This window comes from Diadema antillarum, unplaced genomic scaffold (assembly GCF_040938485.1).
Source record: "Diadema antillarum isolate AM-2024a unplaced genomic scaffold, OU_Dant_1.0 scf00000165, whole genome shotgun sequence".
Lineage (NCBI taxonomy): Eukaryota > Metazoa > Echinodermata > Echinoidea > Diadematoida > Diadematidae > Diadema > Diadema antillarum.
This window is the reverse complement of record NW_027271054.1, coordinates 1,458,742-1,747,099: the sequence shown is the minus strand read 5'-3', so window position 1 is coordinate 1,747,099 and position 288,358 is coordinate 1,458,742. Positions and strand designations below refer to the sequence as shown.

Genomic DNA, 288,358 nt, shown 5'->3' with positions numbered 1-288,358 from the left:
ACTATTAACATGATTAAGTGAATTGATCTTACAAATTATTACCTTCATTATCTGCTGATCTGATTGGCCGAGCGTCCCCATCCCATCCCAGACTCTCGCACACACCACACCTTGTTTCAGATGCTGATGGTTGACGACGGGTTACATACCCGCTGTCCAATGACATCTGCCCGACGTCCGTTTCCTGTTCGTAATTGATGTTGATAGAACTGTAACCCCCGAGCCTTGACGACACATCAGTCCGGCGTCGGACTGTGCTGCTCCGGCGATTGCCCACAGCAGCGTCTCTGCGCATTGTCGATCTGGAATCATCCGGACACACCCTCCCAGCTACATCTTTCATTTCATTCGTCTTCCGCATATTCGAATCTGATAAATCGTAGAATGTATCCACGGGAGGCAGGACCTCTCTGAGTCCATCGTCATCATCATCACCGTCGTCATGGTAGAACGCGCAACATGTTTCCCTCGACATAGGGATGGGATAGTCCATAACTGGGTAGCTATTGACATCCTCGCTGTGGCAACCGCTCTGGCTATGGGAAGGAGCCCTTGTGGGGATCGAATCGTTGTCTCCTGCGTCAGGGAATTTCTCTTCCCTCAGACATAGGTCGCAACGAGGCTTGCTGTTAATCTTCTGTCCTCGATAAATGGCAACGAATTGAAAATTCAACTCCATCAGACGAGACCACCTTTTAACCTCGCTCATTTTGACTTCCAAATCTTTCTTATTCTCAGTTCTCAATGATCCACGGTGATTACGACGCTTACCGATGAGTTGTTGATGTAAGATCTTCTACTCCCCCTTAAAGCTATTAGAGAGACTGTTTCACATGTAAGACTGGTCTAACCTAAAGCTTTCTTCAGGAATAAATCAAGCGATGCTAGCCACGACAAGTGCTATAAATCAACACATTTACTTCCTCTTTAACCACTCTAAATGTCATGATGGCGCTTTTCATTTGCCATACAAACGCAGACCTTTGTCTTTTTTTCACCTTTCATTTCCCTCTTTATAGCATGGATTAGTTTCGATCGCAATTATTGCCAAGTAACCATATTCTATTTTGTGGGAAGTCTATGGACATGGTCAATATCGAAAGAGAGAGAGAGCGGGTGTTATATTATGGTGCGGGGGTGGGGGTGTGGGCTGAGGTCTTTCATGATACTGTAGGCCTGCATGAATGATGAATGCGTTAAACCATAGCCACGCCGAATGTTGCACTCTTAAAGTGCTCATCCCTATATTAGGTCTGTGTGATTCATCTATTCTCAAAAGACTCTAGTTGGAGGTACCTAAAGAGATTTTGTTCATAGTTTGATGATGTTGTTAAGTTTTTTGTTTTGCTTTTGGAGGTTTTTTTTTTTTTGCTGCTGTTCTTGTTGTCTTCATGGTCGTTGTTGTTTTGGGGTTTTTTTTTTTCGTTAAGGACACCATCAACATCATGTGGCAAGATACATCACCCAATAAGAGCGTTCGGACCCACGGAAGGAAGAAACTCCGACCTTTGTAAGTCCACGAAATGTATTTTCTCTTTGACAGATTAAAATTGTCTCTCTCCCGGATTATGTTTTCTGTGGATTCCTTTAAACAGGAAGTCCACTTTGAGATGTAAAGTGGCAAGGAAGGGTTATAAAAGAATGTCAAGAGAAGCCCGATATTTTGCCATCGAGCAACATGTGTTTTACTAATGACAAGCTCTTAAGCCGCATTACCATATGGGTTAACTGACGTGGGCATTTCTTTCTTGTCATGTTATTTCACCAAACATTTTTACATTTGCTTTGAACGGAAATCAGATCAAGTATTAAAAATATTGATACGTATGAAGATACGAATAAATCGAGAAGTGGTATAAGGGTGGTATAATCGTCTTTCGCGATTTCTTTTTTTTTTAAATAAAATTAATGTTTCGTCGTATATAAGTCTATCAAAATAGTGAGGTGCTCAGATGGACACTGGGGGCCTTGTTTCTCTCAGTTTTTAATGTCGAAAACTTTGGGATTGTGACGGACTTTGGATAAATACAATTTATAATGGAATAAATACAAAATTTGGATAAATTTTGGTAAATCAAACAGATTTTGGCCTGACGTTTTGAAGAAATCTGAGCCTATCTTGAATTCGTCAAATTTCGAGGGGGAGGCCAAAAAAAAATGTATATCTCATATATAATAAAAAAAAGAAAGTTTGAACTAGTTTGCTCCAAATCCAGCAGTGTGACGGGGTGACAAATATGTGTATTATAATATTGCGTCGTAATCAGAAGTTGTAGCGTCTACGCATTTTGAAGCAAGTGCTCCCCAACGGGATCTTCAGTTCTTGAAGTAATAATTGCACACATATATGAACCGTGAAAAATGAATAATGATTATAATACACAAAACACAAATCAACAGAATACAAGAACTTCGACTAGCAATATATATATATATATATATATATATATATAGGCCTATAGATTGTCTATTGTCGAGCTCATGGGCCATATTTGCTCGTGGACCGTAACTCGTGAGCATATCTCATATCTCATGTCAAGCCCGTGGGACTTTAATTTTCACCGTCTTATAGCTTGTGGGCTGTTATATGACTCGTGAGCTGTTTGACACTTGGCTCTAGACTTGTGGGTGTTGAGCTCGTGACTTGATAAAAAAGAACAAAATAAAAAGAACTATTCATGCCTATCTATAGTGGATGAAGCTCTGAACAAACCAAGAAATAACACACACTCTATCTCTCTCCCTAATTATCTATTTGTCTACCAATTCTTCATTATCTCAATCTATCTTTCCATTAGATAAAGAGGAAACGAGAAAAGAAAAATGACTTGGCAGGTAATTTGATCGAAACCTGCACTTCTCTTCCTCGTCAATTACATTAATAACTTATGTTCGTAAATAGCTCTCATGCACTAGTCAATACCCACCCAGAAACAGAAAGAGTCATTATGGAGGCGGCTTTCAAGAGAAGCAAATATGGTAGAGCGTACAAAGTGCTCACGCCCTGCATAAATCCTTCTAACTGCCTAATCCATTCAGACTGTCGAGAACAGCCAACATGAATGCGAGTGGAAGGACGACCTGGCCAGCTCTGATTGTGTGGAACCTCCAACTACTTGGTGTGTATCGGAGACAAGAAATAAAATGCAAGACCCGCTGCGACACTTGTCTGTCAAGAGAAGATGAAATGGAAGATGAAATCTGCAGTGACGAGACGGCATTCAGAGGTGGATTTCACGGGAATCGGAGCAATTCTCAGCGGGAGGAGCCAACAGACCACCCTGTCATGGATTATCCCATCTCCTTAGCGAGAAAGGATTGCGATGCCTGCCATGATGTAATTGATCATGATGACGACTTCAAAGAGGGTACGCTCCAATTGAATACATTTTACGATATACCATCAGTTTCTTTGGCTTCTCAAGATGGCGGATCGAGTTGGCACAAAGACGCAGCGAATCTACTTGGTTCAGAACATGTTGGCGCGCAAGAACGGGACAGTGATAGCAGATGCGTAGCCCTGCCCTTGACGGAATGCGGGCAAAGCATTGTGACTGGAGAACTTTACAGAGATCGAGAAAATAATTTGACGAAGAATAGGGAGGTTATGTGGCCGACAACGCTGTCCAGCAGAGACCCGGTTCCTGATCACACAAGTACCGGAAGACGTGGAACAGAACCTGAGAATGAATGTGTAATCTGCCAGAGTCTGTCGTGGAACGGGGATGCCACACCTATTGACCAAGCGGGCATTCTAGGTATGGCAGCTCAGTCTTTTCTTCTGACAAGGAAGTATTGATTAGCTTGTGAAGTGCTATCTCCGTTTCTCATCAAAGTGTTGTGATAAAGAAGAAACTAGAAAAAACATTCCGGGAGCGCAGACCTCCGCCAAGCAGCTCATTTTCACCCATAATCATGCGCATGCTGAAAATCGCCCAATTTTTGTCCCCGCCGAACGAGTTCGGCTCCGTACGTTTGTGTGTCCGTGTGTATGTCCGTGTGTCCGTGTGTGCGTCCGTGTGCGATCAAAATCTTCAATTTGCTACTTCTCTGTCATTTATGAGCCAATTTTGATTCTGTTTGCTTTATATGATAGCACTACATGGGAGCTTTGAAACTTCTACACAGATTTTCAGTTGTGACCTTTGACCTTGACATTTGACCTATATTGTACATTTTGCTACAAAATGCTACTCCTTCGCCATTTCTAACCCAATTTCGATTCCGTTTGCTTTATGTGATGGCACTAGGTGAGGGCTTCGAAACTTCTACACAGAATTTTGACCTTTGACTTCTTTAACCTTTGACCTTGATTTTTGACCTATATTGTACATTTTGCTACAAAATGCTACTCCTTCACCATTTCTAACCCGATTTCAATTCCGTTTGCTTTATGTGATGGCACTAGGTGAAGGCTTCAAAACTTCTACACAGAATTTTGACCTTTGACCTTGATTTTTGACCTGCATTGTACATTTTGCTACAATATGCTTCTTCGCCATTTCTAATCCGATTTCGATTCCGTTTGCTTTATGTGATGGCACTAGGTGAGGGCTTCAAAACTTCTACATAGAATTGTGTTTCCGTGTGTCCGTCCGTGTGTCCATGTGTGCGTCCGTGTGTGATCAAAATCTTCAATTTGCTACTTCTCTATCATTTATGAGCCAATTTTGATTCTGTTTGCTTTATATGATAGCACTACATGGGAGCTTTGAAACTTCTACACAGAATTTTGACCTTTGACTTCTTTGACCTTTGACCTTGATTTTTGACCTATATTGTACATTTTGCTACAAAATGCTACTCCGCCATTTCTAACCCGATATCGATTCCGTTTGTTTTATGTGATGGCACTAGGTGAGGGCTTCAAAACTTCTACACAGAATTTTGACCTTTGACTTCTTTGACCTTTGACCTTGATTTTTGACTTGTATTGCACATTGGCTACAAAATGCTACTCCTTCGCCTTTTCTAACCCGATTTCGATTCCGTTTGCTTTATGTGATGACACTAGGTGAGGGCTTCAAAACTTCTACACAGAATTTTGACCTTTGACTTCTTTGACCTTTGACCTTGATTTTTGACCTGTATTGTACATTAATTTTTGCTACAAAATGCTACTCCTTCGCCATTTCTAACTCGATTTCGATTCCGTTTGCTTTATGTGATGGCACTAGGTGAGGGCTTCAAAACTTCTACACAGAATTTTGACCTTTGACTTCTTTGACCTTTGAACTTGATTTTTGACCTATATTGTACATTTTGCTACAAAATGCTACTTCCGGCGGGGACCTATACTACGCACCGCGTAATTTCTACCTTTCCTTGTTAACTATAGAAGCCTTTTGTTGACGTGATCAGCTTCTAAATAGCTGCGCGTCGCCTCCCCGAGCCGAGAACGCGCTTTCATAGAGCGCAAACCTCAGGTACGCGCAGCCTGAACAATTCATTGACCTTATCTACCAAAAGATAAAAGAAAAAAAAAACTTCAAAAATCCATGAAAATTTCCTGATCACTACCAAAATTACTTAATGATCTTTTTCTTGTTTCATTATCAACTTTTCCTGCAGGTTTCATTAAAATCCATTTACAACTTTTTGAGTTACTTTGCACACAAACAAATCTAACAAATGAACTAACGCCGATGAAAAAATAACCTCCTTCCTTGGAGGAGTTAATAATCTCTGACAATTCTGGGTTGTTTTTTATTTCATTCAATTCTTTTTTAATTTCTCTCTTTTTGTATTTTTGCTATAACGGATCACTTTAATTGGGATCTGAATGCAAAATAAAAAGGAGAAAAGTATATATGTGTTATCTGTGCGGACCTGTAGAAAAAGATATATCGTTATGTGCGAACTGTGTACCAGGTAAGAGTTTTCGAGGGTGTTTTTTTTTTTTTTTTTTTTTAGGGGGAGCGGGGTCGACAAGGAACAATACCATTCCACTTTGACATTTGGAGATTGTATGCTTGAGAAAAATTACTATAGTCAAAGACACAAGCTTATAAGTGGAAAAAAAGAAATCCTGTTCAAAATTGGATATCACTATAATGAGTATATTATACTCATACGCAAAAATTTCACCTCAAAACATCTACATCACCTTACTGATGAAATTCAAGTTATCTTTTATCTTCATTATTTCAACGTCAGATTTCAGCAAAACATCAAATTAGATATGTGATTCATGAACAATTTGATTATCACTCCGCAAAATAATATATCATACCGTAAACAAGTATTCACGATTATATCGAACACTGAGAGAACACCCGCTTGATGATTTAATAGAAGATATGCAAACTGTAATAACCAGCAATATCACAATTTCTTTAATTTTAAAAACTATTTCCCTCGTCTATTTCATGTATAACTTTGCCGCATTTATTCGGACAGTTATCCTTATGACTTTTTTTTTCTTTCATGTCTTCAGAGTATTCGTGATTAAGTTTTCAATGGGTATGAGACTGCTTTCATGCTCTTTTCATCATTCCAACACTGTCCAGATCCCGGTCGCAGTCTCCGAGCCAAGGGTTTACTCACCTCATCCGTTGTCATGGCAATCATGATGATTTCATTCGCAACCACAATGTTGAGAGTAATCTATCTCATGTTTGGGAAGACGAACAAGATTCTGCATCTGACGTCATTGAGCGCCACGGAGTTTGTTCTCGCCTCCCCGTTGGTTTTCTGTTTGTATTCCAGCATTCTTTCTTACGTAAAAGGTAAATTTAAATAATTGCTCAATCAATTGCTCAATAAATGCTCAATCAGCATGCTGATTTTCCTCGAGGACGTGATACACAGAACAGCCTAATCAGTACAATGTAACACAAAAACAATATACTCTAAAACAGATGCAGCTTGAATCCTAAAACCCGTTGAGGACGAGTCCCGAGTATACTCGGGCAGGTGTCTATGGGAAATGCGTGTTGTAGCAAAATCAAACCGTCCTAAACGGGTTATTGAAGGACATCACGTCAGATAAGGATAATTTTGACGAATATAGAAAAGAAAATATTGAAAACGTAGTTTATTGCAAGGAGCTGTCTTCAATCAATTTTATACTGTAACCAGATAATAAGTTGTAACTTCTCAACATGTACAAAACACCCATGCAATACTTAAATAAACGGGCAACTAAATTTACATATAGCTTGAAGAAAGATCCTGGCCGGCAGCTACACAATTTCAATTTCAATTTCAATTTATTTTCGTATTTCTCGATGGAAAATACATGGTATATAACAAAATATAATACAGAATGTCCAGCTTGGATATATACATGAAGAAATAGGAATACAAAAGTAATACATAACGGTCGATGTGTCATTTTCAATCAAAGTAAAAGATGCGAAGAGAAATACGATGGAACCTACTAAAAAGCAAAGCTTGTTGTGTGTAGGTCCCAACAAAAGCCTAGTAAGGGGAACAGGATGAGGAGCACGGGTACAATTAAGACCAAAAGTAATGATAAACAAAAGAGAATGACTATTACTCGGGGCTCAGAAGATTCTTCTCACATGCATTTATGTGTGTGATAAAATGAGAACAAGTAACCACATGCTGCACACCATCGCAGTTGCTCTCATAGCAATTTAGACATGGGAGTGATAATGACGTGAATACTTAAGTACTATTAGGGTTTAAACATTCCGGCTTCCATAGACACGGGGAAAGATTTAAAAAATGGAGAACATGAATCAATTGCAATTCCTATATGTGATATACCAGCCAGCTGCAATGATGCATAAAAGAAAGGAAAGAAAGAAAGGAGGGGCAACTATGCGACACGACCATGGTCTTACTAGAAGTGGAAGGAAAAACACCGATGGGAAGGAATTTGAGAGAGCATGCAACTAAAATGTATATGCATGAGTCTGTTCACATGGCAACAACCGAGTAGTATAACAGAGCAGCCATCAGCATAATAAAAAGGAATTTTAGTGCACTTGTGTGTTGTAGCTATTCAATACATGCTGTCTGAGTTTACGCTTAAAGGATGATAATGACAAGCAGCTTTTAACCTCTGTTGGGAGATCATTCCAATATTTAGGACCTGTATACATAATTGTGTTTTTAGCGAAAACTGTTCGAGTTCGTGGAAGGTGATAAGCGTCACTCTGGCGAGTTGGATAGTGGTGGACAGAATTGTTTCTTATGAACATCTGTAAAAAGACACCAGGAAGATCTTTTGAGGAAAGTTTATACATAAAAATACCTAAATTATAACCAAACAAATCTATCAGTTTTAAAATCTTATTTTTCTGAAATAAGGCGTTAGTGTGAGATAAATACCCAGCATGGTTAATAATTCTGATTGCTCGCTTTTGAAGAAGAAAAAGTGAATCCAGTAAGTATTTAGATGCGTTACCCCACGCAAGAATTCCATAATTAAGATATGGGGAAATCATGGTTGAATATACAATCTGCAAGATATGGTTGGGCAAAAAATGTTTCAGTTTGTTTAGGATTCCTGTATTTCGTGACAAAATTTTGCTTAAAAAATTAAAGTGAGTTTTCCAGGAAAGGTCACTATCGATGTAAAGTCCTAAAAACTTTGTACTATCTACTCGGGTTAGGTTAATATCATTAATCTTAACATCATCAGGAATAACTTGCAAAGAATTGCTAAATAACATATAATGTGTTTTATCAACATTTAATGATAACTTGTTAGCGTAAATCCAGGACTGAACAGATTTCAATTCATTATTCATTATACTTACGAGGGTATTGGGATTGCGGTGAGATAGAAATAAATTTGTATCATCAGCGAAACAAATAAAAGAAAGAATCTGTGACGAATTTTGGAGATCGTTGATGTACAGGATGAATAAAAGTGGGCCAAGAAGAGAACCCTGGGGGACACCGCAAGAAGTTGACGTCATACCTGACTCATAGCCATTTATGTAAACAAATTGTTTTCTGTTTGTGAGATAGTCTTTAAACCACTCTAAAGCCCTCCCACGGATACCGTAATGGCTTAACTTATAATGCAAAATTTGATGGTCAATGGTATCAAAAGCCTTCGAAAAATCGAGAAAAACACCAATGGTGTGGGAAGCATCATCTAAAGCATGAGCTACTTTATCAATGAAGGCTAATAATGCGTGAGTTGTGCTATGCTGTTTTCTGAATCCAAATTGGAAATTAGAAAGAATATTGCAATTAACAAGAAATCTAAGAGTTCGTTTATAAACAAGCCTTTCAAGAATTTTTGAGACTGAGGTTAAGAGAGATATCGGGCGATAATTGCTCACAAATTCTTTTGGACCCTTTTTGTATATGGGAACAACTCGAGCGATTTTCATATTATCTGGGACTTTGCCACTAGATAAAGATTGATTGAAAATATAAGTGAGTGGAGAAATTATTTCATTTATTATATTCTTCAGAAGAAAAGCTGAAATACCATCATTACCTATACTTTTCTTAATATTTAGGTTATCAACAATTTCTTTGATTTCTTCTTCAACAATAGGAATGAAAAACATGGTTTGTACATTCCTGTTTTTTAAAAAAGAATGAAAAGTTGTCTGGGTATTTGGTATTTTGCTAGCAAGATCAGGTCCTAAGTTAACAAAGTAATCATTAAATACATCGGCCATTTCCTGTGGATCATCAACTTGATGACCGTCATTCAAAATATGAGTAGGGGAATTTGTAACAGTGCTAGATTTCAAAGCTATGTTTATCACCCTCCACGTACTCTTAATGTCGAACTTGCATTTTTCAAACTGATTTGCAAAATACAGTTGCTTGGCTAAACGCAACGAAGAAGTAAGTACATTGCGGTAACGAATATAACGGGATTTGGTTACATCATTCGGAGATTTTCGGTATCTGTAAAACAATTTATTCTTCCTATTCACAGACCTAAGTAGGGACTTTAAAATCCATGGTTGTTTTGGTACTCTCTTATAATTTGATCTGAATCGTCTAAATAAGGGTATATAAACATTACACATATTTATAAGGATGTTCATAAAAACATCAAAGGACGAATTTACATTTCTTTGGTTATAAACAGAGGACCAATCAACTGACCTCAATCCCTCTCTAAGTCTATCAAGATTACATTCGGACATATCACGAGAACCTGAATTAAGGGTTGGCATTTTCCTAATAGAAAACTGTGGTACAAGCGCATATATCGGGAAATGATCGGTGATATCAGAAACTACAATACCAGAAGTAACATCAGTAAAAACATTATTAACGAATATATTATCAATGAGAGTAGAAGTAGCATCAGATATCCGAGTAGGTTTCCTGATAAGAGGAATGAAGGATTTTGACAACATGAAATTAAGAAAATCTTGACTGCATAAAGCGTCATTACAATTTAAAAGATTTATATTAAAATCACCCATAATGAAGCATGTCTTTGTATCAAAATAATCATTAGAGAGAAGATTGTGAAACCGCTCAGTGAATTCATTAAGGTTGGAATGCGGAGGTCTATAAATTTCCCCAAAAATGATATTCCCCTTAGTAGGGGTCATGACCTCAATAAAAATACTCTCAAGGCATTCAGACATAATACAATATTCATTTAACAGTTTATGGTTTAAATTTTGCGTGACGTAAAAACCAACACCACCACCTCTTTTAGTAATCCTGTTGTTGGTAACTAATTTAAAACCGTCTATGGTAAATAGAGAAGAAGGTGACGTTTCCTTGAGCCAAGTTTCACTGAGACCAATTATGCTGTGTTTAAATTGTAATTCGTTGAGAAATACAAGTAATTTATCAAAATTTTTATTAAGGCTTCTTATATTGAACTGTGAAACAAAAAGCTCATTAGAGTGTGAATGGGAAAGTGTAATCATTTCTTTTTCCAAGTGATAGTGAGAAAGTTGGCCTTCATTTCGAGCAGACGCATCATTAGCGTCAAAATCAAGCTTCAGATCTTGGGTTTCTGTGTTTAAAGAAGTAACAAAATCGGAGTCTTCACCTTCTTCTCTATCATAAGAATGTAAGAGGGAATTCAGTGCAGCTGGCTGATAATCGTTTACATCACTATCTATATCAGAAGAAGAAATAGCGTTTATGAACTCATCCATATTCAGAAGTGCACAAACACGAGTTGAATAATGAGTTGTTTACCGGAAATACATGTTCATGACTTAGATTACCGTATGTCTCTTGGAAACGAGTTACAAAAACAACATTCAGTTGGTAAGCATATGCATACCACACTGCGTTCACATGAGGTAATGACCTTGCAGTTGGTAATAACTGGAATGCACAGTGAATAATGAAACCGTGTTCTCTAGGGATGGACAAATACAAAATGTCGAGGGACAGACGGATAATAAAGGAAAATTCCGTGTGACACACAGGTGAGAAGAAAGCGTCATGAGTGATCTGCGTCACAAACACAAGAAGACGCGGAGTAAGGAGAAATGTACAAGCTCTTATGTGGCATAAAATTGTAGTAGAAAAAGCAGGTGGATAGATTTGTCTGAACATATCAAGCACAGACGAGGACATAAAGCTTTTTTCAAGAATAAAGTTCGGGGTGAGTTTTTTTGAAGTCATGTTATGGGTGTGCGGAAAATTGCAATCAGAGAACATGTATAACAACGACAACGATATGAAGATTTGGCTACAATAGTTTGCAGACATGTGGTTTAGCATAAAGCCGAGCGAGAAGACCTGGGATGCATGCATGGACAATGATTTCTGGTTGGCATAATTATTAAGAGGTTGCAAAGTAAGAATTGACTGATACGCATTCTTAAAGAAAAGTAGATCCAAAATTATGTACAAAAACAACAATGGCTCTAGTTTTGAGCAGATTAGTATACAAAAATACGCAATCAAGAAAAGGCTCAGGACAAACAGTTTCGTAAACCGGGTTCCGCGGTTTTACGGCCACCCACCCTACCCTCCAGTCCCATTATAAATGCCAATTAAGCCATAATAATTGCTAGGAAGTTGGAGTTTTTGACTAATAGAAAAAGGGGATTCGGCTGAAATAAGGCTACGAAAATGCAGACATAAGGAGAGGAGTCGAGACTCCTATATCAGAAAAGAAGTTGTAACATAGTTAAAAGAGGTGAAAACCTTGCAGACATTCTGAGGCGACTGAGGTTTGATATGTGACTTTGGAAAGGCCGTAACTATCCATCAACCACTGACATCAACACACTCAATACCTAGCAGGCATTCTGGGGGACTATTAAGCTTGGCTCTGTGACATTAGAAAGGCCGTAACTATACATCAACACACTCAACACACAGAAGAGCAGTGTGTTAAAAGATCCAACTGTATCAGTTTGACAATGTAACGGATATAGTAATTTTATGGCACTTCGTGATAGTCAAAATGATACACGACAGTAGAGAGTTGAAAAACTTCATCGTCGCACAGTATTGCTCATCAGAGGCGATACTGTTGGAAATAATCAGTTAACGGTGTTATTACTTACAGTAAATGGATAAGGGGTTACAAAGTAAGGATGCTAGCACAAATCAAGATCTTCGCTAACCGAAAGGTATCTATTAAAGTATTTTAGGTAAATTAGATCAAAAGAGAAAAGATTCACATGAGCAAAAGGTTAATCCTCATACAGGTTCCATCTGGAGGTACCCTTTTCCTTCCAGTGTAGCAGCACATTACAGCCGACAACTGAGATTTTCGTAGAGACGTGCTTCTCTTTGCGCAGGTTGTAGGCAGCTTTAGCCAGGACGCTCCTTCTGGCTTTCAAAGCTGGAGGGAGGTCTGTGCGGACTGTGATCCTACGCGGGTTCTGGTCCGCGGTGGCGGCGTGAGATCCTTGTGGTCGTCGCTGGCGTTGGCGGTCTTCGAATGCGGTCAGGATTTTGTTGCGATCTCTCATGTACACAAACTTGGCAATGATAGCGCGAGGAGCTGAGTCATTGGACGGGCCTCCGCTGGCCTGGTTCGCAGCGTTGTCACGGCGTGGGAGGCGGTGGGCATTAACCAGGGCAATGTTGTCAGCATCCCCAATCCCAAGGTAGGAGAAGGTATCCCGAAGGACGTCGTCAACGTGCTCATCCTGGGTTTCAGCAACACCATAGAAGAGAAGATTTGTACGTCTACCGTGGATCTCCATGAGTGTCAGCTTTTCCTGTAGCCTGTTGATTTCCTCCGCCATCTTTTTTTCCATTTCTGGGATTTTTCTCTGCTCCAGCTCCGTAATCTTATCTGAGTTCATTGTGACAGAATCCTCAAGGTCGGAGATCTTTTTGTTGATAGAGGCCACTTCACTGGACAACGAATCGAGCTTTGCACAGACGTTATCAGAGGAAAGTTTAATGCTGCGCTGGATGTCAGCCAGTGTGAGGTCAGCGGACTCGGTGTCACTCGAGGACTCGGGCCGAGCAGAGTGGGCCATATGAGCGGTGGCGCTCAGTTCTTTCGTGGTTTGCCGAGTTTTGCGGGAAGCCATACTCACACAGTTTTGTGTCGACCAAGCAGAGTTCAAGTTGCCCGAAATACAGCTCCACGAGGGTAGAGTAAGAGCTTCACAGAAGTAATGGTGTAATTTGCAATAAATTAGGAGCACGACGAGTTGTATAGTTACGAATCTTGTGAGAAGAAAAGGCTGGAAAATAGGGCGGCGGCCGACAAACCGGGAGAACTACAGCTGTACGTCCGTCTCCATCGAGAGTTGGGAATGGAATTCCCAACTCTCGAATTGTATTAGAATCATGAGAAGCGGCTTAGAGGAAAATATTGAAATTATGAAAACAAGAGACGTTTACAGCTGAATTGTTCACAAAGATTACGAAAAGATAGTGCCAACTGAATAAAGATATTCCAAAATATGAATCACCATGATCACGCGTGCACTGGCTATCGATAATGTAAGCCCTGTGTCAAATGTACAATTACGTTCAGGTTTGATGACTTCAGGGATTTTCATTTTGAATGATAAGTAGACACACATAAACTATGGACCTATGGATGCGACGTTAATGCCCCCCACCCCCTACTCAGGTGGTCAGCAGGTACCCCACATGAGCTCTCCTGATTTTTCGGGAGGAGAGGTATATTTTAAAATATGTTTTTATAAATATCCCGAAAAGCATCGAAGAAGAGGATCTTTTTGTATTTTTCCCCCAAATATTTTTAATTTAATAGGGATAGCTCTCATTTTTTTCCCAGAACAATCCTGAAATAGGGTCCTAAATACGGTTAGTTTCAACCCCCCGAAAATTTCCGAAATAAGTGTTCTTCTCTCCTGAATGTGCTTACTGTGCATGTCAGTAAGGCATGTCTGACTGGCCTTATTTTCGCAGGACATTTTCGCCACATGCGCGGCATAATTATAGGCCTATACGTCACGCTGCATGCTTGTACGTACGCTAACAGGCTTTCCTTTCCAAAAAGGTGGTCATTTTGATGGCTTCACTTCCAAATGCTCGTGATAAGGTGTCAAAATCCTAACCCATTTCCATCCTTAAAGGCGGTATCTCTAAGAATCTGGAACAAGCAAATGTGTATGGCTGACCACGTTGAGTGGGGGAGGGGGGAGGGGTTTAATTACCGTTGATCCCTTGTAGCTTGCTGGCAAGCAAGCGTTCATTCTTTCAAATCATATCAATTAGAAATCAGTCTTCAAAGATGGAATTACACATGTCTATGCACGTTCTGCTGAAACATGTGACCTCAATCGAAATTCACGTGCAGTGTATCTCCCCCCCCCCCCCAAGGAAAAAAAATGATTTATTGAATTGCTTCTTTAAACAACGGTTGGTCTCCTATGAACCTCAGATGGACGTTACCCGTCAGATGCGTTGGCCGTTCGGTCCCACCTTCGGCTCTGGTACACCATTCTTCACCAGGACTACGTGACACGACGACTCCAATTCCTGTCGACGGCCACTGTCAATACGCGGAGAATACCGCGGCCATGGATCGCCGTAATCATCGCGTGGGCGTTCATCAACTCCGTACTGAGACTGGTGCTTGACAGTATTTCTTACTACGAAGGATGGGATCTCGTGATCGGCCTGACATCCGCGGCCCTCCAGTACTTTTTCGGCGTCTTCAGCATGTTCCTGTCGCTGATACGCAGATCATTCGAGCAGGAGCTCGAAACTGTCATCCTGTTCATTCTTAGACACGATCAAAGGTATAAATATGATAGTATAAGTATATTGTATAAATAGAATAATATAATGTAATGATAACATAATATAAGTATCTATAGTTCAGTGACAAGTGATCACAAGCTAAAATGTTTAGCCATTCAGAAAACACACAGATTGTGTCCGAAAGGGGTATTTATGCACATATGATGGACCGAAACAACCCCTGCCCATTACGTCTTAGACCATACTCCAGCCCAACGTACTCCCTAAATCATAATGTATCACTCTCATAACCATGTTGATATAGTAGATACAACTACACACTTTTAATGATCCCTGGAAGTTAAATAGTTCCTGGTGGATCATGCTCTACTTTCAATTCCTCTCTTGCAGTCTATCCATGGCCAATAGTGGGAAGACAACAGTCTTACAAAAGAAAACAAAGGCATACGCCTATAATATGGCACACTAGTTTAAACCAACATAAACTCCATCTCTAAATATCACATGAAAATATACACACGGCTCGTAGATGTTATCTCATGTTGTTAACCAACATGTTGTAAAGTTGGGAAGAGAAGAAAACCAAGCGGCAAATCATCTTGGATAAATATTTTTAAATGTGTCTTTGAAAGAAAAACTTGTTCATCCTTCATTCCTCCTATCTCGATATTAAGATTCAGAAGTTATCATTTATCATGTTGATGAATGATTAGGCTGCTATAGCCAAAATATCGTTTTCAAGTTGTAGGAAGTGGCTGGAAACACTGGGAAATTTGACTTAATTCCGAGCTATATGATTAAACACAAGTTTGATTTTAAACATTTTGAGTATGATAGGATAAAAAGCACAATGGGACCTTGTATTACTTTCATTTACTAATGTTAATTAAGACAGTAATATGTATAATGATATATGTCAAATTATATACTTTATGAGGCGTTTTGTCAATTTTTTTTCTGACTAACTGTTATAAGCTACGAAAGACCATTAGTGCCACGGAGAAAAAAAAACTACTATTTCTACTAATCTGTTTAAACAGATTATAATCTGTAATAACAGATTACGGTATTTCTACTAATCTGTTTAAACAGATTACATTACTTCAACTAATCTGTTTAAACAGATTATAATCTGTTATAACAGATTACGGTATTTCTACTAATCTGTTTAAACAGATTACGGTATTTCTTCTAATCTGTTTAAACAGATTACATTACTTCAACTAATCTGTTTAAACAGATTATAATCTGTTATAACAGATTACGGTATTTCTACTAATCTGTTTAAACAGATTACGGTATTTCTTCTAATCTGTTTAAACAGATTATAATCTGTTATAACAGATTACGGTATTTCTACTAATCTGTTTAAACAGATTACGGTATTTCTTCTAATCTGTTTAAACAGATTACATTACTTCAACTAATCTGTTTAAACTGATTATAATCTGTTATAACAGATTACGGTATTTCTACTAATCTGTTTAAACAGATTACGGTATTTCTTCTAATCTGTTTAAACAGATTATAATCTGTTATAACAGATTACGGTATTTCTTCTAATCTGTTTAAACAGATTACATTATTTCAACTAATCTGTTTAAACAGATTATAATCTGTTATAACAGATTACGGTATTTCTACTAATCTGTTTAAACAGATTACGGTATTTCTTCTAATCTGTTTAAACAGATTATAATCTGTTATAACAGATTACGGTATTTCTACTAATCTGTTTAAACAGATTACGGTATTTCTTCTAATCTGTTTAAACAGATTACATTACTTCAACTAATCTGTTTAAACAGATTATAATCTGTTATAACAGATTACGGTATTTCTACTAATCTGTTTAAACAGATTACGGTATTTCTTCTAATCTGTTTAAACAGATTATAATCTGTAATAACAGATTACGGTAATTCTACTAATCTGTTTAAACAGATTATAGTAATTCAACTAATCTGTTCAAACAGATTATAATCTGTTATAACAGATTACGGTATTTCTTCTAATCTGTTTAAACAGATTACGGTATTTCTACTAATCTGTTTAAACAGATTACAGTAATTCAACCAATTTGTTTAAACAGATTATAATCTGTTATAACAGATTACAGTATTTCTACTAATCTGTTTAAACAGATTATAATCTGTAAAAACAGATTACGGATCCTACTTTTGTCACTTACCCTGCGCTGCATGCGCGTTTTATAGTGGCTGTGATCACGTCACCCGCACATTTAGCTGGCGAGGGGCATGCCCGTGGCATAGCTCATGTCTTGTGAGAACTTGGACTGGACAGCTTGCCCTGAGTTTCGGGTAGGACATCATCGGAAGATTCGTAGTCTGTCATATCGTAGATATGCCTGCTTTTCATTGTGTAAGATTACTCCCCCCAATTAATCAATGATTGAATGATAACAATAATATTGGCATTATCGTGGTTTCTCTCACCACGCATTTCATACTCCATTCATTACCGTTCATTTCGTCGCTGCTGGTGATTAACTCCCACCGCTTTGCACACAGTGAAGACGTGCGCGCTCGTGAGTGGTGACAGAAACCACGATCTTACACTAACAGTTAAAGTTTGATATATCTTAATTCTTATCTAATGCAGGCGTAGAAATAGACCTAGATCGATCTAGTCTAGATTCTAGACCTAGATGATCTGAAGTTAGTCCTAACGTTAGTTCCCTAAACTTTACGTTAGTCCTAAAGTTAGTTCCCTAAACTTTAGCCTTTAGTTTTAGGGGACTAACATTGGGACTAACTAGGACTGTAGCTCTAGAATTTAGACTAGATCTAACAACTGTTGGGTCTATGTCTACGTCTGAATTAGATAAGAATCAAGATAGGGGACTGGGGTCTAACACTATCAGTGACACTAGTAACAGCAACTCAGATGTAGATCTAAATAGACTAGACTAAATAGACTAGTCTAAATTAGACCTAGAGACCTAGGCTGGGGTCTAACTTCATTACATCTGGACCTAATCAGAAAAAAATCTGTCAGGTTGGATGAGTCTTTGAACATTTTATTTTTAAGCTCTCTTCGAGAAGAATACGGCGAAGCCAGATGTAGAATCTAGTCTCAGTGGAGCAGATATAGAAAGTGGTCTAGGGTCTATTAACGTTAGTCTGTAAATCTAATAGTTAGAGTCTAGGTCTATTACTTTTAGATCTATACTGTAGACTATCGCCGAATGAAATCACCCTAGTCTAGGCCAGGGTCTAGTTCTATATTGATTTGTGTGTGTGTGTGTTTATAAGCTGACTGTATATAGACCTAACTTAGTCCGATTGCAAGACACCCCTTATGGAATAGGGCCGCCTAGGGCCAGTAGGGGGTCTCATGACTCTGGATGGTCTCTGCTGCCAGTGCTATTTTGTGCAAACGTTAATTATCAGATCGCACTGGGTCTGGGAACTGCATATTATTTCATTTATTCTTAAGTTAAACTGCAAAACAAAATCCCTAAAACCTTACTAAACGAGTTTTATTAGGCCTACTCTTTAAAAAAAAAGCAACAACAACAACAGCAAATGGATCACTCAGTTTTGTTGCTCCTCTTGACTTGAGATAAGAGAATAGGAACAGCAACAAAAACAACAAAATAACTTTGATTTTTTAGCGATATTTCCATCAAACTGGAAGTGCCCGTCATTCGACCGCAAATAATAACTTCACATTTTCACACGCAAGGGCACTTAAGTATCAAAAAACACATGCAAATCAACACATCACATCATTGGTGCCGGAAGCGGGGGGGGGGGGGGGGGGGACAGGAAGAGGAAGAAAAAGGAGAAGAGTTGGAAAGAAAATGTTGTATTAATGTACATTGTAACTTAGAAAAATGTGTTATTTTTTTTGCTCGCTCCCTTTGCTTGCTCACAAAATGAAAGATTATATGTGTAATTTATGCCAGTGCTCGCAACCAGCTCATTCACTTCGCTCCCTCGCTTTCAAATTTCTTTGAAAATTTTTACGCGTCGTATCGCCCCCTGTGTATGCCACTGAGCCCCCTCCCCTTCAAAAAAGGGAGCCCCCTGGGATGTTTGCCCCCCCCCCCCCCCCCCCAATCCAGAATTGCTTCCGGCGCGCCTGCATTACACACAGAGAAAAAGTCACTGACGGTGATCTAAGTTCAGTAGTGAAATTCCAAAACAATGTCAACATTTAAAAATCTAGCTTCCATCGTCAATATGGGGGCTTAGGCACAATATTTCCAGGCCAAAGCATGTGGTGCTTAAGTCTGGTCTTTGAGAACCGGTCGGCTAAAACGTGCTAGGACTTATATTATTATTAAGGGTTAATGAATGGAGCAGCTAATAATAATATATTATGCATGGGGTTTGACATTTAATATGGTCTTCAAACGTAGTAATAGTTTGTATATGTATCACGGGTAAATCGCATTTAGGCAAAGTTTCATTTTGTCTTAAGTGATAACCACTTAGGCTACTTATCAATTAGTCTACTGACCAGTTAGTCTAAAGTCTAAAGTACATTTGGTGTAATGGCCATTTGGTCTAAACTCTATGACCATTTGGTCTAATGACCATTCAGTCTAACGTCTAATTGGTCTGTCCATTCAATCAAGTCTAACACCACTTAGTCTGTTTGCCAGTTGGTCTAGTCACCAGCTTGTCTAATATTTGATTCGTCTAATCATCATTCTGTCTATTATTCATTTTTAGCTCACCTGAGCCAAAGGCTCTTAAAAGTGAACTATTGCGATCGCCCTTCGTCCGGCGTCCGTCGTGCGTCGTCCGTCGTGTGTAAACTTTTTACATTTTCATCTTCTTCTTGAAAACCCTAGGACCGATTTTCATCAAACTTGGCAGGTAGCATCCCTAGGGGGTTAGGAACTTAATTTCTTAAAATGGGCACCATGCCCCACCCAGGGGGCCCCCAGGGGGGCCCAAACCCCCCAAATTAAAGAAATCTGTAAAAATCTTCTTCTCTAGAACCAGAAGTGATAGAGCTAAGTTAATACTATGAGTTAGTACATTGATGACTGTAGTTTCAAGTTTGTTCATGACAGAATCAGGGGTGCCCCCCTTGGGACCCAGGGGAGGGGGTGGGGAGGGGTCCTAATGGGGCCTAAATTGTACATTTTCATCTTCTTCTTGAGAACCCCATGACCAATTTTCACCAAACTTGGCAGGTAGCATCCCAACGGTTAGGATCTCAATTTGTTAAAATGGGCACCATACCCAACCCAGGGGCCCCCAGGGGGGCCCAAACCCCCAAATGAAGGAATCTTTAAAAAAATCTTCTGTAGAATCAGAAGTTATAGAGCTAAGATAATACTATAAGTGAGTACATTAATGACTGTAGTTTCAAGTTTGTTCATAGCAGATCCAGGGGTGCCCCTCTTTGGGGACGAGGGGGGTGGGGGGTTGGGAAGGTCCAAATGGGGGCCTGAATTGTACATTTTCATCTTCTTCCTGAAAACCTCATGATGGATTTCGTCAAACTTGGCAGGTAGCATCCCTAGGGGGTCAGGATCTCAATTTATCAAAATGGGCACCATGCCCCACCCAGAGGGCCCCAGGGGGCCCCAATCCCCCAAATTAAGGAATCTTAAAAAAATTTGGGCCCTTATTGTACATTTTCATCTTCTACTTGAGAATGCCTGGTCAAATTTTAGTAGAGCTGTGAATAATTTAGATTAGTGACTGCGTGAAAGGTAAACTTGCGATACTCAGGTGAGCGCTAGACCCGCGGGTCTCTTGTAAGTTTCTAATTACCTTTATGTCTAATTCACATTTGAGCTAAACCCACTTTGGCTAATATCCACTTAGGCAACTTATCACTCTGTTGAATAGGCCTAACCATTTAGGCAAAGTTTCATTATGGGGGGTTGAGTGATGCCGAATATCCTCGGCCACGGAGTAAAGGACTGAGCAGGGAAAGGGTTTGGGAGGTTCCAACATGAAGGATAGACTAAATAAGCGGGGGGGGGGGGATGTAGGACCTGTTTTTTTTTGCTGCCAGTTAACCACAAAAAATGTTTTCAAACAATACCACAGAGGTACATCCTCATTACTTGAATGAAAACTTTAGGCGATTTGAACCTTTACTCAGAGTATGAACCATATTTCGTTTTTTTATTTTGCGAGCAAGTGAGGCAAGCCAGCTGAAAATTCCACCTTCTAGCTATAAAAAAAAAAATGTTACTTGTCCTCAAAGTACACTCAAGCAATGTAGATAGCTATATAGACATATCTGTACTTAGTTTCTCTTGACATAACAGCTGTCATCCACACAACACTTGTTCACCTTAGTTTGTGTTTATTATTGTGTTTATCTATATCTGAACTTAATTTCTTTTGACATAGCAGCTGTCATCCACAGAACACTTGTTCACCTTAGTTTGTGTTCATTTATCATCCATTTGGTGTCTATTTTTGTCATTTCTTGATTGTACAGAGTCGATGAAGGCCAGGGGCCGAAAGCTTGTATAAAATAAAGAAAGGAATTAAGCGCTACGTCAGTTCCCTTATCTCATTCTTTCGCATATATATTACTTTGATTTCGAAATACACATTTCTGTGTGATTTGGTAGAATAACTTGGCAACATAGGCCTACATGTATAATCATCTAATTTTTACAAGCACCTCCATGATTATTAGATTAATGTCTAATTAACACTTTTTTGTTGTTTATTGTAGGTTTATCAAGATGGATTTGTGTGCATTTATGGAGGAAAGAGGCATGGACAGAAGTGTTATAGAACGGATGAGAGAAGAAAAGGTGAGATCAATTTTTGAAATAGTTGGGGGGGGGGGGCACTGTCATTACAAGTTGGACACCATGCTCGTACATGAACTTTCAAAATGGACCCTAAACAAGTAATTAGACTTCATCTCAGAATACCCAAACAAGTATTAATTTTGTCAGGTTTTTCCCACTCTAAACAAGTAAATTAGCTGTTGTAAAAGTATACCCTTTTCCCCGATTTTGTCAAGTTTGATATCCTTTTCACTGTATGCGCATACATCATCTGTGAAACACAACCCCTTTTATGTTCTTTTCTGTACGAGCATGGTGTCCGCCTTGTAATGGAAGTGCCCCCCCCCCCCCCCCGGGGGGGGGGGGGGATAGTGTCCTAAGGCTTGTATAGGGGCAGTTATTATGAGAGTGGTATGATATATCTTATCCATGAAATAAACATGAAACATTTGCATTTGTATAGCCAGGGCTCCACACTAACTCTTTTGGTTAGAGGTCCAGACATCCCAGGCTCCCCTTGTATTGGGCTCTGTATTGAAATTGTTCACTTTTGGGCTTCCAGACCTGAATTTTAGGCGCCCATGTGTTCCGGGTGCCTGCTGATATCAAGCCGTGGTATAGCTAAGGAAATCGTAAAGCATAAAGGTAAAGCTTTTTATGCCTCCGCCACGAAGTGGTGCCGGAGGGCATTATGTTTTCGGGTTGTCCGTCCGTCCGTCCGTCCGTCCGTACATCCGTCCACATTCGTTTACGTGAGGAACTTGAGTAATTGTATCCCCCGAACAGAGTTCGGAGGATACTATGGATTTGGCCTCGTTGTGCCGCCGTCTCCGCCGCAGAGATTTTCTTGTGAGCGCTCTACCGGCTGCAGTTCTTTTCGGATCATCTTCAAATTTGGCATATAGGTGTATCATGGTAAAACAAAGAAGCCTATTGTTTTTGGTGGTGGCGCCCTTGCTTGTTCCGTCTTTATACATGAAAAGGTAAATTTTTCAGGGTCTGCTTTTGTGCACAATACTGGCCATGTTTCTTATCCGATTTTTTTCAAATTTGGTATGTAAATGTGTCATAGTCAAGTCTACACACCTATAGGGCTCACACCCATAAATATTTCCCCATAGGGATGTGTGTTAAAAATCAAATTTCAAAAAATTCTGTAAAACAGCTGGGAGAAATGAGGTGTTTCAGCTTAAACCTGGATAAGTTAGATATACCCTTTCATCCATCAAATTCTCAGGGTGGATAATTCAGTTCAAATTCTGTCCAGGGGTCCGCAAAGCCAGACTACGAGTTCTTATCACTCAAAAAATCACCCATTTTCCGTACACGTACCCAATGAAATATAGTCCCCTCAAATTCCACCAGAAAATCTTTCATCTTCCAACCAAAATGCAACTTGTAGAGGAATTCATACTCAATATCTACAGCTATTCAGTTTTTTGCCAAACTACATCATTGATTTTTAATCAATTTTTTCTTCATTTATTTTGGTATCTTTGGTACGAATTTGTGAAGGGGCCTGGGGGCATTCCCTTGTATTTACGGGTGTGAGCCCTATACCTATTGGTAATGCTGCCCCCACTGTTCTACCTTTTACAGGGTCAAAGGTCACCCTGATCAGGTCAGATTTGGAAAAGTGCTTATTTATGCAATAACTTGATTATTACTCAATGGATTTTATTTAGACTTGCTAAGGAGGCGTGTGGGTGGTCATTCTACATGTAGGACACAACAGTTTGTGGTGAGGGCGCCCCTCAGTGTTCCGACTTGGATGCCATATCACATTTTCTTATGTGTGTTCTATCAGCCACATTTCTTGTCCGATTTTCTTCAAATTTGGCATGTAGGTGCATTATGGTGAAATGAAGACACCTATTGTTTTAGTGGTGGCGCCCTCGCTTGTTCCGTCTCTATACACCAAAAGGTAAATATTTCAGGGTCTGCTTGTGTGCGCGATCCTGACTGTGTTTCTTGACCGATTTTTTCAAATTTGGTATGTACATGGTAAATGTGTCATAGTCAATTCTACACACCTATACCTATTGGTAATGCTGCCCCCACTGTTCTGCTTTTACAGGGACAAAGGTCACCCTGTTCAGGTCAAAATTTGCAAAAGTGCTTATTTATGCAATAACTTGATTATTACCCAATGGATTTTATTCAGACTTGTAAAGGAGGTGTATGGGTGGTCATTCAACATGTAGGACACAACAGTTTGTGGTGAGGGCGCCCTCAGTGTTACGACTTGGATGCCAGATCACATTTCTTGTATGTGCTCTATCAGCCACATTTCTTGTCCGATTTTCTTCAAATTTGGCAGAAGGTGCATTATGGTGCATTATGAAGAAATGAGGACAATATGGATTTGGCCTCGTTGCGCCGCCGCGTCCGCCGCAGAGATTTTCTTGTGAGCGCTCTGCTGGCTGCAGTTCTTCTTAGATCATCTTCAAATTTGGCATGAAGGTGTATTATGGTAAAACAAAGACGCCTTGTAGGAAGCGGGTCCGGCAGCAGCTCCTAGACCACATATACACCAGAGACTGTGTTGTACTGCAATCAGGGGTACTACACACCTACTACAGTGATCACGACCCAGTGTATTTGAAGACTCCTACTAATAACCTGTAGTGGCACAAGGTAAATTCTGTGACAACAACTGAAAAATACCCAAAGTGCAAACATTGGTTCCCAGTTGCCACATTATTCAACAGTTTAGCCTAAAAAAATCATCCAAATGGGGTATGGGGGGTGGGTTCGGGGGATACATGTGCTCGATCGGGTCCCCCGGCCGAGTGCTCTAGTTTTGGCTGGATTTTTACCAAACCTGGTCCAAGTATAAATTATGATGGGGCAATTACTTGATTAGATTTTGGGTGAAATCGGCTAATGGCCAAAGGTCAAAGTTCAAAGTCAAATCATGAAATTTATCCGTCAATGCAATAACTTAAGACTGGAAAGAACAAATTTCCCCAAACCTGGTCCAAAATGATGAAGTGTGATAGGGTAATCACTTGATTAGATATTGAGTGAACTAGGCCAGAGGTCAAATTTCAGAGGTCTAGTGAAATGCTCAAATTTCACCCATTTTCCATATGTTTAAAGTGGCTCCGTGTACTGTCCTGAAACTTGGCATATAATCACCAGATAATGATTATTTGCCCACTACATTAACTTGTGGTCTCACATTGGCAGTATGTACTGCACCTTATGGGAGAAAAAATGTGATACTGCGGAGGCATACCAGTCGCCCTAGCGACATTTCTGGTTTGATGTTTCAATTTTATAATATGTTTCTTTGAATACATAGTTTGAATGCATTTCTTGAGACAGTGTGTAGTTATTAACCGGTATACATGCAGCAATCAAGTAAATATAAAAGACAGCACTCGACAAATCTTGCCCACCTTTGTCAGTGACGTTCATTTTGCACATGGTTAACATGGAATGCTTCTACGTTTTGGCCTTTCCTCAATTAGCCTTGTGCTCTTTTTTGCTGAAAAAAAATTAACTCTTTTTCATATGTATTCTCTCACCTTCTTGTTATTTACAGATTGATGCTTCCATTCTGCTATTGATGGATGAGGATGAGCTCAAGAAGTTTGTGCCACTATTGGGGGATAGACTAGCACTGCGCAAATTTTCAGAAGAAAGCACTCAGAAAGTGTCTACCAGCTCATCAAAGTCTTCCAAAAAAGACTCGCTTCTTTGTAAACTTAGACAGAAATTGGGGATGAAAAGAGATAGGGAGGTTGCTGAAAATAGTAGTGGGTATGAAGATTCTGCAAGTTGTTCCTATGGGAGAGCTCATAAAATGCTAGGGAACAAAAATGCTGAAAGATTGGACAGAAGAATAGATGTCGGATGGATGGACTTTGATCATATGTTAGGCAGATACAGGCAGGTACGTAAGACGAACGGAGGAGGCATCAGATCTCTGTCTGTGTCTAAGCTATGCAAGCCTGCTGAACTGCTACAAATTGTAGAAGACCTCTTCTTCCCGGATGGCATTTCAGCTAAAGGGGAAAAAGAAAACTTTGAATGCTCCTTGGTGGACTTTCGACAGCAGCCTCTTGAAGGAGATGTTGGACAACTCTACAGCAGATCAAAAATGCCAACCCTTAGGTTTTACCTGCGCACAGTGTCCAAAGTACAGGAGCATGGCAAATCTAAGGGCAAGTCAAAGGGCAAGTCAAAGGTCAAGAAGAGGAGGACGGTTCATGTGAGGGATCATGGATATGATACAAGTAGTAGTGAAGCTGATTTGCCTGAAATTTCGCTAAATTCTGGTGAACATTCTACAAGCACCCACTCTTCATCTTCATCTGTATGTTGTCTGGAAGATGACATCACCAAGTCCAGCACCTTATTTTCGGATTGAAGGAACTTGCAGACTCACCAACTATTTCATTTGGGCCATCGCACTCTACTCCGGTGCAGGAACAGCTCGATGTCACGATTAGGGACCCAGTTAACTCATTGCCAGCTGAACAGATATTGGCTGAAGTCATTACTGATGAGCCAACTGTATATGTAGAGCTGGTTGAAGAACAGACAAATGACTTTCCAACTAACCAAACACAATTTGAAGTTCTCCTCATTCGAAGAAGTTGTTTAATAACAGATATGATGAATGCTTTTTCGGACGAAAGCATACTGAAGGCTAATACTGTTGTCCATATGATTCTACAAAATGGGGATCTAGAGAAGGGCCAGGGTAACGGAGTATATAAGGATGCTATAACCCAATTTTGGGACGAGGTGTATGAACAGATGACAAGTGGAGACTCTTCAAGGATACCTGTCTTGAGACATGATTATGGGGAGAAGGAATGGCAGGCACTAGGACGCATCATCACAAAAGGCTGGTTGGACCACAAGTACTTTCCATCAGGTTGGCACAAGACTTTATGGTTAATGCAATCTGGGGATCCACGTTCTGTAATGGTGACATGGTGGAGGCCTTCCTAAGTTTGCTCCCAGAATCAGAAAAGGAAGTCGTGAAATCAGCACTTAGCAATTTCCCCGAAGACAATGAAGAGCTCATTGACATCCTGAGCTGACCCAGGAAAGCTTAAGTGAAATATATGCTTCACTGTATCCGACATCGAAAAAAGTGATTGACAAGTTGGAGTTCTCAAGGGATCTCTCACCCAATGAGCAGGCGGTATCAACGTACCTGAAGAAGTACTTGCGGTCACTAAACCAAGGCATGCTGAGAAGATTTCTTAGGTTCTGTACAGGATTAGATATTCTCTCTAACTCAGATATCAGGGTTACATTCTGTTCCTTGGATGGTCTCCAGAGGAGGCCCATTGGCCACACTTGTGGTAACGTGATAGAATTGCCATCCACCTATGATAACTACGTAGAGTTTAGACAGGAGTTTAATCACATTCTACATAGTGGTCTATGGGTTATGGATGCTCTTTAAATACTTTTCAAGGAAAGGAGCTATACTCAAGAATGTTGTGCAGAATTACAAACTGCTAGGTTGAATGTGGAAGAGAGTCACATAATCTTGAATGAAATACTCTTTTTATTGTTTCACAAAACCTATCACTGGGTAATATTTGTTTTATAAGGTTTGAATATGATTGACTTTTTTTATCAGACTGCATGGTCATTGTTGATTAAACAGGGTATATTCATATCAGACTCCTTTTTAGGGTTATGGTTACAATTATTTTACCTTTGTCACGGTAATCTGACAGCTCTTCTGTGCTCGGAGACGAAGTGGGGACTATAATTTTACGTGTGACCTGAGAAAGAAGCAGAATCGTATGTATATGGTAATAAAGGCTTTGGAATGATATGTATTTTCAAAGCCTTTGTAGGTTTCATCTTATGGTGATTGAACATACCATTGTTCAAGATCAGCGCTCTAGTTGTGTATTTGGTTTGTGTTGAGGGTTTTGACTGTAACAGTTTGCCAAAGTTAATGTTATAGTGGTTATTTTAAAGGAAGGTTTTACTACCATTTAGGGGTCGAAGTTAAAAGATCAATGCTCATTTTTAATGAAAATATCTACATGTTTATACTGGGTCTAAGTATTACCTCAGAAATGGACTTTAATCTAAGTATCATGGAATGATAAATTACTGGTAAACTTTATTATTTGATCCAAGATTCAAAGTCAAAGGTCACAAAAGTCAATTTACACCAAAAAAAAAATGACACGTTTGGGGGCTATTTCAGTATTGGTGTAATTGCTAGGAATGGCAAGGCTGTTGGCAACATAATTGTTTGTGCAGGTACAGTGTTTTCACAGATGGCGGAGGCCTATGTATCTGTAGTTTTTAATGTACATGTATGACTGTGCACAATTCAACCATAGGAGGGGTTGTCAATAGGATATCTTGAAATATTGATTTATATGCCATTGTTTCATATTTCATGTTTCAAGGGGAATGGTATGTATACGATTTAGTAATAAAGGCTTTGGAATGATGTGTATTTTTCGAAAGGTTTCGTAGGTTTGATCTTATGGTGATTGCACATACCATTGTTTAAAATCAGCACTCTAGTTGCGTATTTGGTTTGTGTTGATGTTTATATTTTTATCTAAGGTTTTGGCTGTAACAGTTTGCCATAGTTAATGTTATATTGGTTATTTTAGAGGAAGGTTTTATTACCATATAGGGATCAAAGTTAAAAGATCAATGCTCATTTTAATGAAAAGTTTTACAGTTTTATACTGGGTCTAAGTACTACCTCAGAAATGGACTTTGCTTTAAGTATCATGGAATGATATATTACTGGTAAACTTTATTCTTTGATCCAAGATTCAAAATCAAAGGTCACAGAAGTCAATTTACACCAATAGATATGACACATTTTGGGGTTATTTCAGTATTGGTGTAATTGTTAGGGATGGCAAGGTTCTTGGCAACACATACAGTTGGCAGCAAAATTAATCAACCCCCTCACGTTTTATACATTATCAACACTATAAATTGTGTTGGAATTAAGAAACAGTTTTCCAGTTATCATAAAACCTATCACATTGTATATCAATAGAAAGGATAATGTATTGCCTTTACTTTCCACCCGTTATGTAATTGTGATCACCCATGCATGAAGAAATATGATCCATTATGTAAAATAATGTATATTTTCTTACCTTTGTGTGATTATTGAAGCGTAACTTGCAAACCACCAATGATCACAAATGATTTTGTATGTTTTCTGAGAGATGTGACAATACCCTTTAATTTAATACACAATTCTAGTATCTGCAGTTGTTTCTATTTCTTTCATGAAGAAATAAAAAATAAAATTTTGATGAAAATATAATCTGTGTACAAAAGTCAACGGGGCAACAAAAATGAAACAGTTTTTCTTTGAAAAATGTCTATAAATATAGTAATACCTACCAAAATATTTGAAATTAGACATCAAATTATACAATATCATGTCAGCTTTCAAGAAAATGACTTATGAGCCTATATTCAAGGGCTGGCTTGCAAGTAACGCTCCAATAATCACACAAATCCAAGAAAATGTACATAAGTTTGCAAAATATATCATTTTTTCACCCATGAATGATCTCAATTGGATAGCATGTGGAAAACAAAGATTATGTTTCCCTTACATATGCAGAGATGCCAACCGTTACGGAATATGCATGATGTGTATTTCCATATGAATTCAAGGCTTTCATCACCAGTTCATTGATGTTAGTATGGTCATTGTTGTTACGCATCTTTCACTATTGTTCAGCAGTTGAGCTATTTATATTTTAATTTTGACCTCATGCATATTACGTAATGGTTGGCATCTCTGCATACGACATACAATTCACTGCGTTTTATGATGTCTTGTTATGAATATTTCATACTTTACAGCACAATTTGTAGTGCTATTTTATGCCCAAAATGTGAAAGGGGTTGAATAATTTTGCTGCCAACTGTATGTACGTGCAGGTACAGTGTTTTCGCAGAAGGCGAAGGCCTATGTATCTGTAGTTTTTAATGTACATGCATGACTGTGCACAATTCAACCATAGGAGGGGTTGTCAATAGGATATCTTGAAAAATTAATGATTTATATGCCAATGTCTTATATTTCATGTTTCAAGCAGAATGGTACGTGCCTATGTATACGATTTGGTAATAAAGGCTTTGGAATGATGTGTATTTTTCGAAAGGTTTCGTAGGTTTGATCTTATGGTGATTGCACATACCATTGTTTAAAATCAGCACTCTAGTTGCGTATTTGGTATGTGTTGATGTTTATATTTTTATGCCTCCGCCACGTAGTGGTGCCGGAGGCATTATGTTTTCGGGTTGTCCGTCCGTCCGTCCGTACGTCCGTACGTACGTCCGTACGTCCGTACGTACGTCCGTACGTCTGTACGTACGTCCGTCCGCTTTCGTTTACGCGATAACTTGAGTAATATTTACTGGAATTTCACCAAACTTGGTCCAAGTATGAAGTATGATGGGGCAATGATTTGATTAGATTTTAGGTGAAATCGGCTAAAGGTCAAAGGTCAAAGGTCAAGGTTAAATCATGAAATTTATCCGTTTACGCGATAACTCAAGACTGTATAGAGCAAATTTCACCAAACTTTGTTGGAGGATGATGTATGATGGGACAATTACTTGATTAGTTTTTCAGTGAAATCGGACAGAGGTCAAAGGTCAAAGATCAAGGTCAAATCCTAAAATTTATCTGTTTACGTGATAACTCAAAACTGGATGAAGCAGCTTTCACCAAACTTGGTCCAAGGATGATGTATGATAGGACAATTAGTTTAGTAGATTTTAGTGACATTGACAAGAGGTCAAAGGTCAAAAGGTCAAGGTCAAATGCTAAAAATGTTGCTATTTCCCCCATATCTATGCAATGCCTGCAGTTATTTTCTTGAAACTTAGTGTAGACATGTACTACTGCATAAAGATTCTCCAGAGAGAGTTTCATGTCATAAGGTCAAAGGTCAAAAGGTCAAAGGTTAGGTGAAAATGTTGCAATATCACTTTTCTCACAAATGGTTCAATGTATCTTCATTGAACTTGGTACATATGCATGTACTGACTGGCAGGGATTATCTAGGGAATTTAGGGGTCATGGGTCAATAGTCAGGGGTCAAAGGTCAAGGTCAACTTCTCAAAATGTTACTACAGTATTTCCCTCATATACGCCTGTACTAGTATATGCAATGATTGCATTACTAGTTTTAAAATTTAATATATGTACATGTATTACTTAATGGAGATTCTCTTGGAAATTTCCAGCCAGAAGGTCAAAGGTCAACGGTTAGGTTTAAATGAAAAAAATATATATATTTTGTACTGGTAATTACACTCTTTCTTTATATTTTGAAAATCATACTCAATGCATAAACTTTTAATAAGGTCGGTCAGAAGTCAAGTAAAAATTTCCAATTCCCCAAATATGTGTACCTGCACTCTTTAATAGACAATTATAGCAAACCCAGTTCGTGGAAAGTGAACATTCAAGATATTTCTGATAAACCTGTTATTTCGATATTTTGCCAGTTATGTAAAACTGTCATCACACATTGTGAAGACATTGAACTATACACCTATTGGGAGAATCATGCATTATGGCGGAGGCATCAGTCGCCGTAGCGACATTTCTAGTTATCTAAGGTTTTGGCTGTAACAGTTTGCCATAGTTAATGTTATATTGGTTGTTTTAGAGGAAGGTTTTATTACCATATAGGCTGCCAACTCTATGTACGTGCAGGTACAGTGTTTTCGCAGAAGGCGGAGGCCTATGTATCTGTAGTTTTTAATGTACATGTATGACTGTGCACAATTCAACCATAGGAGGGGTTGTCAATAGGATATCTTGAAAAATTAATGATTTATATGCCAATGTCTTATATTTCATGTTTCAAGCAGAATGGTACGTGCCTATGTATACGATTTGGTAATAAAGGCTTTGGAATGATGTGTATTTTTTGAAAGGTTTCGTAGGTTTGATCTTATGGTGATTGCACATACCATTGTTTAAAATCAGCACTCTAGTTGCGTATTTGGTTTGTGTTGATGTTTATATTTTTATCTAAGGTTTTGGCTGTAACAGTTTGCCATAGTTAATGTTATATTGGTTGTTTTAGAGGAAGGTTTTATTACCATATAGGCTGCCAACTCTGTGTACGTGCAGGTACAGTGTTTTCGCAGAAGGCGGAGGCCTATGTATCTGTAGTTTTTAATGTACATGTATGACTGTGCACAATTCAACCATAGAAGGGTTGTCAATAGGATATCTTGAAAATTAATGATTTATATGCCAATGTCTCAGTATCAAAAGAATAATCTAAAATACAAAAAAGTGTAATGATCCAGTCATCCATTGTTGAAGTAATGATATAATTTTTTATGTGGTAACTTTGCAAACACACATAAAGAATCATTTCACACAGACTCTTTGCATACTTTACCATCAGAGCGAGGATTTATTTAATATGATGATGGTCAAAGATTTGAAAATATCTGATATGGCTGAGCAACAGTTAGCTGTGTAGCTACAGTAACATGGTCTATCCACACTGTGCAATTCAATTAGTTTTACTGATATAATGTCATAGAGGTTAAAAGGTATGGTCTTGAAAATATAAATATGGCTAATGGAAAGCAATAAAACACTCGAACAGCATGGTTATAAGGCATTTATAAACCCCGAAGAGGATATTTTGTGAACACATGGTCTGACTATTCTGTGTTATTTAATTGTTTGGTTATTTACAGTCAGAAAAAAAACATGAGGGCCTTACATTATATTTTACATTGCTCAAAAAGGTGTGTAAATAGTTGACACACAGTATGCAAGTTACATGTACGTACGTTATTGTATAGTCATATAATATTTGTGTAGCAATTACTGTTCAGGGCGTATATATTCAAGACCAGTGCTTTTAAAGGAAAATTAGAAGCAGCAACACTCATAAGATTAAAGGACATGATTCATCCTCAACAAGTCATTACCATCTTTTAGTGTCCTTTGTTGTTTCAGTAGGGTTGTACCAACCATTTCCCACAATATTAGTGTAAGCGGTAAAATGTGTTCATAAAACATCTACATGTAGTTTATACAGTGGAAACTCGGTAAAAAGAGATCTGATATAACAAAACTCCTGATAAAAAAGATGTAAAAATTCGGTCCCAGCTCTCTATAACTTATTGTTTAATAAACCTGCTATATAAACTAGATTACTGCTATAACAAGGTACATGTATTTTTGATGGTCCCTAGCACCTCGTTATACTGAGTTTCCATTGTATACACATGTATTTAAAGCAGAAAAATAAAAAACAATTAATAATATTTCTCCGGGACTGTCTTATATAAGTTTGGGTGAGATATGAGGACTCAAATATAAGCATATGTACATGAACTTGCCACAATCAAAACACTTCAAATAAAACATTTTCATTCAGCTTGTTATGTCATTAACTGTCGTTCATATTTAACACCGAATAAACAAGAACACTCCCGTCTCAGTAAAGTATATTTTTATTGTAAGATAGTAGCCTTTGAAAGAAATTAATTCAAGAACTCAGGATAATGAACAAATAGCATTACCGTAAAAAACGTAAGCATCAGTTTGGCATTGTGATATGATATCACTTTTTATCAAAGTTATTATAAAGTCCTTTATACAAATATAGGAACACTTATTGCTACCCTCTGTTATTCATGAAGAAATAGAAATATGGATAATACTAAACACAACAAAAAATGTTTACCCCCAAATGAAAGTAGCATAACTTTTGAACGGTGTTTAGTAACAAAATTTGCAGATAGTCTTAATAAACTCTTCTCAAAGCATGTGTGCAAAAATGAGCATGATTTTAATTGTAACGCCTGAATGGTCACACATGAAACAAAAAAATACCACTTTTTTAAAATCACATATGAATCCATTTTGGGGATAAAAACTGAACAAATAATGGGTAAAACCTATACTTGGATGGATGTGTATTAGTGTCTTTTTGTTATGTTATCAATTATCACACTCTATCCTACTAATCTAGGCACTTTTTACGATCCGATTGCAAAATTGACTTTTTTTTTTGGCGAAAAATGCACTTCCCAATATTTTCACGAAAATCAAGCTTAACCCACCAAAAGGCGTTAAAAAGAGTTGCTTTCCTTGAAAATATGTCCATCCATGCGCAAAACTAATGGTCAGATGAATAGGAGTCTGAAGATTGGTATAAAAGCAAAATTTTTACTTTTATTGTACACGAGAACCATAATTTTAATAATTTTTGGTACATATGGTGCTCGTAAAAATACCCTTGTGACTTTTAAAAAGTGACATTTTTTCTTGACCATTGTTCATTCATGAATATAGGATTATGCTGATTTTTACACATACGATAACAATATAGTTGATTAATATCACCTGCAAATTTTGTTACTTGACACTTCCCCGTTAAAAAGTTATGTCACTTTCCTTAGGGGGTAAAAACTTTTTTGTTGTGTTTATATGCAGATCATTTTAAGCAATGTGGTGAATATGTGAATTAAAAATAACCGGATCAGACGCTTCAGTCTTCTAGTCTTCTTTGAAGAGAGAAAAGATGTCATTATGGGGAAAGATATGAATAAGTCTTGGTTGCTGATCCAAGCACTGTAGAAAAATATCTACTTGTGTTTTTCATCTAATATCAAAATACACATGCAATTAATGCAAAATACTCTGATTAAATCATCCTCAGCAAGTGCATTCTCAAAGTATGATATAGGTTCAGTCCTTCTTCGCTATTCTGCGGTACAGGTAGTTGTTCTTCAGTCATCAGGATCGAGCAAAGGTCAAATATGTCTCTGTCACAAGGGTACTGACTTTTGAAAGTACATTCTTCCTCGCATACTTCAACCTCATCGTTTTCCAACGGGACAAGAAAATCCTGTGTTCCATACACCTGGGGTGTCCTGTACATCACGTTGGGGCGACCAAATGGTCCACACTGGTTCCTTGATTGGCTGATTCTATGAGCGTTCCATTCCTTAGCAACCTTGTCCAGTTCTTCCTGTTCCATATACAAAGAAGAAGAAAATAATAAATATTAGTATTATATATAAATATTTGATAAAAATATACTTTTTCATTTCTTTAAGGATTTATCGCTAACATATTTTAAGAGATTTCAGCTGACAAGTATCGTCAGTTATGGAGTGGGTTATCCATGGTGAAGTACTGAGAAAATATCAAAACCCTCCAATGGCGTAGGTAGGATTTCATTTCAGGGGGGCGGTAAGGATGAGCACGCGAAGCGTGCAAATTACATACCGCGCGCGCCCTAGGGGGAGGTTGCAGGGAGGGGGGGGGGGGTTAACTCTCGCGTTTTTATATTAAGCAACGTAATGATAATAATCATAATCACAATAATAATAATAATAATAATTATAGTAATGATAACAACAACTGGATTTTATGGCGTCTTTTCCAGATAGACCAGGAGCTGGCTGCTGGTCAATTTACCCCATCAAGCCCAAAAGGTTTGACCCCTCAAAGTTACTGGGGCCACCCCCCTCATTACAAAACTGGGCGTCAGCCTGATACCTGAGGGCGGGGTCGTCCCCCAGGGACCCCCCCCCCCCCCCCCAAAATGGCCCCCGGCGGGTGTAATTTACCCCATGGAGCCCATGGACCAAACCTGGTCTAAAAGAATGGCCTAGGGGTGTACATAATAAAAATATAAAAACTGACAAAATATCTGGTCGGGAAAGGGGTTGCCAGACCCTCCCCCCCTGGGCCCCCCCTGGCGGGTGTAATTTACCCCACGCAGCCCATGCACCAAACTTGGTCCAATGAAAGTATTATGGGTGCATGTACACAATGAAAATATAAAAACTGACACGATATCTGGTTGGGAAAGGGGTTGCCAGATCCCCTCACCCCCCCCCCCCCCCCCCCCACCACCGCCCATTACACCCCTTCGTGGGTTTAATTTAGCCAACAGCACCCATGGTTCAAATTTGGCTGGGGGAAAGTAGGCCCCATTATGGGTGTGCAAAAAATAAAGATAAAAGCTGACAAAATATCTCACAAAGAGTAATCAAACATATCCCCTACCTTTGCTACCCCCCCCCCCCCCCCCCCCCCCATTTTTTAGGGTGAAGGGCCTATACGGTTTGGAGAGGTATAAATGAGTGTGTCATAAAAAGTAATGGAACTTCTTGAATTAAGATGAAGTTATGACAACAGAAGCATTGTGTGTGACATATATCCACATGCCCCATCCCACTCCCTCCCCCAAAAGAATGGAGTTATCGATATCCACACTAGAAACATACTCAGACAGTGCAGACCTTTGCCTAGCAGCTCATTTCCACCCATCCACACAAGTCATGATAAAAACTGCCAAATTTCCCATATAAAAGCCTTTTGCTTTTAAATGCCATCAACTTCCAGCTGTGTGGTAGTGCATTATACCTTGAGCACATGCCTTTACCTTATAGTGTGCATGTATGCAAACCTCAAATTCATGCAGCTTGAACTCCCAATTCCATTGATCTTATCTGCCGTAAGATAAAAATCATCAAAATTTCATAAAGATTCCCGGATCACTACCAAAATTTATATTTATCATCTGTTTTTAAAATGTAATTGTGTTATTATCATCTTTTTATACAAGTTTCATCCAAATGTGTTCTCAACCTTTCAAGTTGTTTTGCATACAAACAATACTGTAATGCAGACAATACTAAATAAAGTAACATAAAACCTCAAGTGGCAGAAATAATCACAACTGTATCCAACATCCTACAGTTCAACTGTGTTACCATGCATGTGGAGCAAGCTCATGTACAACAGTACAAGAAACTGTATACCTGTGATACAAAATTGTACATGCAGTGGGTGCATAGGCCATAGTGTGGTTAATTGCATGCATATATTTGTATGTTGTATACATTTTACTTGTTGCATGCAATTATACATTTCGAAGATTGGCAACATGTGTATCATCAGTCTGCAAACAATAAAAAGGCGGTGTTTTCCTGACCTTGGTAAGTGAACTGGGCTTTCCTATTGTAGGTACTATACTGGTAGGCCCCTATGACAGTAGTACATGTATTTCATCACTGGATGACAATTGGTGTCAGTAACAGAGCAACAAAGAAAGGTCAAGAGTCTAGATCTTGGACTAGATCTAAGTCTCAAATATGCTATGATATGGCTAGATATCTAACGTTAGACCTATATTTCCTATACATGCTATAGCTTGTAGAGTACCTAGTACTATTTGGCGAAACCAAAATGAACTGGAACAGGGGATGGATTATCAGCGAGATGTAGTGTATTATGAGTCATAACTGAAAAACCAATAAATAGAACATCAATGTTCTCAGCCTATATAGGTTTAAGTGTCAAAAGTGTGCATTGCTTTAAATTTGCATAGAACACTTAAACCCTGAATTTGTTAAAGTCACTGCACTTCCTATCATTCATAGCTAGAGTCAAAAAGGCAGAATTATACTACATTTCAATTTCTCTATCTAATAGACAACTTTGACTTTAGGATTAGAAATAGCCTTATTAATAGCTATATGTATCATAAGTGTTGAAGATGCAGATGTTCCAGTGAATGAATACTTGCAGAATTGGGTATGAAGATTAGGCAAATAATCTGAAACTCTCTTTGAATATAGCAAAAGAAATAACAAACTGCCTGACTAAAGTTGCAAATATTGTGATGTCAATAACAGTCTAACAGTACATGCAGCATGTCTACCATGCTAGAAACATGGACAGAGAGCCTTAATGAAGAGCTGTGACCAAATGAAGCCTCAAATTGCTTAAATTGCAAATCAAAACCATTGGTAGTAAGATAATATTTTAAATACCTGCAAAAATATAGGAATCTGTACCAAAGGTCATTAACTTACACCTCTGTTAGAACCAAAGCTATAATTGTGCATTGCTACAGTATTTATGCTCAACTCTGAGTTTGTTTACACTGATGTATGAGGCGAAAGTACATATAAGCTTGCTTTCACTTCAGTTGTTTGTTTTCTATACCTTGTGCAGCTCTCATAGTTTACAGGTATAAACCTCTGTTGGTTGTCAATGAGTCTGCACAAAGACTACTACATGCACCACACTGGCACTGCAGCCTCTTCTGGGAGAGGCTACAACACAGGGACAGTTTGTTATTTCTTTTGCTATATTAAAAGAGAGTTTCAGATTATTTGCCTAATCTTCACACCCAATTCTGCAAGTATTCATTCACTGAAACATCTGCATCTTCAACACTTTACACATATAGCTATTAATAAGGCTATTTCTAATCCTAAAGTCAAAGTTGTCTATTAGATAGAGAAATTGAAATGTAGTATTTTGCCTTTTTGACTCTAGCTATGAATGATAGGAAGTGCAGTGACTTTAACAAATTCAGGGTTTAAGTGTTCTATGCAAATTTAAAGCAATGCACACCTTTGACACTTTAACCTATATAGGCTGAGAACATTGATGTTCTATTTATTGGTTTTTCAGTTATGACTCATGATACACTACATCTCGCTGATATAAATCCATCCCCTGTTCCAGTTCATTTGGTTTCCCCAAATAGTACTAGGTATACTCTACAAGCTATAGCATGTATAGGAAATATAGGTCTAACGTTAGATAACTAGCCATATCATAGCATATTTGAGACTTAGATCTAGTCCAAGATCTAGACTCTTGACCTTTCTTTGTTTGCTCTGTTACTGACACCAATTGTCATCCAGTGATGAAATACATGTACTACTGTCATAGGGGCCTACCAGTATAGTACCTACAATAGGAAAGCCCATCAGTTCACTTACCAAGGTCAGGAAAACACCGCCTTTTTATTGTTTGCAGACTGATGATACACATGTTGCCAATCTTCGAAATGTATAATTGCATGCAACAAGTAAAATGTATACAACATACAAATATATGCATGCAATTAACCACACTATGGCCTATGCACCCACTGCATGTACAATTTTGTATCACAGGTATACAGTTTCTTGTACTGTTGTACATGAGCTTGCTCCACATGCATGGTAACACAGTTGAACTGTAGGATGTTGGATACAGTTGTGATTATTTCTGCCACTTGAGGTTTTATGTTACTTATATATAGTATTGTCTGCATTATTGTTTGTATGCAAAACAACTTGAAAGGTTGAGAACATAATTGGATGAAACTTGTATGAAAAGATGATAATAACACAATTACATTTTAAAAACAGATGATAAATATAAATTTTGGTAGTGATCCGGGAATCTTTATGAAATTTTGATGATTTTTATCTTACGGCAGATAAGATCAATGGAATTGGGAGTTCAAGCTGCATGAATTTGAGGTTTGCATACATGCACACTAAAGGTAAAGGCATGTGCTCTAATAATGCACTACCACACAGCTGGAAGTTGATGGCATTTAAAAGCAAAAGGCTTTTATATGGGAAATTTGGCAGTTTTTAGCATGGGATTGTGTGGATGGGTGGAAATGAGCTGCTTGGCAAAGGTCTGCACTGTCTGAGTATGTTTCTAGTGTAGATATCGATAACTCCATTCTTTTGGGGGAGGGAGTGGGATGGGGCATGTGGATATATGTCACACACAATGCTTCTGTTGTCATAACTTCATCTTAATTCAAGTAGTTCCATTTATTACTTTTTATGACACACTCATTCATACCTCTCCAAACCGTATAGGCCCTTCACACTAAAAAATGGGGGGGGGGGTAGCAAAGGTAGGGGATATGTTTGATTACTCTTTGTGAGATATTTTGTCAGCTTTTATCTTTATTTTTTGCACACCCATAATGGGGCCTACTTTCCCCCAGCCAAATTTGATCCATGGGTGCTGTTGGCTAAATTAAACCCACGAAGGGGTGTAATGGGCGGTGGTGGTGGGGGGGGGGGGGGGGGTGAGGGGATCTGGCAACCCCTTTCCCAACCAGATATCGTGTCAGTTTTTATATTTTCATTGTGTACACCCATAGTACTTTCATTGGACCAAGTTTGGTGCATGGGCTGCGTGGGGTAAATTACACCCGCCAGGGGGGGCCCAGGGGGGAGTTTTGTAATGAGGGGGGTGGCCCCAGTAACTTTGAGGGGTCAAACCTTTTGGGCTTGATGGGGTAAATTGACCAGCAGCCAGCTCCTGGTCTAAGAGGATACAAGGCGCTATTTTCCAGCTATCCCGTGACATAAGATTGATTGTGATTGGTTTAAAAAGGGGCCCTTTTCAAATTTTATGTTTAGTGCACAATGTTGGTAAAAGTTGAGCCATGAAATATAAATTTATTTTATTTTGTTATTTTGGGATGAATGCAGAACATACCTCCATCCAAATATTAAAGGCTTAAGTGAGCTATTGGGATCGCTCGACCTCGACCAACACTTCTAGAGCTCGTTAACAGCATGAACACATATCAATTTACCTGAATTAGATTCATGAAACAAAACTGCAGCAGTGACTTGTCCAGGTGATCTCCAGTAAAGTGACCTTGATCTTTCACTTGTCCAAACATGTTCAGCCAGAACTGTATAGAGTGCTTTCTAAGGACGCCCCACCAACTCTCTATTCTTTGGTTATGCTGGCTCGTTCCTTGCATAAAACTCTTTTCAGACGCAAGTGGGTCGTCACCATTTCTGCGCAGAAATTGTTGCATTTGGCGGACAGTGTTATTCTCTGTTCCAAAATCTGATCGAATGACACGAGGACATCCCATCTCTTTCCTAACCGTTTGCATGTAGTATCCAGCTATTACTCTGGGATTACTGTTTGTCGTGTAAGCTTCTAGCCAAACTACCTTCCTTGAATAGCCATCTACACATCCATTAATGCAGATTCCAAAAGGTTTCAATTTGTCATAGGAGTCTAGATGCCATATAAAGTTTGGTCCCCGTCCTCGATATAAACGCCTTCGTAGCCTTCTACGTGATCGGTATTCAAGACCTATTGGGTCTAACACTCCGAGTAGATGCCGAACAGTTTCTTTGTCAATGTTGATACCATTTTGGATGCATTTCAGGTGCATCCACCGATAACCATGTAAGCTCCCTGAACTCTGAAGTTCCTGTAGAATAAAGCAAGCTACATCTAACTCATCAGTATGGTTTTTACGACGATAAAGACCAAGGTCTCGCAACTTTCTGTTCAGTGTTCGTTTGCTTATCGCTACATTGTGATTGAACAAAAGAGAAGCAATGATTTCGTTGTAGTTATATCCTAAATTAAAGTAATTCCGAACCAAGCCTGCACATTCCATTCAACCACAAGAAGTTCCTCTTCCAAAGGATCGTGAGATACATTGAAAATGTAAAAAGGTATAGCTATAATGCAGCTCCAGATGTCCTGTCCTGCACGCTTGACCGGCCATCAGTAATGGTTATGTATTTGTAACAACGTGATTTTCGTTAATAGAACGTAACATGCAGACTACGGTAATCTGTTTAAACAGATTAGAAGAAATACCGTAATCTGTTTAAACAGATTAGAAGAAATACTGTAATCTGTTTAAACAGATTATGGTATTTCTTCTAATCTGTTATTACAGATTATAATCTGTTATAACAGATTAGTAGAATTACCGTAATCTGTTATAACAGATTATAATCTGTTTAAACAGATTAGAAGAAATACCGTAATCTGTTTAAACAGATTAGTAGAAATACCGTAATCTGTTATAACAGATTATAATCTGTTTAAACAGATTAGAAGAAATACCGTAATCTGTTTAAACAGATTAGTAGAAATACCGTAATCTGTTATAACAGATTATAATCTGTTTAAACAGATTAGTTGAAATAATGTAATCTGTTTAAACAGATTAGAAGAAATACTGTAATCTGTTTAAACAGATTATGGTATTTCTTCTAATCTGTTATTACAGATTATAATCTGTTATAACAGATTAGTAGAATTACCGTAATCTGTTATAACAGATTATAATCTGTTTAAACAGATTAGAAGAAATACCGTAATCTGTTTAAACAGATTAGTAGAAATACCGTAATCTGTTATAACAGATTATAATCTGTTTAAACAGATTAGTTGAAGTAATGTAATCTGTTTAAACAGATTAGAAGAAATACCGTAATCTGTTTAAACAGATTAGTAGAAATACCGTAATCTGTTATAACAGATTATAATCTGTTTAAACAGATTAGAAGAAATACCATAATCTGTTTAAACAGATTAGAAGAAATACCGTAATCTGTTTAAACAGATTAGAAGAAATACCGTAATCTGTTTAAACAGATTAGTAGAAATACCGTAATCTGTTATTACAGATTACAATCTGTTTAAACAGATTAGTAGAAATACCGTAATCTGTTATTACAGATTATAATCTGTTTAAACAGATTAGTAGAAATAGTAGTTTTTTTTTCTCCGTGGCACTAATGGTCTTTCGTATGAAGGCCCGTTTGCACGAGAAGACAGGAGGGGAAAGTTACCGTCAGTGAACAAAACTTCAGAAGAAGATGTTAAAAAAGTATGTGAACACATTGATTCATTTCCTGTTGTTGAATCACATTACTGTCGTGCGTCTTCAAAAAGGAAATATCTGGACCCTTCTTTAAGCGTTTCCAAGATGTACGCAATGTACGAATCGTCTGTATCGAAACCAGTTTCCTTCGCAGTGTATAGAAACATTTTCAATTCCCAATATAATTTGGGATTTCATCATCCGAAGAAAGATGAATGTAACACATGTGCTTCATTCAATAATTCAACTCCGGAAGAAAGGGAAGTTAAAGAGCAGAACTACAAGAAACACATTGCTGAAAAGGAAAGTGCAAGAGAAGAGAAACAAAGAGACAAGGAACGAGCAAAGATCGATCCAATCTTTAGCTCCTTTACTTTTGATCTTCAACAGGTCTTGACTACACCCTATGGCCAGACATCTTCGTTCTATTACAAGCGGAAGATGTCTACGTATAATTTCACTGTATACAACCAGGCTACTGCATGTGGAAATTGCTTTGTCTGGCATGAGACTACAGCGAAGCGGGGAGCATGTGAGATTGGCTCATGCCTCTTAAAGTTCATGCAGTCACTTGATCCTGATACCACACACATAAGTTTCTTTTCTGACTGCTGTGGAGGCCAAAATCGGAACAGAATTATAGCTTGCACTTTGCTATATGCAGTTCTGCACACTAATGTTGCCATCATTGACCATAAATTCTTGATCAGCGGACATACTCAAATGGAATGTGACGCGATGCATTCCTGCATCGAAAGGAACAAAAGGGGAGTGACAATCCATCACCCCGACCAGTGGATACCAGTTATTCAAACAGCAAGGAACAGGAATCGGTATGAAGTTACCCACATGACGAAAGAGGACTTCCTTGATCTGCGTCAGTTGACAACACCCTGTGTGAAGTACATGAAGAAAGACAGGGCTGGCAATCCCGTCAACTGGTTGAAAATTCGTCAGATCCGCGTACAGAGGACAGACCCCTCTGTCATCAAAATAAAGTATGATTTCAACGAAGACTTCGTAGAAGTTCGCGTCTCGGGCTCAAGTCGAAGAAATGACATGCGTCTGCCTCTGTTGTACAAGCAACATCTCGCCCTCTCAAGGGAAAAGAAGCAAGATTTGCTTAGTTTGTGCAAGGACAACATTATCCCATCGATGTATCACAGCTACTATGAAAACCTCACGACAGAGGTACAACAGTCTCAGAGTGATGAATCCGAGGAGGAGGAAAATGATGGACACATGCATCAAACATCCGAACAGTGAATCATATTGTAGGCCTACTGTTGTGGCTTGAACACAGACGACAGTACAAATACATATAGTACTTTTGTGCATCGTTTAAATTCTACACATCTTGCGACTTCGACATTTCACAGACATGATCCAAATACTAGTATCATTAGTTGTATACAGTGTTTGGTGTATTTAGGGAAGTCTGCAAAAGGACTTTCTAACTTTAAGGCGGAGATACACATACAGTATATAACATGAGCCAACCTGATGTAAAATTACTGCATTAGAGCCTATTAGCATATGGAATGGAACTTTGGATTTCATACTGCCTTACTTTGGTAAAAGGAATCAAGAGACATACCATCCAAATTTGAGTAATTGACGTTTTTATATTACACCTAATGTGCTCTTCTTCCAAGTCAAATTTAATGCACAAACACTCACCTTGCTCAGAGATATAATAGGTTATACATTGTGATATTCCATTGGTGTCCTTGCAAATTTGAGACACATTTTGGTCATTACAAGGAGTATCACTTTTGTCGCTTACTTCGTTTTGCCCAACTAGGGCACCACATTGAAGGGAGAATGCAATGACTTGGACTTGGACATTACTTAGATTGAACACGTAGGCCTGTACTTAGAAAATACAGTAAGTATGTACACATTTTTGGATGAATTAAAATGTATTGTAGGAATTCTGTTTTTCCATTGGTAATTCGAAATATTCAAAATTAAGTGCAAATAAGGACACTAACAATAATTACAGAAATACCTGGTATAATGTGTGCTTGTGTGACAATTGTATCATAATAAATTACAAAACGAATTGAATCGAATCTGCAAATCCTCAAACCATGGGAAATTTGAATACATGTCTTCTTGTATTTCAAAATATTCCGATGAACTTGATGAGATTTGGGGTTTTTCGCCCAAAGTGAAGAAAATTTATGCTTAATTTACACCATTATCTTTATTTTTTGAAATGTAAGTATTGGAAGAATGTGACATGCCCTGCAAAATTACAAATGTGTTGTTTGAAAATTGATTTCTAAGTTGCAATTTGAAATGCCACGATTTCACTTTCTTAGACTACTTTCACAACATAACTAATAATTGTGATTAGCATTTGGATATTCTGCGATGCAATGACAGCAAGGAGAGCATGAATTCATATTAATGTAAATAAAGGCAAGAACAGTAAAAAAATTTCAACAAGTTTTGAAAAAGTATCATAGTTAGAGACGCGAGTATATACCTGGCAGAATGTCATCACAAGTCCTGCATAAATGCAACACTGTGTATTATTCGAAATGTATTAATCTAATTGTCGATTTCACTTTCGTAACTATATCTGCACAGCATGAACAAGAAAGTGAATAATATTTTGATATTTAGCATTGTTTCATATTTTATGCCTCCGCCAACGAAGTGGCCGCAGGCGTTATGTTTTCGGGTCGTCCATCCGTACGTATGTCCGTCCCATTTTGCTTTTTTCAATATCTCAAGAACCGTGATGGTTTGACATCAAACTTAGTATGAGGGTATATGGGGGGGGATAATACTTTGGTTCGATTTTGGGGTCATTGGGTTAAAGGTCAAAGGTCACAGAGGTCATTTTGTGGAAAAATGAGGTAACTTTGAGAAAATAAATAAAATGAATTTAATTGTATTAACTGCCTTAAAGATGGTTCGTTCCTTGAATAGCTATGCAACATCGTAAGTTGATTAAAATGTAATTTTAGACAATCTGAAGCTTTCACGTTTGGAATCTTGATGTATACACGCAAAACATTATGCCGTTAAATTTCAAACGACCTTTTTTCATACCTCGAAACAAATATTAGTCTGTATTACAGTCCCTATTTGTAATTATGTAATGATGTGTGAAGTCCTTATTTTTACCATATTATTACAATATTTTCCAAAATATCTTCTACAATAATGAATAATATGTTCAACATTTGTTTTTTTTAAATTATACACAGAAACCTATTATTTCAACAAATAAACATGTCAATTGTCTGAGCAAGAACTATCAATCATGTATTGTTTATGTGTATTATTTGAATTTCGCGTGACTTATCGACTTCAAATTTTGAATATATAGCTTAAAAGTGTCATGTCAGGTAGACCGATGCCGCAATTTAAATGTTAATTGGCTGTATATATATATATATATATATATATATATATATATAATAAAGTCATTTGAACATACATGGTGTTTGATTTGATTTCATTGTTGGTATTTCATTGGTCAGCTACATTAGACCATTAAAGCACAAAGATAGCTTTGATAAATCTGAAAACCTTTGAAAAATACTTCTCAAAAAAATTGTAGTATTAATTTTGATCATGATCATTGTGCCAAGTCATTGGCAGTAGTAATTGCTCTAAATTTCTTCATTAATTTCTAAATAATTTATGTGAGTTATTTAAGAATGGTCTCGAGGGCATTCGAATGAATACATGCACATTATCAGCTATAGTTTACAAGGTGTAACTATGAATAAATCGTTAATCTAATATTTGTTCAAAGCGTGAAAATTATTTAGAAACACTTGCGAGAATGTCTTAAGATATAAAGAGCAAGTTCTATTTTATTTTCTGTTTTTCATTCCCAAAACTATCTCTGTGCTTAGTACCAGACCACATTTAAAATTTTCTCGTACAATATACATGTATTATCTATGCGTAACTCTTGATTATTTTTTTCTTTAAAAATTATGAATTATGTACCAAATGAAATAACCAATGCTGTAAAATATTATCCCCTTTTGTCACGGGCAAAATATGTTGAAATAGCTTGCAGGAATTATTTAAAGGCAAAATAAGCCGCAAATCCTTAAATTGGCAACATGATTCTATACACTGTTGTAGGTGCAAATTGGCAACTTTTTCGATTGGAAAGGATTGCCACATGTTTTTATGCCATATTGTATACACAAAGCATACATTTTCATAGAATTGACTTAGAAATGAAGAAATTTATGTTGCTAATTTTAATACTAAAAAGCGATTGATGTCCTCTTAGGAATGTGGTCTGGTATGCATGGGGTTAATGCATTTCTCACAAATACAATATATTGAATCCTATAATTTAGAATTTTCCAGTAATAAAATGGGGATAAGGCCCCACTACAGTATATAAAAGACACGACTGATAAAGCCTAGCAATTACGTTAAAATCACTATTGGGTACAGACAAACTTAATGCACACATGTTATGGAGTGACAGTACCCTTTCAACACCGTCAGTTCGTGCGATGTTAAATGGCAAGAAGGGGTTATCGACGCGCGCTTTAGCGTTAACCCCTTTTTGCCATTCAAAAGCACGCGAAGATATGGCTGTATTAAGGTTACTAATGGAAAAATTGTAATTACTCAAAGATTTAATGAGGATTATCGCTGAAAGTACGCTTGTAAAGTAATTAATCGTTAATCTACACTATATATAAGAAATGAAGGAATCAACCTTGATTAAACCCAATTTTGAAGCCAAAAAACCTTTAAAGTCGATTATCTCGAAAACTTTTTTCGCGCAGCCCCGCGTAGCTCGGATGCGTTAACCCCTTTTTCCATTGAGGCGACGATATTCAAGCCGTGTGCAGTTGAAAAATGCCCTTTTTGCTTATTTTCCACCGTGTAGAGAAAGTTTATTTCTTCCAAGTTCCCTGTACTGTTTGCATTAAAAATGGGCACAGAGTCCCCGTACACTGTGCCTGGTCCAATGCTAACGGCAATGCGCGAGAGAGTGATATAGCGCTTAGGCAGTAGGGCTACAGACTCGTATTATACGAAAAATCCTAAAGGGATCTCACAGGGTGCAGTTTGTGAGAAACAAAATGTGCTACCGCGGAGTCACCAGGACGTCCCAGACTGATCACCAACTGTTGAATCTTAGCCGCAGAAACCGGAAGTTACCCGCGATCGAGTCGTCTTCAACGCTTTTGGACAGACATCATGGAATCAACGTCTCAATATCAACAGTCAATCTCAGACTGATACCACATGGGTACCGAGCGCGATGACTGGTTGATGTCCACGCCTGACGGTCGCCACGGTCCCCCGGTACAGTAGCTCGTCTCCACTGGGCCAGGCAGCACAGGACGCTTCAACTGGGACATTGGCAACACATTATCTTAGCCGGTTCATCCTTCACCGTAGAGATGGGAGACAGCGAGTTCGTCCGTTAGCTTGGGAAAGCCTTCGGGATGACTGGTGTCCACGAGACAACCCAAGGTGGAGGAGGCCCAGCAATGGTCTGGGCCTGAATCTATTACGGAGGAAAAATGCCACTATAGGTGGCGCCGGATGGCACCGCTAGTGGCGTTTACCTAACTAGTGAACGCCGCTATCAGCACGGGGAGATATTGGAGTTCCACTGCCTTCCATATGAAAAACATGTGTATGTATTCAATTTCCAACTGCAGGATGATAATAGTAGACCGCTCAGCTAGGGCAGCTGTAGCTAGAGAATTCCTAGAGGTAGAAGGGTTGAGCAGTTGCCATGGCCAGCTTGTTTTTACCCGATGAACCCAACAGAACATGCATGGGATGCCCTATAGGCCGAGCCATCAACGGCAGAGAGGTCATTCCTCAAAATCTGCAGGAGTTGGCAGCTCAGTGCGTTGAGGGAAGAGTGGGAAGCCATACCTGTCGACGTCATCAACAACCTGGTGGACAGCCTGCCACAACGCATACGCGCTTTGATTCGTGCTAGGGGTGGATATACCCGGGGTGGACATACCCGATAATAATGACTAAATTTGATGTGAACTTGTCATCTGGAAATTTGAATAACGTTTAAAACAAATATTCTATTGATAAAGTTTCTTTTCGTCGGGTGCCCGTGCATTGGCCGCTAACGCAATACAAATTGTATTGCGTTAGCGGCCAATGCACGGGCACCCGACGTTTGTAATAGCATCAATGTTGTTTCCCTATTTCATGTATATATATATATATATATATATATATCATATATATATAAAGTTTCATTGTGATGAAAGAATGGCCAAAGCTATATTTCTGTTTCTGCGATCTTTCCAGACGTTCGCGTATCGTTCTACAAGTGTGAGCCGATTATTCTGCCTGATAGAGGGGAGCTTGCGGTAGAGGCTTTCTCGATCAGTGTACCAGGATTTCTACACCCAAGGCAGATCGTCTGCAAGTTGTCAGGTACTGTGCAACCCAGCTACAGTAGTGCCTGTGGTGGCAAGCAAAGAGTATGAGAGCGACTCTTTGGTGGCAATCATGTATACTCTGAGGCTTGCCTTTTAAGGAAATATCAGGCACCATTAAAAGGTTTAAAATCTGAGAGGAAAGTTTTATTAGCACAACATTGAAAATTCGAACATCATCAGAGGAAAATCAGGAAAGGTGTGAAATTATGAATTTTAAATAGTTATTTCACAAAATTGTTTCTAGACAATCAGTACGAATAATTAATTATGCAAATGAGTGAGTTGATGATGTCATCACCTCTGAACACGCCCTATAGTTTGCATACAAGACCTTAGAATATCACTTCTTTGCATTCAGCAGTCATTTCGCCACAATCTGTAATCTTTTTCTGACCAAGGAGAAACAGCATGTTTTGCTCATTTATGTGAGAAAAACTATGATATATATATATATATATATATATATATATATAATTAGAATTAAAACAGTGCCGGCAGTCTAAATTGACAACAATCTAGAAATGCAAACAGGTTTGCAAACACAATGTGCTTAAATATGTTTTGTTTTTTTCTCGTTCCCCTTATATCCCCTCACTCTCAGTGTGCGCAAGTAACCCCTGTCAAAATGGAGGATCCTGTACAGAGACCGTCACGGGCTACACATGCAGCTGTAATCCGGTATACCAAGGACAAATTTGTCAGTATAGGACTGGAAACACAAGTTCAAATAGCTTCACTGGTAAGGGGAGCACTACCAATGACATGTCTGTTGACTTTCATAACAACAACAAAATAGCCATGGGTGCGATCATATATTTTGACTTTTGTTTGAGACCAGCTTATAAATGTAGCTAAACGAAATATAATACCGTCATCCATCGTGCATAATCACGTAAATTCACAACAACTTCTGTCGTTTCTCTTTGCCGTACATTCTAAAAGTCATTGGCATGATCTGCATTAACCGTGGTACTCCAGTCTTCATTGAACGTTTGATGTTGCTAAAACACTCCAGTCTTCATTGAATCTCTGATATATGTTGCTATAACACACAAAAGCAAATCACGACAAACTGAGAAGATCGAAAACATATTATACACAACTGTGCGAGGATGAACTGTTGACTGCAAATAAATGTAGATGTATAATTATTCCCCTCAATCATTAGCGATTTCTTTGGTATTCACGGTAGACAGCTACCATAACAGCAAGTCTTCATCAGCAGACAGCTACAATCCAGAAGTTTCTGGCATCATACCGTGGACCAAGTCCTCCGCTGTTCCCAATACGCCTGATTTATGGCCATCAGATCGGGCGACATCATTAACAACCATAGCGGGAAGACCAAGTACATGGGAAGAGAGCTATGCATTAACAACAAAACCAATGGCCGCAACGACTACATTGAGGCGCCGTAAGCTTCTGTTTACGTATAATACATGAAGTCAAATAGAAATAAGACGAACTCGATAAAGGTAATGTCAAGTGCGTGCACATATTCCACTTTGCATTCCTTTATTCTTTTTCGTTTTTCTCTCTCAAAATGTTTGGTTGCCAAATATTAACTAATAGATCTCAACAGATAAACAAAAATTCCTCCAATTTAAACATTCAACATTCATATACCCTTGCTTGGTCAGGAGTATTTTTTGATAACTTATAGGCCTATACCGTCATCTTAAAGTTATAAACTTAATGAAAGAACCACTAATCATAGACTTCCGCATTATTCATTTCTCTACGTCCAGCTAAGATGTTCGTCACCGACTCCACCGCAATGAAACTCTTCGTTGCCGACATGGATACCTTTGACTTCGAGCCACTGCCCATAGTACTCAAGAACGAGCCGATGGACATCACTTATCACAGCGCTGATGAGAAGCTGTACTGGACAGTGGATGGGATGCCGACGGTCTGGCGGGCTAACATGGACGGTTCGGACCCCGAGAGCATTCCAGGCATCAACTTCAGCGGTAACCATTTTATTTTTCTATTTGCTGCGCTCATTTGCAACAATGTGATCATACGACGCGATTATGAAGTTAAACGTGATCCTTATCGGATCGTGTCTCAGAATTGCAGGAACAGACAAAACGGGTAACAAGGCAAAATCAAAGATGAAAATACTGATATTGAAAGCAGCAAAAATCAAACCATTATCATGGTCATTAAATTTGAGATTTATCTTTGATATTGCGACCTGATGGCAAAGATAATGACAATTTGATCAATAGACATATTCAATTATAAGTTATTTCCATCCATCAAAACGGAATGCATAATACATAGTTCATTTTGTTTCAGTAATTTCTTAACATTGTTAGAAGCACAAATCATACAATATAATGCGGAATATAAAATGTGCGAATGAATATATAATGAGATAAATAATGCAAACTTTGCACGGATGACAAAGGAGTTAATACAGCGATGGAAAAGAGTGATCTAGTGAGAAGTATAGCGCTTGTGAGACCTGGATGACTTTTAACAATGAACATGATATAAAATGATGAAAGAAAAATTGATAATGAGCAAACCGAAAAAAAAAATGAAATAAAATTCTACATTTCACTCTTTCTGTATCTACATCTACTTCTTTACCACTCTTTCTTGGCAGACTCCGTATTCATCGACATAGCGGAGCAAGCAGGTCTGATATTTTGCGCGTTGCGGGCTGAGTCAGTGATAAAGTCCTTCTCACTCGATGGAGGTGATGAGAGGACCATCATCACTGGTATCGACAGACCTAGAGCAGTCGCCGTGGTGGAAGCAAAGGGGTGAGGATGGGCTAAACTGTTTTTCTTCAAATTGTTGGCTTTACGAATACGTAATAAATGTAAAAACACACTTATGAGGTTATACACACGTGAATAAATGTATACATGTACAATGTCATACAACGAGTACATAAATGATAAGATGTGTCGTGGTCTATGAGATTGAGCACTTCGCATACAGCACGACAACCTGGGGATTGGTCCTTGTCATGGTATTTGTGTATTTTAAATCGAGACACATAAAAGAAGGAAATGAAAATATCAAGTATTGCTACAAACTAGAGAGTTTGATATTCTGTTCTCCCTGTCCAAATTTCATGGTCAGAGGATCTTCTATGATCAGACTCTTTTTCGGTTTCAGATGTTAACACAGCTATTTAAATGAAACTTTAATACATGCGTCTACGGCTATAGAGGCGCATACTTTACGAATCTAAGGGCATCGGCAATACATCGAAGTTGTGCTTGGGTGTTATTTACCGTCTAATACAAAAGTGACAGAACGAAAAGGCCCGGTCACACCGCCCGAACTTTGTTGGAGCGTTCCTTGAACGGTAGGAAGAAGGGGCCGAATTTCGACAACGCTCGTCACCGCGCACAAAATGGAAAAAAAAATTCGAAAACACGGGAGTTGCCTTAGCGGTGCACCGCTGAAGCAGGCGTTGCTTTAGCGTTGGTTTAACAGTAGCGAGCGGTAGCGAGCGTTGGTTTAGCGATGACGTGAGCGTTGATAGAGCGGCGTTCTGCGCATGCGGGCGTTGGCTCGGCGGGGGGTTATCGTTGGTTTAGCGGCACACTGCTTTTGACTACGGAGCTGAACGGATCGCTTTGATAGAAGTTCTGATAGATTTTTGATAGAAGTCGATAATTGAAGTTCATTATGCCACGTGGACAAAAGAAGTGGAAGGCTGGAGAAGGAAAGGCAGCAGCCTCCAAGAAGATCATTACTGAGCAGGCAGCTGAACCAATGGAGTCAGATAAATATATGTGGCCCACTGGTTGTGTCAAGAAATATTTAACAACTGTGAAAAAATACTGCTATGTATTTTACTTCAACATTTGAGCAAATTCGATATAAATGAGGTCTGCACTCAACGGCAGCTCAATTCCAAATGGGCTCCTGGTCCATTTCTCCCCATATTTATAGCCAAATTCTGGTACCGCTCCGGCACCTTATACCAACGCCAAACCAAAATTCATCACCGCAATGGATCGCTGCTTCAACGCCCGACACCGTTCCAGCAATACCGTGTCCGCTCGTAAAACGCTTACAACCGGTCCACCAAAGTTTGTGCAACGTTTGATCACCGCCCGGGCAAAGCTGGTGAAGCAGCGGTGGTCCAGCGTTCAAGATTTTTGATTTGGCCTAGCGGACCCAAGCGTCCACGAACTTGCGTCTAGCGGTGCCAAACTTTGACTTGGAGCGGTGGTGAACTTTGCCGGAGCGGAAAATTGCCTGCTCCTCACCGCTCGCAATATGTTGTGCAGCTCAAAACTTTCTGAGCGGTAGGAGGGACCATCAGCGGTGGCCGAGCGTATACGGCGTTGCCTTAACGGGGGTCAACTTCTGTTAAACGGTGGTGAACGGTTACGAGCGGTGATGATTTTTTTTTTCACCGCTCCAGGAACGCTTTAGCATAGTTCTTGCGGTGTGACCGGGCCTTTAGGAGATTGACAAATTGCTGCTGCTGCTGCTGCTGCTGCTTTTATTCGTTTATTTTGTTTGCCAATGTTTTAGCGTCATGATCACAGCGTCAGTTTACTTTCCCAACTCAGGTACCTGTACTGGTGCCACAAGCACACCATCGAACGAAGCGACTTCAACGGGGACGATCGGGAAATCATTATGTACGACCAGCAATACAGCTACATTAGCGGCCTGGCTGTCAGCTATAATGGTAGGATAGTCGTTAAAGTCTGTCAGACTGAAATCATTAGTTTCCTACATGCATCTCTAGCAGTTAGCAAAGACTAGTTTTCTTAGTGCGTTGTTACAACAGGTTGCATGTTATAAGATAGGAGGGAGGATTATCACTACCATTTTCATTCTTCTCTGGCCTTTCCTTAATCTTTCCTACTTTTCTCTTGTAGTTTTGTTTATCATTATACAAGCTGGGAGGCCCATTTACATATTAGGCTCACCCCACAATGCAGTGAGTCGTGTTTTGCAGTGAAGTCTAGCTTATATTTCTTTTAATCTTAAGTATTTTGAGAAAGAATGGGAGAGTAAAAATATGCACTACAGGCCCCTATAGTCACAATAGATGGCGCGTGTTATTGACACTATTACGTACTGCGTATTAATGCTAAGAATACATAATATCATGTTTGCGTCAATTTACTATGAAATTCTACTTTCCAGAAGATAAACTAGTCTTCGCTGACAAGCAGGCAGGTGTGATCGGGATTCTGACTGTGGATGGCGACTCGATGCAGATTACCAGCTCCGGCAGCTCCTCGGCTCGAGACATCTTCATCCACGACGGCACCGTTTACTGGACGGAAAAAGAAGGAAACGCCCTCTATTCTTCCACCGATCTAACCACTCCCATCGGCACGTCTACCCGCCTCACACCTGATGGGGTCTTCAGCATGGTTCGCAAAATCACTGTTGCCTGAATATCAAACATCGCTCGTTCTCCTCGTCAAGGTCCCTTCAAATCGTCGCCGCCAATGCATCATCAATAGCGAGCTTTAAGTCTGCGACGCGAACGTTACGACGACGCAGCATCCAGGGTTGGACAAAGGAAACAGCTGTCTGGGGGGTGTTTCACAAAGCTCTTCTTAAAGTTACGAAGGACTTAAGAACGACTGGTGATCAGTTCTTCTATGTGTTATACTTATCAGAATCTCAATAATTTAGCACAAGAACTGATCACCAGTCGTTCTTAAGTCCTTAATAACTTTAAGAACAGCTTTGTGAAACACCCCCTGGTGGGCAGAACACCATTTTTGACCTTACTAGTTTCGTCTTGGCGCTCGCGTCGCAGATCGAAAGCTCGTTAATGACTCGATTAAGTTTGCCTGGATCTATGATCTTATAAGAAGTTCACCAATAAACTATTGAACTATGCGAGACCTCCTTCATGATACGATGTGTTGTGTTGAGGTTTCGATCAAGAGATATCTGTGACAAATTTTGATAAGCAAGATGGTTGTTGCTAGGCAGCTGTTGTCACGAAATGAATGGATAGACAACATTTCGTCTGTTGAGAAGTCGCATCGCGTTTGATTTCTGTCCACGTGCGTTCACTTTCCCTTATTTTTAAGTTTGGATCTGAGATAGAAAGTAGGAAAGCATTGGGTTTCACTTTTTCTTCAGCAAAAAAGATTCCCATCAAAAAGCGAACTGAAGAAAAACAAAACAAACTATACCGATTTTCTACCTAGACTAAAGTTACATTTTCCACGAATTCAAATTAATATGCTGTTGTAGACGCCGGTTAGACCATAGATTTTGAGTAGACTCCTGCTGTTCACGGTAATCGGACATTATTATTTTGAGTTGATTTGCATCAACAACAAAAATGAGATTATTATGTTTGTGTGCAGTTTCAATTGTGTAAATTGTGTGCATGTGATGTGAAAGTACTCTACCATTATTGAAAAGATGGAAACTATAATATTGTGAAATGAGAGTAGGATAATGGGTGTAGTCGTTAAAGTATGTTTGGAATTGATATTTGTAAGTCGGCAACTTATTTGACACTACAAAATAACCACTTCCTCTCCTGTTTTTGAAACTATCATTGTTGCTAGTCTGTGTTGTAATTGCAGAACATAAACTAAATGGCTTAAACGGTATGTCAGAAAGTTTTATCTGGAAACTATGTGTATCTGTGTGTGTGTGTGTGTTGGGGTGGGGTGTATGCGTTTATAATAGATTATATGCTTTAAGTGAGCGATAATTTTGAGTGGCATCAAACTTCTGCCGAATATTTCAACTACCTTTATCATAACAACTTGTACAATAGAAAGTATTTTGCGTTATTTTTCTGTTCATTGTCATTGATACATTCAAAGTTATTGTGTACATTTTTATACGTATGACCTACTACATGGAATCCGAAATAAAGATAAATCAATAAAAAAAGTTATGTGCATGTGTGTGAAGAGTCCAAAGGTGATAACATACAAGTGTACATACATGTAATTAGATATTGTATAAAACATAATCTCATTATCGTAGATATCATAATTATTCAAAGTGTATACGTGCATAATTACATAAAATGACTATGTGTGTATGCATGTGTACAAATCTTTATTTATTGTGTGACACTATAAACGAAAAAAAAACACACCAAAAGATCATGCTTGGTTATCAAAATTAGAACGGCATTAAGTCTTTCAACTTTAGAAAAACACCTTTACATCATGGAGCTAGCTCCATGTCTATATTATGGACATGCAGTCGTTCAGTTGTCAGAAAGAGATTAACACACTTGTTACTTGTTTTGTCAAAGAAACCAAAACTCACGTCAAGAGTCACTGGCAACTGTTTTTTTTTTTTTGATGTAATATATTGTTTTAAGACGAACAATTAGAACATTATATGACTGGAAAATATTACTTGAGAGTGAAGAAATCACAAAATAATTTTGTTGCTATTCCTCACTTTTATGTCTACACAATGTGATCACATTTGATTCAAGATAAAAAGGTGGGATTCCGTAAACACTCCAATATCATCGGATGTACGTCGAAATCGTTACACGAGAACCTATCCCACATTCCACGCGACTAGCTCAAGTCAACTGCATGGAGTGGTTTTTCGATCGTATACGTGTGTCCGTTTTCGGAGAAATAATAATATCGGGTAGTTATCGATATCATGATTATTCATTACCTTTTTAGGTCTGAGGTGTTGTGTATAATGTGTTCATAGTCTTTACAGTGATTTCTTCTTTTTTTTTTTTAGTCGTTTCGAAACGATAGTGATTTGGGGTTGTTCAGTCACATTAAGATATATCGCCTGAAATATCGGAGGGCACAGACACGGTATCGGGTGTGCGAGTGTGGATGACATACTGCGTCAGTCATCACCGTGACCACATGGTTTATAGTATAAGGCTATATACGAGAACAGTTTTTGTGCCTCAATTTACATGCCTGCCTGCTTGATCAGGAGGGGGAAAGCTTTTGCATTTTTGGAATTAAAATTAAACAATCTGATGCACCCTTTGGGTAGAAATTTATAGAAAATTTTCAATAGAAAAAGTTAGGACGATACGTGATGTATTTTGTAAGTTGGAAAAATTAGATTCTTTAGCTCTTGCATAATTTAGAATTTAATATATATATACATATATATATATATATATATATATATATATATATATATATATATTCAAGCGGACCCTGCTCGCCAGCGAAGGGAGAGGAGACTGAGTTTACAGTAGGCCTAAATGAAAAACATAAAATGGCGATATGATTTACAGTAATGATTACGTAACGATAAAAATGCTCAGTGTCATGTTGGTACGATTACAAATAATTATTGACGACGAAATCACGATGAAGTACCAGTAGAGTGCCAATCCCATTGGATAGTTGCGCATGCGCTCTGGTGATGTACCAATATCAATCCTAGAAATTTTACTTGATATCGATGTCTTTGTGACGTTTCTTGATTGCAACAGACTGCACTATTATATTCCGTATCGTGCTTGACCTAGATATGATTCAAATTAATCATATGGGGAGTATATGTGATCACAATAGGTGTGTGTGTGTGTGTGTGTGTGTGTGTGTGTGTGTGTGTGTGTGTGTAATGTTGGAACAAACATTTCATCACGTGCCTCCGCTAATTACTTCGATTTCGGAAGGGGAGGAATCCACAACCCTATGACCTCCATTGTTTGATTTAAATCAAGCAAACCTGACCATTGATTTTTCGTCTCTCTCCCCTTTCCCCTCCTCTCCCCTCCCGCCCTCTCTCTCTCTCTTTATTTCATTTTTCCCAGCTCTCCCTTTTTAATTGTCTTATCGTTAATTAACTTTCATTTCTATTTCATGACTCTTCCTATTCGTTCCTCTCCAACCTTCGGTTCCTTTGTCTTCTCTGCTCGTACTAGTGTCACCTTTCTTTGATACTTTCTTATTCCTGTCTCTTCTTCCTCATCCTCTCTCTTCCTTTTCCTCAATTCTCATCCCCTTTCAGCATGTTTCTTTCGTTCCTCCCGTCATCTCACAATTTCTCTACTCTCTTATTCTCTCCTTTTCTCATATCTCATGGGTTTGATTCCTCCACTTTTGTCCTAATTAATCATTGTTCCCCCTTTACATTGACCATGTCTAGCAAAGAAAAAGCAATTCAACGGTGTAACGCGAGTAGCCCAGTTTCATCGATGCTGATCAATTCCAATTAAGGGACGTAATGATAAGGGAATACAACGTTGAAGGAAAACAATGCCCAGTAGGACTTGATGAAATCGACCTTGATCCATATCTGAAGAATTTTTCACGAAATTTCCTCACTCAACCTATACCCATCTCCCCTGCCCTTAATTTTTTTTTCAATTGGTTACACTGTATACTTTTACGAAGGACACTGCAATGTACAACACAAAACAACAAAAACTACAAAATGTTGTTAGTTTTGAGCTTGACGTGTTCACCTTTGGACGAGAAATGGACTTGATTACTTCAGTCATTATCTGTCCATGTCAGTGACATCGTTCATGAGATTCCGATAACAACACGTGTATATACCAGTCCTGCAATTATTCCGAAGTCACGGCGAACATTATACAATACTCTCATCCAACCGCATACATCTGATCACAATTCAGACTCCATACACCTGGAGACTATTCGAGGAAATCACTGAGGCACAGTTTTAAGTTCCGTCTTGTCATTTGCCTTAGTTGGAAAACATCATCATCATCATCACCAGGTATTTTCCTTCGGAAATGTCTTTTTCGTTTTTGCTTTGTGACATTCGTCATATATCTTCTTTATATTTTGATTTATATCTGATATCTTAGTGGTTCATTTTGCGATGTGATCGTGTTCCACTCTCAACCGAATTGTGCTTATCGTTTCTTTTCTATTGTATACTTTTTTTTCCATTGAAGCATCGAAAACAAGTAATTATATAAACATGATCTATACAGCACATTAGAAGTTTTTGATTATCATCTAATAATCTAATGGCTGTACAACTTTCATAATAATTTGAAGACATAGAGCGATTTAATGAGCAGAGTTCTTGTTTCGGGTTGTTTACTGTTCATCTTGTTTAGCAATGTGTCACATGAAACCGTTACCATGCCTACTAATACATGTGACAAAATAATGAAGGTATAATAAATCATATAGTTAAAACAATCAAAAAGCATAGATGAAAACAATAGGCAAAAACTTGGTATACGTTGCTTTGCAGGAATTGTCTTCAAAATTTGTTGCTATTTCTTGTCATATTAAAGATTTTCTCTGAGTCGATCATCTTCAATTTCCGTGAGTCCAAAAGTCATCCCCAGATATCGAAGTGTAGCAATAACTAGTATAATTGGAGACTTAGATAGTTTGGAGAAATTCAAAAGCAAAGACCTTTGTTTGAAAAAGATTGCAATTACACTCTATCTCAAAGGTAATGAAACCCCAAAATACTAAATAGATAAATACTGTTATAATGTATGGTAAAGAACATCTGTAACTTTACAATTCTAAGATGAGAAGGCAGCACCATTTCGCTGAGTGTGAGCTCAAGCTTCCCTTGATTTCTTTCTTTTCTGACAAATAATATGAAATAAACAATGGGATTATTTCATGGATATTTACGACGATCTGTGTAGACCTGTACAGTACACAGGTCTACATAATAAACACAGCACAGGTAACTAACGCTGGAACCAACGCAAAAGTTTCAACAAAATGATGAGGTACGATAGACAGAATGTTGCATTAAACATGTTAAAACGTTTAAAAAACATTCCCATAACTTAGAAAAGTTACACTTGTATGACTGCTGGCTGAACAAGACTGTGAATCTCGTGTACGCTAAAAAACTAACGATGGAATTGATCTCTGTAATCACATTGAAAAATGAGCACACTGTATCTTTACTTTTCAGAGCAAAATGGGTTTGTGCCTGCAGCTTATATTACTCTTGCTGGGTTCCTTCTCTTCTGGTGAGTAAAAACAGTAATCCTTATTCGATTAAACTTACATTAATAATGTGACGATATTTTTATTGAAAAATCACCCTTGTTTGATGTTCTTGAGATCACAGTGTTTTAGGGTTTTTTTTTTAATTTATCTTATATCAACATTTCATACATGCGACGCAATGATTGCATTATTATATTTTCAGAAATACAACGATGTTGTTCGATTTATGAGTTTCCGCTGTCTTTTAGTTTAAAGCCAGAATCACAGGGACAAACTTCAGAAGATAATATGGAGCAAAGACATGCATTTCTAGAGATAAGCTTAACTCTCATAGCATCCTGTCTGCATACAAAACCTATGGTATTTTGAGATGGCTGTATTAAAAGGCCTGTTCAATCTCGCTTTGTGAATAAGAATAAAGAATCACTAGCTTACTTGTGGTGAAGGAATGTTTTCTGGGAATTTGGCTCGCACAACTGACTGAACGGCAAAGCTGTATGGGGAAGCGTTAAAAAGTATTCTTATATATATGACTTACTGTGACGTGAATTTATACCACTTAAAATATTCATAATATTTATTACAGACACTCCAACACATGTTTTTATACATATGAATTATATTATATTATATTATATTACATTATATTATATTATATTATGTTATATCATGTATTGTATTCATATCATTAGCTTTTGATATCAAAATTTAAAAAGCAGATGCAAATAAAGAAAATATAACAAACAAACAATAACAAAAGGGAATACAATATGGCGCCAATAGCAGATAACTCTGGCAAACTACATTAAGAATGATTTATGTACATACCAGGAGAGTTTTTTCTTTATTAAGGTAAATATTATTCATGTCATCAAGCATGTCAAGGAAGGAAGACAATTATTACAAGTCTGCGAAATATCATTCATCATAATCCCTTTTCTTTTTCTACCATCCTTTGCAAGCCACAACAACTTCGCAATGCAACCGAACCAGCCAACAGGAAATATGTGCCGTTTCGTCACAAAGAACGGGACACAACATGACGTCCATTCCGTCGATGGTCGATTTCACCGTGTACAAGGGCTGCGCGACGTCGCGTACGTTGAGGGTTCGGTCGGTCAGAATTTGTTCAGCTTCGGGTGAGTTTCTCCGCAGACGGTCTATGGATTCCTCACAATATACGGCTCCCATACTCGCTATGTCGGACACACTTCCAACACTATACTTAGCAGTGTAATTTGGAGAGGTTTTCCACAAGATCTAAAGAATACAAATATACGTAATTGGTGAATTTTATTTCATTTTACTCCATTTCACTTTCCTCATGTGTAAACATCTTGACAAAAGTGAAATGTATTAAAATGGCGCGATGAAGTTGGGAATAGCAGCAGGCTTTATACTATCAACGATGCATTTTATTTCGTAAGCACAAAATCAAGAAGTGTAAAAGAGCATAATTGATTATGTGAATTGAATGTTCCCTGACACGGGCGTTCCATCTTTTCGTTCCTCCTTCTCTTTCTATATATGGGTTAATTTTTACCCATTATGCCCGATGAGAGAATGAGTATCACATGATCCTATTGTTCGGTAGAGAAGGGATATTCACTGTATGAGGGATCTTGCAGCAGCATAAGAGGAGTTTTTACCTCGCGTCAGACACACACACACAAAAACCCCCAACATAATGGATAGGTATAAACTAGAAATGTCGCTATTAGTCCATGGGCCAGGCCAGATATTGGTACCATCTGAGGTGGCAAAACCTTTTTGGTGTCATTTTGTTTGTCGGGCATAGATATGCTTATCAAGCTATGATAACATTTCCAAATGAGTAGCTTAGTCATAGTAAATGAATTTTTAACCAATTTGGTCTCGTTGTTATATCCCTATACTTCTGAATCGAAACTAACCGCTATACAAAGAAGAGCACTGTCTTCTGTATGTTCCATAGAGCTGTAAAATGCAGCTCTATTGTATGTTCACAGGTGTTCTATTGTAAACGCGGTGCGCTTAGTCTTTATTCAAGGCAGCGAAGGGAATATCCAAAGGTTATGATGTCCACAGCACTTAGTCTTTATTCTAGACGGCGAAGGGAGTATCCGAAGCGTATGATACAGTGTATATCCTTTTATCTAAAAACAACAACAACAACAAAAGCAATTCCTCGTGAATTTTACCGTATCTTTTAATCATTTATCATTTTCCCGCGAAAACGCTACGGTGAAAACGCTGATACCCCGCCAACAACATAAGATAATGCAAAAACAATGTACCGGTACACTACGATACATTATAATGAATGATATTGTAAATGAACAGAGTGATTTTTGTTTAAAACTGATGTATTTGTTGCTAGGGTAGTATAAAAGCAGTATAGATAATCCCTTTTATGAGGAACTTTAGATATGATAACGGTATATTGGTCTAGATAAAGACTAAGCGCACCACGTGACAGCTGTGGACATCATAACCCTTTGGATATTCCCTTCGCTGCCTTGAATAAAGACTAAGCGCACCGCGTTTACAACAGAACACCTGCGGACATACAGAAGGCAGTGCTCTCCTTTGTATAGCGGTTTAGTTTCGATTCAGAAGTATAGGGATACAAAAACGAGACCAAATTGGTTAAAAATTCATTTACTATGACTAAGCTACTCATTTGGAAATGCTATCATAGCTTGATAAGCATATCTATGCCCGACAAACAAACTGACACCAAAAAGGTTTTGCCACCTCAGATGGTACCAACAACCCCTTTTTCGGGTCTTGGCCCATGGACTATATGGCGACTGGTATTCCTCCGCCATAACGCATGATTCTCCCAATAGGTGTATAGTACAATGTCTTCACAATGTGTGATGACAGTTTCACATAACTGGCAAAATACTGAAATGACAGGTTTTTCAGAAAATGTTTTGAATGTTCACTTTCCTTGAACTAGGTTTGCTATAATTGTCTCAGAGTGCAGGTACGTATTTGGGGAATTGAGATTTTAATTGACTTTTGACCGACCCTTTCATAAGTTTATGCATTGAGTAATTTTCAAGGTATGAAGAAAAAGTGTAATTACAGTATAAAATAAACAGTGAAATTTTGAGGAGTTGACCTTGACCTTTGACACCTGACTATAGACCCATGACCCCTAAATTCCCTAGATAATCCCTGCCAGTCAGTGCATGTGTATGTACCAAGTTCCATGAAGATGCATTGAACCATTTGCGAGAAAAGAGAAATTGTAACATTTCACCTTACCTTTGATCTGTTGACCTTTGACCTTAGGACATGAAACTCTCTCTGGAGAATCTTCATGCAGTAGTACATGTCTACATAAAGTTTCAAGAAAATACCTTTGGGCATTGCATGGATATGGGGAAATAGCAACATTTTTAGCATTTGACCTTGACCTTTTGAACTTTGACCTCTTGCCAATATCACTACAAAACTACTCAACTAATTGCCCCATCATACTTCATCCTTGGACCAAGTTTGGTGAAAGTTGCTTTGTCCAGTTTTGAGTTATCGCGTAAACAGATAAATTTTAGGATTTGACCTTGATCTGTGACCTTTGACCTCTGTCCGATTTCACTCAAAAACTAATCAAGTAATTGTCCTATCATTACATCATCCTCGGACAAGGTTTGGTGAAATTTGCTTGATCCAGTCTTGAGTTATCGCGTAAACGGATACAATTTCATGATTTGACCTTGACCTTTGACCTTGGCCTTCAGCCGATTCCACCTAAAATCTAATCAAGCAATTGCCCCATCATACTTTATACTTGGACCAAGTTTGGTAAAATTCCAGTCAATATTACTCAAGTTATCGCGTAAACGAACGCGGACGGACGTACGTACGAAGGTACGGACGGACGGACGGACCGACGGACGGACAACCCGAAAACATAATGCCTCCGGCACCACTTCGTGGCGGAGGCATAAAAAACATATGAGTATCGTTGAGGCAAAGAAGTTGTGGACAGAATTGCAATAGGTGTTGGTACAAATTTAGTATTGTCCTCTTTTCTTATCTGTCGAAATGTTTTTTAAACATAAACAAAATACTGATAATTGCGACAGGTGTCTAATCAATTAAACGTCAATGTTTACAAAAACTGCACTGGTTTCTATTCACAGAAAATCATTTGAATAAAGTTTTAACACAAAATAAAGCTTGCAACGCTTAAAGGGTTTTGCAGTTATATCATACACGAGAGCAACGATTAATGTTGCACCATCGCCATTTCGATTAACAACAGAAAAGTCGCAGCTGCATACAAGTTTGTGGTTGAAAGCTGTAGTTCTGTAGCTATAGTTATTTCAACTGTGAAGGCAAATTGAAACCCGTGGCATTCATTAGAAATCTCGACTGTGCATGGTTCAGATGACTCTAGCAGGGGACCATCCGTACAAAATAGATATAATTGTTGCCTAGGTAACGTAAACAAAACATATCAGAATTGCCATTGTCGACCAATGAACATTTCTGCCCGCACTTTTTTTTTTTCAAACAAAGGCAGGCGTTTTTACTGCATGACCTCGTTATAGATTCGACAATATAAATAGCAGTTTGGAGGAAAAGGGGATGCGCGGGCTACTGTTCATTGGAATAGACGGTATGTTTAATTGCCTCGGCAACACTTCATGCACGCATTCAGATATGCAATTTTAATTGGGTCCTCGGCAGCCGAACCGCGTTGTCTTACATTTCAGTGTCAACGTCTAACAAAGAACTGCAACATAGAGAGAAGGTGAAAGACTATACGTATGGTTTTTTTTTTCATCAAACATCAATCGATCACCGGACTCTGTTTGACAACGTCATGAACGTCAAGGAGCGGTACATACACTCAGCAAAAAAAAAAGAAAAGAAAAAGAAAAAGAAAGTAAACACTTTTTCGAGGTCATATTTTTCATAGAGGATTTTTTTTGTGAAAATCAATGTATTTTATACCATATCAAAGGTAATTTAATTGCCTATTAAGCTAATAGGTTAATTACATAGAAAACTTTACGCATGAGTAAGCACATTCGATTTTGTCCTCCAAGGCACAAAATTAAAAATTGCAAAAATTGACAAGTTCTCTTTTATTTGCAAATGCCCTTCACGATAACATTGACAACAAAAGACCAGTTTAACACAATGAGAGACATGAATAAAATAGAAAAAATAAGTTTTTGTTCTCTTTATCTCTTTATAACCTCTAAGAAAACAAAGTGGGAAACTAAGGGGGAAAAATAAAAATTTTCTGTCAAGTCAAACTTCAAATGACAAGGGAATAAGCATAAAGACGGTTAAATGAGCAGAATTTCTTTATTTATTTCTTTCAATATAGTGATTTAAGAATCTATGTGACAATTTCAAGAACCGAACATTATCTACAATTTCAAAATTTGAAAAAAACCCTCAAAATTCTACCATTTTTGTTAATTATTACTTCTTCTCTCATTTCATTTGAATTTAGATTTGACATAAGATGCTTTATTTCCCCCTTTATTTTTAGCCTTCATTGATCTTTTGGCCTTTAAAGATATCATAGAGATCAAAGATTTATTTTTGCAACTTAATTCATGTTTCTTTTTGTGTGAAATTTGTTGTTTGTTCTTATTGTTCTATGGAAGAGCACAAACGCATGAATGGCAAATTATTCAGTTTTGCAATTTTTACTTTTGTGCCCTGGAAGAGAAAAACAATGGTGTTCACTCATGCGTAAAATTTTCCTTTTTGATGATCTACCAGGTTGATAGCCAATTAAATTACCTTTAATATGGTATGTAATACATTAGCTTTCAGCCAAATATTCTATGAGAAATCTAAACTTGAAAAAGCGTTTACTTTTTTTTTTTTGCTGAGTGTAGAAAGTTAGAAACCTGTACATAGGTCCAATTAGACTTGCGTGTTCTCTGGGAAGCGCGTGGGGTGCTCACACTACCAGAGTCACTCCTTGCTTCGAGTAAAACAAACAAATGGATCAAAACAGAAATATCTCGGACTGCACCTCAGAACCAGGCCAGTCTGTGTGTTAGAACAATGGCCCGATATGACTGGCACTTATTTCATGTTCACAAGAAAGTAAGAAAGATAATCCCGTTCCTATGACCCATGTAGTGCTAAATGAGAAAAAAAAAAAGACTGAGGATCTAAATAAACCATGTGCAAATTATTCACATATTGAGATATTTGTTGCTTTTGTGAATCTAAAAAAAAAAAGATTGTGAGGAAAGACATGAAAAATGACTCTGCAACGAAATCTCGTCAATTCGACGGCATGGCAGGTGTCTATTGTCAGGTGTTTTTGTCCTTGTTTTTGTTTTTGCTTCCAAATTAAGATCTTCATGATTGTACGTGTGACCTACATGTCAAGTCCTCAAAGTTTGTTCTGATACGTTCATTCATGTTTCTCTCTAAATATTAACACCATAAATTTATAATGAATCGCTTCTCGCATTAAAAGGTGTATCAGCTACATTGTTATTCTGTCTTTATTGAATCTATTTTCAGTATTAAATGGATCATAAAGTGAAGAAAATGTATATGCTTCTCTCGCACATGGCAATGTGTGCATTTATCTATGAAAACGGCATTTCAGTAGCATTACTAGTTCTTCTACTAATCAGATACGTACAGGAACTCACTGGTCACAGGAGAGAGCTCGACATCCAGTCCGACTGCGCTGCTTGAAACGAACGATGACGATATTTCCACATTGAATTCAGCTACATCTGCTACGATGTACCACACCACCACACCTTTTGTTGCGTCATCTCGTGTTGCTACATCGACCACGATGTCCCAACCCCACACAACACCCGCAACAGCATCCTCCCCAGCCACTGTGCATTCAACATCTTCCACCTCTGCACCCACCACAACACAGCCTGTTACCAACACACCTGTCACAACATCGTCCCCCACCACTTTTCCCGCCACTCCACTTGCCACCACCTCCTCTCCGATCAATATACCAGTTACAACTTCTTCGAGTACAACCCCATCCGCTACGACATCCGCTCTGCCTATCACAATCTCCTCTTCTACCACTAAGGGTGACAAAATGCCCCCTTCTTCCACTGCATCAGTTACCACGTCCTCTCAAACTCATGCACCTGCAGCAACCTCTATCCCAACCACTTCTTATGTCACAACCACAACATCGACAGCGTCAGCCTCTACACATGCTATAGCATCCTCCTCTCCCACTATTACAACGGTTACAACACATTTCCCTGCTACCACACCTACCACAAAAGCTTCCACAGCCTCCTCCTCTGCAGCCATCCCAAGCGAAACTTCTCCACGTACTACTACCTCCTCCTCTACCACCATAACACCAACATCAGCCCCTACAACCACACCTGTAAAAACCACCTCCCCCATCACCACACCGGTGACAACCCCTCAAACCACAACACCTACTACAACAGCAGCCCTAACAACCACACCTGTTAAAACTTCCTCCCCCATAACAACATCCGTAACAACCTCCCAAACCACAACATCTTCTACAACAGCAACCCCTACAACCACACCTGTTAAAACCTCCTCCCCCATAACAACATCCGTATCAACCTCCCAAACCACAACACCTACTACTACAACAGTAGTCCCTACAACCACACCTGTAAAAACATCCTCTCCCACCACAACACCAATGCAAACGACCACTCCGACAACGTCAAAGCCGTCGCCGTCGCTGTCTTTACGGTCACTGTTCCGTTCGACAACTGATCCGGCGTCGTCACCTCGTTTACGCTCAACGTCGGTTTCCACTGCGGCTTCGGCCCCGGATGGGCAGGACGGCAGCTCGTTCTCCAGTTTGATCTTCGCCTCACCATGCTCACCGACGAAAATGAGCCAGTACCAACAAGACGGTAATTCTATTTCACCGATTGCTGACTGCTAATTTTTCTTCCTCTATTGGCGTCATGTTTTGTTTCTACCATCTGTTCGGAGTTATGTGTATAGTATGTACAATTATGTTTTTCTCCGTTTCTCTCAAGAAAATTTAGAACGAGTCTGTTAACAAACGCTGAATGCACTGTACTTACCTTCATGAAAATGATAAGACACAAACAATCAATTTTGTCTATTAAAAAAAACACACGAAGATGTTCAGCTTATCATTATGATGAACGTATAGTCAACCTCGCCTAAATCGAATCCAAAGGGACAATAAAAAAACTTTTCCACTCACGTGAATTTCGACTCATACAATAGAAACATGTTAACATCAGGGATAGAAATTATCTTCGTTTTTCGATTTGCGCGCGAAGCCAACTGCGCTTATGCACTCCTTTCTTCATGTAATTACGGCAAAAGAAAATTACTACCAGGGAAAGCTTCCAGTGTTGACTGACAGTTGATGACATTTAATAATTGGCATTAATCAAATACATGTACACCGTCTTCGTAATGAATACAAGAACATGTGTATAATATAGGCCCTTACTTCTTTTCTCATTTTCTATCATTGTTACCATTAAGTTTTGTTACTACTTGTATTACCACTTCAATTGTTCCTTTAATTTCTATGGCTGCTTACCACTTGTTCCACCGTTATATAGAAGCATTTGTACCCAGTGGAGAAAAGCGCTAAAAACATCATCTATCAATACCAAGCTTGTGCAAATGATTCACATATTAAGATATTTGTCGCTTTTGTGAATTAAAAAAAAAATGTGAGGAAAGAAATGAAAAATTACTTAACAACGAAATCTCGTCAATTCGAAGGCATGGCAGGTGTCTTTTGTCAGGTGTTTTTGTCCTTATTTTTATAGGACAAAAACCGTAAGCCATAAGCTTGGTTCGATTTGGAGATCCTTCTTCGTCTAACTGCCTATGTGTAGCATTCTTTTTGTTTTATGTCGAACAGTACCCAACACTCTGATTGATAAAATTCAGCGACTTCTGTTTTTTCCCCTCGGCTCTTCTCGACCTACGGTACGGTGCAGTGACATGCCAACCAGACGCCAGTTCTTCTACGCACACGTGTTCGTGGCTGTGGGAGAACTGCAAGCAGTATTCCATCACGTACCCTCTGAAGCTCTCCCAGGCCGACGCCGCGGCCCACTGCGAGAGCAAGGGGACGGTTACACCAAAGGGCAGCCAGCGGTCCTGGAGACTGGTCAACATCCAGTCCCCTGAGGAGCAAACCTATCTGGTCCAGAGCTTGCAACAGGTTAAGGACCTCCTTAGTCCTTCGGTAGACTGGGATGACCTGGACGCCTGGCTCAACTGTCAGTTCGTTGCCGACCCCAACAGAAGGCTACTCTGCGAAGGCGACTTCGGCTCTTTTCAGCCTCTCTTTCCGAGTAGGTTCACTCAGTAATTCCCATCACTGACTTAATTGTATCTTCAAAAGGTATTTCTACAACACTTCCCCCCCCCCCAAAAAAAAAGGCCATGTTACAGTGATTGAAAAATATCTATGAGTAATTTCCTCCGAATTCTGGAAAAGTCTGATCCTAGCTTTCAAACCAGAGCATTGTAATTTCATTTGCTGCATCCAGTGTCATGATCAAATGGTAGTTTGTCCATCTGTCACTTGTTATATCACCACATTCCTGAAAACTTTAGATATGATTTGGAATGTGATGAGTTTGCATATTTAAGAACAAACGTGAAAACGTTTAAATTGCATTTGGGTTCTACGATGATAGTACAACATGTAACTTGAAATGCAAGATCTCAAACCATGCGCTAAACTTCTGCGCTTGAAACCAAAATTTCTATTCGTATTGAACTATGGCACGAAAATTGCAAATCAGTTTATTATCAGGCTTAACCAAAACGTTTTATATAATAGCTCTGCGTTGAACGTATATCTCTCTGCTATATACCCTCCAACAGGTTGGGCAACGGACGAACCCGGAAGCAAAACGTGCACCATCTTCGATCCATCACGGGGAGGCGACTGGTTTACGAAATCATGCAACAATCAGTATTACGCTGTCTGCCAAGTTCTCGACTACTGACGTAACAATGGAAAAGACCCTCGGTGCATGGTTTATTATAGGTTTTCCCGCCCAATTTCATCAGATTTCCATTCGAATTAATGACAAGGCGTTCAAATTTAAGGGATTTTTGTCACTGCTCTACTCTCACGGTTCATTTTAATTCTTTGAGTATTCAATTTAATTTCATGTCATTCCTTTTGTATTTTATTTCATTCAATTTAGAGAGAAATTCATTCAATTTAACGGCTCAAAGTTGGCATTCAATTTCGCGCCAGCTGGATAGACGTTCAAAACCTTTGACCGTTCAATTTCGATTAGCATAACCAAGTCCTGTAATTCTATGGAATTCTTACAAATATTCTTACGTTGATGAATGGCAAATTCATCAACGTTCAGTGTTATTATTTCAATTTCAACATCTCTTTTTCATGTTTCTTTTTAAATTCGGCTAGTTTCTCTTTATTTCCCCATCAAAATGGATATCACATTATTTTACAGAATGGTTAAACTCCGACTTTGCTAACATAATGAGAGATCACATGAGAACATCGATATGTCAAGTGTGATTATAGTCGTATTACAGATTTTGTTTTCAATCACGTTTGAGGTTTGAAATGTGTGTGAGATACATTGTGGTGGGATATTCTTTCTTTTATATAATTATTCATAATTTCGATGTTCAGTCTCTCGGTCTCTCAATCTCTTTAGCCGTCGATCTGTTGACGCGCCAGGCACCTTGGCATATTGTCTGAAAGTGGTTGTACCATTATTCAAACAGATGGAGAATATACAAAAAACATGAGCAGACACGAAAAACACAGCCCAGAGGCTGTAAATGTTTGCCTATTCGTCAATTTGAATTCCTTAATGCTCATCGCAGATGTGCTGGTGCGAATTTGAATGCGTTTCACGTGTATCTTTAATTTGATCGCGCTGTTTACACGTTTATGTGACAAAATCAGGAATTCGAATGCTGATGAAATTAAATTGAATAAACTCCTTAGCTTTTTGAATGTTGATCTCGGTGATCACTCAAATTCGCTCGAAAATGAATGCTCGCATCATTAAATCGAATGCAAATCTGATGAAATTGGGCGGGAAAACGTATAATAATTCTATATTACACAGGATGTTAGTAAGAACTACCCATCGGATAGTAACTTTTGACTGGAGCTCAAAGTTTCAAAGGGGGGACAAGTTTTTGCTCACGCCAGACCAAAGCACTGTGCATTATTTGTTTTATAAAACGGTGAAGTGACTGAAGTTACGTGATACTTGTTTTTGCAAAATTGCCAGGCCAGCACACTCCCGGGCTACAATGTATAAAGTGAACGGTAAATACTCGTACAATTCATTCGATACTGCATGAGCACTGCAGCTGAGCTCAGGCAAGCAGTCTTTTGATCTGGCCGTTAGTATGCAAAAGCCCGATAAAACGCAAATTTAGGACTTCAGGAAATACTGAAACTGTTCACGTCATGGTTAGTTAATCGTTTAAGCAGGATCCAGCAACTAGCATTGGACATTACACACGTCTCACATTATATTTGGAAGAGGAAATTTCATTGAACAATCTGGTCGATACTTGGCTAAACTGCCTTGATCCTGATGGATCATGTGCATGACCTATGGGTATTTCACTCTCACACGGCACAAGTTAACTGTGAGAGAATAAAAAATACATATATCATATTAACTACATAGTATCACATTTCTATCATAGATCCAACACTTATGAAAATGACAGTGCAATTCGAATAGGCCTACATTTTTTGCTGCTGTTTTTTTTTTTTTTTGGATAAAAATACTCTCAAAAGAGCCCTCCCCGCCCCATGCTGAATGTGACTTGCACCTGTACATGTTGCACACAAATGCACTTATCATCCAAACTGTGATGCTCGCATTTACACATAATGTATATAAGCTTATATATTAAATGGGTTAGTCAAATACCGGTTAGTGATTGGCTAAACAGAGTCACGTGATGGAGGTACATTCGGTATGTTCGCCCATGGGCGAACATTCTTGGTAATGTTCTCCCATGGGAGAACATTTTCACGTAACAAATGACAGAAGGCCTATACGGACCGGCCACCCACGCGCGCACAGTGAATTTGGCTCTGCGCGAGCGAGCGATCGAGTGCGTTGTGCTCTGCATGCATGCTAGTGGTTAGGATCGTACAGTGTAAACACACCGGTAGCCCAGTCGCTGTGTGTAGCGCGAGCGCACTGCTGCGTATTAACAGCGTCTGGTCGGGCTACGCTACGCGTATGAAGTACACTGAATCTCTACGATCTTTGGTGGTTGACGTTGACGTATTTGACTAACCCATATAATATAACAGATGATGACTTTTGTTGTCGGGAACATGTACCAAACGTTCCACCCTCAGGGTTTGAAATGCTATTTCGGGAGGCTATAAGTCCCTCGACTTCGTCTCGGGACTTATAACCTCCCTCACTAGCATTTCAAACCCTTTGGGTGGAACATTCGGTATGTTCCCTCCCCCGCCAGTCATCGTCTATATAATGTAAAGCTTGAAGGGTCATAAAACTTTAAATATGTGTCTCTTTAAATCCCATGATTTTTGGCATTAGAGGATGTGCAGCCATTTCTCATTTGTTTGTGTGTGTGTTTTTTTTTTTGCCCAATTACTATGTCAATTACTTGTACATAATGAAATTTATTTTGACTCAGTATAAAAACACAAGGCATTGGCAAGTGCCAAATTGTGTCCCGCCCATTCGCGTACAAGAAATTAATATTTTTCTAACACACAGAAGTTCATTGACCTGCCTATGACCTTTGACCTTGTGGTGACCTTCAACTCCCCAAGGGACATTTACCATCCAAGTTTGGTCACAAACAGACAATGGGATCAAAAGTTATGAGCCATAATCGAAACGTGCCAGAAAAACTTAACAATGAGCCCTAAAAATTTGTTGACCCCTTTCTGTGACCTTTGACCTTGTGCTGACCTTTAATTCCCCAAGGGACATCTACCATCCAAGTTTGGTCACAAACATACATAGGGAGCAAAAGTTCTGAACCACAATCGAAATGCGCCCTTAAAAACTTAACATTGGGCCCTAAAAATTTGTTGAACCCTGTCTGTGACCTTTGACCTTGTGATGACCTTCACCTCCCAAGGGACATCTACCATCCAAGTTTGGTCACAAACAAACAAAGGGATCAAATGTTATGAGCCATACAGTGTAATCAAAATGCGCCATAAAAACTTAACATTGGGACCTAAAAGTTCGTTGACCCCTGTCTGTGACAGTCTTGCAAGTAAACTTTAACGGATGACCTCAAGTGACCTTTGACCTTATCCTGTGACCTCCAACGGCACCATAACATGAAGGTACCCCAAGTGCATCTATGACCCAAGTTAGGTTGTGATCCAAGCAACTTTTTTGAGGTTATTTGTCAAAAGAGAGTCTTGCAGGTAAACTTTAACATAGAAGAGTCTTGCACATACTCTTTAATATATGACCTCAAATGACCTTTGACATCATCACATGACCTCCGACAACACCATAACATGTAGATACCCCTAGTGCTTCTATCACCCAAGTGTGGCTGCCATTGCTGTAATAGTTGCCAAGTTATGCATCATAAGAGAGTCTTGCAGGTAAACTTTAACATTTGTGACGGACGACGGACGGACGACGGACGGACGCCATTTGGATCCCTTAGTCTCGCCTTCACCTCCAGTGGGCGAGACAAAAACAATTAAAAAAACCTGATAATGAATAAAATTTCTAATTATTGTATGATCTAGGTTTTAAGAGAGCAGTGGGATGTCATCATTGCGCATTAACTGCAATGTATTCAGGTCAGTCTTTGAATTGTATCATGACAACTAGACGCAACAATCCATGACACTCATCATTTTCACAAGTCTTACAGCAGTGACATAACATGACAACATAGGCCTATCAATCACTGTTGTCCACTACAATTGTATTATAGTATTAAGCATAATGATATATTTTCTATTCTATATATTTTCTGCCAGCATATAAATATATACATATGTAAATATCATATGCATATATATATATACATATACACATATACGTATATATGTATACATATATATGTATGTGTGTATATATATATATATATATATACATATATACACACACACATACATACATACATACACACACACACACACACACAAGCATGGGACGTTGGTAAAAGTGAATTTGAAAGTTGCATGAAATTAGCCGAGATGTAAATTATGTAAATGTATGTATTTAAGAGAAAATTGGAAAATGTTCGTTGTGTCATTAAGAAAAAAAAAAATCAATCCATCTGGTGTTTCTATAATCATTAATCAATGTATACAATGTACAGACTTGATCCATGACTGCATTGTCTTTATGATGAAAACACTTTGGAACAATGACTGGGATATAATGTGTATAATATCTACAATGTATTATTGATAACGAATGATCATCAATCTAAAGGAGAGTAAAACCCAAACACTACGGATGGGGGAATGTAGCAATATTTAGTGGCTGAACACATCAATATTGTTTGAGGAAAATCGCACAATCTGTTGTATACAGCTTTGGTATACTGCCATAGCTGGATGAGAAGACTACAGCAATTTGTAATGCTACACAGGGACATACAGATAATGAAAAGAAAATGACAAATATTTTCACTTTCTAACATGATGTATGAGCACTCGACTAATACCTCTTTCAGAAAGCAGGGGAAAATAAAATTACCCTTAACATAATTATGTCAGCAAGAAGTCACTGAACTGTGTACTTATCATTAAAGAAATTTGTGGAATTTCCATTACATTTTCGTTTTATCATTGTCCATGCATGACACCACAAACAATACAAGTCCTCTCATCCAGCCATGGCTGCACCCACATTTATAACTTTCTTGATGATTTGCTGATTCTGCTACGTAATATTGCGGTATTCACTCAACATGTATATTTGGGTTCCATTCCCCATTAAGAACTCCTTTGACTTGCAAATGTATGACTTTGTAATTCTACACTTGTATGTCCACCCAGTATTGCCAAGTTGAAAGTATTGCCATAGTATGGAATCAAGTACTCATTAAAATCTACCAAGAATGATTGAACACATCACATGTACACATTTTGAGGTCAATAACAGGACACTTGTACATAGTGCTTCTGCGGCACCATGTGTGTATTACAGGGAGCACTTTAGAAACTGCAATGTGCAACAGTTCAGCAATGCATGACCCGCACACAAGATCCTCAAAAGTACTTATGGAACTGAAGACGAGAGATTATTATAATATGGATCACTCTTTGACAGTAAGAAGTCACACCGCGAAACAGACTGCAAGATGCAGACTAAACACACTGGTCAATACAGAATTTATGTACAATGTATTTGCAATGCTAGAAAGATGACACATGCTATAAAGTTTGTTTTCTTCAATAAATACAGTTTATTATGATAACATCCATAGGCATTGAAGCACATAATGAAATACTGAAGTTAGCAAACATATCAAGAGTTTGAATGAGCTCTTCAACTTGAGACAAAAAAAAATATGACAATATTTCTCACTGGAAAATATTACAATATTTCTCAATTGACTCTTGAATACACCAGACCCCGTTTATTAACAATAGACCATCAAACTTCCTTTCTTTAAGTACATCGTTACAAACAGAGAGAGAATACAGTCATATTACATGCAAAAAACAGTCTTGTCAGTGAAAAAATAAAACCTCGTCAGTTCTAGGAATGACAATTAGGAGAAAGGATATGCCAGTGGTGTGAGATGGCATTTCCCTATCCATAAAACATGAAACACATTGTAAAGGGAGCAAGGCAAGAGCCATGGAACTACATGTAGGGGAGGGAGAGGGGTGAACCCCTTCCCCTCTCCACTCTAGCTTGTAACTTGTAAGGTAATGGAATGTGTAAACATCAAGATGTTTTTGCATTTTTACTGGAATCAAAGACATAGTATTATAATGCAGGTGGTCTGGTATCTTTTCCTATCCCCATGATATGTGCATATAATCAGTGATACAAGAATATAAGTAAGCAAAATCAAAATTTCTGCCTAAAGATTTTTATTTCTTTTTTAACTTTCTCGTTTAACATAACGCTGTGCACATCCAATCACACATTATTGTACAAAAAAGACCTTCTGTGTATCACATGACAATTGTACTTTTTTCCATGTAGATGTAATATTCTGATGACACTGAAACCCAATAAATCAATTCAAATAAAATGTGAAATTTGTAATGATTATTATCATTAGAATTACTGATTTCAGCCATCAATACTGCATACATAAGGGAATAAAATCACCATCATCACACTGCCTTGCAGTAATGTCAACAGATTAACTCACGTGAAAACATGGCTTAAAATTTCTCCAAGACAGGAATGATTATAATGTATTGTGATTTTAACATGATGATAATAATAAAGTCTGCTTCTTTCTTTGTCTTTAACAATGGGCCTGGGGAAGGGAACTGGAACTACCTTATCTACACCATACAAATATGTCATAACATATTATATATTGCTACTTCAAGGAAGTCCCATTATAGTGAGGTCAGATGAAACTAGGATCAACTTTTTTTCAAGGTAATTTATTGGTTCTCAAGTAACCTTTACATACAGGTGTATCAACCGATGGGAATTCAATATTTAATTTCTTGCGTATTCCACCCTGCCCTCATACCACCTGAAAAACAAACAAACAAACACACACACACACACATACACACACATACAAAAAAGAAACAAGGCAAAGAACAAAGAGGAATTTGTGCAAATTTTACAAAAAAAAAATTTGATCCCTAACAAAACAGAAACTCTGCATTATCAGTGCATGCTTGCAGTAATAAACTTATTATTTCCAGTGACAAGCACCACATGATATATAAACATACTCTGTACATAACTAGTATCATGAAGTCCTCTGATTGGCCTAGTGGATAAGAAAGAAATGAAAAGCAGGTCTCGTCTGCGACAAGATTGCTGTTAAATTTAAGAACATCTTATAACATGTATAGAGTAACTTTTGTTCCTTTCTTTTTTACTCGCGAGAATACTCGCAGCACTTTCCCCATCGCATTTTCTATACTCCTGCTCATCAACAATGTCTCGCCATATATGCAATACAAATGTAATATGTACACATACAATAAAATCTGCCATAGCAACTACTTGTCTATATATTAAGCGGCCACCTGCCATATGTGGCCACTCAACACAATTCCCCAAAGAAGAAAAACCATTAACAACCCTGTGTATAGCGACCACTTTATCTACCCTGGCCATTTTTTTTTTTTTTTTTTTTTTTTTGTCTCCCTTGGGTTGCCGCTACAGACCGGTTTGGCACCCTAAAAGTAGAATATAGTATGTCAGCCATGATGCAACAAAGGGTGTATCTTGAAAATATCATTTGTTTGGTTTAATAGGGATTGCCAAGAAAGCAGCCAAGAAAAGTGCCTTCTTGCCAATGAGACAGGTCCCATATCCAGGAAATCTATTTTTTCAGATTTTTCACTATTTTTCAGTTTCTCACTATCAATATCAGTATGGGATGACCCTAGGTGTACTGGCCTATGTAGCAAATTGTGCGATATGCAATCGTAACAAGAAAACTGGGCATTAAGGGCTGGGCTGCCAACTCTCACGCACTGAGCGTGAGACTCAGGCATTTTGGTCCTTTCTCACTCTAAATCTTTATTTCATTTGCATGCATTTCTATTGATCTCACTCATGTTGACTCCTCAATTATAGCATTGGCCTATGGGAGTCTCACTCTCAACTAGTTTCCAGTGTTGGCAGCCCTGTAAGGGGCGCTATCCGATGATGACTTATCACGCAGGAGTGCCAATGGAATGGGTACATTTAGACTTTTTAGGGTCTTTTCCCAAGACCCAGGCCAGTAATGTACATATTTTAGTTATTGTTGATCAGTTTACAAAGTGGGTAAAGTGGATCCCACTTCAGACCGTGGAAGTCACTGCGCGGGCAGCAGTGAATGAATTCTTTTCCCGTTTTGGTTGCCCATTACAAATTTTCACAGATCAGGGCTGTAATTTTGAAAGTAATCTTTTTGTTCAAGTTTGAATGGTCTTACAAATACATAAGGCCAAAATGACTCCCTACCGCCCTTCTGCAAACGGTGAGGTAGAAAGGTATAACCGTACCTTAGGGGACGCCATAAGGTGCTTTGAAAATTCAACACCAACAGAGTGGGATTATCATGTACCTCGACTAGCAGGCGCTATTAGATCTATGGTTAACCGAAACAAGGGGTTTACCCCCAACATGATGATGTTAGGAAGGGAGGTAAACTACAACTCGGAACAGATGCTGGTCAAGAAGTATCTTATGTAAAGTTACACAAGACTGGCATTAGGAAAGGCGGGAATCTTATGATTAGTAGAGTAAAGTAAAGTGTTGATGAAAGGATTGGTGTGCAACCATGGCTTGCAGTATTTGCGGGAATCCTATTCCAAGAGCAGCCTTTAGGCATTCATTTACAGCTAAACTACGACGGAAGAGTGTTTCAGCTGCTGAAGTACTGAGACTTTGGGGAGTTACTCTTTCAAAAGAAGAGGAAAGTTTGGTAACATATGCAACGTGTAATTCTCTGTTGTCGAGCCTAGAGACAAAATTTCATAACCTTAACAGCCAAATCCAAGTTGTAGCATTGGATCCAAAGACATTTGGGGAAATGCAAGAATTGCAGTATCTAGCCGAGTTGAGAGATGAATACCAGCTTTGAATACGGGCTTGTGGAAGACCTGGCTACAACACCAACAGGACCACCAGACGCGATGGCCAGTAAATTCTGCGATGAGGTCCAGGGGTCGGAAGCTTAATAAGATGGTGATGTTGAGTATCAATTTGTTAAACTGCTCCACCCTCCCCATACGTTCAAGTAGCAGAAACTTAAAAAGGTTTTAATTTTGAGTATCATATTGTTTAATTGCCTCCTCCCCCCCCCTCCCCCCCTCCCCCCCCCTCCCCCCTCCCCCCCCCCCCCCCCCCCCCTTATACGTTCAGGGGACGTAAGTTTAATGAGGTTGTAAGGTCAAGTGTTAATTTGTTAAACTGCTGAAGCTTAAATGAAATAGGGTTTAATTCTGTGTATTAATGTATCAAGCTGCTCCCCCCCCCCCCCCCCCACTTTCATAGGTTCAGGGGGCAGACACTTGAAAAAGGTCTTAAGCTGGATTATGAGGTTGAGTATTAAATTGTAAAACCACTCCATTGCTACCCCCCCCCCCTTATACTGTAGGTTCAAGGGGGCGGAAGCTTAAACAGGGTTTAATTCTGTATATTAATTTGTTAAATTACCCCCCCCCCCCTTCCTCACAGGCTCTGGGGTAAACGCTAAAAAGGGTTTAAGTTGAATAATTTTTTTTTTCAATTGGTTAACCCCCCCTCATGTCCAGTGGGTGGGGGAATTTAGATATTCCGGTAAATATATATATATACAGTATATATGTGTGAATATTTATTTAGATATTCCGGTTATATTATATGTGAATATTAATTTATCAAAATATTACGGTTATATTGTAAGGATGTGTATTAATTTGATTGAATCGGTCCCCCCTGTTATGTCATGTACTAATTGACATACTCGGATGTACACCAAATTGTAATACTAAGTGGAGAGGCACAAGGTGCAGAGGACACTGGGGCGCAAGGTGCAAGGCGCAAGGCGCAAGGTGTGGAGAACTACTGACATTGCGAAAGACCGACAAGAGAACACTGGGACACTGTCCAACTCGCTGGCAGAGTAATCAACTTTTGTGACCTGGAGAAGATTACCGAAGTCAGATTTGAGGGTGATTTCCATCAAGCCAAATACAAACTGGCAGCGAGGATCCACCCGAAGAAAGCAACGAATTTCACCGCCGACAAATATCGGTAGGAGGCCTTTGTTCACCACCTGTAACTTTTAAGGATTGCTCTTTTCCATTTACTATAAGTATGAACGACTTCAAAGTATGCAGAGTAGTGTTAGAGGGGCACATCAAGCACCATGTAACAGAAAGAAGAGCAAAAAAAAAAAGGACCAGGTCCCAGTACATGATCACTTTTGTGCACAATAGGAAGCAATATAACCAGTACAAGGAACACCAGACCAAAAGCATCCAAATGGTCTTTTTAATTTCACTTCCACGTTCTCTGTCATTGTTTCTCACAAAAATAAATCTGAATGAGTGAACATTTTCACTCTTCATTTTAAGAGAGCATTAAATGTAAGTGTCATAATTTTACCACAGTCTGAGAATCAACAAGTGATCACCTTTCAAAATTGTGACATACACACCATCTGTCTAAAGTGACTGATGTCAATAATCGCCCTTTCTGACTGACTGTAAATCTCGTGCAGGTAACATGGGCCAAAGATCAGAAACTCTGCGAGGTCTTTCTTTTTAAAGTTCATGAGAAAGAAAAGCTCAACCACAAGCACAAAAAATACCTTTGAAAGAAAAGGTTACCACATATTGCATGCGTAAGACATCTTACAACGACTCTTTGCAATGGATTCAGGGCATGGAGTGTGAAGAATGGTATCATTACAAATGTGTCCAAATACCATCATCCATAAAAAGCAAACACAGAATAACTTTAATGTGTGGAATAGGCACATGCCACAATGGCCGTAGAGTTTTTGATGTACCTAATCAATGCCAATGATTCCTATATACCCCCTTCAAACTTCGTTTGGCGGGGGTATAAAAATGACAGTCAGGAAGAAAGTGATATAAAATATAATCAAAGAAAGTTTCACACAATTTAAGTATGAAAGGATGTTATGGACAAACAAAACACAGCAAAGAAAGGGGAAAACCAACCCAACAGAACTGTGCAAAAACATCATAGAGGAAAACGATTCGGAAGACCTGTCTTAAAACATTCAGTCAGCAAACAAAGACCCATGACTTGGACAAAAGTCAAAGGAAATAAATTTATGAAGAATAGAAAGGATTTTAATTGAAAGAGTAGTCAAGAAATTTGTACTACATCATGAAGGAAAGATCAGTTATTGAAAACCAATGCTGTACAGAAGAAGATGAAGACAGTGAACAAATTGATGACACTTGCGAAGATCAAATTAATACAACAGCAAGAAATATGAATGATATGACTGGCAGAATCACAGATCAGGAAGTTTCTCCAAATAATCCCACGACAATTGTATTTTAGCAGAGAAACTATCAATGCACTTGTAGGAGGCACAGTTGCCCAATACATTACTGACAACTTTTTGAAATAGTTACTCAGAGAAGACTTTACATTTAATTTTGATGAAACAAAGTGGGAAAAATGGGCTCCAATCTGTGAGAAAGATGCACTTCGCTTGTCCCAATTGAAGTGAATACATATCAGGGCTCATCAGTGATGTAAATGAGATGTGCATAATCAAATTCAGCGATCATGATGTGTCTTGGGAACAGGTTTAGGTGTAAAGGACAATGCACTTTTAAGGATTGCTCATTTTCATTTACTGTAAGTATGAACGAATCTAAAGTATGCAATGTAGTGTTAGAGGGGCGTATCAAGCATCATGTAACAAAGAGAAGAGCAACAAATATCAGGTAGTACCAGGTACATGATCAATTTTGCACACAGTAGGAAGTCAACCAGTGCAACACGTTCAATACATGCCACGTTGACAACTTACGCTGTCAAAGAGATATAGAACATCTTCTTTCAAATCCTTTACTAATACTTGTCTTCTTTGCAGGTAACATGGGCTAAAGATCAGGGACTCTGCGAGGTCTTTCTTTTTAAAGTTCATGAGAAAGAAAAGCTCAACCACAAGCACAAAAAATACCTTTGAAAGAAAAGGTTACCACATATTGCATGCGTAAGACATCTTACAACGACTCTTTGCAATGGATTCAGGGCATGGAGTGTGAAGAATGGTATCATTACAAATGTGTCCAAATACCATCATCCATAGAAAGCAAACACAGAATAACTTTAATGTGTGGAATAGGCACATGCCATAATGGCCGTAGAGTTTTCGATGTACCTTATAAACGCCAAAAATGACAGTCAGGAAGAAAGTGATATAAAATATAATCAAAGAAAGTTTCACACAATTTAAGTATGAAAGGATGTTATAGACAAACAAAACACAGCAAAGAAAGGAGAAAACCAACCCAACAGAACTGTGCAAAAACATCATAGAGGAAAACGATTTGGAAGACCTGTCTTAAAACATTCAGTCAGCAAACAAAGACCCATGACTTGGACAAAAGTCAAAGGAAATAAATTTATGAAGAATAGAAAGGATTTTAATAACAGTAGTCAAGAAATTTGTACTACATCATGAAGGAGAGATCAGTTATTGAAAAACAATGCTGTAACAGAAGAAGATGAAGAAAGTGAATAAATTGATGACACTTGCGAAGATCAAATTAATACAACAGCAAGAAATATCAATGATATGACTGGCTGAATCACAGATTAGGAGGTTTCTCCAAATAATCCCATGACAATTATTTCAGCAGAGAAACTATCAATGCACTTGGTAGGAGGCACAGTTGCCCAATACATTACTGACAACTTTTTGAAATAGTTACTCAGAGAAGACTTTACATTTAAGTTTGATGAAACAAAGTGGGGAAAAATGGGCTCCATCTGTGAGAAAGCTGCACTTCACTTGTCCCAATTGAAGTGAATACATGTCAGGGCTCATCAGTGATGTAAATGAAATGTGCCTAATCAAATTCAGCGATCATGATGTGTCTTGGGAACAGGTTTAGGTGTAAAGGACAATGCACTTTTAAGGATTGCTCATTCTCACTTACTGTAAGTATGAACGAATCTCAAATATGCAATGTAGTGTTAGAGGGGCGTATCAAGCATCATGTAACAGAAAGAAGAGCAAGAAAAATATCAGGTACAATTGTAGTACCAGGTACATGATCACTTTTGCACACAGTACGAAGTCAACCAGTACAACACGTTCAATACATGCCACGTTGACAACTTATGCTGTCGAAGAGATATCATAGAACATCTTCTTTTAAATCCTTTACTAATACTTGTCTTCCTTGCTGCTCATTCATAATTTTCCATATCCAAATTTAGATCGTAAATCTACATTGATATCACAATGAGCGGAAAGATGTGGACGCTAATATTCTGGATCGATACAAAGCAAGTAACGATTTTGAAGGAGTTCGTTGAGGACAAATCAATGCTGGAAGACCCTGAGAAGGTGGGAATGGTGGCATACAGCCACTCTGGCTCAAAACCTCCGAAGAACCACTGGGACTACTTCAAAGCAAGAGATTTTGAGTGATCCCTGAGGTCACTCTAACATTAGTGAAAACGAAATTTTTGCTCAAAATTCACTACAATTTCACTTGAAACTCACTCTTTTCTGGTACTCCTTCATGAGTGAACATTTTCACTCTTCATTTTTAAAGAGTATTAAATATTAGTGTCATAATTTTACCACAGTCTGCGAATCAACCAGTGATCACCTTTCAAAATTGTGACATATACACCATCTGTCTAAAGTGTTTGATGTAAATAATCCCCCTTCCTAACTGACTGTACAAGTCGTGCAGGTAACATGGGCTAAAGATCAGAAACTCTGCGAGGTCTTTCTTTTTAAAGTTCATGAGAAAGAAAAGCTCAACCACAAGCACAAATATACTTTTGAAAGAAAAGGTTACCACATGTTGCATGCGTAAGACACCTTACAACGACTCTTTGCAATGAATTCAGTGCATGGAGTGTGAAGAATGGTATCATTACAAATGTGTCCAAATACCAACATCCATGAAAAGCAAACACAGAATAACTTTAATGTGTGGAATAGGCACATGCCACAATGGCCGTAGAGTTTTCGATGTACCATATACCAAAAATGACAGTCAGAAAGAAAGTGATTATAAAATATAATCAAAGAAAGTTTCACACAATTTAAGTATGAAAGGATGTTATAGACAAACAAAACACAGCAAAGAAAGGGGAAAACCAACCCAACAGAACTGTGCAAAAACATCACAGAGGAAAACGATTTGGAAGACCTGTCTTAAAACATTCAGTCAGCAAACATGCTGCAATCGTAGGAAGCACAGTTGCCCAAAATGTTACAGACGGTGACAACTTTTTGAAATAGTTACTCCAGAAGACTTAACATTTAATTTTGATGAAACAAAATGGGAAAAATGGGTTCCATCCATGAGAAAGAGGTGCTTCGCTTGTGCGGATTGGAGGAAATAGGTATCAGGGATCATCAGCAATGCAAAAGCTATCGCATCTAATTTATCACCTGAGATTCTCCAGACAAGAGTAAGGGGCCGTTCACAATTATCAACATTTTCACGAGCGTACAAACCGTACGCTGGGGGGGAGGGGGTCAGCACCCGGCGTACGCTTTTCAAATTATAAAAAATGTCGATCCATACTCTCGCGCCCATCCCGTCTGATCACGGGCCCGGCCTCTCGTCTCGCTGGAAACTTTCCACGCTGACCGAATAGTTCGCGCACTCCATCAAAATCCCACAATTTCTCGCGGCATCGTTTCACTTTATGACCGAGAGATAGCTATCTTAGGCCCCCGCACACTACACGACTTTCGGTTAATACACGAATCACCGACTTTGGATCCGAAATGAAACAGCGAGTGAAGAATGCATAGTTACGCACCTTCTTCATGTTCAAGGTTGGTGAGTTGTGCCACCAAAAGTCGCGTAGTCGATATACGCGCGCATGCGATCTTTGGTATCTAGGTATATTATATTATTATGTAGAAAAATGTGCGCGTACGTACGTACGTGGAAACAATGTCAAAGATGGCGAACAATAGGGACAATAGACCTACTGACCCGGAAAATCTAACAGAATTCCTCCTTAAGCGAGGGTGCATTGTTCACAAAAATCCCGTTAACAAATATATGAACTTCATAAATGCTTTTGTGTTTGTGAATGAGCACCGGAAACGAGCAGATGCCGTGTTGGAAGGTCAAAAGTTGTGGCGCACTGCGTCTACGCAATGTGTTCTCTTCACTGAAGTTCTGGACAAAGCCCTGCTGAAGATGGAGCGTGTTAAAAATCAGAAGGGGACGATCAAATCGTTCTTCCAAGTCGTTCCAAAGGTAACTAATTTCAGTAAAATTTGAGATTCGTGTATAAATTGTTTTCTATTGGTATGTAGGCAGATTTTCTATCATATATTTTGATGGCAATTTGTATTTCAATGTTTACATGCCGAAGAATTACCCCGATTATGAAGCAGGCCTGAAGCAGGCTGTAGAGTGTGGGACTGGGAGTGCAACACGGACCGGTGGCCCAGCCGCCCGGCGCTACTGGCCGGCGGGCTCAGCCGGCGGTGCGGCTGGCTCAGCCCCGCTCAATTATTACTCTGCGCACAATTTTTAATGACTTTTGCCGCACTTTACGACCATTTTGAGGAAGTAAGAGATTTCATTTGAATTCATATTCCACCATCATAAATTGCATTAATGTAGAAAATATTCAGATACAAATTAAAATCAAACTATTTCTAGGAAAATTTGCCTACATATCTAGAATAGTCTAAGTAATAGATCAACCAGTAATGTCTACCGTTTACAGGGGAGAACTCGGGGCCCCCTGGCCTTGGTAAACTCGAAATTCAGTTCTCCTTCCTATTTCAAGAATAATCAACAGCTAATACCAAAATCCAGGAATAGTTTATGGGTTTTTGAAGCTGTTGATTGTTCTTGCAATAGCAAGAAAAACTTAATTTTATTGAGCTGAATGTTGTGGGGCCCAGTTCTCTCCCGTGTACATACGGTATAGATCTAGATCTAGATTTGTTTGAACAAGATTTGAAAGTTGGAAAAGGTGCCGCCGTGCACCACGGTGGCGTGTAGTGTGCACATATTGTCATCCTAGAAATTTTATGATTAGTCGCTGGGAGCTACCAGATCTCTTTTTCAAGAGAAGTAGAGATCTATTGTAATAAAAAATATCCCCACTTTCAGCCCCCATGATTATTGAACAAACAGGCATTATCGTGAAAATGTGACCAGGGACTACATACGGCACTGGCGGGCAATTCTTTCTGTGGCACAGATGAATACACAAAAATCTGAATAGAATGAGTCCTGTGCACGGCCAGTGCGCAATTCATAATGATGATATGTATATTTGTAGACAACCCCACCCTGGCAGCGAATCTCGCACAGCTCAATATTAAAATTGAGGGCAGCGATTTTTATGCTCGTCGATGCATTGGGGGTTCGAAACCAGCATTGTTGAATGTTTTTGCTCTGTGAGCAATGATTACATGTATGCTTTATTCCAACAAAAAATTAATGTGTTTTTAAGACATCAAATTTGAAGTACAAATGAAGTTGAAAGAGTCGTAGGAATTGTTGGCACAAACTCCTTGTAGTCCCTGGAGACCAGTAACACGATATAGCCAATAACTGCACATTTGATTTCGGGTATTTTTTTTTTCTTTTTGCTTTTCCTGCTTTATTTCAGGAAAGGAAGGGAACGTTATTCATGCATCCGTCTGCCACTCTGTCTGTCTGTCTGTCTGTCTGTCTGTCTCACAGAAACTTGAACCCACAGAGTACAAGACCACATCTCATTTGGAAATGAATATCAAATTGGCAACAAATATTTTCTAATTTCATTACAATTCAGTGAAACTTGATTTGTGTAGACAATATAAAAATATGAACACTTGGCAATCCTTTCCAATATATAAAGTTGCGAATTTGCACCTATAATAGTGATTTTGAATCTTTAAATGTTGCCAATTTTAAGGATTAGCAGCTTATGTTGCCTTTAAAAAATTCCTGCGAGCCATTCTAACATATGACTGTGACAAATGAGGGCTCATATTTTACAGAATATTTTTCTTTCTTTTGGTACATAATTCTTAATAATTTTTTAACATCTTGGTGTGGTCAAGTACTCAATATGTTTTTTTATAAAAAGGGGAATTAAACTCGGACATCTATCTGCATTCAATATATATATGCAGAAAAATTAGAGAAAGAAAATGGTGATTTTTTTTTTTATACATCAAAATCGGATATCTTTTCAAGTTATCAATTTTCAATGTTTTGCTATAAGAATTTGCGTTATGGCCACCTATGAGGATCCTTGATTTTGGCAACTCTCCTAATATCAGTGTATTAGAGTTTGGACAACTCTCCACACAGATTACCACTATTTTTCATTTTTATGAAAGGACAGAATAAGCAAGAATAAGAATAACAAGCAAGGGGGAAATGTATACTCTTGATTAAAAAAATTGTGAAAATATGTGTACAAAACGAATGGAGAGTTGTCCATATCACAGAAATTGGCTCAGTGGCCAACTCAAGGATCCCCTAGGTGGCCATTACGCAGATTTGGTAAAACTTTGAAAATTGATAACTATTGAATGGATTATCTGATATTGCTCAAACTTTCACCATTTTCTTTCTCTGATTTTTCTGCATATAATAAAAATGCACATAGGTGGGTTTAATTCCGCTTTAACCTTGGTCATAACTTTTGAATGTGAGCAGATATGGCTTTCATATTGTATATGACCAGCAGCAAGACCTTGCACATTATACCAAAACTTTTTTTTTTACTTTTGACCCTTGACCTTGATGTTTGACCCACTTTCAAAAACTAACATTGAACATGATTTGTCTTTATTTCAGGCAGCAACTGTGGATCAAGATTTGCATGACAATGGCCAGCCAGAAAAAGAGCCAGTTCTTGTGACAGTTCAGGTGCCAGAGGAAACGGTTGGTTCTTCTCAGATGAATACAAGCACAGTTCAAAATCACATTTTGGATGGACAAATAACTGCTGTATCATTCCTCTGTCAAAAATTGAAAATCTCTTCAACGGAACTACTCACTGAGGACGTGAAATCTCATCCAGAATTTATGAGAGCTCTGACGTCAGTGTCGGCTTCAGCTATAGATTATTTCCCTCTAGTTGCTTCGTGGCAGAAACAGCAAATTTTTGTGAAGAAAGGTTCTGTTGTTTCACAAAGGCAGCAGAAGGCAGAGTCCAGTATCAGTGAACTGTCGCACCATTTGACACAGCTTGCGCAACTAAAAGTAGTAAGCGGGAATCTTGGTCTCCAGCTTAAGTCCTGTCAGCAGAAACTGACGAAAATGCTGGAAATGCTTCCTGTTCTGTTCAATGCAAAGACTGCCCTAGAAACAGCAATTGACAGTCTGCAGGCTAGTGTTCGAGCACAGAATGCCAGGAGGTTCAATCGGCTGACGGGCAACTCTGAATATAAACTGCTTGCCGGGAATTCTCTAGGCCTTAGTTGGGAGAAAGCTGTAGAGAAAATTACCGAAATGGAATCCAATGGGGACAAAAGTCTCTTCGATCCACTGAATGCTATGCAGTTGTACTCATTCCCTAGCCTAAAGGACATGTGCCATCGCTCTGACATGCTGGGGATACCAGGCCATGTTTTAGCTGAACATTTCAAGTTGACAGACGACAAACTCAAGAATGCTGTTGATGAACTCTTGGATATGTTTCCATTGCTGTGTGTTGCCAGAGGGGGACATTACGTTCTTCTAGACTATGTTGAGTTGGTATTCAGACCCAATCTTGTGTATGAGGTCCTAACCCTGGATTCTGTTGATAAGACCGAGGACTTGCCAAGCACGCAGCAGTCAGATAATGGTTCAGAAGATGGCATTTTTTTCTATCAGAAATCAGGACAAACACCACTGCAAGAAAAGTACCCACAGCTGCTTGATGTGATGATGAACTTTGTACAGCTACATGGTTTTGGTGCACACATACGCAGGCGAACTGGGACTGCAACCTCCTGTGGAGTCACCCTCGATGATGTCCGCAAACACCTTCTGGAAAATGTGGAGGGGTTGGATACTATATCGCGGACGAAAGTGTACTACTTGATGAAGCCTGCAAGAGTCAACTCAAGGGAAGCTGCCAGACACAAGGACGCACTTGATATACGTGTTGGGACGAAGTCATGTGATGTCAGCAAAGACAATCCAAATGCACATGAATATTTTGCCACTGTCTCGAACGTGCGACAGATGTGTGCAATGTATCCAGATGAATGTGTAGCATTTTCATGTGACAGCAAGGCCAAGATCCATATTGGAGGACAAGCTGTGTCCAGATACCACCAGCTGAGAACATTTTTTCCTGGCGATGATACCCCACACTATGCTGACCATGATTTTCCAGTCCCTGGCTATCTAATCGAACCTGATGGCTACCTGCAACTTCAGATGAAAGAGGCTGAAGCCCCAAGCACTAAGGACAAATGTGGCAGAGATGTGGTGGAAGTCCCTTCCACTGGTCCCCTCTGGGTTTTCAATCGGACTGTGAAAAACACTTCCACAACTATCGAAGACCATATGAATGATCTGAAAGTGATAATGAAGGACAATCCCAGTCTAGACAAGCCCATCTTGGTACTTGTAACTGACGGCGGCCCAGATTGGACACCTAAAACGAATCTGAATGAATTCTTCCTTGGTAAGCTTTGGAAGGAGGGAAAGTATGACATGTTGATCAGTACGTGCATGCCAGCTGGTCTCTCTCGCTACAATCCAATTGAGCACCTCTGGTCTCCATTGTCGAAGTTTCTGGCAGGTGTGTCTCTCCCGGCATGCCTGCCAGGTGAGACGGTTCCACCTGCTCTTCAGAGTATTTCACCTGACGAGAAGTTGGAAAAGGAGACAATTGTGTTCGAAAATGCTCTGAACCGTCTGAACATGTACTGGGATGGGAGAGTCCACGATGGATTCAGGATCACTTCTAAAGCTGTGTTACCCAACGCAGGTGATGAAAATGGGACATACACTGTTGTTCGGAACATGTTCCACTCCAGTCTACGTGGAATCCGGGAGTCTTCAGATTTGTCTGAGGCCCATGATGAGTGGAAGTACATCTCTGCGCATATGGACAGGAGAAGTGGCTTTGTGTGCTTCCGCAAGGGCAGTTGTGGAGAAAGCACATGTAAGTGCATGGAAGATGGAGTCCGGGCTTCAAAAGTGTGGAAGATGCCAAGTGGTGACAAATGGCTGTTCCCTCCAATAACCCCTGACCCTGAACACCCAGGCCATTACAAGACACTCCGCCAGCTGGAAAGATCGTTGGCCTTCAGTAGTCCAGATCAGCACTTGAAGAACTTTGAAGCTCGCAGCTGCACTCACTGCAGGTATGATTATTGTGCTGCATATAATTTCTAATAAATTTTTTTCTTTACTTACTACTGTTTAATGTCATATGCAGTGTGAATAAAAGACACTGTATATGATATCAGTGATCTATAGTTCATTTTTGAATAGGTTTCTCAGCACACCACTAGTTTTATTTTCTCTGCACTGGTGTGTTTTCACAGAACACAGAAGTCTATACAATCTTGAAATATGGACTAAAGTTCCTAGTTAGTTGCTCATTCAAGTTCATTTCAAGTTCATTTCAAGTTAATTTTTCCACAAATCAAAATATAAACACAATATGAAATATTAAACACAATTATACAAGTATTCATTATCTTTCATATTCTCCATTTATTTGTTGCTCATTTTCATTTCAAGTACATTTTCCACAAATTGAAATTACACAATACAGAATAATATAATTATACATGTATTCAATATCTTTCATATTCTCAATTTATTTGTTGCTCATTTATTCATTTCGAGTTCATTTTTCCACAAGTTAAAATTACACAATTCAAAACAATATAATTATACTGTACATGTATTCAATATCTTTCATATTCTCCATTTTTTGTTGTTGCTCATTCATTTCCTTTTTATATTTGGAATAAAAATTGAATTGCTACTGATACAATACATGCATAGACCATTGGACAACAGGGGCGAAAGAGTTTTAAAAAATCAAAGCAATAATAAACTCTATGTGTTTAATATAGCCCAGCCATCACAGAAGAGATTTGCCCTGAAATACATGAACATAGTACAGAACTGTGTGGTTGCTCTACATTTTAAAATAAACCCAGTGGGCTACCACATTTTGGAAATCAGTAACCTACACTGTGACTGAAGAATATGTTGTTGCAGATATATATAATTTTATAATAGTGACTTTTTCATCCTAGCTGTGGCTATTCAAATTATTACACTTCTATCTCCCAGCAGTGTATTAATTGCCCCATGGGCACATTATTTCTGCATATTTCTGCCCTCCTGATCTTGTGCTCTAAATACAGAAACTAATGTGGCCTTCTCTTTCCTTTACTTTCAGATACATTTTCACCAGCAAAGCCGATGAAGAGAAGCACACCAAATTGATCCACGGTGGAGTACGTGCTTTGAGGGATGCCAATCAGGACAAGGCCAGCCACAGATGCCCAGTGTGTGACCAGAAGTATCCCACTCGGTATCGACTGCTGAAGCACCAGGATGAGGAGGGACACAAACTGAAGAAAGGCAGACCAAGCAAGAACTAAGGAGGGAAACAAACTGGAAAAAAAAACAGACCAAGCAAGAACTGAACACAGTGAAAATAAAGCTACGGTCACAAATGGCCCTGCGAACGCCATACGAATGATTTTTGTCCCATTGTGGCTGTACAAATTAGTCCTTCGTACGGCGTTCGCAAGGACCTTTGTGACCGTAGCTATAAAATGTGGGGGAAAAAATCAACATTTTCTTCGTACACTTTTGGGGGGGAGGGGGGGGGTCTTGAAAAGTGTATGGTTTGTACACTTGTGAAAATGTTGATAATTGTGAATGACCCCTTATATAATAGCTATTTATTTTCAGGCCAAGCACTGAAGGTTTGTATGGATAATGTAATGCTGTAGGGAGTATTACTAAGCAAGATAAATGCTCAACCTGAGTCAGAATGGTTTTGTATATTAGGGGGAAAAAAGGACAAGAGGAACACCATGCTAAAATTCTTGCCGCCCATGGTAAGTACTAAAGTAGACGTGTTAAATTACGTGTAGATCTCAGTGTTGAAATTACTCAACAGTCTAGACATCTTTAGACGACTAGTATTCAGTAAGCATGCAGGGTCTAAATACTAAATTAAAAACAAAAATGTTTGAGTTGGCCAAAAAAGATCTGTCTGTATATTGTCGGGGAGTAAGTTCTGCATAGGTATGTCTAGATCTTAAGACATAAATCATAGACCTCTATGATTATGAAACTATGCTGTATATGCATGTGACACGTACATCATCTGTTCTTAGTATCTTTTTTATTGTGTCTTGCTTCACAGCATGCCTTCCTATTCTTATATCAGTAGAACTGTCTAGACAGTTGTACTTTGTTTACTTTGTAAAGTAATTCAATTTTTCTATTACATGTACATGTACATCAGAGTCCAAGCAGAAGATTATTGCAAAAAGGAACAAAATCTGTGATGGACGAACAACAGAGACAAACGTGGACCGGTAGAGGAAAGAGGAGAAAGATTAAACGGAACTTTGACTCACCGATGTCTCTTTCAGAATCTGATTCAGGTGATGAAAAGGAATCGGTACCTGCTCCTGCTGTCCAGGTGAGATACACTATCAGAATTGTGTTGTACAAATGTACATAAGCTTGCAATAAACTTGAACTTGGTTTTCTTTTGTACAAACATTTTTTAACATTAGCTAGTATAGACACGTCATAGGCAGGAAGGTATGAAAATTTGTCTACAGTGATGATAAGTCAAATCAATTCATACATTCTCAATTTATATGACCATTGATTTGAATGAAAGATTTTCAAAATGACCAGCTATGATCCCGATGAATTCCTCTGATATTGATTTGTGGCTGAATTGTGAAAGCTGAATGGAAGCTGATGTACATTTTAATAAACAGATTTGTGTAGGTTGAAATTGTAACATAAAAATTTGGAAATCTTGGGAAAATGAGAAGAGACAATGTGCTCTTGACTGGACTGTGGCTCGGGAAAACAAAGCCTGAAATGAGTGCTTTCCTAAAGCCCTTTGTCAAGGAAATGAATGGTCTTTCCACAACAGGCCTGCAGTGGATCTGGAATGATTTACAGAAGTTGTCGAAAGTTGTACCACTTGTATGCAGTGTAGACTCCGTGGCAATTTAGAGATTATAAGCACGTGAAAATATCTAATTTTCTTCGGTAGGCATCAAAATGATAGGTGCACTGTTAAATCCTTTTGGATATGTGGTTACTGATATGGAATGGTATAGTACAGAGAGTAGGTAGTTTTTATGCTGTGGTGATTTCATTACTGTAGATGGCGTTAACGTGGGTCAACTACGGGTTATCTAGACAACCCAGAATCACTATGTTTTGTCCTACTTTGTCTGAGTACAGAATTTAAGTAGTCAACACTGGACCAGCAAGCCACCACATGCTTTCACCGGCTGTGACAATGACAAGGAGATGAAACTGTTGGCGAGACACATATTTAAGGGTAGCATTCAAGGTGAACACGGTGTTTGGTTTCATTCTACGGAATAACGAGACGGGGGAGTTAAGATACCAATACGCCTCTACGAACAGTCAATTGTTTCCTACTTCCCATCAGATCACGGACCACACATCTTTTGATTCCTTTTCCTACCTGGAATAAGCGAGACAACAGAGACCAAATTCAAAATGGACCGTCCAACGCATCGCCAATCTGTCATTTTATATTTACCCATTGCGAGATTTCCCCACTGGACACCAAGGAGGATCTTTACCCGATTACATTATCAGGAACAGGTCTATCCTTACTCGCTCGTTGATGAATCTTGACATTAATACCAACCTTTGCTTCTTCCATTGCTTTGCTACCCACTTACACAGCAAAAAGAGGAGAATTAACAGAATGGCTTTAAGATATTACTGACAGTACACGTCAGAATCAATGAAATCATTCAAAGGTGTCAGACTCTGTGAACTGGATGAGATAGAAAAATTGTTTAATGTCAACATCATGGTATTTGAGCTTGCAAAGATGAACGAAGATGACCCTAGAACCGGGAAGGAGAAGGTTGTCTTACGAGTCATCTGATGAAGTGTCAAAAGGTATAACGAGACTATGTATATACTTGAACTTGTACAATGACCATTTCAGCTATATCACCAACATCCAGAAATACTCCAACTGCTATGAATGTAGAAAATGTGGAAAGCTGTGGAAATGCTCTGGTAGACTCATTTGCCATGAAGCTTCACGCTAAAGCAATGGCACTCGGACTGTATAATTGTTATCCTGGAGGAGCGTACATCACACCACCCTCTGTCTTTGAGGACTTGGACGAAGAAGGAATACACGTAATGCAAAGTGACCGCTACTTCCCTTACTTCGCCGTGTTCGACTCTGAGTGCTTTCTTAGATCCCTCCAAAATACAGGTAAGACAGAGAAGATGGAACTCTTAAACGAACATGTCCTAGCCAGCGTATTCATAAGTAGCAATGTACCGGGCTATGAATCTCCTCAATGCATTGTCTCTGATGGTGACCCAGCAGTACGGTACTTGTAGCAGACATGGTCGCCTATCTCCATGAGATAAGAAGCAAAAGAAGGGAAATCATGGAAGAACGATTCCTTCCGGTCTTGCAGGTGATCGAGCAGAAGATACAGATCATGAGAAAATTGCCAGATGACATGAGGCCTACGCCCACTGGCCGTGAAGACAAGGTCATCCCCAAAGTCAAGAAGAAGAATCTTGTCTGTGGTCCTTCAATAGTCTTTACTCGCTATCACGAGCGAGGCATAACCAACATTTGAGGTGGTAAAATGTGTCAAAAAGTGGTCAGATATGATGCCAGTGCCCTATACTTATGGGCAATAATGCAAGACATGCCTACTGGACCCTATGTACATTGCATGTCTGATCAACCAACAGAAATTTTCACAATTGAATGGAATGACCATTTGATTTAGATATGGGGACAGTAAATGTAAATATGTCGGTCCTCTTTCTTTGTTTTGTGTCATCTGCAGGGAATCTTCATGCAAAGAAACCAAGGCTTTCCGGTCAAGCTACAGCATGCTAGGGGACCTCTGGTCGACAATGCAATCAGTGTCAGTTGTAACAATGACAGCAACTGCTCCCATGGATATGAGAGCAAGGATTTGATCAAGTTTGGGGATGAGAAACTACGCCCTCACTGAAGAGTCGCCAGATAATACAAACATAAAACATGTTGTATTAGATGTTGGTAAGACAAGCTTAGATGACATCTTTGAGCCAATTATTGATAATGTCACCGATTCAGAAGAGATACTGATCGTATAAATCATCTATTGCCGTGCAGGAAACTTGGTGACTGAAATAAACAGTGTACGTAGCCTTCCACTTTGTGTTAATATAATGTACCACACAGATACACCAGGGGACATTCACAAAGAGATCATTGTTGACTTCGCCAAACTAGATGGCAAGATTAGAGTTTTGAGTGCCACTATTTTCTCTGGTATGGGCATTCATGTTGAAGGGTTGTATTGTTCCCTCACGATTGGGAAGCCATCGGAATTGGACGATTATTTGCAAATATGCGGCCATATTGGGAGAGATGGAGCCTTTCTCTACAGCCTTTCTGTAATAGTTTAGCACTCCGGAGATTCAGTGGGCTGAACTATATCCCAGTCTATGGAAATGTTTATGAAAGGGAATGTGTGTAGGAGGAGCATTACTATAGAGCATTTCATGTCATCATCCACTCAATCATCAGCAAAGAAGTTCGTTGACCGTAGGCGCTGTGATGTTTGTGCAATGAAATGTTCATGCTCAGGAGGGAAGTGTTCTGCAGAGATGCCAAGAAGAGAGGCAGAGATTAGAGCACATTTGTCATGTTATATTGCCAAAGAGTACACTGTACCAGTATATCCATTCCTCATACCAAAGTCGTTGGAGGTGGACAAACTAAGATCTTCTCTAGAAGAGTACCGAGACTCTCTCCTTGTTGAAAATCCAGACCATTTGTACAGTGGTTGAGAGTTTGCCAGTGGCCTGTCCCAGGCCTTTACAGACAAAATTCTCCCTGAAAGGAATGTACAGCTGACAAAGGATGAATTTTCAATGTGATACTGCTATGGAGTATCCTTTACTCATACCAAAGTTATTGGAGGTAAACAAAGTACAAGTTGTAAGATCTTCTCTAGACGTGTACAGATACATTCTCCTCGCTGAAAATCCAGACCATTTGTACGGTGGTCGAGATTTTGCCAGTGGCTGGCCCCAGGCCACCACAGACAAAATTATCAGTGAATGCAATGTACATCTGAGAAATGATAAATTTCTCAGCAGGCATAGCTTTTCATGTACTTATATAGCAAAGTATACATGGAAACTTTATTATACTTGTCTGGGAAGAAGTGAAACTGAGCTTTCATCAACAGACTACATTGAACTTGATGATCTTATGTCTGAAGATAGCTCAGGTGATTGGTCTATGAATTAATTTGCTCTGAAGGACATGAAGAGAAGAGTGATAGTGATTTGGATCTAATGATGAGATAATTTGAAGAGAAACCAACACGACACGGATCAATGAAGTCATGTGGGGGGGGGGGGTGATTGGAAATGTATCAGCCACACGCTAAGAATAGATGGCACCAGTCTACAGCCTTCACATGGGTACCACAAGGTAGGATAAAAGTAGGGCGCCCTCAGACAACATAGAGATGAACAACAGAAAAGGAAGGGACGTCAACGAAATGGAGATCACTAGACGCAGCCAAGCTCGTGCCAAAGCCAGGGAGCACTGGAGAGAGAACCTTGCAGCCATACAGGCCACTGGGCCAAAAGATAGTGTTCACCTTACCAGAGAAAAAGAATGTGAGGTCAATTCAGTTGAGCAATTGCCAGGGGGTACAGCAGAGGACTACACAAGTCATATTACATCTGTCATTGATGATCTTGCAGAGACGTATGCGGACTTTCACCAGGAAGATTTTCAGTTTTGTAGGTCCCGGATTATAGACAACGTCACAAATACACTCAGTGATTGTGTGGTGGTAAACAATGCCACAATAAAGAACTTACATGAGTGTTGGGGCAAGTCGCTCAATGAGCTCAATTGCCACCTGCATCCATTGGACACAATAGCCAGCACATGCAGGAATACTCTGAAAGGATTAGAGAGTTGCAAGGGCCACTTTGATATGGGAAGGACTGCATAGCTGCACACCTCATCCTACAAATAAATAAATTGCGCTATAAAGATGGTAAGGGTGATCTTAAATCATTCAAAACCTTTCTATCAGATAACGGACTTCCCCTTGGTCTCCTGCCCCGATACAGGGGAAATCGCCTGCATATTTTGTTTCACATTTGTGGGAAATTAACACAACATCATGGAACACTGTGAGTGAATTCTTTTGCAGTGGAGTAGCAAACTGTGGGGGCTTGACCCAGTCCATAGTTAAGGACTTCTCAGATTGTCAAGCCATGGTAGAAATGCAAGTCCTGGGATTGCTCGGCAAACTTCTTACAGGGCCATGGATGAATACATTCGACGTATCCTCGCAGGGTGAAGTGAGCCATCTACGTGGGATTGAGATTGTCAAGGATGTGGTCGATGCTCTGAAGGTTGCTGCAGCACAACCAGAAAACATCCTAGGATGCAACACCGATTTCTTTGGAGAGGAACTTGATCAAACAGATCCAACATTGTGTGCACTGCAAAAAGAGCCTCAGGATCGAGTTCTTTTTGAGCAGATGATCACAGCCTGCTTTCAGTCCATCGTAGCTGAGTTGGAGCGGCAATACCAGCGGTACTTTGCCATGGATATCACACCAGCAATGATACAGGAGACTCAGTCGGCAAGAACGCATAATATCGATGCCGAGGAGATCATGGGAATGTTTGTTGCGGGGAAAGAGAGGGCAAAAAATGCGAACATTGACTTCTTAGCAGGCAGAATGAGGGCTCAAAAGAACAAAGTGGTTCCCTGGCTCGATGGAATGTACAATGAACAACGAGAGAACATCGTAACATGGGCCATCTCCAAAGGAAGGAAGAAGAGGAAAAGGAACAGAATGAAACTGAGCGAGATCAATAAAGAAATGTCCCTAAGAGCTGCAAACAAATGACGAAAAAGAGACGTTAAAAAAAAGAAAAGATGTAACTAAAGGAAATAGATGTGAACCAGGTGGCGACTACGTTCCCGGGCTTGGCAGGTGATACCCAATCTGTTCTTGTTGACATTCTTCAAGGTGCTGTTGCTGACTATGACATTCCGAAATTGTCCCTGGCTGCTGACTTGGTTTGTGAGGATTTACTCATGTGTTGAAAATGAGACACATGATCACTGTTGGTTACATTGGTAAGCTGGCCAAAACTTGACTTGATGAAGCTTTTCCACTGATATTTTATTCAATTTGTGTTTATCATATTTTGCACAAAATTGCAGTTTTAATGAGCATAAATTAATTTGCATTGATTATCATGGTATTTGCATGCTAAAAAACTAATGTGTAATTTGAACTGGGCTCTTTCAGCTATCTATTGATGCTGGGATCACTTCAAAAGACTTCGGAAACAAAACGTAATTTTCATATTTTGCATAATTGACGAGGATGTCAATTAGTGAAGAAGTTGGCCCATGGACAATTTCAGCATCCATTTCACATCGAATCCAGTCCTAAAGACTAAGAAAATTTTTTTTTTTTACATAATTAGGAATGGTTAATTAGCATAAATCAATTTGCATTAATTAGCACAAGCTGTCGTTTCATCACATAAGTTATATATATAATATGAGACTTTATATAGGAATTTGATGGAACAACCCATCATGTTGCCTAGCATCAGTAGTCTGTAGGTCCAAGACATGAGTGCCCCATGTAGATATCGGAAAAGTTACCGGAAAAAAAAAATCAAATCACAATTTTTGTCCCACGTAACCCCACTCTCCCCAAACAGTAAATGTAACTTAATAGTGTAATCGGCTACGCATGCATTAAATCCCATGTTAATGACGATGAGAATCTTGATCATGTTGAAAATCAACTTTGTGATCAATCTCAGAGGAATGAAATGAGCTGGTAGTATACATGTTACCTGTATACAAATATTCTCTACTTTCACAGGCTCGATGCCATCGAGCCAACCGTTCAACTTTGCAGCACACTCTGTTACTTTGCACAAGGAGGATATTTACCCATGGTAGGAGACGCACATGGCTTATCACCCCGTGCCACCAGCAATTGCATACATACTGTGGCCAACGCCATCTGTGACAACATGCATCATTTCATACATTGGCCGGATGAGCAAGAGTTGAGGAGATCAAAGTTGGACTTCTATCAAAACGAAAGATGGCCATCTATCGTAGGTCCAATAGACGGGACCCACGTACCACTCTACACACCATTTTGTACGGCACATGAAGGCGCATTTGTGAACAGAAAAAGGTTTCATTCAATAAATAAATAATGAATGTACAGATAGTGTGTGACAGAAAATTGAAAATTCATGTTGCCCATGCTGTTAGTGGCTGATTTGTTAGTGACTTGATAGCGCTAACAAACCTCCCACTTACAGCGTTTCTGTGCGGCCGGTACAGGACTCCTCTCAAATTTCTTGTTCATATATGATTATCTGCCAAGGTAGGCCTACATTTTCACATGAAAGCCATTTTCTGTTTGTTTTCTCAGTTCTTACAAGGAAAAACCATCATTATTATATGACCTGTGTATTTTTATACACAAGAACAGTACTGGAGCAACTGTAACTTGTTGCTGTAAGAATCACAACTAATCACACTGTACTGTGCACTGCTGCTATACTGCATACAGAATGTGACTTTCATGTGATACCATACCCTGTATCTCAACACAAATACCACACTTGCAATTTTAATTCAAGTAATTGAAGGGATTAGTTTTACTTTAATAACTATTAATGGAAGTTACGGCTTCAACAGCTACAAGTATGTGATTTTTTTTTTTATATCAGGATCTTAAACAATAGGCCTACTTGCCATATGTGTGTATGAAACACAGCTATTGGTATCCATCCATAATTGATAATTTCCTAGTAAAGAGTGTCCCCCCTCCCACTTAAAAAACAAAAAGAATTAGATCAGCATACTTGAAGTCACAAAAACGGAAGATCTGAAATTGGTGCAAGTGAGAAGAGTGAAATTGCGATTCCATGGTGTATGCGAATCAGGAGAGAATACAAATGCCCTCATCTGTCAAACTGCATAAGAAATGCTGAATGTACCCCTCACAATGGACGTCATTGAGGGCTTACACAGATTGTCTTCCAGAAATGATCCAGATCTGTCTCATTCGGGAAACGCAGAGTGACGCAGAGCAAAAAACCATGCGAGATAAAATCGCGGGTCATAATCATGACATTCGTCTCCTACAGTGATTTTCAGTGTAGTGATTATGGCCAGTCATTGCGATAGTCCAAAGTGCCTATCACAACAGTTGCTCCAAGTCCCAAAAATGGCCAATTTATGCAAAAAGAGTTGCCAAAATGTGACAAAAGGATCACATACTGATCAGAAGTATACATTCAAAGAACCAAAGACACACAAACTTTTGTTTAAATAACATGTTCTTCTGGATTATCTAATGTTGATTACCATGATATGAGCCATGAAAATGACCTTGATAGCCGAGGAATGCCGCTGATGAATATTCGAAAGCTCAAGCCCCTTTTGACTCTATTGCACTCCACTGGCTTGCTACTTTTTTCCCCTGCAGTTATTCAACTTCCATGCAATGTGTTTGGTTTACACAGGTCTGCACAAATTCCTCAGTTTGGGAGAAGATGCCCTCCACACCTGGAACCGAAGTACATCGTCTTTGAATCAAAGTTACTGGAACTGTTTCAGATTTGTCGATCTTGTGGCTCAGAGAACGTTGCCATCAGCACATCTGTGAAGGGGACATATGTTAAAGTTTCAGCAGAATGTTGGTCCTGCCAGACTGCAGACTGGACTTGGGAGAGTCAAACCTGGTACCATAACCGTCCTGCTGGCAACCTCATCCTGTCGGCAGCGATTTTGTTTTCGTGGGGTAGCCCAGCCAAAACACTGCGCATCCTAGAAAGCATTAGAGTCCAGGCCATATCAGAGCGAACTTTCTTCCGTCATCAAGATGAATTCCTCCATCCAATCATTGAGAGAAAATGGCAGCTGAACCAAACTGCGCTAATCACCTCACTAGCTGAAGCTGGATGACCACTGACAATTGGGGGCGATGGCAGAACAGATAGTCCTGGTCACTCTGCGAAGTATGGATTATACACAGCCATCGAACTCTCAGCCAACAAGATTGTGGACATCCAGCTTGTACAGGTGATTTACAGTTATGAATGAAAGAATTTGGTTCATTCACTATAGTAATCCATAAACCCCACCATATCTCATTTGCATGTAGAGAAAAAGTGACTATAGCTTCTACGTAGATGTAGGTACAGTGCAAGTAATTGAGAATATCTTCATAAGTAAGAAAAAATAATAATAATAAGGTTTATGAAACAATAAAGGCTTCCACTTTGTCACGTCTTCCCTTAACAGATCCTTTTCTTTTCTCTTTTATTTTTCTGCTTCAGAGCAACGAGGTGAAAAGTAGCTATCACATGGAGTTAGAGGGTTTCAAACGCATGTGGAACAAGCTCACTGGGGAAGGCCCGACAGTCCAAAAGTTGGTGACCGACCGCCATTGTCAGCTGGCAAAGTACATCCGGGAGACGACACCAGAGATACGACACATGTATGATGTGTGGCACGTTGCCAAAGGTGAATGATTTTACCCAGTTTTGCAAGAGAATCAAAATTCATTGGTTGTGAATAATTGATTTAGGATGTGTGGAATGTGCATTGTTTAATATGTATTGTGTTATAACATTATTTTGGACTAGTGCTTGAATGTTTGTAATTGGAATGACAAGGATTTCACTATTGAATTGATCACCCAAATTTGCTTGATCAGCTTGATCTTTTTTCTTTTGCTTCACAGAAAGGAAATATATGTCATGTATAAAATGCATGATACTGTATTCTAAAAACTGTCCTTTGTACCAAACCAGAATGTTATGTAATTGTGTAAAAGATACAGGACTGTATGAATGTCAGCATGCCATATAAAATGTTAACAAAGAGCGATTGCCATAGCTCACTTGAGCCTTCAGCTAAGGTGAGCTAAAAAGCAAACTTTTACTGTTACAATGTTAATGACAATTTCGTGACCAGGAAGGGCCTTAAAAGTATCAACTCTTGCATCGCCATGTTTTTCTTAATTTTGTAGGTGTGCAGAAGAAGGGGAAGGCACTCTCTGAGAAGAAAGACTTTGAAGTTATCAGTAAGTAGCATCAGAGTATTGTCAACCACATCTACTGGGTTGCGGCCTCCACTGTGATGTTTGTACATTGTATAGAAACCCGCTAAGGACATGTACGTATGAAGATACTCTGTATAGATCTAGTCCTACCCTCCTATTAAACTACTATAACTGTTAAACGTACAGTGCAGTGCAAATTCAACTAAATTCTAACTGGTTACAAGTTGTTGTAACGTTAGAATCTATAACAAATTTTGCAAGCCAGCACAAGTGACAAGTCAAGCCTTCAACTCACGTCACATGGCTCAATATCAAGGTTACATTATATGTTGATAATTTGTTTTCTTTTCTAAATAATCATGGCACTTGATAACAAACAGCGCTGTCGACTTTGTGTATTATATCGCGACTACTACAGTACTGGACTGTGCTGTGCAAGTTGGGTTAGTCTGTTGCAAATGTTGTGGATCAAATTTCTTTGTAAATTTTTTGAGCGATTGACTTGAAATTGTGCACACATGTCTGCAACAATATGTAGATGTGCAAGACACATTTTCTATCAGCAGCAGGTAATGAATTGCCATGATAACGGCATTTTGTGAGCAAAACAACACAAAACAATGTGGAATACTCTCACTCACTCATAGCGTTTGACAGGAAATATGGTTAGTGTGACCATGGACCTACAACGAATGGACTCTCGACAGCCAGATTTTACGACTTGAGACGATTAACATCTGTTTACCAGCCTTACTTCCCTTTGCAGCGTTTTACGACCGATCGCTGGAGGCATGTTTTGATAAGCGGCCTCTGCGCGAGCGAGATCCGCCGATTTCTATGCTGCCCTTTTGCGGCCAGATCTTGTAAATTTCTGCTCTCGGTTGTAAACATTTTGCACAGCGTTAGATGGTTCCTTCGTGACCCCAGTAGCTACAGAGTCTGCGCAGATGATACACACCTCCAGGTCGTATTCACTATTGATGCTCAGTTCATCGTGAAAGTTTCTTCGATATCTTCCAAAAAACCCGACCAAATTCGATAGAATCTTCGATTTTTCACGGTTTTTTTCTCCACCTCATCGTAGCATGTGTTCAGGTACGAAACAAAAAGATGGAAAATAGGTACAGAAAGTGTCTTATTTATCGGATTTCCTATCAATTTTGTGTGATTGTATGTGGTATTCTTGTATGTTGAACAGTTATCATTGTCAAAAATAAACATTTTATACGGAGCATTTGCGAGCGTATTTGTTAAAATCGACTGAAATTGTTCCTTTTTTGGAGAAAAATCCGTGGAATAACAAATATGGTAAAGTATCGCTTGTATGCAAATGTGATTTCTCTGTACAAAAGAACAAAATCTGGGTCAGTCTATGATTGCCAAATCAGTGACGTGACACTGACAGTGTCGCTGTCGATTTTCACAATTGAAATGATGAATGATGAGCCCATTGGCATTAGAAATGTAATGAAATAGGTCTACCTTAAAAAGTTCATAGTCACGAACAATGTTTACAGTGCTAGTTTTTTGTGTCTATTTTAATTTCGGGCATCTCGCTATGTTTTCAGCCACGAATCACCTTTGGCCAGTTCTGCGTGTGCAGAGGCCGTCTGTACAGTCCCATATGACTGATTTCGTGTTTGCCTTTCCCTCCACTTTGCTCGGCGCTCAGCTCAGCGTCCTGGACAGCTAACCATTAAACCAGTTGCACTCTGCAGCTCAATATCACTTTCCAAAAATAAGATTTTGTAAACTAAAGTTAACATTCCAAATTAAATGATATACAGTTGTAAGTAGCAATTACAGAAATTAATTATGATTAGTCTAGAGACTAGACTGTCATGATTTTATTTTCTTCATTCAAAAGGTCTATGGTAAGAAAGGTATAAAATAAACTTGAAAAGGTTCTGCTGGTGACATATATTCATCTTTTTCATGTCACTTTTGTGTGTGTGTTTTGTATTTTTGTTGGTGTAGAGTAATGACACTAAATAGCTAGCACACACATACCAAAAATGGACTTTCTCTACAACCTACATATTTTCAACCATTTCATGTCATCGTTTGAAGTTTATTTTATGCATTTTGACAATACATCATTTCTTTATTTCATTACCTACCACACGCCTAGAACAGGCAAAACATCAACTCCTCGAGATGGCACACAACACAAGGAAAATCTTAAACCATACTCCAAAATTACCGCTAAAGACCTAGAGGACTTGAAGCAGTATTCCAGACGTAACTCTGCGCGCATTGTTGGCATCCCTGAAACCAAGGATGAGCATATTGACAATCTGGTATTGGATTTCGCTAAAAGTAAGCTACGTATCACGCTACAGAGGAATGAAATTGACAGAGCCCAACGTGTTGGTAAGCCCAAAGAGGATCAGCAATGAAGACCTAGGCCCAGACCGGTCCTTGTTAAGTTTTGCTCCTATCGCACCAAAGCAGTCAGATTGATGTGAAAGGAGATGACGACCAGATATTCCCACCTTTGTAAACCACACGCATGCAAACTTGACCGCTTCAAGCAAAAGAAAGCCCAGAAACAAGCGACTAAATGTTAATATCATGGCCCATTTATATCTTGAACATTCTGAAGGATGTAGCATCTGCAGTGAGAGTGGACACATTGATGTGGGCGTGATTGTGGAATCCTGTATAGAAGCTGCTTCATCCGTTGGTATGGCTGTCAGCAAGCAGGGAGACAGAACTTTGTTTGTAACTATTGCTACAAAATCAGAAGATATTCTAAAAATTCCAAAGTGTGTAACAATTTACAATGATGCCAGATGGCATGTCTCTATTGCAGAACAGCTACTGAAACCAAGCCATCCTCTACTGGAAGAATTCCCAGAAATTATTAATGTTGATTCAGCCATAAAACTAATACATGATGTTGGTACTAGTACAATTTGTACAGGAAATGCAGACTTTGTGGATTTTGTGCCTTCCAAGGGGGTCTTGCCATCTAAGATATTCATATTAGACAGTAGTACAGGTCAGACGACAGTACGACAAAAACACTGTCGGCTAATTGCAGAAAGTAAAGAAGAATGTACTACTTGCACCATAGGAAAGGGAGATTTGATGTCATGGAGAGAGAAGAAGGAAAAAGATCAGGACAAAACATCTCCGTGCTCTTCAACAAAGTTGAGTTATCTGAATGCCAAGGACCTTGCTCAAAGAGATTACATCAAGAAAAGGAAAAAACAGAGAAAAAAACTCTGTTCTCTTCAGAAACGTGTTGCATCATTCTTTGAAAAGAAAAGTGTGATTGATGACGAAAATGTACCGTTTGTTCAAGACCTTGTTGGAAAGTGTAGCAAAGACTTAGATGACCTCCTTCCTCCAAAATCAGCTGGCCGCTATCTGTAGGAAGAACAAAAAAAAAGCAATGCAGGTGAAAGATCGCAGGCAGATGAGATGGTCGCCAAAAATTGTCCGCTGGTGTATAGCAATATATCACAAATCTCCAGCAGCTCATAACCTCATGAAAGAGAGCGGGATGCTCATACTTCCCGCTCAAAGTACAATACATGATTATACCCACTATGCGGAAGCCAAGACCGGCATTCATAAGGAGATGATCGAACAAATGATCAAAGATGCAGATTTAACAGAGGAACATAAAGCAAATGTTAACCTGCTGTTTGACGAAATGAAATTGCATTCACGACTGGCCTTTTCTTCCTTGACAGATCGACTTGTGGGATTCATAGATGTGGGAGACATAAATAATGAATTAAGAACATTCCAACAGGAAATTGAAAATGAAGATGACTCTGTTGAGGCACCTCTCGCAACGCATGCCTTTGTACTTATGGCTAGAGGCACTTTTTCATCCATGAAACAAGCAGTTTCCTTTTTTCCAACGAAGACTCTACGAAGTAATGAGATCTATGACTGCGTTATGGAGACTATTTTAGTTATAGAGTCAGTAGGTTTGAGACTGAGGAGCCTGTATCAGATGGGACATCAATGAATAGAAAATTTTACAAGATGTGTGGAAACAAGAACTGGACAGTACATCCGCTTGATCACGAAAGAAAGATATACTTCTTTTGTGACGTTCCCCACTTGATCAAAACAACTCAGAATAACTTGGAGAACTTGGGATTTCCACGCAAAAGCCAAAATCTCCAGGTATTGAATTGTATATATTGATTATTGACTAGCATACAAAAATGTCTATATGTGGAGCTAAACATGTCAACCCAACCTTTCTTCGACGAAGATTTTGAACTGTTTGGGTGATCATCAATCGACAAGGGCACCGATTTCGACGCGTCAGTAGGTTCACTCCAGTCCTCTAACTCCTTGATGTCGATATCATCCATAAAATCTGACATTTTCAAGATCTACTTCAACGATATTTGCAAAGCGAATGGATTGACAGATAGCGTTCGATTTCTGTCAGGCAGGCAGTTGTTTCGCTTGTGCAGTGTTTTCCCAAATCACGTGGAACCGCATACAAATAGCACGCAGCGGCGGATCTCGCGAATGTCTCTGGGAGCAGCGAATGGAAACCTCTCTGCTGCTCGATGATGATGCAATATTACGTACGGACAGCGATGACAGTTTTATCACTGGAGATGGTTATCCGATGTCGGACCTCACGCTGAGTTTTGGGTGTCGGCGGAACTCTCACTTCAAAGGAGAATTTTTTGACTGAAGTCTATGGTGTGACCACCACGGTACATAGATATGCAAATTTTTCAGTGCATTGTCATGGTAACTGTATTTTTTCTATTAAAATCATTCAAAAATACTACAGATTGAGTTAAATCTCTCAGTCTTTAACTTTTCGTTGCAGTATCCCAGTACAGAAGTGTTGGGTGGTGGTATTGATCAGTTTTAGTGATATTTCTAGTTAACCTTATCTTTAAGTCAGTGTACAGTTAGAAGTTCTCATCTTAAAGTTTAGAGAGGCCAGTGTGTTGGCACACTAAATATTGAAAACCTTTTTTTATCGAACAGCACAACATAGTCACACTATAAGGCCTTCTATGCAAAGTTTGAGCAGAAAAAAAGAATACTTTTGAAAATCTCATGACCGAATTGACACAAGTTGATTTGCTTGGAGATCGAAGTTTGTGAGTATTTTATAGAATTTTGTGTGTGTGCTTTAAAATTTTTGATGTCTTACCATATGTCTGTATGACAGATTATTCACAGGTATGAAACACATTTTGTAAAAGGTTGCCTTGATACCAATTAAAAGGCAGGTACTGGCCAGTAGATCCTAGGAATTATGCCATCTCTTGACGAGCAATCAAAGAGTGAAATATGGCTAAAAACATGTAATATGCTAGACTACATATTGAGTAGCACCAAGTAAACATACAAGCTATACGCCATTACCAATACTGGTTACCAAATATCTTCAGTTCATTCTTTGAAAAGCTTCTAGAGAATCATCAGCAGTTTTTCCCCAGTCTCATATGACTGCTGATCAAACAAGCATATGCAGACTGATGTTTTCCTATCTTACTTTACTTCATTTCATGTTGCAATATCATTCATATTGTTGCTTATAAGTAGTTGTCGACTGACACATAGTATAATCACAACAGCATGTTACATTTAACAAACATGCATCTTTCTTTGTCTTGTTGCTCCCTAGTCATACAACCTCCTTCAAGATCTGAAGGCGACAAGGTAACACGTTGGGAACATCAAAGCCCAGACAGCAATTAGGATGAACTGGGGAGGGGAACTCCAGTTTTATACCTTTCTCTTTCATTTAAATGCACCTGTTTTCCAAGATAAAGGCACATCTTGCCCAAACCGGACTTTGCAGAACCTGTCACAATATATTCATTCTGATGCTGTCCCAAACCTCACCAAAATCACGGTGGTGTAGAGAGACAACGTCCACCGCATCAATCCTTTCCCTTTTGTGGATGACTCTTGAGGCTCCGCAGAGCAAATCGAGCTGCCGTTGCCTTGGCGATGTGGTAGTTCCTCCCAATGCCCTTGAACTGACCTTTGCCGACCACGTTGACCGTGACCCTCGTTTTCCCATCTATGGTCTTTTCTGGTGGACTTCAAAGAGAGAGAAAAGGTTGATATTAATCATTTGGATCAAAGCTGGTGTAATGACAACCAGAAACATTCACGGTATGAAACTTTTGCTGACTGGAGCCAACAGCTTTTTTTTTTTGAGGAATTGCCACTAGCATTCAATGCATTGTGTACACAAGAACTTTTGCTTGAATTCTACTTTCTCGAATTTTGCTCCTTGCGAAATTCACCAAAGCTACATGCAAGCAAAAAATTCTGGTTTTCTGGTATGTAATTTCCTAGTAAGTGGAGAATTGCTAACAAACAGTGAAATAACTTTATCTTTGGGATTCGATTAGAATTTTCAGTTCATATTCAAATTCATTCATACCAATAATCAATATCAGTGATGAGTGAAGATACTGCTGAATGACTGACTGTTTGCTGCATACCAAGAAATAACATAATGAAGAATACCCATTAAAGGTATTGTTTGCCATTGGGAGCAGTGATTTGAAAAAAATATTAGAGTTAATCACATTTGACGCGTACATGTTGGTCAGTTGTATCATGACACATCCTGTCATATACAAATTTTGCAACAAAGCCTAAAATACAAGTACAAGGAGATCACTATTTTTCTCAATAAACTATAACTTTAGATGGTTCAGTCTAAAAATAATTTCATTCTGACTAATATTCACATTTTGTATGTTTAACAATACTTAACATTGATTATACTGATCAACATTTTTTTTACATTGGTTATTATTAACCCTAACTCACATTTTAGAAGTGTTTTGAAGCACTAAAGCTGGGTTGTTTTGTTTTATCTGCAAATGGTAAATAATGCCCTTAATGCTTGATGTTGCTGGAAGAATAGGGCTTATTCTTGAGGCATATCTGGGAACAGCAAGACAGAGCGTGCCTCGCGTTGCAATGACCTTGAGGTAATGGTGCGCCCTCTGTTGGTTACTCACCCAAACCTGGCAGTCTCTGGTTCCATCTCCAGTAGTTCTCTGACTGGCGAGATGGGGAGATCTGAGGCATATTGCTCTGTGAAATAGAATCAATCATCAAATCTACCGCAACATCCATTTTGATCACTATTTGTACACTTTTCTTGAGGGTAAAGATACATTCCTACATATTACTACAAATACTGCGAAAACAAATGACATGAAATTATGAGTTGTGCTGCTCCAAGACTTTGGAATTACCAGAAAAAATGAGGAAGGCCTCATCACTTGCTGTCTTCAAATCTTTGTTGAAGACTTACCTTTTTCAGAAGCCTTTGACTAATTTGTTACTTTTTTTTTTTTTGGTATAATCAGTAACACTGTTAGGAGTTCTGTTACATCACAGCAAAGTAGATTATATTTATATAGTAGCTGCACTATACAAATTTGTCTCATAATAATAATGATAATAATACTCAATACATATGCACACACATAATGGTAAATATATGTATACACACACACAATTCTTTCACTTGTCATTTCATGATAAAATTACCTATCTATCAACTGTGTTAAAGAATTAAACGATTCATTAATAACAGGAGAGGGAGTGAATAGCTGATGTTTCCATAATTAAACTCATCCCCCTAGTCATGGATTTAAACTTGGATCAAATTTTGTTTGCTTCCAAAGATACTAGCCGTAGTGCAATCTTAATCCTGGTATGGCCATCTTCCTTTTTTTTTTCTGTGAAAAAGGGTAAAATCAAGTGTATAACAGAGATAAAACAAAAAGTGCACATGCATACAAATACAGATGTGACAGACCTTACAGGTCCAAAAATGGGCAAAGAGATATAAAACTGTGAGTTGAAGTGAGGTATCGATACTCACCAATCTGTTGCTTCATCATGGGGTAATAGACTCTCCAGACAGAGTTGAGTGACATCCCACTGTCTAGGTAGATGGCTCCTGCCACAGACTCAAAGATGTCGCCCAGAGCCTTGGGAACCTCAATGTCCTCTGACTCCTCCTGGTCTCCATCCATCTCACTGTACTTCAGCTGAAAAACGATCAGAATACCACACAATTTATTGCTTCTCCGCACAAACTTAAGCTCCATTTTGCCGTAATGAACTATGAGCAAGGTCCTTTAAGCTCTCAATACATGAGAGTACTGTAACACCATAAACTTTCGCGCATGAAACTTCCGTGAAATTTGCAAGGAGCCACGATTCATAAAAGTACAAATGCGCATGAAAGTTCTTGTGTACACAATCCAGAACCTGAAGAATACTTGTAATTTGTTCATGGTTTGAGATTCGAGAAAGTGCCATGCCACCAAAAAGACAGTCCGCTCTGATTCGCGAAAGTCTCATGTCGTGAATGTGTCTGGTTTTACAGTATACATTATGCTCCTATAAGCTACAATGGGGAAGAGTATGCTGGAATATATCCACATAAACTTGGCATATACACATACCTACACACCTTATACATTTAGTTAAATAAGAATTGTGACAAGCTAGCTACAATGTATGCAACATGGAAAAAAAAATGGCACATACAGATGAAAAACTTACACTGATATCAACCTTCTCCTGTTTTCTGACAGCTGGCTTCCAAGCAAGGTCTCAAAAGGAGTTTTTGAGCCATGAACAACAAACTGCTATTCTTAGTTTCTTTTCATGCAAGCCATGTGCACAGTATATTGGGGTTGATGTATGATGGCAATAGTTTCATTAAAGTTGCCATACCTGAGAATCCATTCCGAGAGCTTCTTTCTTCTGATTGACAAACGTCACAAAATTGTTGATGACAGGAAACATGTTTGGCGTGTAGGCCTTGAAGTACTTGTGAAAATTGAACTTGACCGCCAGGGAAGCGAAGATGGTGTTGTTGACGAGGGCTGAGCGGAGGTCAGTCAGGGCACCAGGAGACAGGTTGGTGTGGTGGTCATACAGGTGACGAGTGATGAGGTAGTCCAACAAGGCATCTCCTAAGAATTCCAGTCTGAGGATCAATGATACACAATGAAAATTTCTGTCCATGTAAACCCATAGTTGGTTTAGAGCACATTATAATGCCATACATCATATCAAAGTTCCCTTTAATCATTTGGCTACTTTATAGAAAAAAGATACCATAGCAAGTCTCACAAAATAATAGGTTCATCATTGAGTGTGTAATATATTATGTATTTCAATCTTACTCATCAAATTACAAATGTTGATAAATGCACAAAAGTTATTCAAATCTGCCAACACTTCTTCACAGATTGTTTGTTTCAATGCAAGCTTTCTAATATCATTTACAGTCTTTTTTTCCCCTAAGACAGAATGATAAACTGATCTAAAACTCAATTAATTTTTGTGAAGGTTTTCCTTGCTTTGTTTATTTGGTGAATACAAATGATTGATTTGATAGTTTGTGTTTTACTGATCTGATGACTGCAATGAAAATGTGATTTAAGAATATTGCCCAAGCGAGAGGTTTTACTGCAGAAACACTAGGCTTTCAGAATAATTTTCATCTCTTTCTCTCAGTTTGGCTTTGTCCAGTACATATTCCATGGTGACAAGCCCCTTTGACTAAAAGTCCATTATCTATTAAAGAACTGTCACAGGTAATGTGATTCAGTACCTGAAGGTACAGTGCTAACAAATTTGTGTGATAGCCACAACATACAAGTACTCTTCTTTTTCACCAGTAATATGCCTTTACTCCATGAGAAAGCTCATTAAAAACTTACTTTGCCAATGAGATACACAAGCCAATATTTCATTGGCCTCAGTCATGACAGAACTGCATCTTAAGAACATGGACACTTAGAGAAATGTAAAGCTACATTAATGGGGACTTGCTAAGAAATTTCAGTTCTACACATCCAAACTTATACTGCTCCCCAGCCAACCAATGGAGCAAATCCAGCTGGTAAATGAATCAAGGATGCTCTTAGAGAGTCAGGTACCGATGCAGTACTGTCCTCTCTACTTTTTCTTGCTCTTATCTGTCTCTGCCTGTCTGGCAGATGCTATATTCATATCTTCAACATCAACAGCATGAAGTTTTGAATAACACATGCATGCTGAGGAATCAAATACAAGACAAGTGTGATATCTGCATTCAATAAATTTTGTTGCTTACCTTTGATAGCAGTCCGTGATGTCATTGCTGTGGTGTGATGAGTGTGTAAAGGCCTGCAGCAGGTAGGCCCTGTCCTTGAAGGTGTAGTTGATGGTCTTTTCAAATTCCTCATAGCCGAGGAGCTGCTGCTCCAGGATGAAATCTGCCCCATCTTTCTTCATGAGAGGGGATGGGGGCTGTGTGAGGTAGCCATAGAGCTGAGACACAGGGATCCCTGAGGATGGGTCGGAGGCACCTGGTGATCCTTGCTTCTGACCCTTGCACTTCAGGTTGACAGGCGGAAGGACATCCAGACCCATCCAGGCCATGAAGACGAGGGCACTGCGGAATCCGCAGGACACCAGGTAGCAGCCAATCAGGGCCTCCACACAATCCGCGATGCTCTTGTCCGAGAGGCTATGCTGGGTATGGATCTCATAGGGCAGTTGTGGCATGCTCGCGGTGTCCTGCACCTTGTTACCTGTGTAGGTCAAGCCGGGCACATCGTCAGGGTCACCTACTGAGAACGACCACTGCTCTTCCTCCTCCTTCTCCCGAGCAAAGAAGTCATCTGGACATTCGGCCTTCGTCTCATCGATCTCTTCCTCACTGAAGTCGTCACTGTTCTCATCCCACCCGTGATCGCTGTCAAAGTCGTCATCATCGAAATCGCCTAGCCCATCTGCAAGCGAAGGGTCCCACACATCGATGACAAAGGCGTCCTCTGGGCTTGCATCAGCATCCTTTGTATCATTGTCCTTGGAGTCCGGTCTGGCGCCCTCTTTGACGAGGAAACATGGAGGCAGCCAGTTGATGGAGGGATCAAACAATGAGACTTGCATCTTGTGAGCCAGAAGCTTCTTGTCTCCAAGACAGTAAAGGTTGAAGTTGCTCACCTACAGAATGCACAGAAAGTTATTTGCTTTTATGTCAAAGATGCATAAAGCTGCTTGATTAGAGATGCTATAATAGAATACATACGGAAATGATATAATGATTTTTAATCTCAATAGACAGCAAGGTGAAAACCAGGGGGGCATTTCATCTATCATTTCATCAGATATTCTTCTGACAAACTGTTACAAGGTCAACATCCCTGCATCTGATTGGCTGAGAGCAAATTTGTCGGATGAAATGCTTCATGAAATACCCCCCAGTTTACATATGAAAAGCAAAGAAACAACTTGTTGTTTGATATTTGTTCCAATAATTTCACGATGACTACATACAAATATCTGTCTATAGATCAAACAGTATTTTAACAATTATTTCAAAAGTGAGTTATTCATTTTTTAACAGTGAATGATGGCAAATTTTATTTAAGCATTGTACAAAAATGTATGTCATCAGCGAAACCCAGTGCATCATGTAGGATACCTGTTTGCTTCTGAGAAAGGAGAGTTTGCCCTCGTCCAGGTCAGGGTAGGTGCAGTAGAGGTACACCGTCACAGCCTGCTTCAGGAAGGAGTCCCCTAACATCTCCAGACGTTCTAGGTTGAACCCATCACTGGAGTTTGACATTGTCAGAGACTGTCAGAACAAGTGAAAGCAAGTATGAATATCAGTTACATCATAGAATGCCTCAACACTAGCACTGCATTTATAAAAACAAATCTCTTACAACTTGTACATACACCTATATCTTTTGCTTGGTTACATGCTTCCCTTTACGTCAATTTCTTTTAAAAACCCTGAAATAACAAAACTTTTATCTTGCAAACAAAACAAATACCAACATCAAATAAATTGGACTGATCAGAAAATATGTGAGTATAACAGCATATAACTAGAAAAGCACTCAGAGAGCACAGAAGCCAGCAACTCATGAAATTTCCCCAATAAAAGCCTTTTGTTTACGTCATTGCATGGTGCCGCGCCTTGCCCGAGCAGAGGACGCGCTTTAATGCATGTATGTCAACCTCCAGTACCCGCAGCTTGAACCCCAAGCTTGTTGACCCTATATGCCAAACGATGAAAAATCCTTCAAAAATCCATAAAAATTCCCGGATTATTACCAAAATTGAATGAGGTGATCCTTGTGTCAATATCAACTTTTTATGCATTTTCATTCTAATCTGTACACAACTTATTGAGTTATTTTGCAAACAGACAAACCAATGCCGATGATCACTTAACCTCCTCCTTCCTTGCCAGAGGTAATAAAGACAAGATATTCTGCTCATCATAAAATTTGGTCCAACAATGCAAAGCATTTTCAAAGAGACTGAACAATTTTATAGGACTAAAATGTGACAGGGAATGAAAAGAATGCAGTAAGTACCTTGTATGTGCAGCGTGGAAAATGGTTAGTAAAAATCTGGCAATCTCTACTCAATTAGTCATACAAGCAGGTGCAAGGACCAACACACAGCCAGAGAATCTCCTCTCACCTGTAGCACTATGGCAGGACTGGGTCCAAGGCACATTTGAGGGTCACTACCCTCATCGTCAAGGTGAAATAGTTCATCAGCATCTGGAGACACTTCCTCTGTGGCAGTTACTGTTCCATTGGTATAGCCATTAGCTGCTGTAGACACACCTACATCATCATTTTCCTTCCCATGATTGAGCTGCAACCCAGTAAACATATCTTGGACAGCGTCGAAAGGGAGTCCATTGTCAACCGCTCCATCTTCAATCCTCTGTCCAGTCTGAAAACTGGTCTCATTCAGCTGCGATGTCTTATTGCACGTTCCTTCAACTCCCGCCTCAGCCTCCTGCAACATGGCCTGCTCAAGTTCACTCTTCTGTCTCTCCAGAGACTCGAGGTCCAAGCCTTCCCAGCCAAAGCTCAAGTTAGGGAAGGGGTATTCCCCCGGAAGGGTTGCCATGCCGATGCCGGCCTCCTTGGCAACCTGCATCCTCAGCTCCTCGGCAATCAGCAGGGCATTCAGCCGGTAGAGGATGGATGGAAGACAGACGGCTTTCCGCCACAGGGATGCGGGGATAGGGTAGATGTAGCACAGCTCTGGTACCAGGTACTGCTTCTTCTGCAAGTTGCTCTTCTTGTTCTGTCCTGTGCTGATGGGAAGGGCCTTGCCCTTGTGGTTCAGGTAGCGCGGTGTCAGCAGGTTGAGTCTGGAGGACATGCAGTCAACATCCACAAGGGGCTGCTGGAAGTTTGAGATCTGAATGTCGTACCTCTCGAAGTAGTAGTCGACAAAAGTCTCATACTTTTCCGATGGGAATGCGCTGGTGACAGGAAGGTGACTCAGGATGTCGGCCACAAAGTATCGCTGGGGCTGGTCAATGTTGCGATAGATGGGAGTCACCACAGCGTCAGCAAGCATGTCCGGGGAAAAGGTGAACTGGTTTTGACTGTAGTCTGGGAGTTGTGGGGGCTGGTCCAGATGACCAGAACTCCGACTGACCGCCTCCAGGAAAGACCAGTCAATGGTTAGATGTCCTCCTTGTTCTGTCAATACAGAGTGTAGAATCCAACAGTAAGTTTAAACTCATGAGCAGAGAAATATCAAAACAGCTACATGAGGTCACATTTTCATATTCATGCTTCATCTTTCTCAAGAACATTTTTCATGATGCAAATGAAAGTCATGAACAGTTACAGATTATGAAGTTGCTTGCTTCCTAAGAATCTGACAAGTCAGATGTTGATGGACCAACACAACTAAGAACCACTCACTTCACTCTGCTATTTGGCTTATCATACACAGGAATATGTAGGTGAGTATATGAGTAACACAGAAGTACAGTAAAACTTCAGCAACTTACAAGATTAACCTCACTTCAGAGGGCATATGTGTCATTATTACTGCACAAAAAACAAATACTTTATGACCACTGTTTTGATTACCCTCATCATCTAAACTACCAACAGGAGTACACACGTGACAATGCCCTCAAGAAGTAAACAAGTACAGAAAATCAAAGCTGTACATATAACAAATACAGTTCAATGCAGCATTCTGTCCCTGACCTTTGTTGAGAGGCACAATGAGGTAGTTGCCTTCACTCTTCCTCGGGTTCAGCTCCAGGTTGGGCTTGTCGAGTCGGAGGACCTCGGCAAAGATACAGCCGTGGAATGACTGGGCCTTCTCCACTTGTACCTTGCTTAGCAGGACATGGTCTGACTGCAGTTTGATGGACACAGATAACTCTCCTGCTCTGGTGTATACTGGAAACCCTGGCACCTGGTGATCAAATTACACAACATATAAGACCACTTTACCATGCAGTGAAAATACAAATTATGTTGACTAACAAACATAAAACGAAACAACAATCTACCGAAAAAATGCCTAAAAAGACAAAATAAAACTAGAGAAGCACTCTGACAGCGCAGACCTTCGCCAAGTGGCTAATTCCACCACTGATCTTGTTCTTCCATAGACATCAGTGATTTCCATCCATACCATATGCATGCTGAAAATTGCCCGATTTTCCAATATAGAAGCCTTTTGTTACGTCATCAACTTCCAGCTGTGCGGCGCCTCGTCCAAGCAAAGCATGCACTTTAGTGCGCATGATATGCAAACCTCAAAAATGCAAAGCTTGAACTCCAAGTTCATTGGCCCTATCTGCCAAAACATTGAAAATTCTTCATAAAATCCATGATATTCCCGGATCACTACCAAAATTTGATAATCTGTTCCTTGTGACATTCTCAATCTTTCCTGTAAGTTTCATCCAAATCCGTTTACAACTTTTTGAGTTATTTTGCACACAGACAAACAAACAAATGAACAAACAAACAAACACTGATGAAAAGATAACCAGTTACCTCCTTTCTTGGCGGAGGTAACAAACAACATGAGCAGGTAAGTGAACTGTGATGGAAATAATGAATTCTGCAAACTCTTTTCTGACAAGTAATACAAATGTTTGATACCAGGTATGTTGCACTTCTGATACATGAATGGACCAACTATATGAATGCATATCACATCGTATCTTATATCTGAGTAGTTACAGCATCGGAGTGGCAGGCAAGACAATATTTCGGAAAAGCTGTAGCAATTATGTCGTATACTGGAGGCACCCTGGATGTCCACTTACAGTTGGAATCTGCTTGGAGGTGATGATTCCGAAGCAGCGGTCAGTCTCCTCCGGACGATGCAGCTTTCTCTCCCGAATGTTGAGGATGGCGGGGAGTGGTGAGGCTAGCCTCATGTCAATACTGTACAGATAGCAGGGTTGGTTGGCACTGGGCAGACACTGTCTCAGACACATTGCCACCTAGGACATGTGGAACAAATGAGATAGTATGGCATACATGTAGTATAGTTTCGTATGATATAGTAGTATAGTATAGTATAGTATTGTATAGTATAGTATAGTATAGTATAGTATAGTATAGTATACTGTAAAACGAGGAATCTTCGCGTTCATTCTAATTTCGCAAATTTCGCAAGAGCACGAAAAAATCTACTTTTACAGTAGTGTAGTATAAAGATGAAATAAATAAAATAAATAAAATAAAATAAAACAAATTAAAACAAAATAAGGCAATACAAAACATGGTAGTATGGCAAAGCTAGCATAGTATTGTAAATAAATACACAATACAAGAGGCTGTACTCAAAATTAAGGACTTTAAGGTGCCAGGAATGGCACTTTGTCTGTCACAGGGGAATCCATAATTTGACTTGTGGATTGAATTGAATTGAATTGAATTTATTTCCTCTTTATGGGGTGGAACACCCTGATCAGCAGAGCTGGTTTCCATAGGGGTCCACATACATACATACATAATGGTATAAAGCGAAGAATACATACATCTAGAATTAAAACAAAAATCATGTACACGCAACAATACAAACAGAACGATACTAAACACATAAACGAGCTTAGATTCAAAAGTTAAATACATGTAACACAACTGTAGCAACAAATTTTTGGCAGTTACACCTTGATAAAAATAAAAAAAAACAGTAAAAACTGTTAATTCCATTACAGTCCCTAAGATGAATGAAATATATAATATACTGCACATCATTAAAAAAATGGATTATAGATACATCATGAAAGAAACAGTAAAAACTGTTAATTCCATTATAGTCCCTAAGATAAATAAAATATATAATATACTGCATATCATAAAAAATGGATTATAAATACATCATAAAAGAAACAGTAAAAGCTGTTAATTCCATTACAGTCCCTAAGATGAATAAAATATATAATATACTGCACATCATTAAAGAAAAATGGATTATAAATACATCAAGTAAAAATTTAAATAAAAATCACACAGAAATTGCACAACTGAAAACAAACTTTCAAAAGCGAACGCTAAACTGAAATAGAGTTAAAAAAAAAATAAAACCATACAGAAGAGAACGATAAAAGCAAATTTCACTTTAACAACGGGGCAGTCATAAAACACAGATACCATAAATCAAACATAGTTACAAGGCGATAAAACATCTTTAGTCAGTGTATTTATATAACGTTTAAATGCCTCCAATGACATGGACGGAGTTACTGATCTTTCAATTTTGTTCCACAGTTTAGTGCCTCTATATGCGAACCTACGCTTACAATAATTGGTTTTGGGTCTAAGAAGCTTCAGCTGAGAATGTCCAGAACGTGTATTGTAACTAGCGTCACGAGGAATAAAGAGTTCACTGATGCACGGGGGGCCAATCTGCCTCACAGCTCTAAAGAGAGAGTGAGCTAATTGTTTAGACCTGCGAACGTTTAAACAATCAAGACGTAAAGTGTCATACAAATCGTTCGAAGGAAACATAGAGTCAACCTGCAAAACAATTCTTAGGGAACGGTTTTGAAGAACCTGCAATTTATCACAGTTACGCTTTCCTGTATTCCCCCAGACTACATTACAGTAGTCAAAATGTGACTGTATTATAGATCTATAAAATAACAGCGCAACACGGAAATCAATCATATTGCGTACTCTCTTCAGAAGATATATATATTTGGCAACTTTCTTATGAAGGTAATCAACATGAGCGTTCCAATGCAGATTCTCATCTATCACTACTCCCAGATATTTACACGTATTTTTCCTTTGAATTATACAATCATCAATAAGCACATTCATTAACCTGGCATTTAATTCAATTTTCTTTAAGCGTGATGGTGTACCAAGAAATATAAGTTCACACTTCTTCTTATTCACAAATAGTTTGTTATCCGATAACCAGTGCGATACCGAAGCAAGATCCTCATTTAACTGTTTAATAATTTCATCAGGTTTCCTAGCAGAACAAAATAAACAAATATCATCTGCGTAAAGCGACAATTCACTATGCTTGACAACAGATGGCAATTCATTCACATACAAAGAAAAGAGGACAGGTCCAATCAGGGATCCCTGTGGTACACCACAGTTTATACTTTCCTTATCTGAAACAAAACCATTCACATATGTACATTGCGTCCGGTTCGACAGATAATTTTCAAACCATCTTACAGCATTTTCATCAAAACCATACATTTTTAATTTTTTAGTTAAAATACAATGATTTACAGTGTCGAAAGCCTTTTTTAAATCAACCATGACTACCCCGACCATATTACCAGAGTCAATGGCATCAAACCATTTTTCTGTTATATTTAACAATGCATCTTGGGTGGAGTGCTTCGGACGAAAGCCAAACTGTTTATTTGTAAGAATGTGGTTTTCAGTCAGATAAGCCTGAAGTTGGTCATAAGCGACTTTCTCTAAGATCTTGGCAAAGATTGGGGTAACGGAAATAGGTCTATAATTGCCGATATCATCCCTGCTTCCTCCCTTGTATACAGGTGTAACACGAGCCTCCTTCCATTCATCAGGTACTATGCCCTTTTGTATTGACAGGTTTATTAGAATAGTTAGCGGGGGAGCTATCAAGGAAGCAATGCAGCTCAGTAGTTTGGCCGGTATGTTGTCCGGACCCGTGGCACGATCCATGGGTAGTGACTTTAACAGATCGCACACTTTCTTATCATCTATTGTTTTGAGGGAGAAATTTGCTGCAACCTTCGCTGAAGAAATACATTCCGCTCGTTGATTAACTGCTGAACTCTCTCTCTCTAATTTCTTCCCTATGTTAACAAAATAACGATTAAACAAATCAGCTAAACCTTTACCACTAACTATCTCATCATTTACATTGATTGAAGAGATTTGTGAGTCTGTTTTCTTTCCTGGTAACACATACCTCAAAGATTGCCAAATTTCTCTCGTACTATTTCCCGCTGTTTCAATCTTATTCATAATAAATTGGCGTTTAACTTGACGAATTTTGAAAGTCACCTCATTTCTAACCTTCTTATAGTTTTCCCAGTCCGAGGGCAGCTTCGATCTTTTTGCCTTTCTTTTAAGCTTGTCCCTATCACGAATCAGAGCGAGGATGTCACTTGTCATCCATGGAGAGTCTTTTTGTTTAACGCGCACTTTACGCATTGGTGCATGGCGATCAATGACCTCGTTTAACAGTGATATAAACTTGTTATACATCATTTCTACATCGGTTGCTTCATACACAGAGTCCCATTTGATATCTGCAATGTCTTGTATAAATGTTTCTTCATCAAATGTCTTATAACTGCGAACAAATTTGCATTTATGTACTTGGGGTTTATCTGAAGTTTTACCTTTACTGTACACACAATATATCATGAAATGATCAGTCATAGCCAGCTCATATACACCGCTGGATGCTAATTTAGATGACACATTAGTTAATATCAAATCAACTGCGGTTGAGGAAGTTTCAGTTACTCTCGTTGGGCGTGTTATTAATTGGGTACAATTATATGCTTCCATAATATCAAATAACTTCTTCGTTTGCCATGATTTACACTGACTCAAAACATCACAATTCAAATCTCCAATTACTATGAAATCATAATATGTTTCATCCAATTTCTGCATTACACATTCGAAGGCATTAAAAATTTCTAATGACGAATTGGGGGGCCTGTACCAGCAAGTCACTAACAATGGTTTTTGTTTTACCAATCTCAATTCTATAACAAGTAACTCAATCATTACGTCTTTCGTTATATCACTTCTCACAACAAAAGAAATGTGATCTTTTATATAGAAAGCCACACCTCCACCAAATCTATTCCTATCTCGTCTTATCAAAATATATCCAGGAACATTGATTTCTCTGTCATCAATCTCTGCACAGAGATGTGTCTCGCTAAGAGTAAAAATATCCAAATCCAACCTATGAATTGTTTCTCTAATTTCATCAATATGTTTCAACAATGACAGACAATTCAAATGGGCTATCTTTACCCCTTTCATTTTAGAAATATCAGGATTAATCGCGGATGCCGATTGAGAGGAAGGTGCTGGTATAGCACGCCCAGGCACATGATTAATTACCGTTTCTTTACAGTTGCCATTACTGAAAACCTCATCTTGTGTACAATTATTACTTGGTAACAGTTTCCAAACACACAAATCACATATCCAATCTTCATCTGATTTGAATACATTATCAGATATGTTTGCGCACTTCAAGTGACTCCATTCATTACAGTTTACACATAAAATAGCATCCTGATTTTTTCTGACTGCTTTATCACAAAATAAGCAAGGAAATTTGCAATGAGGCATATACAAAATACGAATTAATCACTCTACCAAAATACAAAAGGTGTGATGATTAAACACCATAAAAGAAGACCTGTTGAGCAAGTAGCCTCAGATCAAAACAAAACGAAAAAAAAAACAACAACAAAGCATCAAATCAAAATTAGGTGTGAGGCAGACCGGGAATGGGGGGGGGGGGGGGGGGTGTGGAGTGAAGTCAGACTTACAGGGATTCTAATTCTGCAACGTTCCTGATCACCCTATTGATGGTTCTCCCATTCGTCGCGTTGACTCTAGCTATGATCTTGCCGTCGCTTGACCAGGCAGTCACAACTTTTTTGCTTCTCAGTGTCTCTCTCAGGAGTTGTTGGTTTTGTTTGGTCAGTTGTTCCTGTATCACAATGCCGGTTCCTTTCAGTTTGCGTCGCTGGGAGATAACGGATTGTCGCAGTCGGTAGGAGACGAACTTCACGACAATTGGACGTGGGCGCCTCTTCGCGGAATGGTGCGCGGAGGTGTTCGATGTCTGCTGTGCAGATTCGCTCGTCGGATATCCGGTCCGGTGTGATCTGTCGATATCCGCCTTTGACAGCGTCACTCCAAGCCGGGCATTCGCGATTTCACATACAATGTCGTCTGTGCACTCTTCGCGATTCTCAGGGATTCCAAAGATCTGTAGGCAATTACGTCGACTGTATTGTTCCAGGTCTGCGATGGAGTTTTGAAGATTCTGAATGGTGTCACATTGAACGTCGACCGTGGCTCGGAGTTGGGCAATTGTTGACGCCTGGTTTTGTTGGGCTACTTCCAGGTCATGAATTCGCCCTTGTTGCTCGTCGAGACGGTCGAGTAGCTTCGTGAATTCCTTGCTTACAGCTTCGTGAATAGTTGCATTGATGGATTTCAGCATCTCTTTGTTCTCAAGACGAAGCTGTTGGAGAACATCTGAGGAGAGTTTCTGCACAGATTCGCCAGTGTACGGGGACGCCATGTTTGTAAAATCCAAGAGTTCAGAAAGAGGGTGATCAAAAAGCAAGTTTTAAATCACAAATACACGCATAGATAGTGAGATGCGTGCCGGCTCAGATCCAAAATAGAATCTGACCCGCTTTTTGACGGTATCACCTTATAGGGTTGTATTATGGAAGTTATGTACCAACGTTAGTGACGTAACAACGTTATAGGGTTCAATGACAAGTGCATATGTGCTCTTTAACATCCAAGTCCACGGAAGATAGTATTGATATATAATCAAACAGGTAATGTTGAACAGCAAGACGGAAAGTTCGGCAGTGTAATATAGTCATAACATTGCGGGCTTATATGTTGCGTAACGAGTTTGTCCGAGAACGGTCCACATACTGATATTATACAGCAGTATACTTGCGTGTGCAGTGATATGAAGGCGGGTAACAGAGTCCTGCTGAGAAGTCTCATATACTCAGAAGACGAAAAGCTGGCTCCAACAGATTTCAATGTTCACATAATCTTCGACTGATATCGCCCATGATGAAGATCACCTAAATGTAAAAACGGATGTCCACTCAAAAAGAAGAAATTTACCGATGTCTTTTCAGGATTAGCTCTGAGCAAAAAATTCCGTCTGCCGCCACCGATAGCGCCCTCTCTCTTTCCAAACAGTGCATAGTATATTTGTTTTTTATATATCCCTCAGATGGCTCTTTTAAAATAATAGTAAAAATGTTGTAAAGTTAATAATATTATATGCCCTCCATATGAGTGGGAACAAAGACAGAGATTTAAGGAGAGAAAACAAAGAGAGAAATGCCAGCAGCCACAAAACTATTGCTATTCCAACAGACTGACCTCTTTGTCATAATACTGTCTCTTCTTAGTGGTACCGGGTCTACTGTGACCATCTGTGAAGAGGTGACTGAAGGCATTGTCCGTAGCCCTCAGGACAGACTCCTTGCCCATTGGCTGCAGATTGTCATTCAGCTCCCCTGTTGGTCAAGTCAAAGTGGCATCGTTAAATACTGTCTTACATTGATTTCTATTTGAGCACTATATCCAGCATGCTGAGGATGTGGGACAGCAGGTAGGCCTACCGCAGACATAGAACTGACATATCAAAAGATTGGAAACTATGTTTCATGATTAGCTGCAAGTCAGATGTTTAACCTCATTTGAAACCACTGCCTCCCTGAGGATATGACATCTCTGGTAAACATCACAACATTTTCATCACTTTTAGCATCTTGATAATGAATAATCCTTAAAGTAATGATAATCCTTACTTTAAAGAAAATGAAAGCCTTCAGAGAAATTTGCTCTTTAAATCTGTGAAATTAAGCAATAAAACAACAATATGACTTCAGCAAGATCTGAAAATAACACTTTCATCTGAAAAAAACCAACTATATCCATGGAAAATTTTGTGAATAATGTCAAGGGCTACATTTCTAGCTACAATTTTATCCTGGAATATCTCCTTAAAGTTTATGGAAAAGCACTTTGAGGTTGACATACAGCTCTGCTCACATTACAAGAGACCTAGCAATAAATTTCAAGTTCATGTTAAACTCGACCATTTAGAAGTAAATCACACAGTTGACTTTGACGAGGGGAGAAAAAGAAACATTAAATAGATATAGCAATTTCCTCCATCATGTCAAGAATGTTACATATTAACCAGAAATATAAACATTAATGAAAAGTACACACATTACAATGTAAAGAATGTTACATATTAAGCCAACAAAATGGGCACCTGTGAAGGGTAAACACATAACAATATAAGGGAATGTTACACATTAACAACAAAGCGGACACCTGTAAAGGGCAAGCAGCCCGAGAAAGACAGTTCAATATGTTTGCTGCATGCATAACTCATTACAAATCTGACACGTTTGACAGCATTTATGACATCATCATCGTGCACCCCATCAAACATTTTTTCTCCACTTACCCATCTTGTGGAGCATCTTGCAGGTCTTGAGAGCAACTGCCATCTTTGCCCACTTTTTCCTCGTCATCCACGGACCCTGCAGATATTCAGTCGAATAATTTTAAGGTCATGCTTTTGCCCACTCAACAAATAATCAAACATTAGACTGTTGCCTTGGTCACCTTAGGCCATTTTTCTTTTGGATGATTAGATTACCTCAGCCTTCTCCAAGATGAAGCTGAATAATTGTTCCATCCCCTCCAGGTAATTAAGTGGCTTCAAAGCAATTAGATGCCTTTGTGGCACTAGCCATCACATCAGCATGTTTTGGTCAAAAAATTCAAGGCACGCTTTTCAAATGTCAAAACAGGGAATTTGATAGCACTCTTACCTCATTAACTTTGACATTTTGAAATCTTCTTGCAACGGACCTGTTGGTGTTATCTTCAAAAATTTAGCACACACAAAAAAAAATATTCGCTTTCATCTGTTCTATATAAGAATACACCATATTTCTGATTTTGTATTTGTTTCAGTACCTCGGATCCTCCCCTTCAAAATACTGAGCTTCTCCCTAGATATATTTGGGTGATGTCTTGGTTCTTAAACAAACTGCCCCAAATTTGGTATGAACAACAGAACACTGCTACATAAAAGTTGGAACATTTCATAGCTTTAATACACATACAAGTAGATATGGGCAACAATATCAAGAGTACTAGTTGTCACATAGTGGGGTTTTGTTGTGGGTCTATAAATACACGGTTGATAATCAAGCATTTTAAAAAAGCAGAATGTGGCCATGGCTTTGCTGCAATTGCAAAATATGGCGAACACAATGAGTGCTCTGATATCTCATTATCAGAGCGAGAAGGAAAGAGATAGTTCGTAACACAAACTTACTGTGACCGGTTCTCTGAGGGGAGAGTTTATTGGAAGATGCAATGTTGCCTGGAACTCTGGAGTAACCTTCCCCTCCCTTTGGGCTATCTTACACGATGGTGTGAGGTGGGTAAAGGCATCACTTGGAAGCTTCGCACAGTACCTGCATGGGGGCAACAGAGGATTAGTGCTGTCGTGACTGGATACATATGAAATGCTTTATTTGTTTAGATGAGAATTTTTAACAAGCATGAAGAAATTGAGTGTGAAAATGAATATCAAGTTACGCATAATCAATGCATAATTGTTACAAATCTGAAAAAATTGGAAGACCATTAAATTCCTTTGATAATCTTATTCATTTTACTATCATATTATTTTTTTTTCAAGAAATAGTTATCTTCACGTACTTGTGGCAAACTATCACAGCAATGATAATTGCAATATACAGCTACCCCAACTTCTAGTATAACTCTTGCTATGATCACTTACTTTTTATGATGACAATGATTATCATTATCAATACACTGTATCATTGTATAATACCACTTCCATGATTACCAGATTAATAATTGGCAACATTATTGCTAACACATTATCAAAATTGTTCCTTTCAACCCCTCTCATCTCTCTCAAATAATTCATATCTGATGTTGAAAAGAATTGAAAATAAAAGTAAAATCATATCATGGAAGAATGAACGAGATATTAAAGAAAGGATCACCTGTTGATGATCTGGACGGCGGAGCTCATGGTTGCGCTAACAGCGCCCTCTTCCTCCTTCGGGGTGTAGGGAGGCAGCAGCTTATCCGCTGCCGACACGTTGATGGCCTCTTCTTGAGACTGCTCGCCATCTTTACACTTCCGCTTCAAAACCTGCACGTGTGATCGTCAAAGAAATCACGGAGATGATCTTAAATAATGGTGTATGTTTGCAAAAGAGCACAAAAAAAAAAACCCCACACAAATCTGAATCATGATTAAAATCACTCTCTTCCAGTGTGTGTGAATGCATCTACTGAGATTGAACAAATGTCATCTCCACCAATAAAACTATATTTAACACAATACCTTGTTCAAACTTCTTACATAAGTGTGAACACACTACATTAAAATCATTAGTCACAATGTTTCTCAGAATTTGATCTTGGCTTGCATGTGTGGGACTACACAGATTTCAATATTTCAAGTGAACTATTATGAAACACCTTTGGCAGTTCCCTGCTGTTTTCACTGCTCACAAGAGGGAAAAAATAACATGCTCCTCATTTCAGTCATGAATTTGACAGCAATGAGTCATTCCAAGGCCATGTAATACTGCAGTGAACTTGAAGCATGATTGCGCAATCAGGCACGGTTGCTTGCCAACTTCGTATGGAGCCCATGTAACTTCCTGCCCATTATAGTGTTTACTCTGCAATATTGCACAATGTCTTGTTGATGATTGCTCAGCAAGTCAAAGTACAGTGTACTACCAGATCATTTTTGCCAGTATGTAAAAACTACTGCCCTGGCAAGGCGAGGTGCCACTGAACAGTATTCAGCTCACACACACAAGTAAGTAGGAATTGAATATCACCTATTGCTGCATAAGCATTACAAGGGTTAGTGTACAGCAAAATGTGAACTTATATACAACATGTGTATGAAGTGTCACAGGCAATAAAGTATCATGACACATCTTGAAACACATTCCACAACATACACCAGTTCTGTCGTTTTGCCTCTTACGTACTCTCATATTTACTCACACTTCGTACCCACATTTGATACAATACGTAGATATGACTGGTAAAGAGAACTTCAAATACACCAAGCATGTCAACAATAAAAACACTGACTCATCTGTCTCAATTCTTTTCTCACATTACCAAATCAAACACAGAAAAAAAAAAAAAAAAAACTAATCAAGCTTTCTACTGGTATAATGACCAAAAATATACACCAGTAAAATATCTGAAGTACAGACACTGTTAGCATAAATTACATAAACATACTCCCGACAAGCTACAAAAGGGTGAAGCAAAATGATCAGCTTACCTTGTTTTTCTTCTTCTTACTTTTATTCCTAGTTAGATTCAAAAAGCCCTCACTCCTGCTAAGGAGTTGTCGTAGTGAACAGCGAAACATCATGAAGCAAGATTTTTCAAGCAAGTGTTGTGCAGTGCTCTGATTGACCTCACAATGTTTGTATCATCATAATTCATGAACTCAAACTAGGTCTTGCTAGGGGGAATTCCGCTCATCATCATATTGCCTGAGGGTATTTTTAGATTTGTGGTTTACAGGAACCCCCCCCCCCCCCTCCTTCCCTTCCCTGCATGGCTATAGGAAAAAACATCCATCACTCTATAACAAAAACAACAATCTAAGCATCCAACAATTTTCAGGTTGCCTTCATTTGCTGTATACAAGTTCATCTGGAGCTTCACTCCTGTACTAGCTTGAATTGAATTTAATAGTATACTGTGAAACGAGGAATGTTCGCACGCATTTTTATTTCGTGAATTCCACGAGTGCCAAGATTCGCGAAATTAAAATGCACGCGAAATTTCTTATCTACACTATATGCACTGAACACCAGTGGCAATTCGCGAAAAATTTCATGCCACGAAAAAGGCCGTCGGCTCCAATTCGCAAAAATTTTGTGCCGCGAATATATCATGTTTTACAGTAGCTGATGAAAGCTCTATCTACAGTCACATTGGCTGATTGATGGTTGTTTTGGGAACTTGTAACATCTTTGCCCTTGCAACAGATTCAAATCATGTCATACACCACATCAACAGAATGTACCCATGATACCACCTTAGAGCAGCTAAAAGTATTGTCGCAACAATCCAAGTAAGACTGAAACTCACCCGCTCGAACTCCTGGTAATTCTTCAGATCAGCTAGGAATGGGTCCAGGTCTGCTTTACCAATCAGCATGAGATAATGGGATGTTGGGGCCCTGGCCTTGGACTTGGACTGCAAGTAAGACTGGTAATGTGTGGGCCTGTCAAAGCGGATCACCAGATTACACCTAGGAACATCCACTCCTGTTTATCCATACAGAGACAGTTGACGGGGGGACAAAAACCAAAGTATAACTCACATGCAGCGTGACAAAGATTCTACAAATGTATGACAGAGTGAAATAGAATACTTTTTATCACTTGAATACTTAATAACATATTATCTAACTTCTTCTGATGACTAGGTACAATTGCTCATAAAATATTCATAAATGAATTTCTTACTTTCCACATCTACTAATACACATACAGTTGTAAACTGCTACATTTTGCTGATACACTATACAGCTAAAACCCTCAGTTAAGACACATAATTTGTGAACACTTTCAAAATGTTAGTGCTTAAGTAAGACATAGTTTTACCTGATGGGTACACATAGAGCCGTCTCATATTCCTTTGAAAAACAAGGAAAAGTAGAAATTACGCGGTGCGTAATATATGTCCCCGCCGGAAGTAGCATTTAGTAGCAAAATGTACAATATAGGTAAAAAGATGAAGGTCAAAGGTCAAAGAAGTCAAAGGTCAAAATTCTATGTAGAAGTTTTGAAGCCCTCACCTAGTGCCATCACATAAAGCAAACGGAATCGAAATCGGGTTAGAAATGGCGAAGGAGTAGCATTTTGTAGCCAATGTACAATATAGGTAAAAAAACCAAGGTCAAAGGTCAAAGAAGTCAAAGGTCAAAATTCTGTGTAGAAGTTTTGAAGCCCTCACCTAGTGCCATCACATAAAGCAAACGGAATCGAAATCGGGTTACAAATGGCGAAGGAGTAGCATTTGGTAGCAAAATGTACAATACAGGTCAAAAATCAAGGTCAAAGGTCAAAGAAGTCAAAGGTCAAAATTCTGTGTAGACGTTTTGAAGCCCTCACCTAGTGCCATCACTTAAAGCAAACGAAATCAAAATCGGGTTAGAAATGGCGAAGGAGTAGCATTTTGAAGCAAAATGTACAATATAGGTCAAAGGTCAAGGTCAAAGGTCACAGCTGAAATTCTGTATAGAAGTTTCAAAGCTCCCATGTAGTGCTATCATATAAAGCAAACAGAATCAAAATCGGGTTAGAAATGGCGAAGGAGTAGCATTTTGAACATTTTGATCACACACGGACGCACACACGGACGGACGGACGGACGGACATACGGACACACACACGTACGGAGCCCGTTTCATAGTCCCCTGCTCGAACTCGTTCGGCGGGGACAAAAAAATACAGATCAATGTCTGGTCATACTTTGCATCAACACCAGATGTATATCAACGGATCTCCAGCTCTTCTTAAAACATTATACAGACTGCTGACCACAAACGAAGTTTTGACTCACCTTCTTCCAGCAGGCTGGTAGCAATCAAAACATTGATTTCCCTCCTCCTGAACTTTCTCAGGACCTCCTCCTGCTTCCTGAACTGGTTCCGGACCTGCAGTGGGGTCCTCGTGGCCACGCCCAGCTTGCCGTGCCCCGTGGTGATGCAGCTGCAGAGGAGGAACCCCAGCCTGGGATCCCTCCGGGAGAGTTTCTTGAGGAGGCGGCTCATGATGGCAGCGGTGTAGCGGTGCTCGACAAACACAATACCACAGAGGCTAGTGGTGGTGGAGCAGCCGGTCTTTTGGAGCAGGTCGTCTTCATCCTCCTCCTCTTCCTCTTCCTCACTAACCTCCTCTTCCTCCGGTTCCTCTGGAATCACCTGCCTCCACCTTACATACCATACAAAGAGAGTGTAAGATTAAACACAATTTACCATTTATTTTACTCACATTCAGTCTCATTTACATCCTATAAAGCAACACAATTCAGGTGTTAGAGTTAATGATTAACATCACAGTTTTGGATGGGTTTAGGGCAATTACCCCCTGGAAAATTACCCCAGACCCTTCCAATGACCCTAACCCTAATCCCAATCCTGAACCTAATCCTAACCCTAACCCAAACTCTGACCCTAAGCCTAACCCTAATCTTTACTCTAACCTTATCACTAACTAGTATTTAGCTGGGGGTAATTGTCCTGGGGGTGGAGGGTAATTGCGTGACATGAAGGGATTTATATTCTGGATTGAGTTTGGGGTGAGCGAGAAAAATCAGGATTTGGAATGAGTCATAATTTGGTCCTGGGGAAATAACTAACTCCCACCTTTACTTGTCAGATGAAATGTTGGAGAAGATAAAACAAAATCAGCAAAAGACACTCAAAGCATGCAATCAACATCAGCAACATGCTAAATATGAAAACAATCATGGGCCAACATTCAGTAACTGTTCATCTACATTTCTATAAAAAGTATCTTTATATACTGGCAGAATTCATCAACTTTAATACTTCTATGTTTGTACCTTAAAAATGACATATCAAAAAGAAATCTCAAAGAGGTTACCCTTTCAAAACAGAATTTCATACAGCAGTACACAAATGAAAATAAAAGTTGTTTCCCCCACCTTCTACTGGTACCCTTCCGGTGTGCCTTCCTCCGTGACGCAAACTTGTTGGCCCTATCCCGATTAGACTGCTGAGATCCCTCTTCTCCTGTTTCCTCCTTGGGCTTGAACTCTGCCAGAATTTCCAACAGCCTCCGCACCCTGGGAGTCACAAACCTCAGGTCATAAAAGTTCCCTGTCTCCTTCATGGCGTTTTCACATATCCTCTCTATCATCCGGAGCTGGGTGGTTGCGTGCTGGAGGAACAGGGTGTGGACATCCAGGCACTCGTGTTTCTCCAACTTTAAAAGTTCCCGAACCAGCATTGGGACTAGGATCTTGACACCGAGTGGACCAACAGTTGACAGGGCAGTGAGACATTCCATAAAAGCCTGCTGAGCAGGGTGCGCAGGATCACGACTTGACTCAACAAGTTCTCCATCTAGATCTCTAGCTTTCATGCAGTACACAAAGGCATTGATTTGATCCAACGCAACCCTCAAGAGAGACGTCAACCTTCTGACTAGCTCGGTACTGTCCCCGTATTCTCTGCAAGCGATGACAGCTTCCTTGGGCTTGGTGCCGTATTTATTGAAACCGGTCAGATTGGAAGCGATCTTGGCGGTGCTCATGAGCGAAGCCTCTAATCTGTTGATGTGCTCTTCTAATGCAGCAGGCTTGTGCTCACCATTCAGCATGGATGCAGTCAACCCAAGCACCCTGGGGCGGCTCTCCTCTTGACATTGCCCAAACTCTACCATCACCTGTTTGAATGGGTGCTCATCCAGCAGCACCTTATGACACTCATCTATAATCAGAAGATTGACTGCTGATAAGCTTATATATGAGCTCTGAATGAGTTGCACAAAGACCTGAGGGTCCATCAAATGTATATGATGCTGCTCGAGCTCTGCCAGCCATTTTGTTTTGGTCCATACCTTGATACTCTCAGTATCTTTGCAGACTCCAACACGCAAGGCAGTGTGGGTGTGGATTACTGTCTCATAGTTGGAAAAGCATGATTCTGAAAATAAAGAAATGAACGTGGGTATTAAGGGAACAATCAATAAGATCATGATTAATATCAATATCAGGTATGACAAGACACAAGAAGAAGGTCGGTCATTACACAGACAAACTAAAAAATAACCATGATGGTAAATTTGCAATAAAAAAAAGAATGCTTGAAGAACTTATCAGAAATTCAGGACATATTTACAAAAATGATATAGCACATTCAAAAAAGTTATCATGACAGGAATAAAAGGCACAAATCAATTTCTTTCGTATCTGCCGGGAAACACTGTCTTTACATACTTTAGGTAGAATAAAATCAATGTTTGTCCTTTTTTTACCTGAATCAACCAGAAATATTGTCCTCTTGCCACCATCTTTGAGACTCTTCCTGACTGAAATGGACAGCTCCTTCGTGAGCATGACTGCCAGGAATGTCTTCTCATTGGCATTCTGCAAACACACTGCTATATTCTCCTCCAAGGCAGTCTCAAGTAGCTCAAGCTGCAGGAAAACAGACAGTAGGCTGGTTCATCAGTATTTCTAGAGGGACCTAGTAAATAACTATGATACAATGTATTCTTCTCAAAGTCTGTCCCTCTTGGAAAACCTTCAACACTTGGACTAAGTTTGTGACCAGATGGCTTTTGCTTTGCCTGGTAAGTTTATAAAACTGTAGGATTTGAGCATTTTGGTTGCCAGGACCAACTGTTACAATGTAGGCACCCACAATAGTTAAACATACTAGGAAACCAGATAATGGATAATTTCTACCATATTACAGGCACACTTTTTAATGTTAGATTGTTAAAGCTTGCTCGCCCTGTCGATACTAACTTTCAAAAAAATGTGTTTCATCATACAATCGAGTACATTAATTGGAACAGCTGATTCTACTTCGAAATGTGGCAAGCACTGCAGCTAGATATTGGAGCTGCTAGTGTAAACAATTCTTTTTGGATTTATCTAGAGAGAAACACAACTCTTACATAACAAGAAGAGATGATGGCACTAAACAATCTGTAATAAATCTATAGATGATACTTCTTCAGACCTTCATTTTCCACAAGATATTTGTACATAAATTTTTTCCTCCAATTGTAAATACATACGCATGGTAAATGCGAACATTCTTAGCCACTAAAAATGGGAAATATGCATTCTGCTCAAGCACAAAAACAGTGCCAAATTTCAACAGACTTTGAAAATGTAATTTCCTGCCTCCTTATTACAAAGTGGAACAATATCTTATCAAGTGTTTTCTGGTGAGTACGCTGTCCTTACAAAGTTACCTAATGCTATAGAAATCGAAAAGCAATGAAATGAGACTTCAAAGAAATTTTCATTTTAGTGTTTTCCCGCACTCACCACATTTCAAGGCTGCACTGCTTCAGACCAAGTAAAAAAAAATTGCAAAAAAGTCACCATGCCCTTGTATACAAGTGCTGTTGGGTGTTAACTTCACCCACTATCGTACAATCCCATATCATATCCTGTCATCAGTGTACATGCAACAGGTACAGCTAGTAAACGCAAGAGTAAAGGCAGTAAAAATACAGTTTCTTCAGCTCCAATATGCTGGCAGTATTGGCACGGAATCGCCAATACTATAGGGCACTCATTTTTTTTTTCCCCCCAACACGGCTGAAATCTTGGGTGCAGTTTATAGATGACAGCAGTTTGTCCGACAATAATTATGGTGATTTGATTCACACACAAATTTCAAGACAGCTGAATTGTAAACATTCAAATAAGTTTTACCCAATACTAGTAAAATCAGAGCTGTGGGTCTACTATGAAATAAAGAAACTATTTCACTGGCTATGCATGCTCCCGTGGCTAGACGTTTTCTTGTTTCCACTGACCACTTACCTGATATTGTCTGGGTGTGAAGTTCAAGATGGGTATGTAGTCTTTTTCAGAGCTTACACTTGAGCCAGCAGGAGTATCCACATCAACAACCCGTGTATCCATTGTGACTTATTTCTCTCTGACTTCGCAGTCTAGCATGTGAACAGAGAAATGGACCATGAAAAACAGAGCAGCTCCACACCAAAACAGGTATCAAATGAAACACTTTAGTAACAGCAGTGAGTACTGGAATTGCTGAATATTGTGTCTTGCAGCTACGATTTAAATAGATTACAAAAGAAAATACATGATTATGTCCCCAACTATTTTCTCAGTGAACATTTTCAGTAAAGGTTTTACCCCATTCCTGTCTGTTTACTTAGTCAAGACTAGAGTAAAACCACCAGTTTTCAGACACTTAAGCTTTTCTGCAATATTTGTTCAACTAAAATAAAACAGACAAAATCATAAGCTAACTACGACAAAGTATGTTAAATATATCAAACATCCTCCTCATTTGGTTCCAGATGGAACATTGAGGAGTATTTTGAAGAAGAAAACTTTCATCTCTATGTTGGTTTGTTAAAATACATCACACAATTTCACTAAATCCCTTATACATCACCTTGATTATTCACCAGAATCTGTCCAGCCCGGCCAGAAGTCAGTCGCATGCTATGCGCGTATAAGGCCAATGAAAAATGCACTGCGCCATACAAGTTGTACCTTGTTGGCACAAGGTTGCATTGGGGACATTGCGGCGCCCAATGGTGTCCGAATTCTAGCGAGTCAGCACTTGCATTCAACCCCTGTTAGTCACTGTATCGGCACGTACAGAGATTTTGTTTTTCTTTAAATAGTGTGTTTGCGGATACCATCACACTCTAAGCTTGCGATAAGTGAAAAATCTCACAACAGAACAGCGTATTTCTCGATTTTTAGCACTTTTTCGGGACCATGATTCTTAACACTGGACTTAATTCACGCATACTTTGGAAAAGTGTTATTCTGCATTTTTGGTGGCAATATTTGGGATTCTGGATGGATTTTCAGAGGGGACTACGGGACTTTCCATTCCTGTAGTGAACGACAGTGCCAGTATGTGAAATGATGTGCACAGTAACTATTTGTACTGATGCATGTGTTGTGTCAGTAGAATTTGCTGGCTTGTGATTAGTGATAAGTGTCCGAATTCTGGTAGGTGGACAAAAACTGGTGCTTTTACTCTCTTTCTCTCTCTCCAGGGATTTACTCAATATGGATTAAACCTACATTTAGACATTACTGTACAACATCATCGTCAAGCGGCTGACGTCTGGTGCTGCTTCTGTGCGATACCAGCTTTTAAATGTTCTAAATTCATAATTAAATTAACATTTTAACAAAGTAAAGAGCTACTGATAGATGAAATTTCTAGGCAGATATTTATTTCTAGTGTCTATTGATAATTTATTTTTGTTAATTAAAGTCTTGTTAATCAAAGTCTCGGGCAAGAAACTGTGCATGTAGCTGTTGAGTTCTACAATCAAATGGAGGTTGCGCGTAATTAAGCAGAAGTGAATTTGAGGTAGGGCCTAGATCTACCACTGTAACCAAGCTGTACCAGGTGAACAAAACCAAAACACTGTTTCACATTAGGTTAGTCATGCTGCTTGCTGGTGGTGGGTGTATGTATGATGGAGTTTTCTCACATTACCTGATCAACAAGAACACAACTTCAGGCAGAAGCCACAGACACAAAACAGACGTCAGTGTTGACCTGGAACATCACAAATGTCGTACCGTATCGTGTCAAACAGTCAGTTGGGTGAACTTTTGGCTGAACATCCCTGTCCCAGGTCAGCTCTTACGGCAACAGCTGGCTCATTAAAGCCTCATCCTGCCAGTGCCGTCTCAAGAACTACATACCAGTAGTATGTTGTGCTGTGTGCACCGACCTAGTACCTCATTTGTACCCCGTAGAAATGATAACAGAGAAGTTACAGTATCACACAGTCTACGTACATGTACGTACATTGTATGTCAAACAGATCGCCAATACCACACCTGCTTGAACATAGTTTACGATCAGCTGCTCACGATTAACGTCAAATAAGAACAATATGTCAATGTTATCGAAATTATAAAATAAAACTTAAAGAACATTTATTTTTTGATAATTTTAAAGCCAAAATATACTTGCTTTTATAATTTTAAAATGCAATTTATGGTAGCGTTTGGGAGGCTCGTTCAAATCAGCCACGGTCATTGCTCCGTTCGCCGTACTCTGCCGTACTCTGCCGTACTCTTTGGTTCGAACGTATCCAGGTATTTATCACATTTTTTAAAGGTGAGATTATTCGCTACTTTGTAGTTGTGTGTAGAGTTTATGATCTTGATTTGTTCAAAACGGCCAAGTTGTTATTCTTCTGAACTGCGGAAGTCTTTTTCCTGTTTGCAACATTCATACCGTCACAAAAACTAGACACCAATTGTAGCATATGGGACCGGAATATCGATCGAAGTATTCGCCTAGGGTAGCGCTCTGGAGTTTCAGACCGGGTCCTTACAAATACCTGTAGTACGTACGAACTATGCGCGTTTCTCCTCATTCAGAAAACGAATTTAGCATTTACTTGTTGTAAGTTTCTTTTCAATCAGCTTTCGCAGCTTTCTTTGCTTAAATTGTGCCAGCTGTAGCCGCAACTTTAGCTGAATTTGGTAATTCTTTGGCTTTTGCTACCATCTGCAGCTTGCTAGTTGCAGCAGCAACTGACCTGAGCAGTGCAGTGAATGGTGAAACAGAAAATGAAAAATTGATTTAAACTCCTAATAATATGGACCTCGACCTGCCGGTACTTGTTACTATGGATACTGTTTCATGTTCATTTACACTGAAGTCACAACTAAATTGAAGCCAACATTAGTTTATCTTTTAAAAAGGGGGAGATTCTGTTTCATCTCAGTCCGGGAAACCCGCTCATGAGGACCACTCCCGCGTACGAGGACTGCACCGCCTCATGAGGACCGCCCCCATGCGTCATGAGGCGCGGGGGGAACGTCTCATGAGGCCCCCCTATTCACTTCTATTCATCTCACATCTGACGTATAAATTGTCGCAACGATGCAGAGCGCCCATTAAAACACACGTGTTTTAATGGGCGCTCTGCATCGGTTGTTAAAACTCGATTTTTGAAGAAAAAAAAAACAGATAGGATTTTTTCTTCTTTTCATCATGGATAGTGGACATGACGTGTGTAACAAAAAATCACCGTTCAAAGTTGCGACAATTTATACGTCAGATGTGAGATGAATAGAAGTGAACAGGGGGGCCTCATGAGGTGTTCCCCCCCCCCCCCCCCCCCCCCCCCCCCGGGCCTCATGAGGCATGGGGGTGGTCCTCATGAGGCGTGGGAGCGGTCCTCATGAGGTGGGGCAGTCCTCGTACGCGGGAGCGGTCCTCATGAGCGGGTTTCCCGGACTGATCTAAAGGGGATGTTCTCTGGGATTTAATTTAAGTCTTCACTGCACGAATCGAGTTCTCTTATTTACAGACTATGAATTTTAGTCAAGTAGAAATCTAATGAATGTTTGTTTGTTTTGTTCTGCTTTGATTTTGTATGGTCTTGGAACACTTTCGTAAAATATTGATGATGTAGCTATCTGTAATGAGTAAGCCCTGCCCTATACACTGATAAGAATTAAGATCTGATGGGGCTATGTAGTATGACTATGTCTAAGCAGCTGCTTCATAGATCAATTATGTGAAGAAAAAAAAAACCAGAATATATAGGCACCTACTGAACACTGTTCATCAATAAGTAGGCAGTGAAAACTATTTGTCATAAAGTGGCATTGCTTTTTCTAGAGTAGCAGCATTTTGGATCATACAAAAATCAGAATAGTATGTGGTGTATGCTAGAAATTCTTTAACTATGGTGTGAATATCTTGAATTAAAAAAAAATGGCTGTTTTGCTTTGTATCTACATGCATGGGGAAAAATTAATGATAATAATGTTATATGTTATGCCCAAGTTCTCTTTTCAGAATACCAAGTGATATATAAAATGAAAGAAAAATTCTAATATCTGGTTTGCTGAATAGTATTTCATTCTTGGGGGGGGGGGGGGGGGCTGCTGTTTCATATCATGTAAACCATATGTTTCCTTGTGCATGCGTTTTAATTTCACAGATTGTCAAGATGTTAGACGTTTGTGTTTGTATCATGTTGCACAACATACATTTTGTATGTGAAAACTTTCCATTATACATTTCCCCATTCACAGTATTTATGAAGTACACAAGTTGTCTATAAAGCGACATTGTGCCAATTTCTTCTCATGACCCCAATAGAGCAAAGAAACCAAATTTGCCAGTCACTGACATACTAATTTTACTGGTGCAAGGGACAAAATATTTTTGACATATTGAGGTAATTAATTCAAACAGCAAAATAGTTGTGAAATTAATGTTTTTTAGTCAACTGTCAGAATATTCCTCACATAGGCAAGTCCATTGATGTTTTTGTTTGTGGATGAATGGATATGAGAATTGATTAGCAGTTTAACTAAAATGTACCGGTATATGATCTGCAAATCTATGTGATATCCTATAGTTCATGCGAATGCTGCAATCACTGATCTACAGGATAAGCTATATGGCAGATATACATGTAACTTGGAAAACCACATAAGTATAGATCATTTTATAGCCTATAAAACCTGACCTAAAATCCCACAGTCCCTTGCCTCAATTCATCTCACTGTTGTTCTTATTGCCATTCACTTTTGAAGTTGACAGCTAATGGAATAAGTCTACATCTATATTAGATTGAACAATGCCTCATCGTATGCATTACATGTCTACTTTACTGTACAGTCCCTGGGGCGTCAATCTGTTTACACGATTGGGGGTAGGGAAAACTTTGAGTTGGAAGATCAGTGTGAGGGAGCATAGCAACCAAGTGGGGGAGGATGGGGGGGGGGGGGACATGTGGGTCATTTTGCATTTTCAGACCTGAAATTCAGCAATCTGGTGCACACTTTTGGTGAAATCTTTGGATTGCTTTTTTTTTTTCTTTTCTTATCAAAAAAGTAAGCAAAATAAACATTCTCACATATGACTAACTTGCTCTATCTCAGCTCTTGTTTCGCGTGTGCGACATCACTGTATACTAAGTGTACATATATTTATACATGGAAGTTCGTGGGGGGGGGGGAGGATGTGGGAGGGGACAGCCCCCTCCCACAAGACGGAGCTTTTGCAATTTCAGAACTAAAATAGAATGATCTGATGCAAACTTTTATGGAATATTTGGAAAGTTATCAATCCCAAAATTATGTCAAGTTTAAATCTATGGATAGGACCTGAGCAGGGGAAGGGCAAATTAAAAGAGGATGAGGGAACTGTTGATTTTATTTGAATTGGAAGTGACAGATCTGATGCACACTTTTTGACAAAATACTCTGAAATTTGTCAATCTCCAAAGTGTACTAAGTGTACGGAAGGGGACCTAGCAGGATGATGGAGGGGGTTATCAGTGTCCCCTCCCACATGAGGGAGTCTTTGCATTTTCAGAATTGAAATTCAGTGATCTGGTCCATGTTGTGGGTGAAATATGTAGATAGTTTACTATCAAAACAAGCCAGAAATTTTTCCTCATTTCAGGAATTATTGGAGGGGGGGGGGGGACAAAATGACATGTTTGCCCCCCTTGCCCTCCAGGATTGATGCCCCTGCATACGAAGGAGCTTTTACAGTTTTAGAATTCAAATCAAAATATCTTGTAATTAACACAATTTTGATGGAATTTGGGAAATTGCCAAACCCAAAAGTGTGCAAAATCTATGGAGGGAAACCAAGTGGGGGAAAGGGTTACTGTTCATTGAAAGAAGATATCCCTCCTACCCAACGGAACTTTTGCATTTTTTTTTTTTTACTGAAGTGACAGATTTGGTGCGTACTTTTGATGAAATGTTTGGAAATCTGTCGGTGTTTAAGCTAAAAGTGTTCTCAGTCTATGAGGAAAAGGACCAAACGGGAGAGGGTATGGGAGGGGCTATTCCTCTACCAGGCAAGGGAGATTTTGCATTTTCAGAATTAGAATTCAGCAATCTGGTGCACACTTGGGGTTAAATATTTGGACATTTTCTATTAAAACAAACAAACAAACAAGAAAATGCTCCACATCTCGGGAAATATTGAGGGGTGGGGCAAAATAAATGACATGTTTGCTCCCTCCACCCCCTGCCCCTGTGTAGTTCTATCCAGAGTTTATGATTTTGACCATTCCTGTCCACAGCAGGTATCAGTTTCCATAAGATTTCTTCATTTACAAGAACTAGCTATACTTAGTGGTGTAAACCGGAGCTATGATCGGATCGGAAAATCGGATCGGCAAATTTGCCGAAAAATCGGTATCGGATCGGAAATCGGCAAAATGATCGGCACCGTATTTTCGCATGTTTTGCATATTTTTACGCCCCCCCGATCCCCGGGCAGCGCACCCGCGCGTTTCCGCGATGTGATTTTTTTTTTTTTTTTTTTTTTTTTTTTTTTTTACAAAAAAAAAAAAAAAAAAATCAAAAATGTGATCGTTACGATAGGCCTACGCCCCTTTCTTCCGCGTTTACTCTCACAAACACGAACATACTTGTGTGTCGTACACCATTCCTAACTTGCGCCGATTAAAAATGTTAACTCAAATATTTGGGAAACTTATGTCACAAAACAGCATCGCACTATCGACGCTGCGTTTTGCTTCATTTTGCGCCGCTGAAATTGTGACTTAAAGTGTCTGAAATTATCTTTTCTTTTATGATGTAGTGTTAATACTCATCACGTAACTTAGTGAATGTTTGCATCGCATTTTGTCCTTTTGTTGTTGTTTTTTTATACTTCAAAGATCACGCTATTCTAAATTGAAGAAATAACATGGAAAGAAAGTGAAGAGGTTGAAGACGCTGCATTTTTGCGTTGCTGTGAAATTTGACCTGAAGTGTCCGAAATCATCTTTTATTATTACATGATCGTTGATAATGATATTTATCACGTAACTAAAGTGTATGTTTGCAACGCATTTTGTCCTTTTTTAAGAAGAAAAAAGTTAAGAAAAAGACATCAAAAGTAAGGAAAAATACGTACGATACAGGTGGAACTAACGAGAGCGACATCGCGCTATCAACGATGCGTTAATTGCTGAAAATGTGACGTAAAGTCTTCCAAATCATGTTTTCTTTTATGATATAATTGTTGATACATATATAAATCACGTAGGCCTCATTTTTTGTTATAGGTTTGTATCGCTTTTTATCCATTCGTTTGCATTTCTTTTTTTAATTTCGGGGATCACCCTTAGAAGAACAAGGAAAGAAAATGAAGAACAGGTAGAAGAAAATATAGCGCAACTTTCACGAAGCGGTATCCGTGCACTATTAACGCTGCGTCGCTGTGAAATTACAAGGACCCAAAGTGTCCGAAATTATCTTTTGAGTGAAATAACTGTTAACTTACCACGTAACTAGATGTATTTCCATCGCATTTTATCCTCTCTTTTGCAGTTTTTAAAATATTTTGTTTGCCTTTAATTCCGAAGCTTCGTTATTTTGAATCACAAATATTCGGTATATTTACTTGTTAATCGAAAAATGAAATAGGATTTGTTAATCAGAACAATGTGCGGTTGTTCGAGAGTTTCGTTCATACGAAAATGAAATTAAAGTTCGCTATTCCGCAGCTTCGTTAACCAAAATATTAAATCAAAAAAGCGTTTTTTATTTTAAAAAAAATAGATACGACTCGTTAATTATATTTAAATTTAGTTAAAACAAGGAAAGCGCACTAACGAATCTTCGAAATTACGAACTTTATTTCATTTCCTGGATGAACGGTCTTTCGATTTTTTTCTATTTAAAGATCTACGAATTTAACGAACCTTCGCATGAATTTCATTTAGTTTTAGATTCGAGTCAAAGTGACACGAATCTGATCATGAAAAAGTGATCAGACGATTCTGGAAAAAAAAAGTGACCACGTTTTTTGAGAGTGCAAAGGATAGGCCTAAACGAACCATTGAAATAAAGATTTTTGTTTGTTTGTTTTTCATTTTGGACAAACGAACCTTCGGCAAAACTAACCTTATTTCATTTACGGAATAAGAAATAACGAACTGTATTTCGTTTTCAGATGAGCGGACCTTCAAACCTTTTTTTTTTTCTGCAGGAACAACGACCTCCATCAACCTTGTTTCACTTTGGACTATAAAAGAAACATTGGAATACAGAACTTCGTTTTCGAATTTCGTTTTCGGATCGAGCGAACCTTCAAAATTACGGACTTCGTTTCATTCTCGGACGAACGAAACATTGGAATGACTAAGCCTGTTTTCATGTGATTGTTCGGATTAAAGCGAATCTAATTTTATTACAGGATTGACGGATCTTCGAAATATAGTGAATAAGGTCCAAGGATGATGATCGTTAGTTACCACTTTTTCATCATTAATAATTTCTTGTAGTTACATTGCGGTGTTGCGTTGTCTTTCATCCCCGCGACGTTATATTTTGTGTAACGCGATGCTGCTTCGTTATTTAGTTGCACTATTTTATTTTCCTCTCCCTCTTCTTCATTTTCTTTCCGATGTTGTTTCTTCAATATATATACAAAACGTTATTTTGAAGTAAAATAAAGAAAATTAAAAACGAAAGGATAAAACATGATGCAAACATATTGAACACTTGAAGTTACGTGATGAGTATCAACAATATGCCATTCCCTAAAAGAAAAGATAATTTCAGGGCATCGATGCCGCTTCGTTATTGTTGTTTTCTCCTTCCTTTTTCTGGGGTTTTTTTTTTTTTTTTTTTTTTGGTCATAAATTGCGTGATCCTTGAAGTAGAAAAGCAAACAACAAACGAAAGAACAAAATGCGACGCAAACATACATTTTATATCGTAATTACAATACGTGATAAGTATCATCAATATCGTAGAGAAGACAATTCCGGATACTGGAAGTCACATTCATTTCAGCGAGCATGACTCCAGCGTTTTTGTTTTTGTTTTTTTTTTCTTGACAGTGCGATACCGCTCCGTTAGTTGCACTATTTTTCTTCTTCCTCCAATTTTTCTTCTTCCTTCTTAATCGCGTGTATGCTCCATGAAAACAAAATCCCCAGAAAGATAAAATCCGATACAAACATTCTCATACTTGACCGAAAGATCGGTCAAGTCTCCGGAGGAGAGGGATAACTTTTTTAAAAAAAAGAAGAAGAAGAAGAAAAAAAAAGGGTCCTCCGGACAGACGGATCTTTCTTTCTGTTCTAATTAGTTACCTGATAAGTGTCAACAGTTACTTTTATTAACATTTTTCATCGACGCAAGTTAGTAAAGCTGTGCGAAACGCTGATTATGTTCTTACATAGACAGAAAGATCCGTTCCGCCCGCAAGAGTACAATGTATTTCATTTTTATTTTTTTTACGTTATCGCTCCATCCTCGTAAGAGGGCCAGGGATTCCGTTAAGCCACACGCAGTCTCCGTGGAACATATCCCCGACGACCAAATACAGACCGATCTTTCGGTCAAGTTCTTACACTATTTGTGAAAGTCAATACTGTAGAAAGGAGAACAATACGTATACGTGAATGATGCGGCGACGGTGTGGCATATGTTGGTTTTTGGGGGTTTTTTTCGATTTCGTTTTTTTGCGTTTTATTGGTCACCGATATGCCGATTTTTTTCGAAGATCGGCGATCGGTAAAAAATTGCCGATCATGCGTGATCGGTATCGGATCGGCATCGGATCGGATGATCGGTTACACCACTAGCTATACTCTAGATAAGTTGCATGCCAAGTTGGGAATATTTCAAACATGATGATTGTCTTTCAGTAAAAGACCATTCATATTTTGTGTGAGTGTTTTTTTTATTTCTAAGTGATATGTCTTCATAATTTAAGTGTATAGTATTGAAATTGAGAGAGCACAGTTGAATTAAACATACCTGAAATAGCCTCTTCCACCAAGAACTTGAAAACTGTACTAAGCAGCCAGTGAATATGGGTTAAATCATTTTCAATGTGTTTTGTCTGTCCTTATTCTAGGTCTGACAGCAGAGGTTTGTGGTGGCACCAAACATGCAACAGGTGTGCAGCAGCTGGTTGCTAAGCAGATTGAGCTCATCAATGCTCAGAAGGACTCATATTGCACAAACTATGGCCAGGATATCAGGGACTTATATGCTAGATGCATTCAGACATACATTAGTTTCACAAAAGAGCACCCTGCATGTACCTGCAGTGGCAAAAGAACGCTTTGTAGCACATGGCATTCCAACAAAACCGGAGCCTTACCATAACAGATGGACGGAAAGACTGAAGCCACGTGCTTGTTGGAGCAAAGTTGGTTGCCATGGGAACAGAACAGGATGCAGGTGCTTCTCTTCCTCCCAGGGACGATGTCGTCCAGGCAGAGGGGAGACGGTGATGAATGTGTTTGACAGGAAGGCCAAACGGAAGCAGCGCGACCGGGCAGCAATGGCAGAGGATGTGGAAGTTTATGATTACCTGAAGGATGAAGTGAGTGCAGTGCATTTGTGATGTCAAGTAATTAATCATTCAGACCATCACTTTTGTTTGCCCATTCATCACCGTTTTGATGATGACATTCACTGCTGGTCAGGCCATTTTATGAAATCATAAACGTCTGGTGCCAAAGTAAATCAAAAATTTTGTTGATGATCAGATCTTCTTCCTCTTTCATAATGAGATTATTATTTTTTCGTTGTACTAGTAATCAATTTGAATTAGACAGATTCTGTTTTTACTACCAAGCTGCTTTGTTAAAATATTTGCATCCATCTATCACCCGTCACTGATAAGTTGAGAAAGGCTCCACAAATGAAAGTGTTAAAAAAACCTTTACAATGAGAATTAGCCCTTTGAGGACAAGTCTCGAGTATACTCGGGCAGGTGACTATGGGAAATGCATGTTATAGCAAAATGACCCCGTCCTCAACGGGTTGATTCACTCTTTACCTTGTGTAACTCAAAAGACAATCATTTATTGACATCAGTAGAAATCAATAGAGCCCTCTCTAGTTATGTGTGGTGAAGGCAGAAAATACTTAGAATTATAACATGCATTAACTTAAATTATATGTTTACATGATAATCCATACAGCACTTTACATGTATTTGGTATGTGCAAACCCCAAATTGATCAAGCAAAATTGTATGATTTAAAAAATAGAATGGCTTAGATTTTGTGTGATTGTGTGTTTATAATCTTGAAATCAAGTGAAATCTTTATTGTTTTCTTATATCATAAATTTGAAAACATTGACATGAATTCAGCATTATTGTTCATGGTATTTCACTTTAAACTATGGATTACACACAAATGTAGGCCTACAGAGTGTATGAGAAACCAGTGCACACATCTTCACTAAATTTCCTTGTTTTGCATGAATTTAGAAAGAAGAATAGATAGAAATCATATCCTTTGAATCTAATTGTTCTAGAGCTGTACTTCCATAACAAAAATGTTGTCATTTCATGACGAAATGACTGATTTCGTAAAGAAATAGGTCTTGTTGCCCCATAAAAAACTACAGTCTTTGTTCATGGTTTAAACCACGGGCAGGATTGTACCACCTTCGTGAATTCTGGCCCTACAGTTTATGATATCACATGTGTTGAACAATAAAGAGAATTCCACAAAATTTAATATTTTGAAGAAAGTACTCATTCCCTGCACTTGTTACTGACTTATGTTAAGGGTAATTTAATTCCCCCTGCTTTCTGAAAGAGCCAAGTCAAGTGCTCTTTTGCTATGCAAAAAAGTAGAAAATGTTAATTTCTCTTTATCTTTTCTTAATATTGTTCTATCTATGTGAAATCACAAACTGTAGCAGTCTTCTCATCCAGCAATGGTGGCACTGAAACTTCCAAAATGTATTATAACTTTTGAACAAATTGTCTGATTTTTCTAAAACTTTCACTGATATATTCTACTTGTAGTGCTGCATTCGCTCAATCCATAAAGTGAACTTGTCCCTTAACCTGTTAAGGATGAGTCCCGAGTATACTCGGACGGGTGTCTATGGGAAATTCATGTTATAGCAAAATCAGCCCATCCTCAACAGGTTAAAGGACAAGTCCACCTTGTGGATTGAGTGAATTCAACAATTTTAGTAGAACACATCAGAGAAAGTTTGGGGGAAATAGGACAATCTGTTCAAAAGTTAATGGTTTTTAAGTATCTGCACAATCACTGCTGGATGAGAAGACTACTATAGTGTATGATGTCACATGTGTACGACGATAAAAGAAAATAAACAGTGTATTTCACAAAACTTTACTTTTTGACAAAAGTGCACATTTCTTCAATTTGTTGCTGATGTATGTTAAGGGCAATATTATTCCCCCTGCCTTCTGAAAGAGAGAAGGCGAGTATTTTGTTATGCAAGAATAATGAAAATATGTTGAATTTTTCTCTATACTTTCTTTATATCGTTGTACTCATGTGACATCACAAGCTATAGTAGTCTTCTCATTCAGCCTTGACTGAGCAGAAACTTCAAAAATTCATAATTTTTGAACGGATTGTCTGATTTTCCTCAAACTCTCGCTGATGTGTTCTACTAATATTGCTGCATTTTAATACTCAACCCACATGTCTATGAGGGTGAACTTGTCCTTTAATTTGCACCAATGTAGGGAATACTTGAGGATGCTGACCTCAAGTCCCAATTTACCAAATGAGACCTGCATAGAGTCTTAGCAGGGTTTGAGGAAACTCAATACCAAACATCTTCTCAGGGAGAACCGGTCAGCTACTTCAGATGATGGCTTATTCAGGGGCCAATGCATCCAAACCTGCTCTTATGAGCTGTGCGTCCACTTTTACACCCTCTCAATGCACCTGCATGTCTATCCAATGAGCGCCTGTTCATTTTCATCTAAAATTCTTGGTTTCAGCTTTATTTTTATTTCACGAATTTCGCGAGAGCCAAGATTCACGAAAATAAAATGCACATGAAAGTTCTGATCTACACTATACGCGCTGTATGTTTTTAAAGAGGCAACTCGCGAAAATGTCATAATCTGAAAAAGGCCATCGGCTCCAATTTGCAAAAATTTCATGCCGCGAAAATATCATGATTTACGGTATAATTCTAGGCATCAAATTCTTTCTGTAATGATTTCCATGTAGGTTTTAGTGTGTATGTGCATGATGCTTTTGTTTTCAACTGGGTTAGGAAAAGGTAGCTTGGCTGCCATTGTGATTCATTTAAAGTAAGGTCATAGTTCACTGACACAGGTGAAGGCTTAAAGGAAAATCAGACAATCTGTTGAAAAGTTATACAAGTTTGGAGGCCATTGTCACTGGATGTGAAGACAACAGTTTGTGATGTCATTGCAAGACAATGATATAAAAAAAAAACTATGAAGAGAATTCAACGTATTTTCTTTTTTCTAGCACTAATAAAAAAGCACTTTACTTTAAACCTCTTTCAGAAAACCAGGAATTATATTACCATCAATTATAACAGTATCAAGAGGAGGGATTGTGTACTTAGCATTTAGAAAGATAAACTTTTTAATGTGAAATTCTCTTTTATATTTTCTTTATCATTGTCCTGTTGCAAAAGTTTTTTTTTTTTTTTTTTTTTCATCCAGCGATGGCGGCACTAAAACTTCAAAGACTCATAATTTTTTAATGGATTATTCCATTTTCTTCAAACTTCACTTATGTGTTCTACTGATACTGCTGCATCACTCAATCAACATTTACTGTAAAATGAGGAATGTTAATGTACATTTTGATTTTGCGAATTTCGTGAAAGCCAAGATTCGCAAAATTAAAATGCACACGAAAGTTCTTGTCTATGTATATGCATTGAAAGTTAGAGGCAACGTGTGAAAATTTCATGAAGAACAGCCTGTGGCTGAAACAAGAGACCATATGGAAATAAAATGAATGAATGAATGAATGAATGAATGAATGAATGAAAAAAGGCCATTGGCTCCAATATACGAAAATTTCATGCCACGAAAATATTGTGTTTTACAGTGGTTAAGTATATTTGGATTTCATTCTTCTGTAAAACTGAGCTCAGAAACTCTCCGTCTCTCTCTCTCACAGATTGGGTATCGACTAGTAGACAGAGTCAGAGATGTTACAAGGTAAGGACTACAAATTTAAATTCAGGTCTTTTGGAAATGTTGCTATCTTTAGAATTAAATGTTTTCTTGTGTTGCGATGTCAATTCAATATCTTTGTATGGCTTCTGTTAAGGGTTTGATCGAGGTTTTGCTGAGTTGCTAGTAAAGGCCAGAGTTTATGTCAGCTTAAAGGGATTGTACAGTATTGGTGGAGATGAGAATTGGGCTTTTAACTTTTTGCGAGATACCAAAAAAAAAAAACCCACTTATGATATAGTAGAGAGCATACCATTTTAAGAGGAATTCAAAGTTTATTTGATGAAAATCGGGTTTTAAATGACTGAAAGATCCAAAAACAAAGTAAAACAAAGCGATCATAGTAAAGTGTGGGTCCCACACTTTATCAGAATCGCTATTTTTTTATGTCTCAGCCATTTCAAAACCAATTTTCATCAAATAAACGTTCAATCCCTCATAGAATTACATGCTCTTTCGTATTTCCATGAGAGTTTTCTCATTATTTCACCAAAAAAATCTTAAAAACCGGAAATTAGGTCTCAACCAAAACTGTACGATCCCTGTAAAGTCATCTGAATAAGAAAACAATGATACAGTGTCATCACAATGATGAAGACCACACAATACCCTGATTATGACAATAGTTACTGGAGTTGGCAATGAAGTATGGAAATAATATGTTTGCATAGTTGATGAAACAGACATCATTCTTGTGTGAACCTCCAGTAAATAGATAATTGATTTTGAATGTTAACTGGATGCACTAAGAAAGTACACACCTACTTTGAGGCCATAGGGTCACTAATGCCTGCTAGACTGTGCCCTTTTATCCTTTGAAAAATTCTGGATCATCCACTTGATCACCACCAAAAATTGATCATCTGTTTGTTTTACTGACAGCATTTTGAGTGAAATTGCTAACTGACAGAGAAGCCAACAAATAATCATATATTGTCCTGTAGAAGAGATGTAAACCCATCTGTCTAGTGGTTTGTTTAATACTTGCAGGTATTTGTTGCTTCTGTGATTACCGTGTAAAAGAAATGATTCCCATTTTTTTCTTTTTTTTTTGCTCATTTTTTTTTCTAAAAGAAAGGATAGTACAAGGGGAAAAAAAATCTGGTGGTGGGAATGATCGTTGTTGTTGTTGGAATGATTGTTATTAGTGTGATGATAGTGGTAATAATATCCTTCACATGGATGATACCCTATGACACATCATGGATCCATAAAATGCAGTTGAGTGATCAATGTCTCTGTTGGTTCAGAGGTATCTGTGGTTGAATCTGTATCTGTATCTGTACACATAAATGTATCAAATTATTGTGTGATTTGCTTCCATTTTCTGGTAAAAGTAGACCCAAGGTTGATTTGATTAACGTAAATGATTCGAAAGTCATTCAATATCACCTTTTACAGATTTTCTTCATGTTTTTTGTAGCATTAATAATATTGCCTTAAGACAGTGGTATTTAAAATGTGCATGAACAAACAAGTTTCAAATGTCATGTGAAACCAAACAGACCCATTTCAATGTTGTAAATCAGTCAGCCTCTATTTCTACGTTGTCAGCGATTGATGTTGTTCAATTGTTCCAGGAAATTCCAAGTTGCTGTGGACCTAGGTTGTGGAAGGGGACTTCTGGCAAACCACCTCACAGATGTAAGTAATCAACCTGGTTTTGCAAAATACATTTCCCTGTCTAGATATCATAATGAAATTAGTCACCCTGAATTGCATTTAGTGACGCAAATGTTGGTGTGAAGAACAAATATTGAAAAAAAAGTTGCCTTCATTTTTATGTGCTGTAATTCTCTTTTGTGTGTGTGTGCATATAGTTTTTATTTTTTTTTACCTCAGATATACTGTAAAGTATGATTATAAGGGTTTGCTAAACATAACATCAGATATAAATATTCTAAATGAACTCCTTTTGTCATTTCATTAAAAGAGCAGGCAAACTTGTTTTAGTTACAGATGTGAGGGACATGTTTCCCATCCGTCCCTCTTTTGACAAGAAATAAAAATGAGTTTTCCTTGAGTTACACCGAGTTCTTTAGAGGATGGTTGTTTTGATGATCAGTTACATGATTTTTGTTATGTATGTCCATTATATGCACCTCAGGTATGGATAAACACCAGTCTATGCATAACCCAGAAAAACAAAGTTTCGTGTTCTTGAGAGAAAAAGTACTATATCCTTGTTTGTTGATATCTTTATATCCTTCAGGATGAAGTGGGCACTCTGTACCAATGTGAAATGTCTGAGAAAATGTTGGTAAGTACCCAGACCTTGGGGCAAAGGATAATTACCAAACGAAGGAAGGCTTTTATATAATTAGTGTCGTGTCTTGAACTTGCATCTGTGTCTTAATCAGGGTGTCATTTCTCTTTGTGCAAATAGAAACATGAAATGGAGAAGAGATAAGGGGGGCACGGAGGGATGATTTCATTAGAGGAAATCAGCCACTTTGACTTTGTTTCCTTGCGTCCTTTTTTTCCCCCAATTTTTTTTCGGACTGTATCTGAGTACTTTTTTAAAACGTCAGGCTTGATTATTCATCCTCTCTTGTCTGTGATGCAGTGGGCAAGTGATAAGCCACTGTGTATTTTGGGTCCTGTTAAATTGAAGAAAAAGCGAAAGAAGAGGTCGGAAGATGTAGATTAATCTCCAACGTTACCAGACCTGTCACATAGTTGTTATCGTGGGAAAGCAAACAATATTTAGACATAGACATCGTTTTGTCACTTAAACTTTTTGCTGACAAATATAGCTCAATGATAAGGTCAGATGGAGGTATACATGCTTTTCATTTCTTTGCAAATGGAGCACTTTAAAAGTTTATGTATTTGGGAAGAAAGAAGGAAAGCACAATGTGAGGAAATGTGTTTTCAGTTCTATAGTTTTTGTGCACCTGAATTTCATTTTCTTGCAGCAAGAAGAAAAAATGCGCAAAAGGTTGTAAATGTTGTTCAGCAAATATTAATAACCTTATGGATATGTTTGCAACGGGGAAAATATGTCTTGTTCATTTTGTGTGTGTTTAGTGTTTGTCTAATCTGCAATCAATACTGGAGTCAGTGTATTTTAATTAAAAAAAAATGAATTAAAAAACCTAAATGTGTATTCCCAGAATTTTTCGTGTGAAATACAGTGGGTCACAGATATGAAAGTGTGTCATCAAAATCTTTGCTCATTTTTTTTTTTACTGTGAGTGAAATACTCTTTGCAGCACAATGGGCTGAAATTAGCCATTGCAGCAATTATCTTCATAATGTATAATAAATGAATGATCTACTCATCCTAGAAAGATGTTTACTAGATATATGTAGAGATACATGTAGGTCACACACATATCTACGACAAAGCAGTTAATATGTAATTACCTTTGTCAATGAAGGAGTTCATGTTTTCATTGGCATTGGTTTGTTTGTAAATCTGTGTGCAAAATAACTCAAAAAGTTGTCAACGAATTTGAATAAAGCTTGTAGGAAAAGTTGGTATTGACACAAAGAACAGATGATTAAATTTAGGTAGTAATTTTTTTCCAAAGATTTTTAAAAGGATTTTTAATCTTGTGGCAAGTAGGGTCAATATACTTGGGAGTTCAAGCTGCACGTATTGAAGATTTACATATGCGCGCTAATGTGCATGCTCTGCTCAGGGGAGGTGCTGCGCAGCTGGAAGCTAACGACGTAAAGAAGTGGCTTCTACATTGTATATTGGGAACCTGGGTGATTTTCAGCACGCATGTATGTGTGTAAATCACTGATCTCTATGGAAGAACAAGATCAGTGGTGGAAATGAGCAGCTGGCTTGGTGGCGGTCTGTGCTCTGAGAGTGCTTTTCAAGTTGTAATTTTGATGTTAGCTAGAGCTACATAGAGTGGAGGAACCTGATATTTTTTTTTTCACTGCCTTGTAAAAAGCATTATTTGATTTATGCTGAATAAGTGACAATTATGCAGTTTGGTTGGTGGCCCATTATTGACCAGTCAAATTTAGACACTGACCACCAGAAATCATCTAACTTATGGCAGGCAGTATGATACAGATTGATCCTTTATGTGCTAAGGTATTTAGCAATAACTTGCTAGGCTTTGTTTTTTAAAATCAGTATTCACTTATTACTCTGTCCAAACTTGACATATCTACAGTACCGACAGCGAATTATTTTCCACACGAACATTCGGGAATATTTCCGAATATTCGCGAATATTTGGGAATATTCGGGAATATTCGGAAATAATTGGCGCTTGATATCCAAAGTGAAATATAGTTCATAGCGCATTGCAAACGCGCGAATATTCGCAAATTTATGATGCGCGAATATGTGCGCAATGCGCAAAAATGCGCAAACATTCGCGAATTTGTGGAAAATAATTTGCTGTCGGTACTGTATTACAAGTTAGCAAGCCCTTTCAGGGGTAGCAGTTTGCCTCAATCAAACAGGAAAGCTATGATGACACATTATATTACGGGGATTAGTTAACTCTCTATGTGCCACGTTCACATGCCCGACTCAGTCGACGGCATGCCAGGTTCGCATATTTTGCTCAAATGCACAAACCCACGCAAACCAATTGATAAATCACCAAATGCCACGTACAATAAAAGGTAATATCACAATTCTATTCCTGTCACATGTAGCTTGCACTATAATTTGTAGCACTGATTGACTATCAAGCGATGTTACCTGCTGGAGTTGCAAGTAAATTCTAAGTTTATGTCACTGTTTTGTGTGCAAAACTCATTCCTTTATGATAATGTAGCTCTACTGGTCATATGAAAGACAAATAGTCACATAGATTTGTCATAAAACTTACACCAAAGCAAAGCTTGGCATTTTCTCTACAACTTTGCTCATTACATGTCCAGCATAACAAAAATCAGTGAAAAGTTACATAGATTTGAAAAATGAAATGTTTTCCCAGAGCTTGACTACATTGCTGCCTCAAAATAATGTGGCACATGGGGGCTTACACTGTGACACATTTAAGAGTTAATCTCTACTTATGGGCAAATAGTTTCTAGACATCTGTACTAATTGGTGAAGAAAGCACTCCATTGAACGTGCCAATCAGCGAAGAAAGCACAGTAAGAGATGGAACGATGAATAAACTTGACCCTAATATCACATCATAAATGGGTCACAGTAGTATGTCGAGCCTAGACCTCACACTTTAAAACCGGCTCCTTTGCACTCAAGATCATTTTTTTTTCTCTCCCACATAACGAGTGAAATAAGGGAATCTATTTGTGGGCAAGTCTTCACATTTCCATTAAAATTCAAATATTTTCAATTTTAGGGGCTGTGAGAATTTTGACACTGGTGCTGTACGAAGACACATTAGTCCAGTAATTGGTTCTTTGCCCCGAAGGAAATGCTCAGACGGGGACGCCCCAACCCCATTCTCTCCTTTTTCTGTCAGGGGTTTTAAAAAACGGGCTGGGGGTTGCATCCATTATCGCAGAGAGTCACCGAGGGGTGATCGACTGGAAATTGAAATTCGTCTTTTGATTGGATTGGAATACAGAGTGTGTGTTAGAGGATTTGGAACAGGAGACAGGCTGACTTAAGTTGTAGGAAGAGAAGGAGGAGGAGGAGGAAGAAGAAGAAGAGGAGGAGGAGGAGGAGGAGGAAGTGGAGGAGGAAGAAGAGGGGAAGGTGGAGGGAAATGGATTTAGAGGAATTGGGCCACAGTGAGAGCATGGATATTCATGAAGTCTACATTTGTGTTGTAATTCCTATGAAGAAAATTTAGTGACTAGAACTTTAAAGATGTTTGGCTTTATGGAGAAAATACTTGAAACTGGAAAGATGTTTAGCCGTAAGGGAAAAATACCCAAGTTAAAAAACAGAAGGTTTAGGCTTATGTCCTTTGTGCATCTCTGTTTAACCTCTTGAGTCTGCCAACTAAGCTGTTGAGAGAATTTGCAAATTCCCCCCCCCCCCCCAAAAAAAAAAAAATCCAATCTTTGCAAACAACATCATATGTGACCCGCTACAACAAAAGGATCCAAAAGTCAGGGGAGGACTATTTTCTGAAAATGGCATGACATTATTCCTGTACTCGTATACTTTAATTTCATAAATAGCATAACTCATAAAAGTACTCGATCACGGAAATATCAATGATTTTATTAGCGCATGTCAAGTGGTTGTGGAAATCAGAGTTTCGAGAAAAACGCCTTCAAAGTTTTCTTTCCGACGCTATCATGATCAAGGGGAGGTGAAACAGTTTTCACCACTTGGCAATAGAAGATGTGCTCCTAGCGACCTTCGAGATGTTCATTCAAGCTTAGCGCCAGCGGTCTACGCACAACCAATCAGTAATCAGGATGCCATGCACTGACCAATAAATCACTCCCTCGTTGCTAGGGGCAGAGTCTAGCTGTGGTGCTAAATCCAAATCTTTGGACACGTTTCTGTTACGTTGAAAGTCGGAAAATCATTGCCCAGAAAAACACTGATTTCTTGCCTTTCCTTTGATCATATAGCTTTGAAATTTCGGCAGATGATAGACAAAATATTAGACTACAAGATTATGCAAAAAAAATAAATTCGATTGTTTTGACCAATTTTGATGATGTGACTTCAAACTCAATTTTCTCAGCTCAGCCATCAGCGACTTTAGGATCCTTTTGTTGTAGCAGGTCACATATCAAAGCAATCAGCATGTGGCAATGAAATGACGCAGATGTTGTGTGAATTACTATTTAAAGGCATAATTTACCATTTGCATATGAAACAAAAACCCAGCATTAGTGCTTTAAAATAGTTCTAAAATGTGAGTTTGGGATAGAAACAAACACTGTAAGAATATGAATCGGTAAAATCGATGTTAAGTATTGTTAAATATACAAAATGTGAACAATAGTTATAATAACAATGTTTCCAGACTAAACCGTCTACAGTTACATTTTATTTAGAAAAATACAGATACAGTCTGTACATGTATCTCCTTATATTTTAGGCTTTAGCACAAAAATTTTATATAAGAAAGTTTTGTGGTACAACAGACATACACATATGCATTAAATGTCATATCTTGAAAATTGTGCACACTGTTCAAAGTCTGTTGCACAAAAACGGTTAATACATCAATGTATTCACTAAGTATTCAATTAAAAGGAAAGAAAAACAATGGTTAATATTTTTACTTTGTGCATCCTGACAAGTCAACAGCATGTGAAGTGTCACATGATTTTTTTTTAATGCCAAATATCCTCTGCCCAAATAAGATTGTGACAACTAGCAGAGGAGTATTACCATCATTTCAGATGGATTGCATGTTTTAGCAGACAAACGTTAACTTTGTGATACATATACTTGTTCTGGCACTTTGACAGAAAGAAAAATTATGCTTCTGAATGGTAACCTATATTGATTGTGTAGCTGTCAATAAGTCCTGTCCACCACCATCAATTGGAGAGAATTTACTCAGAGGCCAGACTTTGTTATTCCTGCCAAGCTGTCACTTTGGTAACAACAGCTGCTTTATGATTTAGTCAATGTTGCGGGACTATTACATAAGTCAACTGAAATTCTGAATGCATGCAAATACCGAGCTCTTTTGACAGACTGACATTAAATCTATGAAGTCATTGTGGATATTTGATGTCAACATCTATCATAGTTCTACCTCTTGCAAAATGTGATATATCCTTATTGATCACATGCTTTTCGTCTCCTTGATTTTTTCATGAGAGAAACAGATTTTCCTTTCTGTTAATTCACGAAATACAAAACAGAATATATAAAATTGTTTGTATATAAATATAAAAAATATTCAGACAGAACTATCTTCTTCCTTCTAATGGTATCATATTACTATGTGTTACTTCACTGATAGCATAGATTTTAAATTGAAAACTACGTAAAGCATTCACTTGATATTTGAAAGGCTTACAGTGGCCACAGTCTTTGCTACGTCTGCCAATTGTTTCTGATTTTCTTACTTTGTTTTTGTCATGTTTGTGTTAGATTGGTACTACATAGATGGCTAGGTTTTTTAAGTACCTTGTGAGCAGTACCAGTGTTTCATTGATAAGGAATGATAACCTCCTGTACATAGAGGCCATTCTTTTTTTAGCATATTTTTGTTGCTGAAAAAAAAAGTACCAGGAGGCACCATTGAGTGTAGTCATTCAGAAATCAGAAAAAAAAATCTCTCAGCTGTGCCTGCAGGTCAAAGGTCAGGGTGAGGGCCATCCATTCATTCTGTCATCTCATTGTATTCAGATAAATGCCAATCCCTATGTGTGTGTGTGTTTTTTCCCCCTTTCCACTGTGAAGGAGCAAGCGCCCTCTCCAGACGGCGTGAAGACATACAAGGTGCTGTGTGATGAGGAATTTCTACCCTTTGAGGAGGAATCTATAGATCTTATCGTCAGCAATATGAGGTGAGGAGGGTGAAAAAATGGCAAGTTTTAAGCTCATTCTGCATTTTTTTCCCCCATCATATTTACGCCTTGGCAAATCTAGTATTTCCTTTTTGAAGATGAAATGAACTTTTTGACTTTTTTGAGGAGCACATGCATCTATTCGATGAAAACAGAATGTCTGTGTTGTAAGGACTTGCCTACAAATAGCCCCCCCTTTTTTTTTTACTTGTCAGATGGGAGGGGGAAAATACCCATGGATGTAAAAGAGCATGTTTTGAAACATCTGGTCTGTGTGCTTGACAGACTTTTGTGACCCATTTATGATGTGATATTGGGGGCAAAAAGTATCAGCCCGCTCTCCACTATGTGATAAGAAATTTCTCCCCTATAGAATTTAGTTCACAGTCTGAGTGAGTGCATACATGTATTAGTTTGTTTTATATTTCAAAATAATTGTATTGTTGATATGAGAGGATGTCCTCATGAAATATGAAAATCACAGAAAATTTTTTAAAAACCTGGTATAAAATTTCAATTTGTTTTTCTACAGGTTTTCCCAAATTTTGATTATAATCTTTCTATATTTCACTATGTTGCACCTTATCATGAAGTGGAAACTATTTTGTTTATGAATGTAGAAAATGAATATTGAATTTCACTTTTATATGTCCAAAGAGTCGGTGCCTTCTAAATATAAACATTTAGTGGTAAACAGTGCGATATATCGATGAAATTCCACGTGTTTATTCAAATTGGTGACGGATGAAATGTGAATCAATCTCATTCCCATTCAAGCGAAAAATCCAGTAATTCCTCTCGGCTTCTTCCATTGTGTATAGCCAGACAGTGTATTTCTGGCCACATTATCACCGCTCCAGGCAAAATGTTTTCATACCCTACATGCAGGGATGTTATCGTAATACCGAGAGTGAAGTGGTCAATGACTTTTAGGTAGTCTAATGACACATTTGTTTTTCAGACCCTTCTAGGTTTAACTTTGCAGTCTTCAAGGTTTTACTCCTGACAGTACTATCCAAGAAAGGCAGCATTTATTTTTCTAAGAATAAACGATTGATTATCTACATATACAGTGTAGAACAAAACAATTGCATCTTTATTTACGACAAAAGAAAGTTTGCTGATCATTTGCACTTTTGCTAGCTATTTCATTTGCCTGGCCAATGACTTTTTTGCAGCCTGAACTGTGAGACTAGGGTTTGTGGAAATGATGTTGCAAGGGGGCTCAGCCAGTGAGCATTCACTTTGACCCAATGAAGTGTGTGAGTCTATCAGGCACAGTATAAAAAAGAGTGTTTGCAGTGAGGAGAAACTTGCCCATCCGATGCACCCTCGCTGCAAATAACTGCAGGTGGCTGAAGCCTTGGGACTGAAGGGGGAAAAAGTCACTTTCTTTTCAGATATATCCCTTGGGGGAAGAAAAAAAAATCAATCTACCATCAAAGTCGTATTTCTTAATATTCCGCAGTAGCGTATAAGAGTGAAAAAGAAAGAAAAATTGTATAGGATGACTGTTAGATACTCTGCCTACTTGAATTATCTCCTTTGTTTCTGTTTTTTTTTCCCCATCAGTTCTGATCGAGGTACTGTTGAACCTTTGTCACTTCTATTCCATTAACTGGTATTTCATTTTTTATATGATTAATTCTGCAGCGAAAGTTCCTACAACTTTATCAGCAGGTCATTCATTCAGCGTGCCTCTGGCAAAGTGGTACTTCAGAGAATGCGTGTCTAATTTTATACCACTTGAAATTTTGCTTCTCACATCTCCATTGACAAGAATTCTCTCCTGCATGGCAATGCGGAAGAATGCACAAACGATATACACTATACAAGTTGTTATCCCTACACATTTAATTCTGTATATGGGATACAGCAACATCTTCATTTTTTACTTCATTTCCGAGCACTTTTATGATCTTGTAATGCTAATTCTTCTACTTATTTTCTCTGTTTATATTTGTCTTTTGTTGGCTTAAAGATGATTACACTCACCAACCTCCTCCAAGCATTATCTTCACAAAGCTTTAACTTGGATGTATGGTTCAGTATGCATGTTTTTAATGGAAATGATGAGATTGCTTGCAGTTTGTATGTGAGCAAAGTCAAAGTCCCAAGTGAGGATATATAGCATCATGCTTAAGTTTATTGTTTCTAATGAAAATCTTGAGTTAACAGTTATAGTAACTTCCTTTGCATAAGGTTGACTTTATTACAACTTCATTGTCTTGTGTGTCTAAAAGGTTGACTTACAACTTCATTGTCTTGTGTGTGTGTGTGTGTATGTGTGTGTGTGTGTGTGTGTGTGTATTTGTGGGGTTTTTTTGTCATACAGCATGTTTTGCCATATATTTTGATGTGCTAAGCTTGTACAAGGTCTCCACAGATATAAGTGATGTGTTCACTACAGGGGGTAGCTTTGTCAAAACCAGACCAATAGAGATCTGAATAAATGAATTGATAGATAAATGAATGAATATCTGAATTAATACTTTCAAGGATGTAACAACCTTTACAAGCAAAGAAATTATTACATGAATGAATTAATCAATAGGTAATTGACAATATAATGAATGTAAGATTGATTGATAAATAGCACTATAAATAAATATGTAAACATGAATGCATAAACACTTTTAAAGTAAAGTCATGTGCTCTGGGGGGCAGTGTTCCTCTGGGGTTCAAAATGTTGACATCTTGGGTCTGTCAGTGATGTGGGACTGAGAGAATCTTGGCTCTAGGAAGTGTCTTCAACTTGGATGTTCTATTGAGAGCGTGATAGGAACTATTGTGTTTCCTTCAAAGTGGGTTGAAATTTAACCCATTCCATACGGGAACCTGGTAGCCTGTACATTAGGTCTATGGGCATTTTGGAATTCAGTATGGAATGGGTTAAGAGTTTGTGAATAAGATGTGACTCTAGATGCTGCATCTATTGACATCTCATCAGTGAATGACACAGAAATATCCTATTTCTGCAAATTCTGTTTTTAAGACCTAAAATCATCTACAGGTGGTTTCTACTAGACAGCACTGTGGATACAATGAACTGACATGGTTGTGTGCAATGAGTTTTTTTTTTTTTTTCTGGCAAAAGTGATATTGCTGATTTCATGACTTTGCTTGATAGTATGACTTAAAGGTATAATGTATTTAGGGTAACTTGGTATCGCCTGAATGTTGAGGATCTATTATCTATGCTTCCCATCTCTGAAAAATGTGTTTAGTTTGATGGGCACAGCCTGATTGCATTGTCATCATCACGAGCCACAATCCCAAGAAACAGTAACTTGAAGATTATCTACTCCCTGGGTGTGTAGAAACAGCAAGTGGAATTTTACATCAGCCGGCTCAAGGTCCCTTTTTGAGCACCTCAAAGTCAAGGGGGGATGAATAATGCAGTCCGGATTTGGGTCGCATGAACATCAGAGTGTGAAGTTTTTCGGGAACATTTTGCCCTTTTTGCAAGTCAAATTGGTGATCATTGTCCCCAAACCTTGGCACCCTTGCATCCAAAGTAAACGAGATACATGTTGGAGGAAGAGCAGAATTTGCAATAGAGTACGCAAACACATGCACGCTCCTTGCCTCATGTTCCTTGAAGACTGAGTGTAGAATCCCCAACTTGTCAAGTGTCACGGAGTGATCGAGAGGTTTAGAGCTGATGATCTTCTTTTGCCGATACACATGATGTCCCAAAGGTCATCTCATATCTAGCAATGGATACTGGTGATGACTTGCCAAAGACATTCAAATTGTATCCAGGTTGCTAATAGGAAATCAGTTTGCTCGTAGAAATTCATGTTTCTTTCTCATAGAGTTGAATAGAATACATGTAGCATCTAAAAAAAAGAACACACACATTTGAATTCTATTTCCTACCAGACTATTTCATTCTGAGCACAGATTCTACACCAAGTGCTATATTTCAGGATGAGTCTCCATTCAAAGCAAAATGACTCTATTTTTTATTCCAGATTTGTGAAAACTAGCTCGTAAATTTCTCTCAACAAACCCTAAGTATGGTGGCAAAATGTTCCACTGGAAAATTTTCAAATGCTGAACATAAAATACCACATACAAGTTGTGAGTTCTGTGTGTTTTTATTTTGTTTGTATGTTGTAAAGCCAAATGAAAAAAAAAAAGATGTATAGAAATTGATAAATGAACAAAAGGATAAAATGGTAAGTACTGCTAATATTGATGATACTAATAATGTTAGTAAGTGACAAAAAAGTAGTAGTAAAAAGAGTAGTAGTAAATAATTTTATGTACTCTCAGAGAGACGTTATGATATGAGGATACTAATTATCCCTGTTATGCATTTTGAAAAGTGAAAAAAAAGTTATTTGGATGGCTTCATACATGCATCAGCTGGACATCATCTTTGGATGATTACAAGTCCATTCTTTCTGCACATCCATCAAGTTCTTTCATTTCTCTCATTTTCAGTCAGTGGTCGTTGTTTAACTCCTGATGACTTTATCGAGTATTTCTTCTTTGCCGAGCTTTAAGTAAGGACAGTATGCTCTATAAATATCTCGGAGCATTCTTGTCATGGAGAGATATTTCCCGGAGCATGTAATTTGTCACTTTGAAGTGGTGCGCTCTACTAGAGGGCCTGAAGGTTATTACGATACACGCAAGTAATAATGACAAAATTTGATGCTTCTAAATTAATGACTTCACGATGCAGCATGCACAGCTCTCATATCTTCATTCATGAAAAATCCTCCCAACTTGGGCTTACTCCCTCGCTGATACACCGACATGATGATCAATAACTGGTATGTCAGTGATATTTCTGGACAAGAATAGGCAAAATATCTGCAAGCAATTTATCGAGTGAGATCCACGTTGCTCCATCAAAAGCCGGTTTCCCGTGGACTACTTGCCTGTCAGATGGAAGTTGTACGTCACTGATCGAATCCTCTTTATGAGCTTATTTTGGGATTCTTGGGCCAGGTCTTACCCGGGAAAACGAGGTTAAGCCGAAGCCTGAAGGAGTCCCGAGTTTGAATCAGAACATACCTGCCGGGGGTTATGTGCTCTCCCCCTAAGTGGAGATCTCCGACGAAGTCCTATTTACATTAGTCGGCTGCAACAGGGGTAAGCTTCAAGGAGTCTTGTTTAAAGTTTCGTCCTGACGATATTGGAAGAGTAGAGGTGGTGGGGGGGGGGGGTGAGAATGAAGTAAGGTGAGAGGGACTTGATGAAACTCTTGGAAAGATACCTTACAAAGCTCTCCAGTAACAGGAGACTCTCGGGAAGCAATATCCCCATCATCCCTTCAGGTGATATGTATGACTCTTTAGAAATTGATATTTGTTTATGCCTGGATCGAGTTGCTCTTCAGCCTGAAAATGCGGGATAGGACTTGATCATGTTACACCAATAATCACTCCTGTGTTTGTAGTGAATTGTTAGACCTGGGCTTTATGCTCATATTCAGTGACTTGATTTAATCAGAATTGTAACCTTTCACCCCCTTCTCTTCCCCCTCTTCCTCACCCCTCCCCCCTTGATATTTCTACTCCTACTAATTCAGTAGATTGCATGTAGTGATATCATGGACAAATACAAATCTTAAATGAAGTCATAATTCATCCAATGAATGGACAGAAATTGGAGTGACATAGTAAAAGCAAATGAATATGGGCAGGAGATGATGTAGGCAGGGAAAGAATAACCCAGTACAATGTACCAGCATGCTTAGTGCAGGCTCCACCGAGTTTCTGTGAATAATGGGTTAATGAGCGTGGAAGATTCTAGAAGGAAACAAGATGGATACACAAATATCATACATTATTTACAGCACAAGTCTTTTTTTTTCTTTTTAGTAGGGCAGATTAATCCTCAGGAAATCAGTCCAAATTTTGCTCTTAATGGGAGTTGACACATGTTCGCATTTTCTTGATCATGTAAACAAGCACAAATGGAACCAAATTCTGTAGATTAGCTGAAGACTGCATAGCTTAACCCCTTATGCGCCGAGGCACTAAGATTTACTTGCCAGGCTGTAGCTTTCATCAGCAGTCAGAAACCCATCCAAACTTTATCTAGTTGTACAGTTAGCAAACCCACCTAGGTGTAACAATGCGCCTCAGTCTAACAGGAAGGCGATGGTGACACAATAAGGATTAGGGGGATTAGGTAATCTCTATTTGTTGATGATTAGTTTCCAGACATCTGTGCCAATCAGTGAGTTAGAGCCCTCCAGCATGCATGTCAATTGGCAAGTAAAGCATACTAAGGGTTAAGAATACCATACTCAATTTTCTCTGCATGGAACTACACTGTAAATGTGTTCCAAGGTGGCTCTTTTGGGCCATGTTGTGTTATTCATTTATCATGCACCATAGGTACCAAATTTTGGTTATTTTATCGGGTGCACATCACGAGACCGACACCCACGAGTCAATACAGCCCACGAGTCATACAGCCCACGAGTTAAATACAGCTCATGAGTCATACAGCCCATGAGTTCGACACCAAGCTAACAAGGCCCACGAGACTGACCACATTAAAGGACAAGTTCACCCTCATAAACATAAGGATTGAGAGAATGTAGCAATATTAGGAGAACACGTCATTGAAAGTTTGAGGAAAATCGGACAACCCGTTCAAAAGTTATGAATTTTTGAAGTTTTTGTGTAGTAACCGCTGGATGAGAAGACTACTGCAGTGTATGAATAACTTAGATGTCACATGCGTACAACAATATAAGGAAAATATAAAGAGAATTTCACAAAATTCCATCTTTTGAAAAAAGTACATATTCCCTTGACTCGTTACCGACATATGTAAGGGGTAATATTATTCCCCCTGCTTTTAGAAAGAGACAAGTCAAGTGCTCTTTTATTATGCGAAAAAAGTGAAAATACGTTGAATTTTCTTTACATTTTCTTTATCCTGTTGTACGCATATGACTCACAAGCTGTAGTAGTCTCCTCATCCAGCGGTTCCAACACAAAAATTTTAAAAATTCATAACTTTTGCATCGATTGTCCAATTTTCCTCAAACTTTCACTGATGTGTTCTACTAATATTGTTGCATTTTCTCAATCCTTATGTTTATGAAGGTGAACTTGTCCTTTAAGCCCCGTGTTATATCTGTCGAAGTTGTGGGCTATTTTTACCTAGTGTCAGACTCATGGGCTTTATTTTCCTAGTGTCGAGCTCATGGTCTGTATGACTCGTGAGCTGTTAGACTCATGGACCTCTTTTCAATGTCAGACTCGTGGGCTGTATGACTTGTGTGTGTCAGTCTCATGGGATGACCCCATTTTATCACTTTTTAAAAACCTCCCTTCCATTCATGTAGTGCAAAGTTCTTTTCGTATGATTGAGAAAGAAAGATGGATCTATGCAGTACTAGGCAGTAGAGAGAGATTAACCCGTTGAGGATGAGATAATTTTGCTACAACACATGTTTCCCATAGACACCTGCCTGAGTGTACTTGGGACTCATCCTCAACGAGTTAAAACATGTGACTTTGGCTCTAATTTGTGGAAGTGTGTTGAGCTTGCACCCTAACATGAAGTTAGGGCTCGAATGTCTTTTTGTTTTCTACACAATAGTATTCAGACCTGGCAAGTCTCTCTGATCCATCCAGAGGCTCCCTGAAAATAGATCATCATATCATGCCATGACAAAATAATGTAAAAACCTCCCCCACCCCTCTTATTGAGGAATAAGTATTGCCTATAGAGATACACATAGCACAGGAGTATCCCCCTATAGTAGCTCTTTGGAATCTCCCCAATTTTGATGCATGGATAGTGACAGCACTGTAGTATTGTCTATGGCAATGATGGTTTGTTGTCATCAGATAGCCTGGGAGCTGTGTGTTGCGTCATGTTCATGAATATTCATCATGGCCAATGCCCTATGTGTAGGCTGCCATGCAGGCTGGAGGTGGGGGTGTACATGACTGGTCAAAAGGCACACAGTCTAGGCATGAATAATCATGACATGAATATTCATAAATGTTGGCACTAAAGAAATTAGATGTTCTCTTGCAGCATGAACCTAATATACAAGGACATTCATCGTATTGTTAATTAATTCATGCACCTGTACATCTCAAAAGCGCCACAAAGACATTTTTTAGCATGCTTCACTGCTTTGATCCCATCATTGTCACCGCCAGCAAGCCAAGAGAAGAACAGGACGGAGATTAGAGAAATCTAAAACTATGTGCGCAGAAGAAAATAACTCACAAAAATCAAGTAAAGTGAATATGCAGTTGTGGTGTATGTGAGGAAATCATACCTCAAACAATTTCGCTTGAGAGAAGCAGGCAGTTTTTAAAAGAAAGCTAACATTTTGGCAGAATGATTGTCATTTGTGATCTCAATATTTCACTATTCCACTGCTTATTCCAGAGCAAAAAGGGACAGGTATATCTTGTCATTAGGCAAGGTCTTATGCGTGTGCGAAAATGTGCGAATCAGCATTTACCCATCTTTTGACACAAAATTTTTCATGATCTCAGGTTTTGCTGCTCCTCATCATCTGTCTTTATTCAAAGACATTTCTGTCTGAGAAAGGCACATCAGCGAAACAAGACTGAAATGAGCTAAACGATTTTTTTGTTAGTGACGATACATGATCACACAATCGTTATTGTCCAGACACCTGAATGTACTCATTAAAATGCACGTAATCATGTGTCGGTGACGATCATTACATCAAAGAAAGACTGCCATGAACAGTCTATGTATATTAGGTCCATGCTTGCAGTATGGATATATACTAGGTGTAGAAAAATAATGGATGAATGAATACAAAGGAGATATAAAGTAAAGCAATAGGAATTAGTACAAGATGAATCATAGTTGTGGAATTAGTAATTAGAGGTGAAAACATTTGGAAAAAGCTGTAATTACATCTCACTTTAATCAGGTTTTTATAGTGATTTTTTTATGCCTCCGCCAACGAAGTGGCAGGAGGCATTATGTTTCCGGGTCGTCTGTCCGTCCGTCCGTATGTCCGTCCCGTTTTGTTTTTGTCGATATCTCAAGAACCGTGAGGTGGTTTTGCATCAAACTTGGTATGAGGGTATATCCTGGGGGGATGATACTTTGTTTGGATTTTACGGTCACGGGGTCAAAGGTCAAAGGTCACAGGTTATTTTGTGAAAAAAAGGTTGAAATTTCATGTTTTTCTCCATATCTCGCAAATGGTTCAAGGTATCTTCATGGAACTTAGTATATATGCATGTACTGATGGGCAGTGATTATCTAGGGAAGTTGGGGGTCATGGGTCAAAGGTCAGGGGTCAAAGGTCAAGGTCAACTCCTCAAAATATCACTACTTTCCTTATAATTTATGCAATGCCTGAAGGATTTTTTAAAAACTTAATGTATGCATGTATAACCCAATATATAGTCTGTGGGAAGTTTCTTGCCAAAAGGTCAAAGGTCAAAGGTCAAGTGAAAGTGCTAAATTGCACTTCTTCCTCCATATCTCAAAAGTAACTCAAGGTATTATCATGAAACTTACATATTTATGCATGTTCTACCTAACAGTGATTCTCTTTGGAACTGTGAGGTCAAAAGTCAAAGGCCAGGTTTAGATAATACTATTTTACCATTTGATACTGAAATTACACTTTTTCTCAATACCTTGAAAATTACTCAATGCGTAAACTTATAAAAGGGTCAAAAGTCAAGTAAAAATCATCAGTCCCCCCAAATACCTGCACTCTGACATTTTAATCATTCATCCAATTGAACCTTGTTCTAGGAAAGTGAACATTTCATCACATTTTTGGCAAGCCTGTCATTTTAATATTTTGCCAATTGTGTGAAACTGTCATCACACATTGTCAAGACATTGTACTATAAACCTATTAGGAGAACCATGCATTATGGCGGAGGCATACACCAGTCGCCGTAGCGACATTTCTAGTTTTCTAATAAGCTGGAAAATTTCCTTCTTTTTGGACATTGAAATGTCAAAGTAGAAGTGTGTACATAACGAAGATTGGAAATGTGCGGCAACCGAAATTAAGTGGGTGGAGTTTGTTTCGATTATGCCAGCTTTCATAATCTGACTTAGACCCAACAGTCGCAGCGGACGGGTGCAATTAACTCACTGTTTTCATTTTGACATGACCTCACTTTCCTCTTGAATGAACACGTTTCGCACGAAAACCGCTAGGAAAGTGTCGCAGCAAAACTGCTGTAACTTTACTATTAATTCATATTTTTTGATAATCCAAACAGTTATGAAAAGTAAAACCCTCATTTTAACCTACCATAATGTTACCTTTTTTAAATAATGACGATAAAATATTCCAAAATGGAGCATAACTTCACTCTCAAAATGGAAAATAATTGTCAGAAATCGTTGCTAAAATTTCACATTTTGACTTCGTGAACAGCAAAAAACTTTCAAGTATGTTACCAAGTCTGTATTTCTTTACGAAACTCTAAAATATCACATTCGAGAAGTCATGCATCCGTATATGTCTGGAAATAATCGAAAGAGGTGCACTTTCTACCTTCATTCCGAGCACGAAATTTCATAGTCATTCGCACACGGGAAGACAGGGTACAGTCCCACGTACCCACATCTTTGTTGCGCTCACGTCACCTGTACTTCAGTGCCGTACAGCACTGCTGTACTCTGATCGTAACTCGTACCGGGAATTTGTAGTTGTAATGTTACTTACTAGTGCAGTAAAATCTGTGTAAAGTCCGAATAATCCAATGTCATGAATGTGCAAGTGGTATCATAGCTGGTAGATATTCACATTTTAGCTACTTTCTTTTTGATAGGCCAGTTCTGATAACGTAAGTGCGTGTTTTTGAGGTGGCGAAGTCCCCTGCAGCACACTGCTACATTGTACTTCTCGACATTCCGCGGCCCACTTTCATAGCATGCATATACTTATGTGTAGTATAGGCATCGGCAGCATGCAGCCACCTCGCATCGCACAGTAACAGTACGCTGCATTGCATCGACCAATCAGCTCACTGGATCGAAGCAGCATGGGGAAGTACATTCATTGCGCAAGCGCAAATCAGTTTTTCTTAGAATATGACGTCATTATTCTCGTTTGCTGCTCCGAGATTTCTGACAAGATACCTCATTTATTTTCACTTGTAACTTCAGAAATAGGTCTTCGGCAAAGCGAACACCCCTCTGCTAACGTCTGCCCATGTCTAATGAATATGTATGTTAAGTTTCATGAATATCAAGTGGTGCGACCAGATGTGTCTGGAAATAATCGGAGGGTAATTTTCCGAGACAGCGAAACATGAAATGTTGAATAACTTAAAAAGTTCTTGATCGTTTCTCATGATTTTTCGTATGTAGATAGAGATCATCATTTTGCATTGATACTGAAAGTTTGAGCGATTTTGGTCAATGTATAGCGGAGATATGAGAAGGTGAAATTTTGGTGAAAATTAGAACGCCCGATTCGCACTGTCTCGATGACGGTTGAAAATTCAAAACGTTTCGTGGGTTTCGGGGGAGTTAATCATAGTCGTCCGCTGCGACTGCCGATTGTTAGTATGTGAAAACTGTCTAACCAACAAAAAAAAAAAGAACAAAAGAACAAAACATACAAACCCCAAGGTAAAAATTTGTCATGCATCTGTTGTGATAGCCACACACCCCCTTCAGCATTTCCAGCTTCTGTAAATTTCCCACCCCCCCCCCCCTTTGCTGTCATATTTGATGAATTTCTAACTTTCCTGAGGGTTGCTTTCTCTTCTGTTATATTTTTTTCCAGTGGAATACCCGTTAATGCAACTTCAAGGAGGAAACTTGCTCGGATATTCTCAAGATGTGTCCGGAATAACAAGCGAAGAGTGATTGAGAGAGAGAGAGAAAAAAAAATGAAGAAGTCAAGGTGATGTTGAGTGACCTCCACATATGCCAGGGTTCGCAACTCTTTCCACTTTGTGGAGTATCAGACTTTTGCGCGCCATCGCTCATGAGATTTTTATCTCTGAGCATTGAAATCGAATCTGCCACTCTCTGCACGCTTGACATTTCTTGGATGTGCTCTACATATTTCACGAGTCACTGTTTTTATCTTCCAGGGGCGGATTGTTGCATGGTTGTCAGTAAACAGTAAGAGGTTTCCCAGTGGAGTGCATGTTTCTGCTTAGAATGCCAACTTTACTCCAGCTTCCCTCCAAATTATTCTTATTCGAAGTTAAGATTACCAGGCAAAACTCTCCTAAACGTTACAAGTCGAAATAACCCTTGCACGATGGCATCTTTGATAAAGAAGGATTATGATATTAAAGTAGTAAAGTGCTGTGAGCGTGATAATGCTTATATAGCGATGTTGATAGTCACAATGATAATAATCAATGAAGATAATTGTAGTAAAAGTAATGATTGTGGTATATTGATGAAAAATATTTAGTGATGATTCATGAAATAATTTCATGTTGTTTATAATTCTATGTTGTTATTGTCAATGTCAGCATCATCATTTCATAAGGAAAGTGAGTAGATATGAGGTGCAAATTTGTTGTGTCCAAAGTATTAAAAAAAATCAAGAAAATGACTTACTTGATTCTTTTAAATGTGTATTTAGTGCAATTTAGATATGATAATAGACCCAGCTGCAGTTTATCCCAAAGATTTCTTTCTCCAATTACCATTGTAGATCTCATCTGCTATAGGATCCATTTCTGTGTTACATTTTGATTTGCTCTGTGTTAGCGAACTTTAACCCTTTATTCTTGCCCCAAACCAAAGAATGCCTGGAATGCAAAGTTCACATATTTATATAAAATAGTTGATCATTGGCACTTTAGGGATGTTATTAATGTATGGACATTGCAGGAAGGGAGTTGATTAATATTCTCCGACATACATACAACTTTATGATATGTGTGCTTCTGTGGGTGTAGTCTGTATTGTTAAGTGAAACTGGGACTTCGGCCGTCTTGCAAAATCTACATTACTCTTATTTTAGCAGAAATTGTCCCCAAGACGCCAACCAGAATGCTAGAAAAGGATCAGTAATCATTCTCATATATCACCAATAATTCCTTTGTGTAGGTGTCTCATAGTTAGTATGCGTGGGGAGTTCTTTCTTTCTGTTTTTATTCCTCTTTATAGATTCTCATTGTAACATACCATGCTGGAGGAGAAAACACAAAATCTTCATGGTTTTTATATTGACCTAATCATACACTTTCTCTGAGTTGAATGCTGTGAAGTCTGAGCTCCTTAGAATTCATAATTCTAGAAGAGATTAAATAATCCAAAATCTGAGGGAAGAGAGGAAAGCAGGATGCAGCAATAAAGGCAAGATTTGCTGATTTTTGGTAATACACCTTTCTTAATTGCCGTAATCTGCAAGTTTCTGATTATCAGTTCAACCTCGATTATCCAGCCTCCTTTTATCTGGAAATCTCTATTATCCGGACACGTTCACGCAGTGAAGGACTTTTTTTTTTCATCCACAAATTGAGAAAAAACAGTGACTTTAAACTCAATTAAAATTTCTACAAAACTCACACGATTTACCTACAATATTCCTGACAGAACTAACATAAAGATATACTTTATTTTTTACTGGAACGGCAGCTTGGACAGCAGCTATATACATTAACATTGTGTCTTCCATATCCGGTCAATTCGCTTATCCGGATGAGCGCCGGTCCCGACATGGCCGGATAATCGAGGTTGAACTGTACTTCCAATTTTTCTCTGTTCCAAGATGCCAGAAGATCATAAACTTAACCTGAAAATTGATATCAATACATCTTTTTTTTTTAATATGATAAGCTGTCAGGGAACTGACTTTAGTGATATAGTCAAGACCATCCAGATCCCACACAACACAGCAATCTAATCTGCACCCATTGCATTGAAGGCAGGCTGATTTTGTTATAACATGCAGTTCCCATAGACACTTGCCCGAGTATAGTCAAGACTAGTCTTCCGTGGGTTAAGAATACTCTCAAGGGAGACTCAGAACAGGACCTGAGCAGTCTTTCTTGCCTGAAGCTCCAGTTTATCCCCTTAAGCCAGGCTTATGCTATTCATGGAAAATAAAATCCACCGCCAGTTGTAATCAGCGGTAGATATGAAAATGTTTGGTAGACTTGATAGTGTACGGATACATTTATGGCTTGATATAGAAATTGGAAATATGTAGAAGATTTAACCCTCACCCGCTACACATGATCAGATTAGACAGCATTACAGAGACAGAGACAGAGAGAGAGAAAGAGATAAGTATGAGGGTTATGCAGGAAAAATCCTGAAAATAATGATAGCATTTTATGCTAGGAATTACATTGTGATTGGACATAATGTGAATATTAGGGAGATATACACATACACAAATTAGCGGGTAACAATTCTTGAGATTTGCATTGCAGTCACAAGCTCAAGTTTTTGCACGTGTGGACACAAAAAACACACAAATTAGTGCGAACAGCAGCATGATGCTAAACCCAAGAAATCTTGTGCTTTTTTGTGAATTAGTGCGCTACTTTGCCCGGTGGTGACGGTGCGAACACTTAATCAAATTAGCTTGAGATTTTATATCCCATCATTCAAAGTGCACATCACAACAGCATGCGAACCACACCACTGTGAGGTGCAAGAACAATAGATTTATCAATCTATCGATTGGCAACTAGCAGGCTAGTTTTTTTTTTAGTCCCTTGAATGCTTGCGAAAAAAACTGAAGATTTTGAGTGCAATTGCTATCCCGCTATTTCTGAGCATGTGGATGCCAGCAAAAACCATGAGACTTGGAGCACGATCATCATTTTGCTATTTTGTATGTGTGAATGCAGCTCTTAATTAAATGTTCTGTTTACCTTTGATAGCAGTGGTCTAGAAAATGTTCAAGATATCGCATTTGATGCACATGTGTAGGGCTGCTGTATCACAAAACATCCTACCATGTAAAATTTTCCCAATAAAGCCTAAAATATAAGGAGATAGAAGTATTTTTCTCGATAAACTATAACTGTAGAAGGTTTAGTCTGGAAACATTTTTATTGTAACTATTGTTCACATTTTGTGTATTTAACAATACTTAACATTGATTATACGGATTCATATTTTTACAGTGGTTGTTTCTGTCCCTAACTCATATTTTAGAAGTATTTTAAAGCACTAATGCTGGGTTTTTGTTTCATCTGCAAATGTTAAATTATGCTTTTAAATAAATGAAGATATCTATTTCAATTTGAAGTAGGTGGAAACTAATCAATCAAAAAGCAATACAAGACAGGACCGAGTAAGGGTAGCAGCAGGTAAATCAAGACTTTTAATCTATAAAACTTTTTGTGATATTAAAAAAAAAGAAGCTGTTCTTTTGTTGTCACTTCAAATGTTTTTATTACCACTGAAATGTATCTGAAAAAATGTATGTGCCTGAGGAACCAATTTGGATTTGGACGTATCAAGTGAAATGTCTTGTGGTTTCGTTTTGTTAGTGACATGGGGAATTACTGGTGATATCTATTGCATGTTCTGTGTATCCATGTAGATTTCTTTTTTGAGTTTTGAGGGGAAAAACTGGAAGAATATGAAATAGGACTTATGAGTTGGCACAACTGTTCTCTATATGCTCTGTGAGTCATGTTCCATTACATTGATGTACAAATGAAACATGGAATTCAGTGTCAATTCAAAGTGTAAAATGTTGCATATTGACCTCCAAAAACAACTACAACAGCCTAACAAACACTGCCCTTAGTTGAGAAAGAATAAAAACATGTTTTGATATCTTTCTTTTGGTGTGACAAAGTTGTAGCGCCCATTGCGACTTGCCATTTGTCTGCTGTCTTTGTTCCTTACTTATCAGCCATGGAGAAATAATAGATGCATTCAGTTCCTTAAATTTGAAGTCTATTCAGTACAGAAATTCAGTCTGAATCTTATTACCAATCATTTTGAATTCAAATTGACCTATTTCCATGACAAGTAAAGGAGACCACTTACACTAATGGGAGAATCCTCTGAGAGACTCACGTCCGACAGTCGGGAAGAAATATCCCCCACCCTGCGTCCTCAAGTCAATATTATTCCAGGCAGCATTATAATTATCTTATTTCATCTACACGTGTGATGTAGGCCTGCAGCATTGTTTTGACACCAAATATATGTCGCCATGGCAACGGCAGCACCTCGGGGCTGTCATGTTTTTTGTCTCCGCTCGTTGTGAGTGATGCTCTTTAGCTGTTTATGGTGGCTTTGAAATCAAAATGGAATAGAATTACAAAGCAATCACAGTTTACATCTAGTGCTGCAACATCCTCAAAAAATATTATCACCACTGGTTTTTTTTTTTCTTGTTTCTTTCTTTCCTCTTAAATAGCCTACATTGGGTCAACGACCTTCCTGGAACGCTTCGTCAGGTCAGTGTCTCACTTTAACTCATCATATTTGTTCTTTATTTTTATATGACGGCAAGACATTATTCAATCATGCATGAATATGTTTGTAATTTGCAATAGTATGTATCTGTTTGTGTGTGTGTATGTGTGTGTGTGTGTGTATGAGTGTATGTGTATGTATGCATGTGTGTTTTCTTTTTCTTTCATTTCCTTTTTTATGCAAATTCCCAAGTTAGATGTGTTTTAGGTATTTTTCTTGTTTTTCATTGTTATTGCTTTCTTAAGCAATATGCATACAATTACCATTTTTGTTGTGAATATACTTTAGAAAATGCAATTTTAATATTTGGTTTTGTAATTGTTTTGTTATTGAATGTATTGAAGGAAATCATTAACATTTTAAAAAGGGGGGTAGTACTTTGAAAGTATTCCAAAATGGAGCAATCACTAAGGTGAGTTCATGTATTATATGCTAGAAATGTAGGTTATATCTAAGACAAAGCTTTGTTAACTCAGCAAACATGAAGTGTTAACTAACGTTATCAACCTGTTTTTACCCACTGCTGTCTGCAATTATGATGTCATTAATCCTTCAAAGTCTTCCCTCTTAAAACTTTTGAAATGTCCATGGCTGCCCTTGTGTGTGTGCATGCGTGCGTGTGCATTGCGTGTGTGAAATATACATGTGTGTTTCACTGTTTTGTTCATAATTTTTTAACCCTTTATTACCCTACTCTGTAATTTGATTAACCCCTTAGCATGCTATTTGTGTGCACAGAAAACCCCATAGTGTTATACACTCAGTCCAAAGTCCATCATAGCAGAGAAAGGGTTAATCTTACATGAAATCACAGCCGCATGAAATTTTGTTTCATTTTATTTTGTTTATTTATTTCTATTTTGAATAAAGATATGCAACAAATATAATAAACAATACTTCGACATCATTTTCTGACAATCTGAAGTTTATGCCTTTGTTGAAGTCAATGTGAAATAGAGAACTTAGGAAAATGCTCAGATGCCTTGTGGGAAAAAAAGCTAAATTTTATGTATGTAAAGAGAAATAAACAGGTGTATTATTTAAAGTTGATCAGGTTTTTTTTTCTGTCTGAAAATGGTATAGGCCTTTATTGCAGTTAATAACAACACTCTGATGTGTGTGTAGAGTTGACCCCTCCCACCCCTTGCTTAGCTGTAAGGTTATGCAGACAAATCAACATGAGGTTTAATAAAGCCCTGATACAGCTCCAAGGCCATTGTCATTCAACATGCATTGGGAGGATCAGGTACTCACTTTTTATTGACATTTTTAGTTTCATATGTGGAGAGGTTTTTTTTTAGCAGTGCGATGTATTATTAGTTTTTGAAAGGATTGTTGCGATTGAAACCCCGACAAACCATGGAAAGTTTCAGAAATCATATTTTAGTTTCAGGCTTTCCTCAGCTTTGGTGGAGAAAAAAAAACCCCACAAGCAACTAGATATGGCATTTAGTGAACAAAGTGCATTTATGGTTAAACAACTTTTTCTCTCCTTGTACCAAGACTACCAAAGTTCATGGATTCAACATTAGGGAGCTTTAGATTTTAGACGCGCGGACGTTCAAAGGAAAAAAACATGTTCTGAGCTTGCGCAGTAGCGCGCGTAAAGTCAATCTATTTTTAGCTTGCGTCGCCTGAGTTGTTTACTACGCGTACTGGGCTATTTTCACGTCCGCACAGTTTGCGACGTAGAGAGCTTCTTCATGCACTGATCATATGGGGGCGCGATTTTATTTTTTATACGTTGCGTCCCAGCGTTATCTAAAGCTACTTTTCCACACGACGCAGGGAGAGGAGAACGTCCAGCGCAAGCGTCGGCTCAAACGTCCGCGCGTCAAAATCTAAAGCTCCCTATTGAAGAAATCAGGACTCATCTGACCAGTAATTAGGGATCCTTGTATTGTAACCTTTTTAGGTAAATTCATGTACTTGTGAGAAGATCTCTGCTACATACCATAATTAGGGATCATAACATGGTAACCGTTCTGTAAATTCATGTACTTACAGATATGAGAAGGTTGTCTGCTACATAATGAGCAGCTGCTACCAAAAATGTCCTTCATAAAAGACCATGTACCCGTGCTCCTCATCCTGTTCTTCACACTAGGCCTTTTGTTGGGACCTACACTCAACAAGCTTTGCTTTTTAGTAGGTTCCATCGTATTTCTCTATATAAAGCATTCTTTTACTTTGACTGGAAATGACACATCGACTGCTATGTAGTATGTTTGTTTGTTTGTTTGTTGTTCTTTTTATATGTCCAAGCTGGACATTCTGTATTATCATATTTTGTTATATTTCATGTATTCCATCGACAAATACAAAAATAAAGTTGAAATTGAAATTGAAATTGAAAAAAAAAGAGGAAAAAGACAAAAGCTGGCATGAGATGTTTAGTCTCATGTCAGGATGAAGGATGAACCCAGTAGGAGAGAATAAATTCCACATATGGAACATGTTTCATGTATGGGATATTGAGCCATACCCCCTAATCTATGGTTGTCATTTTTCACAGCCTTGAATGCACACTGAGATGGTGTGTTAGACAATGTGCCTGTCACATCCAGCTCTGGACGTGAAAAATAAGTATGTTGCATGTAAAGGGTAACAGAAATATGTGTCACATCAAGTTTGCAGGCAAAAATGTAACATTAGCCTAAAGCAGATTTCTAGGTCCAAACACTGGAAGGGGAGAGACAACTCATTTCATGTTTGTGCACAAAACTTCTCAATCAACATGGTATTCCCAGTCACCAGTATGTGATAGATTAGCAGTCATTGTAGTTTTAAGAATCTTTGACAGATATTCCTCCAGGTCCGAAGATTGATCTTTACTTTGAGAATCACTATCATGCTTTGAGCAATATATTTTCAAATGTGTGTTTATGTATAGGCTAGAGGAAAAGGCCAGAGGTTAGGAGCAGCATTAGGCAGAGAAGAGGACATTTGGCACATGAAATTTGAGTTAAGAAGCATCAGACAGATGTCAAATGAGCATTTAGTGCTGATTTTTTTCATTTTTTTTTCCAAAGAACTTGTTAGCTGGTAAGAGCATTGTGGGCAAGCGAGGAATCCAATTTTAGCCAGCTTTCTGGAGTTTGACGATTTCCAGAAGCCGGGCCTTTTCGAACACATGAGGCAATTTGATGGATTGGAGGGGGGATTTGCTGGCACGCACATTTGTAACCTCGGGGCGAGATTAGATTGGAAAAGTCTTGCGGATTTTTAAGGCACAGCAGAAACGGAGAGTTGCATTCTTTTTCTTTTATTAGAGAGGTCGTTGCTCACCATTCAAAGTTGGGTTTAGGTGGGGTCTGAAACATCTAAAATATCAGTTTGGCATCTTAATCTTCTGGTGAATACTTAAGTGTTTTTGCCATTTTTGTGCGACACAATGTTAAGTTTAAAGGAAGTTACCCCTGTCTCTATGGAGATAACATTGCTTGGAGCTACAGATTTATATCCCACTTTGTTTTCTTCTTTTGGTGGCAGAGAGATCTTAAAATTGAAGAAATCTAATGCGTAGCTTGGAGCCTTTTTTCCATTCAAATAACTCAGAGGTTTAATGCAGTAAAACTGCATTAAAAGATTATCTCAAATATATACATATCAGACTACTATATTTATATATGTATATATAAATATATATTTATATAAAGAGAGAGAGAGAGCAATAGATAGATGCAATAGATGTAGATGTATAGATATTTGATTTCACAAAAACTTTAGATATGTAAACAATCCAGACTCCATGTTATCTGGAGATGCTTTCTATACAGAGCAAGAATATAGTCTGAATGATTCACCTTAAAAAAAGAATTGGGGTTGGATGACGTTCAGGATTCCTGTTTCCTTGAATTTCATTGCAGGCACCTAGGAGGTACTATTCCAGTGCTAAAGCACTGATATGCTAGTGTTACCTGGTATTGCCATCATTTTTATCTTTGTTATAAATGTTGTACAACTAGTGATGATATAGACGATGATATCGTGCAATTTTTCATACAATCTCATAATAATTGTCACTATTGTTCTTCTAAATAATCAAATTATCAGAGTTACTAATTGCATTACAGTTTAAACCAGAGAAATAAAGTCTTTTATACAGGAAGTCGATACAGTACTCTCCACGTAATCGGGTATCGCTTAAACGGGTACTCCGTTTAATTGGGTAGTAATATCAAAATCAGTTCCAATGCACATTAAAATTACCTGATAATCGGGTTGCCTCTCCGCATAAACGGGTAAATAGTTTTCTTCTAATCTTATTTCTACCCACATTTTATCGCAGATACAATTGTATAACACTACAAGAAATCATGAATGTCAAATTTTTCACGACTAATCGCATTCTCTGCTTAATTTGCAATGAAGACCGATCATTTGGGGAGTGATTTACACATGAAAACACATGTACCAGTACCGACATATTGCCACACGTAAACGAACATTACACATGTAGCTGGCACTCACAATTGCATAGACAGACAGGAGTTGAACACACTTGCGCTCCTCCTTTGCACCACAACAACATTCACAATACGAGAAGTTTGCAACGAAAATCAGGCCATGCACAAGCTCCATAATTGTCATTTTCCCCAGTCACTTAAAAGTAACCCGATGTTCTACGTGACTAGTGCACGCAAAGAGACGTGTGCATTTCAGAAAACGCATGCGTGTTAGCGAGGAGTCTAAAGTCAAATGACAAAGTTTTCTGACGACATATTTGTCCATAAAACTAGTGTAAATTATTGCTCGTGACTGAGCAAGAATAAGGTATGTACTGAGTATAATGTGCCGTGCAAGCACGCGTGTTAAGCATACGGTGTAGGTTTTTGGTGCAGTGTACGATGCATGTACATACACATTGCGTGTGTCAATTGTGAATTAGAAGTGTTCTTCTGTTAATCGGGTACTCCGCTTAATCGGGTAAGAAATGCTCTGCCCGAGCCTACCCGATTATGCGGAGAGTACTGTATTAGCAAAAACGTGAAGCAGAGGATCACAATGACACATAATTTTTCACCTAAAGTGAATGACAGTGATGAGAAAGACAATACATATAATTTTGCATTTTAATGAGGTCATTGCACGGAAAGTTTGACGCTGAGTTACGACTTTCATCTTTGAGGTATTTTATGGGGCGGCAGTACGTGTCGTCATTAGTGTTAGCCAAGGGGGGAATGGGAGGGGGGCAAACTGTGGCACAGTTGAACTTTACAAAGCATTACTTGCAGATCACCGGCTGCGACTGCTCAATAGAATTCAGATATTTTGGGGGACAAGGGGCGGTGTGAAAGGGCATTCTCAGCTGATTAGATCTGGCGCTGTCAGCGATGACACTCGTCACGTATGCATGAGCGTCCATCAACACAAGAATACCCCTGGAAAGTTCTCCTTCCAATTGGATGGGAGGAGAGAAAAGGGAAACTGGCAGAAATTTTCACTTTTCCCCCGCAGTCGTAGGAACAAAAGTGTATAAGTGCTTCATTTTCTCGCAGTCAGCCATAATTTAGATCACCCACGAGCCAAATGTGAGGGTTGTTAAACACACATTCTCTGAGGAGGAGTAATTACTGTCACCTAATTGATGGTGGTACTGGTTAGGGCTAGGGTGGTGATGACGGTGTGTGTGTATGTGTGTTGGTGTGTGTGTTCGTGTATGTTTGTGTGTGTGTGTTTGTGTGCATGTGTATTTGTGTATGTGTGTACATTTATCCCCCACATCCCAGCTATTGTTCAGCTGTTTATGCCTAGTATATTAGCACCTGTCAATCATTTATCATTATTGCTTTGAATTTGAGAGTAGCTGTTTTGCTTGGAGGCTGGAAAGAATCAGTGGAATGTCAAAATATTGCAACACTACTTACATTATATTGCATACATGGTGGTACACTTTATCACTAATTTTTGCGAGTTTTTTTTTTTCATCCTTTGCATTCACTGTGTTTTAAATAAAGATTTCCAGATTCATTTTTCAAGAATTTGTTTCACACCTGTTGTTGTTTTATTTAAATGCTGTGTTACAATTTCAAATTGTTTGAATATAGTAAAATTGCTAGTCCTAATAAATGCCACCAGCAATGTTGCAAATTCCTTCAGCTCTTGTAATTCTTGAATTTAAATCAGGTCATACATCGTTATAAAAAAAAAAAGATTAACATGAGAGAACAACTGAGTTGACTTTTCAACACCAACAACATCGACATCAAGAAAATAATGAGCCTCTATAAACAAACAAAGAAGTCACAGATAAATCAAATAGGTGATTCCTAATAAGGGATGAAGCTAGCAAATTCCGTGTTATTTGGCGTTTTCACATCCGCCCGATGTTTCGAAATAGCGTGCTATTTTCTGACTTGGAAAATTAACCCGGTCACGAAATAGCGCGCTATTTGATAATGTGAATACAAATTAGCGTGCTAATTGTATCGCTCTGATCGAGAAAATTTCTTGAGTCCAACTCAGGAAATTTCTGAAATAGCGGGATAGTAGAGGTAGCGCACTATATGATAATGTGAAAATGACTCGAGAAATTAGCACGATGCATCCCATCATGCCTAGCGTGTGTGACCCGATCGATCAAGGCAAACTGCACACAAATCATGAGGAATTTTTGAAAGTGCACACATTACTGATGCTGTTTGCACATACTCAGCTGTCGAATTAGCTCGAAAAAATTTCGGGCTGATGTGAATAAGAAATGAAATAGCGCGCTAATTCGCAACCGCGAAAAATATCTCGAGCTTGGATTTTTATCGGGCTGATGTGAAAACGCCTATTTATGATAAATTTCAAATGAATTTGATGACATCACAGCTCAGCTGGCCTTTTTCCTTGATAATTGCTGTATTCGACGTGTATGATATGTCATTAGTCACCTTTGGATAGTTTGCAGACTAAGTAGCTGCTCTCTCTTCCTGACTGCCTTAGCTTTACGATGAACTATCTTACATGTATTTCATGCTCTTTTCACAGAAGTAGTTGGCAAAAAGCAACAACAACAACAACTTACATGGTGTTGATTTTGTTGGATGAAATCCATTAGCATTCTAACAGCAACCCGTAGGGTGTACGTTTGTTGAAAAGCAAAGCATGTTGTTGAAATCCAAGCAGTGCAGATTAGTAGCTGTGTAATGTAAGATTCAACCTGTGAAGTTGTCTTTATTTTTGTATGATAGTACAACTAATTTGACATGCTGCGGGTGTAGATGTTACGACGAGTGAGATAAATTTGCGTGAGTGCAATAGTGTTTTTCATTGCTTGGCCTTTTTATTTGGTTTCAAAATGCTTTTAACATTGAAGAATCTTGCCCATGTGCACTCACAGGAGGTTCTAAATGAGTAAAAAAAGGGGGGGAAGTAGTTTTTAAGCATTGCAACAATTGTCCATGTTAATGCAGTGCCAAATAACTGAAGTCTTCTTTATTTGATATGAGTTAACATTGCTAAAAATGATAGTAGTAGTAATGCTAATGATAATCATGATAATAATGATATTAATAATATTGATAATGGTTACTTTGACATTATATCTGCAAAAGAGCTCAGAGCCCTTCAAAGAAGTAAAAATGGAAAATGATACATGTAGAATAGGGAACCATACATAATTGACAGATGATATCATAGAACAAAACCAACCTTGTACCTGGTATGCAAAATTGAAAAGATGTGACTTTAGTTTAACTTTCTTAACTTTAATTGAGTTATCTATATCATAAACTTTATATAAAGACATTTAACTTGAGCAGAGGACTGTCAATTTAAAGTGAATGAAGAATGCCATTATTATGTCAGGAAATTAAATGGAATGTCAATTAATAATTGATGGAACTTTTGACAGTTAGTAGAAATTCAGAGTTTGATATAATTCAGATTCTCATGCCAACTGTTACTGCATGGATTACATTTTTTTTGTTGAGAATGGGAGTTGATGATGATAATAAATAGATCATTTGTTGCACACAGAAATTATATCTTTATATCCTACATGCGCTGCAAGAGCTCCTTCATGCTATTTTGCTGCACTGTCCTGCATTGTAAATAAGAAAAGAAAGAAACGGAAGAAGAAAGCTAGAGGAGAACCAAAGCTCTTCCTTCATCAGGGGCTGTACCTCTCTGCTTGGATCTGTATTTTCGGATTTGAATTCATGGACTGGATTGCAAATATTGATATTAACACTGATTGTCTACATTGCGATGCATTACTTTTCTATGTCTTACTGCGTTATCTCTCCGTTCCGCTTGCTCTACCCACCTGAATTGCATTTATGATCTGATATATTCACATAGTTCAAACAGTGAGTGTATTTTGAATTTAATTTTGAGCAGCTTGCTTTCTTGAGTATCAACAGATTTGTTTGACAGGATGAAGTATTTGTTTTAAAAATATGCAAGTTATGTCCTTGTACTGTGATCTTTGTTCTACAGCAAATAGAATTCATACAAGGCTCACTCATTGATTTGAAATGACAAGAGAAATTTCTTCATGCAAGCATTGTTCAACAAACCACTAAGGGACAGATGAAACTAGCACTGCTGTTTTGAAGTGCAATGTCTGCCAAAGTTCTGTCAATTTTTGCTGAGTCTTCAAACTTCAAACTTCCACTTATCATCAACATTTTTTAAAATGAGTTTGCCTGATATGATACACTGATGGTCAATGTTTCTCTTAGTTAGTGACAAGCACAAGCCTTATGCTGTGTGCAACAAAATAGAGCAGTGCCCTCTTGTGATGAAAAAATGTGATTTTTTTTTTACGCTGTAGTGTAAAAGGCAAACAATATCTGAAAGGATAATGAGATGAAAGGTATGTTCGAGTGGTTGTCTGTGTCCTTTTCTTTTTCTGTGTCTGTGTGGGTTTCTTAAAATTTCAATAATGTTTTAACCGTCATCATTTCAAGTAAAGAATTTATCCTGTAGAGAAATTAATCTTTGGAATCAAAGTAGTGAACCATATTGAACAGATCAGTCTCAATTTGAGTGAATTTGAATGAATATTAAAATGATTACAACTACTTAAATGCCTGAAGATCACTTATTTCTTGGATACTCTGCATCATTTTGGATATCTGAAATTAGCCATCTTGATTGCATCATGATTGACATTATTTTGCCAATTTGATGAGAGCTTGAAACTTCATCAATTTCAAATTTCTTTCTGAGAAAAGACATAGTTTTCCCTTTGCTCATCAGAACATTCATCAAGTATTCACTTTGTTACATTCTCCCAATAAAATGAGTTTTATTCTCACAAAGCTTCAAGGAATATCCTGTATCTAGTTTTGTGACATCAGCAACAAACCTTTCGTGTATCAAATATAATCCCTTTTTGTTTTGAGATACATTCAGAATGCTATCCAGGATGGGTCTGACATTCAAATTATCACAAATCTGTCATTCCTTGTCAGATTTCACTGCAAATCTTTTCTGATTTTCTGCATTTTTATTTTCCTAATCATACTCTTGGACTCTGTGTTTGCCCTCAGGAAATATTTTCTGTGACGAGTTTGGTGTGATCTAATAATGCACTAAATGTCTCGCCATCTCTTTCAGAAGACACAAATTTTCCCTGAGTTGGTAGAAGGAATATGATCTCAAGTTCCACAGTGTATTCACAATTTGTGACATGTTTTATGACTTTCTGAGAGGTACATTGTATCTTTCCTCTTAAATCCCTTCCACCCAAATCTCATGCTCTCTCCCTCCACGCCCCCAATACAAATTACCAAAATCACTCTGTTATGTCACCAGCCTTGGGAATAACTTCCCATGACAGACACTTAGCTATAGCAGAGATGAAGGGAAGTGGCATCCTATGGTGCATAAAGCAAAAAAAGCAAATCTCTTTTAGGATGTACCGGTATTCAAATTCATTCTGAGAAAGCACTCTGCCAAAGAACACGGTCAATTTTTCTTTTTGATGCTCATAAATTCTGAATAATAGCTTAGGGCAGTGTTTTCAAAAAGGGACTTCATAAAAAATTCCAGTGCTGATGCCTAAGTTTATCAGTCTCAAGTTCTGCAGACAATGAATGCATGCATTTTGTCATCTCTTTGTCTGCGTGCATCTTATTCTATGTACCTGTGGGTATGGCTTCTTTTTTTTTCTACCCAGTCTTAGATTTGAATCTTAGAGACTGCAGTGGAGACAGCCGTGAAAGTTATACATTATCCATCGTAATGACGCTCTTCTGGAAAATTCCCCTGATAACTCTCATTGATGGGGGAAGAGGCTGATGGAATGTAGGTCATTCTGTCGTGATAATTTTTGTAGAGACTGTATCGCAATGCCCGGTTGGAAAAGAGTACCACTGCTAGTGTGCGAAGTAAGGTTTTAGCTAGTCATCCTTCTATTTTGTGGTGGTGGTGGTGGTGGCTGAGGGGGGGGGGGGGGGAGGGGACAAATGGATGGTAAGGGAGGGGCTGTAGAAATGTGTGCCTGGATGTCACTCGTGGTCAAACTCACCCAACATTGTATGAAGTGAGGTGAGTAACATTATCGTTTAGTCTTGACTGATAAAAGTATCACTCAGAGCTAAGAAATTTCTGGCATGACCAAGATGAATAAAATGAAAAAACCAACAAATATTTCAACAATATGCACAAAATCCTAATAGTAACAATGAACAACAGAGGTGTGTTGTGTAATGGATATGCAAATTCAGTAGTATTTCATTTGACCTCAGATACAGCTATTGTTGGATGTGAAATTTGTATTTTTAAATCATATCTTAACCTGTTGAGGATGGACTGATTTTGCTACAACACGCATTTTCCATAGACACTTGCCCAAGTATGCTCGGGACTTGTCCTCAAAGGGTTAAGCATGAAGTATTAGAAATCAGACTAATCACCTTTTCTCAGAATATCACCTTTCAGCAATACATTTTCACATGATGAGGATGTTGTGGTTTAGGATAGATCTCGAGAAGTTTTATCATCTTTGAAAAAAAGGAAACAATAATCCACCAAATTTGAGTGTCAACTGGATGGCATACATTGGTCAAAAGCCCAGTCTCCCTCGATTATTACAGTCAAGTTTATTACCAAGTTTTCTACTGGAGTGACCCTGCTCTGCAAGCAATGTAAGCACGTTTCACACATCTGTTATGAAAATTTCAGTATTAAAGGCACCAAGGTAATTGTCTTCAAGGCAGTAAGCCCTTTCCATCACACCTTTTTCAGATTCCAGATAGTTTTGTCTGAACATCGTCGGTGTCAAGTAGTCGCAGAATTGCATGCATCAATCTTGAATCATGTTACCCAGAGGGGCCGTGACCTTCTCTGCCTCAAATAAGTGGGTGAGATATTGTCCAGTAACCTGCATGCAGACTGTTTTAATAATGTTCTCCTATGAGTGCACTCTTGAGACTGGGAAATAATTTGCTGCAATATATCTATGTGGAAGATATTAGTAATCCTTTTTTATTGTGCTCAATGTTGAGCCTATATCTCCCTTGTCCACCCTTTTGTGCTGAAAATGCAAACATTTTTATATCGTAAATTCGTTGATGTCAATCCTCGGCATTGTATGTGAATCTGTATGTTTTTGTGTGTGCTTACATGTATGTGTGTATGTGGACATGCTATGGTGCATTTTGTAAATGCTGCCAAATGAAGACCATGTCAGGAATGTCCGCCAGCGAATACCCAGAAAATGTGGACGTGCTGGGCTGCTAAATTGATTAAAACAGGCTGTGTGCTGCATTGAAAAAGTAAAGAAGATTTGTAGGGGTGTACATTCTGAGGTTGGTCCATGGGTGTTTATGCAATACTTTAGGACTGAAGGCTTGCATTCTTTGGTATCTTGTGAAATATATGAGGATATTTTTCTTCACTTTGCTGCATTTTTTATGCCTCCGCCACAAAGTGGTGCCGGAGGCATTATGTTTTCGGACAGGGTAACTATCAAAACCTTTTGAGGTGTCCTAATGAAACTTGGCATGTATGTATATTAGGGGGTGAAGTTGTGCCTATCAACTTTTGGGTGCACATTCTCAAGGTCAAAGGTCAAAAGGTCAAGGTCAAATGCATAAAATTTCACTATTTCCATCATATCTATGCAATGCCTGAAGATATTTTCTTGAAACTAAGTGTATACATGTATTACCAGATTAAGATTCTCTGGTGAAAGTTTGGATCATGAGATCAAAGGTCAAAGGTCAAAAGGTCAAGAAAAATATTAAAACTTCACTTTTTTTCTCTGTACCTTAGAAATTGTTCAAGGTATCTTCATGGAACATAGTATATATACATGTACTGACTGGCAGTGATTATATAGAGAATTTAGGGTTCATGGGGTCCAAGGTCAGGGGTCAAAGGTCAAGGGCAACACATCAAAATTTTACTATTTCCCTCATGTTTATGCAATGCCAGCAGGATTATTTTTTTTCACTTGGTGTATGCATGTATAACCTAATAGAGATTCTCTAGAAAGTTTTTTTCTTTTGTTTTTGCGTCAAAGGTCAAAAGGTCAAAGATCAAGTGAAAGTGCTGAACTAAGTTTTTCCTCCATATCTCGGAAGTGGCTCAAGTTATCTTGAAAGGTACTACATATTTATGCATGTTCTGCCTGACAGTGATTATCTTATGAATTTAGGGTCAAAGGCCAGATGAAAATGGTAACAATTTACTATTTAATACAGAAATTGCACTTTTTATGCCTATGCCAACGAAGTGGCCAGAGGCATTATGTTTTCGGGTCGTCCGTCCGTCCGTCCGTCCGTCCGTCCGTACGTCCGTCCGTCCCGTTTTGTTTTTGTCGATATCTCAAGAAACGTGTGGTGGTTTTACATCAAACTTTGTATGAGGGTATATGTGTGGCGCTCCGACAAAATGAGTCATAAGTCACACGGGGAGTTTTCCCGTAATGAGCCGAAAATGAAGGGGAAGCACTGCTCGGGTCGAAATTTTTTTTATGACGGATTTTGATTCCTTGATGTTTTATCTGTTTGTACAGAAAATTTCAGCGTGTAAAAATGAGTACAAGTGTCCCAAATCACAGTTTTTCTGAGACAATTTTTTTTGGTTACATTTTTTTCGAACGCTCGCCTTTGCGTTGCGTTTCGCACCTATTGTTCTTGCCCGATTCAGACTCCGCCTCCGTTGCCAGGGTGTATGCTAATGAGGCATTGCTCTTGACCCCATTAAAGACAAAACAAAGCATGGTGCGCGCGGCGGCGTCGGCGGCCAAGCGGCGAGGGCTTTAGAATTACGCAATAATAGTGAGCTGACCAAGGCTATCGATTGCATGACCAGCGAGTTTCGTTTGATACATGCACTCCATTTCATGAAGTGGTGATTGATGTGACGCACAAATCGCGCTGAAAACTTAATTTCAACGAACGATCACGCAAAATTTATGATACTTTATCTATGAGCTAATACAATTATTATCACATATCGAACTTGAAACCTCTTTATGCGTGTGTGTACTCTTACAACGGTTATTAATTGGCCTCATTAATGAATTCATTCAAATAGTCATAACTTTCGTTCCCTGGTATGTGACTTGCTGTTTTAATTTCATCTCTGGAGATATAGTAAGGCCTAAGTTGTCAATTATTCTCGTTTTTATAAAGTCGACAATGCGTGTGATAATTCGCCAAATGTATGTAATGCGTACTATTATTTCCCTGGTTAATAAAACTTATTGCCCTATTTCTTATGATGGTTTGGGCCGTGACGGCATGGAGAGAAATCGGAAGACAAACATTATTAATGCCCAAATAGCTTGTGTTCCCTTTGGAGGATATTCTCACCCTTGTCATCTGTGTATTTATTAGAAGTAGGACCTATTTGAGAAAGGGACAGAAAGCTGTGTCGCAACTCAAAAGTGTGCTTCTTCATTTTGTTTTGTTTTTTAATCAGAATGTTTGTAATGATAGCTGTTTGTCGTGTATTGCGTGTAGCTGACATGTGAGAGGTCAAGTCTGCAAGGAATTTGGCTAACAGCTTTGCGAAGTAGCAGCGCTAATTGCCCATTGAATTTCGTATTCTGAGGAATTTCGAATGAAAGAACTCGGACGACACTGTTCACGCTTTGTATCCGAGTAAACCCCGCATCAACGAAGCCTTAAACAATGAAAGGTAAACTTCCTGCTATCAAGGGGTGGATAATCACGCAACCAGTATTCTTTCTTCGCCGTTGATAGCAGAATCAGTGACGGAATGGAGCGACAGTGTTGGAGGATCGGCATTATGTCTGCTAATTTGTAAAAGAATTTTTCAGTCCCCTTTTGTGTTCAGAACCACAGTCAGGGACGCTAACTTCCCTATCTCCTATATACAAGCTATCGTTACTATCTTAAAACGTGAATTTTATGAAAGGTTAAAAGTGATCGCGCAATCAGTTCTTCTGCGTGACACATGCAGGCTTTTATAATAGGATACCAAGCTTACCTGTATAAAAAGGGCGGGGATACACACTTATCGCAATCATCCGGATTTGAGAGTAATACACTCTACTACTTTTCTTCATCTTTCCCCCGACAAAGACCATGGTAGTTCAAAACAAACAAACAAACAAACAAACAAACAAACAAACAAACAAACAAACAAGCAGTTGCATTATATCAGAACGTACAGAATTTTTGTTTCATGTATGTATAGGTCATCTCTTGATGTATAGTAGGCATTTGCTGTCGTTTTTACAGCGTTTCCTAATAAATGCCTATAGCGAAAACCCAACACAACTTTTATCAAGGAGGGAAGGGAACTTAAATTTAAATATAACATAGTTTACAGAAATCAGACATGTAAATAAGGCAATCATATACATCCGCACGGCTGAGTGTAATCTCTTACTTTGATTATCAAACACGATCGCCTGCATTTACGTGCTTTTTTCTAATTTCTTGAACTTTGCCTCATTTTCTCTTTTTTTTAAAACAATTGCTCGAAACATTTAAAAATCGTAACACAGTCTGCTGTCCCACAACATAACATTCCATTTGATTTGCCACTTATTGTTGGTCGGGTGACGCCAAATGGTGGAATCTCGAGCGAATTTTTGAATTTTGACTACGATTACAGAGGTATCATCTACAAGACATAACTGATGGTTTACAGAAGAGATCATCAATTCAGTAAAAATTAGTCAAGTCATGAATTCACTAGTTACCCATCATGTCTAATCGACCTACGACATTGTTCGGGTAACCGCGCCTTTTTATTCTCATAGTTCAAACTAATTCTTGACATAATCAAAACAAATAATTCTTTATATAATTTCTCAAAATACTTTCTACAAAGATTGCATACGGCAATCTTTACTGGCCTAAACAAGTTTTCTAGAGCTATCAGTTCCCCCTGTGACGATGACTTCGATTGCGTTTTGAACTTGTATCGAACTACTTTCAAAACAGCTATTACCTTTATAGTTCGATTAATAAACCAGTCTTTTGAATTCATAACCAACATTCGTAATCGTAACCATACAGTAACGTAATACTGCATGTCAATAAAAGTTGAAAAATGTAAATGCTATAATAGTAGCGCAAAATAAATGAGTAACGATTATCTTCATACATTTTAATTCCTAAGTGATGTCGCTACGAAAATGACACATGGTTTGACGACTGCTTCAAGCAAATTAAAAAAAAAAAGGAATGGGATATACTTCTAATGATAGTACCACACCGTACAATGCATTTCACTGTATTTGGTAACGTTTGGTTACGTTTCTGTGCGCTTTACGTACGGAAAATAAAAGGCAGATTGATGCTATTAACATGCTAACACACAACGCATTCAAAATGTTTTTTTTTTTTTAAAATACACTGTGTACTAATGTTTTAGTATACGGTTTGAAACTTTTAATTTGCGAGTCCTTTATAAAGTTATAAGCATGCAGGGTTATTACATTATCAAGCAAAAATTAAAGTATTTAGGGATTCGGATTAGCGCAGAAGACTAACAGTGCTATATATGGCGATCGTTCGCAACAGAGACAATCCTGTTCAATAGATATACAATGTAATTCTGTTTTCATGAATTGAAAGAGAAACGAAAAGAAGTCTACTTTTTAACTTCATTTAGCTTTCTCACCAATTGAACTTGATTTGATCTGCCACGCATGATCGCTGTGTGTTCTATTAATTCTATTAAAATGTCATTTAATCGGCGTGCTTGTTTTTTATGCAGAATGTCACAGGTAAGTTTAATTCATTGAAGTTCATAATGTTTGTACATATGGCGTATTCGTTGTTTTGTATTTGTATTTTTATAATATATCATGTGTCCATTATCTGATTCTGACCGCGAAAATATGGCGACTGTTTATATGCGGAGCATGTACTGGAAAACTGTAATGTCTCCTGCCAGTATAGACAAACTAATTTCTAGTCTATCCCCACTTGAAATGGAAATGAAATTACAAGAAAACGAAGTTCGACTTTCAGTAGATTTCAACCGTTTTGTATAGTGCCTGATTCATGTAATGGACACAATTCTTTAGCACATAAGCAATCACACAACTTTCGGGAATAGATGTGTGTCTTAATGATTGTATCTCATGGAAGAAAACTTGTCTCCTTGCCTGAATTTTAGCTTTTTCCTGTTCAAGCTTGCGTGAAAGAAATAGTTGAACATCAATCGCAATCATTGAGAGAGGCACACCCTTAAAAATAAGCACAGGAGTACTGAGACACACTATGCGAAATAAAAACGGGCCTTTTTATCACTATTGACAACGCATGACATTGAACTGTTTGTTTTTTTGGGGGGGGAGGGGGGGAATACAATTGATTATTCGGAAGGTTCGTTAATCACACAATGAAATATGGTTCACTATAAGCTTAGGTTCGTTAACAAGAAAATTGAATGCGGTTCCTTTCCGGTCATTGCCGGTGGTTCCTTTACCCGAAGTAATCAAGCAATCATTTTTTTCTAATAAGGTTTGTGAATACAAACGAAATGGAGAAGGCCTAATTATTAATTCCGAATATTTGTCAGTATTATTATCTGTACTCCACTTCTCAAATGCAGAAAGATTGTAACTGCAAATGTGATGTTAAAAAAAAACAAACATTCAGCTTAAGCTACAAGTTAATGGTTTTTTATATGCTATGGTATTACAAAAGTGACTGAGAATAAGAAGTATATTTATGATACAATCATTGTAAACCCAACGTGAAGCTGTCAAGCCTACATCAACCTTTGCTTCTGATACGTATAATATATGCAGCATTGGCAAGCATGATAAGCGATAATTACTGTGCATGCAACGCCTATAAAGGAAATGTGCCTAATATGGCGGGAATTCAGAATATTACGGCTGTATATACAGCTGAGGCAGAACAGACGCGAAAGCAGTCTTTGATGCTCTGCAACATTACGACCATGTGCGTAATTTGAGGGTTTTTAGTACACGCAAAGAACACGATCTCAAAAGACGACTATCGTTAATTAACTTCATTGACTTTTTCTACCGATGCTGTCTTTTGAACCCCCGCCTACAATAGGTTCTCAGGTTCTATTTAGGTATTGGTACTTGCATACTAAACGCATCCTCTTCAGTTTCCATTGACAACAACATCGGAGGAGAATGGAAGCGATGAACGCCCTCGCTACAAGACGCTTCTCGTAGGACGCATTGCGTGCCCGCCTACAATAGGTTCTCAGCTTCTATTTAGGTATTGGTACTTGCTAAACGCATCCTCTTTAGTTTCCATTGACAACAACATAGGAGGAGAATGGAAGCGATCAACGCCCTCGCTAAAAGACGCTTCTCGTATTAAGACGCATTGCGTGCCTTTTTTTCTTTTTACTGTTTCCTATTGTTTGTGAGTTAAAAACTTGCGGCAAACCACAACGCAGCCGACACACAATGCGTACCGACTCATTCATGCGGCGGCAGCAGCACGGACACAAACGCGCCGAAGTTTACATTCGGACTGCCGTATTGGTCAGAATCGTTAATGACAGACCTGTCCTGCGATTGGTTAATTATCTTACATACCCAAGCTATCGCTTTATACGGTAGTGCGTGCGATGGAGCGTAAACGCCGTCGCTAAGCAGGACTGCTGTATTGTTTCGTCCCGTGAAGGAAAAAGGTTGTGAGCTTGAACGTAGCCTGAACTTTGAGAGCGATTTTCTCCGTTATTTAGAAAATGGACTGACATCATAAACGTAGTTTATATTCGTTTTTATGATCTATAGGGATATCGAAATGAGTTGTATTACATATCAGTGTAAAGCTTAGAATCTGTAGAATTCACATATAGGCATAACTACGATTTCATTTTTTGCGACTTTTGACTCATTCCGACGGAGCGCATCACATATTGTGGGGGGATAATACTTTGTTTGGATTTGAGGGTCACGGGGTCAAAGGTCAAATGTCACAGGTTATTTTGTGAAAAAAGGTTGAAAATTCATGTTTTTCTCCATATCTCGCAAATGGTTGGGGTCATGGTTCAAAGGTCAGGGGGTCAAAGGTCAAGGTCAACTCCTCAAAATATCACTACTTATATTTATGCAATGCCTGAAGGTTTTTTTTTTAACTTGATGTATACATGTATTACCCAATATATATTCTTTGGGAAGTTTCTTGTCAAAAGGTCAAAGGTCAAAAGGTCAAAGGTCAAGTGAAAGTGCTGAATTGCACTTTTTCCTCCATATCTCAAAAGTAACTCAAGGTATCATCATGAAACTTACATATTTATGCGTGTTCAACCTAACAGTGATTCTCTTTGGAACTGTGAGGTCAAAGGTCAAAGGCCGGGTTTAGATAATGCTATTTTCCCATTTGATACTGAAATTATACTTTTTCTCAATACCTTGAAAATTACTCAATGCATAAACTTATAAAAGGGTCAAAAGTTAAGTAAAAATCATCAGTTCCCCAAATACCTGCACTCTGACATTTTAATCATTCATCCAATTGAACCTAGTTCTAGGAAAGTGAACATTCAGCACATTTGTGTCAAACCTGTCATTTTAATATTTTGCCAATTGTGTGAAACTGTCATCACACATTGTCAAGACATTGTACTATAGACCTATTAGGAGAACCATGCATTATGGCGGAGGCATATCAGTCGCCGTAGCGATATATCTAGTTCTCCATACCTTTAAAATTACTCAATGCATAAACGGATGAATGGGTCAAAGTCAAGTTAAAGTTCTTAAATCCCAAATACATACTCTCCTATTCATCCAATTAAACCTAGGTCAAGGAAGGTGAACATTCAACACATTTGTGACAAACTCGTCGTTTTAATATTTTGCCAATTTTGTGAAAATGTAATCACACATTGTCCACATGTACTATCTAGGCCTATTAGGAGAATCATGCATTATGGCAGAGGCATACCAGTCGCCATAGCGACATTTCTAGTTTCCCTTTTTTTTTGTCAGCGTGTGAAAACCTATTTAATTGTATTTGTGTTTGTGCTTGTGTGTGTGTGTGTGTATGGATATGTCCTCCATAAAATTTTCATGCGATAAAGGATTACCTTTTGTTCATGTCCTTGTTTTGGTGGCTTGTAACAGACTCTGCTCACCTGCCAGATGAGATTACAGTTGACGAGGAATGTTGCGCTCATTGCCGTGTAAATTGTCGTAAAGCAGACGTTTGAGTGACTCTCACATTTGTCCACTGCGTCTGATCAGTGGGATGTGAGTGAAACATTGCCAGGTGTGGGCACTTAGTCCCAGCTAACTCACCTAAAGCTGGACATTACTCAGACAATTGTCTGCTCCTGGGAAACTTGGGCAAAATTTCGGTTTTTCCTCTCGGAGTTTACTCTGTCTCATTTCAGTCTTCACACTAACAAAGGCCTTCTGTCCGCAGTCCCTGTAAGAGAGCTGACTTTTTTTTTTTCCTTGTACAGATGCACTCAATTCTGCAGCAGTTTTTATGCATTTTGCATTAAACAGTCTATTCGGTAAGATAAAACTATCTAGATGTGATGATTGGAGAAACCATGTGGAAAAGATATCTCTCTTAATTAAGAAAAAAAGGATACCACACTCATCATTGAAATATTCATGAACTTCAAATATGCAAATCAGAGCATTCATTAGTGTCCTGTTTCTGCAGGTTTACTACGGTGTAAGTTTTCAGAGAAAATTTAAACTTGGGTTTTTAATCATAGCTCATGCTGAACTTTAAAATCCAGTGCTGTTTTATCATGTTAGCATATACGCAAGTATTAAAGCCAGGTGTACTAGGTTTTTGGCAATAATACGATAATCAAATGTTATACAGACCATTTTAGTCAGGAAGATATGAATATGAATTCAGTTTTCTTCTTCAAAATTGCTGTAAAAGTTCCCCAAAGACTCTTCAAGATGAGAGTTTGAATATCATCAAAGTGTGTTTACCCCCAATGTCCTCTTGGCTTCTTGCTACCCTCGGAGACAAAAAACAGAAGGTGTTTTCTGTGGTCATGTCCTTGTCACTCTGTGGCCACTCTCTACCTCTCCATGGTGTGAATGAGAGTGGCAGCATTCATGGTGTATTCATAGAGTAACATCTTCCTGTTTCCCAACACCAATCTTCAAAATGCATTTCACACTGTTTGGTGTCTGGTGGAGGGGCAAAATGTGCAGACACCTCTTTTGATTTTGTTCGTCCTTCACATGATAAAGTCATGATACAGTGCAGATGTTGCCGATGAAAAGTCATTCAAATGCATGGCATTCAGACTGCTAAGTCTGCATTGATATCCTGCACACACATGGGCCTATCATGGACATACAAACCCTGGAAAGATTGACAGCTATCGTACATCTAATTTTTCGCATTCACAGGAGCAGAATTGAGCCGCACGTGCTGTGAAAAGAAGGAAGCATGAGGGATTTTGTGTTCATCAAACATTTTTGACAGATCCGGGGGGAAAGGAAATGCAAAGTTTGCATGGGCGGGAGCTGATGTAGATTGAGCAGTGTTTTTGAAAAACAGGACGCATTGAATGGGGCGGTAATAAGTCACACGATGACAAGGTCATCAGAGATGGAGGGCGATCAATCTAAGAATCGCCATGAGATTGACCATGTCGTCAGGCGATAGAGAAATATTTCTTAAAACCGAAAGGTTGGCATGGTCTTTTTGTACTTGGTTGATATGAATTTAGACCATATTCTGTTGTGCAGGGTAGTCCCATTTGTGGCAGGCCTGCTATGAAACAAACAAAACAGCATGCATGCAGGAGAGATTACAATTGAATGTGATATGAAACCAATGAATTAAATAACATCTCAGAACCAGGTAGAGTAGCATCAGAATGGTTACTGAATGTTGGTAATGTGGACAATGCCATAATCAGTCAATGCAACAGTATGTGAATGATAACTCAGTGTCCCCTCAAGAAACCCAACGGTAAAGATTACATGTACAAAGCCTATCAAAATAATCTAATTGGAGAATTTACAAACACAAAAATTCAGTTTAAAAAAAAATTATTTCAGCCTCTACTCTTGATATATTTTGTACAACATCCTTTACTTACATGGACCATGAAACCTAGAATAAAGAAAAGGAAAATGCTGGAGCAAACTAATACAAACAACTTTCTGAGAACCCCGCTAATGACAGAAAGACAGATCTTCCTCCTCCCCCCCCCCCCCCCCCAATAGCTGGTCCAGTCACCCTCCCTCACGTTAGAAAATGTTCTGGGGCCTGTTGCATAAAAGTTACAATTATGGTAACTTTGCCATCCAGTGGTAACTACCATGGCAACAATACACAACAGCCAATCAAAATCAGGAATTCCATGGAAGTTACCATTGGATGGCAAAGTTACCATAATTGTAACTTTTTTGCAACGGCCCCCTGATGTGCCTGACTTATACTTCTCTTTAAAATAAAGTTCTAAGTTCTAGTATGTACATTGATACTCATGATACATGTAAACCCTGTCTTTGCTGGCTTAAGCTACAATTGTTGTTTCTTTATTCTGTTTATGATTTAAACTTCAGAACATGCTTTTTGTAAGGACAAAAGTCAGCAAGGGAAATATAACAGCTTGAAAAGACCAGCAGATAGGTCAATATTCTTTGTGCTACATGGAAGCTAACATTTTTGTTATTTTCAGGTTCACTGCTCTGTATTTGGGGTAATGCAACAGTGTGTTTGCCGGAAAGTGGTTAATTTGATACGATAAGTGGTACCTCTTATTTTGTTTTGTTTCGTAGTTTGTTTGTGTTTCCGTTGGGCATGTCAGGATGAAGGGGTGTAACATTTCCAAGCTCCATTAATTTTTGCTACCTATCATGCCAAGAGCTTCTTAAAAGTTGTTAGGTACATGTGGCACAATACCTTAATCCTGAGAATTCTCACACAGTGAAGTGTGAAAGAAACAAAAACGAGTAGAAGACCTTGGTACTGTGGCTTGTAATGGGTTGGAGGCGAACGTTCTCCATCAGACGGGTCATGTGACTGAGAACTGCAGTTTGATGGGAAGGCGAAATAGAGCTTAAATTTACATGTGCACTCATGGTTAGCTGATGTTACATAATATAATAAATGTGGAGACATGTAATAGAACAGGGAGAATTTTAGTCTTTTCATTAAATCATTGGTTAATTAATGATCAATTATTAATGATCAAAACAAAACCTAATTGACTTGAATTCATTTTCAAATTAAGAATTGTTATCAGTAATTGCAAATTTATATCTTAACCCATTGAGGAGGAGTCCTGAGTATAGGCCTACTCAGGCAAATGTTGATGGAAATGAGTGTTGTAGCAAAATCAGCCTATCCTCAACGGGTTAAGAATTTCTTGATAATATCCTTTGATTTCACTACTTCAGATGAGTATCACATGAAATTGCAGATGTTCAAATATTTGTAGGCTATGGTTATTTGTAACATTTCCCAATTACATTCTTAGAGAACTCTACAGATTCAGACAGGACCTACCTGGAATTAACGTCTCCAATTCCTGGCATCAGATATCAGTTATGTCTCGTAATCAAGTCAAGTTTAATACCTAATTTTATACAAATCATTGTAGAAATGAAAGTAACTTGCATCGGTGAAAAGGTGTAGACTTGGAGTGGATTATGGTCCCTTTTCAATTTCAAAAGCTTTCTTCTCAAACATTATCAAAGTCCTCTTTGCAGCCTCAGGAGGATTTTCCTCTGGCTTGCTGGCATGCTGATTTGCCTGATCAAGCATGCAAACAAATCCACATTAACCAAAAAATAAAAGCTCCTTGAAGCTCAAATTGAGACTTTTGAGCAAGAAACATCCATGAAGAGGATTTGACATCATTAGAAAACTGGTCACCTATTTAGTTTCTCTCTTAATATTGGTTTTGTTTCCTGCAGGTCCATACAGCATTGAAGAAAGATGGTGCTTTCATTGCGTCCATGCTTGGTGGTGATACGCTCTTTGAACTCAGGTGTTCTTTGCAACTGGCTGAACTGGAGAGAGAAGGGGTAGGTAATACTGGAAACGAGGAAATACTTGCATCACATTATTTGTCACATGCAGTCGAACCTGACTATAGCGGCCATCCAAGGGAGGTAAAAAAAAATGGCCATTATAGACAGGTGGCCACTATAGACAGATTCTTTAACATGCCTCTTCTGTTGGAGGGAATTGTGTCTAGTGGCCGTATACGACAGGTGACCACTGTAGACAGGTGGCCGTTAAGACAGGTTTGACTGTATATCACACAACTTTTAGCTAGCACGAATTCTATTATACATGTACAACCCATGAAAACATCTTTGTGATTTTCTCTGCACAGTTTGAACAGGTTGAATCGTGACTTTCATCATTGATGCTTGCACTTTCGTATCTTGCTGGTACGAGTGTTTGTGTGTGTGTGTGTGTGTGTGTGTGCATTTGTGTATGTGCCCAAGTACTATTGATAGTATTCACTTGAGCGCATGTGTGTATGCAGTTGTTTCTACATAGGTCGTACAGTTGAATGTGCCAATTATTTTCTGTCGTTTCTGTGAATAGGATGAAAGCATTTGAGTGAGCACTTGCATGGAGTGAATTCAAGAACCTGTGAATATGTTTTTGAGCCACTTAGCATGAAAAATTAATCATGCAAAAATATTCATGTTTACAGTTAAAGTGGATTACAGTAGATGGGATAAGATACCATATCCTCAATATTCTGCAGTGGAAAATAAACAAAGTGACTTGATGCATGCGGGGGGGGGGGGGAATATTTCACCAATTAATCACTCACTGTGCAGCGGGGTACTAATATACTAGTAGTTACTTGTACACTTTAGACATGGTTGAAGAAGAAAGAGACCACTTCTTGACCAATGTGTTGTGAAATGTCTACTGTAGCAAAAACAAAAATTATGTAATTTGTAGAAAGTGAGATCAGCTTACCAAAATCATGCAATTGACTGAAACTGATGATAATTTGATGTGACATACCAAACAAACTTGCTAAGTTTTTTATCAGGCAAAGTCTTTTCTCTCTTTCTGTTGTTGTTTTTTATCAGAGACTGAAAAGTGTGGGAAAAGACTCATTGAGTCTCCCTCTGTATTACTATAAGAATGTCAATTCACACAAAGATGTGAAGGGAAGCAGTAAGAAGAGACACCACCATGATCAATATACCCTTCAACTCCAACATGTCTCATCGCTTTCACACATTACCTATCAAATCACAAGTCTTTGGCTGTCAATTTAGACACTTTTCCGGCATTTTCCACTTCCATATGCAGACTTTGTGTTTTTTTCATCAAGCGCTGATTCCACCCGCTCCTTTCCCCCCTACTCCGCTCTCGCGAATGTCCACAACTTTCCTGGAAGATTCCGAATTGCTTTTTATTTGATCAGGGCTCTGGTGGGATTCATTTGCAGGCATTAATGTTGGTGGATCCGTCCCCCCTTGCCTCTCCGTAAGTTGCCGTGGGATTAAGAGAGCCGCGGCGACACCAAGGAAGTGGAATGTAATCCAGCAGCAAATTTACCGCTCTTAATGGATGGCCGCATCCATTTTCCTCTCTGTCACCACCATACGCCATTTTTCTCTCATACCTGAAACGTCTTCTGTTACAGGGTACAATACCTCTCCCCAATAGTTTGCAACCACATCGAACTCTTTTAGTGGTAGTTGGTTTTGTTTTGTTTTGTTTTTCCCTTAGAGTTCCTGAATAGGAGATTTCATTTTGAATGGTATCCCTTTGAGTCTGTAGTAACTTTCATCTTTTACAGTATAAAATTCACGCTCAGCTTCAACAGGTTCTTCAGCGTTCTACTTATGCAAATGAAGTGGCACTTTATGATAATGATTCAGGTTTTTAATCAAATGTTTTACAGAGAGTAAATCACATGATCCAGGATTGAATTTTGCCTATATAGCAAATGTCATGAATGCCCAATTATTATTATCTTAATTGTAATAATAACAATTAGTAGTAGTAGTAGTAGTAGTAGTATTATCATCATCATCATTATTGTTATTGTTATTTTATTATCATCATTATTCTTTTGCTGTAGCCACATAGTGATTACGTATCATGCTCAAGAACCGGAAGTTATGCACAAGTTGATTGAATAACAGGAGGGGGAATACCTAAAAGCGATATAATCTGGCCAAAAAACATTGCACTGAATGCAAACCAGTTACAATGTTAAAGAAACTAATTCAGGCAGACGCCCATTAGTAGGAATGCCCTCAATGTTTTTGGAATGGCTTGAAATCACACACACCTTTGCTTGATGTATCTGATTGTTCCAAACCGACTTTGCAGGTTGTTTCCTGGTGCTCTTATTAATGTTTAATATTTTGTGTATTACTTTTAGAAGTGAAACAAATTACTTCAGAGGAACTAGCAAAAAGAAGTAAAATTTTTCAGTTTACTTCATGTTTACTAGCATTATGATTTTAAGTAAGGTGCTATGTGGCGAATAGATTTCTGAGTGAGAAAATTCAATTTCAGCATTTCCATAGTGAGTTAACCAGGATTCTGATGGATAATGTAATGGCTTTCTTAGTATGTGAGAATTCAATGGAAAATTTGCAATAAATGAATTGTTTATTAATGCATGCAATCAGTGAGATGTTTCTAGTGTGTGTGTTTTTCTAAAATGAGGGAAAAATCAAAAGGGTCCCATTAAATGGCATTCCATGCATTTGCAAAGCACTTTTTATGCATTGTGTGAAGTGGAACTAGGCCTTGGAAGAGCCCAAGCCCAAACCTGGGGTACATTAAGCCAGATGGTCCCAGGAGATCGGCCACATGTTCAGGCTCTCCCCCAGAATACAGCCCGTCAGCTGCATCACAGCTTCAGAAGCAGGTGTGATACACTCGTCTCTCCGAGGGGAGAACACTTTTTTCTTTCCTTTTTAGCTCCTGCAGGCAAAAATAAAAGCCTCCATTGTACAATACAATGAGCAAACTTACTTTGTAGCCATGGCAACTGTGCAGAGCTCGGCTTAACTTGTCATGGCCGTGTGATTTTCATTTAAAGCTCATGATGAAAGTGTACTTTCCTATGTCGATTTTTGCTTTTCTTCATTGAGTAATGATGTATTTTTAAAAGAATTGAACTTCAGGATGGACATGGGGAGATCTGTACAGTGTATAGGGAGATTTTGGGTGTAGTTTGTATTAGTGACGTTACACTCATGTATTTCTTGTGTTTTGTGCCATACACTGACCCTACTGTAGTTTTCACCTCTTATGTCTACAGTAAATGTGACCGTGCATCACAAAACCAGCAAAAAATCTCACCCCTTGATTTTACGTGAGGATTCAAAAAGGGTGAAATAGGTCAGCCGAGTCAATCTTAAGTTTTTCTCATTTTCTGAAAGAGCTTTCCTTCTTCTACATTATTCTATAGTTTGGGATCATAACATGAATGGGAAAGTTTAATTTCAGCAGTTTTTCTGCAACCCTTTTTGGGGAGGAGAGTAGAATGATCAGGGAACGTCTTAGAGGCCCCTTTTCATTTCTTGAAATCCTTTGCACACTCTTCACTTTCAAGTGTAATAACTTTTGAAAGGATATAATGCTGCTTCTTTGGAAGTTGGCATTAATCATGGACAAAATGGGTTGATATAATATGCTTAATTTCAGCTTAATCTGATAATCCCTTCCTTGTTGTTGCTCCAGTGGTTTACATCCTGTGTTTTGTCCCTTTCATTGCACAGCTAGCGCGGCTTGGTAAAGATTAAGTGCGTGAGTAGACCCTGTACTTCAGAACCTCTTTTTTCAGTTAACACTTTTCCAAAGTGTGTACTTTCTTTCCAGTACTTAGATAGGTTAGGGGAGTCCATTTGAATTGAGTTATACATTATTTTAAAGCTTAGAGTCTGCTCTTTGAGAATCTACCCTTAACTAAAAATCCATGTCTGGCGACTTTTTGTTGGTTTTGTGATGCAGGGTCACAAATTGTGTTTCACTATGTATAGAACAAAAATCTGTACTCTATTGACACAGAAATGAATGCTAGAACGTCAAGAGTTCTGCAAGACAAAGACCTTTTTTTCTTTCTCTCTTGATTTGGCAAATATTCCAGTCATAAACATATATGTATGTATCACAATTCATGTGCTTGCAACCAATACTTTACTATCAGTGTGTTAGTGTATGAGTATTAGTCTATTACTACTAGTGTAGTGGAACTAATAATTTGTAAACAGAAAGCATTCATATCCACATATTATAGAAAAAGCACAATCAGAGCAAAGGCCTGGATGGAATAGTGTATACTCGATAAATTCCTGGAACAGCATCAGTTATTTCTTGGTTTGCTCAAAACAAAAGTCATAACCATGCTAAAGATATGTCATTGGCATGTGCTTTTCAAAACAAAAATGTAAGCAATAGTCTTTCATAAGTTGGCAGTTTCCTTTAAATGAGTCATTTCATGTTCAGTGCTAGTGCAAATGTTACTACTGAGTCTTAATAAAACAACAACAGTTGCAACTCTGACTGCTGACTTAAAAAAAACAACAACAATTGCAACTCTGATGGGGCTCTAAAGCCACCAGTGAGATTAGCTCATGTGATACCAATCATTGGTCACACAAGACACCCAGAAGTGTTGCGTTATTGCCAATGTGAAGTATGCAGGATCGATTGTGATTGGAGGAGGAGAGGAAGATTGATTGGATTCTGTTAAGGTCATGGGAAGGATGATTCAGCCCCGAGTGCTTCATTTCAGACAAATGATGGGGGAGAGAGTGAGATTAATATGCCTCGAACTCATGAGCGCATCCATAATGCAACAATGTTAGTTCTGTTTTTCAGCCACAGATTTACGAGGCTGTGTCTTCTTGTATCCTTATCTGTTTTGTTTTTTTATAGCAAATACTGTATACGCCGAATATTTCACGAGTCAGGTGCTATTCTTGAACTTAAAGACACACGAATAATATCGACTCTAATCCCGATGTGAATGTGACATACATGTGTACATTTCTCCGTTCAGTACAGGACTCCACGATCGCGAATCTAACCACTCGTGAAATCGTCAGGAATTCCCGATTCGCGAAAATTTAGACTCGCGAAATATATGGCGTATACAGTATTGCATGCACACACAGGCTGATCATATACCGTATATGCCATATATATATTATATATTTTTCATAATTCAGTCTTTGTTGATAAAATAATTATATGACAACTATCAAGAAACCAATTATATATTACTTCAAACATAGAATTACAGTGTAATAAAAATCATCATAGAAAATAATATGCCATATATTTTGATAGGGAGTCTTATTTTAACACGAATTGCAACTTACAACAATTTAGCTAGTGGTCAAATCCAAGGTCGCTGAGTACAGTAATGAACAAATAAATATATGTTTCCAAACTGCATTTATGTCAGGATCAAAGTTGATATATTTGCGTGTTGTTACATGAGGATGCTTGTTGTCCTTTTTCTCCAAAACTCACCCAGAATTTCATATAATAAATACATGATTTCATGAATCCATTATTCAAAAAAGAAAAATGTATGTATATGTTTGTTTAGTCAGGAGTGATGCAATGAATTACGCAAATATATTGAAATCACTATAAAGGGAAAATATGCGAAGCTTGAATACAGCCATCACTCTAGCTAGGATTCATATTCAGAAATAAAAGAATAAAGTTAAACACTTTACAGTACCTTAGGTGGATTTGAGCATGACTTGTACATGTATATTAAACATAATGAAATAGACAAGGGTATGTCACACTCTTTTCAAGGCTGGCAAGAGAGTCTTTTCGTTCATTTAAGTGCATTCATTTTGGTCATTTTGCCTATGACAAAGATTCTGTTAGGATCAAAAGCTTGGGCCCCCCTTTTGACTCCATTTTACTCCATTGGCTTGCCACTAGTAGATAAGCAGTTTTCAGCAGCTTTTTTTGTTTTCCGCTACAATTTAGGGCATTATTACATATTTTCTGTATTTCTGACATTACTTCCAGCAATCTGCAAATCATATTTCAGACATTATTTCAAACAATCTGCATAGGATTTGTAGAATCTTGTCTATGCCGAAGAGGCAAAAAGAAAGTGAAGGAAAACTATAGAATTTTATAAAATAATGCTGCCCTGATGATGGACATTCATGATTTTCTGAAACATGCATTTTCAATGAACTTTGCAAGAGTCATACATGATGGGTATTGCCATGGCAACCTTGAATTAGCCCAGAAATTTAATTCTCACTAGGCAATATGGCAGAGTTAGAATCTAACTTCGGTGTCGAACCCTTTAACAACCCTGAATATCAGATTCCTCTCATGTGGTGGTATATTGTCGAGGTACTTTATTCAGACCTTCCATCAGAATAATCCCGTCTTTATGATGGAGGTTGAATTAATACAACAGGTATAGATTCTCGTGAATTCATGCAGACCCCCCCCCAAAAAAAAACCAAAAAAACAACAACAACAACAAAAAAAAAAAAAAAAACCAAAACAAAACAGAGCCATTATTCTTGCCACAATAATCTTTGAGGTGTACTACCATAAGATTTTATATGTGATGTTGGGAGACATTTTTCTTCAACCATGCAAAGAAAGACCTGCCATCAGAATAATAATCAGAATAATAAAAGGGGAATCATCTTTATGATGGAGGGGGAATAAATACTGCCGGTATAGATTCTCGTGAATTCATGCGGACCAAAACAAAACAAAACAGAGCCATTATTCTTTCCACAATAATCTTTGAGGTGTACAGTATTACCATAAGATTTTATATGTAATGTCGGGAGACATTTTTCTTCAACCATGCAAACTTTTGTGACTTTTACATGAGGGATATTTGACCTTCAAGCCATGACATGATATGTCATGTTATTTGGATTTCTTTGTCTTCAGACTTATATGATGCAACAGGTGATGCCATTCTACAACTACGTTGGCTGGGAGGACGGTACAGGGTCTCATCTTGACCAGTGAGTGTGAAGCTACATCTGTATTTAAAGGGATTGCCAAACCTAAAGAAAAATGTGGAAAAATTCATTTTTCATGAAAATTACACATTCCATCAAATTGATATTGACATAATTTAGGGGTAGCAATTATCCCCCCTGCTTTCTGAAAGCGGTTAATAGTCAAGTGCTCTCTCATTATGCTAGAAAAGTGAGTTTTTGTGGAGTTCCCCTTATATTTTCTTTATATTTTTGTCCACACATACATCATAACCTCTAGTAGTTTTCTTATCCAGCGGTTCTAACACCAAAACTTTAAAAATTCATAACTTTTGCATCGATTGTCTGATTTTCCTCAAACATTTACTGATGTGTTCTACTAATGTTGCTGCTTTCACTCAATCTACATTCCTCTTTTGGTTTCAGTTTCCTTTAAGCATTTCAAATTTTGATTTACAAGATGTCAGAAATAATTCCGCCCGTCCCCACCCCCACCTCCGTTTGAGATGTAGTTATCAAGTGGTCCACCACTGTTGATTGCCAAACTACATAGTTATGCAGTTCAAAGGACTATTTCACCCTAATATGTGTGTATTTGTGGATCAAGTGAGTGCAGCAATATTAGTAGAACACATCAGTGAAAGTTTGAGTGAAAATCAGAGAATCTTTTCCAAAGTTATGACTTTTCACTTATTGTTCTTACATGCAATTCTAGAATGATTTAAAGAAAATATCAGGAAAATTCATGATATTTCCATTTTTCTACCATAATTAAAAGCACTTGACGTACCTCTTTCAGAAAGCAGGGGGAATAATTCCTGTAATATATGTCAGTGACAAGTCAAGGGAATGTGCACTTTTCATAATAAAATTGAATTTTGTAGAATTCTCTTTACATTTACTTAACTTGCAGTGATATTACAAACTGTTGTAGTCTTTTCATCAAGCTGTGGCAGGACTGTAACTTCAAACATTCATATCTTTTGAACAGGTTATTTGATTTTCATCAACCCCCACTGATGTGATCTATAATAATAATGATGCATTAGATCAATCCAGAAATATATTTGAGTGAGCTTGTCCTTTAAGCTCACTGATGACATTAATGTCCTTAAAACCCAAAGTTTGCAGGCACCCTTTAGCGGCCATACTTTTTATCTCCTGAAAGTTGTTCACAGCGTAATTTTGACAGACAAAGTAGATTAGATAGAAGAATGCAAGAAGACCATTGTAATACCTAAGGGTTCTTGAGGAGGGTCAATTATAAGTCTTGCCCATCAACAATAAGCTTCAGGACATCTTAACTGATCACCACAGCAGAGTAAAGATCATTATAGTTGTCATTATAATGTCATTTTTGTGTTCTCAGTTCAGTTGGCATTTATTTCTGTCGATCCAACAAAAAATTGAAACAAAACACAAAGCATACATTACACAATTATTGTTTCATCGTTTTGTAAGAATACATAATATACAGATCATAAAGTATATAATTTTAACTATTATATGCAATTTTGCAAAATAACTAAGAATAGCAATGTACACTTTGGAAGGCTGGAAAAAAAAAGTGAATATAACACTGGAAAAAAGTGGTCCACTGAAAGGCACAGTTTGTAAAATGTGGATCACTTAATACAAAAGCAGAAGCAGTGCAAATGGATGATGATTAGATATTTTTTGTTATACTTCTTTGTATAAAGAGAGACTACATTTGCTGATCTGTGTAAATAGTGGATGTGCAGAATAAAAAAACAGAACTTCAATGAGGTTCAAACCTGTTTCCTGTATACTGCTCACTGGGTGGTCACCTCACTGTAAACTGAGCTGAATCCATGTCACAAAAAAAAAAATAATAAAATGACATGATGAAGTTGGAACATATATCCAGACACCTTCATCTCTTGTCTTTCTCTTGAGTCTCTAGGAAGACATGTACCATACAGAGGCAAAGGGATAGGTACAAAATCTATTTTTGTTGTCTTTTTTTCTCCAGGCTTGGACGAGTGATTGCAATTGGCCTCTCGTGTGACTATAGCAACCCAAATTGTGTCGCAAATGCTACTGAAAAGTATGCAATGTGGATGCAGGATCCCAATATCGCGTAAGTTTCTCTTTCTTTCTTTCTTTCTTTTTCTTTAATCATCTTTTTTTAGCTCACCTGAGCCAAAGGCTCAAGTGAGCTATTGCGATCGCTCTTTGTCCGTCGTCCCTCATTCGTAGGATCTCATTGTGTTCGAATTGGAACCATGAGGTTCTTGGGGGCCACAGGGGGCCCAAGCCTCCTCAATTAAGGAATATATGATTAAATTCCTCACTAGAATATAAAGAAGTGATAGAGCTTAAATATTTTTTTATTTTTCAAACTGCATAGTCCAACTTTCTGTAAAGCACATTGTACATGGCAGGTACTGTAAAACATGATATATTCGCGGCATGAATTTTTCGGGAATTGGAGCCGACAGCCTTTTTCGTGGCATGAAATTTTCGCGAAATGCCACTGGCGTTCGTGTAAACAAGGACTTTCGCGTGCATTTTAATTTCCCGAATCTTGGCGCTCGCGAAATTTGCGAAATTAAAATGCCCGCGAAAATTCCTCGTTTTACAGTATATGTAAGAGTCTTCAAGAGTGCATGAAAAGTGGACTTGCGATACTCAGGTGAATTGCCCTGATACGACACACATCAATCTGTTTTGTTCTCATATTACATATTTTGATGGAGTTACAGTGGTTGCCAGTAAGGCAGAGAATTGCCTTTGAGATTTTTTTATATATTTATAAAGCACTGAATGGCCAAGTACCTGGTTATTTATCAGAATTGATATCAGTGAAATCATATCCATATTCATATAATTTTTGAAGTACACAGGATAAGTTGCTTCAAAAGCAACCTCACTTAAACAAACTAATTTGGGGGGATTGTACCTTCAGTTGTGCTGCTCCAAAAACTGTGGAATAAATTATGTGAGAAAATGAGGAAGGCCCCTTCACTTGCTGTCTTCGATTCTTTGTTGAAGACTTACCTTTTTTTCAGAAACCTTTGATTTATTTGTTACTTATTGTTTGTGTGTCTAGTCAGTAACAATGTTAGGAGCTCTGTTACATCACAGCTCAGTAGAGTATGTTTACATAGTTGCTGCGCTATACAAATTTGTCTCATTGTGTCATAGTGTTCCAGCCAATCAGAGGAGCACAGTGTACTGCACTGCCATCGCTGAAGGAGGCCAAGAGGAGTGGTATCATGCCTACACCGAGTACATCAACACTCTGGTTGCCACGGAGAAAACCATCTTGCTGTCAGCCATGGGATGCAGCAAACTTCCTTGGATCCTTCAGACGTAAGTTGCTTGTCCTCCCCAAAGATTTTTTTTTTTATGCCTCCGCCACGAAGTGGTGCCGGAGGCATTATGTTTTCGGGTTGTCCGTCCGTCCGTCCTTCCGTCCGTCCGTCCGTCCGTCCGTCCGTCCGTCCGTCCTTCCGTCCGTCCGTAATAAATTTTGTGGACAGGGTAACTATCAAAACCTTTTAAGGTATCCTAATGAAACTTGGCATGTATGTGTATTAGGGGGTGAAGTTGTGCCTATCAACTTTTGGGTGCACATGGTCAAGGTCAAAGGTCAAAAGGTCAAGGTCAAATACGTAAAATTTCACTATTTCCTCCATATCTATGCAATGCCTGAAGATATTTTCTTGAAACTTAGTGTATACATGTATTACCCAATTAAGATTCTCTGGTGAAAGTTTTGGGTCATGAGGTCAAAGGTCAAAGGTCAAAAGGTCAAGTTAAAATATTAAAACTTCGCTTTTTTTCTCCGTACCTTGGAAATTGTTCAAGGTATCTTCATTGAACATAGTATATAAACATGTACTGACTGGCAGTTATTATCTAGAGAATCTAGGGTTCATAGGGTCAAAGATCAGGGGTCAAAGGTCAAGTGCAACACTTCAAATTGTTACTATTTCCCTCATATTTATGTAATGCCAGCAATTTTTTTTTTTACACTTGGTGTATGCATGTATAACCTAGATTATCCGGAAAGTTTCTTTTTCTCTTTTTTTTTTTTTTTTTTTTTTGGGGGGGGGGGGGGTTGCCTCAAAGGTCAAAAGGTCAAAGATCAAGGGAAAGTGCTGAACTAACTTTTTCCGCCATATCTCAAAAGTGGCTCAAGTTATCTTGAAACTTACTACATATTTATGCATGTTCTGCCAGACAGTGATTATCCTATGAATTTTAGGGTCAAAGGCCAAAAGAAAATGGTAACAGTGTACTTTTCAATACAGAAATTACACTTTTTCTCCATACCTTGAAAATTACAGTATTCATACACTTATGAATGGGTCAAAGTCAAGTTAAAGTCCTTGAATCCCCAAATACATGCTCTCCTATTCATCTAATTAAACCTAGGTAAAGGAAGGTGAACATTCAACACATTTGTGACAAACATGAAATTTCAATATTTGCCAATATTGTGAAAATGTAATTATGCATTGTCCACATGTACTATAGACCTATTAGGAGAATCATGCATTATGGCGGAGGCATAGCAGTCGCCTTAGCGACATTTCTAGTTTTTTTTTTACCGGTAATTCTTTCTCAGATTCAGATCTCTTTCCAAGATCACAATTTCTTTCAAATTCAATGATAATGTAATGTCAGTGTAATACAAAAATATGTAGATATAAGAACAGTGAGAACAAAATGTCAGTGTAATAGAAAGTATATAACAGAAAAGAAAGAGAGACAAATGTTTCACCTGAATTAAATCGTTCAAACAAGATTGTTGGGTTTTCGGATAGACAGTCCCACATATAGACAAGTATGCAGAGATGTGGGTCACTCAATTGATTGCAAGTGTAGATGAAAAAGGGTAAAGAAATGGGAGAACACAGAAGCACACACACATGCACGCAACAATTGAGGAAACAAGGACATAGACAGGACAAAATGGATAGAAACATTGAAAAGGGGCAGTTAGAGAGGAGGGAAGAAGAGATGATGAGAGAAAGAAAATGATGGAGGAAGAATTAAGAGGTGAAAGAGAAAGATAAGGATGGATACAGGAGAAGAAGTTTACTGCTAAAAACTTCAAGTTTGGCTTGTCGCATGCTCTGAAGCAAGCTCTTGTTGTGCTACAGACAATTTCAGCTGCAGTCTTGGTGTTGAAAATGGTGGGGGAAGGAGGATTGGAGCAAGAGAATATTGGACAGAGGAGAAAGAAACAAATTGTCGTTTTGATTAGAGTTTTTAATGCATAACTTTACAGCGAACCCCATTCTGTGCCCAGAGACGAAACTTACAATGTAGCTTGTAAAGAGCTGTAATTATTGCGGCTCAGGAGAAATCATATGAAGGCAAACAGACAAAGAAATTTTAAAATGGATAAGAGAAGAATGATAGAGGAGAAGGACAAAAAGTAGATACAGAAGAGGAGAAGGGAAAAGAATTAGTCTTTTGAAATCTGTCAACTTTGCTGCTTGCATTTCTTTCAAAATCTTAGGGATGTAAATTTGATGCTGATGTCTATATTGACAGAGCAGAGAAGAGTGAGATATGGAGGGAGGGGAAGGAAAGGGGAAGGGGAATAGGTGTGAGGATTCCCATGATTGAAATATTTGATGTCTTGCTACTTCCTCCTATGAAATGTACAGTGAGTTGTAAGCTTGTCATTGAAAATAATGTCATTGAAAAATAGTATTGCATCTTTCTCTAGTATTGCAATATCTAACTTCAAGCAGAAGGTAGTAGAAATCAAAATTTACCCTTGAATTCATTAGTATATTAACGTAATAGTAGATGATTGATTTTTGTAGTCTAATCTGTTGCCATGTTTACCACATTCCTCCTTCGATGTCCTCGCAGGTACCTTGAGATGAGCATCGAGGCAAACGGTACCATCCGCTCCCAGGACACGGTGCGTGTGATCAGCTCTGTAGCCTACAATCCTGTAGGTTACGGCCTGGCCTGGGATTTCTTCAGGTCCAACTGGGACTACTTCTACAGAACGTGAGTACAAGACTCCGTTTACAGTGCGAGGCCCAGCCCCGCTTCAGTGTAAACGCGCAAAAGGCCAAATGCGGGGCCAAAATTGGCCTCGCATGTGGCCTCGCTCTGTAGGTGGTCTCGGCCGCGGCCGAGCCCGGCCTTTTCTCAGTGTAAACGCAGACTGGACGGCCAAATGCACGGCCAATTTTAGTCTGGCTTCCAAACCCTCTGCCCGTACCATTTCGCTGTTTAGGATATTAACCCCCTCAATGTCGAAAGCTTGTATAGTTTAAGGTGGTTTTATCCTGCAAAGGATTTTTCCTTCGGCAAAGGCCTTTGCCCGAACGGCGACTTCGTCGCCATGGAATCCAGTTGGCAAAGGGTCTGAAAACAAGACTATATCAAATTGCGATTGTTTACATGCAGAGCGCCACTACCACAAAATATTGAAAGGTTTGAATTAAAAGCGCGGCCGAGCCCGGCAGTGTAAACAGACAAAATTACGGGGCTGGGCCCCGCAATTGAGGCTAGGCTTGGCCCAGCCCCGCACTGTAAACGGGGTCCAAGCCTGGGAGAAACGCCCGTCCATCTCGGCTGATGCCGACGTTGAAAGCATAGTTACTTATTGACAGATTTTTATTGCCTGACAATTAAGGAGGTAGATATAATCATTTCTCATATTGTACTTCGTGTTTGCTGCTATCTTATCTATAACAGAGAAAACTGTTTTGTTTTTACAGTCATTCTCTTCTGAGAATTTGATGTGATGGTGCATTTATTTTTCTTGATTGATGTATAGTGCTGCCACACAGCAAATTTTCAGAGCACAACGTGACATTAAACTGAGTATACTAGATTTCCATTTTTATCATTACCTTTGCCAAGGGAGGAAGTTATGTTTTCGTTACCGTTGGTTTGTGTGTTCGTTCGTTCGTTAGTTTGTCCGTGTGCAAAATAACTCAAAAAGTAGTCAACAGATTGGGATGAAACTTGCAGGAAAGGTTGAGAATGACACGAGTAACAAATGAATAACTTTTGGTAGTGATTCGAGAATTTTGGGGGAATTTATGAAAGATTTTTGCTATTTTGGCAGGTAGGGTCAATGAACTTGAGAGTTCAGGCTGCGCGTATTTGAGGTTTGCAAGCGCACTGAAGTGCGTGCTCTAGTTTCTGCTGGGGAGAGGCGCGCTGCGCATCTGAGGGTTTATGACGTAACAAACGCTTCTATATTGGGAAATTGGGCAATTTTTCAATGGGTGGAAATCACTAATCTCTATGGAAAAGCAAAATCATCAGTGGAAAGTAACTGCTTGGCGGAGGTCTGCGCTCTCGGAGTGCTTTTCTAGTTCTTATCTGATTTCAGAATGCCAGCACCAGTTTTTCAAGTGTGTGTTCAACAAACTGAGTTAAGGACATTACCCATTGAGAATTCAGTGTTCAGTTTTTCACCTCTGGCACAATGAGCCATCTGAGAAGACGTTTTGTCATTGCGATCATTGTTGCTTCACTATCATCACTCTTATCATCATCTTCATCATTTTCATCATTACTATCATAATGTCTTCATCAAACATCTTTATCATTCATGGTCGGTGCTACGTTTTCGAAAGGGGGGGAGGGCACTTAAGACTTTGGTGCCACTTCCGGTTTCTTCAGCTGACAAGCAAAATCCAGCGCAAAAAAAAAGGCCTTACCACACTCACGCACTTCCAGGGTAAAAAAAGTGTGGGGGTGGGGGTGCCAAAGTGGTGATATCTTATGTATCTCTTTGTTTGTACGATGCAAATGCCGGCCCTGTCATTATTGTCACTTCAATCGCCATTTTCTTTGTTGCATCAGCATTATCATTGGTGTAGCTCTTCTACTAGTCATCCTTGTCATCAATGTCATCATTGTTGGCATGATTAGTTCTTAAAATAATCATCACTTTGAGACGCTTCTTTGCATGTCGTCGTGACGATGAGTCTTTTTGCTCCAATTGCTGCTTTCCCATCCCAGGTATGGCAGCAGTCTCTTTGCCTTTGCAGACCTCATTGAAGCAGTGACGGCCCATTTCAACACCGAGTTTGATCTACAAGAGGTAGGTTTGCTGGAGTGCATACTGACCAGAAGCAGGCACACTATCACCTCAGTGGACTCCCATTTTAATCGAACAAATAAGCAATATAAAAACATGGATAACATTGCGGCCTGAATTTTTACTGTGTTTACTGAGTTTTGTTATAACCATGTTTGTTTTAATGGAAGTGCACTGTAGTAATAAGTATGAGGTCTTTTTGTCCAGGGTAGCCTCTTCAGCTTTAGTACTGATCGTCAAAAGGACCTTACCTATTTCATTCCCCAGTATTGAGTTGCCCATTTTAACACCCGAGTCGAGAGGGACATCATGGATCTGTAGTAATAAGAGTGAGGTCTTTTTGTCCAGGGTAGCCTCTTCAGCTTTAGTACTGATCGTCAAAAGGACCTTACCTATTTCATTCCCCAGTATTGAGTTACCCATTTTAACACCCGAGTCGAGAGGGACATCATGGATATTTTTGAAAAAAAGAAAGAGAAGAAAACTGTTGAAGGACATACATACTTGCCAAGACTCGAACTTTGGATAACAATTTGAAAGTCAAGAGTCTTATCCACTTTAATATCACACTGCCCCCATACTGCTGGCGTGTAAAGTCTGCTTCTCCTCCTCCTTGCTTTCAAACCATTATATCCCAGAAACAGTATTTTTTCTGGTTTGGCACTGTATCTTTATCTTTTAAAGGGAAGGTAAACCCAAAGAACAATGTGGATTGAGTGAAAGCAGCAACATTAGTAGAACACATTAGTGAAAATTTGAGGAAAATCGGACAATCGATGCAAAAGTTATGAATTGTTAAAGTTTTGGTGTTGGAACCGCTGGATGAGGAGACTACTAGAGGATATGACGTATGAGTGGACAACAATACAAAGAAAATATAAAGGAAATTCAACAAAAATGCACTTTTCTAGAATTATGAAAGAGCAATGGACCAACCGCTTTCAGAAAGCAGGGGGAATAATTGCTACCCTTAACATATGTCAATATCAAGTTGATAGAATTTGTCATTTTCATGGAAAATGGATTTTTGCAGAATTTTCTTTATATTTTGTTGGTACAGTACTCTCCGCATAATCGGGTAGGCTCGGGCAGAGCGTTTCTTACCCGATGAAGCGGAGTACCCGATTAAGAGAAGAACACGTCTCATTCACATTGGACACACACAATGTGTATGTACATGCACTGTACACTGCACCAAACACCTACACTGTATGCTTAACACACGTGCTTGTAAGGCACATTCGGAGCGCAAGTGAAGTGTGTTCAACTCCTGTCTGTCTGTGCAATTGTGAGTGCCAGCTACATGTGTAATTATATTCGTTTTCATTTTTAATCACTCTCCAAATGAACTTTGACATTCATGATTTCTTAAAGTGTCATAGCTGAGATAAAATGTGGGTCATTTATGCGGAGAGGCAACCCGATTATCAGGTAATTTTAATGTGCATTGGAACTGATTTTGACATTACTACCCAATTAAACGGAGTACCCGTTTAAGCGATACCCGATTACGCGGAGAGTACTGTATTGTTGTCCACTCATACGTCATAACCTCTAGTAGTCTCCTCATCCAGCGGTTCCAACATCAAAACTTTAAAAATTCATAACTTTTGCATCGATTGTCTGATTTTCTTCAAACTTTCACTGATGTGTTCTACTAATGTTGCTGCTTTCACTCAATCCACATTGCTCTTGGGGTTTATCTTCCCTTTAAGTTTTTCTCTATTCTTCATGTTATATTGTGGAGGAAAAAAATTTTCTTTCATTTATCTTTCATTTTAGTACATCGAAATAAAGATTCAGGCCACAACATTATCAGCTCTGTGTATTTTTATTGTCTATTTGTTCAGTTATAACAAAATTTCGATATAACGGAAGAAAACTGCCGCGCCCGAGGAATTTGTTGTAAAGGGAATCCACTGTATATGATGAGATAGATGTAGAAAAATATTGTCATAGCCAGTCATAACCACATATTCACCTTTTCTGTTGTTAAGCTGTTGAAATGAGCATCTGCTAATGCGAAGCAAAATTTTGTTATGGAAAAAGGCAGCAAATCGTTATCACCTAATATAGTAGGGCAGATATGTAGCAAAAATTGGTCGATATGCTCACATCCGGGGGAAAGTATGAAATTTTGCATATAGGGGTATTTTGGCGCGCTGATTTCAAATATTGCCGGATCCAAGAAATGTGACCATGGGGTCGGCCGCCATTTTGAATTCCAATATGGCCGCCATCACAAAACAAATTCAGAGATCCCTATCTTCAGTTCTGAATGACCTGTGGCACCAAAATTTGGTACACATGAGCATGTTGATACATTGAATTTGATGACAGATTGATTTGGAGTGTCTGACAAACATCCAATGGCCGCCAGTTTGAATTGCAATATGGCCACCTCGACAAATATTCAAAATCCTTATCTCGATTTCTAAGTGGTGAGAGACCCTGAAATTAGGTGTGAACAAGTATTTTAACATACTGAGTTAAAATATCAACTAATGTGATGTGTCTGACAAACGCAGTGCCTGCTATTTTGAATTCCAATGTGGCTACGAAGACAAACATCACGACTAACATTCATGGGCATGTCAAAAAGTGCAGCAAAAAGGAAGCATAATGCACCTTTCACTGACGTCACAATGTAAATACAGCAGCGTGCACTGTATCAGTTACAAACGCGCGCTCAATCAGGTAGCCTAAGTTACAAACCCCAGATAGAGATTTTCGACACTCCAACATGGCAAATATGTATAAAAACTCAAATTGGCTGCCGTGCAGCTTGTCAGACATATCAAATAAGTCTGTTATTGAAGTCATCATATCACCATGCTTTTATATATCAAATTCCAATGGCTAGTGTCAATCAGAACTGAAGGTAGGGATCTTTGACAGCGGCCATATTGGAATTCAAAATGGCGGCCGACCCCGAGGCCAGATCTCTTGGATCCGGCAATTTTTCAAATCAGCGCCTCAAAATACCCCTATATGCAAAATTTCATAATTTCCGCCGGATGCGAGTATCTCTTTCACATACCTGTATCTGCCCCACTAATAATTAGTTTGTTTCACCAGTTATCTTTTGCCAGTGTGACTCCAGCTATTGTCACATCATATTTGTTCATACTGACTTCACATGTTTATGTATGCATCTTATAGAAATATGTTTGAAAAAATAAGAGAAAGCAAGAATGCACCACATCCAGAAGCCAATTTCATTGACAATGCATCCAGTCTAATGATCTTTTCTTCTCTCTCTCTCTCTGTGATTACTGACCTTTTTTTCTCGCAGTTGTTGGATTTCATCGATGAGCATCCCGAGCAGGGGACGGGGACCCGTGCCTTCGCCCAGGCAGTGGACCAGACGAGGGCCAACATCAGGTGGATGGAGACTTACGAGGAAGAGATCATGGCATGGCTCGATTGGGCGGTCAGTGCCTAATGCGCGCCCCTTTTGAACGCCTCCTCTTCGGGACCACCACTTAAAGCATGGCATTGACCAAAAGTGCACCAAAAGGTCACTGGATGATACTGTAAAAGTGGATATTTTTGCGTGACTTATTTTTTCGCGCTCGTCTGGTTAAGATGAGTTTCGCTTGTTTTTAATTCCGCAGAATCAAGACATCATGCACATGAACATATGGCAAGCAAAAATATTCACATGCTTTTATTTTCGCGCTAATTTCTGGTTGCACGAAATGCGCGAAAATTTCAACGCCGCGAAAATTTCCACTTTTACAGTAGTTGGTGGTGCGAGACAAGGTGCAACAAAAACAAGACCATGATATTTGTTACATCAAACAACACTTCTTGTGGTAGGATGCCACAACATTTGTGTCTCAGACACATCTGCAATACTCGTTGTCGGGCGATGTCCAAGTGTTCTTAGTCCCATGTGCAGGAGGCCTGGTTGGAGACACTTTAAAGGATTCAAAACAATGCAAAAGCTGTGTGTACTTTTCACTAGTCACTGCTCATCTGATATTGAGTTTGCTGTGCACAACAATTCTTAAGTCAAATATCATCTCAAGAAGATTTGTTTGGGGGATGGGGGAAGCCACACTTAGGACATTGGGTACAGCCAAGAGACAAAAAAAGTACATCTGAGGGCATTTTAGTGAAGTAGATTAATGAAGTATTCATCCAGTTATTAAAGTATGATATTCCATGTTAGTGTACCTGGTATGTAATAAGAAAATATGCAATCTAATAGATTAGAGATACACTGTGTAATTTCCTGACTCAACTGTTGTCTACAATCCCTCGTATTTGATCGGTCCGTCAATTGGTTTCATGGCACGCAAGATGAATGTTGCATCAACAAGCACCATCGTTGCACATGGTAAGGTCTCTTTTGCTACAGTGGCAGTAGACATTTTGCCCTTGCAACCTTGAAGAGATGCATTGTGGCCCCCACAATAGAATTAAAGATGTATAGTTTACAAAAAATAAGAGTAAACATGTTAGAGATAGTGTGCAACACTTCTCATGCCAAATTGGAGAAGAATTATCTTATTACAATTACTTCTTTTACTTCTATGTTGTTGGTTTTTTTTTTTGGGGGGGGGGGGTGGAGGAAGAGGAATTCAATATTCATATCCGACGTCTGACTGCAGTCACCTTCAGTGGTAATAATATGCATGTAAATGGTATGAGAATTCACTCAGGATATGTGTCTGCCAAAATTGTGAAATAAGAAAATACTTGTTCAGGGATGATAAAAAGATCGCATACTCAACATCTAAGGTTTGCTGTAATTTCTCGACAATAATTGTGACTAGTTTAGAGAGTTTAGGGAATTCTATCATTTTCATAAAATTCCATATGTTCCGTATGTTCAAGTTTCTCAATTTGATAGTACTTCTAGATATCTACGTGACAACTTCTGAGATGGTACAGTGACTAAAGTTTACTCTTTTTCCTACCTGGTATGTAAATAAATCTGGGATAGATGAAGTGTATTGCAGCTGCTTAAGACTTTATAGAGTAGAATTTAGCGGTCAGTTTATATTTTTCAGTTGTTTAGATTATCCATAAACACCAAAATGAAATACTGTACCAACACTCGTCACCAGATAAGGTCCTTTTGACTTGATATCTCAATTCAGTTATTCAGAGTGGCGATGGCTTTTAGCAAAAGATCTCTGTCGCAGTAAATGCATGCATACCTTTTCAAAGATGTACATATGTGTATTGGACCAAGAGGTAGGCATTCATTTGTGCTTATTAGTTGTACTTACATTTTGACTTTTACCATGTATTGTTACAATGTGTATATTCATGAATGTTTACATTGTTACGAAGAGTAATGAAGAATTCATGTCCATCACGAGAAGAAAGCCGTATTCAGTCAAATTAACAGCAACCAAATGTAGGTTTTTGTTTCACAAGATAGATGAATAAGATCCATGTTGGATATAAGCAAATCAGAAGCATGCTTACCCCAGGTATTTAGAATTTGAAAAGATGGATTTTAACCGTGGCATCCTGTTTTGACAAACGTTATTTCGCAAGGTAGCAGACCTATCTCAGTTGTCTGCAAATCAAGTATGTATTATTTCTCTTCAACAGGGATAGCATGACAGCGCTCTTGTGTGCTTGAAATGATTATAAAGTTGAGGTTTACAAGAGACTTTAAAAGTCGCATCTTTCTGTTGTGACCAGTGCAACACCCTGTCCAAAATTGCATAAGACAATATATTTGCAGCATAAAAATTTTGCGAATTGGAGCTGACAGCCTTTCTTGCAGCATGAAATTTTCACGAATTGCCGCCACTGGCATCCAATGCATATTATGTGGGTGAGAACTTTTGTGGACATTTTAATTTCGCGAATGTTGGTGCTCGCGAAATTAAAATGCACGCAGCATTCCTCGTTTTAAGTATGCATGTATGATGATTTATCTACACCATGTGAAGTCATCGAAACATGGTAAAAATGGAAATGACAGGTAATTTAGATTGAAAATCCCCTTTGCATATGCCACAGTGCAATCCAAACATCACACGGCCAATATCTCTAAACACAGATGAAACCTGTATGGTCATCAGGATTCGAATCACTGATTAAAAAAAAAAAATCGGATCACCTTAATTTGTCAGTAATGACAAATTACAATCTCTAGTTATTATTGCATCTGCTGATGTTATAACCCGACAGTTCTAATTGCTAACGCCCAATGGATAAATTTCATGTTCTCCTCATAAAAGTGATGCTTAATACATCTGTATAGTATTATAAAGATGGTGAGTGCTTCAGCTGAAGTGTGGCAGTGCTTTATAAAACTTTAGAATGGGCATGCTACATACATGTAGTATTGTGTGCAAGAAAACACATTAACATTTGCATTCATGGGGTGGTATGATCCTCGTGCTGTAGAATGATACATGTATTGTATGATGGATGTTCTGGAAATGGACATGTCTGTACAGTATGAGGTAATGAATAAGATGTGATTTATTTCAATGTTTTAAACTTTGTATTGCTTCATTGACATCATCTAATTGATGCTTGCAACAGCTATGCTAATTATACAATGTAGATGCAATCATTTATGCAATTGTCGTTATCAATCCTAGCAATTTTATCTCACAAGTAACTCATTTCATTTATTTTATCATTGTTTTCATACCAAATTTTGAATATAACTGTAAATAGAAAAATTGATATATGATGTATACAAACTGAAATCTACCATCAGCGACAGATGTATTATGTAATTGAGAATGCTTCCCACCAGTATGATAAATCAAATATTTTCATGATTTAGTCATTTGACGTAATAGAAGGACCAATGTGCCTATCTCTCAAAAGGAATACATGTATGTTTCGATATCAGATAATAATTATGAAGTCATGATTTTGTATCCTTTTCCTCTTGGATATTTTATCAATTTGAATGTTCATCATCTCTTGCCATTGATTATGCAACTTACAATGATGCATAATATGTGTCTTATCATATGTGATTATGTGCCTATTGTATGAAGACAAGCAACTACTGGTATATTATTCCATGCTTGAAATGAATTCATTATTAAAATATGATTCTTCATATTTCTTCCATGTGTCGTTGTTGTTGTTGTTGTTGTTGTTGTTGTTGTTGTTGTTGTTGTTGTTGTTGTTGTTGTTGTTGTTGTTGTTGTTGTTGTTGTTGTTGTTGTTGTTGTTGTTGTTGTTGTTGTTGTTGTTGTTGTTGTTGTTGTTGTTGTTGTTGTTGTTGTTGTTGTTGTTCCTGTTCCTGTTCCTGCTGTTGCTGCTGCTGCTGTTGTTCTTTGTCCCCTTCTCATCTGTACTGTCACATCAAGTCGGTGGGTCGGTGTTGTGTGGCAAAAACCTTGCAGTAACAACTCTTGTTGGGGGCTGTACATGTACAATGTAGTTGCAGATGAAATATCCCCCCCCAAAAAAAAAAAAATAATAATAATAATAATAATAATAATGAAAATAAAAAAATAAAAAATAAATAAATAAATAAATAAATAAAATAAAATAAAAATAAAAAATGCTTGATATTCTGGTGCAGGAGTTGAAGGAGTTACCGAGTGACATCGTATCGTCTGTTGAGAATGAGAAGGGCTATAAGTTGTCTCGAACAATATGGGTTTAGTAGCAACTTAACGCCCTTATCATTCTCAAGCGACGATATCGGCTAATTTGCATATATTGTAAATGATGTTTCAACCAATACAGTATCAATATTTGGAGAGAACATGAAACTTGAAAATACAGTGGACTCCCATTATAACAAAGTCCTCAGGGCTGGCAGTTTTCTTTCGTTATATCAAAATTTTGTTGTAACTGAACAAATAAACAATAGAAATATATAGAGTGGATACAGTTGCAGCCTGAATTTTTACTTCATTGTAATCAGAATTTCATTATACGTTGTAACCGTGTTTGTTATAACAGGAGTGCACTGTACCATTACATGTACTTTTTCTTTTCTAACTGATCTTCATGAAAATAAATCCTTTTACTTTTATATTACCGGATGTCGGGTATCATTTCATTCCTACAGCATCGCTAAAACGATAGGATACAAAATTAAAAGGGTCTTTCTTCTTCTATTCATAAATCAATGTTACATATTCATGCCCTCATGCACCAACATTCTTTCCTGAAAAGCACTGATGAAACAGTCTATAAGAAGGCAGTAACATGTTACATAAAGTGTGTGTGACAGCTCAATACTACACTGTATTTCACATAACCAAGGGAGCAAGATGTTTGGTTTGAAAGATGTCTTTTATTCAAAAAACAAACAAACACAAAGACTATTAAACACAAACATGGTTTATTGTGTTAAAAAAACCCCACAATATACATAAAAAAGTACTTACAGTATGAATAAGGCAGTACTAGAAAAAAAGGCTGTCTTTTGGTATAAAACAGAATGCCAAAATACCTGAGAGTAGTTCATACAATAACCAAGTGGACACTACCTGTTAACTCTTTGTGCAAATTCCACATACATATCACTGTAGTGTACACAAGTTTTGTACACTGTATGTGAATTATGCTAGTACCACAGCTACATATGTTCACTGTACATGTACTAGACATTGATCTTCTAAAATCCATCCAAAGAAAAGAAAGGACCAGCACTTCGATGCATCAACAGCGTACATCTATGTTGGAAAATACAATGTACATACTTGTATGTCTATTGCTATTTGATAAATTTGTCCATGATTTCCAATCACTGTTGGTTCTTTTTTTTTTAAATATCAAATACATGTATAGGCTTTGTGTATCACAGTGATTTCTCAGAGACTTAACAATTATTTGCATCCCAAGATTCACTTGTTCCAATCTTATAACCATTCAAAAGTTTTACATCCATGGAGATGTACATACAGTGTACAATGCATGTGTAGCAATCAAATAATCAAAATACAGGCTTGTATACCAATTATTAGTCTTCTCATACCATCATATGAAATAATTTAAGAGCACTCAAAATTTAATTCTTTGTGCTTGTTTTGGTTGTCGTTTGCTTCTGTAACAAAATGCACAGTAATGTATGAGTGCACAATATTCCAAATTTCTTCACTTCAGTTCATTGCTTTTTGCAGAATACAAAAAATTGGATTGTTTTGACAAACTGATGCTAAATGTCAGTTTTGCATGCAAGAGATATGACTTTCCTAGCTACATTACCCTGCTGTCAAATAGTGACATAAATACACCTTTAAAGCTATTTCCATCAAAACTACATGTACAATAAAAAGTACCAACATAAAATGTAAATCAATGATGTGATAGTTGCATGTACACAATACATGGATCCTGGGGTAACGGGTCAATTAATCTTCTAATCACATTCTACAGAATGCTCAAATTATTGCAAGTTCTAGCCAACATTAGAATTTGGCACCTCTTTGAGTATAATAGTTAGTATCAGCTAGTCCTGATCCAAAAATATAAGATTGGAATGAATAAAGATGAGAGTACTCCTTCTCATGCAAATCTACGTGGGAGGTAAAATACAAAGTGTCACTTCTGGAAAAACACTGAAAAGAAATCGGTCTAATGATGAATGTATTTGTTCAATTACAGTCACTTCCACTTCATAAAAGAATGTCCCACAGGATAGCACACTAATACTGTTGTCTCCAGTGTTGAAAGGCAATATGCAAACCACTTATAAATCAGCAGTGTAAGACATACCGTACATACTTCTAGCAACTGAGACATCGTCTTTTGAGTCTGTCTTTATTGCCATGAACTAGCACCTCTTTATGAATGTGTAATATGCACCATCAGCCACTACTGTTTATTGCGAGCTGCAGTCTACTTTTTTTTTTTAATTCAACACATGCATGAAACTCTCTACATGGCACCAATGGACCGCATCATTGTTTGCTATTTTTAAGATCTTACAGCAATATCACAACAAGGAGTACAAATAACACAACACCGTGAATAGCTATACTTTAAAATGCACATCAAACAGAATTCCAAATTTATACATACAGTAAAATACAAAATATCACAAATTTAGGTCATCTTTGCCATTAATATTAAAGCAATAAATGACTCGGGAAGCCTGTTACTTTGGGAAAGGTAGAACATGTGTGCAATCTGCATTCTCATTGGTCCAAAACGACCTGAATGAAATAATTTCATACTTGCAGCATACCGAAGCAGTACACTCGTTTTTTACAAGAGCCAACCGATGCATTTTTGGGAGCAGCATTTTACATATCTTATTCCTTTCATTCCTTTCAAAATGAATAAAAATTGTAAGGCCACTTCATGTACAAGTGTGATTTAGATCCTGATTTGTCTAATAGACTGGTAGGTCATCAGTAGCTGGAATTGGCATGTTTAAAATGTGCACACCCGAGTATTCCATATTATCTGTTCCTTGAGCCATGTGCTGTCTTTGAATGTAAAATCCACTTGGGTTACTGAATCTAATGAGCAAATGAAAGAGCAATACAGACAGATGTGAAAAACAAGGCACATCCTGTGTTAGATATCTAAATGTCTGATTGAGATGGTGCATGGGCACAAAAACTTAATGTAGGTGATATTTATGCAAAGCAGTCATAAAGGCTCACTCTACAGCCTCATACCCTCCTAATGGTGACCTGCCATTTCTAAAATACAGGTGGGAAAGTTTCGGTTTGTTTTACTGCATCAATTTATGCAATTTGCAATCACATTTCCTGGTGGGTCCAAATCAATGTCTGTACACAAAAGGATGAAGACATAATGATGGAAAAATAAACCCTGTTCACAAATAAGCCTACAGGTTGCTGGAATGGACTTTCTTTGGTACATGTAGCTTTGTAATGTTCTGTACTACAAGCCATATATTTTGCACGGTTTTTATTTTTGTGAATTTCATGAGTCGGGTGCTTTTTACTGAATATTACGACACATGAAAATACCACTTCTGATCCCAACATGAATGTGACACACACGAGTACATATCTTTGTTCATTACTGTACTCAACAATCACAAATTTAACCACTTGCAAAATTGTCAGGAGATTCTGATTCACAAAATATTAGATTCACTGAATACATGGCGTATATACAGGAGTATCAGCTGGTGAGAATGCCATGTATTGCCTAGTCAGAAGTGTAATCAAAAGGTCAAGGAGGGTTATCAGCTACACAACACACCTAATAGGAGGAACAACAGAGGGACGTCACACACCATATGGATTTTGCCGTTGTCACGGTGTCACGGCAGACGAAGGCTGGCGTGTCTATGCCAGGTGGACTTTGCCGTATCCCCGCCAGAGACCGTCGCGGGAGAAGAGCAAGAGCAGATCCAGGACCAGGAGAATGGCTGGGAGGAGGAGGTCGGCGGGAGGGTCTCCCAGGGCCAGACGGGCGTGGAGGTGGATGACGGAGAGGACCATGAGGACGGTGCCGCTGATCACGGGCCAGTCGTAGCGACCGAAGGCCAGGAGGGAGCCGAACGCGATTTCCAGGACCGCTATCATGGCACAGTACATGGCTGCCGATGGCTGGAAGCCGATGGCCTTGAGAGGGAAAACTCCAGCACAGCGACTCATCAAGGACACCTATGTTGTATGTGAATACATGGTGGAAAGAGAAAGGAAGACGCAATGAGACACTATCACAAACTCACTCACCTTGGGTACTTCAGCAAGATAAATTTCTTATCAACATTAGCAAACTCATAGAATATAAATGAGTATGCCATATCTAAGGTTATCATATTTCCACTTTTACAGCAATCAACACTTGCGAGTAACTCCTGCATGTGTTCTACTACTAATGTGGGACTATGCACACAATGACACAAGATATTCATTAGCTGTTATAATTCATTGATGAATGAGACTGCCCCTAGCAGAAATTAATAGGCACTGTGCCTGCTGCACACATTAACGTTTACAGGGTTGTTTATTCCACTCACATGATGTTAGTGTTTTGACTTTTGTGTTTGTCTTGTGTTCTTGGTTTGTTGTAAAATTTACACACATTGCTGTACAGTAGGGTAAGGGCACCAGTATTCTGTCAGGTACCGGTATTCAGTCACTTATCAGTAGTCACCAGCCAGTAAGTTCAACTGTCACAACACATGCAAATCACATCAATTCACATACTTGCACACTCATTCACAACAGGAAACTCCCTTAGCCCCCCCAAAAAAATCCATCCATAATCCCAAATTTCATTGTCAAAAGTGCAGAATCGGCGCTACATTTGTACTTTCCAAAAGCGCGCGCGGATAAGGCCCAGTTTTAAGAGTACGGGTCGTCGAAAAAGCGCTAAAAATCAAGAAATATGCCGTTCTCTCACTGGATTTTTTTTGCTTTTAAATCGCAAGCTTGGAGTGTAATGGTATCCTCAAAAACGCAAAAGAAAAATGCCGATACAGTGTCTCAATGCACAAGGGTTGAATGCAAGTGCCAAGGCCCAAGTATTCAGTCACCAATGGTCGCCACAACGTCCCCGATGCAATTTTGCGTCAACCAGGTAGCGCGCACGCACATTTTTCAGCTGCCTTGAACACGCATTGACTTTGAACGCGCACATCGCGTGACCGAATACTGGTTGCGGTGACCGTATTCTGGGGCCTTTTCAAGGTGAAATATTTCGGGATTTTGTGCAATTCTGTGAGATTTAACAAAAAAAAAGTTGAGATTAAAAAAATTTAATATATTTTCACATACATGCACTGTAGATATGATGTACATTGTATGTATCATTGTATGTATTATCTTAGTTTGAAAAATATTGCAAAAAAGCTTAAGTGACCAAATACTGGGGATGTTACCCTAACCATTAAAAATATCTAAATCTTCATTCCAATTTTAAAACCAAATGGCTTTTGGGGAATGGTGTGTAAAGTAACAGTGCATGGGTGTATGAAAGGGGGGGTCGGGAGGGTCGTACGACCCCCCCCCCCCAAATTTTCAAAAGGTCCACTTTTTGTAAAAGACATTTTTGTTTTTGGAGGGCTTTTTACCCTATTATACAACAGGAAAAAAAAGTGACAAAGTGGTGTTCCAGCAAATTGTCCAAAACCTCGTAAATTTCGTAACTTAATTTTGATGCCATACCTTATTTCTAAACTGCACTGCCATGCCGAAAAAGTAACTTTTGTATGCACCAAAGGGCCCCATTTTAAGAAATAAAATTCAAAAACTCCCTACCGTGTGAGGGGGGACACCCCCCTCCCACACCCTCCCCCGCTCGGTCGCTCCGCTCCCTCGCAAAAAAAGGTCCAAAAATTTTGATTACGACCCCACCAGAAAAAATTCTGGATACACCCCTGCAGTGTAAGTGTAACCTGTATGTCAAATGAATGTGTAGATTGTCTATGCATAGGCCATAGATCTAGAGTAACTGCGTCAGTAAGCGGCCGTGCAGCCGTTCGCGGCAGGTACAACATACACGGTAATATACAGCTAAACACAGCATTGCACTGTTACATGCACACTACACATACACTAACACACTAACAATCAACAAAAACCAACCGATAAAATGGGCACGATCTCTGACGAAAGTGAAATTTTCTCATCTAAATGACAACATATTGCATCCAAAATAAAATTTTCGGTACTTCTTAACATAACAATTAAGAAATAATGTTCCAAAAAACTTGATTTTTTTGTCGTTTTCCCGATGCTCATGGATTTTGAAAACATATCCTCACATAAAATAGAACTTTCGCGAGCCGATGTGGGCCGCCATTTCTGTTCGGAAAGTGGATGTTACCATCGAAAAAATTCAGAAAAACACGAGACAGACATCAACAACACCGCCAGAATTGCGATCTTGTTTGCGGCCAATGCATGTGCGCCCGCTATTTTCACGTGCTTTCGCAATGGGAATTGGCGCTTACGCAATGTTCGCGAGACATGTGAAGCCGTTCAGCTTAAGATCGCGGAGCACGCGCGTATTGCATAGGGATTGTACATCGTGCAGCAAGCAGAAATACTACGTCGCATATCGCCCTTATCGGCAAAAATTGTGCCGGGTTTTGCCCTGGTAAATCATGAAAACTGCGTTGGTCAATGATAAATTTCTTTCATGAAAACAATTTCGTTAATGAATAATCTTGTCTATGATATATGAAATGGTTGAAAATAATTTGCCTGATTTTTTTACAAGTTGGAAAAACCCTTAACAATGCTTAAACTGCCGCAAACGGGATATTTTACTCTAGCCCATATAGCTCGATCCGGCTCTGTTAGTCATGGTCTTCTATTTCCACTGCATGAGTGCAAAACATTTAATGGTAAATCTTGCATCTCTCAGTCTGTATTGTCATTGTTGGATAGATCTACCCTACTCTGTGTTCTGGTATGACCTGGGCTGGGAATGTTTAACAGCTAGTGTCCCGTGGGGCCGTGTACATGCCTACCCATTAAACTGCAACCAGCCCCAACGCGAACAACAGTAAATGAAGAGTTTGTTCGCAAAAACCGATAAGTCCATTTTTTAAAATTTTGAAGTACGGTATCTGTCATAAAGTACAAAATAATAGATACCTTTAACGTTAAAATGATGTAGGGCCAGGCCAGACAGGGGTCTACCGATGTACCGTCTACGGTCTAGTATTGGTCACTAACGTTAAGGTACATTTTTGAAGTTATGGTCCAAAGAAGCAAAAAATTTTCTTATTATTCTCTTTATTTTTCTTGACCTTAAATCAAATATCTCCATTTGGCAAATATGGACTTATCGGTTTTTGCGAACAAACTCTTCAAATACGACGTGTACAGCGCCCCGGGGTTAATGCCTACCCTGGTAAAACCACCACCACCTGCATATATCAACGACCCTGAATGCATGAACACTCCATCGTTGATCGCTCACTCACTAACCCCAAGCGGGGGCGCTCCTTTGTACACAGTTTAATATGTACTGTGTGATGTGGGGCTGGTCGCAGTTAATCGCTCACGTACCTGTGTCCCATGTGCCGGTTCTATCGGTGCTACTTTCAAAGTTCCCATGAGCACAGAAAACAGCCCAAGACCAACAGCTAGGTAGTACATTCCGTTAGCCATTTTAGCAGGTTCAATAGCAGATTAAGGCTCTTTACTCGGAAAACAGTTAATGTAAATCACGCTAAGTAACGTCCCTGGATCCCCGATTTAAAAATGGTTGCATTGTTCACTCATGCACAATACGAACGTACGTACGTGCGCGCGCAGTGCGTACGAGATTATTGCAGCATACTACTACTAGTAGTATGCCTTGAGTTCCGACGCACCGTTTCGATCCGTTATCGATTCTGTGCCAAACGCGCGAAACCCGAGGGACACGCCTATTCGGTGTGGCAACGCGACTCCCACATAATTTGTCGTAACGTGGTACACTATATCCCACCTTTCATCATTTATCATTAATCAATTAGGAAAATTAATAGGCCTATACTGGTACAAATGTACATGCATATAGCGAGATGATTAATGAATGGAGATGTACATGAAAAAGAACACGATGTCGATAGGCCTATATTTCCAAGTTTATCAAGAAAACAACCATTCTCATAAGAGTATCCAGATCATAAAGTAGGCCTATATTAAGTTATTTATTCTCGGTAGTAATAAAATCCCTCCTCATCATAGTGGAAAAGACATTTTTTTAAACTCATCTCGACACCATACAATGAAACTGAAAAACAAAAGGTTATTAGATTATTGAATGCTTTAGATAGGCCCGTAGCTTTCATCAGATGAAGGGCCCACCGGTAACTTTAAATTTAGGTGCATAAAGCAATGCATTTAGCGCGCGCGGGGGGGGGGGGGTCCACATACACACACTCGTTTACGCACATAATGATACGAAAAAGCACACACACACACACACACACACACACACACACTCTTTTGGCTCTTACGACAAAAACAAAAGCGGAAACAAAGGAAGAGGATCGAGAGGGTACCATCACCCAATCAGTGCACATCACCACCCTTGACAGCTATAGGACCTCACACTCAAAAATGCAGTCTGTGAATAGCAAATGTTTGATATTTAAATGTTCTTTGTTTTTAATGTAAATATTTTGACTTGTAAGTGTAGGGTTTGCTTGAGGTTTACTTGCCCTCTCTCCCTCCCTCTCTCCTCCCTACCCTCACCTGGGGGAATGACAAATAAGGCGTAGGCCTATACAGAATACATACTGTAGGCCCTTTGGTTATAGTGGCGTCTACGAGTGAGTATAGATAGGCCCTACGCGATTATATATAGCATAATGTTTTGTTTCTTTGCTGGTTGCCACATCATCAGGAACGTGAGACGAAAAATCTACTTCTTGGCTATAGTTATCTACTGTTGCACATTAGGACATATGTTCAAATAGTTTCATGGGGGATATTCTGATATATTTTCTCTCCCCCCCCCCCTTCTCTCTATCTCTTTGAGCCTTGTTTTGCTTGCTTTGCTTTTATTTATTTTTGTTGTTGTTTATATTTAGCCTAGATACGAGATTCGTGTTTGTGCGGCTGAAACTCACACATCTATCCCTGTCTTTCAACGACACCTTTCTTCTGATAATGATCAATAACTCAATATTAGATCGTTATACCCTCATCAAGAACAATCACCCAGCTTTTAGTATTTTTCTCAGTCTCAATCGAGAATGGTTGTGCTGTATAATAGGTCTGATGCAGAATGAGAAACTTCAGTCAGTCAAAGGACATTTTCAGTGAGTAGGCAAATTTTTCCTTTCATTTTACTTTGGACTGAGTCGCACCGCATATTATAGGCCTAGCCTAAATCAAGACATGTTGCTTCTGTGCTGATGACAATGACCAACTATATTTTTACATGTCTTGGTTTTTACATTAAAAGGGAATACTACAGCCCGGCGTTATAAACTAGTCTGCGTAGGAAAAAATAACATTTTCTAAAGTTTGATCAAAATTGGATGAGAAATAAGGAAGCTATGACACTTTTTTTTTGACACAAATTTCTCTAATGCTTCAGGAACATTGCATACACACCTATAGTGCAATGATAATGTAATCCCTTCACAATTTACCTTCGATAAACTTTGCAAATAGATTTTTTAATAAAGTCCAGTTTTTTTTTCGTTCTAACGCCATTACGCCCCAAGTCTCAAGTTCTGATAGTATCTTAGTCAAGTTATTCTTCATGTTTTACACTTTAATCTTGGACAGAAAGATTGATTTTTTTTTTTGTTCGTGGAAGATCGATGGAAAATTGTGAGGTAGGCCTAATGAAATCATCAGCTCACTCATAATATGTATTCATATCTACAGAATTAGAACTGTCTTAGATTGCAGAAATTTGAGAAACATCGAAATTTCAACTTTTTTTTTTCTTATTCTTTTTTAACCGACTGTTGTAAGACTTAAGATTTAACTATTTCTCAGTAGACAATCGATTTTACTGGACTAGAATGCCTCTTTAAAGCATTGACCTTCTGTGTACCACATAAATGCCCTGTCCGTGGGTATTTTGTGCACTGGGTTGACTCGAAGGCACAGAAAGAGTTAAACGGGTTCTCCTATGGAAGCGAAGTTCTTCATGAAAATAATCGGACACCAAAATTTGGTGATGACCGATAGGAAGCTAGGCGGATGTCTGATGTTTAATAGCGCCATCTCTAGTTTGAGGAGGTTCAACCGCAGCAGACATACGGGGCTAATCAACTCGACCTTAGGACAGCCCAACCCTTGACAAAGAAGACCCTAACATTTGACGGCTCGATTGGGCTGTTTATATTGTTGACAAAAATTAAGTAATAAAGAAAAAAAAAACACACCCTTTCATCAAAGTGTCATGATAACGGATCAGATTGAGAGAAAACACATACTTTGCATTTGATTGTCATACTGAATCAGATTTGCAGGCCTATAGGATGATAGTTATTTTTGCTCTTGAAGTGAAAACCTTGGTTTCATTCCCACTAAACAGGAGTTTTCCTTTCCGTATGTATTATGAGAATAGTGATGATGACATCACATGCACCCAAACTTTACAATAGAAGAGTTTGTTCGCAAAAGCTGATAAGTCCATTTTTGAAGATTTTGAAGTACGGTCTCTGTCATAAAGTACAAAATAATACCTTTTAAATGATATATTGGTCACTACACATTAAGGTAAATTTTTGAAGTTATGGTCCAAAGAAACAAAAATTTTCTTATCATTCTCTTTATTTTTCTTGACCTTTAATTGCAAATATCTCCATTTGGCAAATATGGACTTATCGGCTTTTGTGAACAAACTCTTCTGTGTAGCGCCGTGAGTTATCAATGTGATAATTTTATGTGAACATTTACGTCTGTGAAGTATTGATGAACTGTAAATGTTGTATGACCTTATTTCGGCATTTACATAATTTTTTACAAATGTCAGACGCATAAAAATAATAAGTGTAAAACAAGTATGGATTTTTTCTAAACAATCTTCAAATCATATTTGTTTGGATTTAGCTTTTCAAGGAAAACAAAACAATATAGTCACAACCACTAGGGTGTTGATCATCCGAGACCATGAATATTGGAGGTGGCGTAAGCCTCGAAAATGTCACTTACTTTTCTTCTTTTTAACTGAAATTAAGATTAAGATTAAAATTTACTGAGTCCTTAATCACATCAATTCCTGTAGTTTTGAATTGCAAACTTGTAACCTTAGGGGACAGGGCAGTAACAAGTGCAAGGACCTAGATGACATCTTGATCGCCAAATCAGTGATGTTTGCAAGATCATCACCAACATAAACTCGTGAGTTTATAACATTACCGTTGATAAAGTCAGCTAAATTGAATATTGTTAATAGGGACCTTATCAATATTGGGTGAAAACATTATTATGAAACTATCAAATAAAATTCCACGTCTTTCTTTCAAATTTTGATGAACTATTTCGACTTTCTTCAATAAAGAAAAGTCTCGAATATGATATGAAAAGGCTCTTTGAACTTTTTTCCAGAGTTTGCAGAAAGGAATCAGATTGGAGGAAAAGGTTCCATCTCGACCTGACAGGGGCGGATCCAGAAATTCCGTAAAGAGAGGGCACTTTTACAAAATTAAAGGGGGAGGGCGCACGCACCCCCTCCCCCGAGTGTTCTTTTTATTTCTTTTGTTTTAACAAAAATTAAAGGGGGATGGCGCATGTCCGATGCACTCCCCATGGATCCGCCACTGACCTACAATATTTTATGAACAAAGGAAATTTATGTCTTGTCCTATCATGAAACCGTCGAGTCCATAAAGATAATTTACATAATACACTGAGCAAAAAACAAGTAAACACTTCTTCAATATCTATGATATCTTTAAAGCCCAAAATATCAATGAAGGCTAAAGATAATGGAGGAAAATGAAGAATCTTCTGTCAAATCTCAAATGAAATAAGAGAAGAAGCAATTATAAAAAAAAATGGAAGAAATTTTAGTTCTTGTTTTTTTCTTCAAATTAGAGAATTGTAAATAATGTTTTACAATTCTTAAATTACTAAGTTAAAGGAATGAAATAAAGAAATTCTGTTCATTTAATCATGTTTATGCATATTACTCCCTATATAGCCTATATGTCATTTGAAGTCTGAGTTGACAGAAAATTCTTATTTTCCCCCTTTGGTTTCCCACTTTGTTTTTGTTAGAGGTTATAAAGACATAAAGAGAATGAAAACTTATTTTTGCTACTCATTCATGTATCTCATTGTGTTACACTGGTCTTTTGTTGTCATTGTTATCCTGAAGGGTATATTGCAAATGAAAGACAACTTGTCAATTTTTGTAATTTTTACTTTTGTGCTTTGGAGGACAAAAACGAATTTATTCACTCATATGTACAGTTTCCTTTTGTATTAACCTGCTAGCTTGACAACCAATTAAATTACCTTTAATATGGTATATAATACAGTGATTTTCATCAAAATCTTTTATGAAAAATATGAACTCGAAAAAGTGTTTACTTTATCACGCTCTCGAACTGCAAGCACCACCCTAGCAAGGAGTACAGTTGTCGTGTCTACGGCTGAACTTTTGGAGGTCGAGTTGTCCAAGAAGCATCGAGTAGAAGCATCCAAGCGGCATTGCCGTTCGGATCTTACGCAATTTTGCCAAGGTACATTGTACGAGGTATGTGAAAATAATGTAAGAAGTTGAATCTAATGGCCGACACGCTGCCGCAGTGACGGTACGTGTTGGAAAATTAGAAATAGTGCCAAGATGGGTGGTGCATTACGCCGTGCAGCAACAAATTTCAACGTAGAAAACCGGGCACATCGTCTGATTGACCAACAGAAAGTAAGACCATCTCCAAAACATCCTAGCACAGCCAAGAAAATTGCCGAATATCAGAGAGGTAGGTACCGGTACCGTGCATCTTTTCGCTTGGTGGAAGTGGACCGGGTGGGTTGCCGCGCGCCGCGGGGGCGGCTAGCGGCTTGGGCTTGGACAGGTGACGAGGTGTGTTATCACCTGAGGTGGAGGTCCACCGTTTCTTGAAGACAATGAAGTAATCACACAAGTCTCTACATAGATCTCAGGATGGCCGCTCGTATGTAGCTATGAGAGACTTTGAAAGATCAGTAAAATGTTTTCATTAAGTCTCTCCTAACTCAATTGTGCTGTGTCTCTCGTGAGCAAATGCCAAAAGTCTCTCGTGATCATGAAACGGACCCCTTCATAAGCATACAAAGTTGTACAATGATCTTACTCGGGCGCAGGCTTGACCGAAAGATTGGTCTGTAGAAATATCTGCTCGTCGGGGATATAAATCCGCGGAGACTGCGTCTGGCTTCACGGATCCCCTCCTGTCTCCGGAGGAGAGGGATTTATGACGTTATAAATGAAAAATTTAAATAAGAAAATAAAAGACTCCTCCGGACAGACAGGTCTTTCTGTCTAGGCTCAGGCTAGCCCCGGAGACCGGCGTGCTGAAGATATTCTCCTTATAACACAACATTTTCTGCATCATAAGCAATGAAATGCATCAAACAGTCACCGAAATTAATCATTTAGGTTTAATCGACCCATGTACAAGTATTCCTAGTAGACGTAGTTTTTGTTGAAAAATTAAGGAAATATAGCGCCGAAACCACTGTTTTGTACAACTCCTCGATCTGAATGCGAAAACGGCGCAGCCCCAACGCTGCACGTTGGGGCTGGTCGCAGTTCAGGCTCAGGCCAGCTCACCAGCCAGGCAGGCCTGTGTTTCATGAAGAATTTAAGTGGAACTCACAGAACTTAGAATTTAAGATTGACTGAAAATTATGGTATGCTGTGTGTCTTCAATTTTGCTTAACTTTCTGATGAAAATGAAGATCTTGGAGACTTTTTTCATGTAGCCATTGATAATACAAGATAAGATAAATAACAATGGAGTTTACTATTCTGTAAATTTAAACATTTTGAAGTGGGTGGTGAAATAGGATAATGAATTTGAGCAGGGAAACCAATGGCATGCCATAATTTTTAGTCAATCTTAACTTAAGTTTGACGTAGTGAAACACCACCCCCTGGTATGACGAGATTAAAATTTAGATCATAATGTTATACTAAATTGTAGAGACGCACTGAGCTGAGCCAGGCCTGCGCTTGTAGATGTTGTCACAGATGTCAGAACACACAAAAGTTGTAATCTGTAGTGAGTTTTATCGAGTCTATTATCAATTACACACCGTTCCGAGAATTCAGGAATTAATTAGCCAGTGCCAGTGGGGCATAATTTTGAAATGCAGTTTTGTGTCCAGCAAAGTGACATCTGCATCTCAAGTTCAACTGGGCATAGGCTAGCCAGCTGCACCAAAATTACACAAAATACTGTAAAACAAGTTATTTTCGTGGCATTAAATATTCACGAATTGGAGGCGCCAGCCTTTTTTGTGGTATGAAATTTCATGAATTGCCACAGGGATTTAATTCGTATAGTGAAGGCAAGAACTTTCGTGCACGTTTAAAATTTGTGAATCTTGGCTCTTGCAAAATTAAGATGCATGCAAAAATTTCTGGTTTTACAGTACTTTCTAAAAAGCATCATATCACTTTTTGATTTGGCACACATTGGATTATGAGATGTGTATATTGTCGATTTTGGTTTTGATATTAAACTTTGTTACTTAGGAGGATAGTAACACATTGGTCCACTAAATATTTCTATAAAAAAATAACAACAACAACAAAACCCAACACAACACTTGAAGAGTTTGTTCACAAAAACCGATAAGTCCATTTTTTAAGATTTTGAAGGACAGTGTCTGTCTTAAAGTACAAAATGATACCTTTTAAATGATATATTGGTCACTACATATAAAGGTACATTCTTGAAGTTATGGTCAAAAGAAGCAAAAATTTTCTTATTATCAGAGACTGCAACTCTCCCGTTTTCGACGGGAGATCTCCCGCCGAAAGCCCATTTTTGCACAATCTCCCGTTCTCCTGTTTGAGATTTGATTTCTCCCGCCCTGGCTCTGTGTCTTCCGGTGGAAAGGATTTCTTACTTATTAATTTTCTATCGTATGTTGAAAAAAAATAAGCCTTAGAGCCCCAGAGAACATCTAACGGTTAGAATCCAAGGAACTTCGCCCTTCGCACACATCAACTTGGAGTCTCCCGTTTGCTAGGGGTTTCGGACGGGAGAATCTCCAGATCAGAAGGTGCTTGGGGTTGGAGTCTCTGTATTATTCTCTTTATTTTTCTTGACCTTTGATCGCAAATATCTCCATTTGGCAAATATGGACTTAACTGTTTTTGCGAGCAAACTCTTCACTGGTTAATACCATGTAGGGCCCTACCAGACCTGAAACTGCCATCACTTTTCATTCATTTGATGATATTGTTGAAGTCAGAATTGCCACTTTTCTTAATTCCAGAATCTGTGTGTACAATTCAAACTATCAAGAGTGATTACATACCATCTCGTGAAAATATTTTTGACATATTTTGGTCCACTTCAGCTGCTGATTTCCACATACAGGCATAAAAGTACATTTTGCCAGTAGTAATTTGCCATTGGTTGGGCATATGTGGGATTCTCTGTACGAGTACGTTTCATACCTGTTTGTCACAGTGACCATGGTTATGTCATTTCTCGTTTTACAATTATTGCTTTCACAGAGAATCCAGAGATCCTTGAGAGGGAGCAGGTGAAAGATGAGAGGTTGCTGGGAATGCTGAAAGATGTCAAGGTCATGTCACAGGAAGTAGAAGGAAAGGTCAGGTCACATTCTTGACTTTTATCGAATCCCTCTCCACACTCCCAAGACCCCAGTGTTGATACTCATCCCCAGTATCTTGTAGTCATCTCCTGGCACTTTGGTAGATAAAGTGAATACATGTACACCAAATTTGCCATCAAACTGATTTTGCCTTGACTGATATGCAAGTTATCAAAATTCAAAAGCCATGTGAATTATGAAGAATTTTACCAAGTACTGGAAATATCTGTAGTTTTTAAACCTTCCTGTGGAGATTCTGAAATAATCCACTGGGCCTGTTTTAATTACGCTGACTTGCAGGATTCTCGAAATATTTTATACTTTTCATTTAAAATTGACTTATGTTTTGTTTTGTTATTAAGTTGCTAAAAGTCGTCTGTCTGACTAAATTCAATTTCACAATTGACATTTTGATATTTGCCAAATTGTTATTAAAGATCTAGATCTATATGATTCATACTGGTCAGAATGTGCTGCCACTCTGATAGTAATGACATAACCTAGTAAAAAAGAAATGATGTTCAGGAATTTCTGTTTGATTTGAGTTAGAGTGAGAGCATTTAACTTGTACGAAAATGTAAGGAGGCTCTGTTTTGAAAAGGGATATTCAAATGATTGTTGATTTGAAGTCTTTGACCTTGCATAAGATAAAATGTAACTGTTGTATTAAAAAGGAAACCTACTGCGATACATTATAGCTTTTCATCAGTTCTCACATTTGTAGTCTCTTCTAAACCATCAGCGTTTACATCATTCATGTCGAAGGAAATAGAAATTAAAATTCCAAATGATATTCTTCCCCCTAGCGTCTGATGGATGTGGACATGGCCGCTGAGGCCAAGCGTAAGGCTCGTCCTCTTCCTCAGAACCGGCAGCAAAAGCTGGGCTCCCCCAGCGTCTTCCTGGAGCCGGACACCATCCCTGAGGGTCGGCTGTCTGTCGGGCAGGCCTTGGAGATGCTGGCCAAACATCGGCAGAACAAGGAGGTCAGTGAGAATCACATCAGGGCGAGGATGTACCGCTATTTCGCCTACTGGGCCATGGTGGTGCGAACTAGTGGAAAGGGGTCAGACACAAAGTCTTGCTTTCTCTTGAACTTGTGGCAAAGTTAACATCTGTCGCGTACTTCCTGGACATGAACTTTCTTCGAGAAAAATACTGTGGTTTTTTTTTCAGTTGTAATGCTTAAGTCTGGACGTCATGAGTAGAGAAATGCTCTTCAGGAGTAAATATATATGAGCGGACCTGATGAATTTCTTGCATTGGAGCAGCATAGGTTGGGAATGACATTTGAAACATACTAATAAGTTACAGTGTGACAGTTTGAATGTCAAAAAGTCTTCACCATGCCTCCATGTAGCCATCGTCACATCAGCCTTTTTATTTGATTTGTACATGGAAAGGTGCCGATAGGTCATGGCATTTTTATGCCTCCGCAACGAAGTGGCCGGAGGCATTATGTTTTCGGGTCGTCCGTCCGTCCGTCCGTCCGTCCGTCCGTACGTCCGTACGTCCGTCCGTCCCGTTTTGTTTTTGTCGATATCTCAAGAACCGTGTGGTGGTTTTACATCAAACTTGGTATGAGGGTATATCCTTGGGGGATGATACTTTGTGTGGATTTTAAGGTCACAGGGTCAAAGGTCAAAGGTCACAGGTTATTTTGTGAAAAAAAAATTGAAATTTCATGTTTTTCTCCATATCTCGCAAATGGTTCAAGGTATCTTCATGGAACTTAGTATATGTGACCCTGCACCTCAAAACAAACAAAAAGTCGCCAGACATGAATTTTTAGTTAAGACCATATTCTGAAAGAGCAGACTTTAAGCTTTAAAATGATGTATAACTCAAATCAAATGGACTCTCCTAACCTATCTAAATATTGGAAAGAAAACACAAACTCAGGAAAAGTGTGATCTGAGAAAAGAGGCTCTGAAGTACAGTGTCTATTCAAGCGCTTAATCTTTACCAAACCGTGCTGGCTGTGCGATGAATGGGACAAAAAACAAGAAGTAAACCATCAGAGTAACAACAATGAAGGGAATATTTGATTTAACTGAAATTAAGCACGCCTCATTAACACATTCTGTCCATAATTAATGCCAACATTCAAAGCAGTAGCACTATCCTTTCAAAAGTTATTAGACTTGAAAGTGAAGAGTGTGGATAAGGTTTTTCAGAAATGAAAAAGGGATTCTAAAGACACACCCAATCACACTATTCTACCAAAAATGTTCGAGATAAACCGCTAAAAAAAACACACTTTCCTGGCCGCTACATGATACCAAATTTTAGCATAATGTAAAAGAAGACCCGCTCTTTCAGCAAATATGAAAAAGGCAAGTTCGGCAAGGTTGACCGATTTCACTTATTTTCAGTCCTCACGCAAAATCAGTGTGTGCGACTTTATGTTCGTTTTGAGGTGCACGGTCACATATATGCTTGTACCGATGGGCAGTGATTATCTAGGGAAGTTGGGGTCATGGGTCAAAGGTCAGGGGGTCAAAGGTCAAGGTCAACTCCTCAAAATATCACTACTTTCCTTAAAATGCAATATGCCTGAAGGGTTTTTTTTTTTTTCAAACTTGATGTATGGCATGTATTACCCAATATATATTTTTGGGGAAGTTTCTTGCCAAAAGGTCAAAGGTCAAAAGGTAAAAGGTCAAGTGAAAGTGCTAAATTGCACTTTTTCCTCCATATCTCGAAAGTAACTCAAGGTATCGTCATGAAACTTACATATTTATGCATGTTCAACCTAATAGTGATTCTCTTTGGAACTGTGAGGTCAAAGGTCAAAGGCCAGGTTTAGATAATGCTATTTCCCCATTTGATACTGAAATTATGCTTTTTCTCAATACCTTGAAAATTACTCAATGCATAGACTTATAAAAGGGTCAAAAGTCAAGTAAAAATCATCAGTTCCCCAAATACCTGCACTCTGACATTTTAATCATTCATCCAATTGAACCTAGTTCTAGAAAAAGTGAACATTCAGCACATTTGTGTCAAACCTGTCATTTTAATATTTTGCCAATTGTGTGAAACTGTCATCACACATTGTCAAGACATTGTACTATAGACCTATTAGGAGAACCATGCATTATGGCGGAGGCATATCAGTAGCCGTAGCGATATATCTAGTTATTTCCTATGGCAAGGCATTTCTTAGATATATCCTTTGGTTTAATGAGACTGGGCTCAGGATCAAAATTCTGTTTCTAAATGTATTACTCTAGCATCATTGAAAAAAGAAGAGGCAAAAGAAGCATTTGTCAGATCAAATTCTGGGCCATAAAAGGTAGAGTAGATGAAAGATATGTCATTAAATCATTGGTACAAGCTACCTTCTTCTTCCAGTGTATTGTGTTGTAACTTTGATTCGCCTAGAGTATGTACATATATTGCTAACAATTGAGAGGTCAGCTTATTCCAGCTATACAATGGAACCTTGTTACAAAGAGGTTAGATAAAACAAAACCCTGATATATCATGGCAAATTTGCAGGTCCCAACTTTTTATATTTCTTTTCTTTTCTTTTTTCTTTTTTGTAACTTTGATATCGTGAGAAACCTGACATACAAGGTAATTGTCATGGTTTGTAGGTCCTTGCTATTGCGAGGTTCCCCTGTACAGGGGAATCCCATTATAACGAGATCGTTGGTTCCGGGTGATTTTTCTCGTTATATCCGGATTCTCGTGATATCCGAACATTTGTGGAAAGTACACTTAATATAACCATGCTCTGTTAAAATTGGGTTACATGCATTGAATGATAATGACAACTTTATTTTGATGAAGAGAAAAGCAAGAAATGGGACTGGAAAATGCGAGAGCATTATCGCGATAATTACAATTATTTTTTTTTCTTGACGCTTGTTATCGAGAATGTGTCCTCACCCTCTTGTCACTCTGTCTGTCTGTGTTTGTATTTTAAAGGGATAGTACAGTATTGGTGGAGATTAGAATTGGGCTTTTAACTTTTTGCGAGATACCAAGAAAACACTTATGATAGAGGAATTCAAAGTTTATTTGAAGAAAATCAGGTTTGGAATGACTGAAACATCCAAAAACAAAGTAAAACAAAGCGATCGTAATAAAGTGTGGGTCCCACACTTTATTAGAATCGCTCTTTTTGGATATCTCAGCCATTTCAAAACCAATTTTCATCAAATAAACGTTGAATTCCTCATAGAATCACATGCTCTTTCATATTTCATAAGATGTTTCTCATTATCTCACCATATAATGTTAGAAACCTGAAATTAGGTCTCAACCAAAATTATACCATCCCTTTAATTCCATGTTCCAGGAATACTCTGCAGAGAGATTGTCGAAGGAATACAAGGTGGACCTGAAGGACACAGAGAACATCCTGGAGTACTTCCAGTCCTTCAAGGTCCTCCCATTGCTGGATGAGAAGGATGTGCCCCGCATCCCCAGCAGGTGATGCCCGCTGGGCGTCGAGGGGACCGGGCTGTGGTGAGGGCCCCACCCGATGGTGAGGGTCCCGCCCGGTCAGTTTTTGGTTGCATTGGGCCACCAGGGCTTTTCAGTGAAGTGATTCTGTTCAGACAGCATCGGTAGTAAGGTACTTGTGGATGTTGGCATGTCATTGGAGGGGATGAATAAGTTTGGGGAAGTACTTTTTGTTGTTCATTGGACTCGCGCCAAATGCAGTCAGCTTTGTAGAAGTCACTACCCAAGAAGTGAAAACCAGTCTGCTACAATGTAAGATGTAACTTTTTTCACAGTCCTGAATGTCCAATATATGACTTCAACATAAGTTGAATGTACAAATGAGTTCTAGAGCCTCTTCTTTGGTCTATTATATTCAACTTATGCTGGTCTCTTTGATCTTACCCAATTTTGCTTTTAATACATAATATCTTGCATACTGTAATGGGTAGACAATTGTGCAAGTTACTCATATCACAACACACTCCTTTTGCGTAGTAAATGTCTGTAACTGACATATACCAGTATGTGAAAGCATTATACGAACACTGTATCGACAGAGATAGGTATGTAGACCATGTTATAGGAGTGATTACACCTTCAAGTAGTAAATCCTGTAAATTAAGTTTTCATGAGAACGGTACTTCAGTTTACTTTCTGTTCAGCCAATTTTCGCTACAGCAAAGGCTAGAATGTCCCACTTTTACTATAAACATTGATATTTTAGTGCTAAGTTGCTCAAAAACTCGCTGGTTTTGAATTGGCACTATGCAGTTGTCAACCCATTCAAAATGTGCAGAGAAAACTGTGAAGATATTTTCACAGGTTTTAGAATTCTGTCCAAATGAAGTGCACAATACGCAAAAATTGATGTTACGCAAAAATTGATGTTCCGCAAAATTGTCCATATATACAGTATATTGTATATGTCTCAACCCACATGTACGCAGTAATAACTTCAGATTTGTTGATGTAAAGTCAATCTTCAAATAGCCTCTCTTTATATACCTTGGCAAGTACTCTGGGCAAGGTTATAGGATCAGAGTTGTACTTCCTCGATTAATTTTATGTGAGGATTGTGCATAGGAGTCAAACCGCTTTGCTAGAATTTGGAAGAGTTCATAGCTTTGACGCTAGGGAAAAAGAGAAGACGAACATTATGGTGATGACAACAATACTGAAGTGTGCAAACAAATGTTTGCGCACTGCGAGAGAAATAATATGCCCATGTGCAAACTTCAGTCAGAATGTTTGATATTACCACTCTGGTATTCAAAATTGAGATGTTTGCCATGTATTGTGTAAATTCTGCGCTTCTTCTACACTTCCTCCTTGTTTTGACAAATAAATTCCATTACTAATATGCAAAGCCCCCTGATTTTGGAATTATTCTTACCTATGAAGATGCATGTGAAATCTAAGTATAGTTTCCCCACCAATAACCATTTGTGGTGGTCCTGATACTGATATGCTATGTTGGCAACCCTGATTTGCATTCTTTGTCCGTGATATTATTGCTGTTCTTTCAATGTTCATGCCTCTACTCTGAAGGATGCCAGAGGCATTACGTTATATTTGATTCCACAGTATCCTTTGTTACGGGAGAGATTATGTTTGATATGTTCCATGGTAGTGAAACATGAATTGCAAAGCATTGTTATGACGTTAGAGAAGAGACAGAATGAAAGAATAAATATATCAAATAAAGTGTCTGTATTTATTAAATGTGAATATCTCTTTGTTAAGTATGATGTGATTTTCATCAGTAAGCTTTCTGTGTATGACTGTGTGTGTCTGTCTGTCTGTGTATTTGTCAAGATACCCCTTATGAATTTATGGTGACCCAACATTTGCTCCTGCGACAGTTGCTCTGGTGTTATTTCCCCCAAGAACTCAGAGTAAGGGTTGTGATATGGTTTCAGGTTAAGTTTGATGGGAGGATTAGGGTTAGAGTTATGTTTGTGGGTAGAATTTATGTTTACATGCAGATAATTCATGGGAGCAAATGCCGAGCAGTGCATATTTGAATGTGATTTGACAATCCATGGAAATGATATGATTTTTTTAATGTTTCTTATTATGTTTTATTACATTTTATTAAGTCCTTGCTCTGTCCTTGGGGGTTGCTTTTTTTTTCTTTTTTACATAGATGCATCACTGTTCATTGTATTGGCTTTGTACATTGATTTTTACAAAATTTCACTCTTGCATATACAGCTGGATCTGTTTGTCAATCTCTTTTCCAGAATAATATACATGTATATATCCCGTTTCACCAAACTGTTGCTTGTGGATTTTCTGATATAATTTACTATGTGAACCACAAGTTTCTGACTGCTGTGTCCTTTTAAATACTGATATGATTTCTGAGGTGAAAATAATTTTGAGGATATCTGTACCCAGTGTTGACATCCCCCCCCCCCCCCCCCCAGCAGCTCTCCGCAGCTGCCCCTCCTGACCTGGTACCTCTATGTCTGTTCTATCGCCTTCACCTTATTTATCTCCTCCCTAAAGCCTGTCACCCCCCCAGAAAAAAAAAAAAAAGCACACATTATGTTAAAGGCGCACAGTTCTGTAGTGTAGAGGGCGCTGTTGATGATACTGCCGATCACTGTTAGCATTGATACGAAGATTCCCGAAGTTGAGCCGTCATCAAGAGTAAAACGCTAAGGTGTTACTAGGTAACGTTGCCTTCGTTGTCTTCTTTGCGCATCACGCAGTCTGTCATAATGCCAGGGTGCGTGCATATGTGCTTCTTAGTATGACATCACAAAAGAAGTTTGCTAAAGCTGTCATCCCCCTCAGCCGAATCATGAGCCGAACTGTGATCGGACCACTGACTACAGTGGATCGGACTTCTTCGGACTCGGGGGAAATGGGTCACAGCGTAAGCGCTAAAGAGGAGTCGATAGCGTAGGTCTCTATAGGAAACTTGCGCCGTGCACCCGCATACGCATTTGACTAAACCACCGGGACCATGTGCCTTTAAAATATATGTGTGTGTGTGTGAGTGTGTGTGTGTGTGTGTGTGTGTGTGTGTGTGTGTGTGTGTGTGTGTGTGTGTCTTGTGTGCCACCACCTACACAAACACAGAAAAATTCAAGGGAAAATAGTTTGTGTAATTCAAGTAATGTTTCACACTTCGATGTATTGTAGAAATTGTTGGATGATGTGTAATTCTCGACCACAACCAATGTGCAAACTAGAATCATCACATTGGAATTTCATACACCTCTCTTGCTAATAATTTCATGCCCAATATAATGAAATGAAGAGGAAACTGAAATCCACTGCACAAACACATTCACGGAAGCAATCGGTAAAAGACAGCATGCGTTCACACATGACTACTGAAGCCAGGAACCACTGGTGAAAACGCAAGAAGAAAAAAAAAACCCAAAAGACAAAGAATTGGGCCTTCAAAATCATCTTGCTATACAAGAGTTTTATCATATCCAACCTCTTCACAACACAGTTCCACTGTAGTTTTCAACCAAGTTTGGCTCAATTTTATTATAGGTGCATGTTTTTAATATGAACAGTATGAAGGAGGTAAAAGAGAAGCTTGATATTGTATTGACCCCGGCCATGTCTGTATTCATGTGTGGACTTGTGGATGTAAGCTTGTCAGTATTAAAGGGACTGTACAGGGCTGGTTTAGGTGAGGATACAGCTTGTAACGTTTTGAGGCATATTCAGAAACCACTCTGTGAAATGTTTTAAAGAGCACACAATTCTAAGGGGAATCAAAAGTTTATTTGATGAAAATCGGTTTTGAAATGACTGAGATACTGAAATGACTGTACAGGGCTGGTTGAGGTGAGGATACAGCTTGTAACGTTTTGAGGCATATTCAGAAACCACTCTGTGAAATGTTTTAAAGAGCACACAATTCTAAGGGGAATCAAAAGTTTATTTGATGAAAATCGGTTTTGAAATGACTGAGATATCAATAAACAAAGTAAAACAAGGAGATCCTAATAAAAGTTGTGGCCTGTCAATTCTATTAGGATTGCTTTTGTTGATATCTCAGCCGTTTCAAGACCAATTTTCATCAAATAAACATTGAATCCTTCTTGAAATTACTTGCTCTTTCATATTTCAGAAGTGGTTTCTGATTATCTCACAAAAAGACGTTATAAACCTGATGTTTGGTTGATTGGCTGGCAGGCCATGGAGGCTGTGACACAGCTGCCGTTGTTTCAAGATGAATTCCTGTCATAAATCTGACATTCCTTAGGGGGCACCTTTTATGGACTGTCCATACTGAATGCCCTTTTGTCCATGTTTTAAGAAAACGTTCCATCTCGTTTTCTTTAATTCAGGTAGGAACCAGTCTCAGATTTCAGTCCATATAGGTATTTTCATGTTGTAAAAAAAGAACTAATCTGTCTTGTGTTAAAGTTTGTTTGAAAATTTGTTGAAGTAGTCTATTTGTCTCTGATATGAATCCTCCTCTCTCACAGCAGCAAAACAAAAGAATAAAATGATGACAACACTTTAATGTAATGTGGACATGTTCCATTCTTTATTTCTTTGCATGTACACAATATCTCCTAATATTCACATATACAATAACGACCCAAAGTGCCTTCTACACATGAAATATTTAATTATAAAACAGCAGTACGGGGTATCAAATATTTACCAAACCTCAACCCCTCTGAAGATATTTTTAAAATATTCAAAGGGTTTTATGTATAGATCCTGTTAGAAATATACAACTACTTGCTCTTTTGGTCATGAAGAATTTCATTGTACAAAAGAGAAAACATGAATGTTTTCCATGCACAAGGTAATCTCAGTAGTTTCACAAATATATTTCTGCTCAATATTCTACAAATGCTACATTATTTGACAATGCGGTCAGATATGTACTGTTTGTTTCATGCTTTTCACATCTTACATTATCTTTAAATATTTTCTTCTTGTAATTACACTGTTCATTAAAACAAGCAACTCTTTGGCTCTGAAGCTTTTTACACCATAAAGACTTGTGTGTATTTTTTCAGTAAGGATTTCATCCACCTAAATTACACATCCTACAACAGTCAAAATGCCAAAATTATACATCGGTAAAAAACACTCCATTTGTGAGAAATATATTATAATTGTTTGAAAATAAAAGCAAGATAAATGATAAAAGAACATCACCACACAAAATCCAAGGCTGCAAAATGTGTGACTTTCCAAAGCCATAATTGTGAAAATGTGGAGAAAGAAAAAAAAAATAGAGAAAAAAAAAAAACTTCAAAAAAAATATGCATGGTCTGCAGTACACATGATACACACCACTTTGATTTGTTAACATTAGATGCATGAAACGTATTCAGCTAGTTTTCAACTTCTCCCTACCCTTTACACCAGAATTATTTGAAATGGGAGGAACGTGAAGGGAAAAAAATAGTCACGATTCGCTCAAATTTCATCCTGGTAGTTACCGTGCAGTTAGAAACAATGATCTATCTTGTGACGGCTGCCAGAATAACGAGCTTACAAGGCAGAGCAGAATCTTCCATAGCATCAGTGAAACGTAACAGATTGTCATATCCTTTCTACAGTTAGAGACCATGTCCATCAGAGCTATGGGCTGTGACCACTAGATGCCCCTTGTACAGTGAAGTATTTACAACATTCAACAGCTCAGGACAGGGAGGAATAAAAGAAAAACCAACAACAACAACACACAACACAGACAGACATACATACAAACATAACGTTAAAAATTATATCCTTAAATACAGACATGCGATTGCATAACATTTTGTACAAGCAGCACAAAAGAAACAGAAGACAGTCTTTGAACACCGACAGACATTCACAGTCTGACAAACCTTCCAATTGTACTTTTCAGACTATTCATCCACTCCAGTGACATCAGTGATCATACAAATTCTCTGTCTCCAAAATTGAAACGCTCATATTGAACAATCTCTGTATAGAATTTGTTTAAGCTGATCTGTGTGTAAGTGTTCACTGCAAGTGTACTCAAGCAAACATAAATACCTCGTGGGTTTTGTCATATTATTTGGCCAACCCATGACTCATGTCATTCTATGCTCTTCAAAAAGGAATAGACTGCAGTGTCTGAGGGGATAACAGCTCACAGAAAACACCTCACGTGACTCAAAACTAGGCCTATATTTAGTAATGACTAACATAAGTGCAGACCAAAGTCTTCTATTACAAATTCTACCTTGCGAATTTATAAAACCACCCTGTCATAAAGTCTGAAAACTTGATAAAGCTTACTTTCAGTTGCAGGGACAAAGCCCTATTTCAAAATCATAGTACCATGGTAGATGTTCTTTGGGGGAAAAAATGCTTGATTTTTCTGACTATCCATGTTGTCTTGATTGTGAACACAAGCAACACGAAGATGAATCACACTTTTCTTTTATCAAGTCCCGATTCTCATGGTCTGGTATGCGTCACTTCCGGTAAAGCTGGAGTGAAAATAAACTGCTCGCCTGTATACTGTAGCTTGAGCAGTTGTGATGCAATGCATGCAAGCATGCTATGTGTTGGTGGCATGCAGTGTAAGGATCTACATGGTGATACAGACGACACAGTACGGCTTGGGTGTTCATCTACCATTCTTTTCCGTAATTTGTCAATATAGCATTTCTTGCGGCTATCAGAACTGTTAAGATGAACCATATCTGAGAGTTTCATGGAATTTCAAAGCAAATTATGGAAGAAAAGCAGAATATTTTGTCTCAAAAGATGCACCAATAGTAGGTTTGTTTTCACTCATGCTAAATACTCAATGTCTGACCATTAGAATATGGGAGACAAGCCATTACCAATATGGATATCTCTCTTATCTCCGAATAGTCATGATTTGCCATGGGAGAAGGGAGGACTGACCCTTTCAAAAAAAAAAAGATAACTGACCCTTTAAAAAAAAAAATTAACCTTCTTGTGTCTTGAAACTGAAATCACTTCACAATCACTTTCAAAATGATTGCTGCTTATTGTTTCAAAATCTATGCCATTCAAGCACCATCCATTATCCTTACCTCTCCCATTAAAATAATGAAAATAAAAAGAAGCTTCATCTTTCGCAACTCCAGAGAATCAACCTATTTTATATGAAGTCAATCTGTCACACTTCACAATGTGACATTCTCTATGTATAAGTCATAGTATCTTTAAACGCAGTCTAAATAAAACCCCTACTGTCCATGTACTTTACATCCGGAACCCTGCAAAATATACTTGAGCATGTATACATTAGTCTGGTATCAGCAATGCAATTAATAAGTTTAAGTCACCAACTTTGAAACCAAAACATATTTTTACTCAAGAAAAAATTTAAAAATATTAAAAATTTGTCTTTGATCATCTTCACTTGCTGTTATCTCTTCTTTTCTTTTTTTAGAGCATCATGAAAAATCTAAGGAAACAAAACGAAGAAGAAAGAAGCAGAAGTACTGCATCTGTGACTCATTCTAATGAATTATGCTGAATACCTACAGTAGTACTTGATTTTTAAGCGAATGGCATGTTTCTTTAATAATTACTTGCATTTCAGGCAATCTACCACTGAATACACTTTCGAATAGCAGAACTGGTTTTAAGTACTGATCAGTACGCAGGTAAAAATGCCAAGGAATTTCCATAGACTCAATGAATACGTTCTGCCCGGGCAGCATCTACCAGTACTTGATATAACAGAATATTCATCAAAAGTTTGACAATTTGATGATTATTTTACTAATCAATGGCTAGAAGGCATGTCTCATCTAAACCATCAAACCACTCACCTCAGATGGAGCATACCCCTAGATCAGGCAGTCCCTAGTAAGATCGAATAAAAGATATGAGCAATCTACCTGGAAAGCAGGCGGTCTCTAGTACGATTGAATAAAAGATATGAGCAATCTACCTGGAAAGGTTGGCTATAAAACTATCCCAAATACACTTTCACTTTGACTTGTTCATGACAGAAAGTACTTGTGGGCTATACCAGCATTACATTTGACAACACAGTGCATATGTTTGCACGTACATATTTTCGGCCCAATCACACATGAAAGCAAAGCTGACCAATCCTAAGGTATGCGGTATGAAACATCAATCAAGAATATTCACCACATTTCCCTTTGATTATTGGCCTGAACAAAAGATGTCTGCTATCGATGATATAGTACTCGGATTTCACTTGTGTGACAAATTCCTATGTATCGATGTTTGAAGCCCCCCACAGCTCCAAGTATGAAAATATGGGTGATGACCGTGATGCTAATTACTGCGGCACAAAAACCATGCAATTCACCATGACTGTGGTTATTACGTTCTTTGCCAACTACATACTCATGGAGCTAATCTATTTGATCAAATGCTGTTACATACTGATGGTTTGACATATCAAGCCCAACCCATTAAACATTATGCAAACTTTTAGTTCGCAATTGATTTCTATGGCTAATCGACGCCCCGTAAATTTCGTTATCTTGACAAACTTATTTCTATATGATGACTCTCACAGTGTATTGCATTCTCAGCGTATTACACAAGTTTGCAGTGTTTAATCCGGGGGACAGGTGCTGCAAATTCTAAAAGGGACATGAAGATCGTGACAGAAATGAGAAAAGAAGACATCAACGTCCAGTGGGGGATGGGGGGGGGGGGTGTGAGGCATTACGTCTCATCATCACTCATAAAGTACCCATGGTAGAATTTTGAATGTCGGACATTGCTTGGTGAGTCAAGGGTGCTTGCTAAACGTACACCATCTCCTGCATGTCAAGGCTATTTTGCGCCGCGGCGCCATCCCCTTCCGACCTCTCCATCTGCTCCGGTCCCGGCGACGAATCAATGTCGATGGGCAGCGGGTGCGGGTGCCCGTTGTCGTCAAAGAACCGCCGGAACGTGAACTCGAAGAAGGCGTGGTCGGGCTGCTGGCGGTGGCTCTCTGCCTCGCTGGGGTTGCTGTCCCAGCTATCCGTGCTGGAGTTTGAGCCGTGCAGCTTCTCTGGCGAGACTGGGTCAAAGTTTGAGGTGTCCGTCGGGTGACGCAAGGTGGGCGTGTACGGGGCCTTCATCTTGCGGATGTTCGAGTCAAAGTCGATGGTCTGGAAAAAAGGATGGGACTTGATGTCCAGGACGCCATTCTTCCCTAACCGGTCTTCCGGCCCCGTGCAGAGCCGCAGGATGAAATCTGAGGCATCCCGGCTGAGCTTGGCCTGTGGCGGGATGTGAAGACACTGTAGCCAGTTGATGACCTGGACAAAAAGAAAAAGATTCACAAAGTGAAATAAACGAAAACGGAAGGCCATGACGAGAATTCATCCTACCTGTCTGCGGACATTAACAGACACAGACATGCAGAAATAATTTATTCATCTGTCAGTCACCCTAACATTTACAGGGAAGATATTTCTTGGATTTATGAGACAAACTGCTCAGTAATGGCAACACATGCATTAACCTTTACCTTTAAATTGCATGTCCTATCTGAAACCTGTGCACAGTAAATTGAGCTTACTCAGTAAGCCATTGTATTGCAATTGTACTGGTTCATGCCAAGTGTGTTTAACCAATACACTGCAACGTGTCATAAATGTTTCTGTGCCAATTTGAAAAGAAGGAAAAGAGGTTCTGACCATGCATCTCACGACAATGACTGTTTACGGATAATATACAAGAAACTCAGCAACACTGTGTCTGAATTGTATACCAAAGAGCACAGGCCCTACCACTTGCTTTCCTTGATTTATGCGGTGGCTAGAATATCAACATCTATTTTGTGGATATAAATACTGACATCACTTTCAAGCCGTCTTTCCATTCTGAAATAAAAAAAAATTATTCCAGAGGTCAGTTTCATCTTTAAGAATGAAGGTCATGTAGTGGTACCTTCCACTGCGTCTCAGCAGGTGAGTCGGCATGGAAGGGGGGCTGTCCCACCAGCATCTCGTAGAGAATCACTCCTACACTCCACCAGTCACACAGTTGGGTGTAACCTGGAAGAGAAGGTGAAACATGGGAGAATGGTTGGACAATCAGTTGACTTCAGCCAAATATTAAATTTTTTTCATATCACACACTCATAAATGGATCACACTAAGGGACTGCAGCTTAACTCAAAACAGAATTCACTGGTAATGAATGAAAATCAAAGCAATTATTTGCTATTCTCCTCATATATGGGGGCGTATGGGGGCGCTGTGACATAGTGGATAAGACTCCTGACTCCCGATCGGAGGACCCGAGTTCAAATCCCGCCCAGTGCTTACGTCCTTGGACAAGATGTTTTACCCACCATGTCCCTCTCGACCCAGGTGTATAAATGGGTACCTGGCAACACTGGGGTAATAATTATGGAAGGACCCTCTGGTAGAACAGAGGAAACACTAAAGAGGCTACCCTTGGTAAATAAGACCTTATTATCGTTATTATTATACACTGCAAAGGTTGCTGCACATCAGAGTTCTTTCTTACAAGCTATTCTGCTAGCAACTGCCACGAGACATTTATGTACCTTTTGATTGTTGCAGAAATACTGCTTTTTGGTTCAGCAAGAACAAAAAGCACTCTTAAATTTTCGGTTCTGCTTTAACAGCCATCTGCAAGATGAAATCACTGCCCCCCACCCCTTCCAAGGTGCTCTTGAGCCTGATGTTTACCATTATCGATCCTCGTGAGAACCTCCGGTGCGATGTAGTTAGGTGTCCCCACCAGGGAGTGGGCCTTGCATCTCTCCTGCTGCCGTTTCCGCCGTCGCTCCAGGGTCTTCAGAGGGCGCTGTCCGAGTGTTTTGAGGTCCACGTCCTCTTTGCAATCCTTGCCAAAGTGCTGGCCACAGCGACACTTCCCGCCATCGTTGGTGTCAAAGGGCTCCATACTGTCCTGCCTGGCATGTCCAGCTGTAGTGGCATGGTAAGAGAAGAATAAGCATTTGTATTAACCATCTAAGTCCTCAGATGCTTGCACACACGAGGTGCTTCAAATCACACTCTTAATGCACCTGACACTTTGATATTAGTTCAGAGTAAATGAACAAAACCAACATAATGCTACAGATCTATGTAAGTTATAAATCAACTGAAACTGTAAATGGGTGATGCACCATGTTAAGTTTTCCCTGCTGACATCTACATTAATACTTAGGAGTATTATTTGAATGCATCCAGACACAAGTATTTTCTTATTATGATAATGTGTCTAGAATCCAGCAGTTTATTGATATTAATAGAACGCGCGCACGACAAAAAAGTTTATCACAATGTAAAATAAAAACAAACTTCATCATATGGGGGGGGGGGGGACAATTATCACTACCCCATATCATCTACTTCAAAAAAGTAAACTATATGATATATTTCAAGAGGTAGAAACAGGACTTACACTTCTGGTAGTACTTTGAGTCATGAGTCCATCTGAAGCCAGTGCAGAGCCCAAAGTCTGTGAGCTTGATGTGGCCATCCCTGTCAATGAGGATGTTGTCTGGTTTGATGTCTCGATGGATGAATCCCATCTTGTGGACACTCTCAATGGCCAGCACCAGCTCAGCGATGTAGAACCGCGCCAAGTCCTCCTCGAAGATCTCCAGCCGGATCAGGAGACTCATCAAGTCCCCTCCAGGGATGTAGTCCATCACGAAATAGAGATTGTCCTTGTCCTGGAAGGAGTAGTACAGCTTGACCACCCACTCATTGTCTGCCTCAGCGAGGATATCGCGCTCAGCCTTGACATGCCCTGCCTGATTGCGCTGAAGAACATCCACTTTGCGCAACTTCTTGACAGCGTACAGAGCATCGGTGTCCACTTTCCTGGCGAGGGCCACCTCTCCAAAGGCACCAATACCCAGGGTCTTAATCTTCTTGAACATGGACTTGTTCATCTTTGCCCGCTTGAGCCGGAGGTAGTTTGACTCCTTCTGGTACAGCATGCGCCGCATCTGATCCCGGTCCACAGCGGAGAGATCAACGCGCTGCATTTCCGCCTCCAGCTGCATGCGGCGGGTTTGTCGCTGCCTATGAGACTTCAGGATGTTCTCCACGTGCTGCTCCATGTAGAATTTGTACGCCTGCGGGGAGTACGTCTTCACCCGAGGCTCGTACCTCTCCTTGTGCCTGCCTTTGTTGCGGCGTTCTGGAACAGGGGATTCTATCCTGCTTGTCTCCTGGGGCTGGGATTCACTGGAGGCACTCTCAAGCTCTGTGCTGTCTGATATCTCTGAGATCGGAGAGGGCGGTCTGATGAGGGGCGACTCAGATCTGGTGGAGGAGCTGTGGGTGCTCTGGGTGCTTTGACTGCTCTGAGTGCTGACTGTGTCCGGTGAGGGGCCTCGAGCAGGAGGTGCCTGATCTGGTCCATGAGCTGTCTGGAGGATAGGTTTCTGCACTGTGGTGCTTCTTACTGATTGTAAAATGGGTGGTGACGTGTAGCCAGTCCCTGCCATCGCTGTGGTGGTGCTGACAGCAGCAGGGACTGGGGTAGGCACTTTGAGCTGTGAGTCTTTGGGGATCATAACCCCCATGTCCCCAATGTTGGTCTGCATGGGCAGAGCAGGTCGGTATGGCGGAGGAGGTTTGCTGCCCGCCTGCTCACTGTGCGGGTCGATGCGACTTATGGTCACGACAGCTGGCTGCGGCTGATGGTGCTGCATTGGCTGAGGTTGGTGGTGCTGTGGTGGCTGAGTCTGTATCTGCACAACATTTCCACCCATGTGGGACTGAATGGGTTTAAACATGGAGCCACTGCCAACTTGACTCTGGCCATTCTGTGGGGTTAATCTAGCTGCATTGTACTGCTGTTGCGTCATGTTGGGAGTCCCTCCTCTCTGCATTGGACCCCCAACATGCCCAGCTTGTGCCTGGATGGTTGGCGGCGTTTGTCGGTGCTGGGTGCTCAGCTCATAGCTGGGGGGTGGCTGCGTCTTGGTGATCATGGCATTTATCATGTCCGGGCTGTACATGCCCAAATTATTGGGCTGATTGTCGGGTGGCAGGATCATGATATGAGCTGAGCTCCGGTGCTGCTGCTCCTGTGCAGCACTTGGTGGCACAGAGAGATGGCTCGACGCACTGGAACCCTGACTAGTGTAGCTTACGTTAGACCCCGTGTGGGTGTTACGCTGTACCATCATTTGATTTGACCCCTGTCCAGCAAAGTTCCCACTGGGTACTGCACTGTAGCCCTTGGACTGCGACATGGTCTGGGCAGCTGCTGTAGCTGCTTGCACATTATATGTTCTCCCTTGGGGATACGGTGGAGGATCGTGTGTGGACATGGGTTCCGCCATATTCAGCTGTTTCCCAGATGAAAACGTCGTCGATGACGTTGTTGAAATACGTAGAAAGGTTTCCGTGCTTTCAATATTTACAGTTTGTCTCTTAACTGTCCTGTCCTCTGGATTTATGGTAATGCGGCTATAACCACCATCAGCTGCGCTGGGCACTCTATTCATTGTCAAGCTGGACACATATCCTGCATTGTCTCCATTGTGATTAACATATGACTGGATCAGTTCCCCATTCCTCCCCACATGCAATCTGTTGTTCCCATAGGATCCACTACTGACCGGGGTTGTCCGGTCCATGGCCGGGCTAGTTCTGTGATGATTTGTGCTTTGCATGTTGTTCGGTACTCGGGCAGCATTTATATGCATCTGCCCACCAGAGTCTCTTGAATTGCCAGCGTAGCCACTCAGCTTCATGGCATTCCACTTGGACTGAAGTCTACTGTCTCCGTTGGAAGCGAGCCCTCCCTGGACGGCCAAGCCCTGTGAGTTATGGGGGTTGGTGTCGCCAAGGGTCACGGTGGAGGTGTAGGATCGACCGGGGTAACCCGAAGGCCCCTGCTGCTGCTGGTGCGGATGATGGGCCTGGAGCTGGACTGGGGACCGGCCATCACTGAACGAGTTGTTTGACGATACTGACGAAGAAAGACTGCGGGTATTGTCACCACCAACATAGATTTGCTGCTGTGATGTCTGATGGCCATATGCCTGATTGTGGGCGTCCACAGCTGCTCTGGTAGTGCTCTGCACTCTGTCTTCGTAGCTGTGTTTCCGCTTGAACCCATAACCTGAGTCAGATCACACAAGAGAAAAAATAACTCACACATTACTACTCTGATTACCTTTTTCAAAAACAGCTAAACTGATTATATTTTGTCCTTTACAGCATTGTAAAGGTACAGGTATGGAGTACTGCATTCAGCAAAATTTTCACGATGCACAAGCTAACATATTTTGACAAAAGATCAAATGACCTTCACAACCAAGTCTTTCATGCATCATCCAATGGAAGACCAGACATTATTCATGGAATTTCATCCTCAAACTACATCAGGATCATCTGGAAGTAGTCCTTGAAAACACACTGAGAGTTAATGCGAGACTCAAACACACACATACAGTACACAAACACACACACACACACACACACACACACACACACACAAATGCTTCATGCAGTGTTAGGATGCCGACTGTTTGCAGTGCAGTTTATCTGTTTATCTTTAAAGGGATTGTATTGTTTGGTTGAGACCTTACTTCAGGTTTCTAACATTTCGGGTGAGATACTGAGAAATCTCTTATGAAATATGAAAGAGCATGTAATTCCAGGAGGAATTCAGTATTTCTTTGATGAAAACTGATTTTGAAATGGCTGAGATACCTAAAACAGAGCAATCTTAACTAGAAATATCACTTAAGGTGATTAATACCCCCGCCCCATGACGACAGTCTTACCCAAGGAATGATCTTTCCTTGATCTTCTGCCATTTAAATGCCGTTACCATGGCAACGCAGCTTCCGACACGTCCGAAAAATATGTCTTGCACATCTTCCCACCAAGACTATTGTGTGTGCCACATTTCATAAGCTTTTGTCAAAAACTGAGGAAGTAGTTCAATCCACAAGATCTTTCCTTGATCTTCCACCATTAATATGCAGTTACCATGGCAACACAGCTTCCGACATGTCCAAAAAATATGTCTTGCACATCTTCCCACCAAGACCAATGTGTGTGCCACATTTCATAAGCTTCAGTCGAATACAGAGGAAGTAGTTCAATCCGCAAGATCTTTCCTTGATCTTCTGCCATTTATATGCCGTTACCATGGCAACGCAGCTTCCGACACGTCCGAAAAATATACATGTCTTCCACATCTTCCCACCAAGATCAAGGTGTGTGCCACATTTCATAAGCTTTGGTCAAAAAACTGAGGAAGTAGTTAAATCCGCAAGATCTTTCCTTGATCTTCTGCCATTAATATGCCGTTACCATGGCAACGTACTTTCGGGTACTGTCAAAAAATGCGTCTTGCACATCTACAACCAAAGGCACACATCTGTACCAAGTTTCATGAAAATTGGGCAAAAACTGAGGAAGTAGTTTGCAACACAAAATTTTCCATCATTTTGGCTCATAATATGTGAGCTGTTACCATGGCAACATACTTTTTGTCACTGTCAAGAAATGTGTCATGCTGACCTATATCCTAAGACAAACATTCAATATGAATTCCATGAGAATTGGAAGAACACTGATGAAGCAGTTTTGCCAAGAAGCATTTTGCCCTATATTTTACCAATAACATGCCGTTACCATGGCAACGCACTTTTTGCCACTGCGGAAATATGTGTCTTGCACATTAACATATTCAGATGAACATCTGTACCTAATTTCATAAAAATTGATCACAAACTGTGGGAGGAGTTCGCGACGCAAGATTTGTACCCATTTTTGCCCATAATATGCCGTTACCATGGCAACGTACTTTTGGGTACTGTCAAAAAATATGTCTTGCACATCTACAACCCAAGGCACACATTTGTGCCAAGTTTTATGGGAATCGGTTGAAAACTGAGGAAGTAGTTCGCGACGCAAGATTTGCAACGGACCGACCGCCCGACCGCCCGACCGCCCGACCGCCCGACCGACCGCCCGACCGCCCGACCGCCCGCCCGACCGCCCGACCGCCCGACCGTCCGCTGATTCCTATATACCCCCTTCAAACTTCGTTTGGCGGGGGTATAATAAAAGGTGGGACCCACCTTTCATTACGATCACTTTGTTTTACTTTGTTTTTGGATGTCTCAGCCATTCCAAAGCCGATTTTCATCAAATAAACTTTGAATTCCTCTTAGAATGGTATGCTCTGTACCATTATGTAAGTGGTTTCCTGGTATCTCACAAAAAGTTAAAAGCCCAATTCCCATTTCCACCAATACTATACCATCCCTTTAAGATTTCATGTTTCTTGTTGTAACTGTTTCTTTGTAGTTGTTGCTGCTATTTTCTACAACCCCACCAGTACTCACCTGCTGGATACGAGCGGAGTCCGCCATTGATCACTGGAGAGCTATCAGCACTGCTGGTGTAGCTGCCCTCCCTCGTGCTGTCCGGCGAGTCCCCAGGCTTCTGGTAGAGACGGGACAGCTGGGAGACCTTGCCGCTGCTCGGGACACCATCCTGAGAAACAGGATATATGAAAACCAACAATGAATCAGTGTTGAAATGTAACATGTACAACTTGTATTCACTCTTTTTGCATACATGTACAGCCTGTAAAAGAAGAAGGAATTTGCCAAAGAAACTGAGAGGATAACAGGGCCCTGTTTCATAAAGCTGTTCGTAAAGTTACGAACAACTTACGAGCCACTGGTAATCAGTTCTTGTGCTGAATTGAAAATGGAAATTCTGATAAGTACATGTATAGCACATCAGAACTGATTACCAGTCGCTCGTTTTTTAAGTTGTTCATAACTTTATGAACAGCTTTATGAAACACCCCCCATGTTTAATAGCCTTCCTGACAACCCCCCCCAAAAAAACAACAACAACAAACAAACAAACTAACAAACAAAAACAAATGAAGTTACAATTACATGCAGTTTTGTCATTTTCTCATTGCTTGTTGCTATATAAAAAATGATAATCACAACATTGATAATAATAAGAGATAATAATGATGCTACAAATGCTTGCAAGTACATAAAATTCCCTTAGCTTAGAAAGGAGGAATGCTGCAAATCTTACATGTACATCGTACATTGTAAGTGACAAACTTTAATAGTGAAGAGCAACACGTGAAGAGTCCAAAACCAATGGCTGTTTCTTCAGCTTTTCCACATTAAATACCAATTATTATTATCATATTACAACACAAGTTTGATATTCATTGTATTACAGACCTTACTGTCAGTGGAAACCTCACAATATACTGGCAGGCATCAGTGGCATGCCATATATGTATTATCACTTACTGTACATGTACCTGTGTTGACATACACACAGTATACAAAAAAGTATAGTCTTCAAATCACACAGTTTTCTCAAGACACATCATGATTTACGTAATAAAAGTTCTATTAAAATGTTTATGCCTGCTGTGTGTACATCGGTAGAGATCTTTAAGCTCAAAGAAGAGGCTTCACAGTGCTTTTTAAAATGAGCCTGTGTTTGATAGATTTTTAAAGGATTACCCGTCCCTTTACCCTATAGATGCAGAGTTATTGTGTAACTGACTGTTGACAAGACCCTAATACTGAAATGAAAGATGGCTGTTCTTTTCATCTTCTTGAAATACACCATTGTACATACTGTAGTGTACAAATGTAAATGTATCACACAGTGAATGCACGTGAGATTTGGAGAAGACAATCACACTATGATCAAGATCTTCACATACAAACAACATACAAGGATAGTTTGCTAAACATATTTTGAGACAACACACTACATTTTTGTAACAAACTATCCAATCATCAAGTAAGAACAACAAAATCTGTGATCAAAGATTTGATTATTTTATTAGTGAAGTTTTTGCAAGTGAACTTTGTCCATTTTTTGTCAGTCTTTTCCAATCTGGTAATTTTGAATTTAGCTTAGCAATCATCATCATCTGTATGATTGATTTCATAAACAGATTTCTTCGAAATTCCATCATTTCACCAACACATCACCTCGGCTCTTTAACAGAGGCCATTACTGGGGGGGGGGGGGGGGGGAAGGACAACTGGAATTTGACTCTGCTCTGGGTTTGATGTCACTGGACTGAAACATGCGACAAGCATCCCTGGCATGTGCCGTGACTCTGTACTGCACACATAGTCTGAGACGGTTGTTACCGCTCGGCATTGCATTCTCAGCACTCTCGTCAAACTGCGTGACCCACTTCCAAATATCCTAGCCATGGACAGTGTTGGCTTTGCCTTCTTGCCTATAGCACCTTCCATCCAGAGTCACACAATCTTATGTAATTATACAATGTATCTGTACATCTCTAACCAATCTGCATGGTCTTAACAATATTTTGGTCCAACTACTCCTTCCTGGCGTACAAGTCCTCTGCCTATGACACATTTGTATGAATCTACAGTATAGTCTTCACCACGTTGGGCAAGTCTGGTAGAAATATTTAGGCAGCGCCTTTGCTTTATTTGGCACCTGAATACTGAAAATGTGCCCCACATTAGACATGGTTTTGAAAAATTCATTACAGCTGCACTGTCAATAGAAGAAGATACAAATCGTACTGTGTATGTAATACAAGTTCTGTAGGACCCTTTGTGCTTGCATATGTACAGGTGTACAGTACAACAACTAGATGGAACATTAATTACACAACACGAACTGTTTGTAACAATTTGAGCTGCATACAATGTACAAGTGTACATGTACCATGCATGGTAATAATAGTGTAACACATGAGAGGGACAAGGGACATTAAACTTATTTGAGTTTACGATTTTAAATACTTTTTGGTGAAATGATCTCACTTTATTTTATCCAAAGCACAATGTGGTTTGATGGATGTATCTTTCCTACAGCTGTTTTGTGGTGTATGATACATGTAACTCATAGTATAGCCTACAGACGATCAAATTCTTAAAGTAAAAACATATGGAAGGATATAATACAATCCTACATTCATGACTGGACATGACCTCCAGCATATTGACCATAACTTTATATTCTTGTTTTCTTCCCATTGGATCAGACCTAAACAATAATCCATTCTTACACAATTGTAGATCACTTGAATGCCTTACATGTTGAAGATTCATTCTTAGATCTGATCTGATTTGATTTTGGTGGCAATACCATTTTCCAACTTTTTTTTTCTTTTTTTTTTTTTTTGGGGGGGGGAATTTGCGACCATGATATTAGATACTGAAAAAAAAAAACCAAGGCTCTCACGTACATGTAGAGTTGTTTAAAGCTTGATTTACGTCAAACTACAAATCTATAGGCCCTACAATGTCTACACTACAAAGATGTTGCAGAGGCAATGCAGACAAAGTGTAGTAAATCTCCTCTGAGATGGAAAATCCCATCAGATAACAAAAAAGGGAGCAGATGTAGGCACAGAATACAAAGAGCATGTCAGGTAATTCTACATAATGGAGAAAAAAAGAAAGCTCATAAATAGGTTTAAAGTCTAGTCCCATTTTCACTGGGTACCCGAACTGCTTGACCATGAGAGGCCCTAGGAGCACAGGAACCCTTCTACCTGTGATTTTTATCAATGCTTCAACCATGTATACCATGGATTACATTCAAGTCTGGCCTAAAGCCTTCAACAATGCTTGGGCATTGTCGGTAAATTGTATCATGGTCAGGATGAGCTTAAAAGAGGTCTGGAACAACTCATACTACTCCCACTTGTGCTCAGCAGCTCCCATCAAAAGTATGTCTGGAATGTGGCACGTTTCCTGACTCTATTATTCCTCCTGACAATAGGACCACAAGACTTTGATCTGACCTATTTGGTTTGTTGCCTGCCGAACTAGTCTGTGCCTGTGCCTTAGGAGACCCGCAACACGCCTGTGCCCGATCGAACAGACGCACGATGATGGTGCCACCTGCGCAATCTGGGAATACTGTCCGTAAAGCAGGCTGAGCTGTGCGAGACTAGTGCCTCCCCCCAAACTGGGAAGATTAGCCTTGCTGTTACACAAGACCCCTTACCCAGAATAGCGTTCAAACTTTTCAGGGATGTTACATCCTTTGTCTTCTCCAAGCATGAATAGCATTTGGCTGACAATTGTACTGACACCAAGAAAGGACATGAATTGGATTTTTGTTTTTGTTCTATTTTGTTCTTATTCTTCTCTTCTCTCTCTCCCCTTTCTTTCTCTATCTTTTCTCTCCCTCCCTCAACAGAGCTGGGCAAATACCTGTGTTGCTATGAAGAGAGGATCTGTAAACTCCAAAAGCTGGACAAAGGCAGGCATCGGACAAAGTGGGACATGATGGCATAATGGAACCTCACAATCTTCTCTCTTAGAGCGTGACAGCTCTCTCGTTCTCCTTGTCATATTTTCCCTATGATTCATTTATTTGCTCAGGTACAAGTAGCAGAGCTCTGGCATTGTGTCAGAGTGTGGTGGCATTGTCCAGACTCAGTGCAAAAAAAAAGGCATATAGAAATAGCCAAAAGAAGAAGAAGAAAAAAAAAAACTTCCCTCAAAGGTACTTTTATAAAAGCCATGTGAGAAAGTGGCTGCAATAATACAGTCACTGAAGGACTACAAACAGAAAATAGGCCTACATGTACGTTTGTATTATGGTTCATCAGAGGACCATGTTAAAAATATATTCCGGAACATAGAGGTTGGCAAAAATCCACAAATAGCACTTCAAACTCTCTGCAAATGAGAATTTGCACTAAAGAAAGAAAGAAAGAAAGAAAGAATACAGACCTCTGGCAGTGATGCACAAGCTTTATAGGAGAAGTACACGTACAATGTATGTACACAGATTATAGAACTTTACTTCAAGTGGAACAATGTACTGTAGATTCTAATTGACAAATGGTAGGGCTGTTTGATTACGGTACTACAAAGTCATCAACTTTGCAGTGTCTGATGGACACTTTGAGATGGCCGCCATGATTCATATACAACTGTAATGTACAAATGTACATGTACCTTGTATGAGATGTACATGTACCTTGTATGAGATATACATGTTGTATATATACATATGTCTTTTGTGTTGTACAGCGTACTCTTCATGTGCACTTTATGTAGAGTACGACCTCCTCTGCCAGTGAAACTGTGCACTGGCTTGTACAGTATGTACCATAATAACACACCAAAAGTATAATTTGTCATTCTACAACTTAATGTACATTTGTAAGAATTCATTTTATAGGCCTACAATACAGTTGTATATCATTAGCTTGTAAGAATATACTGTACACCAAACAACTTGTACAAGCAAATCCTTAGATGTAGATTTTTCATATTTCACATACAATGTACACATAATTCTCTTTTTTGTTGTATGATTTAATTTGTCAATTTGCACAATGCAGTAGCCTACACTCCGTTCCTGATGTTTAGAATTAACTTTTCACAAGGAGTGGGCACTACTGAACAGGTGGCTGCTACTCTGTAGGCCTACATGTTGAGCCTAGTGGCCAATTTCTACACCAAATCATTGATACATTGTATTGCACAGGAATGTAAAAATCATAAACTGAGGAAGGTACAATTTGTATAATGTGGCCTGGAAGAAAGACTATTTAGTTTCAATCTCAAGAATAGTAGAAAGCAGCAGACTCAGGAATTTGACCTTTTGGCCAGGTGGTTGCACGAATCAAGGCCAGGGTCACTGGCGGTTTGACCTGCCAGATGTTATCTCAAGCATTCCCTCCACGCTATAAAATACAGCTCTGTTCGGCTGACTTGTGGATTTTCCATCAACTTTCACCTCCCTCCCTCAGGGCTGGGGAATTGAGCCGTCTGGAAAAGGGGGAGGCCAGCTTTGTTCCCCACTAACTTGCAACATTCATGGAAATCTTTGTAGGCAGCCCAGAATGGTACCCTGCTGCACCATTATGGTGCAAGCAGAGTATAAACACAATATGTAACACTGCACTTCAGGCCATCATTTTGCAACAGCAAAAAAGTGGAATGCGCAAATCCATTGTGTGTGCACATTATAACTGTATTGCACATTTACTTCACCTTGAAGATTTCTAGTGGATTAAGCACCATGTGTCAGACAATACATGATCTTCAAAAATTTGTGAACTCATTCTTTTCAGAGGGTGAATTGATGGAATTTCTCAAACAATAGGAATTGTTTTTCCCTTTGTCTTCCAGGAATTTGCATACAATGTACAACTTTGTACAGCATGTACTGTATAGGCCCTACAATTTTGTACACCTGGTACACTGTTGTATGCCTTGTTCCTGTGTATGACAAACAGTTTCAGCAGTTGGGTAATACAGTACATGTACTGGTATAGAAAGTTTTAAAAGTGTACATTGGTACTACTATCTGCTGTATACACTGTATTTGTGACAAGCAGAGGTGTAGGCCCTACACATGTACAGAAGCAAGAATTCAGGTGCCCTACCCTTTCTATGGAAACCTGTACATTGTATGTGAAAAAATTCAGATACCGATGTGAATTTGAACAGTTGTGACAGCATGTCAATTACATTTAAAGGTAGGTATGCAGTTCAGCATGGAAATTTCAAGATTCAGCCATCTTGGCATACAGTGTACGTTGTACTGACCCTTGAACCATGTGCACTGCTCTGACCATGACCTTTTCCAATCGCAGAGACTGCATCCATACACGTGTAGATACCGGTACAATTTATGGCAAATCACAGCTACAAATGCATGTAGTGAACACATCTTACATGGACACACACACGCACACACACACACACACATACACACACACAAGCATATGAAATATACACAAACATGCAAAAGTCTACTGTAGTTTCCTTTCACTTTCTACCTCTGGGCACCCCTAATCTGAATGTGTCCAGTGGGAATTGTTCTTACACTGAATCAATCAGTTCAATCACTTTTAAATCCTCAACACACATACAACATAACTGTGGCATCTGTATGAGTACAGGTCTAAGACTTTCTTTTTCAATGTTCTACACTATACAGTGTAAATGGGACTTATTATTTACTAGTAACATCAGCTACAAAAGTGTGTACTGTATACTGCAAAGCTATATAATGGCTATAAATCTAAAACCTCTACTAGCTGACCAAAAATTTGCTGATCACAATTCAGTAGGCCTACACTTTATGCCAAGATGTTTCAGCATTACTGTACAGAGTACAATTGTACGTACAAGTGTACATGTACCTTGCTAATTACCTGATGATACAATAGCTCACAAGAGCCAATCACGTGTAGGCATACACACTCGTAAAGAATTCCTCCAAGGATTTTGGTGATAATGCTTATGTACGTACTGTATTTCAGGTTGAGTACAGCTGTTAAAAAATCCCAAATACAAGCATACTTTGGGAGTTTAAAAACCCCAAACCCAAACACAAGCATACAAAATTAGCTTTGCGTGATTCATTTTTTTCCTGTGAGTACACACTAGTTAAAAACAAGGCAATCGCCAAATTGTGTCTCGCCCATTCGCGTACAAGGAATTAATATTTTTTATAACTCCTAGAAGTTAATTGACCTGCTCATGACCTTTGACCTTGTGGTGACCTTTAACACCCTAAGGGACATCTTCCATCCAAGTTTGGTTACAAACGGACAAAGGGATCAAAAGTTATGAGCCATAAACGAAATGCGCCCTAAAAACTTAACATTGGGCCCTAAAAGTTCGTTGACCCCTGTCTGTTACCTTTGACCTTGTGGTTACCTTCAACTTCCCAAGAGACATCTACATGTACCATCACCCAAGTTTGATTGCCATTGTAGCAACATGTGCTGAGTTACAATGTACGTGTGATAACAGAGTCTTGCAAGTAAACTTTAACGTATGACCTCAAATGACCTTTGACCTTATCATGTGACCTCTTATGGCACCATAACATGAAGGTACCCCCAGTGCATCCATCACCCAAGTTTGATTGCCATTGTAGCAACATGTGTCGAGTTACATGTGATAAGAGAGTCTTGCAAGTAAACTTTAACGTATGACCTCAAATGACCTTTGTGACCTTATCCTGTGACCTCCAACGGCACCATAACATGAAGGTACCCCCAGTGCATCTATGAACCAAGTTAGGTTGTAATCCAAGCAACTTACGTGAAGTTATTTGTCAAAAGAGAGTCTTGCAGGTAAACTTTAACATAGAAAAGAGAGTCTTGCACATACTCTTTAATATATGACCTCAAATGACCTTTGACATCATCACGTGACCTCTGACAACACCATAACATGAAGATATCCCTAGTGCTTCTATCACACAAGTGTGGCTGCCATTGCTGTAACAGCTGCCAAGTTATGCATCATAAGAGAGTCTTGCAGGTAAACTTTAACGTTTGTGACGGACGACGGACGGACGACGGACGGACGCCATTTGGATCCCTTAGTCTCGCCTTCACCTCCGGTGGGCGAGACAAAAATGAAATCTGCACCAACCATTTCTTCCAAACTGCATGTGATCTATACACATAGCTACAATGTATGTTTGATTCAGATTCAACTCAAAACTGTGACCTTTGCAATACATTCCAGGTTCCACACTCACAAGCGTTCTGAAAACGAAACAGAGGCCCTCAAATATGTTAGATTTATAACCAAAGACAACACAGAATAATAGTGGAGGAATGCTAACAATGGCCATCTATGTTCCTGGGCTGTTCTCAATTTTTCCCTCTTTTTTTCATCGCATTCCAAGAACACACTTGTTCCCAGCATGCAAAATACTTGCAACTGTGCATGGTACTACAAAGCACATTCTGTGTTAAACAAGGCTGCACAACGGTTTCAGGGCATTGTACATTGTATGAAGCAGACCCTCGCCCTGTGTGCTTAGTGCATTCCCTCCCCATGTGTCACCATCTTCCACACATTGTACGAATAGTTGCGGCTGATCTACAGTAAACCCTGTGTGACATGCCATGCCTACTGTACATCTACATTGTACATTTGTACTGTATACAATTGTATGTACATGTACTGTGTGGTACAGTTGCAAAAAAAAGCACACAATGCAGAACACCACTACTAGACTACCATTGATTTCAACAAGAGCAGGTGCAATAACTTTTTGGGGGTTTTTTTAACCACTTGAAGTCCGGTCAGGCAAGCAGACTTTCATATTGTTGCAAAACACTTGCCTGAACATGAATTTTATTTGCCCCCCAAAAATTCAAAAATTATAAGAAAATGATAGAGAAAAGCACTTAGGTATAAAGTCAATCAATCATTTGAATGAACAGCACATGTTGATTTTGCAGGCTTGAATACAATTGTACATTGGAATATTAAACAGACTTGGTTTGATCCAATGTTCATGACATTGCATTGCATTGGGTTTTCTTTTACATGAATGTTGGAAAGTTGATGAAATGAAATCAAAGTGTGTTGCATCACTAATTTGCTTAACAGTTATTATCATGGGGCTTCTGTATGGTTGATTTCATGGGTTTGTGGGGGAGGAATGTAAAAAATTAAGATGGCTTCAAAATTCTTTGCTGTCAAATTTGGGCAAGCATTTTTTTCTCATTGTTCTGAGTGAGACACTTGCCTGACTTTGATTTTAACTTGCCCTGGGCAATCGGCCAAGGACTTACAAAATGTACACTATCAAATGTACATGTGCAGTACAGTACAGTATGCATCAAGGTATTAAAAGGTTGGATGACACTGTTGAACAAGAGCTGCACAACATTTAGTCATGCAGTGCTTGCCTTACTGCTCATCCAATTGAAATGCAAAACTGTGTCTAGAAGGAAGACTATACTAATGAGCCTTTTAAATTTTACACAACTACAAGTGGTATAAGGTTCTATAATACGTACACTACAGTGTACCAACACTACCAGGTTTAAAGGGGAAGGTTAGTAACTGATCACAGATCAGTGGGAATCAGTGGAAATGCTGGGAGATGATTGTTCCAATCCTTATGGGATTCATTCAAGAGTTCATTGTATATCTATTGTTGTGTGAAAATGATTTGCTTCAGAACGGTCTCATATTCAAGTAATGTGCAGATTAATGCTCCGTCACTGACCAGGGACGCTAACCTGGAAGCATTAAACTGCACATTACTTGAATATGAGACCATTCTGAAGCAAATCATTTTCACACAACAATAGATATACAATGAACTCTTGAATGAATCCCATAAGGATTGGAACAATCATCTCCCAGCATTTCCACTGATTCCCACTGATCAGTTACTAGCCTTCCTCTTTAATTCTAGTTACTCTGCTGATAATATCAATGATATTTAGTCACAGTGACATGTATAGCATGTATAGCTAAATGATCAAAGGAAAGGCCTGAAAATAGCATTTTTCTGGGCCATGCTCGGCTCACCCGTCAGCGACTTTAGGAGATCCTTTAGTTGTAGCGGGTCACAAATATGAACATTGTTTTAGATCTACAGCTGGCTTTTGGAACTGAACATGATTCACAGGGGTATTAACACATGACCCCTGGGCCCAGTCTACAGTACATGTACACCTTGAAGCACTCGACCCCCTGAGGTTAAAGTGAATAGTGCATTGACTTCCAGCTGTGCCCCCGGAATGTGACGTCACCGATATCCCAGCCACGCAACCCCCAGCGCGAGATCAATACTTGAGGAATGCAGTGCAATGGGCCCAGATAATCCACAGCCCATCTGCACTCACCGTGTCACTTTCATCTTCAAGCATCAGAAAGCTGTGACAAAAGGGCAGCAGTAAAAGCAGCCCTTTACCACTAATCCCCCTAAAACTCTTGGAATTTCTGCAGCCAAAAGAATTTCTTTGCCGAATCAATAACAAGCCATTGTCTCTCATCAATGGACTGAATAGTTGCGACTTCTATTTCTGCATTATGCCATACTGTAAAAACACAGATTTGACTTGAAATAATTTGTAATACCTATTGTAGTTTTACATCAATACAGGAACAGAAATCAATTCAATTTGTTCATCTACCTTTTCATGTACATTTTGAAAACATGGGATAAAACAGGATGCTAAAAGCAAATTCTTCAGTGACAAAAAAATACATGTACATTCACATATTCTTTGAAGTCACTTTTCCTTTGTATCAAGTCTTCCTGCAAGCTTCCTTGTTTTCTTTGAGTGACAAACTGACATAACACCTGCAGCAGCAGTTTTAAAAAAAAAAGTTTCTACCATCTCAATTCGATTAGATTAATACAATGTATACTGTATTTAGCTTGCATTCCAAACATATCATTTTTAAAAGCAGCACTCTGCTCACATGATACTCTTCACCGAAACAGAAATGGTACATGGGAACAAGAATGGTCTGAGAGTTGGAGTTCAACGAATACTGTTAAGCCATATTTTGCGGGGTTGTTATATTTCCAAATTTCCAGAATTGGGTGCTGTTGGCAAATTAAAAAACACACAGAAATATCAAGTATGATTCCATCATTGATACGATGAGCACATTTTTTTTTGGGGGGGGGGGGGGTGGGGGGTGGGGGAGGGGGTGAGTTTGGCAAGAATGAGCCCTAATGGCCCAAATTCACGAAGGTGGTACAATTGGAACCATTGTTTATGCAAATTTCTTCTGCATTTTAACACGATTGACAGATTGCGTACACCAACAGACGCCCAGTAGCAAGCGCGTATTGATTCGCGCGAGTCAAAGGTACGCCTATTTCACGCTAATTTTAGACCATGGTACATATTTTGTACCATGGCCTACATGTAGGTTGAAACCACCTTTGTGAATTCGGGCCACTGTGTCACAATGCTTGAGTTAACTCACCTCATCAATGAGAATCGGAGATGGGTGCTGAAAGCCACTCTTCCCCACATTGCCCATCACCGCGCTATCTGGCCCGTTCATCTCATGCACCAGCAAACTGTTTCTGATACTGTCCAGTTTGTCCTTGTGTCCGCCGAAAGCCAGTCGACTCCTGCCCCCTTGCTGGTGCCGCAGGGAATCCCCCTGCCCGTTGCCCACTCCCCCTCCTCCCATGGACTGTGAGTTGCTCCCGTTGGCAAAGTTGCCATTTTGCGAGGGGTTGCCGCCGCTGCCCACGGAGTCCCCCGACTGGTTCACTTGGAGGTGCTTGAGACTCTCCGAGATGTCGCGCAGCATTTTCCTGTGGTTGCCGAGGAAGATCTGCGGCCGACTGCCATCCGCTCCCTTCTGCATTGCGCTCCTCTGCGGTCAGCCGGGCAGACGCCGTCCAAACTGCAAACTCTAGTTTCACTCAAACGAAGTGTCTGAAAATACGTATCCTCAGTAAGTACACAACACTCTGAAATAAATATATCCTGGGTAAATTCCCACTATATATTCCATGGAGGTGATCCTAAAGTGATACTTGCATCCGTAGACACCTAGTTGGGAGAATTAAAATGAAAAGAGAATAGAGAGAGAAAATCTGTCAACATATTTCACACTACAAGAATGATCATATGGGGGAGGGATCATATTACAATGGTACTTTACATGATCAGAAGCAATATCATTAGGAATTTGAACTGTTTTAAGATTACTTTTTTTTTCAACTGCACTCAGTAGAATTATTCAAGTATGTTCTCTGTATAATAGGTCTTCCTTGTAATGTTAAATACACCAGATGCACTGAAACAGGTAAACATTAAATCTACACAGTAAGTAATTCAGCATTGTGTTTGATGCCCTCTGTCAGTCCCCAAGGAGAATTAGACTTTGAACCATGAAACATCATTACCGGTACAGTGTTTGCCCTGTACTGATCAAGGTACTCCTGCTGTAAATTACACAAGTCAGACTGCTGCAAGGCAGAAACAATAATCACTTGTCATTTTCTCTTTTCTACACAGCATCCAGCTGTGAACACCTACTTTCCAGTATACAAGTACAGTACAAGTGTATACAATTTATATATAGTAGAATCAGGTAAATCATAACCCAGTTCATATTTTGTATAAAGTGAAATGCTATTTGTGTGTTGTCTAGGTGGTGTTTGACAGGCTGTTCACAATTATTTTCATGCATTTTTATTCTTTTTTTTCCTCTCAGCTTCCTCTCTTTCTTTCTTGCTACTCAGTGTACCAAATGTAAATAATTAGGCCTATATGGATTAAATGCTATTTCCTGAGATCTCGCTCCAAAACTGTACGAGATTTCAATTTCAAAGCAGTCCGTAGCAAAGGAGATTAAACAATGTGCATATTGTATCCCATGGTACACTAATCTAGTGCTACAATGCTGAATCAGCAATTACTATATTCCAATACTAGCATGTAATCACTAATCATAACTACAGTAGTATATCGCTGCACTTGCATTGAGAGGCATTTCAAATGTGTCTGTGCATACACATCAATAATTTTTAATCTGTCATCATATCCTGCAAATTGGTTTCAACTGTACAACATAAACTGCCTTTACCGAGGTGTGCATTTTTTTTTGAAACAAGGAGTGGGGAGGGGGGGAGGGATGGTAAAAAGCAATTCCTTCTTTGATGCACATTCTATCTACATAGGAAACAATGAAACTGAGTTTAAACCATGTAACTGAAAGCACATTGTGTTGATGCCAGAAAAAAAAAGAACCAACAAAACATGAGACATACAGTACATTATACAACTTTGCCATTACAAAGCTAGTCATACCCCCCCCCCCCCCCACGTACAATTATTGTACATGCATGTAGTCTGAGTAAAATTTGATAATATTCAGAAATCTAGGACATTGCTGATGTTGGAAGATAATCATAAAATTAGGTTGTACATGATCACTATATCATTCATTGCTAATTTGAATTCATAAGGAATTGCAGGGATTCAGTACTGTAAGTGTAATCTCAATTTTCTCAGAGGCAAAATACCAATACTGGTAGAGCTGTAAAATATGCATTTTTTAAAGATGTTAAACCCAATGAGAAAATCAATTTTCACGCATTTCTATGCCCTTCTACACATTGGCTCAATTAGCACGTTTGTACAGTTGTACATCATCTGGCAGCATTTTAAAATTTGTTTCACAACTTCATTTGCAAAATGAATTAGGATTACTGCTATACAGCACCATCACAGTCACATGATACAGGCTAAGTTTCCTTGTGGATGCCAAATGTCAAGCACGATTGTAGTGCTGTAAAGTTATAGAACATTCAATCACCTGTAAATTGTAGACCATCGACTAACTATGTACCTTTCCCATCTACAGCTTTTACTTTATATAATCAGGTGTTACTGCACTAATCTGTTCATTGGCATCTCTGCTGACACTGACACTGACTTAATAAAATTTGAGTACATTTGAGTTTTGACTAATCGTCAGTTTCCTTTTGGCGCGCTGTCAAATTTTGGCATGGGTGGTCAAATTTAGGTATGAGAAACTGAACCGTAATTGTACAATGTAAGATCATATGCTTCTTATGATAATCAGTATGAAATCATTTCAAAACAGGTCTCTATCACTATCAGATCTTGTACAGCTACAGTTTGTTCAATGTACACAGAACACTGTATTGCAGATATTGTTCACATATTAATTTGGTATCTTAGATATCAGTTCATCCATGTATGTAAGTGTAGTAACATACAAAACACTACCCAGTCATAAAAAAAGATTTTAAAAAAATAATGACACCAACAAAAGGAAAATTTATACCAACTTGAGGGTTTCTAGATCCTAGTCCCCTGCATGGATAGTTCAAAACTGCTCTGTACACAGCCGCACCATTTAATTTAGTGTAGTAGAGTTCCCGTTTCAGTTTCTATGGGACAGAGTTCCCACACAAAAATGTCAAGAGTCTATTTATAAACACATGATCCCATGAACAGGGGAGGATGATTTTGGATACACGAATCAGTCATAAAGGCCAGGGCAGGGGCCGCGGCGCGACACCGTATGAAAGTTGTCAGCCCCGACAACTTGTCAGTCTTTTGACAATTAATACTAGCTATGGAAGTATGGTCCATAACCATAGTAACCAACAGTCAGTGTCACCGACAATGACCAGAGCTTCTAAGCCAACAAAAACCGAGGATTTGACTGAAATTGTCAGAGATCGACTTTTCGTTTTAGAATAAATACGTGCACGCTCACCGACCGCGAAAAGTTGTCAGAGCTGGGCCGAGCCGACAACTTTCATGAAACAGTGCCCATCACCCACCAGATACAACTTGTAGATGTCAATTACGTTGTAATCAGTTTAGTGTTTACATTTGTTGTCCACCACAGTAAGGTGTTCATCTGGGGTCATCGGTTTTCCTGGCAACACTCAATAGGTAGGCTGGTCTGAAGTGTTACAAGCGTAGACCTAGAACTATATAAATTTAGCCCCAAACCGATTCTCGATGTCTGTCTACTCTGTAGTGACGAGTACAGTAGTGTATTCACTGTAAATTTACAATAACATAAAATGGCAATCAAATCTGCATTATTAACATTCTCACCTCTAAAATATACACCAAATCGCCTAGATGCGATAGCTAACACTCGAATGTTTTACGGGGGGAACCAGGGAGAAGCTACTGTCAAGTATGCTGTGAAATTCATGATTCCTGTTGATAGCTGCAGAACATAAACAATGCATGCTGAGCAGTCGACACGGCGGTGGCCATATTGTTGATGACACACACGCACACACAATCCAAGTTGTGTATGCGTGACAACATGTAGCATAAAATTTCACACGATCACGGAACAGGTAGCTCTACATTCCACTCGCACATCAGCACGATTTTCTTCAAAAATGTTCCATCCCCGGGCAAACTTGAAGTATTCTCCCGTACAATCAGGATTCAATATGATGTTGCGTTCCTCTCGTGCACTTTTAACACTACCTAAGCGAAGTACGGGTCACTTTCTACGTGAATTTACGATCGTCTCTTGTCCGTTCTCCAGCTGCCCATAGACAATACACATGCACGACGTGCCAGATGAATTACTTACGTTTATTTTACACGGTTGTTTCCCACGGACGGCGGGGAACCATGGGAAATACCAATCAGTTTGGGAGAATTGATAAAGTGATCAGGAATGTGGCGTTTTCGCGTTACCCACTTCAGCTGCACGGGTCATGGGTAATACAGGACCGATGCAAGGGGCAGCAAAATAGATGCGAATTTCTTGATACTGCGGGGAATATGTTGGGAATGCTAAAAACCCGGTGAATAAAATTGGCGCAGCGGCAGGTGGAGGGGGGGGGGGGGGGGGGGGTGGAGGAGGACAAAAAGCTATAGAACGGATGTTATTCCGCAGTCCGTGGAGCGCATTCCACTGTAATATTCACAGCAATTCTGTGAACTATCTGAATGCCATCCGTCCCTGAAATTGATGAAACGTGAAAGGAAATGTTGTAAACAAATAAACTTACTATACTAGTATCTGCCAGTAGATGACTCGATTGATGAAAAAAATGAAAGAACTGCTTTTCATGAACAACAGAAAAAAACTGCAAACTAAAATGTGAAGCATGTCACATGCAACACTGAAATAATTATCGATCACATTAGAATCAAATCATCTGCAAACACCGCTGTTTATAAGTTTTAGTTTAAGTTACAGTAGGATTAATCACAAATCCAATACTCAGTTTGCGTTTCCTTCGAAGCAAAGAACAAAACAGAATGGTAACAAATCTGCTCGTTTTCTTTCTTTTTTTCAATAAAAGATACTGGAGAAGAAAAATAACAAGAAAGAAGGATTCAGGATTCCACATACACGAGATCATGCCTCTACTTTGATGGATAACAATGAGATATATTGCTCTAAGCGAACTTCGCCATGATTGTATAATCACTGACAAGAACAATACCAACCGACTATTATTAGTATAGTGGAATATTACCTTACCTGATTAGATACCAAGCACGCAATGAACGTGAAAGAATTAACCCTTTCCGGGGAATATGGACAGCGTGTACGACGCGGCTATGTGATTTTCTGAGGCATGATACTTGAAGACACACATAGGATTAAGAAAAATAAACTAAAAAACAAACATTGAAACAGGCAGTAAGAACATTAATTTACTACTATTTTTTTCCGAAGGAAGATATCCGAGCATTATCAATATTCTTTAAAAAAAATTAAGATTACTGTATATGCAGTGTTGGTTTTTTCTTTCTTTATGTGTATAGGGCACCGGAGTTTTAATGCAAAGCTGATAGCCATTATTTTTTAGGTTCACCTTGATGCAATACCTTACAAAAGTATTTTTGTCTTTACTTTTACTCTGTGAGGCTCACTAACAGATTTCGTACAGAATTGAATACAGTTGTACTGAGTATACACAGACCCGATGATGACATTTCAGCTTATAACTTATAACATGCCCTTAAAAGCCCCAATGTGCTTTGATGATCGACACCAATTACCTTTGTACAGCAAATAAATGAATTGATGAATATTTTTGATGATTGAATGAAGGCATTATATGAATGAATGAATGAATGGATGAATGAATAAATGAATGAATGAACGGACGAATTAATTGATAAGGAAAGAAAAAGAAGTGAACAAAAATATAGCTGGACAGATGGTTGGAATGCTAGTATATCTGAACAACTAATTTATATTGATTGATAATGAATGAACCAACGAATGAATCAATCAATCAATCAGTCAGCTAATAAATCAATCGATATTGATGAAAAAAAATCTTCTGCCTTGGGGAATAGAAACCTTATTTGTTTTAAAACAAAAATAATAGTGTACAACTTTGTTTTACACTATCACATAAGAGCAGGATATTGCTAAAAGAGTCAGATTATGCTAACATAAAGGGATGACTGGAAGGCGCCCTATTAGTGTCATGTATAAAGGGGCGCTGTTCGTTATTCCGAAGGTTCGTTATTCCGAAGGTTCGTTAATCCGAAACACACAAATTCCCTATACCTATAATAGGTCCGTTAATCCGAAAATGAAAAAGGGTTCGTTAATCGGAACATAGATTATGTGGCGTTATTCCGAAGGTTCGTTATTCCGACGGTTCGTTAAAAATGAAATAGGGTTCAGTATTTCGAAGGCTCGTTTCTCCGAATATGAAATAGGGTTCGTTATTCTGAAGATTCGTTAATCCGAAAATGAAATAGGGTTCGTTGATCCGAAAATGAAATAGGGTCCGTAACGAACCTTCGTAATAACAAACCTTATTTCATTTTCAGATTAATGAACCTTTTGAATAACAAACCTTATCACATTTTCAGATTAACGTACCTTCGGAATAACGAACCTTTGGAAAAACGAACCTTCGGAATAACGGACCTTCGGAATAACGGACCTTCGGACTAAAGAACCTTAGGAATAACGAACCTTCGGAATAACGAACTGTAACCGTACAAAGCCCGGATGAAAGAAAGACTTGAAAGTTATGCCCTCTTTGATGACCCTTAGACTGGTTTAAAAGTTACCATTTCATTGTTACAGTTTACATTGAAATGCCTTCTTCAAACAAGAAAGACTTTTCCTGATTACTGCATTCAGTTCGTGCATCCACTTCACAACTCAACATTTACTAATGTTGTTCAGTGCCCAATATAGTGCAAGATGCAATAACTTTCGTGTTTCCTATATCCTAATGTTCGCAATGTAGGCCCAACTATTCGCTCTTTCATGAAATTAAGGAAGCATATTTATAGCTGATATAGTTATAAAGTGTCTAATTCACACACGTGAAGAGCTGCTGCTAAAATCATCTTACTTAGATTCAAAGACAGTTCAATAATAATCGCATGTTTACATTTTAGTATTTTATTTAATAGGAAAGATACGCAACCCTTCTCCAACAGCAACAAATGACCCCTATAGTCAACTGTATTGATGATAACGACTTTGCTTCTATTAGTGTATTGTCAATATCAATAAGAAGTCACATGAGTTTATTATTGCTATTCTGTGTACTCATTTTGTCTCCCTATAACTCTTTCCACGATTTATTACAAGCGAAGAGAGAAGTATACAGAGATACATTCATCATGGGATAAAAAGGGAACCACGGACAAAGCTGCACAGTGCCCTCTACCGATTAAGTATTTACAGCGAAGAAGCTTGAGCAGGCGGAAATTTAGGACAGGCGACCTGGGCCCCGTTGCTAGAAACTTTGCGTTTATATGATCACGTGCCCCGGGCGCCACTCCTTGGGGGCGCCGAAAACGAAAAAACGAAAAAAAAAAAAAAAAAAAAACGAAGAAGAAAAAGAAAGAAAGAAGAAAAAAAGAAAGAAAAAATAGAAGAAGAAGAAGAAGAAGAAGAAGAAGAAAAAAAAAAAAAAAAAAAAACCCTCGCCCAGACCGGGAGGAAGTGGGGGGGAGGGGGGGGGGGGGAGAAAAACTAAATCAAACAAGATAAAAACAAAAAATGACAATGTTTATTGTGTTCACACAAGAATTCCGTGTTATGTAAGCTGAAATTTTGGCTCTCTCGCTGCGCTCGCTAACTGCTCGCAATATATAAAAACGAAGATAAGAACAAAACGTGATGATGACGCGGACAAAATGACAATGTATATTGTGTTCGCACATGCCATCGTTAGAAGGCAAAATATTACACGGAGCAGCGGCTGCAATTTTATTTCTTTCGTTCTGAAGCGATCGCCCATTCATTTGATCAAACGAGGGCGCCAAAGGTGTCGAACATACCGGGGGGGGGGGGGGGGGGGCGCAAAAAGCAAAATCGAACAAGATAAGAACAAAACGTAATGATGACGCGGATATATACAAATTTCGGCTCATTCGCGCGTACTAATTTAGAGTATTTTTTCAAGTCCTCAGTAAAACTCGTTGGTATAAATCGTTATCTATAAGGCCGTCACTATATCTGGATTATAGAATTGTAAGATTTGATAAGCAAAAAATGACAAGAATTCCATGTTTTGTAAGCTGAAATACAGCAATTTTCGGCTCGCTCGCTGCGCTCGCTCGCCAAAATTTATCAAAAAAAGAAGATAAGAACAAAACGTGATCGATGATGGCGCAGAAATATACAAATTTCGGCTCACTCGTGTGTACTAATTTAGAGTAATTTTTCAAGTCCTCAGTTTGTTGGTATAAAATTAACAATCGTTATCTATAAGGCCGTCACTATATATATCTTGATTAGAATTGTAAGATTTAATAGGCAAAAATGACAAGAATTCCATGTTTTGTAAGCTGAAATACAAAAATTTTCGGCTCGCTCGCCAAAATTTATCAACATGCTCGCCTCAGTTTGTTGGTATAAATCGTTATCTATAAGGCCGTCATTATATCTTGATTAGAACTGTAAGATTTAATAGGCAAAAAATGACAAGAATTCCATGTTTTGTAAGCTGAAATACAAAAATTTTCGGCTCGCTCGCCAAAATTTATCAACATGCTCGCCTCAGTTTGTTGGTATAAATCGTTATCTATAAGGCCGTCACTATATCTTGATTAGAACTGTAAGATTTAATAGGCAAAAAGTTACAAGAATTCCAAGCTGAAATGCAAAAATTTTCGGCTCGCTCGCTGCGCTCGCTCGCCAAAATTTATCAAAAAAAGAAGAAGATAAGAAGAAAACGTGATGATGACGCGGAAATATACAAAAATTTTCGGCTCGCTCGCTGCGTTCGCTCGTCAAAATTGATCTAAATTTATTACATTTAAATCACCCTCAAAAGACCCCTTTTAAGTGCTTGAAAAGGCATATCATGTGGACTTTTTTTAAAGTCCCTACCGGGATGGGGTTGGGGTTGAACACTTTTTCAGAAATTAGGGGCGCAATTTTCGCATTTGCCCCGGGCGCCGTTTTCCCTAGATACGCCACTGCAACTGATCGTCACTGGCCAATCAAAATCATTGTTGCATGCATGTCTTCTTAATAGGGCAGACCCTGAGCCAATCAGAATGGTTGTTTCAAAATTAGCAATTATTTGCAATTGATTGCAACTTTCTTGCAACGGGGCCTGGTGCGACTTTGACCCCCCACCTTTTTTTTTTTTTTTTTTTTTTTTTTTTTGCTCAGATTCTCCAAAAGCATTCTTCTCGCAGGGCATATTCAATGCTTTTATCATTTGGCCATATTGATAATGTCGTTGTTGTTGTTGTTGTTGTTGTCATCTTTATGTGGTTGCTCGAAGTCCATCTTTAAAAAAAAAGAAGTTGTTAGGTTAAAAAAAAATGGAACCCTATCAAAACAACTTGTCCTGAACAATACATCAAATCATACCATTATGAATCTTAAGCAAATCAAACATTATCATTCACATTGTTATGAAATATATGATACTTAAATGAGGGAGCTCGCGATGAATATCTCCACAAAGGAACTTTTGACAATATTATTAGGATAATTCTCAATTACGGCAATACTGTAAATGTCTCCAAGAAGGAGCTCATAATAATGAATACTCTGCAACAAAAGATGCTAATATTTTGTGTTATGGCATTATAGTGTGTCACGATTTGCAACAGGCAGGTAATCTGAAAAAAAAAAGTAAAGAAGAAGAAGAAGAAGGACGGAAGAGGAGGAGGAGAAGCAAGAGAAGAAGAAGAAGAAGAAATTATGATATAAGAAGAAACAGAGTAATGAGGAGAATAAGAAGACGGAAATGAAGGAAGGAATGAATGAATGAATTAAAGAAGGAAAGAAAAATAATGAAGACGTCTATTTGGATAATTACCACCTAGGAGTAAAGGGCCTTTACAGTGCAAATACATATTTCAATTCAACTTTATCTTCATTTCCAGTAAATAAACAGGGAAAATTATAAACAATGCATTAGCAGAACATTATTTGTTTGTAATGATTTATAAAAAACGTAAATTAACAAAATACATGTGATTATGAGTAACAACATAATTGTATTTTTCAAGGTAAATACATAATAATTATGCATAGTATGAATAACTCCCGTGGGAATGGAAATGGAAATGGACTTGTGTAGGTTCGTGATACCCTCAACATCACTGATATTGTGAGGCTCCGTGGCAAAACGAATATCTAAATGTTATGTTCCCTGTATTGTATGGTAATTCTTATAGTACTTATTCTTCAGTTTGTTTGTTTGTTTGTTTTAGATTACTTGGACAAGTTCACAAAAACAAAACTTTCAAAACCAAGATTCTGCCTGTGGCCTCCTTTGTCAATCATTGCTAAAGTCAGGGGCGGATCCAGGAATTCTGTAAAGGGGGTGCCTTTACAAAATTAGGGGGGGGGGGCGCAATTGCCCCTCCAGTTTTTTTTTTTTTCGTTGTGCTTCTTTTGTTTTACAAAATATAAAGGAGGGGGTGCACCCCGTGCGCTCCCCCGGATCCACCACTGAAAGTGCTAATATAACTAAAAGACATTGGTATGCACCTTTCTCGAGAATAACTTGCATGTTTCCATGTTGCTAAAAATAATGACTAAAAGGACATGCAGGAAACATGTATGTTATATGCTTGGTGTAGGGATAGGGTATAGGGTGCATTTCAATGTCTTTTGTTAAAAAGATATCAATACGTTAGCAATGATTGAAAGATGACGTCACAAAGTAAATAATGGTTTAGGAAGTTTGTTTTTTCATTTTTTGAGGGTGTATCCAAGACTAGAAGAAAAATAAAATATATATTTCAATATTCGTTATCCCCACAGTGATGTTGAGGGTATGAATCGACACAAGTCAACATGCATTTGCATAACATAGTTCCGTTCTTGTTGGTCAACTTAAGACATTGCCCACATCTACACTGCCATAAACTTTTTGTACATGTTAGTCATCTGTTTTGAACATCTGCTTTCTCTCAATATTCATTTTTTTTTTTCGTTCCAAATAGGCATTTTCTGGTAGGACCCTAGAATAAATTATTACAAAAATGATGCTGTAGTTGCCGTTGAGAGCGCTATAGCAGATATGTAAACATTCTCACGATTTGAGGATCGTCACATCATACACACATACATCACACCTCAAAAAGGTAACTAACGTAATGTACGCAGACTCTACACACAGTATTCTACAAGATCTAAATAATTGGTGAGGATACGTGCTAGTCGTCATTCTTCCCAGTTTTGACGGTGAGAACATATTTACATATTCTACAGTTGATAAATGATGGGCGAATGATATTGATGCCAACCCAACGTCTCATGTATATTGTTTCAATGAGTGCCTAAATACTGCACCTTCTGTTACGTAGAGTTTGGCCTGGCTGCTGGGCCGGCGGCCGCCCACTCGCATGTTTTCGTGTTGCTGTTGGTTTGTGATAACACAGTTAACAGTTGAAATCTGCAAAATCAAATTATATGTGAATTTACAAATTTTACTGTTTTATCATCATTGTAATTCAGTCGTTTACTACTTCGTGTGATATTTTATTACATGGTCATTCAAAAGGCCATAGTCAACTGATGAAATCTACTACATATTGTGAGTAAATTTTACTAGATTAGCTAGCTAGGGAATTGGAACTTAACGTAAATTTAATTGCAAAGAAATTTAAACGTCTAACGTTACACAGTGCAGTCCCAAACCGACCCACATCTAACACTAACATGTGACAGTTCCATTTGTAAGATATGTGTAGAGCACATTTGAGATGTTTAAGAGAAAGAATAAATTTACAATTGCATAGATTTTTTTTTTTTTTTAATTGTAAAGTTTACATACCGGTACAACTTTGTCACTGTCACCTACTCTTCTATATTAAACACTATAAGTATGGCCTACTGGATCTGGATCTGGATCAATACGCTGCTGGACCGTGTGGTATAGTGCAGCGGGGAGAGAGGACGCGAACTAAATTAATCGTAACGAAGGTGGCTTTTTTCTATCTTGCTTCTGAAGACTTCTGAAGATGGGCTGTTGATTACTGCTGCTGGGAGATGATTCCAAGCGAGGGGGGTGCTCACAAAAAATGAATGTTTATATTGCTCTGTGTTACAATGATGAACTTTAAACCCTTTATCGTGGTTTATCACTTGTCTTTCAAGAATATTCTGAGTTTTGTGATCTTTGAACTGTTTAATTTTGATATTTCTTTTAGGTCTTGTTCTGATCAGAAAATTTTCAATTGGTAGACCCGGGACCAACCCCTCGACCGCTTTGAAGAAGGATGATAATTTAAGTACGTGCCTTCTTGATGCTAGGGTGGGTAGGTTTAGCCTCTGCCTCATACTGGTGAGGCAGCCAGGGGTCCTTGATGTGTAGTCTCCTGTGATGAATCGGAGAGCCCTGCCGCACACCCATCCCAGTTTAGCTTTATAGACAAGCTGCTATCGGGATTACATCTTTAAGGTTCAAGGTTCAAGAAAATATCACTTTTGTTGGAGATTGTGCCTATATCATCGGTTGATTTTTGTAGACTAGATTGGTTGTGTGCTAGTGAATGTGCGGTATAGATCTAGAGGTGTCGCTGTGTTCAGCGATATATATCACCAAAGGTGTTGGTACCTCCTGTGAACGCATGCATGGCCGTAAACTGCGACAATTACTCTACCTGTGTTTCCGCTGACCCTACTCTCTTAAATGTCAAAGTCAACTTGAAAATGGTTGGTTTGGAATTTTGGTTTCAAGAGAAACGATGCTGATACGATTACATAGAGTCAATGCTCATTCAACAGGGTATCCACCATACAACAGCACGAGGACGATACCAGCATTCAGTGCCACAGCCCAGACAAGCTCTTGACTACAACAGATTTATAACCTGACTTCAGCATCATGTCAGGGTGCTTGGACAATATTCAGTGCCCGCACTACGAATGCTGCGATACCTTGCCGGAGAAGCGCAACTTCATTGCTTCCATAGCTGCCGGCATTCTGGTAAGCTCTTTCTCCCAGTTGTACAAATCTCATCCATTTTATCCCCCTCTTTCTCTCTCAAACATGGATATACCAAAGGTCTTAATGAAATTTAGGGATATGGAAGTCTCCCCAATTTTATACTCCACAGAATTATCATGAGAAATAATTACATGCAAATGATTTGGATATATTAGATTGTGTAAAAAAGGAATGCATGTAATTAGAAACCATCAGAGTTCATGAAATACACCCAGTATACAAAATTAGTTATGAAAAAGTTTCCACCTCAAAAGTACGAGTAAAGTTGATAATATTTCTTCTTGTTGTTTGATGTTGTTTTCTTCTTCCTGTTGCAAATACCTTACCAAGTTTAAAGTGTGAGTCATCTAATGTATGTGTACAACTTTTTAGTGAGGCTGTTTCATATTTTATTACAGTGTGACTCGTGGAATGATTCCATCCTTTGTTTTGAGTGGTTTTTGTTGCTTTTTTTGGATATGTACACATGTATGTGTGTGTTTGTTACTTGGCTTTCAAACCTAGAATGTAGATATTGCTCTTTTGACTGACAGTATACATTACTTGTCTATTTTCACACGGAGCCTTCGATCTGTTTTAGTTGTCGTTATTGCTATTGTAATTGATTCCGATTTTGAGCTGGATCACCTGTGCTTTCTTGCAGTTTTTCAGCGGCTGGTGGGTCATCATTGATGCAGCGGTCATTTTCCCCAGTCAGTCTGAGATGAATCATGCTTACCACACATGTGGTGTCGTCTCCACCGTTGCTTTCTTCATGTGAGTATTCGAGACAAGAATTTGAATCAGGAATGCACCAATCAAATATTTGGGGATTCAACTCGCTTGCTTTAGAACATGCAATAATGGTGTATGCCAGTTCCACTCTGCACGTTAGCAGAAAAAGGCCATTTCAGTGTGTACCAATAGGCATGTAAGTTTCTAAATTCTCTGAGATATTGTATTTAAGCTCTTATTTTTGCAAGGGTTTAGTTTTCACGAATTTTGCAAATCACCTGGACTGCCAATTTAACAACATGCGAGAATGTTGCCATACGCTAGGCTAATAATGCACTTCAGATAAGCCTCAGTGTCAAATCACAAAAACAACATCTTGCGAAAATGTCCATGACTAACTTCCATATTCACAAAAATATCTGTACGCGAAAATAGCAGCTTATACAGTAAGCATCTGTGATATGATGATAATGTAATTTTATAAATGATGTTTGCCAGCACATCCACCTGACAGCAAGTCTAGTAGTATTTGGCATTTTTGATAGAAAGTTCGTTGATACATTCAATGTAAAATAATGAAATGGATGCTTCCCGAAGTGATATATTTGATGGACCATTCTGGTCACTCAGTCTACTCAAGTTAATTCTTTGTTTGAACATGATCAATGAATTACATAAATTGTTTATACTTCTTGCAAGCTTATGTCGCATTGAAAAACCAGTGAAGTGCCTAACTAACAGAGAAAAACCAATGGTCCTTTATACCACTGTGCACATGGACTAACTCTAAACTGGTCTCTAAGTATCTCTGTGGAAGGGGAAAAAAGAAAGAAAATAGATTGATTTCACATGAATTGAATTAATATGATATCCCCTCCCCCAGCTTTTAATAGCTCAGCATGACAAAAGGGTAGGTCTACCACTATTTTATGTATTTTCAGGAACTAAGGCAATAATGAAGAGTAACACAATGCACTGTTTAATGGTCATCCATTTGCTATTCACAATACTTTCCTGGCCAACAGTGTGCTGCCTCCTGCAATACATTGTGGTCATCGTTTCGAGAATAAAAGTACTGTAAAAGTGGAAATTTTGGCGGTGTTGAAATTTTCACGTATTTCGCACAACCAGAAACTAGCAAGAACATTAAAGCACGCAAATATATTTGCTTGCTATATGTTCCAGTAATTGATGTCTTGATCATGCGGAATTAAAAACACGCGAAACTCCTCTTACCCGGCCTAGCGCGAAAAATTAGTCGCGCTAAAATATCCACTTTTACAATACTTGAAACTGATCTAGTGTCTTGGCCAGGTGCTGTACTGCTTGCCAATGAAAACCCCAAGTGAACTTTGTTATTGTTCTTTTCCACTACAATACTTTCCGAATCGAGGGAATGCTACCTCCCTCAATAACACTGTCGTGTTCATTCAAAAATGAAAATTTGTTTCAAATCTCTGTTAGGTATTGCAATGTTTGCCAATGAAAATTGAACCAAACTTTGTCATGTTTAAGTTTCATCAACAAAAATCCCCTCCACCCCCTGCCAATGAATTATTCATTGACCACTCTGATTTGCTTGAAACTTCACTTGATAAGATACCTTTAAAAAAAAAAAAAAATAGGTAGCTCATTGGTTAGGTATCTGATGGCATTAGTAGCCTTGAATCAAGACTTTGTCAATTGTGTTATGTTTTATTTAGTTGTGCTGTTTAAATAATAAATGTTTCTTTTAAAGGGAACCCAAACCCAAAGAGCAATGTGGATTGAGTGAAAGCAGCAACATTAGTAGAACACATCAGTGAAAGTTTGAGGAAAATTGGACAATCGATGCAAAAGTTATGAATTTTTAAAGTTTTGGTGTTGGAACCGCTGGATTAGGAAACTACTAGAGGTCATGACGTATGAGTGGACAAGAATATAAAGAAAATATAAAGGGAATTCCACAAAAACTCACATTTCTAGCATAGTGAAAGAGCACTTTCAGAAAGCAGGGCGTATAATTGCTACCCCTGACATATGTCAGTAACAAGTTGATGGAATGTGTAATTTTCATGAAAAATGAATTTTTATTAAATTCCCTTTATATTTTCTTTATATTGTTGTCCACTCATACGTCATAACCTCTAGTAGTCTCCTCATCCAGCAGTTCCAACACCAAAATTTTAAAAATTCATAACTTTTGCATTGATTGTCCAATTTTCCTCAAACTTTCACTGATGTGTTCTACTAATGTTGCTGCTTGCACGTACATGTAATCCACATTGCTCTGTGGGTTTGGGTTCCCTTTAACCCTGTAATACTCATTTTGCAAATCATGATTCAATGGATCTCATATCTGTGATTTTTTTTTTATGCCTCCGCCAACGAAGTGGCCGGAGGCATTATGTTTTCGGGTCGTCCGTCTGTCCGTCCGTACGTCCGTCCCGTTTTGTTTTTGTCGATATCTCAAGAACCGTGAGGTGGTTTTGCATCAAACTTGGTATGAGGGTATATCCTGGGGGGATAATACTTTGTTTGGATTTTAGGGTCACGGGGTCAAAGGTCACAGGTTATTTTGTGAAAAAAAGGTTGAAATTTCATGTTTCTCTCCATATCTCGCAAATGATTCAAGGTATCTTCATGGAACTTAGTATATGCATGTACCGATGGGCAGTGATTATCTAGGGAAGTTGGGGGTCATGGGTCAAAGGTCAGGGGGTCAAAGGTCAAGGTCAACTCCTCAAAATATCACTGCTTTACTTATATTTATGCAATGCCTGAAGGATTTTTTTTAACTTGATGTATGCATGTATAACCCAATATATATTCTGTGGGAAGTTTCTTGCCAAAAGGTCAAAGGTCAAGTGAAAGTGCTAAATTGCACTTCTTCCTCCATATCTCAAAAGTAACTCAAGGTTTTATCATGAAACTTACATATTTATGCATGTTCTACCTAACAGTGATTCTCTTTGGAACTGTGAGGTCAAAGGTCAAAGGCCAGGTTTAGATAATACTATTTTACCATTTGATACTGAAATTATACTTTTTCTCAATACCTTGAAATTTACTCAATGCATAAACTTATAAAAGGGTCAAAAGTCAAGTAAAAATCATCAGTTCCCCCAAATACCTGCACTCTGACGTTTTAATCATTCATCCAATTGAACCTAGTTCTTGGAAAGTGAACATTCAGCACATTTGTGGCAAACCTGTCATTTCAGTATTTTGCCAATTGTGTGAAACTTTCATCACACATTGTCAAGACATTATACTATAGACCTATTAGGAGAACCATGCATTATGGCGGAGGCATACACCAGTCGCCGTAGCGACATTTCTAGTTTTGATATGCTTGACAATCTGACTCTCAGGACTGCTAGTGCAATGGTAGCGAGTTTCACTAGAACTAACCCAAAAAACTCTGAGTTCTGATAGAGATGGGGGAAAAAATGTGAGACATAGAAACATCTTAATAGACAGCTAATGGGAATTGCACATCACTTTGTTCTTGGATGGACTGTGCAATGCATGATAATTGTTGTTAAAGGGGAAATCCAGTCCAAATATAAGTTAGTCTGATAAAAAAGAGTAAAATCTTTCGAGTGCAACGGTATAAATTTGACTGAAATCGGATGAAAAATAAGGAAGTTATGACATTCTTAAGTTTTGCTAATCTTTTGCAAAACAGTTATTGTACAGTGGATATGAATATGCAGATGAGTGAGCTATCATGTCATAACGTCACAATTTTCCATTGATCATGTACAACAACAACAACAAAAAAAGTGATGAAAATTAAATGTTTCTGTCATTGAAGTCTGAAACATGATGTTATTCCTGGTTGAATAACTTTATAATACTGATCAGTTAGATATACAAGGATTCGAGCCCCGGGCATAATTGCATTTGAATTAAAAAACTGAAAAGTTCAAAATTTTATGTACAAACTATATGGTTAGTTGAGAGGGGATGACATGCTCACTTTGCCATTTGCATATTCATATTGACCATTCAAGAATTGTTTCATGGAAAAATAGTGAAACTTCAAAATTTTGATCAAAATTGTACCATTGAACTCATAATATTTTACTCTTTCTTATCAAACTAACTTATATGTGGACTGGATTTCTCATTTAATTATGTTTTGCATCACAGGATTAATGCTGTGTCCAGTGGGCAAGTGAGGGGAGACTCGTACAACGAGGGATGCCTTGGGCAAACAGGTTTGTTGCCATGGAAACTTTCCTCCCATTGTATGATGCTGTGTTGGTGTCGCATGGAGATTTACCACTAAGATGTACAAGAAATCATAATGTTCATTTGGTAACATGTGCAGGATCAATAAGGCGTTGCTTATTTGATTTTGTTGTTGTTTTTTTAGCAGCAGTGAATTCTTGGACTTGTTACATGTCACCTGTTGTCGTGTAATTGAATTGTTGATATTTATGTTTTATGTGTTCTGTGAATCAGTTTTACAGTGAACGAAGCCTTGACAGATACTACAAACCCAAATTGATGTTTTGTTGTTGGCTTGCCAAAAGAGTTTTGGAAGAGGGAACGTGTAATTGGACACAAATTACCTTCAAAATTCAAACAAGCACAATATTATGTTTCACGTCCAGGGTAAACTTTCAAACATTGATGATTGTCAACCTCCGTGGAGACAGTGATACTTGTAAATGCAAAAATATTTGCGGTACATTAATTTTCACATATTTCGCGCTACTTTTGGCTAGTGCCAAAAGCTTGTAAGAGCTGCTGAAGGATTACTGCATCAAGGTATCAAGGTGCTAATTTGCGAAAATATCTTCACAATTTTAGCTACATGTTTTGAATGGATTGATAATTGCACAGTGTGAATTCAAGAACCGGCGAATATGTTATTGAGCTGCCCAGCGCGAAAAAATAATCATGCGAAAATATTGATGTTTGCAGTAAGTGTGGATTCAAATAGTATACACGTACTCTCATACCGCCCTATATTTATGAAGTAAAGAACCGTAACAGAAACTGCAAAATTGGGACAGAATTAAATCATTTGAAGCAAGATGTTAGTAAATTCACTTGTTCATTGCTTTCTTGGTGTGTTCCTTGTAAACTGTATCTATACTTCTTTTGATTGCTCAAGTGTAAAATTTGCTCTCTGTTTATTTGTTTGTTTGTTTGCTTTTTGTCTCCTAAGGTGCCAGAATATGGCTCTTCATTGGCTTTGTCCTGTCCTTTGCCGGCCTCATAGCCTCAATGTGGATCCTTTTTGAGGACTACGTCATTGATCCCGCAAGTGAGTGTGTCTGTTTGTTTGTTTGTTTTTCATGCGTTTCTTATTCATCTCCATGATGTATTCGTCCATTGGATGACAAGCCCTTGTATGTCAGTTGGCATGTATTTAAAAAACCTCCTAACCCATTTTTGAATATCAGAAATATGGATAATGTGTTTTAAAACATTACTAATTTTAATGTTGTTTGAGACAGTGTTTCTACAGTATTTGATGTCAAGATTGATGTTATTATGTGAAAATGTTGCAAAACTGTAAGAGATTTTTTGCTCTCCTAAAGTTTGATGATTTTTTAGGTATGTGTTGTCACCCTAGGGATATTTTGCTTTTCAATTAGTGCTAGATTTGCTTGTCATAAGAGTCTTTTTGTCTTTCCTGGATCAATATATTTATACTCTTTTTCTCTTTTTTTTTTTTGTCTTTTGTATTGTATTAACATACCTTACACAAACCAAATGGGCTGTGCAGTAACCAGAGACTCCAACTCTCCCGTTTTCGACGGGAGATCTCCCGCCGAAAGCCCAGTTTTGCAAAATCTCCCGTTCTCCCGTTTGAGATTTGATTTCTCCCGCCCTGGCTCTGTGTCTCCCGGTGGAAAGGATTTCTTACTTATTGCTATCGTACCTTGAAAAAATAAGCCTTAGATAGCACCAGAGAACATCTAGAACCCTAGGAACTTCGCGCTTCGCACACATCAACTTGGAGTCTCCCGTTTGCTGGGGGTTTCGGGCGGGAGAATCTCCAGATCAGAAAGTCCTTGGGGTTGGAGTCTCTGAGTAACTGCACAGAGAATTGTCCATTGGGTGAAGTAGAAATGTACAATTTATTAGATATTTACTCAGAAAGTGGCTCATGTGATATAACTGATTCCCTGCTTCAGTGTGACTGCTTCTACCCAAAGCTAGTTCCCTTTTCAGGCGAATTCCAATGTTAGAGTGTTAGTGAGGTATGACATACTGTCCATGACACAAAACTATGGCATTGAGTGCTATTTTGTTTTATTTCTTATTAAACATGGGTAGATGTAATTGCAGGGAAGTCATTTCAATAGTGGCTGGTACGTACAGAGGATTATAGTAGTATCATACTGTGTAAGATGAGCCATCAGTGGATAGGCTGAAAGTTACTGGTAGATGCAGCACTGCTAAGTCACCATGTGACCTAATATGAACCATTCTGAGACTAGGCCTCATTATACAGGTGATGACTGGCATGAGATGAGACATACAAAATGTTCCATCCTGAGAATCTGTAAAGCTATTGAGAAAGGTTGGAAGTCCTAGGACATATTTAAGGGAATTATAATCTCCCCGAAATAGTGTTTCAAACCCTGAGATTGTAAGTGTGTTCATACTATCCGACAACAAAAGTCATTATTATGTCGTATTGTATGGGTAGGCGAAGTTCTTGCTGAGTGAGGCATACCTTCGATTTGACATTTCTGTGGAAGCCATTTTTGCAGCATTTCAACAGGCCACAGCAGGCTAGCTATGCACAACTACAAATTATATGCATGGTTTTGAGCCATAATGTGCACATTGTGTACCTAAATTGCATGCCCTACTTACATCTCATGCTGTTCTTGAAACTGATTAAGTGCACATGGCAAAAGTACTGTTATTGTGACATCAGAGGCTTGCAGTATAGCAAAAACTATGAGCTGATTATGATCCTGTCTTGGGAATCTGTAACTGAATGATGTCATCATGCAATATTCAAATTAATTGCATAAAACAAAACAAAACAAAACAAAACAAACTGTAGAAGGATATACAACTTTACACCTGTACACAATACCTCAAACCCGTTGAGAATGAGCTGAGTTTGCCATACAAATCATGCATTTCCCATAGACACCTGCCAGAGTACTAAGTATACATGAGAATAGTCTTCAACGGGTTAATACACAAATAGGAACAGCTTGTCATAGGTAAACAAAATGTTGAACACATTAGTACAGAACATGGTTACCTTTGTAATAGGAAGGAAATGTAGAGATGGAGAAGATATTCAGTCAAAACCATTTGTACTTATGAAAGTAGAAGACAGGAAGGAGAGAATGAATTATGTGTAGAAACCGATGAAATGCGAAAGATTTCATCACAACTTTAAAGGCACTCAGTCGTGGCGAGTGGTTTGTGCGGCACGGAGACGAACGCAACACGCTGCCTCCCCCATTCTGTATCAAATGTAGTGACCCCGAATGAGAATAGCGCTGGCTCAATGGGTCAGCGAACAAAACGCGTAGGCTACAAGAGCGCTCTCTGTGCTACTCTCCTAACCCAAAATGGCTGTCCGAGCGAGCCACGTGAGCTTCCGAATGGACGCACACACTCAGTGCGCATGCGCATGAAGAGAGGCCAAAAGAGCCACGCGTCTTCTGGCCTCTCTCCTCCAATCACCGCAGCTCGCGGTGACAATATTTGTGTATGATGCGTACACACACATGCACACACACACACACACGCGTCTTCTGGCCTCTCTCCTCCAATCACCGCAGCTCGCGGTGACAATGTTTGTGTATGATGCGTACACACACATGCACACACACACACACGTGTCTCAGTGGCAGCATTGTCCCACACGTTTATGGATATAGCACCGAGTCTGGCATTGCGCAATTGCATGCACAAACTTCGGTCGTTCAGAGTTTACGTACCATTAGGGATGGCGATCGGCTGCCTTTAAACAAAATAAATTCAGTATACCTACAGAAATATGCTGATTATGTTGTGCATGTATATGTGTGTAATGTTTTTCCCCACGATGTTTTTTTTCCCCCCCCCCCCCCCAATGTTTTTTTATCACACAGATCAGCACACTAATGCTTACCCCGGAGTGGCTGTTTTCCTGGAAAACTTTCTGATTTTCCTGAGGTGAGTCTCAGACAGTGCAGAAAGACTCCTGTTTAATGACATTGATGATGCCAGAGATGATGTTATTCTTTGCAATTTCATCGTTCGACATGTTTCTGGGTATGTCTGTGTGTGTTTGTGTTGTTGGTGCTTTTGTTCTGAAATTCATGTATGTACTATATGATTTAAAGTGAATAGCCCCCCGGGGCAAGCTGGCTCAGACTGCAGTGTGTCTGCCATGCAGTCAAGAGGCCTTAAAGAGACTTGATGAGGCTAGCTGAAATGTGAAGTTTGTTTTTCAATTCCCCTCTGCTTGAAACAAAATCCTCAGTCCTTCAGAAAGTGCATAAAGTGGAGTTTCCTAATATGAGAGAGTCCTGTCTTGTGCTCTTTACAGGGCCTGTTTTATAAAGAGCGGGTTGCTAAACTGGATGAACGTGTGCATTACCTGATTAATATTGATATAAGTGGAGATTTGCAATCGGTTGTGC

At 38.8% G+C, this 288,358-nt stretch overlaps 8 protein-coding genes and 2 pseudogenes across 9 annotated transcripts in view; 6 read left to right on the top strand and 4 right to left on the bottom strand.

The window, feature by feature from the left end:
- Nucleotides 1-21,050: 21,050 nt before the first annotated feature.
- On the top strand, nucleotides 21,051-28,016 carry LOC139722437 (uncharacterized; annotated as a pseudogene).
- Nucleotides 28,017-30,193: 2,177 nt separating this feature from the next.
- Nucleotides 30,194-41,285, bottom strand: LOC139722438 (uncharacterized). The gene is made up of 2 exons (XM_071633731.1): nucleotides 40,225-41,285; nucleotides 30,194-34,830 (listed from the first exon to the last, which is right to left on the bottom strand). Exons 1-2 carry the CDS (start codon nucleotides 41,053-41,055, stop codon nucleotides 34,504-34,506), a joined length of 1,158 nt encoding a protein of 385 aa, XP_071489832.1. The 5' UTR covers nucleotides 41,056-41,285; the 3' UTR covers nucleotides 30,194-34,503.
- Nucleotides 41,286-85,350: 44,065 nt separating this feature from the next.
- LOC139722436 (uncharacterized) lies at nucleotides 85,351-91,060 on the top strand. The gene is made up of 2 exons (XM_071633730.1): nucleotides 85,351-89,755; nucleotides 90,811-91,060. The coding sequence occupies exons 1-2, from the start codon at nucleotides 87,192-87,194 to the stop codon at nucleotides 91,013-91,015; spliced, it is 2,769 nt and encodes a 922-aa protein (XP_071489831.1). The 5' UTR covers nucleotides 85,351-87,191; the 3' UTR covers nucleotides 91,016-91,060.
- Nucleotides 91,061-97,779: 6,719 nt separating this feature from the next.
- Nucleotides 97,780-102,784, top strand: LOC139722456 (uncharacterized; annotated as a pseudogene).
- A 4,255-nt stretch (nucleotides 102,785-107,039) lies between these two features.
- On the bottom strand, nucleotides 107,040-135,307 carry LOC139722427 (endoribonuclease Dicer-like). Its single transcript, XM_071633719.1, has 20 exons — nucleotides 135,174-135,307; nucleotides 133,499-133,629; nucleotides 131,968-132,130; nucleotides 130,606-131,636; nucleotides 129,527-129,875; nucleotides 128,048-128,226; nucleotides 125,911-126,062; nucleotides 125,208-125,349; nucleotides 124,326-124,401; nucleotides 123,224-123,360; nucleotides 116,899-117,078; nucleotides 115,820-116,033; nucleotides 115,697-115,705; nucleotides 114,273-115,291; nucleotides 113,260-113,412; nucleotides 111,904-112,778; nucleotides 110,514-110,769; nucleotides 109,651-109,819; nucleotides 108,776-108,851; nucleotides 107,040-107,837 (listed from the first exon to the last, which is right to left on the bottom strand). Exons 2-20 carry the CDS (start codon nucleotides 133,598-133,600, stop codon nucleotides 107,675-107,677), a joined length of 5,445 nt encoding a protein of 1,814 aa, XP_071489820.1. The 5' UTR covers nucleotides 133,601-133,629; nucleotides 135,174-135,307; the 3' UTR covers nucleotides 107,040-107,674.
- Nucleotides 135,308-135,741: 434 nt separating this feature from the next.
- LOC139722455 (uncharacterized) lies at nucleotides 135,742-214,429 on the top strand. Its single transcript, XM_071633749.1, has 14 exons — nucleotides 135,742-135,784; nucleotides 143,559-144,032; nucleotides 147,604-147,644; nucleotides 149,240-149,303; nucleotides 149,872-149,919; nucleotides 155,941-156,047; nucleotides 172,372-172,411; nucleotides 195,715-195,825; nucleotides 202,700-202,776; nucleotides 204,746-204,853; nucleotides 205,921-206,088; nucleotides 208,612-208,755; nucleotides 210,733-210,814; nucleotides 214,107-214,429. Exons 2-14 carry the CDS (start codon nucleotides 143,592-143,594, stop codon nucleotides 214,254-214,256), a joined length of 1,581 nt encoding a protein of 526 aa, XP_071489850.1. The 5' UTR covers nucleotides 135,742-135,784; nucleotides 143,559-143,591; the 3' UTR covers nucleotides 214,257-214,429.
- Nucleotides 214,430-222,039: 7,610 nt separating this feature from the next.
- LOC139722425 (transmembrane protein 35B-like) lies at nucleotides 222,040-225,860 on the bottom strand. The gene is made up of 2 exons (XM_071633718.1): nucleotides 225,724-225,860; nucleotides 222,040-222,360 (listed from the first exon to the last, which is right to left on the bottom strand). Exons 1-2 carry the CDS (start codon nucleotides 225,823-225,825, stop codon nucleotides 222,040-222,042), a joined length of 423 nt encoding a protein of 140 aa, XP_071489819.1. The 5' UTR covers nucleotides 225,826-225,860.
- Nucleotides 225,861-230,900: 5,040 nt separating this feature from the next.
- On the top strand, nucleotides 230,901-239,067 carry LOC139722424 (NADH dehydrogenase [ubiquinone] 1 alpha subcomplex assembly factor 4-like). The gene is made up of 4 exons (XM_071633717.1): nucleotides 230,901-231,098; nucleotides 233,852-233,949; nucleotides 234,759-234,938; nucleotides 238,262-239,067. The coding sequence occupies exons 1-4, from the start codon at nucleotides 230,963-230,965 to the stop codon at nucleotides 238,397-238,399; spliced, it is 552 nt and encodes a 183-aa protein (XP_071489818.1). The 5' UTR covers nucleotides 230,901-230,962; the 3' UTR covers nucleotides 238,400-239,067.
- A 7,987-nt stretch (nucleotides 239,068-247,054) lies between these two features.
- Nucleotides 247,055-270,170, bottom strand: LOC139722433 (uncharacterized). Its single transcript, XM_071633727.1, has 7 exons — nucleotides 269,707-270,170; nucleotides 266,072-266,652; nucleotides 254,690-254,840; nucleotides 249,763-252,447; nucleotides 249,042-249,281; nucleotides 248,272-248,378; nucleotides 247,055-247,637 (listed from the first exon to the last, which is right to left on the bottom strand). The coding sequence occupies exons 2-7, from the start codon at nucleotides 266,462-266,464 to the stop codon at nucleotides 247,134-247,136; spliced, it is 4,080 nt and encodes a 1,359-aa protein (XP_071489828.1). The 5' UTR covers nucleotides 266,465-266,652; nucleotides 269,707-270,170; the 3' UTR covers nucleotides 247,055-247,133.
- A 6,973-nt stretch (nucleotides 270,171-277,143) lies between these two features.
- LOC139722423 (transmembrane protein 50A-like) overlaps nucleotides 277,144-288,358 on the top strand; it is an 11,590-nt gene continuing 375 nt past the window's right edge. Inside the window, exons 1-6 of one of the 2 annotated variants that reach the window (XM_071633715.1) lie at nucleotides 277,144-277,270; nucleotides 278,816-279,017; nucleotides 279,682-279,794; nucleotides 283,890-283,957; nucleotides 284,917-285,015; nucleotides 287,825-287,888. In XM_071633715.1, coding sequence (XP_071489816.1) covers nucleotides 278,916-279,017; nucleotides 279,682-279,794; nucleotides 283,890-283,957; nucleotides 284,917-285,015; nucleotides 287,825-287,888 — 446 coding nt within the window. In that variant the 5' untranslated portion in view covers nucleotides 277,144-277,270; nucleotides 278,816-278,915. The remainder of the gene's footprint in view (nucleotides 277,271-278,815; nucleotides 279,018-279,681; nucleotides 279,795-283,889; nucleotides 283,958-284,916; nucleotides 285,016-287,824; nucleotides 287,889-288,358) is intronic. The other variant, XM_071633716.1, reaches the window with a different exon arrangement.

Excerpts from the sequence above, each read along its gene's own strand:
- LOC139722433 (XM_071633727.1), bottom strand. The coding sequence starts at position 266,464 with ATGCAGAAGGGAGCGGATGGCAGTCGGCCGCAGATCTTCCTCGGCAAC. Across the intron at positions 252,448-254,689 it reads ACTCCGCTCGTATCCAGCAG|GTTATGGGTTCAAGCGGAAA; the intron begins GTGAGTACTGGT and ends GATCTGACTCAG. Across the intron at positions 249,282-249,762 it reads CTCAAAGTACTACCAGAAGT|CTGGACATGCCAGGCAGGAC; the intron begins GTAAGTCCTGTT and ends ATGCCACTACAG.
- LOC139722424 (XM_071633717.1), top strand. The coding sequence starts at position 230,963 with ATGGGTGGTGCATTACGCCGTGCAGCAACAAATTTCAACGTAGAAAAC. Across the intron at positions 233,950-234,758 it reads CACAGGAAGTAGAAGGAAAG|CGTCTGATGGATGTGGACAT; the intron begins GTCAGGTCACAT and ends TCTTCCCCCTAG. Across the intron at positions 234,939-238,261 it reads AACATCGGCAGAACAAGGAG|GAATACTCTGCAGAGAGATT; the intron begins GTCAGTGAGAAT and ends TCCATGTTCCAG.
- LOC139722427 (XM_071633719.1), bottom strand. The coding sequence starts at position 133,600 with ATGGATACACGGGTTGTTGATGTGGATACTCCTGCTGGCTCAAGTGTA. Across the intron at positions 112,779-113,259 it reads CCTTTCTCAGAAGCAAACAG|GTGAGCAACTTCAACCTTTA; the intron begins GTATCCTACATG and ends TGCATTCTGTAG. Across the intron at positions 108,852-109,650 it reads CATGATGAAGCAACAGATTG|AGCAATATGCCTCAGATCTC; the intron begins GTGAGTATCGAT and ends TCTATTTCACAG.
- LOC139722455 (XM_071633749.1), top strand. The coding sequence starts at position 143,592 with ATGCAACAGGTGTGCAGCAGCTGGTTGCTAAGCAGATTGAGCTCATCA. Across the intron at positions 202,777-204,745 it reads ACAGGGTCTCATCTTGACCA|GCTTGGACGAGTGATTGCAA; the intron begins GTGAGTGTGAAG and ends TTTTTTCTCCAG. Across the intron at positions 208,756-210,732 it reads TGGGACTACTTCTACAGAAC|GTATGGCAGCAGTCTCTTTG; the intron begins GTGAGTACAAGA and ends TTCCCATCCCAG.
- LOC139722425 (XM_071633718.1), bottom strand. The coding sequence starts at position 225,825 with ATGGCTAACGGAATGTACTACCTAGCTGTTGGTCTTGGGCTGTTTTCT. Across the intron at positions 222,361-225,723 it reads AACCGGCACATGGGACACAG|GTGTCCTTGATGAGTCGCTG; the intron begins GTACGTGAGCGA and ends CATACAACATAG.
- LOC139722436 (XM_071633730.1), top strand. The coding sequence starts at position 87,192 with ATGTTTGACCCACTTTCAAAAACTAACATTGAACATGATTTGTCTTTA. Across the intron at positions 89,756-90,810 it reads CGCAGCTGCACTCACTGCAG|ATACATTTTCACCAGCAAAG; the intron begins GTATGATTATTG and ends CTTTACTTTCAG.
- LOC139722438 (XM_071633731.1), bottom strand. The coding sequence starts at position 41,055 with ATGGAATGTGCAGGCTTGGTTCGGAATTACTTTAATTTAGGATATAAC. Across the intron at positions 34,831-40,224 it reads GTTTCATGAATCTAATTCAG|GAAGAACTGGACAAGGTTGC; the intron begins GTAAATTGATAT and ends TATATGGAACAG.